Source organism: Rhinatrema bivittatum, chromosome 10, assembly GCF_901001135.1.
Source record: "Rhinatrema bivittatum chromosome 10, aRhiBiv1.1, whole genome shotgun sequence".
Classification (NCBI taxonomy): Eukaryota; Metazoa; Chordata; class Amphibia; order Gymnophiona; family Rhinatrematidae; genus Rhinatrema; species Rhinatrema bivittatum.
This window is the reverse complement of record NC_042624.1, coordinates 99,296,995-99,525,088: the sequence shown is the minus strand read 5'-3', so window position 1 is coordinate 99,525,088 and position 228,094 is coordinate 99,296,995. Positions and strand designations below refer to the sequence as shown.

The 228,094-nt window shown below is 42.4% G+C and overlaps 4 protein-coding genes across 9 annotated transcripts; 2 read left to right on the top strand and 2 right to left on the bottom strand.

Annotated features, from left to right (window-relative positions):
• Window positions 1–5,782: 5,782 nt before the first annotated feature.
• Window positions 5,783–18,140, top strand: TCTEX1D1 (Tctex1 domain containing 1). The gene is made up of 5 exons (XM_029618914.1): window positions 5,783–5,912; window positions 7,022–7,136; window positions 11,639–11,730; window positions 13,145–13,269; window positions 17,850–18,140. Exons 2-5 carry the CDS (start codon window positions 7,024–7,026, stop codon window positions 18,051–18,053), a joined length of 534 nt encoding a protein of 177 aa, XP_029474774.1. The 5' UTR covers window positions 5,783–5,912; window positions 7,022–7,023; the 3' UTR covers window positions 18,054–18,140.
• Window positions 18,141–23,168: 5,028 nt separating this feature from the next.
• Window positions 23,169–27,765, bottom strand: INSL5 (insulin like 5). The gene is made up of 2 exons (XM_029618674.1): window positions 27,588–27,765; window positions 23,169–23,680 (listed from the first exon to the last, which is right to left on the bottom strand). The coding sequence occupies exons 1-2, from the start codon at window positions 27,763–27,765 to the stop codon at window positions 23,457–23,459; spliced, it is 402 nt and encodes a 133-aa protein (XP_029474534.1). The 3' UTR covers window positions 23,169–23,456.
• A 10,147-nt stretch (window positions 27,766–37,912) lies between these two features.
• Window positions 37,913–113,375, bottom strand: WDR78 (WD repeat domain 78). 2 transcript variants are annotated; one of them, XM_029617568.1, is made up of 17 exons: window positions 113,084–113,375; window positions 104,258–104,447; window positions 90,374–90,555; window positions 85,348–85,460; window positions 82,713–82,869; window positions 82,333–82,472; window positions 81,759–81,929; window positions 78,339–78,533; window positions 73,600–73,742; window positions 72,234–72,320; window positions 68,292–68,443; window positions 64,426–64,583; window positions 54,496–54,620; window positions 52,043–52,141; window positions 45,313–45,539; window positions 41,957–42,110; window positions 37,913–38,119 (listed from the first exon to the last, which is right to left on the bottom strand). In XM_029617568.1, the coding sequence occupies exons 1-17, from the start codon at window positions 113,140–113,142 to the stop codon at window positions 38,069–38,071; spliced, it is 2,403 nt and encodes an 800-aa protein (XP_029473428.1). In that variant the 5' UTR covers window positions 113,143–113,375; the 3' UTR covers window positions 37,913–38,068. The 2 variants fall into 2 exon arrangements, with proteins under 2 accessions (XP_029473428.1, XP_029473429.1); XM_029617569.1 differs by lacking the exons at window positions 37,913–38,119; window positions 41,957–42,110 and having other exon boundaries at window positions 45,328–45,486.
• A 92-nt stretch (window positions 113,376–113,467) lies between these two features.
• MIER1 (MIER1 transcriptional regulator) lies at window positions 113,468–219,863 on the top strand. Of its 5 annotated transcripts, XM_029617574.1 has the most exons (14): window positions 113,468–113,799; window positions 147,854–147,878; window positions 150,972–151,117; window positions 155,589–155,741; window positions 171,299–171,431; window positions 172,763–172,827; window positions 173,724–173,796; window positions 182,019–182,170; window positions 191,554–191,635; window positions 192,057–192,151; window positions 204,504–204,631; window positions 216,761–216,900; window positions 217,195–217,238; window positions 217,412–217,597. In XM_029617574.1, the coding sequence occupies exons 1-14, from the start codon at window positions 113,791–113,793 to the stop codon at window positions 217,457–217,459; spliced, it is 1,293 nt and encodes a 430-aa protein (XP_029473434.1). In that variant the 5' UTR covers window positions 113,468–113,790; the 3' UTR covers window positions 217,460–217,597. The 5 variants fall into 5 exon arrangements, with proteins under 5 accessions (XP_029473434.1, XP_029473431.1, XP_029473430.1 ...); XM_029617571.1 differs by lacking the exon at window positions 217,195–217,238 and having other exon boundaries at window positions 171,299–171,413; window positions 217,412–219,863; XM_029617570.1 differs by lacking the exon at window positions 217,195–217,238 and having other exon boundaries at window positions 113,597–113,799; window positions 217,412–219,863.
• Window positions 219,864–228,094: the final 8,231 nt, after the last annotated feature.

The following is a 228,094-nucleotide window of genomic DNA, read 5'->3' as shown; positions in this document are numbered from 1 at the left end:
CTCCATACAAAGTGACACTAACAATGCAGCCCTAGACTGGATATCATCCCCTGAAGCCTAACGGGTACATTTTCAAATCCACACGTGGGCGTCCATGTGCACACTGTTTCCGGTGCACGCATCGATTTTATAACCTGCTCGTCGCCGGGTGCATGTTATAAAATCAGTTACCCACGCACATATGCGCGCCTGATTTAATATCAACTCACGCATGCAAGGGGGGAAATTTTTTTTTTCTTTTACAGGCTCGCCAACACAATCAGCCCTTTCCCCAATTCCTTAACCCTCCCTTTTCCCCTCTCCTCTGACCCCTAAACCCCACCAACCTACCCTAAATTTTTTTTGTTTTACAACTTACCTGCTCCTCCGAGCAGAAGTAAGTTGTGCACACTTGGTCGGCTGCCATCGCGCACTGTCCCAGCCGGCCCCCGCCCCTCCCCCTTTTTAAAAGCCCGGCACTTACGCGAGTACCAGGAGATACGCACGTGGCCGGGCTGCTTGAAAATGCACTCGGTGCGCGTGCAGCCCTGCCACATGCCTACCCGCCGGGATTTGCGTGCGTCGGGCTTTTAAAATCGGCCCCTTAAGAAAGGTAGAGATCCCTGGATGCAATATGTCTAGCTCTCTGGTCGCCCTGGATACCACCTTCCTATTGGGGAGATAAATCCTAGATAACATAGGTACTCTATTATGAGGTATAAAACCTCACAAACATTTTTAAACAGCTCATACGCACAGATTCTTTGATCTTTGAATATTCTCCAACAATTCCAGTTAAACGTTTATTTATTTATTTTACAGTTTTTTATATACCGGTATTCGTGGGTACATCACATCGGTTTACAGAGAACTTAACAGTTACAAACAACAAGGGTGGGGAGAACAGGAGAAATTAAGGGACACACAACGCTGTGTCCAAAGAAACACGGAGAAGTAATTTTTTATACAAGGTGATAAAATGCTGTATAGGGAAAAGTAACTATATATACACTGTACAAGGAAACATTGTTTTAAATAATGAAAAGAGCAGCGGAAACATTGTTTTAAATAATGAAAAGAGCAGCTAATGGCTTTTACCATGTTTACAGCAATTCCCACTTTGCCTTTGTTTTTAAAAGCCCAAGTATATCTTACTTTTTATTCTCCAAACGTGAATAATTTTAGTGCTTCATGTTTGCCAAGAATTAGCAAGGAGCGAACCAGATTTTCACCACACATTTTAGGAGACAGTCGTTTTGAAAAAGCAACATAAACATAAAAAATGTCATGCTTTTCCAACAGTGGCTAGTCCGGGTCACAAGTCTTTAAGGCTTATATTTCATTGCTTTCAAACTGAATATCTGTTCAGTGTGGATTAAGTAGCTAGCAGATCACCAACAGTTGATCTATTTCTTGTATCTCATTCCCAGAGATAAGCGGTGGCTTTCCAAAGTCTCCTAATAACTGTTGATGAACTTTTTCTTCAGGAACTTATCCAATCCTCTTTTGAACCCCACTATGGCCGGGATTTTCCATTCTCGCAGAGAACGATGAATCCCGGCGGTAAACAGGGGGCGGGCCTTGCGAAAGCCGGCAACGATCGCACCACCGTGGCGTTATCGCTGCCGGCTTTCGCACCCAATAGCACCACCGTGAAAGGTGGTGCTATTGGGCACGCTACTGGCGGCAATGAAGTGTCTTATCACCGCCAGCGAAGATAGCACCGCGTCCACCTCCTCGCCGCCCTGACTCCGCCCCGGCAAGCTATCGCACATGAAAAGTCCCTTTACGCATGTGTTCCATGCGTAAAGGGACTGAGTTCCAAGTGCAGTTCCCAAAATGATCACCGGCATAATGGCTGCCGCCATGTGCTGCCCCCCAAAATGGCTGCTGCCATGTTCTGCCACCCCAGGATACAAAGACATGCACTGCAAACAGGCCGCTGGCCCTTTAAAACATAATGTGCCTTGCACCGCTGTGGCCTTTGTCCTGTGCTGCCCCCCAAAATGGCTGCTGCCATGTTCTGCCACCCCAGGATACAAAGACATGCACTGCAAACAGGCCGCTGGCCCTTTAAACACATAATGTGTACTGCACCGCTGTGGCCTTTGTTCTTTTAGGACGCTAGTAATTATAATGTAAATGATACCTCATACAACAGCGGGGAGGGGGGGGGGAAATCGGTATATGCTATATATGCGATATGAGATGGCTATTTAATAATACCTGTAAACATATCTACCTATGTATTGCTAATCCTTGAAATACCAAACCCATATCTAAGTATGCAAATACCCATTACACCAGGGCCCTTGGCCTTAAAAAAATAAACAGGCCACGAGCCTTTTTAGCCGCCCTAAATACTAATTAGTAATGTAACAGGGGACACTACCATGGGGCCGCTGGCCCTATAACAAAACACTTCTAGCTGAAATAAATGTAAGTACATATGGCCCTTTGCAAGGGGCAACAGCAATTTAAAATTACCTGGATTTAACATAACCTGGCTGAATGGGAGATATATATTGCCACTAGTCTTTAATTACTCGATTCTATATATATAAATATATAAGTTTATATCTTCTAGGTGCAATAAATTAATTAGAACTGTAGTGAATTTAACATTACACCAGGGCCTCTGGCCCTATAGTATGGCAGGCTGCCAGCCTTTTTGATGCCATAAATAATAATAAATAAGCGGAAAAGACAATAACCATGGGGCCGCTGGCCCTATAAACAAATACTTTAGATGCAATAAAAGTTAAACACATAGATTTGAGGGCCGCTGGCCCTTAAACATAAGCAATAATAATACAATTAAACATATAATAATAAATACAGGACCGCTGGCCCTTTAAGGATATATTAATTTTATTTATTTAAAGTTTTTCTATACCGGCATTCGCGATGAATATCGCATCATGCCGGTTTACAATTAACAAGAGGTGAAGGAACAAAGTAATAATAAAATAATAATAATAAATAATAAACATTAACCGGTGCTGACAAAAGGTTGCAGTTACAATAAAACAAGGGAATTACACAACTTGGAGCAGTGAAAAGGAGCTAGGAGTTAAAACATAGAGAACAAATTTGCCAATTAATGGTGTGAACTAAGTTACAGCCAGGTCGATCCTGTAAGGCCGCGGTAATAACAGTGCGGCAGTGTCAGGCGCACCCTTCCTCCCTGCACGCACAGTTCTCTTCACTAACTCCCCGATACTCTCCTCTAATCGCATGCAAATGCATGCCGCGGCTTTAAAGCGTTAGGGAAAGGTTATGCCCGCGTAACCCATTTTACTGTATAGGCACTTAATACAGCGCCTATACAGTAACCTGGGTGCGCTGGTACCTGTCATTTCAAATGTCATTTGAAATGACAGGCACCATGAAGTGAAAAAAAAAAAATACCAAAAATATGTAAAAACCTGAGTGTTCAAAAAAAAAAAAAATTTTAAATACCTGTCGGAGGGCCGCGTGGGTCCAGGCGGCTGGTGGGCGGCGGCGGGAGCCGGGTGGTCGCGTGTTTAATCTAGGCCGCGGGCGGGTGGGCGCCTGTTCCAGGCGGCGGCAGCGGGGGCGGGAGCCAGGTGGTCGCGTGTTTAATCTAGGCCGCGGGCGGGTGGGCGCCTGTTCCAGGCGGCGGCGGCGGGGGCGGCGGTGGACACGCGTTAGTTCGAGACGGCCGGCGGGCGGGCGGCGGCGGGTGGTCGCGTGTTAAATCTAGGCCGGGTTGCACAGGCGTGCATTCATTCATCCAGGCGGAGGAGCCGGCGGCGAAAGCAGCCAGCTCCTCCGCCTGAATGAATGCGCGCCTGTGCGACCCCTGCGATTCGGCGCCGAATCGCAGGGGTCGCACAGGCGCGCATTCATTCACTGCCGGGGCAGCCCCCACCGGCAGTGAATGAATGCGCACCTGTGCGGACCCGGCCTAGATTTAACACGCGACCACCCGCCGCCCACCGGCCGTCTCGAACTAACGCGTGTCCCCCCGCCGCCGCTGCCTGGAACAGGCGCCCACCCGCCCGCGGCCTAGATTTAACACGCGACCACCCGGCTCCCGCCGCCCGCCTGGACCCACGCGGCCCTCGACAGGTATTTAAAAATTTTTATTTTTTTTTCTGACAGGTTTTATGTGTCCCACATCATTACATTTTCTCGATCATCTCTGTATCGCTTTTTTTTTTTATTGTGTTTTATTGTTTTTGAGTGTCTTAAGCGGTGTCGATGGATTTGTTACTAGACTCACAGTCCTAAATCCTACTAGGGGGAGGCGGTAAACTAACACGTTACGGCCGCGGCAAAACAGTGCGTTACTAATGAGATAACCTGAGCGCGCGTTACGGTATCGGAGGGGAATAGCTAATTCCTTCATTATACAGCTAATTCGTTCATTTACATGCCGGGTGGGGAAGGGTTACGCGTCTGTTTTAAGACACGCTACGGACGTGCGAAACTGGAGACTGTATCGCTGGTTTGCCTTACGCGTCGGAATTGTGCGCAGCGAGCTCGTTACAGACGAGAAATCTTCAACTGAATGTTACTGTATCGAGCTGAGCATTTGCAACGTTAATGAATTGCAAATAATGAATCTCTTTCGGGGAGATGCGGATCCTTCTGATGGGCTCTGCAGTCTTCTTACTCCTTGGCCCGCACGCTGCCATTTAGAGACCTCCCTCCGCACCTCGGGCTTTTTGCGGCAACCTTTTTGGACGTGGTGGGCCTGATATTCCAGTAAAGGAGAGACCGAAGGGACACAGCTGCCTGCATTTAATAATCTCCTCCTTACGGGACCTCTCTCATCTCTTGGCGCTTCTTCAGCTTGAATCGTAACAGGATGACCCTCCCATAGCCATGTGGAATGCTTTCTGGCCAGATTCTGAATTTTCTCCTCTATCCAATGTGTGTGAAAAACAAACAATAATGCCTCTGGGTTTATTCTGTATTCGCCCGTTCCAGTTCTAATTTCAGGCTCGGCTTCTGTACCTTGCTATGTTTTCAGAATCTTTCAACATATGCTGATTATAGAATTAAATACCTTTGCTTAACTGTTCAGCTCGGTTCACCAGCAAGCTGCAGGCTCCAGCTAAAGTGGAAGTAAGGAGGAAAGAAGGCCTTGCCTGGCTACCTGATTTCCAAAGTGAAACTAAAGGGAAAAATTCTGCCGGCTGTGCTAGTGGACTGGCTGCACCCCATACTGTGCCGAGCAGAAAGAAAGGGGAGGGCCCTGTTTTTCCAGGGCTGATTCAGGAAAGACTAAGCCCCCACACAAAAGGAAAAAGCTGAAATGCTGTACCGGTTGCTCCCAGCCCTGCCCTGCCTGGCAGGAACATTAACCACTGCAATGCTGAAATGCTGCCTAAGCTCCTGAAATGTATTCAGTGTTGCTTCTGCCCAACTCCCCCCTCCCCTCCTGAGTCTTAAGCTTCCTCCTCTTAAGTTTCCTCCTTCACATGAACTGCAAAACAGTACAATTGTTTCTAAATGCAGCATGGGCCTGGAAATGCACAGAACCTTAAACTTACTCAGCCACCTGAACCGCAAAACGCTACTAGGTTTTCAATGCTGCACAAGGGAAGACGAAGCTGCTCTGTGCCTGGCAGAAAAGGGAGGGCCATCTACGCTGGCTCTCCCTTTTCTACCTGCCCCCACCCCTCCCTAGCCCTGCCTACCTTGCCTTCCACGCCCCCATTGTGTCCTGCTTCCTCAACTTTGAGTAGCAGGCTCTCAATCTTCAAGTGGGCGTGACGACATGATCCTTGCGTCACCTGATGCCCCCAGCAGCGCCTCTCGCGCTGGAGCCCGCCTACCCAGGACTCAAACTTGACTCCAGCCCAGTTTTCTTTTTGGTCAAAGTCACGCCCCCCACGTTGTCAGGGGCAACAGAACGCCGAATCTATCATCGCCGGAGGAGAGTTGAAATTCTCTGCACAGTAAGACGTTTTTGCATTGTGTTATTTCTAGTTTGTTGGGGGGGAGTTCTGTATACCATTAATACTAATTTATTGCGGGGTGGGTTTTTTTTTCATGGAGCCGACTCGTGGCCACTTCGGTCCTCCTTACTTTGCTTTTGCAGAGCTGGTGTAGTTCAAGTCTGGCTGCGGTTTTATAGGCGTTAATAATACTTTAGGTCATGTAGGGTGACCATAGTGCTTCGTGCCCAAACGGGACAGGCTAAGCAAATACTGGTCTGTTGCATGCATGGACTTGCAGTTTGTTTTAAAAATTGGAACTACATGTCCATGCATGCAATGGGAGTGAAATATAAAACGGTGCGAGATACCTGATCCCGCTATCACCTTGCACTGGAGAACCTTTTATGTAAACCATAGGAAAGCAGAGTATGACCATAACAATGGGAAGCCCCGTCTTCTTTGCCCATTCTCCATACTGCAGATCATACTGAATCCCCTTCCTCATCATTTCCCCACCACTCCTTGTCTCCTGCCTTTTTTAATTTCATTACCATTTTGCCCCTTTCAGCTCCACTGGAAGGATATTTCAGGCATTCCCTACATATTTTGTGAAGAGATGCTTCCTGATCTCCCCTCTCTCTGTCGGCTTCATATCATAACCCCTTGTAGTAGAATGTTTTTATTATACTGTAAAATGTGTACCTATTCTGCATAATTTATACAGTAATTTGAGGTATTTTTATGTCTTCGTTTATTGTATTTATTTATTTGATATATATGCCGCTTTTAGGCACTTCAAAGTGGATTACATTCAGATACTGTAGGTACTTTATCATATACCCCCATTCCTTCCCCACTATCAGAAAATAATAATAATAGGGGTTAATAATGTAGGGGTTAAGTGAGGTGTTCTGGATAAGATTCACCTGTTTCTTACATCAAAAGAATGTACAGGAGCACTTTTACTAAGATAAGAGGATCTCAATGAACTCCATAAAATATTAGCTTGAGGTAACATATAATAACACTAGGTTTGTTTGTTTTTTTTTATAATAGCAATATTTAACATTAACAAAAAAACTGCTACTATATATTAAAACAAATGTTCTTAATTTTTGTTTAATTAGACATGTCGGATATTGCCAAGGATAAAGCAGCTCGTTTGTTAAAGAAGAGAGGTAGCATATCTTCTCTAAGCAGTCATGAGGTCAAAGCAAAAGAATCCACTGGAAAAAACAAAGAGTAAGTTGCTCCATGGATCCTCAAAGCATGAATGCTGTATGTTGTTTAAAACATATTCATGCAGACTTACTTGCAGCACTGTTTCTCTACCCTACAGCATGGTGATTATAGTGGTGTTTATTTGCAGACATGTTTGTAGTGTTCACTCAAAATGTCAAAGCAGAACAGCTGCTTCAAAGATTACACCAGTTCCAAGGGATCAGTATTCCCTTATGGGCCATCACCTTTTCTTCATTTATCCTTCTGAATGGACCATGACTTTTACACATGAGCTCTATTCAGAGTTGACGGCTGTGAGATTCGTGCATTAAAAGATAATGGTAATTGCTGGTAATTGGTCATGGGTCACCTCATAATATTGGCTACTCTGAATTGTAAAAAAAAAAAAAAAAAAGTGATTCCAAATTAAGGTTAACCATTGCCTTCTATTTGTCCATTAAGTGTCAGTGGAAAGTGTTGTACTACGGTAAGTTGTCGCCAGGGGCATTGTTAGCGCCGGACATGTGGGGCCCATGCTTCAAATTCAACCGGCAGTGCCCTGATTCTCCACCGCACATCTGAAGGGACATCAATGGAGTGGGGGAGAGGAAGAGTTTCAAGCCTCCAATGGGAGAAGAGAGTAAATTGGGGGAATGGAGTGCAGTATCTGGGATGGGGGAATGAGGAGTAAAAGAATGAACATAAAAACATAATAAATTGCTATGCTGGGTCAGACCAAGGGTCCATCAAGCCCAGCATCCTGTCTCCAACAGAGGCCAAACCAGGGCACAAGAACCTGGCAAGTACCCAAGCACTAAGAAGATCCCATGCTACTGATGCAATTAATAGCAGTGGCTATTCCCTAAGTTAACTTGATTAATAGCAGTTAATGGACTTCTCCTCCAATAGGCCATTTTTTTTAATGAAGATAATGTCTTAGCCCCTGACAAAAGTGATGGAGTTGGAGGAGAGCAGATTTTCCAATTCTTTATTGACTTTTTCATAAAACGAAAGCAGACCTGCAGATTCTTAATAGTTAATATATTTCAATTCTCTATACCAGGGGGACTATGGGCCTGATTCATCGAGGTATTTTCCCATAGACACAGAATGGGAGAAAAGCCTTAAAGGCCGAATTTTCGATGGCCCATGCGCACAAATACCGGGGGTTACGCGCACGGCCGGGCCCTGAGCGCGCCGCGTGCATTTTCGAAGGGGCCCGGCCACACGGTTAACCCCTGGTACGTGCAGAAGTGCTGGGCCATTGGAAAAGGGGTGGGGAGGGGTGTGGTCTGGGAGGGGCAGGGGGGTATAGACCGGGACAGCGCCATTAGATGCTGTCCCGGGGAAGCACGCACCAGCGGCTGGCCGGCATGCGGAAGTTACATCAACTTGGAAGTTGAAGTAAGTTTTTTTAAAACAAAAAAAAAAAACCCTAATAGTTTGGGGGTGTTAGAGATCGTGGAGGAGAGGGGAAAAGGCAGGAAGGATAGGTAGGGGTACAGGGAAGTTCCCTCTTAGTCTGCTCCTTAATTGGAGCAGACTGGGAGGCAACTGGGGAAGCTCTATTAACGTCGCCGCACATCGCTTTTTGAAATTCACTCCCCCTATTGTGCGCAAGTCTTGACCTGCCCGCACATGTGCGCGTCGATTTTAAAATCTGGCGTGCAAATGCGTGCGGGAACCGTATTTTATAACATGCATGCACCGACACGCTCATGTTATAAAATAGCTGCGTCCATGTGGGCGCACTGGGAACCTTGCACACATAGACCCATGCATGGAGTTTTTAAAAGCCCATATTGACTTCATAGGTTCTAATTCTTTCTATAACTCTGTACCACTTGTCCGGGATATTCAGTGGCATGGGTGTGCCACTGTATATACGTGGATAACTAATAGCTAGATAAGTTTATCCAGTTAATTTTAAACCTGATCTAACCTATCCGGCTAACTTAGCAGGACAAATCTGACTATCACCACTTGCCTAGCTAACAGGCCGATTCAGTAAAGTCCGCGGGAGAGCGAGTGGCCTGTGTGCGCAATTCAGTATTTAAATGAGGCCCGGCGTTAGAAACAGGCAAAAGGAGGCGCTAGGGTCATTAGCGTGTCCCTAGCGCCTCCTTTTAGCCCAGAACAGCGGCTGTCAGCGGGTTTGACAGCCGACGCTCAATTTTGCCGGCGTCGGTTCTCAAGCCCGCTGACAGCCACAGGCTCGGAAACTGGACGCTGGCAAAATTGAGCGTCCGGTTTTCAGCCCGACAGCCGCCGGCCCATTTAAAAAAAATTTCTTTTTTTTTTTACTTTTTTTACTCTTCGGGACCTCCGATTTAATATCGCCATGATATTAAGTCGGAGGGGGCACAGAAAAGCAGTTTTTACTGCTTTTCTGTGCACTTTTCCGGTGCCGGCAGAAACTAGCGCCTACCTTTGGGTAGGCGCTAATTTCTTAAACTAAAATGTGCGGCTTGGCTACACATTTTACTTTCTGTATCGCGCGGGAATACCTAATAGAGCCGTCAACATGCATTTGCATGTTGAGGGTGCTATTAGGTTCCGCGGGTTGGACGCGCGCTTTCCGCCCCTTACTGAATAAGGGGTAAGGGAAAACACGCGTCCAAGGGCAGGTTAACAGTGCGTTCCATCGGCCTGTAAGTTAGCCAAATAAGTAGCCATGGCCCGGAATGCCCCCGTCCCACTCTCCAATTAGCCAGATAATTATTTAGCTGGATAAATAGTTATTTGGCTAATTGATGCTGATGAACATGGTCAAACATTCAATCAGTGCCACTTAGCCAGACAATCTGCTTATCCGGCTAAGTGGCACTGAATATCAACCTAACAGTAGATAAGCCTGTATTGAGATCTAATGATTTATACGAGTCATATAGGTACAATGGATAAGGAATTTCCCTATCCTGAGTGGAAGGAAAGAGAAATATTTAAGTGGTATAAGTGACAGAGATGATTGTGGGAAAGGGGCAATTTTCATGAAGACCAGATGAATCCGTCTTCAGGAAGTACTTAAAACTAGAAAAACTGTAGGGAAGGCATATCATAAGGGAGAGGGTGCTACGGTAGTGAGCTGAAGGAACAAAGAGGTCTGTGCTGAGCTCAGAGGGCATTGTGAAATGAGGGCTGAGATGTAGGGAGGGGCAAAGAAGTGTTGGAGCTGAGAGAGAGAAGAGAGAGGGATTGAATTTAATACTGAACCAAATGTAAAGTCATTGTAGTGACTTAATGAGAGGGAGGCAAAGATAGATAGATAGACAAGAAAGGAAGATGACTCACAGCTGTATTCCAGACAGAGTTTGAGGGGATATAAAGAGCTAGAAAGGAGGCTCCTCCAATAGATAAAACAAGTAAGGCGTGGAATTGTGTTTTACCTCTAAAAGGAGAGGATAAGAAGTAAAATACAGAGGAAGAAATGGTAAGGCAGCATATCTGAGAGATGAAGGAGAGACTGGGATAAACTGGCATGAGCTCTATGGGATGGCTATTCCATGCATTGTAGTGGAGAGAGATATGGAGCTCATGTTTCAGTAAATAAGTTTGATTTAGTAGAAGGGAATCTGCAAAGAGGTAGTAGAGAGTCGAGATCTAGTATAAGATAGACGAGCAAAATTAAAGGGTAGGGAAGTAGCTCGCGGTGGGTCTTTTTTAGCATAGAGGTAGTATTTGAAGTAAAAAGACTAAGAGACTTATACACTGGGGTAATTTTCAAAGGAATTACACACGTAAATGTAACTTACTTATCGTAGGAATTTTCAAATGAAATCCACTTACTTGAGTAATAAGAACATAAGAAATTGCCATGCTGGGTCAGACCAAGGGTCCATCAAGCCCAGCAACCTGTTTCCAACAGAAGCCAAACCAGGCCAAAAGAACCTGTCCTATGGACAATTCAACGGCATATATTGTAGCAGTTTTCAAAAGCCCACTTACGTAAAGTGTGTTTACTCGGGTAAAATCCAGTTTGACTCGAGTAATTGCTTTTGAAAATCAAGACCTATGCATTTTTCCCATAGAAATAAAATGGGAAAAAAAACCTTTAGTGCATTTGGCCTTAAATAAAGCCACTTAGGTAGATTACATGAAGGACAAAGAGAATGAAACTCAGAAATGAACCCTGAAAGACTCCAGCACACAGAGCAAGTCTGACAAAGGAGAACCAAAGAAGGACCCAGAGGAAATTAAATCCCATTTCTTTAGAGGCTTCTGCTGTGTACATTTATAGTATTTGGGAGCAAGTCATTGACATTGTCTTCCAACTTTTAAGACTGAGCTCAAAAAAAGATTGACAGATGCTGCAGTCCCTGATGCTTTCTTTCTTTTGTCAACATTTCCAATAAATGTTTTGGTTTTATCCTTCCTCAAATACATTTTTCTAACCACGTTAGAGAGTATATGATGTTGATGAGGAAGAAAGTTGTTTTCATGTGCCTTACATACTGAGGGAAATGACAACACACATTCTTGATGTAGTAGTGTACCTACCCTACTTATGTCTTAATTCCTTCCAGTTCTATGAGTACGGTGTCATATATGGATGAGCCTGGCCACCATGATGACATCCCACGCGCAGCAGTACAGATGGAAAACACTTACCAGATGGGTAAGAAATCTGTCGGACCCTCTTCCTGTATCTAAGAAGTACATAACTCAGATATATAGGATAAGGAGCGCGCACACATGTATGCCCAATTTTATGACTTGCACGTGCAGGCGTGCGCAAGTTACCTATCCAAAATCTGCCACAATGATCGTCTCCACTAGCAGGTCATTTCAGATTTTGCCATCTTCAGCTGATGTCAATGCTCATGCCTCCTTTCAATATCTTACTACCAAGTTTTGTAATAATCCCCACCAGGCTCCCCATGCTCAGTGAGGTTTGAGTTTTAATCATGGCCCCTCCATGCAGGTCACCCCAGCCTCCTTGGAAGCCTGATGCTGTTGATATAAAACAGTATGTTGGTACTAATCTATAGCACTAAAAGAATGCATGTTAGAAGATTTTTTTTGCTTCCAGAGTAGATGACAGCAGACAAAGACCTATTGGCCCATCCAATCTGTTCAGTTATTCCTATCCACACTGCCAAAGATTTATTCCACCTGCTTGCCATAGAGCATAATCAGGGACAGGTAACAGGTAACCATGTAACAGGGACAGGTAACTTTCCCATAGTTACCTGTCCCTGTTACATGGTTGACCCAATTAACATACTCTGTTGAAATGTTACGATTAATTGTAATAAGTTTTTTGTATGACTCATTTACGGTTAAACACTTACTGTTAAATGTAATTGGTTGAAGCAGGGAGCATAGCTCCCTGCTTCAACAGCAGGGGAGAAGAAAAACAACCAATAAGGGCTGAATAACACAGTCTGGGTAAAACAAATAAGCTTGCTTATTGCGGCGGTTACTTCCCCTACTACCCGTAACTAATCAAGCTTGATATTTCACTTGGTTGCAGCTCCATCACTGCTCTCTACATTAATGGTGGGGGTGGAAGGGAAATAGAACCAAAGAGCTAAGAGAAACAGATAAGTATGAGAAAAAAATGTGAAGCTTGCTGAGCAGACTGGATGGGCCGTTTGGTCTTCTTCTGCCGTCATTTCTATGTTTCTATGTTTCTGTGTTTCTATAAACCGGGGTGAAGGCATCTAGCCATACCTCGGTATAAAAAACCCATTAAATAAATGTAAATAAATAAATAAATAATCAGTTTCAAGATATCACTCCTTATCCTAGACAGTTTTTGTCATATCTTTTCTTTATACTGCACTTTTTTGGGTAGATGAGCATGCTTGCTCCCCTACTGAGTTCAACCTAGCACCTCTCCTTCTCCATGTCAAACCACCACTAAGCTGCTGTACTGACCTGATTGGTGTTAATGATTTCACTTTTTTCCTACTAAGACAATCAAATGAGTTTGATTAATCCAATTAAACGCTGTTTGTATTCTATTATATAATGATGTTTCTTAATATATATAAAAATTAACAACATTTAATATCTATATATAATAGGGCCTACAAAACGTTTTCCAGTTGTCACAGTAAATAATATACTGAAGGATGTGCTCACCAGTTACCTTCAAGAAGAAAAATATGAAGCAGAATTATGTAGACAGATGACTAAAACCATCTCAGAGGTAAGAAGTCAAGTGAAATATATGGACATTACATGAAGGATTATTACTGTGACCTCCCAAAAAATACTTAACATGACATAAAAATGCATTTTGTGTTATTTGAAATTTACATATCAATACTACCTGTCACTTATCTATTTAACCATGAAAACTTATTGGGGTTCACAAAGGTTTGTTTTTATTAATAAAATAATTTGAAGAAAATTGGGGGAAAAATTAATGGCATCTCAGTTTAAGGAGACCATAATAATATATGAACTAATGAGAACTTTACAGTGTAAATGACTGTTGAAATACAGATTTTTAATAAAATCTTAAAAGTTATGGAGATCTTTTTTAAGTCTTGTGAAAGTGATAGTTTTCACCGACCGTATGGGCCAATATCCCCAGCAAAATTACCTTTGAGCTGAGAGGTCCTCTGTTTTTAGCTTGGGGCATCTGCCTAGGACCATTGGCAATTATCTAACAAGGAAGTCTTCTGCCACATGAACTATTGTATAAATCAGGAACAACAAATTGGAGTTGTAGAGTTCAGCATTTCAATTTTTGTTGTTCTAACATTACCAGAGAGAGATAGATTCTGCGACTGAGTAAAAGTCAATTCAATATTAATAATAATAATTATCATTTTTATAGTGCTACTGGTCATACACAGCACTATGCAGTGGTGATATAAACTCAGATAAAATGGCTTCAGAGAGTTTGCTTTCTTTAACGTACTAAATTGCAAATCTAAACTAGTGTTTTGGATAGTATAGGCACCTATTATAATTTGAATCAAGGGCCCATCATCATTTCATGTTCATCATAGCAACTTGAGGATCAGGGATAATTATTATTCTCTGTTGAGAAGCAGAATGATCAGTCACACAAGCGGGTGATGCCATTCATCGGTGCAGAATGCAGAGTGTTTCTAGCACTACTCAGAAAAGCGGGCGTGCATGGACCTTCACGCCGCCGCCTCCTTGCATGTCCCCTCGTTTTCTCTTCTTTCATTTGAGTGATGGGATGTGTTGTCTCTAGCTTTGGACATCACCTTCCAGACAGGGGTTTTTTTTTTGTGAATTTTCTCATCCTTTAAAGAATTTTCTGATGTGCTCTGGGGGCCGCTGAGGTTGTCCTTCTTTTTCAGGAGGTCTTCACAAATTGAATCGCTGCTAGCAGCTATCTCTCGTAGTTTGGTTTTTACTTGCACATGCAAAAAAAAAATCACTAAATGCTGTTCTATCTAAGGTTGTTTTATGTGTTTAAGAGGATTGTAACTTTTGCCTGTTATGCTCTGTATCATACAGCATTGCTGAGAGACTGCGGAATATACATTTTTAAATAAATAAATAAATACATCTTAATTTCATAGGCTTTTAAAACCTTTTCTTTTTCAACATCAGTGTTGCTGCTCCAGAATTTTTTTTTCATCACTGCTGAGGCTTTGGCAGCTTTGTGGCGAACAGTTTTCTGAAAAAATGTGCATGATTTCAGTGTCTTGTTTTTCTCCTCGTGTCAGAGGAGCAGGCAAGCAGAATGAGGAGCCGCAAAGAATAAAAGGGGGGGGGGCAATCGTGTGCACCCAGCCGCATTGCGGCGATGCGTTTTTGCCTGCCAAGGTTGCAGCGCACACTTTTGCCCCCATAGCACCACCGTAAAAGGTGGCGTTATTTCCGGCGCTACTGCCAGCGATAATGTATAAAACATTGTCACCCACAGTAGAACCTGAAAAAAAAAATTTTCCTAACCACGCTCAAACCCTGCCCTAACCCTTCCCCTTTCCCTCATTTAAATTTTAATGTCACGATGTGGTCGCTGTCGCAATAAGGTCCTAATGCACGCGATAAGGCCACTTCGCATTCTAAAGAATAACCCCCATATTTTGGTATTTGGTAAATTTTAAAAATTGTAATATAAGCTTAATTATTGGATGTTATTCTATTTATTTATTTATTTATTTGTCAGCTATTTTGAAATATTCTTTTTTTTTAGTATATTTGATGTTTTATGAGTATTGAAGATGTTTTTGTTTTTCCATTGTTGCACTGCAAATAGAGTCTAGCTTGTCGTGGTTTCCAATTCAGTTATGTTATGGTATTTTCTGTATTTGGCTATTTTTTATTTTATTTATAAACATTGGACATTCTGCCTTTTTCCTAATTTAGTCTCAAGGTAGATTGCAATCAAAATTATAATGAAAGTTACAATTGCAGTTGCTTCAGAAATTATAGTCAAAACCAAGAACATTTAACGAAAAGGTAAAGAAAATATACAAATATGGTTAAAGACATGAGGTGGATTATAAATAATCATCTAGATTTAGTAATATATATAGTAGATAATGAGGGTCTACTTGGTGGGTTGGACAACAAGAACATAGATATGGGTACAAGAATACTAATGCATATATAATAAGGCAACCACCTAATGCAAGGTTGTAAGAATCCATGAAATAGTATTAGCCCGGTGGTTGCCATAGTTGAGGGATTATGAGTGAGAAGTTCTCCTAGTCAGGTAGGAAAAGGGAGAGACTTTGCTGTGAAATTTAGGAGAAAACCTGGCCAAATAGACAAGCCTTGATTTTTTTCCTGAAGGTGAGATAGCTTGCTTTATATTTTTTATATTGTATATTTTATATTTTTGTGGCATAACAGCTGAATGCACAAAGTCAGAATATATCAGTTTAAGTCATGTTGAGAATATTGGGCCATATGGCTTCAACAATTCATGTAATACCCTTGGCAGTTGTCATTTGTGAGTTGCCCTAGGATCAAGCAGCCTAAAGTCAGAAGAATCCAGTACATGTCATTGATGGTAATAAGTCTTCTGCCTATGCCAGCCACCTTCCCTGCAGGTGACCATTGGGGCATGAGAATTGGGGGAAGCCCCCGAAGCAGACAAGGAGCAAGAGGTCTGGAATGAAGCAAAGAAATGGAAAAAATTGAGTATCCAGTAATAGGACAAAAAAATCAGCAGGAAAGCTGTCGGTAGAACCTGTAGATAAAGAAGTCTTCTGCACACAGAAATGGAGCCAGAGTATGAGGATGAGAAAGTAGAACCAAGCTCTGGCAACTGACTGATGAAACTGCCTCAGTATAAATACAAATCTATACAGGAAACAAGATGGCCACCAGGGGAACTGAGGCGCACTGGGTAGAGAGAACTGGGTAGATAGTCCAAAACAGCTCAGAGTGCCACCTGCAGGCTGGAGGAGAATCCAGCAATGGATTTTTACAGTCTACATATGAGACAAGTTCACTGGACCTTAAAATCTCAGTGGAATCAGGCCCACAGGGACTAGAAAAGTATATCTTTGTCACTGGATATCTCAGAGACTCTGTCTTTTTGGCTGGACCATGTGCATGTAGCCCAAGGATTACTCTTCCAGATTCCCTGGCACCAAATTGTTCTAACCACAAATGCCACCACCTTGGGCTGATCTGCTCACACCAATAGGCTGCATGCTCAAGGCCCCCATCTTTTCAGAAAATAAATCTACCATATCAATTTCCTGGCACTTCAGTCAGTTCTGAATGCTCCTGCCTCTTCTATTGGAGTTTGATTTCTAAGTTTTTCTATAAGATTTGACATGGCTTACACAGCAGCAGTGGCTGCACCAGAACTTCCGCACAAGCTCAGAAAAGTCTTCTGGTATTTTCCAAGCTTAGCTAGAAGCTTTCTGCATTTACCACTGTCTGATGACATCACCCATTTGTGTGACTGTATTATCCTTCTGTCCATGGAGAACACCCACTACAGATAAGCAACTCGGTTTTATCCTACAGTATAGTGCCATGCTGGAGGTCACATGTCAAAGTGACAAATTGGAATTGCCAAGAACAGGAAGCAAACCTTTTATTTTCAGACAGTTTACCTTTAAGATTAATTAGGAAAAAATGTACATTATAAACTTAGCAAGTTATTTGTTTCTGCTGTAACTTAAACATGTTAGACAAGCAGATATTTACAGCAGCAGTTCAATAATGACAATAAAATAATTTTCTCCATTGAATTCACTGCTCTGAACCATGTGTATACAGTGCCTCTATGTGCAATACCTAAAAATTCCAGGAAATAAATAGAATCTATACTCCTTCAGGGAAAAATTAACCCTAGGCATAAATGTACTTAGTGCTTTTAGATTCTTTTTTTTTTTTTTTACTTGTCAGTTTCCTCCTGCTCCTTTTGGGCTTCCAGCCTAACTGGAGCCAGGGCTGGGATCTTGGCACCATAAGCCTTCATTCTCAAGCAGCTGGGGATTATTCCCCTACTTTACATCCTCTGCCTCAAGGTATCTGGTGTGGTCACTGCAATCATGGACCCCGAGTCCTTCCACTGGGTGTCTCCATTGAATGATGGCCATGACTCCATCACCTATTTCCCATTCCCATTCAGCAGCATCCCCGGCCCCAGCAGAGCAGGGGAGTGGAAGATCTAACCTGAAGGTTGAACCTAGGACCTATTACATGGTAATGCGCAGCACAACACCACCACTGAGCTACAAAGCTGGGTCCTTTTAAATTAGTTATAAGTGTAAAATAACAGGCACTTTTGAATATAAAGAGCAGACAGATGAATAACTTTGTCTCTTGCAGGTTATAAAAGCACGCGTGAAAGACCTGATGATCCCAAGGTATAAAATTATCGTGCTAATCCATATAGGACAACTAAATGAACAGAGTATGCGAGTTGGAAGCAGATGCATCTGGGATCCTACAAATGACACATTTTCATCATATGCTTTCAAAAACAGCTCCTTGTTTGCTCTGGCAAATGTCTATGCTGTTTACTTTGAATGACCAATGTGGTAAAATAAGGTTATCTAGAATAAGCAATAAACAGTTTCTTATTATAAAAAAAAAAAAAAGTATGGGAAAGTCCAAAAAGTAATCCTATATATTTACCATGTTTTACTCTCAGTGTTTTACACTGGAAATAATTGCTTTAATAAAGTCATTTAGCTACTGGATTTATTTCATTCTACTTATGAAACTAATTACTGATAATAAACTTCCTATCCTCTTTATCAATCAGTAGCAGAGAATTCCTAATTTACAATTACTATGCCTCATAACACCCAGTCTAAACGTCTTTTCCTCTAATTGTGCAGTAAGTAGCGTTAAAGAGCCTGCTAATTTTCTGAAAGGTGGTTTCTGTTTACCATGTAAATTATTTATTTTCATACTGTGAACATGCTAAATTCTGGTATTTCTGACCTAACCTCATGAGTTATTTGATTCTGTCAAAACATGCAATATGCTACAATTTAAAAAAAAATGCGGAGGGTACTTTTCAAAACAAATCGATATTGGAAACTTGTCCTCTTCAAATGCCGCTAATAGTGTGTGCGGGTTCCATAGCATGGCTATGTTTAGTCCCATTGGAAAGAGGATTCCTGTGGCAGAGATCCAGTTACCTGGTTTTGTGTTCATAATTTGAGAAAATAAGATGATGAGCTTAAAACATTTACTACGGAGATGGGTTCAGCCTTTGAAGGAAAACAAAAATAAATCTGATATGCCATATCATTTTGCTTTTGTCAGAGTTAATTAAGCTTTTTGAGGAACTGTCTCCAAGCATTTTATACACCATTACACATAACATTCTGCTCTCCAGTTGATGGTGAGTCTATAGCTGCAATTTCCAAGGGTTGAGACAATCATAGTACTTGAGAAATGGTGTCACTAAAGTGAGGAAAGTATTTTTTATATGTAATAAAGTACTTTGAGGCCTTATATATGGTATCAAATATTGATTTTTGCAACATAAAATCATATACTATGATTATACAAGAGGATAAAATGTTCCCATGAATCCCAGATGTAGGACTAGGTTAATAGCCTTATCCTGGTGTGATGTCTTCTGAATTAAAACAAATGTGTAGCATTGTGTAGTAAATTAGTATATAAAACTCCTGTACTTCTCATTATATTCATAAACGCCTGCAACAGGTATGACATGAGTGACCATCATGCAGCCATTACAATGCAGAATGTTTGCTTTGCAGCTGGTTAAACCAAATTATCCATGAAAAGAATATACCACTTTTTTTTAACTGTTCCCATTAGGTGGTTCAAATTCTACAAGTCAAACTGTCTAGCATTGAGTTAGACAAATGTCTTTTGTTAAGTGTTAGCTTTACAGGAAAATGTTTTCACTGTTTTAACAAAGAATTTCCTAAAACAAAGTATAGTCTAAGTAAAAAGATGTTCATCAGTATTTTCATGATATTTATCAGGTGCCAAATAAAAAATATTCAGGCCACCAAGTAGACGTGACCTTCATCAAGCCTCCCAGTTTCCTGTAATATCATACATAATGCCCTCCTTGTATATATACATCCCTACTATATCTCTTGTTAATTTGTACAGCTTACCCTTGTTCTCTTCCCCCCACCTTCCCTGATACCCAGTTCTCCTATCAGTTCATTGTAAAGCCCAGTTGGCTACTTTTATGTTATATGGAAACCGATATGATGTTCCCCGAACGAATGTCGGTATATAAAAATTGCAAATAATAATAATAATAATAATGGTCGTTGTCACAGAAATAATCTTTTGCCGTTGCCCACCTCATTCCTAAACCCAACTTGCCCCACTGCATTCTGATTCACCTCTTTTCCCCCACCCTTTTCCAACACTCACTGGTTTCCTCCTGTCTCCTCCAGCTGTTGACCTTATCTCTCTCCTCACTCTCCTCTTCCCCTTAGGCACCGGATCTGTCTCTCTCACCGGTGGTGGTTTTCACTATTCCTCTGCAGACTCTTAATTGGGAGGCTGTTGGGATCAAAACAGAGCGTTATACTGGAATGTGTGCCTCACAATCAACAGTCACATGATGTCCAGAAAGTAGAAAAGCATTGGCCATCAGCAGCAAACAGAGCCAGAGTCTCTCGGAAGAGGACGATGAGGAAAGAAAGCAAGTAGGCCAGCGACTGGGCTGAAATGAAGGAGGAGGGCAACAAATGGAGAGGATAATGAGGAGAGCAGGGGCTGGGGTAAGAAGAAGAAATAAGAGCAGAAGGACAGCATCTGGGGTGGGGGGGAATAGAGAATAAAGTTAGTAATTGGAGCAGCAGCAGTGGTGACTGAGTGGAACACAGGGAGAGATAGTTTGGAAGGAAAGCAACAGTGGCTTGTGAGAGGTCAGTAGAAGAATTGGGTAGAAAGGAGGGATGACAGGAGAGAAGATAGAGGAGGCGAGAGTGAGGGAAAAGAAGGAGAGAAGGAATGTTAAAACTGGAGGGGAGGGAGAAAAGAATAGAGTGGGGAAGTGGTGCTAGAAAGAACTTAATGTAGAACCTTTAGAAAAGGATAGGCAGGGTGTCGAAAGAAAGCGAAGGAAGGAAGTAGGAGAAAAAAATGAAAGAGAGCTGAAAGAAAGTAAAACAAGAATGACCAATAAACCTGGGAGTTTACTAAGGCACACTTTACTGCCGCGTAGTAACATAGCCTGGATATCTCTTGTGACAGAAAGACAGATGGCCACCTCAAATTCAAAACTGACAGCACTATTCAAATGTTTTAAATGAGCCAAAAGAAGCGAAAAATAATATTCATGTATATATCTAAGATTAGGAAATTAATTTATTTTATGGAAGGATGTATTTAAAATTAAGATTTTCAATAAAATGGGCTTTTGGCCATAATAAGAAATGGACACCCATAGGCCAATATACCACAGAATTTCAAAAATTGTACCGCAGAATTTTCTAACCCTTGAGGCAGGATCTACCCTGAGCTGCCACAGGAAATCCAAGGGCCTTGATCTTCATCAACACTTTGCCCCAAACTCTGCCCCACCTGTTCCTAGAGGCTCCGCCCAGTCTTGGCTGCTGAGGGGCCCCTGCAAAAGCATCTGCCAGAGACAGGAATGGAGATATTAATTTAAAAAAAGAAAAAAAGCTTCAGAACACGCCCAGAGTTATGGTTGACTTAGTACCACTGTTAGGTAAGAAAGCAAAACTTCACCCAAAGGTTATTTTATTAGGGTTGCCAACTGAGAAAATGTTTTTTTTTCCCCTGAAGGATCAATTGATAACACATCTGCTCTTTAGCTGCTGATAGGAATAAAAAATGATATGCTGTAGGGAATGATATAAATTTGATGTCAGAATGTGTTAAAGAAGATATTGCAGGTATTTTTGTTTGCGAGCACTGTATAATAAGTTCATTGTATATGGAATGTTTGGTAAATCTTGACTGAAAACAAAAACAAAGAATACATTTAAGAAGAAAATAGAAGCAAAATATCATAAAGTCCTTTTCTTTTTTTGGTTTTTTTAAGCTTTTTTTTTATGCCATTGTTTTCTTAGTATATTCACAATTTTCTGTTTGGCCGAGATCAGTAGAAAACACCTCTCTTGCTAAGAAACGTTCCTCCCTAGGATCCTGAAACATAGAAGACCTCGTTTTTCTCTCTGCTGTCCCTGGCATTCACACTTCTTCATGAAAAGCCAGTCAGACGAGAAGGGCCATGCCTTCCACTGACCATGTAAACAGAGAGGAAAGAAACGTCAGCTAATAACGGAGAACTCTAGCCTCTGCCCTTGTTTAATAAGAAAAAAAAATATATGCAAAGGAGGTTCTTATGATTCTTCTCATTACCATTTTCTGTTAAATGTCATTATTTGTTGCACTTCCTGCCCTGGCTGTGATCCGCTTTGAACTGCCCCCGTGTCAGAAAAATGGAATAAAAATTCCAAATGAAATTAAATTCATTGTTGACACTCGGTGTCCGGTAGGGAATGGCCAAAGCTCACAGCAACAAGTAAGCTGCACGTGGCATTTTGCTGGCTCTGGAGTTTTGGAAGTACCACAGGTGCCCTTTGATTCCCGGCCTAGATCCTTGCTTCCTTTTTGGCTTGAGGCTAAGAGTGGTTCTAAAGCACTTGGGATCCGTGTAGAGCCACTTACTAACCCCTATTGAAATGTTTGCTGCAAGGCCAGTGTGATGGGTTTTGCCTCGCCGTGCAAAGCCTCAGCAAACTACCCAATGTTGCTTTCTCTCTTGTACCTTCACACTCCGTCCTGGGTGACTGCCTCACCAACACTCACACAAGTTCCTGCTCTTCCACTGCCCAGCCTCCACCCTTTCAATGCCTGGTGCCAGAGTTAAGGAGACTGTTGGCCACGTAAGCACAGCAGTGATAAATGCCTGGTCCTGCACACCCAAGATGAGAAAAGCAAATGTGCCTGATCACAGCCTGGCACCAATTTTGGGAAGCACTAAAGAGGAAGAATGGTCTGAACCACCTGCCAGCAGGCACTGCTCTGGTCCCCCTAGACAGGGACGGATAGCCATAGGGGTGATGGAGGTCCTGCCTGCAAACATGTGCATCCTTGTGGCGGTTCACCAGAGATCAAAATGTCGCTCTTCAGACGTTTTTGTGGTGTGCAGCTATAAGTCTTCCTCCTCTGCTGTTAGGACCCTTGGCAGGGGTGAATCTAGGTGATCGTCGGCCTTCTATGAAAATAAGATAAACCATTTATTTTCCTAAAGGATTGTGGTAAAGCCTGAGAGAATTCTGTTTCCAGACTGTGTTTTGATATATTTAGGTGCACTTTTGATAATGTTGCCTTATTAGAGACAATCACGTTATGTGCAGGTTGTGGAGGTTTTGGGGCACACTTTGGAAGGCAGGATCTAGCGCTGGAGGGAGTAAAGTACCAGCTTTAGTAGTTGCTTCACTAAGCAGAGCACCGAGATGGGGTAATGTGGGAGAACCAAAAGCATTGGTAAGGCAGCTGGCACCTGTCATGCCTCCTCTCATCCCCACAATGAATGCCTCCTCTCCTGAAGCACATACTCACTACCAAGATTTGCCTTTTTTTTTTCTTGTAGTCTTCCTCTGGTATATTTGGGCAAGTAAAACAAAATATCACAGTCAGAGAAATATACATGGACAATGTTTATTCAATTTTAGCCTTAAAATTTGTAGATAGAGCAAAGTAAAATTTTCTTTTTTTCAGAAAGTTTTAAATTTTATGTTTAGTAAATATGTTTAAATAGTATTTTGCAAAGAGTGTAGTTATCACATAATGGCATTTCATGGCTAGCGTGCACATTTATTTATATATATTTTTTTTTTGGGTTATCAAGTGACATTAATATAATAAACTCAGAATTTAAAATGTTACATCACATTTAGAATTACAAAACATTTCAGTTTGACATGATGAGTAGGTTAAAATGATATTTTTCTAGCATAACGAACTCAGTTCTGCGTCACTACAGCCCATAACGCAGCAGGCGGTGGAAAGGGGCAGATCACGCCGCTCACGCCCTCTATTCCAGAATCCTGCCGCCGGCTGAGTTCTTTTGTTCTGGATGACTTCAGTTTGGGATTCCATTTTCTGCAAGCCATAGTCCAAGATTTCTGCTGATTCACCGTTTCTGTGAAAGGAATTAGAAGGATTCCCTCCATCTATAGGGAAAAAAAACAGAAATATAAAGTTTCATATAGAGATGTGTTTCCCCAGATCTGAGCAGGAAGGAGGAGGGGGGGGGGGAACAAAAACATCGCACAAAAAGGCCGAGACGTGTAGCATTTCTTCCACATGATTGTTGAACAATAAATGGTCATCCCAAATATTCTTGTATATGGACGTTTATGCGTACCTCCAAGTGCTGCAGAACCAAGCTTTTAATGAATACAAGCTTCCTAGCAGAGCTCATATTAAAGGCTGATTCTTGTTGGTTCTGTATTCCTTATAAATGGTTATATTAGTACTAATTATTGGGCTGCAGTGCATTTCAGTGTAGCACTCAACAATATCCACAGAATATGTAGAGGTTTCTGAATTATTTTGTTAACATTTTCTTAGGCTATCTGGTTGATTAATTTCTGAATTCAATTTTTCAAATTACATTAAGGAATGTTTCAGTAGAATGAACCCAAGGCCTAAAGAGGTTGAACTGCTTCTGCAAATACATTGTCTATAGGCACACATGCAGATTCATATAGATAAACTACAGTGGAGTATTGTATGTCAGACCCTGTTTTCCTTTCTCAAATTAATTTCATTTTAGTCAGTACTTTAATGAATGGGTTTATACTCATTTACTTTAAAAGAAATTATATCAAATTCATTTCTAATTAGCATTTGATGCTGTTAGTATTAGGGGGAAAAAATGATAGTTTGCACATCTGTAGGGGGAGAACACAGGCAATCACTCAAATGTTCACAAACAAAAGCAAAACGTGGCCCATACATTTCCAGATAAACTGACGACCAGGAGCCAAGTTAAAAATTCAGACCTTTATGGAGACATGCAGTGAGATGCAAAAAAGCCAAGTCTTCCTACTTATGTGTCCCCACTGCTTGGTAACAGAAGGCATCAATACAAGCAGGAACTGTCACCTCTACGCCATGCTTTTGGCTCAGCTGGAAGAGTGCAGCATAGGTTTTGCTTTTTTGGTTTAATAAGCATTGTTGTATTTTCTTTGAGGCTGAATCGTACTATTTGTGCAACTACATGCTGGCTGCTGATTGCTGCGATATGTGCCAGAAATATCCAAAATAGCCAACTTGATTGACTGACAAACATTTCTCATAGATATTACTGAGGTGCGCACCTGGCGTGTGGCCATGCAAATAGTACGGAATCAGCCCCCTCATCTTTGTGCTGTTTGGTATCTATGTGTTCAACCATGCATGTGCCTTTGTTACCCGCCAAGATCGGCAAGCAATAAATTGGTATAAATAATTCAATATCTAAGTATATGGATTTGAAACCAATGTCGTTTTATTGCTTTTAGAAAAAATCCTGGCCCAGTTCCAAGAACCAGGAACTAAGCTCCCTTTTCTTCCTTTCATAACCTCAAAATCAAGTGTAATAACTAAAGAAATGCTTAATAGGGGAGCTTTTTCCTTTTAGTTTTAGCATGCTGCAAGGATGGTTCAGAAAGCACTCCCCTTGTCAGCATGGTCCTATCCTAAAAAGAGTGGTGTATTCAGGATCTCGTATTGAAGTGGAATCACCCGTAGCTCAATATGCGGTGCCACTCTGATGATGAAACGTTCTAAGACGGTAACTTTCAAGCCGGTGCACGGGAACACCCATGTCGGCTCGCGCCCAGGGATGCAGCCATTTTATAACATACGCACGCATATGATTGCATGTTGTAAAATAGCCCAGCTGCATGCAAACCTGCACCAAATTTTAAGTGGGCGTGCGCATGTGAGTGCAAACACTGCTTCTACCACGTAAATCAGATTTTAAAAGGGGCGCGCCTGACACCATTCCCAGCTTTACCAGTTTGTCCCCAGGTCGCCCTCCATGGTTTAATAGCCTTCACTCCCCCCAGTTAACCCTGACCCTTAAAATCCCACAGACCTACCCATTTTTCTTTATTTTTTAACTTACACATTATCCGTAGCAGAAGTAAAGGTACGCAGCAGAGGGCCTCAGTGCGCGCCAGATCGCTTAAGTATTTATGTGCACATCTCGGGTTCCCACCTCAAAATGTCCGTGCCCAGACCAAGCCCCGCCCTGCCCCTTTTGAAAACTTTCAAGATGTGTGAGCTGCAGGAGATATGCGCGTTATCTCAGTGGCTTTTAAAATCCGCTCAGTGTGCATGAGCCCGATATATTTATGCATCCCCTAATTAATGCGCGTGTTGGGCTTTTAAAATTCATCTTTAAGTGATTAACGGGACTTGTGTACTAAGCATTATTCCCATAGACACACAAGTATAAAAGCTATTATCCCATTAAGGAGGTAATTTTAAAAGGGGTTACACATGTAAATGTAATAGACTATTGTAGCAATTTTAAAAAGCCATTTATGTGCATAAAGTGCACTTATATGTGAATATCCTATGGACAGTTCAATGGTATATATTGAGCAATTTGCAAAAGCCCACTTACACAGGTAAAGTGCATTTACCTAATTTTAAGTGTGGAAACACTTTTTAAAATCAGGACCTTGGAGTACACAGGTGTAGGAATGGTGTTCGTGTAGAGAGTGACTGGCAGTGTCTGCTCGACCAGTGTGAAACTCAACTGGGACAACTACCATACCACACTCTCAAATCACACCCAACCACAACATCTTCCTTCCCATCATTCCCTGTGATACGAAGTCACAGGCAGACAGATGGACAAACATAATCTACCCATAAGACATTCTCGTGCTATCCTTTGTACAAGAATGCCTAAAAATTGATGAAATCCTTTAATGCACTGGGTCCTAAAAAAAATTTGCCTGAAAAGGAAATGGGACAAGATTTCTTTTTACATGCTTTCCTTTCTCAGAACAGGTTGATAATGGCTCCAGGCTAAGTCTGCCAGTGCCATTTAGAATTGTAACTTTGGCAGGGCAAGAGCGACCAGGGTATCTCTCCTGTCCTGTGAAGAAAGAAGACCAGGTGAGAAGATCTGGGGAGAGCAGGGGAAGACCCAGGAGGAGTTTATGGTTTCTTTTTCTTAACAGCAGGGTGCCCTGTTTTGTTTTTATTTTTAATGAAATGAATGAAAACAGGAAAAGTCAGCACGCCTGTTTCATCAAAACGTTAGGGAAGAATGCTCACATTTTATGTCAAGTCAAGTTTTCATATTCCATTTGGATTTGAAGAGAATAATAAAATTGCATCTCCAAATCCTTGTTCCCTGAAAAAAGGGATGAAACTGAGGTCCAGCTTGTTTATTTGAAGGTAAGAAAGGAATAGACGTGCAGCTACCGTATGTACCAGGCTCTCATTACAGCAGCCCAACACCTTGGCTTTCAGGTCGTAGCTTAGCAACCTGTGTTTGTTTCATTGAGAAAAAATGAATACCAATACACGATTAGAATTAATCTCATTACATAAAAGGGGTTGAATTAGCACAGGTATGAAACTTGTCACCAGTAGTGCCAGTTGTCAAGGCTTCAACTTCTGTTAATTCAATCCCTTTTTGTGTCTTTTGCCTTGTGTCCAATATATCTGCACATGCTTTCCTCACTGCACAGTGATACTAGAAAAGACATAACAGCTCCTCGTGCTTAAATCAAACTATCACCAAATACGGAAACCATTTTCCTTGCTTATTCGACAATAAGCAACCTATCCCACTTTTTGCAGCCTTTGTATCACGCTGGACATTACAAATGTGCTGTATGAGTACACAAATAATATGCATTACCATAGTTCAAATGACAGCCTGGATGAAATAAAGGGGGGGTTTTTTTTCTCCATTTCGGGGCCAGGTGCACTAAGCATGGGAAAACCCCTTTGGTAGATCAGGCTGTGTCTGTGGGAAAAATTAATAACAAAACTGGCCTAAAGTTAGGAGCTACATTTTTAAACGAAAGGTAAGAAGTAAATACATGAGATCGCAAGATGCTTTACCTGGTAAATCTGTTTCCTCCTCAGCTGGAAGCCGTCTCCATCTGGACCCACCACATGTGTAGATCACAGCTCTGATGAATTCTCTCCCACAGATCTTCTTAAACCGCCCATCAGCTTTTGCTCTGGAGACTATGGCCAGGAGAGAGAGCAAACAGAAACAGAGAATGAAAGCTCTCATTTTGCTTACAGAGCTTGAATCTAAATGAATCAGCTTGAAAATTGGGTAACTAGCAAAAGATCTACGAAATCTAACAAACCTGACTATTTATACTCACTGTCCTGTCATGTTATTGGCTAACAGCTGCCATCCATTGTTTGCCTGGACATGGGTTAGTTATTGCCACTTGCTAGTAATGTATTACGTGACGTTCCACATTTTAGGATCTGCAGCATGATTCTGGTCAAATACTCATTAGACTCTTCTTGTGATTATACTGTTGCCTAAGATGTTAACATGACATTATGAGCAAATATTTAAAAGTAGACATTTATTTATCATTGACTGCACATTTTCCACATTTGGTGGGAAATATCCTCTGGGTTTTGTGCATTAGTCCTTGTAAGTGGAAATGTTCACCATTGTGCAACTGTTTGTTGTCCTGGTAGAGTATGGCCTGACCACTTTACTTCAGATTTACACAAATTCTTGTTATAAATTGAAGACCACGTCTTTCTTTCCCTTCAGATAAGTATTCACACATTCTTTCATTTTTAGTTTGTTCCCACCATGACGTGGATAAAGACATGGGTGGCATGCGCGCGCGCACCCTAGGAGGCCCTTAGGACAAACATGGTGTGAGGCTTTGCCATAGCCGTTCCGGGGATGCTGGAGAGAGTGGCATGCAGACGCGGCAGTAGCCATCTTCCCAAGGCTAGCGGGGAGAGCAGAGAGAAAGGTGAGGCACAAAGGTCGAAGCCATCTGAGACCGACGGACACAACAGCACCCCCCTTCAAAGGGCCCCCTCCAGACCTCCTACCTGGTCTTGGTTTCTGAGGATGCATTCTGTGGTATTGCTGAAGCATCTCCTTATCCATGATATTAGCCAAAGGTTCCCAAGAGTTTTCTTCAGGTCTGTAACCCTCCCATGACAGAGGTATTCCCATATTCTACCTCTCTTTCTCACATCAAGGATGGCATCAACCTTCTGCATCTATAGGTGTAGGTTCAGGTGTCTTGGTGGAAAACTCGCTAAGGACTAGTGGTTTCAGTAGCGAGACAGGAACTAGAAGGTCTGATCACATTACCCCAATATTAAAGGACCTTCACTGGCTCCCTGTTAAATACAGAGCTCAGCATAAAATCCTATCCCTAATTCATAAAACACTCTACAATGAAAAGATAGAATGGTTAACTTCATCATTACATTTCCATATCCCTTCAAGAATTACTAGATCAACAGGTACAGGGATCTTACCAATTCCTTCCCCTAAGATTGCTCATCTAAATAATGTGAGAGAAAGGGCTATTTCCATTGCTGGGCCCCAACTTTGGAACTCTATACCACAAGAATTATGGATGGAAGCAGACATTAAAATATTCAAAAAGGGCATTAAAACATGGCTATTCAAACAAGCCTTCCAAGAGTTTTTAACCTAATGATTTTAACCTACTGATTAGATACCACTGTAAAAAATATAGTTGATTGTATTATCTCTGCTCTTTCTATATTGCTTCTGTCTAAATTTTGATTATTTAGTTTACTAATTTTATTTATATTATGAAACTATGTATTACTTCCTTTTCTTTTTGGAAACGCAAATATTTTTAAATGAATATTTGTTAGCAAATGTAAACCGATTTGATATGTTCTCATGAATCATCGGTATATAAAAATTATAAATAAATAAAATATGTAAAAGACAATTCTCAAAGTCTCATATGTGGTTAAACAGAGATTTGCCTGTCTACATTGGCTGTCTGAAAATTGTCAATAGCACATGTGGAAGTGTGCATGCTATTCCACCACACCGGTGCTTTTTAGAGGAGGTGTGCTTGGGGCATCCTTAGGTTGGGAAAGACAAAAAAAAAACGTACACAGCCAAAAAAAGAATCCTACCCATCGCACATGTTGAAGTGAAAGTTAAACAGACCATAAAAACATAAGAATATAAGATATGCCATACTGGGTTAGACCAAGGGACCATCAAGCCCAGTATCCTATCTCCACAGAGGCCAAGCCAAGTCACAAGTACCTGGCAAATATCCAAACATTAATAAATCAAAAGCTACTACTGCTGGCAACAAGCAGTGCTATTCCCAATTGATTAATAGCCATTAATGGACTTCTCCTCCAGGATCTTAGCCAAACCTTTTTTAAACCCAACTACACTAGCTGCCTTAACCACATCCTCTGGCAAAGAATTCCAGAGCTTGATTGTGTGTTGAGTGAAAAAGAAGTTTCTCTAATTTGTTTTAAATGTGCTACTTGCTAATTCATGGAGTGCCCCCTAGTCCTTGTATTATCAAAATGCATAAATAACTGTTTCACATTTACCTGTTCAAGTCCTTTCATGATTTTGTAGACCTCTAGCATATCCTCCCGCAGCTGTCTCTTCTCCAAGCTGAACAGCCCTATCTTCTTTAGCCTTTCCTCATAGGGGAACTATTCCATGCTCTTTATCATTTTGGTCGCCCTTCTCTGTACTTTCTCCTGTGCAATTATATCTTTTTTGAGATGCGGCGATCAGAATTACATAATATTCAAGGTGTGGTCTAACCATTGATCAATACAAAGGCATTATGACATCCTCCATTTTATTAACCATTCCCTTCCTAATAATTCCTAACATTCTGTTTGCTTTTTGACTGCCATAGCACACTGAGCTGACGATTTTAATGTAATATTAAGTATGATGCTCAGATCTTTTTCCTGGGTGATAACTCCTAAAATGGAACCTAACATCGTGTAGCTACAGCATGGGTTATTTTTTCCCTATACGCATCACTTTGCACTTGTCCCCATTACATTTCATCTGCCATTTAGATGCCCAATCTTCCAGTCTTGGAAGGTCCTCCTGCAATTTATCACAATCCGCTTGTGATTTAACTACTCTGAATAATTTTGTCATCTGCAAATTTGATAACCTCACTCCTTGTATTCCTTTCCAGATTATTTATAAATATATTAAAAAGCACCTGTCCAAGTACAAATCCCTGAAGCACTCCTGTGAAAACTGACCATTTAATCCTACTCTCTGTTTCCTATCTTTTAACCAGTTTGTAATCCACAAAAGGACATCACCTCCTATCCCATAACTCTTCAAAACTTGATGCAAAGCCATGGGTATAAAGTAGTCCCAGCGCCCACAGTTTGAAAATTGCTCCCCCAGAGGATGATGTAGGAGAAGAGCAATGCTGGCCAGTTGCACTTTTTTTTTTTTTTGTTTAATCTTTTATCACATGGCCAGTGCAAGTGTTCAAACCTGATTTAGGAGGAGAGCAGAGAGAACCAGGAAATAATGAGGGGGGTTCACATTTTTCCACTCTTTGCCAAGCCTTGCGATCATCCTCTGGGCGTCTCATCATGAAGAGATGCTTTCTGCTTCTAGAACTTAGGTTTCCATGGGAGAGAATCAAACCCCAATAGTCTCGGTGTTCTAAATCCTCACTGTGCTCTTCCTTCTGCTCGTTCAATGTTTAATAAAATAAGCAGGTATCAAGTAGAACTATTCCAAAATGAAACCTATGTCAGATACAGAGACACTGAAGGCATAACACACAAATGGGCCGATACAGTACAGTGCGCTCCGACGGAGCGCACTGTTAACCCGCCATTGGACGCGTGTTTTCGATGCGCTAGCGTTATCCCTTATTCAGTAAGGGGCTGAAAACACGTGTCCAATCCCCCGAACCTAATAGCGCCCGCAACATGCAAATGCATGTTGCGGGCGCTATTAGGTATTCCCACGCGATTCAGAAAACAAAATGTGCAGCCAAGCCGCACATTTTGCTTTCAGAAATTAGCGTCTACCCAAAGGTAGGCGCTAATTTCTTCGGGCACCGGGAAAGTGCACAGAAAAACAGTAAAAACTGCTTTTCTGTGCACCCTCCGACTTAACATCATGGCGATATTAAGTCGGAGGACCCAAAGGGTAAAAAAAGTGAAAAAAAAAAGAAAAAAATGTTGAAGTGGGCCCGCGGCTGATGGGTCGAAAACCAAACGCTCAATTTTGCCGGCGTCCGGTTTCCGAGCCCATGGCTGTCAGCGGGCTCGAGAACCGACACCGGCAAAATTGAGCATCGGCTGTCAAACCCGCTGACAGCCGCCGCTCCGGTCCAAAAGGAGGCGGCGCTAGGGACGCGCTAGTGTCCCTAGCGTCTCCTTTTGCCTGTTTTTACTGCGGGGCCTCATTTAAATACAGGATCGCGCGCACAGGAGAGTGGCCTGTGCGCGCGCCGGGAGAGCGGACATTCACCCGCTCTCCCGTGTTTTTACTGTATCGGCTCAAAAGAAAGTTGGAAGAAAGCCGTAAATCCCGGTTCCCACCCTTTAATCTGCAGTTCTAACTCATTTTTTTTTTTTATTTATTTAATGGCTTTTATATACCGACGAACGTTGGGAACATCTCATCGGTTTACAGAGAACACAAAATTTAGCAACAGGCTTTACAATTAACGCATGATTATATGAAGAACAGTTAAACCAATAGTGATTACATATAATAGCTTCGTTTTTACAAGTAATATATGGGTAAGGAGGTTAGGTAAGGAAGGTTAGCTAACTTGGAGGAGCAGAAAAATCTGAATATAGGGGGGATATCTACATTTATAGGGTAAATATACATGAGTATGAGATTATATCGTCCTTTGTAATCTCCTTATTTACACTTAATGGAAAGAATGAGGGAAAGGGGGAAGATGTACAGAGGAAAGGAGGTGGAAAGGCAAAGGGGAGGAAGGGGGGTGGGGAAGGGGAGGAAGAGTCAATGGAAAGGAAAGGAAATGAAAATGAAAATGAAAATGAGGAAGAGTCAATGGAAACTCATGAAAATGAAGCACAGGTAACAGCTGCTTCAATGTTCTATAATTTCAGAAATGTTTGAACCCAGTGGACATTTTCCTGTTACACCAGCTCGACAAACAGAATTTTAAAAGTTCCAAACGTAACATTTGATAACCAGAAATGATGACCATATTGGGCATGAGCTAGCGTTCTCCGACAGAAGGAAAACTGCCTTTGCTTTTATTGTCTTGAGGTTATGGGGCACAGCTGCTTGTAAAAATACATCCTGCCTGCTGAAATAAAGAGTAACCCTTCATCGTGCACTCTCTCTCAACCCCTGGGCAATCATTAGACGGAAACAGTGAGCGGCTTTCCGTGCAAGTCCCAATATCCCTTTTATGAAGCCCCATAGGAGAAGGGCATTTTTAAGGAACACTTTTGAAGAAATGCAAGATATGAAATCAAAGAAGAAAAACATTATTTAAAATGCAGACATTACATTTTACAAAATACGAGAAAAATACATGAAAATGTAACCAATTGAGAAAAATAATAATATCAATACACCAGGTAGCAATAACTTAACTAAACGGAGGCGTCAGCAAGCCGGCACTCGGTTGGACTGTTGCACCTGTAACAACCACCGGATTGCAATGGGGGAGAATGATCGAGAAGGCCCGCTGATGTCCCGTTTCTTGTATGGATATTGTGATTATTCTGGGTCGGTTTTTTTTGCTCTTTGATTAGTACAAATAATTTGTACCGATTAATAAATGCATAGTAATGTCTTTGCAGGCTGCAATACTTTTTTTCCCCCCCTTTCTTTATAGCTTTTATTTGTGTGCGTTTAATACACAATACGTCTTAATTATAGAACGCTTTTGCACAATAAATAAGAACCTGCAATTATAATAAAAGTACAAGGCAGCAGTGGCATTTCTCACACTCAGATTGCGGTAGCGTTTAAAAGATGCCACCTGGGAAGAGGAGGCCCGCGAGGTCTCGAAAGCTTGCGTACAACCTTTTTTTTTTTGCTGGTCCTGCAAAAAGTCAGCACTTTCTACAAAGATAACTGTTTCCTGCAGGACTAACAAGGCCACAAGAAACGCTGCAATCCAAAAATACATCACAAAAAATGATAGGGGTGATTCACCCCATTGGTTTCATTTCTTTTATTATTTACCTATTGTCTTCCCAGGACAAATCTGCCCGAGACGGTGTAGCACGTGCATAAAAATACATAATAAAAACAAGATTAAACCATTAAAAACAGCCCAAATCCCTCCCCATCCCCATCCCCCTGGCCTCCAGGTGAATAATCGCCAAATAACGGGGTTTGTTAAACATCTGCCGCTGTTAAAGGAGCCATTCAGTATATTTTGAACCTTTCAGAAAAATATTTGAAAGGGCCTGAAAAAAAAAAAAAAAAAGACATCTGGAACAGCAAAGCTTACAGACGTCTCCGTTTGTGGAGTCAGGTTCAGCTCCGCTCCAGCTCAGAAAAGGCTTTTCACTCCCCTAGAGTCGAGGCTTTTCTTCGTATCCCTCCACCTGCACTTCCTATGGGTAGAAAAGGAAGGGACTGAGGGAAAATGACAGCAAACTCTCCTTTTAAAGAGACACCGGCACGACGGCCATAGCACAGTCTACGAGCTGTCCCTCCTGCACTCAGTACCTCAACACGGTCTCCACGCCTCTCCCAGCAGGCGTTGAGGACGTGCATGACTGTAAGTTGTTCTTTATCCGTTTTTGTTTTGGTTTTTTGTTTTTTTTTTTTGCAGAGGGCACGGACGATAGCAGTGCACTTAGAATCCGGAATAACACCTTGTCTTGCAGGTCAGAGAAACAAAAGGGCTCTCGGGGAATGTATTAAATGCACACAAATAAACACCTGTTGGGTAGCATTCTCCCTTTTTTTTTTTTTGTAGCTGCAAAACACTCACGTACACTGCACAAGGTGACGGATGAGAGAGGTGAGGCGATATAGAATAAAAAGCTTTAAAGGCAAAACAGCTCTGGGAGCAGCAGCACAAACGCCAGGGCAGCCTTTCAATAATGGTCTCGGCTACAGAGCACTCTTTTGCTGGATACTTCAGACCGTCAATAGAAGGTGTTATCCCTGATGTTAGATGCACTGCTATATCTATTTATTTCGTTTTTTTTATTTAAAAAACTTATATTCCACATCTTCCTAGAAAACTCCATCCAGTGCCGATTACAGAAGCAACAATCACAAATAAACATAAGCATCAACAAACATATAGACAAAATAAAGTGTTAAAATAAAACACCAAAATATTAAAATTAAAGAGTAAAAGGAGCCCACACCCATTAGCCTCTTTAAAAACAAAACAAAACATGGGTTTTATGTGCTTCCTAAAGATGTCCTTCAAGTCTTTAGGAAGCCCTCTCCTAATTGTCCAGCCAAAGTGTTCCACAGTGTTGGTGCTACAATAGATGAAGCTCTCGCCCCAGTCTGTTGAAGTTTATATGCATGAGCAGAAGGGACCTGCAAAAGTCCTGTATCCTCAGATCGAAGGAGAATACCACTCAAGTTTTTTTTTTTTAATTGAACAATGTTCACTGGACCTCAATAACTCTGAGGGCCGGTGCAAGAGTATTTTCCTACCCCAGGCCACTCCACTTATTCCTGGCAGCTCTAGCACAGTGCTCCTTTCTTCGGCAGGTTTGGCTCTCCCCTTCTGGACCTCATGCTGGAGAGATTTTGCTGCCCTAAAAATGTTGTCGCTCTATGCAACCGCCTAGTTTGTCTAATGGAAGCACCGGCCCTGATAACTTATGTACTAAAACCAGCATAGGTCTTCTCTCCTCCATGCAAACATGAATAAAACACTACAGTCATCCGTCTCCTCAACATAGCAAAGTATGAAGCACCCACATTCTCTCAATCTTCTGTCATCTTCAACCTCATACCCATAATCAGGTTTTTAAGTGAAACACCTGTTGGGGAGCATTCTCCCTGTTTTTGATTCTTTTTTTTTTATATCATACACAATTTTTTTGTTGGTATTGTATGCCACTGTATTTATGTAATCTCCTTTTTGCATGCTAATTTCCCATACTATATGCTATTGATATTGTATGTAATGCCCCCTTTTCTCTATACTATATTCTATTGTTGTAGCACACCAGAGCACAATGCTTTTCTGTGATTGGCATTCATCAATTCATGCCTTAATTAATGATGTTGCTAAAATGAAGAAATCTGATTTTAAAGTTGACTGCACACTTTTCACTGTTCTTAAAAATGTTCTCAGCTTTGTCACTGATTTATAGAATTCTGAGCCTCTTTTATTTTCTATTTTATAAGCCCTTAAGTATTTTACCATCAGCTCTCATCATGTATGCAGTATGACTTAAAAGTGAAACTGTAAATTACCCTTTTATCAAAGCTCTTGTTTTCCATCTCATTGGAATGATCCGATGATATTATTGAACTCCCTCTCAGATGACCTGTTTTATGTTACTACATGAAACCTCAATCTTGGGTTGCATATGTTTGCTTGCATTACTGATTCACATTTTTGGAGCCCCTTTCAAACTTCACCTCTGCTTGTAATGATAAATATCAAATGTCAGGTTGGATTAGAGCACATTTGATTCAGCTGCAGCCTCGATTTGAAAGCCTGAGCAGAAGCTGTTCTTCTGACATAACATAGAAAGAATCATTGAGCAGTGGTGGCACAGCAGTATCCAAGATAAAAAAAAAAAAGGAAGAAAAAGAAAGAACATACTTATTTCTATGAATCTGCTGTGCATCTTATCATGGTCAAAATGAACAAAGGGGTTAAAAGTGAGTATTACTTTGTTTGCCCTTCTATAGAGCAGGCAGATTATCCTTGGGTTTATTATTTATTTGTACAAATTTATAGCCCACTGAAATATTTTTTTTTTTAAATATAAGCAGCCTATATCTGTACTATAACTAAAAAGCTACAAAAGAAATAACTTTCTGGGAGCACTACTAAAAGCATCAATCAATAAATACAATACAGAGAAACCAGGCATAAAATTGGATCCACATGCACAAAATAGTCACCTGCAGCTTTCATTAAGTTACTTTACTAATTCATGCCAAGTGTACTAGGGGTAGAGATGTGAATCGGAACCAGAATCGGATCCGATTTCAGTTCCGATTCACATCTCTACTAGGGAGTAAGCAAGTTTGTTGATGGGCAGTATGAACAAATGCTTAAGGACAGAAGTGATGCAGAATTTAAATGCAATGCCTTGTAAAAGTCAGCCAAAGACCTCGGTAGTCCTTTTAAAGTCATCTTTAGCCTCACAGTAGCCTTCCACATCAGTTTCCTTAACCTGTGGCTGCTAAATGCAAATAATATGCACTAATAGGATTTAGCACCCACTAAATTCAAATAGTGAGCGCTAAAAGGAGCATACTGGGAAAAGTCTGCTCCTGCTGGTGGCTGCCAACCAATGAAGTGTGGGGGTGTTTTTTGTTAGTCACTGTGTAGTCACAGACACCTCTTTTAGAATAATATATGGATGTCATTTTTTCTGACCTTTCGCTACCAATAAAGGACATTCATTCTCATTCATTTATATACCTCCCTCCTCATTCTTCAAAAGGTTGTCCAAAGCAGTGCACGATAAAACATAAACAGCAAATATAAAATAAAACACAAAGATAAAACTATCATAAATCTGACAGAAGGAAAAAAAAAGAGACTGAATTGCCAAAATGTATAAAGTACCCAATCTTTTTCCCATGAGGTACAGAAGTGCACTTGGAAAAACCTGGTTATCATCTCCATGAATCAATGGCAATTTGGTTTGTTTCTAAGACAGTATAAGGGTCAGCTAGATCTGTTCTCCATGGGACATTCTTATAAGATTCTCCATGCTAAAAATTATCATTTTTAAGCATAGATGCCAATTTTTTTATTTTTTTTAAGTCACATGTTCTCGGGGTGCTGGAATGGGAAATATTAAAGCAGAGATAAAAACGAGAGCCGATGTATTCAAGGCTTCTCTGGCTACTTCACAGTAAGAGGAGGAGAAGAGGCCAGAGAAAAGCTGAGGGGAGGAGAGGAGAGAGAAGGGCGAGGACAGCATGGAGGAGAGATGAGCAAGGGGAACAGGGGAAGGCCAATGCATTTTATGAAAATTGTCAGTGCAGCCAAGCACACATCTCATTGATCCATGACAGCGAAAGGGGGTGTGTTGGGGGATGGGGGAGTAACTATCCATGAGTATATGCCATTTGCCCCTGTCATTTTTGATGGCTCATCCCTCTGGTACTTAAATAATTGTATGTATATTACAATTCTGTTACAAAATCAGTAACGAAACTGTAAATCTATGTAGAATATGGTTTGTTGGACTAATCAAAATACTAATACGAAATTGAAATGTTATACTATGACAACATGCAATATACATTTATTTATATTTAACAGTACAAAACAATTTACAAAAGAGAGATTTGCAAAAATATGGAAAATGTTTTGATGTTAGATGGTAGTTCTCTCTGATTACTGGACCTTTGTTCCAATAGGTTATAGCTGACTGGCTAACGTTGTCCTAATTAAGTCATTTAATGCATCCATCTATAAGGGGAAAAAAAAACAAAACAAAGAATCATAGTGCAGTAAACCAAATACAAAGAACAGAAGTCTTCTTAAAAAGCACAGAACAAGGTCTATAGTGTGTTAAACACATATGCATAATGGACAATTAATGGGAAGAGAGAAAGATAATGACTACAGAGGTTTCTCATAAACATACTTCTCCTACCCAACACCCTGCAGGAAGAAAGTTGAGCAGTTTAATGGATTTTAGGCACATAAAGGGATGGATAATGGACGAGCAAAGTGGGTGCAACAAACCCATAACAGGTTTTAGAAGGGGTCTGTAAAGATTATGTAGCACTGTGAGAAAGCATAGCTGGGCTATGGCACCAAAGCACAGACAGGTTACCGACACCATTTTGGTGGAGAGGACAGGTTACATTGGTGCCAGGGCTTATTATGATACTGTTCACGTTATATGACAGACAACCGCGACAAGGAAAATGCGGAATATTAATGAAAAAAAATATATACAAAGCCATTGTGTTTCTGAATATCATGGCATTATAATGTATGCACATGCCACAAAATACAGAGAAGGCACTATAACAAGAACTCAATGAACCCGAGACACTATGTCAAAGTCTGTACTTTCAAGGGAGTCATAATTCTCTCTTTTCAATAAAAGAATTTTCTAATACGAATGAATTTCTATGTGCCCAGGGGGTTGTTTTGTTTCATCTAGTATTTCAGAACGGAACACCAGGCGTGCAAAAGAGTCTTCTACTTTTTCATACTTTCATGTGTTAAGTTTTTATTCTGCCTAAGACCCTGGCAGAACCTTTAAATTAATTTAAATAGTGCATATATTGTGACATAAAATACAATTAGCTCTTGCTAATCTGTCTGGATAATTCATTCAGTAAGCAGAGTTTTAAGCTAGACGAGCGAGACATTCATAGGATGATCCCATATGGCTGGTTTATTAGCACAGTGGCAATGTGGGACACGGCGTACCGATGACAGCACAGTGTTCACCTCTGTGTGACTCATAAGAGGGTCCGTCCTCACAGAATTTTTGGCAGGGTTGAAACATCGAGGCTGATTAATATGAAGCGGAAGCTGGAGAATCACTGAATGGAATCATGCAGTGTCTTCAAAAGGGAGGAAGCTGCGTCAGCCATCAAGCATTCAGAAAGACCACGCAACACACAGAGAAAAACTCATAACAAAGATGCTCGCAAAGACCGAATATCCAAGTAATAAACACCACAGAAAAATCCTTAACAATGAAAACATGTTTTCATAAGCACCGCTGTCTATTACGAAGAGCGATGTGAACCCTTGTGGCTGTGGTGAGGTCGACAACCTCACAGACAGTTGGTACAGGCTGGTCTAGGGCTTCACCTAGACCAGCCCCTTTTCCTGCAAGTTGAGCCCTTGGGCTCCAGGGCCTGGCAGGACTTAGGCGATAATCTCTTAGAGGTCTGCATAGACAAGAGGTCCAGAGTCAGGCAAGGGTCAGAGGCAGAGTAGTCAGTGTTCATGCAAGAGGTCAGATCCAGTGGTCAGTCTGAAGAGAAGACAAGGAGCCGACAGAAGGGACTGACACAGGCAAGGAGTACAGGCAAGCTGGAGAGATGAAGGAAGGCTGGTCGAGGCAGGGCAGGCTGGAGAGGAGACGAGGCGAGGCAGGGCAGGCTGGAGAGACGAGGCAAGGTTGGGCGAGGCAGGGCAGGCTGGAGAGACGAGGCAAGGTTGGACGAGGCAGGGCAGGCTGGAGAGACGAGGCAAGGTTGGACGAGGCAGGGCAGGCTGGAGAAACAAGGCAAAGCTGGACAAGGCAAGGCAGGCTGGAGAGATGAGACAAGGCTGGACGCTGGCAGCAGGCACTACCAAAAGGTAGGAGGACCTGTTGCTGAGATAAAGTAGGAAGGCCCAAGAAGCTCTTATTTAGGGCTGAGGCTGCTGCTGTCATCAGTGGGTGCCGATGTCCTTTTCCAGCCGTGGATCCTTCAGTAACTGGAGATCGGTGCACGTGTGCAGCTAAGGAGGGGCAGTATGGGGGCAGCCTGTGCCACGAGGATGAGGCCTTGCTGTTGGAGGTGTCCCAGCCACAGTGCACTGCTGCAGGTGTGGGGGCCAAAGTGCGATAGTTTGTGGGGATTTTACACAAGCCGCCAAACATAACACATTAGCGAATATAGCTGGCTATCTTAAAGTTAGCCATTTAGGACAGCTCTTTGGTCAGACCTGACTTAGCCGGCTAAGATAGCAGAGTTAGCCAGCTAACTTAACCCCTCCCATTACGCCCCTGGAATGTATCCAGATAAGTGCCCAAATATTCATTTAGCTGTCTATCTTCTGAGTTAGCCGGCTAAATGCTTCTGAATATGGACCTCCTTATGTTTAAAAAGCATGACTTTGGGGCATGGAAAGAAGATGATGCATGGAGAACTAAAGGAGCCTATGGTCTGGGTGCCCACATCCACAGTCCGCATATACACGTTGATGTAAAAAAAATCCCCTCTGTCAGCCAATACTACTACTTCCCTCTTTCTTCTAGTGATATCAGTCTTCATGCAGCGAGGACACGATTAACTTTCCCAACTGCTTTGCCACCCTGACTAAGTTATCTTGAGGTACTCTCAGGTCTCTTTCCTAATTGGTGATTGCTAATTATTCACCTCCAAAACATATTTGGCTCTTGGATTTATGCATTCCAAATGCATATTTCTGCATTTTTTTTTTAAATTAACATATTATTGCCATATCACTGACCATTTTTCACATGTTTAAAGCTATCTTTCATATTATTTATCCCCTCTGATGCGTATTTTCATATCAGCTGCAGACAGGCACACTTCCCCTTCTCACCTTTCCCCAGGGTCACTTATAAAGACACTGAAGAGAAGGGGACGTAACGCTGATCATTCTGGCATTACTCCGAGTCCTCACCCAGTTTATAATTTTTGTTCCGACTCCCAGCCTGGCCTGCTTGCTCACCGGTCTTCTGTCTAGAACAGTGACCCTACAGACGAAATGCAGAGAGCCCGCATCTTTGGCACCTCCTGATTTACTGCTTTGGTCAAGTCATCAAATAAAATCAAGCGCGTGTGGCGAGATTACTGCAATATTCCCTCCTTCAGTAGTGCTTCCGTTACCTTGCCCACCGCTGGTGTTAAGCTAACAGGTCTGTACTTGTCCTTGCGCTCACCCTCGTGGCGTGGTTTTACGTGTGCTCTTCTTCCAGGATCTTGGAGGCGCTTCCGAGTGAAGTGGTATTTTGAATAGCTATGAGGCGTACACTCGGTACCTCCTTTAGCAAATTCAGTATCCTCAAATGCGCCCCCAACAGGTCTCGCAGCCCTGTTTTCTTTCCGTTGTGCCGGTGCGTTGAATACCACCTCCTCCATAAAGGGCAAAATGTTAACTTCACTGCCCTGAACGTGTTATAGCCTTTTGCCCTTGGGTCAATCACCCTCCGTATAGGGTAAATTATGAGCAAAAATATTTAAGATATCTGCTTTCTTCTCATCCTCCTTTTCACTAAACCCGTCGCTCCTTTAATTCTTACTATATACCCTTTACAATGCCAGAGGAAGATAAAAGACAGAAAGCTGGGGAAAGAATCAAGCTTCTTGAGAGGAGGTTAGGAGAGTCGGGCAATAAAGGAAGGTGGAAGTGCAAGCAGACTGTACAACGGAGGGATGCACTTTTTTCTTCAATTCTTTGTTTAATCCTCTGCTAAAGCCTCATCCTTCCTGTCCTCCTTTTGCTGTCAGATGTAATGTTTTTTTTGCGTTTGTCCACAGGAGCAGGCAATGTCAGAGGATTACCACACTAGCAGAAACTAAGTTTTATGGATAATCATACCTGATTTAATGTATAACCAGAAATATTCCTCAGCTCGTACACACTGACTTGTCCATCGCTGTCCCCAACCAGAACACAATTTGACTCTTTTGTAAACATTACAGTGGTAAGCTTAACTCCAGGGCTGGCAAAGCTCACAATCACAGGGTCCAAACTGCAAAAAAAAAAAAAAAAAAAAAATTCTGAAAACATGAAACTGTTCTACCTAAGGCCAACAAGGAGTGCACTTTCAGTGTATTTACTGATGGTATCTTCCACAGGTAATAAGCAGAAGAAAAGGTTTAACAAATAAGAGGCGAATTTTCAAAATGTTCCCTGCGTAAAAATGAGCACATGCATAATTTTAAATACATGAATATTTCACTTCCGTGCACACATGAAACAGGGGTGGTCTACGGGCATTCTGGGGTGGCTACAGGTGCAAGTTGATAAGTTAAAAGGCACTTCTGTGTGTACATCTTGCAACCTGCTCGCATATTTTTCACCTGCTAATTATCTGGCGTGATTATTAAACGTGTTTGTTGGGTAGAAGTGTCTGGATGGGAGGTCTGGGTGAACTGGGGGGGGGGGGGGGGGGGGAGGAGGGGGGAATTCAGGCTGAAGAACCAGGAGGGTCTCAATGACCTGGAGAAGGACTGGGCGAACTGGTGGGGTAATAGGATAAACTGATAACTTCAGTCACGCATATACGTTTTAAATTACACCAGTTTGCACGACGAAATGTCAGCTTATGCAAGCAAGTCCTACTTTAATTTCACAAGTAAAGTATGCGCGACCAATGCACTGAAATACACGGTTTCGATTCATTGCATGTATTCACGTGCTGGCCTACACATGCGCATATATTTTGAGGTAAACTGACACATGCACATGTTATATAATACTGCACTAAACGACGCGCGGCTACAAACATGTGTACATGCTGCCGCACACAGTTGTTTGAAAGTTATTCTCCTTGGCTCTAAACTACATAAACACAGAGGACACTCAAGAGTCTGCCCGGTACTTCACTATAGTCATTGTATTTCTTTTGTAGCAGATTGACTAATATAAGAATGCACTTTAATGCCAATATTGCTTTTTTTTTTAAATATTTCATGCTTGCTGCCAGCATGATTTATATGCCACAAAGGCGCTCTGGGAAAGTAAACTTGGACGTTTCGTGGCTAATATTCAGCTACTGAGTGGCTAGCTAAGGTGGTCATTCATCAAAATGCATTAGGTCATTGTTGCAGTGTCTAGGGCCCTAACACCCATGATAACGTCGTAACGCATGCGATAAACGCGAAATGCGTATGCAAATTTGAAAATTTTATTCAAGTGGGAGAAGTCTGGGCAGAGTAATTGGAAATGAGCGCTGTTTAATGTTGCATGCGAGAACGTAATGCACACTATCGTGGGATTTAACGCTGGAAATAACGACACCTTTTTTCTTGGTGTTATGCCTGCGATAGCTGTGCGATACGGGATTTGTCGCAAATCCTGTTCCAGGAGGGGAGAGAGAACCTCTGTGGAGGCCCACTGATTTTTTTAAAGTATTTATACCACAGTAAGAGGGGGCACTAGTAACTCAGGGTGAGGTTTGTGGGGTGAGTTGGGTTTTAGGGGGCAGTTTTACATGCACAGTCAGACGTATGAACAGCACAGTTACCATCAGTGAAGATTTAATGTGATTTGGAGAGATGAAAGGTGAAAGAAGAGTAGATTTATACCATGTTCTCTCTACTTTACTTGATTGCAGCCAGATAGATAGTGCATCAAGCTAGTAGAGAGAACATGGTACAAATCTACTCTTCTTTCACCTTTCATCCCTCCAAATCACATGAAATCTACATTGATAGCAACCTTGCTGTTTGTACATATGAGTGTGCATGTAAAATTGCCCCCTCTTACAGTGGTATAAAGAGTTAACTTTTTTGTGAGCCTCTCTCTCTCTCTCCCTCCCTCTCTCTCTCCAGCAGCAGCAGCCCAAAATAAAAGCTTGAATCTAGGCCTAAGTTAGTGGATACACCTATCCAACTAACTTAACCAGGATATTCAGCAGTGAGGCAGCGCTGCTGAATACGCCCAGCTAACTTAAAAGTTAGCCAAATACGTATATCCGGCTAACTTTAGACCTGCCTACATCATGGCCAGAGTTAGCCAGTTAGGTTCACCGGCTAACTCCAAATCTAACCGGCCAACTCCGCTCCTCCCCGGAACGCCTGTCACCTGCCCCAGGAATGCCCCCGACATATCCAGCTAAATTCTAGCTGAATAGTCACCGAGTATCACGGCTAAGCCATTTAGATGGATAACCTTTCAGTTAAAAAAGAAATTAGGAAAAACCATCTAAAATCTAGACAGCTATCTGAAACAATACGAGGGGTTTATCTGCAAGGGGGTATAAAGCTTTCCATGCAATACGGTACCTTTGCTTTTCATATTTATGATCTAATATTTAGCAAAGGATCCTTGCTTGAACAATCACAGCATGGCAATCATTGTTCTAATGACTTAAGAACTCATAAGCTTATGCCATTACAATAATGTTATGAACTTTCTTTCTTTTGTAAATATTATGATACATACACTAAGAGAGGAATTTAGTGACTGCGCATAAGTAGGCTGGCAAATATGTGCATAGGTTACAGCAATTTTCAATGCTGACTTACACGCCTAGGTCTGATTTGAAAATGATCCCAATAGAATTGCCTGCACACAGTTACACATATCTGTTGCCGAGTGGATTTTCAGGCATACTTTTTAAAATCAAAAAAATATGTGCAGAAGTTCCAACCCCGCCCAGACTCTACCCCCTGGAACGCCTCTCCTCTATGGATTCAGACAGCAGCCAACGAAGGCCCCGACGTTTACAGTTTGGGGAACAAATAAACAGGAGGGTAACTTGCTGATGCGGCACTTACTACCCTTAATCACTAAGCCTGATACTTTTGACGCGACTCCAACATTGCTCTTTGCTTCCACGGCAACAGTTAAGGGAAAATGGATTCAAACAGTATCCGAGGGCCCTGACTTTTAGGGTCTGGGAAACTGACAAGCACGGGGGTAACCTGCACAGTGCAGCAGGTACTGGCATAAGCTTGCTGGGCAGAGTGGGTGGATCATTTGGTCCTCTTCTGCCGTCATTTCTATGTGTGTACATTTCTGTACGCATCATCCGGCAATTTTCTAAATGGCCATTTTTGCAGTTAAAGCACTATTTTTTGCCCACACATGTCCCTTCAAAAATTCTCCTTTGATATACCACAGACATGATCGCTAAAGTGCACTATATAGCTATTTTTCACTAATTTTAGTTCAAGTTTACAAGTTACAGTGTAGCATTGTTCTGCATGTGAAAATGATGTACTCACATGTTCGCACTAAGGTCCCAAATCTCCAGTCTATTGTCATTCACTGCTCCAAATACTAGCGCCGATGTTGGAGACCACATGATGTCATGGACTGCCTCAGTAGTAGCAGAAAAGCTTAGTATTGGTTTCAGTATATCCTGACGCCATAAATTAATATTCCAGTCTGCAGAACAGCTTAAAAATACATCATGACAAAATGGAGACCACGCTACCTTGTAAACAGGACCCTTAATATCAGAAAAAAATAAATCATTCACTATTTATTATTCTTAATCAACAAAGCCATCTCTAAAACAAATGCATCCAGTTAAATATTCATGCAATTAGGACACAAGGGAAAATTATTTTGGCACTAAAAAGGTTTTTACTTTTTAAAAGTATAAATTGGGTTACAATAGGCTGTTAGTAAACTTTGCTTTTATAATCCATGGTAAAATGCAGTTTCCATCCAGTTCATCTGGAGGCTATCCTGGCAGACCTGATTTGTTAAAAAAAAAAAAAAGTTATCAAAAAGAATGGTAAATTTCATCCTAATCATAACATGTTTAAAATATTATTTTAAGATAAACTATGCAGAGGGTCCTTCATTTTCAGTTTAAACTGATTTTCACCCACAAATTCCCCGATCCTTCCAAAAGTGACTATTGCTTTAAACCGATTTTCACCCTAATTTTAGGCTGATTAAAGAACAGCTCACAGTGTTAAGGCCGCCAGCCAAATGTGGGCCAAAGCACCTGCAGCGTTTCAAGTCCCACCCCACAGCAGTAAAAGCGCTCGCCCTCCAGAGCCGCCGATGTAGCACTGCAAGACCCGCCTTCCCTCAGGCAACCAAATTACCCGCGACTTGGTGCCATCAGCGAAGCACTTTAGGCGGGCCACGCCCACCAGAAGCACTTCCTGGCAAACTCCCTGGCCCCGCACTAAAGCAGAAGTGCAGAGCTGCAGAGCGTGGGAGCCTCAGTGAGCGTGCTGCCGAGGGAGCGAGGAGAAGAAGCCTGGAGCCACCACGAGGAAGGATGGACGCTGTTGCAATGGAGAGGAGACGATTCTCGGGAGAGTGGGGAAGCAAAAAGGGCCATGCTAGGCAGGGGATGGAGGCAGAGACAGGGATGTTGCTGAGTAGGTGAGTGGGAGAATCTGCTTAATATTGTCTTATTTCCTGGCTTCTGCCCACCAAAATAAACTCTGATTATTTTCTCAGAAATACGAATCACATTTTTTCCACCGATTTTTTTTTTTTTCCTCTCCTGTTTTTGTTATCATGAAAAATTCCTGGGAAAAATAAAACCCAAATCAAAGACAAAAATGAAGATCCCTCACTATGCAGAAAAGACAAAGCAAAAAATACTTGAAGCAAAAAAATTGTAAGCTACCCGGGAAAGAATACATTTCCTCATCCTGCAAGAGGAATTAAAGCTTTGATCCCCCCGCCGTATTAAAAATGCTGGGAATCTGGTGATAAATGCTCAATGCGCCAGCCATTGGCTTCCCACCAAGAAGCCTGAGCAATGGTTCAGAGGTCATTTCTGAAATGTGTTCATCCATGCTGCACAACAGTAGCAGAAACAGGATGCTCCCTTCAGAGAGAAGTAGCCTTTCTTTGCCGACCCAGCTCGGCCGTGCATTTGCACGGGGAGGTACACCTGGGTGGGGACGGCAGCAACAGGAGACGCTGCCGGAGGAGCCCAACTTTCTGGCGGCTGAAGAAGAGAGAGGCCATGAGGCCACCAGTGGAGCCCAATCCACCACATTGCTGCCGGTGAAGCCCAACCTGTCGGTGGCCGAAAAAGAGGAGAGGTCACAACGCTGCTGGTGGCCATGGAATATCCTGCCGGTGAGTATGTTAAAGAGAAAGTGTGCGTATATATGTGTGGTGTGTAAGAGGAAGCCTGCCTGCATGTGTGAAAAAGGAAGCCTGCCTGCCTGAATGTGTGTATGTGTGAGAGAGAGAAAGGAAGCATGCTTGGGTGTGTGTGTGAGAATAGGAACCTGTTTGTATTGTGTGTGAGCTTTCCGCTCCTCTCCCCCATTAATCCACGATAATCTCAGGGCATCTGGAAATAAAACGTTTCCAGGTATGGAGACAGGGATTTTTTTTATCCTTAATTATTGTTTAGTGTTTGATGTGTCTGCTATTCTTAAATATTTTGTTGATGTTTGGGAAATTTTGGATATTCTGTTCCTTAACTGGTTTGAAATATTTACTCTTTTTATTATATGGTTTTAATATTATAATTGATATTTTATATTTCTAGATTTTATTGTTTGTTTTATGAAGAATGGTAGTGGTTCTGGTTTTCCATTATTGCTTTGTATAAGGACGATGGCTTGTTGTGGGTTCCAGTTCAGTTCTTCTTTGTACATTTCTATTTATACTTTCTAGTCTCTTTATTTTGTATTTGGTCAGAGCCTGTCCGTGTTCTGGATGTGTGACTGAACTGAGGTATTTTGCTGGCGTGTAGTTTCTGTGTAGGGATCTATAGCAGCCTGGCTTGTTCTATTTTCCTAATAGGAGGTGTATTGGTGTTCTAGGGCCTGGTGTAATACGTGTAGTGTTGACTTTTCTTAGATAAGGTTGTTACTGTTTGAGTGCTGGCAGTTGGTTTCTTTTGATATGGGAGGTTTACTATATTTTAATGGTAATTTTGTTTATTCATGGCTTTCTGACGGCCAGGCCGTCACTCAGCACACACTACAAGTGTCATTTTTGCAGGGTTTTCTAGTTGCTCCATGGGCCTAGTTCTTAGGGAACCAGGCCCTGTTGCCACCTCCACCATAGTCTTCAGCTGGGGTTTGTGCTTCTCTTTTCACTATGGCTGCAACTACATCCACCTTACGGCAGTGTTCACTTAAAGCTCCTGGCGTGCAATTTCCATGAGTGTGCCCTCTTCTGTAGGGGGGGTCTCCACCACTCGTCTCCCATCAGCTTTGACAAGTCCTCAGGGCTGCACTACAGCTCCACCTCCATCTCCTCTGTCTCTTCATTTGGTTCTAGTAGGACTCCTTCCTATTCCTGCCCCTCCCCTCCCCTCCTTCCGACAAGCTCTCACCCTTTCTCATCCTCTCGAGAAGGCAAAGCCTGGGAAGTTGTCTGGCTAACCTCAATCAAACCCTTTTTGAATATTACCTCAAAATTTCCGATTCCCAAGTGAGCCTGAGAAAAGGAAGTGTGAAAGTCTGCAGGGAACCAGATTCTGACACCACCACACCTGCACAGAAAGTTTATAGCTAGTGGTCCACATAGGGCTAAAGTCTGCAGATACAAAGGGCTTTGCCGTTATGCACATATATCCCGGTACATGCGGACGCACGCATAGAAAGGTATATCTGCTCTTGAGCTACTGTAACTTTCTATGTGTACATTTATCCTCATACTTTTGAAAATCGAAAGTATGTACCTTGACCTGACTCCTCCCCCTCTGAACATCCCAGATTAGGTAAAAGTTAAATGCAAAATGAGTTTTCAAGTGTACTTTTACATGCAAACCTCTTAATTGATTTTCAAAGTACTGCATTCGTGCATAAAACAAGGTTTCATTTTCATAAGTCGCTTTGAAAATCAAGCCCAGAATAATAATTTATTTTAAAAGCCTCACATATATTTCTCAGATTTTAAAATCAAATATTTTCTCATTGTAACAAAAAGTTCCCAACTTGGACAAAGATTTTCCACATATTCTTAAAACCACCCAGCCAAGGTCTAAAATAAATAACATAGTAACATAGTAATGACAGCAGAAAAAGACCAAAATGGTCCATCTAGTCTGCCAGGCAAGCTTCCCAAGGCAGTCACTGCCGCTCCGTGCAGGTTACCCCCATGTTTAAGGTTTTTTATTTATTCCCATCCTCTAGCCAAAACTACAAACTAATTAGGACATGAATTGAGAAGTAGGATTGTTATGAAAATAAGGTGCATTAAATGGTCATAGCAGAGGAGCCAAGGGGAAATTAACAAGACAACTAAGGAATTCAAATGAATCTTTAAAAATCTAAGCCAGGAGTAGCCAATTCTTGCCCTCAAGAGCCACAAGCAGACTTGGTTTTCAGAACATCCCTAATGAATATGCATGACATAGGCTGCCTACAACAGAGGTAGTGCATGCACATTTATCTTCTGCATATTCATTACAGATATGCTAAAGTCTGTCTTGTTTGTAGCTCTTGAGGACCAGAGTTGGCCACACCTGACCTAAACCATTAAAGATAGTCACCTTACATAAAAAATGCTTGTATCTAGCAATAAAAAAAGTTATAGAAACATTCCCATTCAAAATGCTTTCCTATGTAGGTGAGTTAATAGTTGAAGGATTAGGTGTGTAAATGACATTACACGTAGACATTCAATGTTTTGAAAACTATACCTCTAGAATGATGGTTCTCAACCCAGTCCAGTTTTCAGGATAGCCGCAATGAAAATGCACTGCCTCCATTATATGCAGATCTATTTCAAGCATTTTCACTATGGATATCCTGAAAACCGGACTGGCTGGGAATATTCCAAGGACTGGGTTGAGCACCACTGCTCTAGAGTGCCATCTAAAGGTAGATGACCAAGATATTTAGACATAGAGAGGGCAATATTTCGAAAAGCTGTGAACAGACAACTTTTCTGGCTAAAGTTAGCCAGAGAAGTTGTCGGGGATATCAAGCGGGATAAATGTACCGCTGAATATACCAAAACAGATTCAAGTAACTTTCAAACCTAATGGGTTATGTTTGAATATGGCATATACCCAGATACATTTTAACTTAAACTGACTATACTGAAAGTGGCTGCAAGATAAAAGTTAAAAAAAAAAAAAAAAAAAAAAAGATTTGTGGGCCTGCAGGCTCAATCCCCCATTTCCCATCCCCTAAAAAAAACTCTTAGTTGGGCAAAGTTCTCAAACCCCTCCTATCCCAAAAGATTTGATAAACATTGTGGGCTTCTTGGTCCAAGAGTCCTCCCTCCCCCCCCCCCCCTCCCCCAATTCAGCAAATATATCGAGCATCCAAGGCCCTTCCTCATGCACATCCTTCCCCCTCCGCTCCCCTCCCAACCCGAACCTTTCCGCCCCTGTCCAAATACCCCACGTTGCCAGGAGCGTGATATGACCTTAGTGCTCCCAGCATTGCTGTCAGATAATACTCTAATAGATAATACTTTGTGAAAGCAAAGCCGGATACTGCTGGGAGCGCTACGATTCTACCTCTTCTCATGCCCAGCCTGAACCTCCTGCCCCGTCCGGGATCCCCCCACATCCCCTACACTGCTGGGTGTGTAATACAATCATAGCGCTCCCGGCAAGGGGCCGGCATTGCTTTGATATTCGGTGCTGTCCAGCTAAGCTTACGTTCCACTCCCAGAATGCCTTCTCTTTTTCATCCGATAAGATTTAGCCAAGTAATGACTTAATCCGGACAGCAGGGGAACATATTTAAAGCGCCAGGTTTCTCCGGCTATGTCCCAAACTTAGGCCTGGATTCACCATTCTTTCGCAGAATGGTGAATCCTGCGAAAACAGGGGGCGGGGGGCTGGCCTGTGAAAGCCCGCAGCCTTCGCACCACTGCGGTGCGCCGGCTGCCGGCTTTCGCACTGAATAGCGACACCGTAAAGGTATAGTTATTCGGCGCGCTACTGCCGACGATAATGTTAGTAACATTATCGCCGGCAGCAAAAACACTGCTGACTCCGCCCTTTCCCGCCCCGACTCCTCCCCTCCCCCTAATTTGCATCATATCATGTGCGTTAGGGCCCTTTTTGCATGCGATAAGGGTTTAGAAAATAATCCCCTTAGCTGGAGAAACCATTTTAAATACGGGCTTCAGAAAAACTGTGGATGCTTGAAAATTCATTACATATCTAACTAAGGCCTAGATTTATCATTGTGCTATAAATTTGATATGACTGATGAATTGCTATCATTTGAATTAATGAAACTTACCAACAAGAGGAGCTGATTTGTACAATGCAGTTTCTAGCTAGCAACGAGCTAACTATAGTCTGCATTCATGATGTTCTACTTAATACAGTATGCACTCTTCATTTTGGAGGAATTTTGCCATGGCAACAAACTAGCTAGAGACTGCATGGTACAAATCAACTCCTCTTGTTGGTACCATTCATTGATTCAAATAATAGAAATTCATCAGTCATATCAAATTTGCAGTTAATTCCTCTGACTGTGTCTATAAACCCCACCCCTCAAAGTGGCATATAGCATGTCATATTGACTCTATATAGAGGCTCTCTCTCTCTCTCTCGCATGTGTTAGGGCCCTAATGCAAATTGGAAAAATGATTCTGTGAAGTCAGTAACCATCTAAGGGTAGCTTTTAGAAATTTTACTTCCGTGCAATTGTTTGAGCGCTTGACGCTAAATATTCTCTCCAGAATGTGCAAAGATAAATGAATAAGCCTTGATGGCAGTTTATTTAATTAACCTTACCTCATAATTTCTGTTTTGGATAATCTGTCCCTAATTTTTAGTAACTGAAATTCTAAAATGGTTCTTAGCTGAGCAAAGCATTCAGTACACAGTTTCCGTTCCCTCTCAAACACTTTTGATATCATGGAAGTTGCCCTTTAGTAATTCTGCAGGTGAGTTTTTATTGCACTAAGCCAAGCGACCTCATTCTAGGAAAATTCAGCTGTTTAGATTAATCAGAACATAATTATATGAAATCATAGTGCTTGTCTGGAATCAAATTAACCTTTATCACGTGTTATTAAAAACGTAGATTAACTTACCTTGTGTGCCCTGTAGGTATCTAGGAATTGTTCATTGTATGAACAAGAACATTTGTGAATATGTCCTTCCTCAGTGCCTGCTAAGTATATATTTGTCTCCTGAAACGAAAAATCGTCAGTCACAATGTTCTAATTAATACAGTATGCAGTCTTCATGTTGGAGGAATTTTACCATGGCTACACAATAGGAAAAGATCCATCTAAAAATAAAGCCCCTCGTTTTTTTTTAAACTTTCATACCAATTTTATATAGCACTTATAAAATGTAAGCTAATTATCAAAATAAACAAAGGTGAATTTTAAAATGCTGGGAGCAGCATCAAAATCAAGAGATGGGCGCTCGTGTAGGCCATACGCGTGTCCACCCAATTTTAAAAACCACCTACTTGCGCGAACAAATCCCGATGCGTGAATATCTTGCATCGGAGAAAAAAAAAAGGACGGCGTATGGGTGGGGTGTGGGCATAGGGTGTTCCGGGGTGAGGCCAAGAGATGTACACACAAGTATCTACATGCCTGGGCGCGCGCCTAGGTCCAGTGCCGCTTAATTTTACCTCTGCTATGGAGGAGGTACAAGTCCAAAAAAACCCCAGAAGTTACAGGCATCTGGGAGGGCTTTAAGGGGTCTGGGAGCGCATGCTAAACAACCGAGGGGGTTGGGAAGACCTAGCTGAACACTGGGCAAACTGGCGGATGAACTCGTGAAACTGGTCATTGGCTGGACAGACGTCTGTTATAAAATACCCTCAGATGCGCATCCATAAGCAGACTTACACTGCTTGGGAAGGCCTAAGCTTGAAATCAGGCGTACAGATACTATTTTATAACGTGCACTCCTCTCGGTGCGCAACTGCACACATGCATATATGTGTACCCGTCAGCCTGTTTGAAAGTTCTGATAAAATTACTAAAATATTTACAAAAGAAATAATGCTTAATATAATCAGAGCTCATCTCTCTATATGTACTTTGCTCTCCACAGACTGTCTTGGTTCCATTTAAATTTCACAACACTTATCCTACCTCAATGCCTTTTCTCTTCTTTCTGGACTTTCCATCCCCTTTTATTGCCCAGAGCTCTCTCTCTCCCTACCTTCAAATCCTGCCTCAAAGCAGACTTAGCCTTCAGGTCCTGGTACTTTTCACTCCCTCCTCACTGCAGCCATTTTACGTTGCCTCTGCTTCATGTTGTCATCTCCATAGGGAGGGTAATTTTTAGCATCCCATGTACGGCTAAAGTCCGCAGGTTCAAAGTACTTTGTATCCATAGAGGTAAATTTTAAGACCCTCGCACATGTGCGCGCCTTTTACCGGCTTGCGCACAAGGACAGGGCATTTTTATAACATATGCACGTATGGGCGTGCATACGTATGCCTGTTATAAAGTCGGCAATACACGCCTTTATACTGCCGCGTGGATGTGCTTGCAAATGCAGCCTTGATCGCGTAAGTTGGGGGGGAGGGGAGGGGGTGTTAGTAGAGCTGCTTCTGCTTTCTTTTCTTGTCATTAAGGTTTATGCGAGAACAGCCAGAGTCCGTTCTCTGGCCAGCCCAGGACCGCTCATGGTGTCGCAGGCTTCCCGATCTTTTCCCATGTGGCCATCCTCTGTCCCCCATCTCACTCTCCTCCTCCTGTTTCTCTCTCCCCTTTCAAATTCCCTTTTCTGTACATCTGCCCCCTATCTCCGTGCTTCCCTTCCCACTATTCTGCCCCATCTTACCTCCTCGCTTCCCTCTCTCCCAGCAACAGGAAGCAGTCGAAGTGGAACAGTCAGGGGAACCCGGGAAGCACACACTTTAACCGTTTTCTCGCGCTGTCAGCCTCGGGCTGGCCCACAGCTTTTCTTTGGTGCCCAACGGGATGGAATCCACCAGGCCACAGCTGCTCTTCCTACCCTTGCCAGAGCCAAAGTGCAGTCGATTGACACGAAGATATGGCTTTTGCCGTGCCACTTCAAGCCCTGTATCTCTTGTGAGACATTCTTTTTTTTTTTTTATAGAGCAGCCACAGAGAGCTCTGTCACAGGGCACCTCTCTTATTTACTACGTCTATTGTGGAATTTAGATCTGAAATAAAATAGGAGCTTAGCAGGGAAGAAAACTATTTGGTTGATGGTAAAGCACCCACCAACTACTGGATTTTAAATAAATATTCTAAGGTGTTATCTGTAGATTATTTTGCTACATGCTGGAATGTATGCCGATTATGTTTCATCATTTCAATTACGTTACTAGTTAAAAATAAGAATGGAGTTAACTAACCCATAGTAATTCTTCAATTTCACTATTGATTTTAGTTTAAAAAAAAAAAAAAAAAAGATTTAAAATGCCAAACTCACCTACTGTGCGTTTCAATAACCGATTCATAACTGTAATGTTTGGTTCTGTCAGATAAAACAATGGCTCAGTGAATATAGAGAATAGTAATTCAAACAGGGATTTCATAAACCTACCTGTGGATGAAAATCAAAGCACATGCCAGGTGCCTGTCGAGAAATGAAGGCTTCCGCTTTCCTCTCTTTTTCACTTGATAATTTTCTGTATTTTTCATTTCCTGTGCGTTTAAGTTTCATCAGATCTACAAAATACATTTGCAGTAGTGAGGTAAAGTCAATTCCTTTCCAAATCTGTGCCCAAGCTGGGGTTTCTTGACTCATCCATATGTAGCAGGTGTAAAGGAGAGAAAGAGTCTTTGTGCCATAGGCTGGGGTGAGCTGATGGGATGCAGGATTTCTGTAACGACCTGATAACCACAGTTACTAGAATGCTTTGAAAAACCTCGCCCTTCTCTCTCTTCTTGAGTGCATTAAGTTGTGGTACTTGGTTTAAAGATAGCCAGCAACCAAGCTATTTTTTTTTTTTTTTAGAGTAATTATTTTTGTGTCCTCAAGAAGCATTGCTCTTAAATGGGAAAAGGAAGTCTCACAGTTGTAAAGTATCTGCAGTAATCCGGATGGCTAGGGCAGTTTAAAACTCCAGGGGGCTGCAGTAATGACATGGTAAAGTTGGATAAAGGTGAAAGTTTTAAGGGGCAGTACTGCATTTCATCGCTCAGAGATTTGTCGGAACGATTCTGACTTAACTTCTCTCTCTAAATATCCACAAATATGCTATCAGACACTGGTTACAATTCAAAGAACCTTCACTAAGGGCTGGATCCACTAATGCCGCAAGGCAGAGTGAACCTCCGCGGTGCGATCGCTGCCGGCGTCGCACCAAATAACCACACCATAAAAGGTGTAGCTATTCGGCGCGAAACTGACAGCGATAAAGGTGCTTACCTTTCGCTGTCGGCGCAGTCTTCGCGGCGTCAGCCCCAGTGCTGCCCCCGACTCCTCCTCTTCCGGGGCTGACTCCGCCCCGAGCTAGCTATCGCACGCGTGCGATAGCTTTAGAAAAATAACCCCCTAAGTCTGTGGAAACGGGGGGGGGGGGGGGGTTTCCCTTTGCATACCTACTTCAGGATGAACTTTGCACACACTCCCCACTCACAAACATTAGGAAATATCAAGGTGAATTTTAAAAGCCCAGCGCGCGCCAAAACTTGGAGAGATGCGTCCTGTATTTCTGCTTAAAATTATAAATAAAAAAAAAAGGGGTGGGACATGGGCGTCCCAGGATTTCTCAATGAAACCAGCACGAAAATACTTACACACCCCAGCGAGCGCCGGGGTCCCTGCCCCGTAACTTTACTTCTCCTATGGATGGAGGGTAAGTCAGAAAACAAAAAAAGAAATAAAGTGGTGAGCGGGGTTTTAAAGGTCGGGGTTAACAGAGTAAAAGGGAGGCTATTTTACTTGTGTGGGGGGGGGGGTTAGGAAGTCTTATCCCTTACCTGGGCAAAATGGGAATGAATAGGGAAACCTGGTAATTGCGCTGGCACGCATCTAATAAAATCCCCCCCGCCTACGCACGCATTCGGCCTATTTCATACCATGTGTGCATATATGCATGTATGTTATAAAATAGCCGTGTTGCCTGGCGCAAGCCATCAAACATGCACACGTGTGCCCGCGTGCTTGTTCAAAAGTTACCGTCATTGTGCGCAAGGCATGGAATCCATCTAAGTATTTAAGCTGCGAGAGGGCTATTTCCATGATTACTCCCCATCTCTGCAATGTGCTGCCTGGGGAATTGTGTCTTGCCAAAATTTCATTAATTTTAAAACGGGTTTAAAAATGTGGCTCTTTATCTAATTTTGAAGGTTTTTCTAATTAGGTTTTTTGTGCAGATAAGATGCATCTTGCAAATTCTTTTTTCCCTTTGTATTTATATATTTAATAAAGGAACAGCTTGGCCTAGCAATAAATTGTTTTGTTTCAATTTCAAGTTAATGGTAGAAGTATGTTTCTTTAGTTAGGGTAATGTTTTTAGCTATTTTATAGTATAATTGGGGTATCCTATTTTATTTTTGTACGATTTCTATTTTTTCATTTTACATCGCTTTGGAAGATTTTACTGTAAAACATGGAAAGCGATTCATATATTTTGGAAATAAATAAAATATATTTAAGTTTTAACAACAACATTACGAGTATCCACTTTAACACGCATCACATTAAAGTCCTCCATAAATAGGAGTTAGAACAGCAAAGAGCAGAAGAACTAAATAATGTGGCTTAGTGAATGAGGCCCGCAGACAGGAGGCCTTTTTAGCTCTCACAGTGAGGATTTTTCCGGATGTGGCTCAAGCTACACAAAAACAGTGGAGGCAGTGTTTGTTGTTATATCGGCCTAAGGTTTTGAGGTTGGAGAGGTTTTTCCTTCTTAAACTTCCTTGCAAGTGCATTGTTACATATCAGAATAATAAAGAGGGGCTTTTTGACCCATCAGAGCTTTCTTCTTTCTTGGCGCCTGATTCTTTGATCTCCTTGCTCTTAGAGTTTGGGTTACCTTTCTTTTTGCCAGAATTCTTTCATGTTGTGTATCGTGTGATTTAAGTTCCCTTTTCTGCCCTTTTTTTTTTTAATTTTAGGATATTCGTATCTCCTGTCTATTTAACACATTTTTTAGCGCATTATTTAACATTAAAACTGTGCGGTGATAGCTAATGGGTACCGTGGTATTCACAAAGGAAGGGGAGGCCTGGTTAAGAAACGACTGCTTTGTGCGCTGCGAGAAAACACCGCCACGTCACCACTATCACCACCACCCACTCGTTCCCAGGTCTAGCAATGTATAAAATCCATAACAGCCTCCACCCCAGCCCTAACTACGCTACTTCTCCTGCTACTTTCAGCTTGGAAAGCTGCAGCAGCCTTCTGCTGTTGCTCGGGGAAATACACAGGAAGTATAGCGCTACTATTTTAGCCAGAATATACCAGGAGGGAAGCATGGTAAGAGTTGGGGGGAGGGTGGATTGGCAGGCTGGAAGGTGCACTCAAGGCTGGAAGGTGCACAGCCACTAAACAGCCACATCCGCATGCAGTAACTGCACACCAGAGGCCACTGCCATCAATATATGCAGCTGGCGAAATACAACAGGAGCCCTTTAAAGAAAGGGCACTGCCGTGGCACATGAGGGCTGTAACGCTAACACACAGAGCTGAATCCTTCTCCCCTAAATTGCCTTTTAGGACATCTCTCACCCCCTCCCCCCCCCTTTTCCTGTTCCCTCAGGTGTCGCTGCCACACAGAGACTTTTCTTCTATGAGCAAGGCAAATAAAACAAGGTCCAGGTCCTGCCACCCCAATTCTCTAATTTAAATGACTGATAATATATGAGCTGAATTTCTCTCTTAGCATCCTCCTTCCTGCTACAGACAAACGTAGGCCATCCTTTCTATATAGCCTTTCCATACACGGCCCCCAGCCTCCAATGTATCCAAAACCACTTTCTGTACACCAGGTTTTAAGCCAGGAATTGCATAATCTTTCTTTTCCCTCTTTGCTACGTGTCTTATCTTCTTCCCTAGATTTTGGAAATCTTTCTGTACTTCATGGATACCATTTCTACCGAGGTCATTGGTCCCCAGATGGATGATAACATCGATATCAAAGTTCTTACTTTCTTCTACAATAGCTTTCAGTATCTGGTTTGCATTTCTACTACCTGAGGATCCTGGAAGGCTTTTAATTGTTGTGTCACCATCAAAATGAGCTCCCAAATTGGTTCCTTTGATGATCGAGCCTCCCAGCAGAAGAAGCTATCTTTTATGACATTTGATCCCATTGAAGGGCTTCTGGGTGCATTGGGTGTCTTCACTTTCAGACATCACTTCAAATTCTATTGTTGGTGTTTCTTCATTTTCCAGGGCAGAAAAGGCATTATGTAGGGGTAAGAATGAGGAGAGTGAATGTCTCTTCATTACAGGCCTTATTCTGCCAGAGTCCACTGTGTGTGCCTGCTGTGTTCCTGCTTCTGTCTGTGTCCCCTGCCTTGCTCTTGCCTGCCTCTTCTCCTTGCCTTGACCCTCGCTTCCTCTCAGACTGATCTCTCATGCTTGGCCTGTTATCTGCCTCAACCTCGGTCTGGTATCTGACTTCCCTTGTACGCTGCCTGCCCTGACCAGTGGCCTGTTCCCGGACTTCCTTCGCTCATTGGGCCCTCGCATAAGTTCTGCCGGTTCCTGAACCCAAGGGCTCAACCTCTGGGGGAAAGGGTTGGTAAAGGTGAAACCCAGACCCAGTTTCTGAGCATGTCTGCCTGCCGACGGCATGGGCCTAGTGGTTTTGCCTACTCATCTGCATCAATCACGCCTCCGTCTTAAGGGCTCACTGACCGTGAAGCTGCGCCTACATAATGGACACTGGACCAGGCATGGCAGGAACTGACTGCACTACCAGCGCTGCCAGAACGGTCCCCCTCCAGAGCAGATGTCTCCTTCTGCACCCCAAATTCCTCTCCCTCTCTCTCTGCACAGGCATGGCACAATGAACCCCCTTCTCCTCATCTGCCTCGGTCTTGCACAATGCATACAGAGGGCTTTCCTCCATGCTCCACCAGAGAGGACATACCCCCTTACACCGTTTAAAACAAAACCAAATCCCAGGATGCAAAAAAGAGAATCTTGCTTTATTTTTCTTGTTTACTCACTACGACGCTGTTTGAAGCACTGCTGAACAACACTGAGCCTCCCAAAAGGAATCATCTTCCTGTGCAGAAATCGTGGTCTCTCTTTTTTTGTTTTTTATTAACTTTATGACATTAACAAGGCATAGGGAGAATAAGAAACCAGCCTAGGTTTCTTTCTTGTCTTATTATTATTTTTTTTTTTTTTTTTTAGAGAAGGTCTAATCAGAGAAGAGAGGAAATGAGGGGGAGGAGGGAAATTGGAGGAAACAGGACAACATAGAATGAAATGTGGAGCCCAAACCAAACCCTTGGAAGCCCTCTGGTCTACGGCCATGCTCCTCGTGGGGATGGAGCACAAGGCTTTTATCACAGCAGATGCTCTTACAATCCAATTCTTTTCAAGCAGTGCCTCATCGCAGAGCTGGGGACATGCTCTCCTGCCATCTGCTGGAGACAGAGAATACTGGCAGGCTGATGACAGCAAACCTGTTAATCTCTACCTCCATCTGCTCGCTGGGGGACATAACCCAAGCGATTGGACTGGTCTGGCTGGATGAAGAGGAAAACCGAAGTATCCAGGTAAACTGTCCCATCTAAACACTGTCCTCCTCAGAGCAGCTAAGAAGCAGGTGAGGAGTTCACAATGGAGGTAATTTTCAAAGAGATACGTGGGGACTGCATGCATAAAATTAGCCTCTACATGCGTAACTAGCACATGTATGCTATTATATAAGAGTACGCACATACTTTCATTGCTGAGCATAAATGTGATTGAAAAGGGGGCAGTTTAGGAATGTTCCGGAAGTACGTGCACAAGCTGCTGTTTTAGAAACAGCAAATACACCTACATTACCAAATTTGTCCATGGCCTTTTACACCTCCTAATTGACTCATGAAATTGAAATTGCACTTCTCCTTTGCTCAGGTCTGGGTGAAGTGGTGGGGATTCAGGGTGAAATGGCGATTACAAGTACACACACACACACAAATATTTTCAGAAGTGGAGTACGCGCATACTTATCAAATACCTGCCTCCATGTTTAATTCAGAGTTGTTACTCATGCTTTGTTATAATTATTGAAGATGCAAAATAAAGGTGTAGAATTTTATAAAATAGGGAGAGAAAGTGTGTGTGTGTGTGTGTGTGTTCCTGCACTCCAAACATACGTGCGTACTGAAACACGTGCGCGTACTTTTGCGGGCAGTAATACGTGGCATTTTATAAGCTATGCAGCTCCCGCCACCCAGCATATGAAATGCTAGCATGAATCGCCACTGGGCCCACTTACTGGTGCATCACGGACAGCTTTAAAAGCTGCCTCAATGTGCATATCTTTAGCTGCATTCAAAAGGGCACTCCTTTGGGTGAGTTTAGATCAGGGAGTAAACCCCACACATGGCATTTTCAGAAGCGCCCACATTATCTTGCTCTCCTCTCCTTCCCTCCACACCCCCCCCCCCCTCCAGTCAAAGAGCAGGTACAAAGATCCCGGGTGCTTTTAACCCATGTTCTTTCCCTCTAGCTCATGGTTCAAAAGGGAAACTACCCATGTACTTTTCCTTTGAAAATTAGCTACAAAGTAGGCATGGTTCACTTACTGTGGCATTTTACTTTATTATAATATAATACCTACAGTACCTGAATGTAATCCGCTTTGAAGTGCCTGAAAAAGCGGAATATAAATCCTCCTAATGGCAAAAAAAGATCTAAGACTTTCACTTCAACACTCAGAAGCAGCTGCACAACTTGAATTCGCAGTCTTTAAATCCACCCAGCTTCAAATATGCCTAATTTATGCCCCCCCCCCACAGGGCTTGTAGAATCAGACCCCTCCCCTCTTATTGAACGAATTGCCAAACATATTAACTACGATGCCCCATCTATAATACTGGGAGACTTTAACCTTCACGTTGACGCTTCTCCCCATTCCCCCAACTGCAAAGTTTTTCTCTCCTCACTTAAATACCTGGGTTTCAAACAGATCATAGACAGTCCAACACATAAAGCAGGTCACACTCTGGATCTAATATTCCTAAATGAAGGCCTCTCCTCCGCTGCTAAACCCTTTTGCACACCCATCCCGTGGTCAGACCACCGGTTGATTACGACGACCCTAGAGTTCACCAAAACCACTCCCCAACCATCTCACAAATCCACAATCCAATTCAGGAAACTGTGCATTTTAGACAACCTCAGCTCCTACCTTTCTAAAGAATTAGATCATCTTGATCTCTCAGATGCAGATGCGGCCATCACCTCATGGTTCAAGATAACCAACAAAGTAGCAGATCTAACCTGCCCTACAATCACCAAAGTACTACACCCGAATAATGACAACAGGAAACCTTGGTTCACATCTAAATTGAAATCCCTTAAACAAGAATTAAGAAGCAAAGAACACAGATGGCGGAAAAATCCTTCCACAATGACGCAAGCAGCCTTCAAAGATACTATGCACCGTTACAGGAACACGATCCTCCGAACAAAGAGAGATTTCTTCGCACAAAAAATTCACCACTTCATCTTTGACTCCAAAGCTCTGTTCTCGTACGTCTCATCTCTTACAAAATCTTCCCCACCTACTATTCCAGATGACCAAGCTCTAACTAAGGCTACTGAATTAGCTACATACTTTGAAAAAAAAAATATCCAACCTGGTAGCGCCGCTTATTTCCAACAATAATCAACCCTATCTCCCTTACAACTCCACAATTCAGCAAAACTCTAGACTTGAAACATTCGAGCCCACTTTTTCATTGGAGATTGAAATCCTGCTCAAGAAGCTCAAGCCACCCTCTCACCCCTCAGACCCAATACCGTCAAATCTCCTCATCTCTATCCCAAAAATCATTACCAAGCCGATTTCAGAAATCATTAACTGCTCGCTCACTCAAGGCCTAGTACCAGACGCTCTAAAGATCACGATTCTCAAGCCGCTTTTAAAAAAACCAAACCTGTCACCAGCAAACCCAGCCAACTTCCGCCCGATAGCCAACTTACCGCTCATCGCAAAACTATTAGAAAAAATTGTCAACAAGCAACTCTCAGAATACCTGGAAGATCACAAGATTCTTGCTCCAGCACAATTCGGTTTTCGCAAATTGCTAAATACGGAATCCCTTTTAATCTCACTCTCAGACTCCATCATCCTCAGCCTAGAAAAAAGACAACCGTACCTTCTCGCTCTTCTAGATCTTTCTGTGGCTTTCGATACAGTGAACCACTCAATTCTATTAGATCGCTTCTCAGACATTGGTATCTCTGGTACGGCACACAGATGGTTCAAGACATTCCTGAATAACAGATGCTCGAAGGTCAAAATTAACAACAAAGAATCTCACTCTGTCTGCTACACCCTGGGTGTCCCACAAGGTTCATCTCTCTCTCCAACCCTCTTCAACATTTACCTTCTTCCCCTCTGCCAGCTTCTTACCAATCTTAAGCTAACCCACTACATCTATGCTGATGACGTTCAGGTACTCATCCCCATCAAGGACTCCCTAACCAAAACCCTCAATATCTGGAACAATTGCCTCCAAGCAATCAACAACCTACTCACTAGCCTTAACCTAGTCCTTAACACCAATAAGACAGAGATTCTTATCATCTCCCAAGATGACAATAATGGTCTAACCAACATACCAATCACTTCCCAATTGAATTTCTCCCCGCATGTCAGAGACCTGGGTGTAATTCTGGATAATCAGCTTAACCTAAAAAAATTTGTCAACACTACAACAAAGGACTCTTTCTTCAAATTACAGGTTCTGAAAAAGCTAAGACCCCTCCTCCACTTCCATGACTACCGCACGGTGCTGCAATCCATCATTTTTTCAAAACTCGACTACTGTAACTCTCTCCTCCTAGGTCTCCCAGCAAATACAATCAGACCTCTGCAGATGGTACAGAACTCCGCAGCGAGGATCCTGACCAACACCAACAGAAGAGAGCACATCACGCCCATACTTCGCGACTTACATTGGCTACCAATTAAATTTAGAATTCTTTACAAAGTCCTTATGATAATTCACAAAGCCACGCACAATCTAATACCTCTTGATCTTATCTTACCTCTTCGTTTCCACAAATCCTCCAGACCTGTAAGATCTGCCTACAAAGGCTCTCTCTACGCCCCCCCAATTAAGACCGTCCTAAGGAAACGTGCCCTATCCATTGCTGCTCCCTCTCAATGGTACACTCTTCCCCCAGATCTCCGGCTAGAATCATGCCCACTAACTTTCAAAAAAAACCTTAAAACTTGGCTTTTCAAACAAGCCTTTTCTCATCCAGATGATCCCCCCCCCGGAACACTAATCGATACTGCTTCACACTCACAAGGAAGTACGTGCTCCCTCTCTTCTAGGTCATTCGTGCTCCATTCTCGCCCGGAATGGACTCTGCCATCTGGCTTGGTCTAGACTGAACATACTTTCTGACTTCCTTAATGCCTTATTATCATCGTATATTTATTCTCATTGCTTTAGCATATAATTTGATCTTACTATTTGTTTATCTTATAGGCTTTTTATCATTGCATCTTTATTATCATATGTTTTTCTCTTGATTTGATATTGTTTAAGAGTCATTCTAATCCTCACGTGGCTCACACTTTTTCAATTGTCATTTACCTTTGTTTTTGATCCCTTATTCCCAGTTCCATGTCACCCTGTTCTATGTAATGCTATTTGCAACTTTTGTGTTTTCACTGTAAACCAATATGATATGTAAATTTTCTACATGAATGTCGGTATATAAAAGTCAAAAATAAATAAAAAAATAAGTAAATAAATAAATAAACAAACAATACATAATAAGGCTGTTGTTTATCACAAACAAACTTACTAAGATCTCATGGGGAGATATCAGTTACACGTGTTTGAAAGGTCTTTTCCTACTTAGTCATGCCCGCTGCTCTGAATGTAAGTAAATCAGGGTGTGCATCCTTAGAAATCTGTATTGGTGCTGCCGTCACGTACATCGTGACCGTCTGAAGAGTGAGTTTTGGGAAGCAGATTTTCAAAAACAGGTAATGTGGCTAGAAACATTGAAAAATGTAAACATAATCTAGCAGGATAAATATGGAATGTCAAAAAAAGAAACAAGACGACGTAATAGAACAAAAAAACAAAAAACAAAACAGGAACTTGATCATTTGAATAATCGAGCCTTGTAGTTCTAATCCTATCCACTGTCTCCCAAAACATGATGGGAATTTTGAAAAATATATATATTTGGTTCTTGAACATATTTTACGAACTGTAGTAAGCATCGATATAATGGTATGAGAAAACAACTTGATCCTCTTTAGAGGGAAAGGATTTGCTTGGTTAGGGCCCTTATGGTTTATTTCTTGATAAAGGAACTTACCACTAGAATCCAGTCCTTTTCTGATATACCACTTTGATATTCTTCCATCTGCAGATATAGAGACTAATGCCTCTCCTTTATCATCCCCTGTGGAGACTCTGTCTTGCTCAGTCCACTTCAGCTGCCATACGGGGCTTGTGTGTTTACCAACACTGTCACTACAATGGGATAAAAGTTGACATTTATGAACAGACATAATAGAGTTTTGTTATATTTCATCACTATGGAATAATACAAGCGTGCCCATATACACAGCTATATGGATGTGCGCACATATATTTTATATCGTGCGCACAAATGCGCACACGCTACAAATCAAAACATATGCGGCCTGTATTTTAAACATAGTCGCATAAGATTGGACTTATCCAGGGAAATGGCAACAAATATCTGGATAAGCAGCGCTATGGCGACTTATCCAGCTAGTTGTTTAAGACTTATCCAGCTATGAAAGTGGCTTTGCTACCACTGAACTGGATAAGTTAAAAATTATCTGATTAAGTGGAGGATATCTGCTATGTGTGTGTATTTGTGCTCCTAATTTAATCATTTACACGAGGAATTGTAACATATATTTTCTTAACACTTGTTGGCTTTTATTTGTTTAAATGATCACATTTTATAATATGCATAATTGAAAGAAATTACCAATTTAACTAATTAGTTCACCAGTTTGCCCAGTCTATCTCTAGGTCATCAAGACTACCCTGGTTCTTCAGCCTGCACTCTCCTTCCCAGTTTACCCAGACCCTCACCCAGACCATATCTGCCTATAAAGAGTTATATTCTGACGTATACTTGATAATTAGCAGGTATAAATACGTGCAGGTAACAGCCGTACGTGCGCAGCGTTCACAATTTTTAAAACAGCACTTTATATGCATAAATGCTGGCCTCACCCCAGAGTGCCCCGGCCCACCTCTTTTTATACGAGATTTATTCATGCACCATTATTTGCACATGTGTGTTTGAAGTTGCACACGCATGTGCTTAACTGTATGCGCGCCACTCTTTTAGAATTCACCTTTATGTCTACATATTCAGCAGCTCGGAGACTTGAGTAAGTGCTTGGAAGGGCTTGAGGAGAAATCCAAAGGTGCTGGAATTTTTTTTTTGTTTTTTTGTTAACAGGCTGCGGTTATCTACAGCTTCATAAGCCTAATCTAGCCTTAAAAAGATCCTCAGGGAATCTTCATTTGTGTAGAGAGGAAGAGAGTCATTTCTGCCGGCTGTTCCCTCCATTGCTCAGCCATCGGAGAATGCAGGAGAGAGGAGCTGCAACAAGCATGCAAGGTCACCTGCTGAAAAAACAACGCCGCCGTGTGGAGAACTGGAGCAGTGCAGGCTCTGCTGGGCCTGAGGGGAAAGAAGTACCCCTACCCCTGCAATAACTCCCCCGTCCTACTACTGGAGGAAAAAGGGAGGTTGTGAGCATGACGGAGGCTGGAGCAGGAACCACGCTGACCCCAGCCTTTTCTCATGCACTTTCAACTTTTATTAACATAAACAGCAAAGAACACAAACAGTGGCTGCTTACCTTTGCAGCATAACTGCAACACCACTTCTCAGAGAGGGACAGGAGCTCCTCCCACTCCTGGAGACCTGGGGGGGGGGGGGCACCTGATCCCAGCTGGGCTCTGCCTCTTAACCTGCCCAGCAGGGTCCTGCCCACAGAGCTCTTTCCCTCTCTGGGATTTAAGGTGGAGCAGGCTAAATGCCTGCTCCCGCACATGTTACAAAGGGGGGAAATAGAGTCACTTCATCACAGAGGTAAATAGTCTGGCATGCTGAATTTATTATTTATTTTTGGCATGAAGTAGGAATAAAATGTCTGCCGATCTGGCCAAAACGTAAGGGCTCACCAGTCCCGGTTCCATGTTCACTAGAGCATTGTCTTCCACCTTAGGGGCCAGGGTTCAATCAGGGGGAACTCACCCAGTTTTGCTCTTGGCAGGGTCCTCACCTTCTGCAGTTTGCACTCACTGACACACTGAGCCACTGCGACTTACCTGCAGCACTGCGCCTCCCTCTTCTTAGAGCCATACTGGAAGTCAGCAGAGGGAGGACCGCGTCCAAATCTGGTACAACATCACAGAAGACCAGGAAGCAGTTCAGGAAAAAGCATGTGCTGCAAGCCTTTTTCTTTTTTAATCTACTGCCTCCCTATTGGTCTCCAAGAACAGAGGGAGACTGTGCTGTCAGTAGCTCCTGCTGCCGGACCCACCAAGGTAACAAAGTCACCCAGGTCCACCCGGTGCTTGACCATCGGTGCAGGAATTCAGAAACCAACTGCCTCTAGACCAGGGGTTCTCAACCCAGTCCTCTGGACACACCTAGCTAGTCAGGTTTTCAGGATAGCCACAATGAATACGCATGAGATAAATGTGATTGCATTTTCTCCATTGTATGCAAATCTTTCTCATGCATATTCATTATGGCTATCCTGAAAACCTGGCCTGGTTTTTGGTTCTCGAGCGCTGGAGTTGGCCACCCCTGCTCTAAAGTCTCACACGCATTACTGTTAGATTCTTTGCAGGTTGTGATACCTTTTATTTGACCAACATTACCATTGGCCAAAGATGATAATATTAACATTATAAATGTATACTTAGAGACCAGCTTTCTTAAACAAAAGAGCACCCCCAAAGCAGTTTACGACAATAATACAAAAAGTAATCAATATATCCAAATAATTATAAACAACAGTTAACAACCTGGGAGGGCATTTTCCAAGTCACGTCCGTGGATAAAACAGGGCTTCACCCATGGACTTGGGCTTTTTGAAAATGGCCCAGCCTATGTGTGGGTAAAAGTCTGCTGTCAGTGAGACTGCACGCATAATTTACCCACATTTGGGGGAAGTGTTCCAGAACACCTGTATTTCTGCACGTTTCCAACATATGCACCTGGTTTTACTCCAGAAACGTTACCTGCACAAAAAGTGGCGGGGATACTTTTTCTTAGCCAGTTTTCAAAGAGAAGGTTACATAGTAACGTAGTAATGACGGCAGAAAAAGACCAAATAGTCCATCCAGTCTGCCCAGCAGGTTTCTTACGGTAGTAACTGCCGCTCTGTGCAGGTCACCCCCCAAGCCTTATGTTAAGCGCAGCAATATTTACAATCTAAACCAAGCAATTGACAAACCCATTACAAATCTGTTCTTACAGGGTGAGCAGCCTTCATGATGATTTAGACGATGCTGCTGGAACATGCTTTGCTTTTTGGACTTGGTCGCAGAAGCAGTCCTGTGCTTTGTCCCTAACGTGTGCGTATCAGTACCCCAGACCGTAAACGTCGGCACCCGGTGTTGGCTGCCATCTGAATCTAATTCCCCTTTTTTCCCCCCCCTGCCATCGAAGCTGAGAGTGATGTTGCAGTTGCGTCACCAACATCAGGCTAATTGCTCAAGGGTAGTAATCCCCGTGCCTTCTGGTAAGGATAGTAGCTGTGGCTCCATGCAGGTTACCCCAGGGCACCCTGGTCTTCATTTCCAACCTCTAGTCTTTAGAGATCCACAGTGTTTATTATCCCATGCCCTTTTGAATTTGTTTACTGTTTTTTTTTTGTCCTCACCATCTCTTCTAGAAGGGCCATTCCAGGAATCCACCATCTTCTCTGTGAAGAAGTATTTCCTGAGGCTGGTTCTGTCCTCCCCCCCCCCCCCCCCTAGAGTTTCATTTCATGGCCCCTAGTTCTCTTTTTGACAACTGTCCTCAGAACGAAACAAAAAAAATATGCAAACATGCTGTCATCATCTTTGGCTAATGGGGTATGCCAGTGAAATAAAAAGAGAACAAAACCCACACCGAATCCTGCTTCCTCTAAGCTTACCAGAACACTGCACAAGCATTTTCTGTAATCCTACCTGCTATCCAGGACTGGGCTATCACTGGTGCTCTGTACATTATAGATTGCTACTATGCCATTATACATGCCGACTGCTAAAAGATTTGGATTTCCTGCCGAGAAGTCCAGTGAAATAACCCCACTTTCACAGTGAAAAACACGTTCCGGCCACTGGGGAGATAAAAACAATAACGAATCACGGGTTAGCATTTTTAGCCGAGTCCTTAAAATAAACTTTCTCAAAGCAAATTACTAGAATATCGTCTTTCCTTCTCTGAAGCTTAAAAAAAATGAAGGATTATATAGGGAAAAATGTTGAATAAAATAGGGTGGTTGCTGAGTTACTCCACTTGGATACACATAAACGAAGGTCAACAAATAAGTTGTAGGTGAGACCCTTTTTATAGAATAACAGAGAGTGTTTTACCTGTACAAATGGCCTTTTACAACATTTAGCAAATATAAAGTGGAAGCGATGAGTGGCACACGCAGAGGAAATCCTAAAACATAACGGTGTAGTGCTAGGAAGTAAGGAAGTGCAAACTCAATTGTTTTTGAAGCTAAAAGAGTGTCGCTTTAATATACATCCAATTAAGTAATCACAGTCTTAATAGTGATTTTATAAATCAATGCAGTATCAAGAATCACAGGATTTCAGTCTCCTGACACAGACCATGTTTCAGGAGTCTCCTGACACAGACCAGCTATCAGAATTTGAGCTGAAGCCATTACCAGCAACTTGCAAGCAGAAAGACAGTGATTCAAACACCTCGTTGCCTTCCCACCCCTGAAGAAGCCATCGAAACACGAATCGTGTCGGGTTGGGCTGGTGTTATTTCATAGTATCAAACTGTCAAGATAAGCTTTAATTCATTCTGCTTTCTGCATAACTTTGATTGCTTTAAAATAGGTGGTTACCGATGATTATAAATTATGGTGTAGCATAGTCGTAAAAAGCCTTTTTAAAGACATGCCAAGCAGTATATAATACACTGCACACCTAACTTCGAGACATTTCAAATGAAGCCCGAGTATATTATATGAGGTATCCACAACAAAGTAACAATTACTGTTAATATTATCCAGCTCCTGTTAGTGGGTGTTTTTTCTATAGTATTTAATGCATTATACACCACTGTACCACAGTTTTTTCACTCAGTGTTAAGTATTACAGACCATGTTTCGCCACAACGGCTGCTTCAGGAGGGACCAGTTCACAGCAACATGACAACGACAGTATAAAGTCACGATGTGCAAGGAAGTTGATAGCCGCTATCTCGGAGTATCGAGAAACACAATGAGTTTACAAGTAACGTATCTGAACGATTCGAAAATTCAGCGTCTGCATGATCTTCATTCAAGGTCTGTGTATTTGATAACTTTGCTTAATGAAAAGTTTTACACTAAAAGGGACACACGTTGACACCACTGCCAGTTTCACCAGTTTGTTCCCAGTTCACCCAGGCTAGGGATAGGACTTCCAAATCCCCCTAGTTTATTTGTCTTCCTTCCCTCTGTTAGCCCCAATCCGTAATAGCCCGCTGACTAGCCTAGGGTTTTTTCTTTCATGACTTACACGCCATCCATAGCAGTAGTACAGTTAAGATACAGGGGACCCCGGCGTGCACATCTATTGACCTCCTCCCCCACACACCTATGCCCCAGCCCTTTTTCGATACGTTTCACATGTGCACGTAGCGGTAGATACGTGCGTACTCGAGAGGCTTTGAAAATCCGTTCTGCACGTGCCGGCCCGACTTGTGCACATACCTCCCAGTTTGGACGTGCAACACGCTAATGCACTGCCCACTGTGATACCGAATCCAGAAAATTATCCCAGGTTACAATTTTTACCTACGTGATGCGGAATGTCAAAAGTTTGCCTAACCACGCCTCTTTTTTTTTTTTTTTTTATCTCGGCCGCTATCGCGCCATATTCCCTTGATAAATATAGCAATTTGATGAATCTAGGCCTTAGATTGTAAGCTCTCTGGGAACAGGGAAATACCTACAGTACTGAATGTGATCTGCTTTGAAGTAGCTGAGCAATCACTAAAGGCGGAATATAAATGAAATTAAATTAAATTTGTGGGGAACTTTGCTTCTAAGGCCATCTTTAAGCCAGTGCGAACAATGTGACTGCACTGGCTTAAACACCTGGGCCCCACGGCTGGAGAGTACTGTAGTGTTGACACCCACATGCACCCAGCGATGGCCCTGTCATGGCAGGCTTTGACGAGACAGTTCCCATGAGGCCAACATAACGAGAAGTAGCAGTGCAGAAGGCCTTGAAAAGCTGGAGGCTGTGGGACTACTAATTAACGGAGGGGCCACAGCCATGGGCCTTAAAACAGCCGCCTCCTGCAGGGCCGACAGGAAAAGGAGCGTCGATGGACCTTAAAGAGCTGGCTCCCAGTGGAGTCAACAGGAAGAAGAGCCAAGCCCTGTGCAGCCCAACAGGAAAAGAGGCAGCAGACCGTGAAAGGCCGGCTCACATGGGGCCAGACGGAAGAGGTGGCAGACATGGACTTTAAAGAGCCAGCTACTGCGACACTGCCTCTAGAACAGCCATCTGTAGTGTCATGAGAACGGTGTGAGATTTCGGGCACTGCGCTGGTCAGAGTCACAGACAGCCACGCGTGCAAGAAGGCGACGGCTGTTCCAGGTGCAGCACCAGCAGTGCACGGCAGGGAGAGAAAGAAATGGCAGTGGCCTCCCTAGGCTACAAGGATGAGGAAATGGAATTGGCCTAACTACCGCAGGCCAGAAAGGAGAGAAAGAATGGCCGATTCACGTTTGAGGGTAGAGTGAGCAGGTGGGTCAGACTTGAGAAAGAAGGAAGAATTTGAAAAACCATTTTGGCAGAGAGTAAACTGAAATGGGCATGAGAAAACTGAGATAGGGAGCGAGTGTTGCAGGGGGAGTGGTTTGAATGGGAGGGGCCTGAGGGGTGGAGTCCTCAGTAATGGATAGGCTGAGGCTCCTCCCACATTCAGATCAATAGAGAAGGTCTGTGGTGTGGGGAAACAAGGCAGAGAGGAGCTGTAAGCATTTCCCCATCCTGTTCAGGGACAGAGATTACGAGAGGACACAGGCGTAGGCTGAAGAAGAGCTTTGGTTTGAAGGTGCTGGAAGTTCAGTCTATCTGGAGGTAAAGCACAGAAAGGCTGGGTAAAACCGTGCTTAGGTCTGTGAAGTTGGCAGACGATGGGACCACTTGGGCCAGCACAAGTGATCCCAACTGTACCACACCTGTAAGGCAAACAGGCTCTGGAAAAGTCTGGGGTATGTGCCCATCCTGGAGCTTAACAGGAACTGAGGTTCATGAATAAACTTAACTGCTTTGGAGTGTGGCAGGGAGTAACAGTGGCAAACATAGCCTGAGCTTATCCAGGAGGATTAACTCTGCAGTAGCCTCAGCACTAGGGATGTGAATCGGGTGCCCGATCGTTTGCGCTTTCGGGTTCGTGTGGCCGTGGGAAAATCTCGTTTTCCTGCGGATTGGCATTTTTTTTTTAGTGCAAAATCGTTTTCGGTTTAGCGCGCGCTAACAAAAATAGCAAAAAATAACAAAAAGTAACAAAAATGAACCGTTAGCGCGCTAAGCCGAAAAACAATTTTTTAACAAACATTTGAGGGAAATGTGATCGTTTATCGATTTCACCAATATATGACGAATTAAGAAATATCGTACGATATTTTAATTCGGCATAAAAACGATTCACGTGCCTACTCAGCACACAAGCTGAATGCCAAATCATGGCAAGGGAATACCCTTGCGATGCGCAGTCGATATGCAGTTGGGTAGCTAACAAGGTCTAGTCCTAAGAAAAATATGTTCTATTTTTTTCTTCATCCATTTCGGGTTATGAAAATACCTAAAACCATTTTCTTTAACACTTGACATAGGATACAAATGGAAATGAGAACAGAGGTACTAATACAAATCAGACTGTGTTACCATAGTGTTCTTTAGTGACCAGCAGCAAGCCAGTCCTTCCTTCTGTTCAGTAAAATCAAACTGGCCATAACCAATAGCCAAAAGATCCTGAAAACAAGAAGAATAATTTGAAGTGAAAATAAAGTTTATGCAGAAAGGTAGATACTTAAAACCATATTTTGGGTGACATAGCTTACAAAGATAGACATACATGAGTGAAGATATACAGTATTTAGAGATGTGTTACTCTTACAGTGCGATACAATTTGTAAACGTTTTCAAGTCTGAGGCAGGAAGAAAATGAGTTAGTGCCTTCATTTAAGCTTACAGCATCACATACAATAAGAGCTTTATTAATCAGCAAAACCGTAGGCTGCTACTTCCCATTATCAAACAGCTAATGGGTGAGCCTAGATCACAAGAGCTCTAAAGCACTGGTATTTCCTTTTGGCCTTCTCCTCTTTTCCTCCAACTCAATCAGATTCAGGAATGGGATCCTGGCACTATGAGCCTTCGTTTACAACCACTTGGAGATTTTTTTCCCCGTCTTAATAGACTCTCACCTCCACTGCTCTCGGTCTGATCATTACAGCAACGGCCCTGAGGCTGGGAGCCATGCACCAGTGCTCTTACCGGAAGGCTCTAAATACAGCCACAAGGGGTCGCCCTTAATGAAGACCATGACTGACTCCTTCCTCCACAGCATCCTCAGCCTCCAGCTGACCCAGGATGTGGAAGACCTGATCCAGAAATTGAACCAGGGACCCCCCGCAAAGGCCCCAGACTGGTGCTGTGTTTCACAGTTTACTCTTAGCTCCTCTTTTCCTGCCCCACGTCTGTGCAAGCCGACCACCTCCGATGGAGGCAGATGGACTGCACTGGACCATAAAGGTCAAGGTCCTTAACAGACTACCTTTCACCCCGCCCCTTCTGCTACTTTGCATACCTCCTCCCTTTTCAAGCGCCAGTATCCTCCAACCCCCCCCCCCTTTTTCTCCTGACCCCACTCCCAGTCTCCTCTCCTAGTCTCTACTCAACACCAGTATCCCCATGCTGAGAGGAAGGAAGACTGAGGACAGGAGCATACAGAATTAAAAACCTAGCTAAATAAGAAGAATGATCAAAAGAAAGAGCTTTAAATGAAAGATAGCCTCTTTTAAACTGGATTCTTAAAGTCACACAGAGCTAGTAAGACTTTCCAGGAGGGGTGTTACATGATCAGATTTCCATCTCCCGAAAATTAGTCTGGCTGCCAAAGATACAGTTTATTATAATAGCCCAATGTGTTACAGTACAAGCATTTTGAAGTCACATCGTCTACTAAACAAAATGCAGAGAACTCAGAATTACCCAGTCAGCCACAGAAAAGAATTATTTGAGAACTCACTGAGTTCCGTTTGTTCCATGCAATCCCGCTCACATTGTGCCCTTTTGTCAGCTCACATGCAAAAGACCACAGTCGATCCAAACTAGGTAACAAAGTTTCCGAGATTTCTTCTTTTATTTCTAGTTCTTCCGGTTCTTCTTGCTCTATCATCACATGGAAATCCAAATTATTGCCATAATTCCACAAACTCAAAATATGGGAAAGAGTGCCCTGAGATGACACTATTTCACTAATACAAGGAAGCCAAATTACTAAACTGCTTAAACTCAAAGATGAGTTTGCATGTTTAAAGTGCTGTGAACATGCATTAAATGGGATAATGCATGTTATCTGCCCTTTTAATGTACACAATGTTTCTCTTTCACAAGCAGCAATTTTAACATCCATGCTTTATATTTTGCATGTCTAAGCGCAATACCAATGCTAATGAGCTACTACAATGCAAAATTATGCAAATCAGATAATTATGAAAGCAGTGTTAAAATAGGCGCATTAATAGCTTCTCAAAAGCAATATCCCGGAAACCCCAGGGCCACATGCTCAACAACCATTGCATCTAGGAAGCAGAGTGTAGTGTTGGTAGGTGACCCATTTTCTAGGTGCAAGAAGGCATCCATCTGCTGACAAGACATGTTGTCCTGGGAAGTGTGCTGTCTGCTGGGTGTTAAGAGTCATCAAGCTGTTATTGCATCTGTTTTAACACTGACTATTATCCGATACTGCTCATCCATGTTGGCATGAATGATACTGCTAGGTATAAGGGTATATCAAAGTGGCTTCATAGATCTGGGAGAGAGGGTAAAGTAGATAGGTGCACAGATGGTATTCTTCTCAATCCTCCTAGTAAAGGATAAAGACCAGGGCAAACAATGTCACATTCTGGAGATGAATGAATGACTGAAGATAGTGTCAACTTAAGAGTTACGGCTTCTTGGATGTTCCAAGAACTACTGAGCAGAGATGGATCCACCTGTTGAAGAAGGAGTGCAGCATCTTCCAAAACAGACTGGCAAACCTAATGAGGAGGGATTTACACTAGAATCATTAGGGATGGGTAGATAAAGCCTTGAGGTAAGTAAATCTTTGAACACAGAGAAATGTGAGAAAAGAGTACCACCCGGAAAGCTATGCACATTAATGCAGATCTAGAGACAGTCATGGAAGAGGCTGACTTGAATGGAGTGGTAGTCGCAGAGATGTGGTACAGAGAGAACTATAACTGGATTATAATTATAATACATTTCATGACACTGAAGAAGGGATAGTGATTGAATGAAGTATAGTAGAGGTTTACAAATCTGATGGCTAGAAATAAATTGAATTTGATTGGCTCTTTTGAAAGTCAAATGCAACATATAAAATGTTAAGTGGGTATCACTGGGGTGGACCCTTGGGCTGAGATGAGGTTGATGTTACTTGCAGGTCCTTGTCATCGGCTGGCGGAGCCGGCTGGTGCGGAGACCCAACAGGACCTTCACCAATACCAGCCCTCATTCCCCGCAGGTTGAGCCCTTGGGTACCGGGGCAGGCTAGGCACAGGTCTCCGAAAGCAAAGAATCCCAGGAAGGACAGAAGGCACAAGCAGAGTCAAGGCGTTCCTAGGGTCGGGGCAGGCAGCCAACAGCGAAGTCCGGGAGACGAACCAAGAGTCGAGGCAGGCGGCAATCCAGCAGAGTCCAAGAACGGTCCGAGGTCAAGGCCAAAGAAACAATCCAGAGGAAAGCAAGGCAAGAAACATGGAGTCAGGAACACAGAGTCAGGCAACTAGCTAGTCACAAGAAGCTCGACCTATTGCTGAGTCAAGGGACTGAAGGCAGGGACTGGCTTATATAGTCTTGGAGTGCTGATGTCATCAGTGAGGGCTTGGGAATTTTCCCGCTGCGGGCCCTTTAACTACTGCAGAGAGGCGCGCGCACCTAAGAAAGTGCTAGCTGGGCTAGATGTTGGCAGCTCCGGGCCACCAAGAGGAAGCTTGGTGTTGAAGGCGGATTCCTGCCCCTGCGAGACAGGTCGGGGCTGGTCTGGGGTAATGCTGGGTGAGTGATGCCGGCCATGGAGCTCCACGGCCAGCGAGCGCAACAGTGGGCTTTAGAGGCTGTTTTTCTCACTGTGTAAGTGTCCACAATCAGTAAAAGATCTAGCCAGATGCCCGATTGTTTGAAGTTCCTCTGAAAAAGGCAAGATGGAAATATGGGGCCTGAGTTGGGAACGAGGAATTGATCATTAAGATAAGTATTAATGTTATCCCGTGTTTTTACATTTTACAGCCTGGGGATTGGCCCACAGCTTTGGGAATGTGCCAGAGGACAGAGGAGTTTGGGCTTCGACCATTTCTTCACATAAATTGTTTGGGGCTGATATTCAAAAGCCATTTGGATGGATATCTGAACAGTTATCCATTTAAATGGTCAAATCGCTATTTTAAAACTCTTACCCGGCTATATTCTAGCCGGATAACAATTTATCCGGCTAGAATATAGCTGGCTAAGTCAGGGGCAAGCAATAAGCGTTTCCGGGAGGCGTGGAGTTAATCGGTTAACCGCCTAACTCTAGCCGTGCTGTAGGGCAGATCTAAAGTTAGCCAGCTATATCTATCTGGCTAACTTTAAGATAGCAGGGTATATTCAGGGAATATCCGGGTTAAGTTAGCCGGTAGGTGTATGGCTAACTTAACTAGCCGCACAGTAGCTGAATATCTACTCATTATTTACACACAAGAAGCAGAAAATAGGGCTGCTTACCTCAGTAGTCTTGAAAATAAAGCTGCAACATAGAAACATAGAAATGACGGCAGAAAAGTCTGCCCAGCAAGCTTATGATAGCATCTGCTGCGCCATACAAGTTACCCCCATACTTAGTTTCCCAAACCATCAGTCAGGGCCCTTGTTGGTTGCTGTTTCAGTCCAATTCCTTGTTACCTCTTGCCGTTGAAGCAGAGAGCAATGTTGGAATTGCATCACAAGTATAAGGCTTATTGGCTAAGGGTAGAAATAGCTGCATCAGCAAGTTACCCCCATGCTTATTTGTTTTTCCAGACCAAAAAAATTCAATGTCCTTTTTGGTTGCTGTATGAAACTAATTCCCCTTTTCCTCTTTTCCCCCTGCCATTGAAGCAGGGAATTGCATCAACAGTATGAAGGCTTATTGGTTAAGGGTAGCAACCGCAACACCTGCAAATTATCCCCATGCGCTCTTTTCCTCATTTCAACCCTCTAGCCTTTAGGGATCCACAGTGTTTATCCCGTGCCCCTTTGAATTCTTTCACCGCTTTTGTCTTCACCACCTCCTCCGGAAGGGCATTCCAGGCATTCACCACCCTCTTCATGAAGAAATATTTCCTGACTTTGGTTCTGAGTCGTCCTCCCTGGAGTTACATTTCATGACCTCTGGTTCTACTGATTTCTTTCCAACAGAAAAGGTTTGTCGATTGTGCATCATTAAAACCTTTCAGGTATCTGAAGGTCTGTATCATGTCTCCCCTGCACCTCCTCTCTTCCAGGGGATACATATTTAGGGCCTTCAAACTCTCCTCATAAGACATTTGATGGAGACTCCCCACCATTTTTGTCACCCTTCTCTGGACCGCTCCATCCTGTCTCTGTCCTTTTTGAGATACGGTCTCCAGAACTGAACACAATACCAACAAGGACCTATACAAGGGGATTATCGCCTTTTTTATTGCTGATTCCTCTCTCTATGCAGCCCAGCATTCTTCTGGCTTTAGCTATCGCCTTGTCACATTGCTTCGCTGTCTTTAGATCACAAGACACTTTCACCCCAAGGTCCCTCTCTTGCTCCGTGCACAGCAGCCTTTCACCCCCCCCCCCCCCCCCCCCCCCCCCCCCATCAAATACAGCTCTTTTGGATTACCACAACCCAGATGCATGAATCTGCACTTCTTGGCATTGAATCCCAGCTGCCATATCTTCGACCACTGTTCAAGCTTTCTTAAATCACGTCTCATTCTCTCTATTCCTTCTGGGGTGTCTACTCTGTTGCAGATCTTAGTATCATCTGCAAAAAGATAAACTTTCTGCAAAAAGACAAACTTTACCTGCTATCCCTTCCACAATGTCACTTACAAAGATATTGAACAGGACCGGTCCCAACTCCGATCCCTGTCGTACTCCACTTAACACCGTTCACTCTTCAGAGTAGATTCCATTTACCATCACTCGCTGTCTTCTATCCGTCAACCAGTTTGTAATCCACGCCACCACCTTGGCTCTCACTCTCAAGCTTCTCATTCTATTCGCAAGCCTCCTATGCGGGACCATATCAAAAGCTTTGCTGAAATCCAGTCCGTATCCTCTTGACCAGTTCCCTCCAAATAAGGGTTTTTACGCTTCCTGAATCCACTAGGGCCTGGGTAGGGAAGCTATCTAGTGCCACTGGGACCACAAAAGTTGAAAACCACGAGCAGGGAATGGCCACAAAGTTGCAGAAATGTAGGGCTATTTGATTAACATCCATAGGTTTGTCCCCCATACAGTGACAGAATGTTGGGATGCATAAAATGGTAGTTGGAAGTCCATGTCTTGTATAGGGTCCTGGTCTCCTCAATACAGGAAATATAAAGAATGTGCACAGAACCACAACTAAATTGAAAAGAGGTAAAACAAGAACAGTTTTGTTTTTTTTTTTACCATAACTCAGTAACAAACTGTTTAGAGATTAGCTGCCATAATGATCTGCTCTTGATAAACACATTAGAATCCCCTGCAGGGCTAGCAAAATACCTTTCAGAATAGGTAACTGTCGATACACTGCAAGTTTTGGCTGGAAGTTGTTCTGTATAAGAACTCTCTCCATAAAAAATAAATTTTGCTGAAATTTTTCAGATTTCAATATCTTGTCTGAATCGTGCAGAGAATCATCTGATGTTCGAGTCAGAATAATTTTCTCTATGTCCATGATAGAACTTGAATGGCTACCTGCGATTAAGAAAAGAAGAACATGAAAGATTTTGCTACGTTAAATGCAAATGAATTTTATACACAAAAAAAGAGATGGACTGAGATAAATTAATATTGACTCCAGTAAACATTCTTTCCATAATAATATGGTAATCAATTATGAAGAAAATAATGCATTTCAATAAATATAAATTAGTTTATATAATATGCATTACTGGTGTGCAGCAGTGAAAGTGGCACTGATAAAAGTTAAACTTTAAGGCTCCTGCTTCACACAAAACAGTTCTTGCTGTCTGGTTTGCAAATGTGCAATGCTTTTCATTTTCCGATATTCTCTTCTCATGGCAAAGCAGAGGAACTGCTATTTTCCCCTTTTCACAGACTATATTTCATAGTGAAACTAGTAAGACGAGCACATCTATTCACCTTGCAGGTTACACCAAATACACTGAAGATCCAATTATTGCTCTAGCAAATCTCATTTTGCTGTTTTTTTGCAAGCGACTCTTGTTCAGCACAAAATGCTATAGTTAAGGTTGGGATAAATTATCAGAAAGCAAAATATAATATACTGCTTTCTTACTAGTTTATTGAAATACTTAGATTCTTTTTGTAGTACTTTAGATATCTAATGGGTTGCAGGATCTGAGGCAACAGAGTTTTACTAGAGAGAGACCGTGGGTGGAGATGCAGCTGGATTTTTGTTCAATGCAAGAATCCTTTGACCATGGTAAAGAGAGCGTATAAGCGTGCATGGCAGATTAATTAGGATTTATTATTGCTGCTGCACCAGCCTGGTGTTTCTTTTCATCTCATATTTTTAGGTTTCAATGCAGTATTGGAAAACATTGGAGAGTACACAGCTGCACCCCGTGTTTTAGGATCTACCCTTCTTTGCCTTCTCTCCTGGTTGTAATATTAGGGATATAGTTGTTCGTTCAGCATTCAAAGAGCAAGAACTGGATACAGTGATTGACAACCTGAGGGTGGCCATCATCCTTGCGCTAGTTGTTCCATGTATTTACAATGCTTTGATGGTAACATTTTACCTTTTGATTCATTGGTGACTTATGCTTTAAGAACATCTACTACTTATCATACAAACATGAATAATCCTCCTTGTCTATATTTCAAAATGATAATGACAGCAGGAACATACAGACAATTTTGATGCATTAGAAAATGACCTTCATAATAGGCATCTTCAGTATGCTTTCACATATAATACTCTGCCTTATGTATAATCATTGGTCATTTGTCGGTAAATCCTTTTTTTTTTTTTTAAAGATTTTTTAATTGCAGATAAACTACCATATGTGAAAATGAGTTAAAGTCACTTTTTGAAATGATGAAAATCACTTATCTGGCTTTCACAACGTCGAGCGAAGGACATTCCCAGTTTTACCAAGTAGACCACCAGTTTGCCCAGTCTATCTCGAGGTCATCCAAACCCCTCTGGATCTTCAGCCTGCACTCCCACCAGTTAACCTGGACCCCCCCCCCTCACCCTGTTAGACCTAAAAAGAGATTTCTGCAGACTTACACCTCATCAGGAGCAGCAATAAATATTCGCGGCTAACAAGCTGCTGCGTGCTCTGGCCGCCGTTCTTAAAATACGGATTTACACGCGTAACTGTTGGCCCTGCCTTGGAACACCCACCCTGCCCCTTTTCGCCACCCTTTTTTTTTCTTTCACAGCTCGCACAGGCATATACACACATAGGGGCAGATTTTCAAAGGGTTAAGAGCGTAACCCCCGAAAAGCTGCCCCAAGCTGCCCCTGCGTGCGCCGAGCCTATCTTTCATAGGCTCGGCGGCGCGCGCAAGCCCCGGGACGCGTGTATGTCCCGGGGCTTGCAAAAAGAGGGCGGGGCATGGCAGGGGCATGGCCGGAGCCTCCAGGCACAGCGGCCATTTGCCGCTGTGCCCGGGACCCTGGGCCGGCGCGTGTAAGCTACGCCTGCCAACTTACCCAACATTTCATTTTTTCATTTATTAAAATTTATTAAACGCCTAACACAAATAGGCCTAGGCGATATACAATGCATACATACATAATAAAAACATGTAATTAACATATACATAACACTAAATCTTTAGTTTCACAGAAACTAAAATAACCAATAGCATGAATGGTACTAAGTATACATTAGCTCTAGATCGTATTTCGTAAACCTTGCAGCTTAATATAGGCATTATTCCCACTTACATTTCTCTGTCATACATTATAAGCACAAAGGAGCAAATACTCTTTTAATAAATATTTAAATTTTTTTACATCATCTAAGAACCGGAGTTCAAATGGAATAAGATTCCACTGAGCTGGTGCAGCTATGGAAAAAGAGGTCTCCCTAGTAGAGAACACGTGTGCTTGTCGAACCGAAGGAATTTCTAAAAGGTTCAATTGAGACAATCTCAAACTTCTTGCAGGTTTATAAATCCGTAATAAAGCATTTAGCCAATACGAGGAATCGGAAGCAAGAAGCTTAAAGACTACCATAACAATTTTGAATACAATACGATCAGTTACTGGTAACCAATTAAGCCTGCACAAGATTTTTGTCCCATTATCTGGGATCTGCGGTCAAGCCCTCTTTTATCCTATACATTTGGGGCCGAATTTTAAAAGCGTTGCTCGTGCTAAAAAGCCCATACTTACGAGTATGCGGGCCGAACATGAGTGACGCACATTTTAAAAGCTGCTAATTATAGGCAACAAAGGTAAGGGGGGGGGGGGGTTCTAGGTAGGGCTGGGGGGCGGGATAGGTAGGGGAAGGTGGGGGGGGGGAGGAAGGAAAGTTCCCTCCGAGGCCGCTCCGATTTCCGTTCCTTGCAGGGAACGGAGGAAGGCTGTGCGGCTCGGCGCGTGCAAGTTGCGCAATTGTGCACCCCCTTGCGCGCGCCGACCCTGGATTTTATAACCTGCGCGCGGTAGCGCCTGTTACATTCAGAAGTGTGACTTGCTTAGCAGTTACAAGCAAAAGTGAGATCACATCTAATTGATTTTACATTGGCATCATGCTGGAGTAATTTGATCTAAGCTATTTGCCCACGGCATATAATGTTAGATGTGCTAAGGGTTTTCTCTCATTTTGTCTGTATGGGGGGAGTGCTTAGTACCAATAACCAAAGACCGCACCCTTCACTGAATAGATCTTTACATCAAAAAACAACTGTATGCTAATATGCAAATATAAATTATTTTTATGCACTCATAATTCCACAAAGAGAAATAAGTCTTACCATCTCTTCCCTGTGAACTCATAGACATGGTTCTGTCAAAGGTTTTGCTTAGATTTGATTTACTGCTAGTAGTCATGCTTCTTACTGTGTCATGTCTGTGCATTATTTCAGATGGTGTTTCTTCCACTACGTTGAAGGAATCATAGACGTCCCAAGAAGTAGCCATTATAGCTAAAATAATTCATACACAACTGTTATTGTAATGCATTGAGTGCATTTTCAAAGGATCAATTGGGATACGCAAGGTTAAAAAAAAAAATAAATAAAAAAGAGTAATGCAGGTAGAATCACCTAATCCACAACTGTGCATTTTCCGCTTCCTAAAAATATGATCATACTTTAGACACACTATAAAGAGGAGGTTCGAGAGACAGGGAATAGTTGAAAACTGTGTATAATACTAAAAATGCCCAATAAAAAAAAAAGTATCATGTTAAGCTATGAATGCATCTAATTCAAAGCAATTACTACTATTACTGTTAATAAGTGGCACTCAAAGTGGCAGTACTATCATCATGCAAGTATACTTTAATCTGCATAATTTATCTTTCTATAGTTAGGACTTGCATGGTACCTGTGTCTTCCATGTTGATTTTATCACACTGCACTTCCTTACTCTTTGGCGCTCCATTAAAGGTCTGCATCATTCTTGAAATGTATTGATCATTGCCAACTCTGTTTCTACAGAGATTTACATAAGTCTGATTGTTAACCCTATAAGGAATATAAATACAAGGACTAAGAAAATGAGAGCATTTCAGTCAGACATTAAACATAGGCCCAACATGATCTAAATACCGTACTGCAGCCACTGCGATCGCTGTTCTCCACTAGCATTAGGGACCATCAGATGTGAAGGGGACAAGAACTGCAGGAACTCTAGTGGTAGTTAAAGCCTTTTGAAGTACAGAGAGTCATGTTCATGTTACAATAGAAAATTTTACATGTTCTTACTTGACTAGTTCAGCGTCTTCGCTATCCACCGAAACGAAGAGCGGAGCCATGTCCAGGAACCAGATCATTTCTGTGGCTGTAAGATATATGTCCACTACCTTTTTCAAATCGCGTTCTGTCAGATATTCTCGCAGTTCTTCTTTTTTCACTTTTACATCTGTCAAATTTATAAAAACTCAGTCATGGTTCTTATTGTGTTGTTGTACCGTTCTGTCAGACGGTCTCAAAAGTTAGCCAGCAGATTAGATTATGGTAAACAAGACTTCAGCTCTCTCATTTATCTGGGTATGCAGGGTGCCGGAGCATGGTTTAGCGCAGGAGTGCAAAATCAAGGGGGGAGGGGTCCCCGGTGCCCGAGCCGAAACTAAGAGGCATTCTCCAGCTCCCTCATTTTCAGACGAAAAGGTTTTCCACTTGTTGTTCCTAAACTAGGCCAGAAAGCTTTGTGTGGCGGTTATTTCAGAATGCCGGCGATTACCTAAACATTTTTCCAAGCACTCTGTGCCATCTCCTCTTTGTTCACCTATGTTTCTCTTTTTTTTTCCTTCTATCTTTTTCCACTGGAACACTTGTCTTTCTCCTCCTTCCTCAGAACAAGCTCCTTTCTCATTTTCTCTCTTTCCCTCTTCCCTTTATTAGACCTTTGTCTCCTCTTTCCCTTTCCTCCCTGCTCACAACCTCCTTTCCCCTCATGCCCTTCCTCAGCCCTCAAACTCTTTCTTGCCCAAACCCCCACCCCAAGACCCCTATTCACTCCCTCATCACACCCCGGCCTCCATTCACTTCCTTTCTCCCTCCCAGGGCCCCAATTCACCCCATCCACACAAGGCCCTCAATCAATCCTTTCCTCCATTGACCTCCATTCCCATTCACTCCCCTCCCCCCCCCTCCCCGTGGACCCGTATTCACTGCAGGATTAGCCCCTGCGGCTTCCTCCAGGCTTCACCAGAGATGAGCTGGAGGGAGAGTCCGGGTCCAAGGAAGGGAAGGCGGGGATGAGGCATTGCTGCCTCTGCGGGCACCACCACTCTCTTTTGGAAACACTGGGGTAAGGAAAGGGGAGGAACATGGGGGCCAGGATTGGAGGCGGGGCAGGAACAGAAGTCCTTCTTGCCCTGCCTCCCTACCCCTGGGGGCAGCTGTTATGCCACACCAGCCTACAGACCTGAACTGGCCCACCCCCAACCCCCAATTTTGTTCCTCTGACCCTTCTTCATTCTGGCTGTGCTCAGTGCCCCCCTTCTGGACTGCACCACTTCTCCTGCCCTAGTTACAGCACTGCCTGGTACAAATGGGCACAGAAAAAGTTTTGCTTTGTTTTATTGGGGGGGGGGGGTTTGTTTTGTTTCATTTTTTTGTTTTAGTGTGAGCTAAATCCATTTAACATACAATAACATGAAAAAACAAAAGGAAAATTCATTTTTTTTCTTGTCATTTCCTTTTGAAAATGACAAGAAACAAACAAATATACTTAATGTTTTCATATAGTTTCAAAACGAAAGCATAGACCTGCTGCCTAGCACCGGCCTGGGGCTGAGGCGAGGAGCCAGACCCAAGGAAATGAGGCACTGCTGTGGCTGCCTCGGGGCCAAGAAGAGGGCACAGACCACAGGCCAGCCCCGGGGCCAAGAAGAGGAACCACTGCTGTGGGTTTTCTTGGGATAACAGGAGCTGCCACTCAAAACCAGCCAGGGGCTGAGTGGAGCAAGCTTTGACCCAGAGCTGCAGCTTGCCTCTGGACTATCAAATGGAGAGGCTGCTGCTGCTGCTGCTGCTATGGTTGCTCAGAGCAGCCGCCTACTGGCAGGTAAGCTTGAGAAAAGGCAGGGAGGGAACTGTGGGGGGGGGGGGGGGGGGGGAGAAGCTGACAGGAGAGAGGGCTGGGCAAGAGAGAAATAGACTAACTGGCTGGAAGGAGGGAATAAAAGAGGCTGGCTGGAGAGAGTGGGGGAGCAACGTGATTGATGCATAGGTAGGGAGCTTTGCTTTCAAAGTTTATTTTATTTTCCATGGGAATTTCAATGTGATAACCAAAGAAAATCAGTGGAAATTTGACTTTTCCATTGCTTTTTCTCCTGTGTGTTAGAATAAAGTCATTTTTCCACTGACTCCTTTGGTTATCATATTGAAATTCCCAGGAAAAATAAAAAAACTGAAAATAAAGGTCCCTATGCACGGGGAAGAAAAAAGAGTTGGAGGGAGGGGAAAGCAAAGAATAAAGGAACAAAAAGCAAACACACAAAAGCACAAAAAATAAACTAAAAATACAAAAAAAAAAAAAAAGAATAAAAGTAAACAAAGTGAAAAAAAATTCTCCTGCCTCCTAAACTAGTTTGGCTGGTGCTCAAGTTTTCTAAACATTGTTTCGCCTTCTGCACGTCTAAATATAATTAAAGAATGCTTCGCGGTGAGACAGGTGAGTTTGGCCTCGGGGCAGACTATCAACCAGGCTTCTCACTCTGACAAGCATTTAATGTGCAGGAAAGCAAAAACAGGAATAATGTTTCCAAAGAAAAGATTAGGAGTCTTACTCTGGTGCTATCACTCCTACATGGATGTGAAGACCTCTTTTAAGACTATATAACTGCAACCCAGGCAATGGATTTATTCTATCCCAATCCGTGCAATTATTTACCAGATAAACTAAGAGGCAAGTCGCGTCTAAACGATGGTATGTCAATTTCATCTGTCACTGACTCTGCAGTAGATAAACTTGTCTTTGAAACGGTACTACTTCCAAACATTGACCTTGAAAAATAAAAGATATTCATGATAGCAATCGTTAATAAATCCATTAACAGAGGCTTGTATCACAAGTTATATGGCCAGTTCTGATTCCAAAATGCATTATTGGCTGAGACAATCAAATGAAGCTAAGGACAGTTACTCTGACAACAGGAATATTTATCTAGAGGATTACGGCATAAAGGAAATATACATTTAAAAAGAATAATTATAAAAAGATAACTTTCTAACGTTTTTTTGGGGGTGGAATATCTTTCCTAACTATCACTTGAGCAGCTGTGGAAGTCTAACAGGTAGGACCCCTCACGGCCTTCTGGATCTCACAACTAAACCATTAACGAACGCTGAATTTTATGAAAGTAATCATTCGTACGTGAATCTGTATATTCAGTCAACCTCCAAGAAAGCCAAGACATACTAAATAAAAATCAATGACCAACATGTTTTTGTATTTTTCCTACATGAAGAAATCTGCGCACTTATATCGGATCTGAGCTTGAGGTAAGCAAATGTAAGAAGTGCTCTCAATTTTGAGAGATTTTTGCACTTTTTATGATAATTATGGATGCTTATGAAAGATGCGTGCATCCTTAGGGACTGGGGCCACTATTCACTTGTGCTAATTCAACTCCTCTTTCTTTCTCTTACCATACAGGTAAACTATATTTTCAGCACTCAATTAAGTGAAGATAGATACAAAAGTATGTTTTATTTACATTGCTGTTTATGTAACCTGTAAAAAGATATCACAACAATTATATGAGAATGTCAAAGAAATGGCTTAGTTTGAATTATGTTTTAGATGGCCATGATACATACTGCAGTACAATCACATCAGTTGTTGAACTTAGCCCAATTTTAGAACTCAGAAAATGTTAAATGTTTTTTCTCTTGAGCATTATGGGGTAGATTTTTAAAGTTATGCGCGGGCATAGATTTGTTTGCACAACTCGGCGCGAACAAATCCACACGCATGTTATAAAATCCAGTGTCGGCGCGCCCAGAGGGGTGCACAATGTGCAACCTGCGTGCGCCGAGCCAAGCAGCCTGTCTCCGTTCCCTCCGAGGCCGCTCCGAAATCGGAGCGGCCTCGGAGGGAACTTTTTTTCCACCCCCCCCCACCTTCCCCTCCCTTCCCCTACCTAACCCACCCCCCAGCCCTAACTAAATCCCCCCCTACCTTTGTTCAGAAAGTTATGCCTGTCCGAGGCAGGCGTAACTTGCTTGTGCCGGCCGGCTGCCGGCGCACCATTCCCTGGCCCAGGGGCTGGTTCGGAAGCCTTGCCCATGGCCCCGCCCCCGGAACGCCCCGCCGCCCCCGACACACCCCCCAAGCAAAGCCCCGGGACTTACGCATGTTCCGGGGCTTTGTGCTCGCCGGCGGCCTATGCAACATAGGCGCGCCGGCATGCAAGTCCCCTGCGTGCGTAAATCCGGCTGGATTTATGCATGCAGGGCTTTTAAAATCTGCCCCTATATGTTTAAATATCTTTATAAATATGTGCTCGAGAGCAAATATATGGGCAGATTTTAAATGCCCGGCATGCGTAAAAAACGGGGGTTACTAATAGGAGTTGATGCCGAAAAGGCATTCGACAGGGTGGACTGGGATTTCCTGTTTGGAGTGCTGCGGAAGGTGGGGATAGGGGACAATTTTCGGGCCTGGCTTGCAGCAATGTACATGTCTCCCCAGGCCTGCATAAAAATCAATGGCTCTTACTCACCCAGTTTTGCCTTGGGTCGAGGCACTAGACAAGGGTGTCCCCTGTCCCCGCTGCTTTTCGCACTGTTCATGGAACCCTTTGCGGCCAGGGTGCGCCACAATCAGGATATTAGAGGTATAGCAAGTGGGGGAGTTCAGTATAAGATCTCACTATTTGCAGATGACATCTTATTTTCTATTGCACAACCACAGCTGACTTTGCCCATTCTGGTACGGGAAATGGAGGGCTTTAGTACAATATCGGGATTCAAGGTCAATATGACAAAAACGGAAATATTGAACCTTACGCTTACGGAAGCCCAGAGACTTAGCATACAAGCCCATTTTCCATTTAAATGGTCCATCAAGGGCTTAAAATATCTAGGTATCACGCTCACTGAAGACTGGAAACAGTTGTTTTCCTTAAATTACGTACCATTGATGCTGAAAACAGCAAGGGATTTAGAGATTTGGAGCCCCTACCGGCTCTCTTGGTTGGGGAGGGTGGCCACCATTAAAATGACTGTGCTCCCGCGTTGGCTTTATTTTTTTCAGACCCTGCCCATAGAACTACCCGCTACCTTTCTGAAACGATTACATACTAGGATATTTCACTTTATTTGGAAAAGGCGGCCACCCCGCATCACTAGACAGGTCCTCCACAAAGCCCGGGAGGAGGGGGGACTGGCGGTTCCGGATTTTGGCAAGTACTATTATGCCGCCCAATTACGGGTGATACCGGAATGGGTGGGGGGAAAGGAATTGAAACAATGGGCCGAGATTGAACAAGAGACGGGAGACGGGGTGCCATTATCGCATCAAGTGTGGGGGATGCCTAGGACAACTAAGATTCCGCCCACGGTTAATCCATTTACGCAGGTGACACTGCGGCTATGGCAGAAGTCTAGAGTGCGCCTAACCGGGTCGTTCCTGGTCTCACCCCTGTTGCCCATTGGTTTATATAAGTCTAATCATTGGGTCCTGGGTGCGGGTGGACCGGTTGATCGCTGGGGGAAATGGGGACTCTGGTATTTTGGACAATTGATAAAGGACAAACAACTGAGAACTTTTCGGGACTTACAAATCCAATATGGACTATCTGAGACAGAGTCTTATTATTATTTACAACTAAGGCATTGTATGTTGGACTTACCCCAGCTGGATGATGTGTTTAGAGAAAAAACGTCCTTTGAAGCTATGTGCTGTGCATCTGCGGGCCTGAAGGGGAATATTTCCAATATCTACATTTGGTTGGGGGCTTCAGAGGGCTCGACAGCTCGTTATCAGCGGGAGTGGGAAGGGGAGTTGCAACTCAACTGGTCTGCTACGCAATGGAAGCAATGTTTTGGATTTTTGCTACGACATTCCATTTCGGCGAATATATTGGAAACCAATTATAAAGTGCTGACCAGATGGTATCTCACACCTGTTAAGTTACATAAAATCTACCCAACCCAAGGGGCGCAGTGCTGGAGGCAATGTGGTCATGAGGGGACTTTTATTCATGTATGGTGGAGCTGTCCCAAGCTTGTGCCTTTTTGGAGACAGGTACAGGCTATGATACATCAAATGCTGAACATCCGCTTGGTACTGCTACCCGCAGTATGTCTGCTGTCCGCATACCCGGACTCATGGAATGCGTTGAAACGGACTTTAATTCATCATATCCTTTGTGCGGCACGACAGGAGGTGGCGGCTTGGTGGCGGTCCACTGGGGTACCGACGGTGAATACTATGTCACATAGACTTTGGCAGATGCACTGCTGGCATTATCTTCGGGCACAACAACTCGATAAGATGGAGAAACATGTTTCGATTTGGGAACCCTATCTCCGTTGGTATAAAGACTTGTGAGTGTGATGTGCCACTGGGACTGAGGAGATGTACCTCACAGTTAATGGAGGACTGACCCAGGGCTGGTGTTTCCGGAGGTAGTTTTGAGAAGAACTCAGGGGAATACGAGATGGAAGATAGGTTGTGCTGTGTATTGGGCTTGGAAGTGTCGATCCGCACTGTATAGGTAGCGATATTATTCAGCGGGGGAGAGAGGGGATGGGAGTACTAGGGACTAAGGGGGGGTGGAGTGGGGGTATAATAAAATTGCGGCACTCAGATATTTTCTTTATAGTTTATTGTTCAATGTTTAATTGTTTCGACATCAATTAATGATACTGTAGTGTTTATTATACAATGTGCCAATAAAAATTTTAAATTAAAAAAAAAAAAAAACGGGGGTTACGCGTGTGGCTGGGCCTTGTGCGCGGGCCCGGCCACGTGCATAATGGGAGTTACAGGCAGAAGTGCCGGGCTGAAGAAAAGGGGTGGTCTGGGGGGCGTGGGGAGGGGCGGGGCTGGAGGTGGCCGGTACAGCGTCAGCGCATGCATGCTATAAAATCGGTGCGTCCATGTATTAAAATCTACCCCATAATCTGTACGTTAACATTCTCTTGGACTATTTGGCATGGAGTCAACACTCCTTTCTGTGCTTTTGAGTGTGCTCCTCTGTTGCATACAATGGAAAAGCACATGATTCCTCTATAACCTGAATAGGGGGGGGGTCATGATTCCTGTTGGTTACATTGCTTATAGAACTGTAAGCCTGATGATCTTACATGGATCAAAGACTATTTGTTATTTTGGAAACTTTGTAAGACATGGGTTTGTGGAATAGCATTCTCAGTCTTTCCAGAAGATCCATCAGTTAGGATATTTTGTTTAAGCTGGTTAATGTAATACGGATTTATTATTTTGACCTTATTCTGACTGTAACTACTTAAGAATTTGGCATTAACTTCTTTTTCATGTTAATATTTTGTACATTATGTTTTATGTATTTGGGTTGTATTTTGTTTATGCAGTCTATTTCTGGATTGACTGTTGTTTTTGTTGTTTATTTTGGGTTTCTATTTTACTGTTTTGGTTACTGTGTTATTTTTTTTCTTTATGTAAATTTGTTGCATGTTCTATACACTACTCTGAGCCTTGCTGGACGGGCAGTTAATAAGATTGAATGAATGAATAAAAAACAAATATGGATCATTTTAGAAGGCATTTCAAGATCTGCTACATGCCCAGAGTTTGTCATCCAATAGAATCAACATTTGTAAAAGAAAAATAAACTGCCATACTGCAGGAAAACAAGAAGTTCTCTTTCATCACGTGCTTGTAATTACTTTATTTAGTAATATACAATGAAAAAAATGAAAATTAATACCTTGTAAATGGACCGGCAAAACTCACGCTGGTCTGATGCAGAGAGAGGGAGAGGATTTCAGATGTAGAGATCAGAGAAGATTCCTGGGAAGTAAATATCTTGCTTTGTTTACCCTGGGTGGAACCTGATTCAGGACAATAAAGTGGTCGGGGAGTTACATTTTTTCCTTGGTCATCATAAACCTATAAAAAAAGAGCCATTCATAATTGTCAGATAAGACAGTAAATCTTCCCCTTGCTGGACTGGAGATAACTTTGTTTCATTTCATTTATTTACTATTATTTGTTAGACTTTTTTTTTTGTACATGGATTTGATAATGGATCCATTTATAAAGAATATTAGCAATGAAAATAAAATGTAAAAGAAGCAAACAAAGATACGTTTTGCAACTGTCTAGAAATTTTGAGGTCCATATTCAGTAGGCAGTTTAGTGGACAAGTTATCCAGTTAACGTCAGCTGGATAACTTTAAACCTAACTGGCCGGATTCTGAATATCACCGATTATGAAGTTAACTCGCTATGGTTAGTTGGATAATTTTAGACTTAACCCACTATATACCTACAGTACCGGAAAATAATCCGCTTTGCGGTGCCAAAAAGCAGAATATAAATATCCAAAACAAATAAATATATTCAAAAGAATATAGCTGGTTAGGTGGCGAATCGAGGAAATAAAAAAACACTCACGGGACTAATGGGCCTAACATGGCCCACCTTCCACTAAAAATCCTGCAGCATCCCCCAAACCCCCTCTGTCTTACAGGAAAATATAGTCCCTCAGCAGGTCCCAAAATGGGCTCCCACCCTCCTCCCAGCGAAATTATTGGCTTCAGAACCCTCTGACCTTCCCCTTAAACCTCCTGGTACCTCAATGATCTTCATTCTTCATCTGGAACCCGGGCCCGGCCCGTCTGGGGTTGCTAAGATCCTTGGCTGAAAGCATACACTTCGAGCATGGCTTATAAGAGCTGCTCAGCTGAGGAGACGGGGTGTCTCTGGGTTACAGGTCTTATTCTACCAGAGCTCACTGTAATCCATGAGTGATATTCTGGGGGGTAGGGAAGGTTTTTTGAAGCCTAGACAATTCCTCTCTCGGATGAGTCAGCTCCTATTTCATTGCAGACAGCTGAAGGCAAATTGGACAATCCTTAGGTCTCCAAATGGTATGCCTTAGGACATATATGTATATATGTAAGTATATATAAAACGAGGGGTGCTGAAACTAGTCCCCGAGGACCCCCTCCAGCCAGTCAGGTTTTCAAGATATCTCTAATGAATATGCATGAATGCACGAGATTTATTTGTATGCACTACCTCCTATGTATGCAAATATTTCTAATGCATATTCATTAGAGATATTCTGAAAATCCGACTGGCTGGGGGTGGGAGGTTTTACAGCTCTGATATATATGGCCTATCTAGTCTGCCCATCCACACAACTTCTCAGCCCTAAAATCCCTTCCACTCCCTCAACAATCTCCTGTGCTTGATTCATGCTTTCTAGAATATGGATGATGTCCTTATCTCCACCACCTCCACTGGGAAGCTGTTCCATGCATCCACCAGGCCCTCTGAAAAGAAATATTTTCTTAGATTAATCCCCTTTCACCCTCATCCCAGGACCCCTCATTCCAAAGTCTACTTTCCACTGAACGAGACCCACCTCCTGTGCATTGATAATTCTGATGTATTTAAATGTCTCTATCACATCTCCCCTATCTCGCCTTGCTTCTAGATTATACGTGTTTAGATCCATTGTAAAATATATTAAGAATTAAGGGGGACTTTTCGCGTGCGATAGCTAGATAGGGGCGGAGTCGGCACCAGAAGAGGAGTCAGGGCGGACGCGGCGGAAACTTCACTGGTGGCGAAAAGGTAAGATCCTTTATCGTCGCCAGTAGCACGCCCAATAGCACCACCTTTCACAGAGGCGCTATTGGGTGCGAAAGCCGGCAGCGATAACACCAAGGTGGTGCGATCGCTGCCGGCTTTCGCAGGCCCGCCCCCCCGCCCCCCTTTACCGCGGGATTCAAAGAGCTCTGCGATATTAGAAAATCCAACCCTTAGTTTGTTATATCCAATGAAATTCATGTTATCCTCTTAAGTTGCTTGTGTTCTAACACAGCCTCTATTTAGCCTGTACTGTACACTGGCTCTTAGCTATAACTTATTTACTTGTACTCAGCTGATTAGATTATCATAACCTCTCTAGAAGATTGCAATTAATTCCAAATACAGCCACCAAAGTTATCTTTGGAAAGAAAAAATCTGATTGTGTGACACCACTATTATATGAGCTTCATTGGTTTCCAGTGTCCTTCCATATTCTCTTCAAAATCAGATGCTTGATATTCAAGCCATTCCTCTGGGGCACCCCACTGTATCTTTCTAATCTTCTTTGTCTTTATGCCCTGGGCAGAAACCTTCGCTCCTCACAACAAGAAAAGTCACAGGGATGAGTCCTTAAGGCTATGGCAGATTTGATATTGCCTGGCTCATGAGGCACAGCTGGGCCCACGCCAACAGCAGGCAGGCACACTTCTGGCTGAGACTGAGAAAGAGGCTTCACCTTTACTAGTTTCCTTCCCTCTGGGTTGAGCCTTTGGGTTCGGAGGCCAGCAGGACTAAGGAAAATGTCCACAGCTAGTAGGGAGGTATTAGGGGGCCTGGCAGGTGGCAAGCAGGCAGAGTCCATATCCAGGCAAGGGTCAGGGGAGGCAGCGATTAGACATTTGGTATCCAGGTAAATGTCAAGGCAACAAGAGGTCCATCCAAAGGGAATAAGGAAACAAAGACAAAGAAGGGCAAGACGGAAAACTGGAACAAGGCAGAAGCAAAGGAAGGCAGAAACCGGATCAAGACAGGGCGCAAGGCAAAACAGATACTGGGACAAGACGAGGACCAAGGATGGATGCAAGAACAAGACAAGGAGCAAGGAAGGAACTAGCAATGTACACCAGGTGGATGCAGGAAGACCTGTTGCTGAGGTGCCATCTTCCTGTTACAGCAATGTAAAAACATTTTTTTGTGTTATTCGAGAAGATAAGGGACAGATTGAGGTAAGAAGTAGCACAGAGTTGAGGGCAGATATTAGTCGGGCTGAAGACTGTGGGGCGGATTTTCAGAGCCCTGCTCGCCTAAATCCGCCCAAAACCGGGCGGATTTAGGCGAGCAGGGCCCTGCGCGCCGGTGAGCCTATTTTACATAGGCCTACCGGCGCGCGCAGAGCCCCGGGACTCGCGTAAGTCCCGGGGTTCTCCGAGGGGGGCGTGTCGGGGGCGTGCCCGGTCGTCGCAGCGTTTAGGGGGCGTGTCGGCAGCGTTTTGGGGGCGGGTACGGGGGCGTGGCTATGGCCCGGGGCGGTCCAGGGGCGTGGCCGCGCCCTCCGTACCCGCCCCCAGGTCGCGTCCCGGCGCGCAACAGGCCCGCTGGCGCGCGGGGATTTACTTCTCCCTCCGGGAGGCGTAAATCCCCGGAGAAAGGTAAGGGGGGGGTGTAGACAGGGCCGGGAGGGTGGGTTAGGTAGAGGAAGGGAGGGGAAGGTGAGGGGAGGGCGTTAGAGGATTCCCTCCAAGGCCGCTCCGATTTCGGAGCGGCCTTGGAGGGAACGGGGGTAGGCTGCGCGGCTCGGTGCGCGCCGGCTATACAGAATTCATAGCCTTGCGCGCGCCGATCCAGGATTTTAGTGGATACGCGCGGCTCCGCGCGTATCTACTAAAATCCAGCGTACTTTTGCTGGCGCCTGATGCGCCAGCAAAAGTACGCCTATTCGCGTTTTTTTAAAATCTACCCCTGTATGTTTGTGGAAATTGTTACTGTGTTTAAAATTGAGCAGTGAATAACATATTTCTATTAGATATTTATCTGTTTTATGAGAAAAATGAAAAATTAACATTACATTATATTTTCAATAAAGTATTACGCTTTAGTTAAAAATGGAGTTGTTGGATCAGTAAATCAATAAGCCGTAGTGCTTTTTCTTTTTTCCCCCAAAAACTTTTTTGGGGGGTTTTTTGCATGTGATACGTGAAAGCACAAGTAAAACAAATACATTGCCTTTATTTTTTTATATACCGTATTTTTCGCTCCATAAGACGCACCTGACCATAAGACGCACCTAGGATTCAGAGGGGGAAAATAAAAAAAAATAAAAAAAATTTGTGCTAAACCGGCTCTGCGTCTGGGCGTCTTATGGAGCAAATTAGGGGAGTGCATAGCTTTTTTTTTTCTCCCCATTTTGTTTTCGGGTCTGGGGAGGGCCATTTCGGTCCACTCCCCAGATCAGAAAACTTTTCTTTCTCTGGGAACCCCATCCCAACCCTTTAAATTAACAACCCCCACCCTCCTGACCCCCCCCCCCAAGACCTGCCGACTTAATTTACCACAACCCCCCACCCTCCTGACCCCCCCCCAAGACCTGCCGACTTAATTTACCGCAACCCCCCACCCTCCTGACCCCCCCAAGACCTGCCAAACATCCCTGGTGGTCCAGCGGGGGGTCCAGGAGCGGTCCGGGAACGATCTCCTGGGCGTGGGCCGTCGGCTGCCAGTAATCAAAATGGCGCCGACGGCCCTTTGCCCTCACTATGTCACTGAGACCAACCAATAGCAGCAGTCGGTCCCAGTGACATAGTGAGGGCAAAGGGCCGTCGGCGCCATTTTGATTACTGGCAGCTGACGGCCCCACACCCAGGAGATCATTCCCGGACCCCCGCTGGACCACCAGGGACGTTTGGCAGGTCTGGGGGGGGGGGGTTGCGGTAAATTAAGTTGGCAGGTCTTGGGGGGGGGTCAGGAGGGTTGCGGTAAATTAAGTCGGCAGGTCTTGGGGGGGTCAGGAGGGTGGGGGGTTGCGGTAAATTAGGTCGGCAGGTCTTGGGGGAGTCAGGAGGGTGGGGGGTTGTTAGATTTTTGTGGTTTTTTTTTTATATTCGCTCCATAAGACGCACATACATTTTCCCCCCACTTTTGGGGGAAAAAAAGTGCGTTGTATGGAGCGAAAAATACAGTATATATATATATATTCAAGCTAGAACCAAATTAAGGCTATATAAGACCATCATATATGGGATTATGTACTCTTACTGTTATGTTTTTGCAAGAATGTGATCCCTGGGCTGAGATGAAAGGTGTCTCCACCCACAGGGAGGAGCCCTGTGAGCCTCACCGTCAGCAGGCGTAGTCTCAGTGGCGTGGGTCACAGCTAGAAGTAGAGACTTTATTATGAAGGAAGGAAAAAGTAATGTCCACAGAGTGGAGATGTAGTAGTACAGTCCAGAGCAATGGGGAATACCCAGAGCGAGGCCACAAATGAGAAGATCCGGTAGTGACCTGCGGAGCGGGGTACGCCGGGGATCCTCTCTGACGAGTGTAAGCACCTCAGGAATACAGATCCGGTAGTGGCCCGTGGAGCGGGGTATGCCGAGGATTGCTGTACAGTAGATGTTGAAGAACTGGTAGAGATGCCGGAACCCGGAAGTGGCTCTTGTAGTTGATCTGTCAATACTCTGTAGTGCAGGAAAGCTGAATAGCTTCTACTGAAGAAAGGCAGTAGTGGCCCGAGGTTCAGAGTACACCGTGTGAAGTCCTCAATACAGTTCGTATAGTAGAAGTCAGTAGAGGTACTCACAGTAGATGGTTCCTGGAGAGAGAGAGAGAGAGACCTGAGAAGCAGGTCTAGTAGTAGTCAGGCAGATAGGCCCTCCAAGGAGCGGATAGCTGGGAATGCAGGGGAGTCCCTGAGAAGCGGGTACTCAGAGCGTTTAGATGCCAAGACCAAAGTCAGGAACAGGACGTCCTTGAGTGAGGTGGATTCAGCAAGACAGAACTCCTTGCTAACTCAAAGATGGCAAGGGCCGGTCAGATTAAATACACTAGTGGGTTGATGTCATCGGGAGGGGACGCCCCCGAGGTTCCCGCCATGAGGTGTTCAAAAGAGGCCCTTGCGCGCACGTGCCTAAGTAATTCCAGATCCAAGATGGCGGTCGGCAGCACCCACGCTGTCCAAGGAACGCCAGAGAGGTCGGCGGGGATTAGCAGAGACCACCATTCTTCCCAGACTTGACGAAGCAGGGAAAAAAGAGGTAAGCATGAGAGGTCGCAGCCGTCTGCAACTGACAGGCGTAACACTTGCAACTGATACTGCAAGTTATACTGCAGTATAATCATCAGTCTATAAAGCAAATTTGCTTACCATAAATGGTGTTTTCCTTAGATAGCAGGATGAATTAGCCACTGAATATTGTTTTTGGAGTTGGCAGACTGCTAGGGAGCTAGCAATCTGTTGATATTTAGGAGAGTTGTGGGTGGATCCTTGGACCGGTGGCAGATGATCACGCCCCCAGGGGAGAAGAACCCAAGAGTGACCAGCGGTCAGGCTCAGAGTATGGAGACAGACACACACTAGTTCTTTTATTAGACAGTATACTGAACCACCAGAGGTGGCAGTAGTGAGCTGGAATGCCCGGCTGGGCTGTGGTCCCTCAGATACTGGAACAGCAATCCCTGGAGGCTGAGCTGTAGAGAAACTGAAATATAGTGAGTAGGCAGGGTATGCAGAGTTCATGTACCGAACCCGATGGTAACACTCATACAATGTCTCATAGAAGCCCAGGAGCTAGAAAGTATAGGCCCTCGAGGAGCGAGTACCTGGTTCCAGGGAAAGCTCTGAGAGACCGATGGTAACTCACTGATGTAGTTAGCAGTGATGACTTCCAGTCAAAAGAGAGTACCGAATGAGTCTGGGAACGAGGGCCCTCGAGGAGCGAGTACCGGTTCCAGACTGTCACCTGAAAAACAAAGGAGAGAGTGAGGCTCCCGAGGAGCGGGTACCCCTGGTAAGTCCGAGGAGGCAGAGTAGCTTGGAAAATCGAAGCGAGTCCGTAGTCATTCCTTGCTAACTCGATCTGTTAGCAAATTGTAAGACCTTATATATCCATCGCGGGTGACGTCATCTTAGGGTGACGCCCCCTAGGTTCGCGCCATCGCCAGTACTTCAGTCGGGGCCGCGCCGTGCGCGCGTCCCTAGGCCTCCAGGAAACATGGCAGGTTGCGGCGTCTAGCCGGTCCAGGGATGCTGGAGGGCCTCGGCAGAAGGACGCTGCAGCAGCCAATCTTCCCGCAGATGAAGAGGGAGGCGCCAAAGAGGTAAGGAGGGCGGAGAGAGGGCTTCGGGAACCAACGGACACAACACTGAATTTGGATGACGTCAGCCGACGCCACTGAATGGATTTGTATCTCCAAGCTAGCAGAGCTTTGAGCTCTACTGAGGAAGTTCCCATGCAGGTGCTGCCTAGTAAGCCTCTTCAGTCAATATCATAGCTAAGTAGTTAGATAGTCAACTCTCCAGGAGGGAGGGTATGCCATGGCTAATTCATCCTGCTATCTAAGGAAACCACCATTAATGGTAAGCAAACTTGCTTTTTCCATCGATAAGCAGGCTAAAATAGCCATTACATATGGGGAGTCCCAAGCTGAAGGTTGCAACGGAACTTTTTTTTTTTTTTTTAGTAAGCAACAAGAACTTCAGCATGGAAAGTAGATTACTGTGAGACTACATTCTGCAATACTGCCTGTCCAAAACTACTGTCAGCTCTGGATTGGTTGTCCAGACAATAGTGAAAAGTGAACATGTATACAGAAGACCATGCGACATCTTTGTAGATATCTTCCATTAGACTTCATGTAAGTGGGCAATGGAAGACACCATAGCCCATTTCTTATGGGCTTTGATAGGATTGGTAAGGTCATTTCCTGCTGCAGCGTAACAGTGATGAATGCAGGCTGTTAGTCAATTGGACAAGGTGTGCTTGGACATGGATATACCAGTTTATTAAGGTCATATGTGACAAAAAGCTGGGAGGTTCAGCGATGTAGTTGGGTTCTTCTCTTATAGTATGCAATGACCCTTTTACAGTCAAAGGCATTTCTCTCCATCACGCGCATGAGGCCGAGGGAAGAAAATGGACAAGACGATAGACTGATTAAGATGGAAGGTCAACACGACTTTCGTCAAGAACATAGGGTGATTGCGAAGCAGTACTCTATTGTGAATAACTGCTGATAAGGAGATAATGCATAAGGGCTTAAGGATCACTAATTCTCCAAGCAGAGGTCACCGCAACAAGGAAGAACATTTTCCAGATTAGGTATTTTGGGGAGGTAAGTCTCCAACAGTTCAAAGGAAGGATCAATGAATTGTTGAAGGGCAATGTTTAAATCGCAAGGTACCACATGCTTGTGCACCGAAGGTTTCAGGTTCCAAAAACTGTTCATAAACCTGGAGATGAGGGGATTAATTAAAATAGGTTTGTTGTCTACCAGGACATGGTAAGCTGCAATCGCACAGAGGTGAACCTACACTGAAGACGTAACACTAAAGAGTCATAAAAGAGGTTTAGTGTAATGGAAGTGGCCTCCTGTGCTACAGCGTGGTTGGCACAATTACGGTGAACCCACTAGGCTCACACTAACAGCTGGCAGATGCGTTCTGGGCTGGGACAGAACTGGGACTTCACCTATACCTGTCCCATTCCCCTCAGGTTGAGTCCATGGGTTGCAGGAGATGGCAGGACTTAGCCAATGGTCCCACAGGACAAAGACAAAGAGAGAGTCCGAGGTCAAGCTGAGGTCAGGGCAGGATGCAGTCAGAGAATGACCAGTTCAGGATGAGGGTTGGGGCATGCAGCGAGTAAAGTGAAGTCCAGTCTGAAGCAATGGTTAGAGGCAGGCAGCAAGCAACAGAGTGATCCAGATCTGAGGGAAGGATCAATACCAGGAATCAGGCCAAGACAGACTGGATGGGGAGATGACAGGACATGGAGGACCAGGCCAAGAAAGGATGGACAAGGCAAAGCAGGAACCAGCAAGGCAGGTAGGATAATGAGGCAAAGAGACAATCAGCAAGACAAGGCATAGGAGAGATAGCAACAAGGCAGGAGGACCTGTTGCTGAGGCAGAGTCTGGGAGCATGGCTGGGGGTTTAAATCCCTAGATAACTCTGACAACATCTTCCAGTGTCACTAAAATTTCCCACCAAGGAGCAATTAAAGGATGGCCAGATGCACATATGTGCTTCTATGGCGGACTGCACAGGAGGAGTTCAGGCTGAAGGCATTGGCGGTGTCCCAGCCACATGGTCAGGCTGCTGGCATCCTGGGAGTGAGTGCTGCCATTCACGGGGCTGTCAAAAAGTTACATATAGATAGGTCAACAGCCATTGGGGGTCACAACAGAATGGATCAAGTTCATGAATAGTACATCAGAGTATCTAGAACATTTAAATGAGTAGTTTCATCTGGTTGAAGGTTTTCTGCAGAATGTACATCCTCCTCAATGGCCTTAAATAAGGAGAGGATAGCCATTACTGAGTGCTCAACATCCACGCTGTAAGACTGAGGCCCCACATATTGGATGAAGCACGTGTTCGCCCTCCAGTGTTAGTAGGGATGGTGCTAACCTGAGGTGTACTGGAGGACATGCAGATGTTTGTACAAAGTAGGCATACCAGATCTGCCTGGGCCACAAGGATCATCCAAGCATGGTATTGTAGGACTTTTTGAACAGTCTTTGAAAATAAAGGAATTGGTGAAAAAGCTTACATGAGGTTTTTCCCCCAATTTAGAAGGAACGCGTCTTCAGCATGCTGAAATCACTGAGATGAATGGAACAGAACTGGTCAAGCTTTCAATTGCTTTCTGTAGCGAACAGATTACCTGAGGATCAATCAAATAATTTGAACAGTTTTTCTGCAGTGGATTGATTGAGATAACACTCATGAGGCTGAAATATTCTGCTTAGGTGGTTCACCAAGGAATTCCATATCCCTGGCAGGTACATGGCCTGAAGGTTTGTGCGATGATCACCCACTGCCAAATCGCCAGGGTCTCTTGACAGAGCATCCAAGAGCCTGTACCTCCTTGTTTGTTGATGTAAAACATGGCGATCTGGTTGTTGGTCAGTCAATATGCTCGTTCCTTGGAGCAGATAAGCGAAGGCCAAAAGAGCATTCTTGATCACTTGGAGCTCAAATAGATTGATTTGGTATTGACTCTCCAAGGGAGACTATGTACTCTACGTTCGGCAGAACTAGGTATGCGAGTCCCATCCTTTTATGGAGGCATCGATTGGAAGTGTGATCTGATGAGAAAGTGCCTGAAGGGGAGTCCTATCTCAAAGGACATGTGGCCGGAGCCACCAATGAAGCACCTGTTTCATTTTCCTTGTGCAAGAATTTTAGAGTTCAGTAGTTAGATGAGTGGTCCTATTGGCTGTGAAGACCCCACTGTAGTTGTCTGAATTGCAAAGGAGTCAAGAGAACAACATGCAAAGCAACTGCCATATGCTCCAAGACAATCAGGACTTGTCGTGCTGTGGCTTTGAAGAGAGTGTGCAGACCTGATCTGCGGGCAGAAATGCCCTCTGGCGAATGGAGTCTACACACGAGATGATGAACTGAATGTGCTGAGTTGGAAATAGGTTGGATTTCCCGAAGCTGATGAGGAATCCGAGGTGCTGTAGTACTTGAATAGTGGTCAGTATACTCTGTAACACACTGTCCCTTGAGGGGGCAGTGATGAGCCAGTTGTCCAGATATAGGAAGATCTATTTCTACTATCTATTAAAACATTTATATACCGCATAATCCACGATTCTGAGCAGCACACATAAATACATTGATAGATAATTAAAACATCAAAAACAGAGGAAAAACAATTTAAAATAAAATACATAAAAAAACATTGAAAACATTAAATACAAATTACAATAAAATAAAATACATAAAAGGAAGATTAAAACACAGGGCTTAGAATATAGTTGGGGGAAGACAATTCAGAACCACAAGTACAACTGCGATGAATAAAAAATATAATAAAAACAATAAAAACCTACAGCATAATTCATATAACCACCTATACTGATGAGTCACTAGTCTTGACAGGCCCTCGGCTGGTAGTGATGAGTTAGTTCAGGAAAATCTATTTTGAGGGGTTATGGACAGTGTCCTAATGTCCATGTACACCAAGATCTGAATTCCCTGAGGCTGTGGATGGGCCGTCACCACAGCAAGGCACTTGGTAAAGATTCTTGGGGAGGCTGAGAGACCAAAGGGAAGCACTTCCAGAATGACCTTCCGGAGTAGGTAGTGAAGACGAAAACAGTCAAAGAATTCAAAGGGGTATGGAATAAACACTGTGGATCTCTAAAGCCTAGAGGACAGAAATGAGAAGAGCGTGCAGGGGGGTAAGTTGCTGGTGTGGCAGGTACTACTAGGCATGAAGATTACTACCCTTAACCAATATACCTTGATACTTTTAATGGTACTGCAATATTGCTCCTCGCTTCAACAGCAGGGGGAAAAATTGTAATTGGATTCAGACAACAACCAAAGACCCCGACTTCTAAGGTCTCGGGTAGTGATACACAGACGTAAGGGAAAAAGCACAGGACGGCTTCTACGGTCAAGACCATAAGCAAAACACGTCAAACAGCACTGTCCGAATTTTAAAGAAAGCTCATCACCCAGTAAAAATGTCACTAGCTGCAATATTTTATGGGTTATCATAAGGCTTGAGGATAAAGGCACGGAGTGGCAGCTATTACCCTTAAGAGAAACATTGGAGTAACCTGCACAGAATGGCAGATACTACTACCCTGAGAGGTTTGCTGGGCAGACTGGATGGACCATTTGGTCCTTTTCTCTATCATCATTGCTCTGTTACTCTGTAATTCAGAATGCTTATTGATGGAAAATATATGTGTTTGTATTTTGTTAATACTCTTATTATCGTATCAATAAAATTTGACCAAAAACACTTGCAGGCACAAATTGTACAGAATTGCCTGATGGCAACACATACTTTTCAGCAAATTTAGTGGACTATTGTTGAACAGATACTAATTGGAAAACAGGAACAGACAATTGAATCAGAATGAGCCGTTTTGGATATTTACTTTGAACTCTGTACAGCTGTACAGTCTCAGTGAAAGTGTGAAATGGCACTCATTAGTGTGAATGCATTATAGTGGATAAACAGAGTGCTGGTTAGCCAATCAGCATGGAGTGTTTTCGTTTGAACTGATTAGTATATGTTACAAACCCTTGAAGTATATAAAAATGATTTTCTTCTACTGTTTAGGTTGACACCAGGACAGACAGTAAATGCAGCACCCCTAATGCAGAGAATTTCTCAAAACACAGAGATGTGTCAGGTGGATTTGTGTGCTTTTTTTTTATCCTTGAAAGATGTATGGGACTATAATGAGCAATGTAGTTAACAAATAAGATGAGTATTTATTTTTTCTGATTTAGGCCCTTATTTTCTAAGGCTATCGCAGGCTTGCGCTAACAGCACAAGCCTGCGATAGCTAGCGAAGGTAGCGCACACCTGCGCTACCTAAATCGGGGTGGAACTGGCCCCGGAAGAGGAGTCGTCGGGGCGTCTCCCCGGGGCCGACTCCGCGAAGACGGCGCCGACAGCGAAAAGGTAAGGGCCTTTTCGCTGCCTATTTCGCGCCCAATAACTACACCTTCTATGGCGGCGCTATTGGGTGCGAAAGCAGTATCGGTTGCAAGAGTACATAGTCCCATATATAAAAGCCTTTATATAACCTTGATTTGGTTCCAACTTGAATATATAAATATATTGAGCAGAGGTAAATCAGCTTATATCAAATCATAGCTATACTAAGCAGCATTATAATGATACTCATTGTAAACGAGGCACAGATAAGATAGGTATCACTGTGCTAGTTTTATCCTACCTCTAAAATCATTATCTATCTATTAATGTAGCACACCAAATGTATGCAGCCAAATACTTTCACAGAATGATGTACCTTGTACAAAGCTGAACCTTTTTAGTGCCTTCCTCTGAAAGCACAGTTAACTATGTTATTGTAACCCAACAGTGGCTCCCTCCCAGTCACCTGCTCCTTTCCTTCTGCGCCCTCTTCCCCCTCCCCTGGTTTTATTATTTTCCTCCTTTTGTTATATTGTAAACCGACATGATGTCCCCACGAATGTCGGTATATCAAAAGCCAAATAAATAAATAAAATAAAAATAAAATGTACATAATGTGGGGTAGATTTTCAAAGGGGTACGCGCGTAAGATACGCGCGTTCCCCCCGAAAACCTACCCCAAACACCCCCTGCGTGCGCCGAGCCTATTTTGCATAGGCTCGGCAGCGCGCGCAAGCCCCGGGACGCGCGTAAGTCCCGGGGCTTGCATGGAGGGGCGTGTCGGGGGCGTGTTGGGGGGGGGCGTGCCGCGAGTGACGCGGCATTTCGGGGTGGGCCCAGGGGCGTGGCGCCGGCCCGGGGGCGTGGTCGAGGCCTCCGGACCAGCCCCTGGGTCGGGTGATGGCGCGCCAGCAGCCCGCTGGCGCGCGCAGATTTACACCTGCTTTCCACAGGCGTAAATCTGCCAACAAAGGTAGGGGGGGTTAGATAGGGCTGGGGGGGGGTTAGGTAGGGGAAGGGAGGGGAAGGTGAGGGGAAGGCGAGGGGAGGCGGAAGGAAAGTTCCCTCCGAGGCCGCTCTGATTTCGGAGCGGCCTCGGAGGGAACAGGCAGCGCGCGCTGGTCTTGGCGCGCGCAGGTTGCACAAATGTGCACCCCCTTGCGCGCGCCGACCCCAGATTTTATAAGATACACGCGGCTACGTGCGTATCTTATAAAATCCAGCGTACTTTTGTTCGCGCCTGGTGCACGAACAAAAGTACGCCCGCGCGTACATTTATAAAATCTACCCCTGTATGCATTAATCCAGAAACAAACATAGCCCAGGAAACAGAGCAGATGCAGATTTTGCCATTTGGCATTTTTTTCAAAACCAGAATATTTAACGTATTTAAAAGACATTAGAATTCACAAGTACAGTACCAGCAAAGAGTGCTTCCCAGATATGACAGAGCTCTTCTCCACGCCTTTGCTTTCACTTTGCAACATTAGGCTTTTTCTACTAGATGTTCCAATCACGCTTCGACTCAGAAGACTAATGTTCAATCTGCTTTGGGTAATAGAAGACGAAAACCCAGATGTCTTCTTTGACAGTTGTCCCATCTTAGGAGGCCTGCATCAGTTAAATATACAATTAGAGTTTGTCAGATGCTAACAAACCTAGGGGCCAATGCAATATCGCGCGCTGAGCCTACTGCATAGCTTAACCAGAGACTGGACGCGCGTTTGGACCGCACTAGGCTAACACTAGAAGTGGTTTAGCGTGTCCAAAACACGCGTCACTTATAGCGTTCATCACATGTGAATGCCATGTAGATGAGGCTATTACCCCAATGCAAAAAAAAAATGCTGTGCGCCTGAAGCGCACTTTTTAAAATGGCAAATTTAATGCCAGCCCCGGAGCTGACGTTAAATCATGCCAGGCATCAACGGCTCAATAAAAAACAAAAAAAAAATCCTTTCTGTGGTTGCTCCTACTTTTAGGATCGTCATGATACTAAGTAGGAAGTACCACAGAAAGCAGCAACATGAAAAAAAACTCTTGACTGCAGCCAGCTTAGGAGATCGGATGCTCAATTTACCAGCATTTGTTTTCCTAACTTGGCTGGCGCCATTTTGAATAATGGTGGTTGCTGGGTCCAGGAGCAGAGGGGTCGCTCCGGGCCCCCACCAGATCATCAAGGCAATGATAGCAAGTCTGGGGGGGGGGGGGGTTGGGATGTTGGGCTAGAGTGGGCAAGGGGAGGGGGTGGCAGCCGGGGGGGGGGGGGGCTATTTGTTATCAAAAGAGAGGGGCTGGGCACAGGGCCTTCACTGGAGTTTTTGTTTGTTTTTAATAAATATTACCTTTTTCTAGAGAAATCGCCACCTCCAAGGATGGCGGGGGGGGGGGGGGGGGGTTGGCCAGGAGATCGCTGGAGACCACTGGGTTGCTATATATGTAGGGGGTACCGATGCACACTGTTTACAACTAGTGTGCACAAAAAAACAATAGGAAATAAAACATGAAATTTCAGGGTCTTTCTATTGTTTAGATTAAAAAAACAATATGAAACAACTTAGACAATATCATTCATATTATCTTTATCGTTTTAAACAAAATGCACATCCCTAAAAAATACCAGAGTTATTTTCAGGGTGCTTGAAGTTTGGAAGAGAATAATTTCACGAAACCTACACAAATGAAAAGCAATCTAAGCATGAAAATGTAAATTGTCCGGCTACCCAACTTTCTGAATCTACTAAGCTGAAGGATGCTAAGTTTCGTAGACATGGAGACCTCCCCGCCAGGCCACCCACTGAACTTTTCATGATGTAAGAATGCTTCAGCTTTATTTCAAGATTTAAAAAAAAAAAAAAAAAAAAAGTTCTCAAAATGAGGCGATCCCAATGAACTCAAAACATATTTTACAAATCACATGCCAAAAATCCAGTCTGCATACGGAAGTATTCCCTCATGCACAAAATATTTACATTTGGACTGTTTCATTATAGCTCTGTTGGAACAGGCAGAAAGATGGGAGGAGTCAGGCTAAATGGGCATACTGGGGTCCCTATGCAGACGCTTTGCGGCTGTGCTAGTTAGCTGGTTATACATGCCGAGCAGCCGTGCCGCGGAACATACTCAGCTATCTTAAAGTTAGCCGGTTAACCTTAGGACACTCCCACAGCTCGACCTGAGTTAGCCTGGTTAACTTATCTGCCTAACTCCGCTACAGCCCAGAGCCCCTGACTCATCCGGCTAAATTCTGGCCAGGCAACTAGAATTTAGCTGGATACGGGCCGAATGTAGCCAGGTAAGCCATTTGTACAAGTAACCATTAAGTTATTAATCTAAATGGCAATTTCAATATGGACCTTGGTGAATCCAATATAGCAATTCTGGCAGGATAAACAGAATTGGATATTCGGATTTGCATCTATATACAGAATGTATATATATGCAATAAATGTACTCTAAGGAGCGTTTCACGTTGGTACCGAAATGTAAGTGCTTAATACACTGCTTCTTATTAGAAAAAATACAGAAGGCTGGCAAGGAACATTTTAAAAACTCATGTGACTTAGAATCTGTTAATATGTGCCGTGAGAAATATTTTTATAGTATAAGTCATCTCCTATACTTTGGCAGTCAGACCTGCTTGAATTCATATTTCATTTATCTTCTTGCAAGGAAATGGAATGACTTTCTTACACAAATTATAAAGAGGGCTTTGGTTTGAATATGCGATGTCCCTAGTCTGGAATTTCATTTGGACTTTTATGTAGTTATGGGCACAGAGTAGTAGTACCCATGCCTCCCAAATTCTGCCTGCCCGGAGGGAGGGCGGAGGCACTGTTTCAAGGCGCTTATGGTTTCCTCTCTTCTGGGGTCTTCTACACACCAGGGCAGTCAGTGGCACCAAAAAGCGCACCGCACACGGAAGTTGTTATCTAAGATAAAAATCTTTCCTGGTCTCTGATGAAATATATCCACAACAGGACACGAATATTCTGTGCAAAAAAAAAACAATTCAGGAAACAAAACTCCAGAAGCACAAACAAAATTAAATAACTAAACTCATTCTCCCATTTAGCACAAACTGCATACCCCTATCAGGTAAACTCTCCTGAGAAGGAACCCTCCTCTCTGGGATTGTCCCTGTTGCTTGTTCTCTGGATGCAACTTTGTCTCCTTCTCACTTCCTACACACAGATGAGCTCCTAGCTAAATCCTTTTTCTCAGTCAGCAACTCCTCAGGATATCCCTCTGTTAAGTAGCCTTTCCTCTAAACTTCCTCAAAGGACAATCCTCTTACTCCAACTTCTCAACCACTTTCCTTGGACTGATGATCAATATGGACTTAAAACCCCTCTTCCTTGAGAATACGTCTTGTCTTCATCTACCTCTCTCTCAGACCTCCAAAGATGTCTTCTCACTTCTGGAAGCCTGGACACCCTGACCTTAAGCCCCAGCCCATTCCCCAGGACCCAACTCTTCACCTGGCACCCCCACCTGGTCCTTTCCCTGTGACGAGAAAGACCCCGCACCAACACCACCCTATTGGAAGAGGCACCTTTCTGAGCAAGGCCGGTGCAAGAGTGTTTGGCATCCTAGGCGAACCTTCGATCGTGCACTCCCCAACCCAACTTACCTATATCCATGGCAGCTCCAGCTCAGCGCTCTCTCTGGGCGTCATGCTGGTGGGAGTTTTCTGCCCCCCAAAATGTTGGCGTTCTAGTTTGCCTAAAGGAAGCACTGGCCTTCTTTCTGATGGAAATGCAGCCTGAGACTCCCCTGCACTTATGTAGGCACATGAACTTTGTTAAACCTATGATATGCCCCACAGGGGAGAGGCAAACCTCTCTAAACACTCCTACTCTACTCTGACATTATTCACTGCTTTCAGAGTCTATGGGGATCACTGACTCTACACTAGTAAGAGGCAAAAGATAGGTCTCCCTTATATAAAAATTAATGTTTTTTGGCATTTCTGCAAAATTGCTACATAGTTCTACTCACCTAGCTCGTGCCCACTGCTCTCTCCCCCCCATCAAGCCAGTCTCCCTCCTTCTGTTCTGTCCTCCTATCCCTGCTCTGCTGCTCACTTGCTCTCTCATTTCTACCCTTCAGTACAGCTGCTGCTGATTCTGGTTCCACACAACTCCCAATGAGTTTGAGCTATGCAGGGCCCATAATCTCAGGATTTAAATGGCTCTCGTCCTACATCTATCAACAGCAATAGAGGCACCACACAGTTCAGACTCACTGAAAATTGTGTGGATACAGAAGTAGCAGCAGCAGTTGTACAGGAACAGGGCCAGTGGTAGGAATAAGTGAACTTGCATCAGAGTGATGGTAAGGGAGACAAAAAAAAAAACAAGGGGAGGAAGTAAGAAGGTACATAAGAACATAAGAAATTGCCATGCTGGGTCAGACCAAGGGTCCATCAAGCCCAGCATCCTGTTTCCAACAGAGGCCAAAACCAGGCCACAAGAACCTGGCAATTACCCAAACACCAAGAAGATCCCATGCTACTGATGCAATTAATAGCAGTGGCTATTCCCCAAGTCAACTTGATTAATAGCCGTTAATGGACTTCTCCTCCAAGAACATATCCAAACCTTTTTTGAACCCAGCATTGATGTTTTTCCAGCACTTATATTTGCACCAATTTTGGTTCTATGGCTCAGGCAACTGCAGTGCAGGAGACTCAAGTTTGGGCCTCATGTTTCATGGGACTGACAAAAGTGACGGTGTAAGTAAAGATGACTACCACCATTGCAATAATTTCTGCCAGTCAAAGATGTGGTGCTATTAAATTCTGAAAGCAAAAATACATCTCCCTGGCATGCACTTATAAGAACATAAGAAGCTGCCATTCTGGCTCAGACCGAGGGTCCATCAAGCCCAGGATCCTGTTTCCAACAGCAGGCAATCCAGGTTACAAGTACCTGGCAAGTACCCAAACATTAAACAAATCCCATGCTACTAATGCTAGTAATAGTAGTAGCTACTAGCTATTCCCTAAATTAACTTGATTAATAGCAGTTTATGGGCTTCTCCTCCAGGAACTTATCCAAACCTTTTTTAAACCAGCTACACTAACTGCACTAACGAATTCCAGGGCTTAACTGTGTATTGAATGAAAAAAGAATTTTCTCTACTTTTGTTTTAAATGTGCTACTTGTTAACTTCATGGAGTACCCCCTAATCCTTCTATTATCGGAAAGAGTAAATAACCAATTTACATTTACCCATTATAGTCCTCTCATAGACCTCTACCACATCCCCCCTCAGTCTTCTCTTCTCCAAAATGAACAGCCCTAAGCTCTATAGCCTTTCCTCATAGGATAGCCATTCCAGCCCTTTTATCATTCTGGTCACCCTTCTCTGTACCTTCTCCAGAGCAACTATATCTTTTCTGAGATGTGGCAATCAGACTTGCACATAGTACTCTAGGTGTTGTCTCACCATGGAGCGAAAGAGACATTATGACATTCTCCATTTTATTCACCATTCCCTTCCTAATAATTGCTAACATTCTGTTTGCTTTTTTGACCTCCAGAGTACACTGAGCCAACAACTTCAGTGTATCATCCACTATGATGCCTAGATCTTTTTCCTCGGTGGTAGCTCCTAATATGGAACCTAACATTGTGTATCTATAGCAAGGGTTATTTTTCCCTATATGCAACACCTTGCATTTGTCCACACTCTGGGGAGAGTGGCTTTTTAAGAGCATGGAAACTGTAAGGGAACAGTAGGAATGTGAAATTTATAGGTTTTTTAATAAGTTAATATGCTCATGGGGGGATTTTGAATCCCCGGCACGCGGAAATCCCGGCAGATACGCACGTGGCTGGACCACCCACGCGCTGAACACATTTTCAAAGCAGCCCAGCCACGTGCGTATCTCCCGGTATGCGCGGAAGTGCCAGGCATTTAAAAAGGGGCAGGCCGGGGGGTGTGGGGTCTGGGTGGGGGCAATGCCATTTTGTGCTGTCCCGGCGAAGCATTTGCCATCCGGCTGCCGGCGTGAGCAACTTACTTCTGCTCAGAGGAGCAGGTAAATTTTTAAACTAAATAAAATAGGGTAGGTAGGGTGGGTTTAGGGATCAGGGTGGAGAGGGGAAAAGGGAGGAAGGTTAGTTAGGGGGATAGGGAAGTTCCCTCCCAGTCTGCTCCAATAAAAGAGTGGACTGAGAGGGAAGTGGGCAAAGGCCCGATCGCACCACTACGTGTTTTTTATAAAATCCCCCACCTTACGTCTTGTGCGTGCGGATAGCCAATTTCATAACTTTCGCGTGTCGCCAAGTGCATGTTATAAAATCGGCGCATCTCTGTGCACATGCTGGGAACCGCGCGCACATGGACGCCCGCCGCTATATTTAAAATGTACCCAACAGTGCAGAATAAAATAAAAAAATAAAAATATCTTACTATATGTTACTACAGTAGGTCTGTTATATGGAATCACTGCAAAACATGCAAGACATAATACCATTATACAGTAAGAAGTATCCTCTGGAGCCTTTAAGACTGATGAGCAGGGAGCCCACATCAGACCCCTTGACCTCTACTCCAGCAGGACTTGCACAATAAACTGTTTCACACTAACAGGCCGATTCAGTAAAAGTCGCGGGAAAGCGGGCTAGCGCACAGGCCACTCTCCTGTGCGCGCGATTCAGTATTTAAATGAGGGCCCGCGGTAAAAGGAAGCGCTAGGGACAATAGCACGTCCCTAGCGCCTCTTTTTTGACAGGAGCAGTGGCTGTCAGTGAGTTTGACAGCCAACGCTCGATTTTGCTGGCGTCGGTTCTCAAACCCGCTGACAGCCACAGGTTCGGAAACCGGACGCCGGCAAAATTGAGTGTCCGGTTTTCAAGCCGCGGGCTGATTTTAAATTTTTTTTTTTACTTTGGGACCTCCGTCTTAATATCGCCATGATATTAAGTCAGAGGGTGTATAGAAAAGCAGTTTTTCTGTACACTTTCCTGGCGCCTGCAGAAATTAACGCCTACCTTTGGGTAGGCGCTAATTTCTGAAAGTAAAATGTGCGGCTTGGCTGCACATTTTACTTAGTGAATCGTGCGGGAATAACTAATAGGGCCATCAACATGCATTTGCATGTTGCGGGTGCTATTAGTTTCGGGGGGGTTGGACGCGCGTTTTCGACCCCTTCCTGAATAAGGGGTAAAGCTAGAGCGTCGAAAACGAGCGTCCAAATGTGGGTTAACAGTGCGCTCCAGCGGAGCGCACCGTTCTGTATTGGCCTGTAACTGATTAACTGTCAGGCTGAGAAACAGCCACTTGTGCTCTGCCACTGCTAGCCATCAACTTATACTGGTAATCCCTGTCCCCTAGTCCTCGACACACCTCAGGCCCCACACCTCTCTAGGGCCTGCCCTGAGCTCCCTAAACATTGTATATTAACTGTTATAAGAAACATAAGATGACATGAGTCTCGCTTGAGTCCTTTCAGTGTCAGAAGCATCACATTCACACCATCTAAGGTGAGAAAGATGGACTTTTATGGGCACCAATTAGCAGGCAACACACACAAACATCTATAAAACACCACTAAAATTTACAAAAATTTAAAACATTTCAGCCAGCTTCATGACTCTGGGCGTAGTGCTGGGATGCATGAGGCTTGTGATCAAAGTGCTTCCTTCTGTCAGGGCTGGCAGGATTCAGGCATGCTGCATGGTTTCCTGCTTATCATGCCATCATGCTAGGCTCTGGTGACCACACCGGTGAGGGCAAAAGAGCCAAAAGAATGAATGAGAGGGTGAGGGGAATGAGTCAAGGGATCAGAGGGAGGGGAAGGAAAATGAGTGAAGAGATATGGGAAGGCAAAAAAAATCAGTGAAGAGATGGGAGAGGCTATGGGCTGCACAGGGGGAAGAGTGAGTCAAGGGATCAAAGCTGCTCTGGGGTGTGAGTGAGGGGTTTGGAGGGACTATGAGATGTGAATGAGATGGACAGAATAGGTAAAACTTTTCGAGCATCTTTATTGCCGATACTATTAGTATTTTTTATTTCAGGATTGTGCTGTACCGCACTGACTGAACACTACTGGGGAGAAATGGGGCAGTTAGCAGGCTGGTGGTGGAACTCTGTTCGTGCACTCACAGTGATGGCTTGAATGCACATCTGTAACTAATGGGGGTGTGAAGCACGAGCGTGCCACTGTGGCTGTACTCACAGAAGCATAGGTGTAAGTGAGAGTTGGGGGTGCCCCAACCACCAAATGCTCTAGAAGCTAGTACTGAATCAGCTCCCCTTTCCACCCCTCCCATATGCTCTCCCTACCCGGTGGGCTTCTCCCCCAACTAAGCAACAAAACCATGCTATGCATTTAAACTTAATAAAGTTTCTGAATCTCTCAGATCATGTGCACTATCAGTGAAGCTGGTTTTACTTGCCGAAATGCAACAATATTTTATTTGTGGAGAATTACAAAACGTCCATAGGTTGCAATGTTTGGAGACATGCCCATGCATTTGAAAGGCAGAATAATGGTACTTGAGATTTGAAAAAAACAAACAACACGGTTTTAGTGCAGTTATAGCTTGATTATTGGAAGTATGGAGAAACTGCTTTGGGTATAAGATGACATCTTCTCACCAACTTAAAACTAGTCACAGATGTATTTAGTCCATTAAAAAGGTATTAATTACGACTTGTTTGCTTATCTTTTTTTCTACTTAACAAAAGAAAATATACCTCCTGTACACTATAATTAGGGTCTGTCATTTTCAGTTGTATGCAGATTTCTGCATTTCCCAGCACTCCCTCCCCCCCCCCCAACTTTAAGAGCGAAAGAAAAAACTCCAGTAGAGAGAAAGGAACTAGGGTGCCAGCGCAGGAGCCCGCTATCTTCTCTCCGGCAACCTAGATTTCTAGGCTTTTCTAGTCTCGTTTTTAAACTGTTTATATCCATAGTTATTTTTGTCAATTTGTCTGCATGCAATGCAGAACTTCGTATACAATCTTGCATAATTATTATTTTTTATTTTTGCAATTTTTTTAGTTTTGGGCTACAAAAATGTGGGGGATCTGGCAACACTGCCTATGATAAGCTCAGGTACTATTCGTGTCCCTGGATTTTCTGCACGAGGGCTTGGGCAGAGGTGCAAGTTACAGTAACACTGTGGATGTAAACCTAACCGAACAAGCCTATTTGTACCTTATGCTTGTAGCTATGGAGCACAAAAGTTATAAATGTGGACACACTAAGAAACACTTTGTTGCTCGCTTACCCAGAGACTCCGATATTTTGTTTCTTCGGTTTAGGCGCGCCGGTTATCGGACCGGACATCGTGCAAAAATGATTTTTCAATTTTCAGAGTAAAAAAAAACCAAAACAAAACAGGCCGATAAACGCGAAGAACCGGTAGAATAAAAAAAAAAAAAAGGTGCATCGGAGCCAGCCGGGACGCAGCCAGAGAATGTTTGTTGTCACCACGGCAACAGGATTCCCTCCCCCAGCGGTAGCGTGACGAGCCTGCAGCCGGGGGCAGGATCGGCAGGAGGCTGCCTTGCTCTTCCCGCTGCCTCTGATTGGCTGCTGCCATTGACTCTCTGCGACTGCTGGCTAGGTTGCCTGCGGCAATTCGGCAAAGACAAAAACAAAAAAGGTGCCTATTCCAAAACTAGCTCAACCCGCACAAAAAAACAATTTTTTCCTCCCAACCAGGGAGGGGAAAAAGTAGCCCGGTCAGGCGTGGAATAGCCCAGTCTGGCGACACTAAACCTAGCTCGCATTCATTCATACTGTCCAGAGGAGCTCTGGGGGAAGCCGTGACAGCAAGCCTGCGCGCCTCCTCAGTCGTCCTCTGATTGGCCGGCAGTCGGTGCCTGGCGACCTGGCGTTCCCGCCTTTGCAGTCAGTCACGCTGTTCTGTTGCTGTATCTTCATCCGGGCTCTTGGCTGACCCGCGATGTGACCCTTTCCAGTACGGCAAACATGGCGGAGGTAAGGAAGAAAGTAGGAATAACATTCTCGAGATTTATTTTTCCTCATTCAAACAGGAGCGCGGGTTGGCGGGCCCGAAAGCGGGCGCGGCCTGGCGCGCGAGAAACGCCGGCGGCTAAGGGAGAAAGGAAAGAATCCGTGGCGGCTCGTCAGCAAACTTGTTGCGTTCATTTGCAGGGCGAAAAATCTCTTTTGCTGAACTTTAGTTATATTTTGCGAACGACGAGTTTCCGACTGGGCGGGGAGCATTTTAAGGTGGTTTTAGGTAGGAGTTGCTTGTGTCCCTGCAGGCTTGGGACATTATTAGCTTTGCAGAGGCTGAGGGAATGTTATCGTGCGCGCGCGTTTTCTTCCCTTTCCTGCTTAGTCTGAACTTCCATTTTTCTAACTGCTAGGCCCCCTGATTCCTGACAGCGTTCATGACATTTGGTGGATTTCTTCTGTAAAGCTGCAGGTTTGGGGCTTATGGCGCGATAAAGCTCGTACGTAGTCTGGCTTTTAAGAGACCGTTTCGGTTTTGTTTTCATTTCTTTCCGTGCCTGGATTTGAGAACAGGAGCTGGCTTTTTGGAAATGCGATTCGGCTACTGGCAGCTTTCCTCCCGGTAGGATTTTGTATTAGAAAGCTTAAAAGTAGTGATAAGACTCGAAGTGTGTGGTTCTGGGTCGTCGCCCCCCACCCTTAATTTTATCGTGTTATACTGCGTTTTAATGGTCTGTTTGCGCACTGTAATTTTAGCGGACATAAATACAATGCTCTTATTTTGCTGAAAGAGTTTTAAGCCGCTTTTTTTACGGATCCTTTCAATGCTTCCTTGTTCATTCTTTTGGTAAATGTTGGTGTGATGTGACACAATATTGCTCTGATTCCTAAAGAGAAACTAAAAAGCGAGATTAAAACCTGGGCAAACGTCCACAGCCGAATTTTAACGATATAACTCAAAAAATGGATCATTTCTTAGCATTTACAGCATCTTGGAAAAGTCTTCACACCTTTGTACATTTTCATATTCTGAAGGAGTAGCCTAGCGTTTAAAGCAGAGGGCTACGAACCAGGGAAGCTGGGGTTCAAATCCCACGGCCACTCCTTGTGACCTTGGGCAAGTCACTTAACCCTCTATTGCTTTAGGTGCAAACTTAGGTGCCGATGCTATAAGAAGGGCGCTCACATTAAGCGATTGTTTTCCTAATGCACACACAGCTACATCCCCTGGGCGTCCGATGCAGTATCCAAATGAGGGGCTACCTAAAAAAGGATGCTGTGGGGAGAATTATAGGTCCCTAATGCTCAAAAGCATCCAGTGCCCACAATTGCAACGAGTGCTCAATACGAGTGCCAGTTTTTATCCCATTTCTTCTGGCCGCTCCTTGCTATGGGCATCTGAATTGTGCATCCAAAATAATTTTTTTTTTTTTTAATCAAGCCAGTATAAACTTATTTTTCAGCACCGCAATCAGTAAATTTGTTACAGCAATAATAAATAGGAGGCACCACAGAGGACCATATTTTTAAATTTCTCATGAGCCCTTGACTCGCGAATTGACTTGTCACCTCCGGGGCTGGAGTTAAATTTGCTACATTAAGAAGTGTACTTGGGTGCCCAGCAATTTTCTGCATTGGGTGTAATAGCTAATGGCCTCATCTACATGGAATTTACATGTGATATGCGCTATTGGCTATGCATTTGTTTGGGTGCATGTTTTGGACACTAATCTCCGGTGCTAAACTAGTATGTCCAAAACATGTGTCCAACCATTTGTAAACTTGTGTTCTAAGCTGGGTGCACTTTATTGCATCAGCACCCCCCATACTGGGTCATGCATCAAGCCACATTAGGGCTCTAATGCATGTTATATTGCCTGTATCGCACATTATACTCAATATTGTTTGCATCTCCCTGCCCAGATACCCTTTCTTATTATAATTACCTTCTTTGCTTGCAATTTACATGTATGAATAATGCAAATGCATGCAAAAAAGGTCATTATTAGGAAATATGATGCAAATATTTTATCACAGCTGACCAAGAAGGTGGTCAGCTACGATAAAACAACACCTTGTTGGTAAGCATTAGAAGTGCAGCGGGAGGCCCAGGACACTAATGCAGCTCCTTGGGCTCCGATCCCATATTTGAAGCAACCAGGGGGAAAAAAAGGCGGCCAAACAGGGAGGTTGAGTGGGGATTGGTACTGACCCCCGTTTCAACCCAGGACTGCCAGTCGAGGTGTCCCCAACTCCCCCCACCCCCCCCCCCCAAAAAAAAAAATTTAAATTGTGTGTGCCAGTAGCCCCCTTGCCCCCAGAAGGCAAGATCCTCCCCCCCCCCTCCCTGATCTTGAAGCGGGATCCAAGGTAAGGGGGGGTGGGAGTAAGGGGCTTGAGCGTCAGCGGTGGGAGGGCTTTGCTATCGAGGGGGGCCACTTCATACATAAATTAAACTTTTTCTTTTCTGTTTTTGGTGAGTCTGGGCCTTCTCGATCGGTGGCTTCGGGTTGAAACATGGGTCAGTACTGACCTCCATTCAACCTCTACACTTGGCTGCTTTTTTTTTTGTTTGTTTTTTAGGGTCCATGAGGCTGGAGCCACTATCACTCTAAGGGCTGCTCACTGCATTATTTTGTATCACGATGTTTATAAAAGGACATTCCATGGAGCTGCAATGTGTTTTTGGGAGAGGGGCCCCACTATTGTGGCGACACTCCACCATGATAGTGGGACCCCCTCCTGTGAAAAACATATTGGCTTGAAGAATCTAGTCCTTAGAAAGTGAGCCCTCTGGGGACAAGGAAATACCTATATGATTGTACTCCACTTTGAAGTGCCTGAAAAAGTGGAATATAAATCATACAAATCAGATGCGTTAAAGTAAGAGTGTGTTTCACCATTCTACACACAAATTCTATACTTTCATCTTGAAAGATGTATATACATTTTCCAAAGGTAATTAAGAATAAAAATCAGACTTGATCTAGTCTACATAAATAGTTACACCTTGTCATAGCAAACCCAAATTAGCTTAAGTTCAGAAAATTGCTTTAACAAGGCCAATGATAATTTGATTAGAACTCATCTGTGTCCACAGTGGAGTTGATGTAATAAATTGAGCATTAAAACTGTGTGCCGAACTTCAGCACAGTTTCTTAATGCATATGCTTAAAACTATTTTAACTTTCTATGCAGTAAGCTAATAATATGCTAATACACCAAGAGTTTAAAATGCGCAGAAAGAAAATTTTAACGCATGTAAAAACATATTTTATATACACACACACAACATGGTTTTTGTACACATAATCATGTCTGTCCATAAAATATTCATACACAATGTTTTTAGTTCAGAAAGTATTTTGTGTGCATAAAACATGTTTTTGCTGAATAAAATGGCGATTACATTTACTGGCATTGGAACTCCAGCTTCTGCCCATAGACTAACATTAGCCTTGGAATCTTTACTCCTCCTCGGACTTAAGATTTTCCAGCGCTAAGAAAACATGAGGTAAGCTAGCACACTTCTTTTGTATTAGGGGATATTAACTAATATTATCATTAGCATCGGATTTGCATGAGAGCACGCTAACATATATGTACATTGCACATTTTTTGTGTGCAGAATTTTTGGTAGGTCAGCAGTAAAGTTTGCACACCTTATTACATTGTGCCCAGTAGTTGAATATTCATGGACAAAGAATCAAGCTCTTTCTGTTGTATGAATTTGAAGCCAAAGTCAAAATCTGCCAAATATGGAGCTGCCAAAAGAATAACCTTATTCAAAGATACAGATTGGGAAAAGGTATAAGAAAATTTTGATATCAGATCCATCATTGTAAAGTGCAAACTGTTTGACACTGCTGTGATCAAGCTGTCCTTACAAAGTAGTTGTGGGTTAAGGAAACTGCTGTGGAAGATCATTATGAGACAAAAGATTACTTTTAAAAGAACTACAGTGGTCTCTGGCTGAGACTGAAGAAAATAATTGTTCCTTATTTACCTGTTCCATCCCGCTCTTGATTTTATAAATTTCAGTCATATCCCCTCTATCATCTGTTTTCCAAACTAAAGAACTGTAATCTTTTTAGCTTCTCTCCATAAGGGAGTATTTTTATTTCCTTTTTCTGTACCTTTTCTATGTCCATTATGTCTCTTTTGAGATAGGTTGACCAGAACTATACAAGGTATTCAAGGTGCAGTCACATCATAGATCTATAAAAGAGCAATCAAGATTACTACACAAACATGGCTTGTATGAGAGGGTGGCAAGAAGGAAGCTACTGCTGAAGAAAGCTATGTGATGTACTGCATAGCATTTGTAAAGAAACACTTTGGTGACACTGCATGCATGTGGGAGAAGGTTTTGCGAGCCGATGAGATGAAAGTAGAAGATTTTTGGTCTCACTGCTAAATGATATGTGCGGCATAAAACACAATGGATCACTTTGCTAATACCATCCCTATGGTAAAGCTTGATGGTGGCATATTTTGTTATAGAGATGCTTTGCAACAACAGGGACAGGGAGACTTATGAAGATGGACGGTGCAAAGTACATGCAGGTCTTGGAGGGACACTTGTTCCAGTCTGCCACAGATCTCTGACTGTGGAAAAGATTCACCTTTCAGTTGGGCAGTGATCCTAAGCACAAAGCAAAAGCAGCAGTGGAGTGGCTCCGCAAGAAGGAAGTCCATTGTCCTCGAGTGGCCCAGTCAAAGCTCAAGACATGAATCCAGTAGCAAACCTATGCCAAGATAATACCCAGCCATCTTGAATGACCTTGAACTACACCATCCTGTTGTGCAAAGTTGGTAGACACATCATAAACAACATATGGCTGTTGCTGTAAAAGGGGTTTCCACCAAGTATTGAGTTGAGGTGTGATGGTTTTTGCAATCTACCTTTTTTTTTAATTCTGAACTTAGTTTTGGAATATTTCTATAATTGTTCTTTCATAGTGAAAGTGTAGAGTGTATTGATCAGTGAAATAAACCCATACTTTAATGCCTTTTTGATTTGTATTTTTTAGACAGAATTTGAAAAATGGAGAAGGGTGTGAAGTTTTACAAGGCACTGTATCTCTCTCATTTTATAATGGCTACCTACCTACTGATAAGGTAAAAGAGCATGATTAGTTAGGTAATTAAACTGAGCTGGCATCCAGAGAATAATCTACTGAAATAGGAAAGGATTACGCCTCACATTTTGAGGAGTTAGTGTGTGCTTCATTCCTATTTTCTCAAGTCCCTTTTAACATCAATGCATTAGTGAAATAGTTGTGTTCATAAAAAAAATACCAGGATTTCTGATTCAGAAGTGTTTCATGACTTCAGGTATTGCTGACACCAGGAAACTCTTAGATCTAAGCTAAAATATAGATTTCTTCATGTAGAAATGTAAATTTTAAAACACGTTCAAGCAGCAGCTAGAACTCTTGGTATACAGCAGTTAATTCTGGCTGGTTTGTCAAGCCTCAGCAGTTGCTACTCTGTTTGCTTTTTTTTTTTTTTACTGTGCATTTTGAATTCATAAGAGCTAATGTCCACTTGGAACAACAAGTTTTAGGTTATAATTAAGAAAATTAGTAAGATGGTTTTTGATGTTACTGTATTAGGGAAATAAAAGTGAAGCATTAATAGTTATCCCTCATACTAATTATAAAGTAGCCTATATTGCACTATGACTTTGGAAACTAGTTGTCTAAAGCTCCTTGTTTGATTGATGGGTTGCCTCTGAAATACCATACTAACAGGCCAATACAGTAAGGACGCGGTAGAAAAAGTGCGGCAGTGCCGGGCGCCCGCTCGTTTGCTGCTCGCACAGTTCGGATCACATACCGCTCGATACAGTATTTAAATGGCATGCAAATGCAAGCCGCGTCCATAAAGCGCAATCCATTTTACTGTATAGAGCTCTATACAGCGCCTATACAGTATCCTGGGTGCACTGGTACCTGTCATTTCAAATGTCATTTGAAATGACAGGTACCAGGAAGTGGATCCCAACTTTAAGCAAAAGAAAAGGATCAGAGAAGTATCAGCCGGCCATTAACAGCAAGGGTCATGATTTAGCAAGACAATTCCCCTAGGGGAAAAAAAATACAATCAAATCAGACCAAAAGAAAAACTTATTAGGAAGGACCTGTTGTTTCCAAGCAAAACCTAAACTCTTGCCTGCCCAACCTAAAATCCAACGCACCGGGAAAGCCACTCTTCAGATCGCGCCTAATCCCATCACTGGAAGGACGAAAGATTTTTTTAAGCGTCCCAGTTCCTTTCTCCACTATGTCAATGCATTCTCCTTTCCACTGCAATGTGAACAGTATTCTGAAAAATAACTTTCAAACCCAGGGTGGTGGAGCATTGTTGTGCTTAATAAAACCTGCACTCAACAGGATCGGGCAAACTTTCCCCCAGCTCCCGCTCACCTGCCCTGGCCGCATCCATGGGTGCCAGTCTCCGGAGCAGCCCCAGTCCTCTCTCCCCTCTTCCTGGGGGCAGCCGGCGGCGAGAGCGGCTTCAGCAGCCCGGGGCGGATCGGGCGCTGCCCATGCGAGGCGGCTTCCAGCAGCCCTTTCTGACGATGGTGAATGAGCGCATGCCGTGACTTCTGACGTCCAGCCGGGCACTCAGGTCATGGCGTGCGTGCTGGAAGCAGCCCCCGCCGGCGAGGGCGGCTTCCAGCAGCCCTCGCCGGCGGGGGCTGCTGGAAGCCGCCTCGCATGGGGAGCGCCTGATCCGCCCCGGGCTGCTGAAGCCGCTCTCGCCGCCGGCTGCCCCCGGGAGGAGGGGAGAGAGGACTGGGGCTGCTCGGGAGACCGGCACCCATGGACGGGGCCTGGGGGAAAGTTTGCCCGATCCTGTTGAGTGCAGGTTTTATCAAGCACAACAATGCTCCATCACCCTGAGGGGGGTCATTTGCCCGTGAAATTTCGCTCTCTGACCTGACGCTCCACACTAACGCAGGGGTAAGGGTAGGCGGTAAATTAGCAGGTTAAACATGCGGCAAAACTGCAGGTTAAAAAGGCGATAATCGGGGTGCACGTTACTGTATGGGAGGGAATAGCTAATCCGATCGTTTACATATCATATATACATGCCGCGGGCGGAAAGGGTTACCCGTTGATTTAAAGAAGCGGTAAGGATGGGTTAAAAGGGATAGTGAAATCGCGGGTTGGACTTTATGCGGCCAAATTGTGGGTACAAAGCGGGTTAGAAGCAGGGTAACCGCGGCCGCGCTTTACTGTATCGGCCTGTAAGTGTTTGATTCACTAGTAATAGAGCTGAATTAATAATATAAACAGGGCTAGAAAAAATTTGTGTGCTAGATCTCCCAGGCATCTAAAATTCAGTGCCTGAAACCTGTTGCCCAGTGGAGGAGCCAGCAGAGAGAAGCAGGTCTGAGTCTAAGAGGGTGGTGTGGTGCAGGAAATGCCAGGGTCAGGAACAGAAGTGTGGTCACCAGGAGGGAGGAAAGGGCCGAAGCAGCTTCTGGGGTGCAGAAAAAGGGAGGCAGTGCAAGGGAAAAAGTTTGTCACCACCCAGGAAAAGACCTCAAAGTCCTTATGGACAATAGCTTTTAATCTTTGGCTCAGTGTGAGGAGGTTATCAAAAAGGAAAATAGAATGTTAGGAATTATTTGGAAAGGAATAGAGAACAAAACTGAGAATGTCATAGCGCCCTTGTATAGATCCATGGTGCAACCGCACCTTGAGTTATTGTATGCTAGTCTAGTCACACCATCTCAAAAAAGACATAGCGACATAGAAAAGATACAGAGAAAGGTGATTTAAAAAAAAAGCTCCCTTATGGAGAGAGGCAAAACAGATTAGAGCTCTCTAACTTGGAAGAGATGACTGAGAAGGGGATATGATTGAAATGTATTAAAAAAATTAAAAAAATCATGGGTGGGGTTGAACAGATAATAGGGAAGGGTTATTTCCCCTTTCAAACACAACTAGGACTAGGGCAAACTCCTTGTAACTAGCAATCGGAAGATTTCAAACAAATCGTAGGAAATATTTTTCACTCTGTGCATTTAAGCTATGGTATCTATTGCTGGAGGATGTGGTCAAAGCAACTGACATAGTGGGGTTCAAAAGAGGATTGGACAAGTTCCTGAAGGAAAAGTCCATAAACAGTCATTAGCCAGGTAGACTTGGAAAAGCTAGTGCTTATCTCTAGGAGTGAGATACAAGAAATAGATCAACTATTGGAGATTTGATGGATGCTTGTGATTTGTGACCTGAACTGGCTGCTGTTGGAGACAGAATGCTGGGCTTGATGAACCTTGGTCTGACCCAGCATGGGAAAGAGAGAACAAAAGAAAAATAAGCATTAAAAACAGCTGTAAAGAATTTTCTCTCTGGCTCCTAAGAACATTTTTCCACCGCAATCCTAAACTCTATAACATCAATAAACATAGTAATGTTACTCTGTCATGTTTTAACATAATAATTTGGAAGTTTATATGTGGCTCTTGCAACACAATATTTTGCCTTTGTTCCTCATAGCGCAACCAAGGTGTGTTTAAATCAGGTAGAAAATTCCCTGTTATGTTTTGATGCTTATCACTTTGTTCCTTTCCTGAACTACATTACAATCAGTATGGAAAAAAAAAATTTCTTTTTTTTTTTTTTTTGGTATAGTGGAAGAAGCATGAAATACTGAATATAGTCAGAAGCTGACAAGTTTCCTGGAAACGTTTTTAATAGGTTTATAAAAACTTTAAGAGGGTTTGATAATGTAGCATTCTAGTGGCCATGTTGTACTTGATGAAAACTGGAATCTTAGAAGATTTTGATACTTTTTATTGGACAATGGAATCGGGGCTGGAAAAAGTAATAAACAAATTCTAAGTGCTAGCAGGTAATTTTTTTAGAAGCTAGGCAGAAATGGTGAACTTCAAGTCCTGCCAGAAAATCTGCTTTTCAGGACAACCATATTATGCATGTAAACCTGGATATTGAATCAAATGTATTTAAATATATCTTAAACATTTATCATAGAAATCCAGAAAACCAGCCCTACATGCAGAACTTGGAGACCAGATAATGAAATATCACTGACCCTGATACCCACATTCCTCTTCTTCCCTATTCTCTCCCTTCCATCCCTCCTCATGGAGCTCCTCTTTCTACCCATACTCCATTTTTCCCCCATGGTGCACCTCTTTCCCACTTCTGTCTTCCTTGTGTAACTCCTTTTGCCTGCCTCCCTATGTCCAATGACTCCTTTCCATTTTACTGCCATCCAACCCTATAAAAAAAGGAATTGGGATGCTGGCAGCATGGGAACAGCACAAAATTGAGTGTTCCCTTGTCCCATGGCACCTTCCATTTCTCCCATAACTGTTAATAACTCCCATAAGCTTCCTGTTTAGAAATAAAGGACGTAGGAGAGTAGAAAGCAGCTGAGGGACATCTAGTTTTATCTGCTGCTGACTTCATTCCCACAATAGCCTGGTAGAGAGGAAGGGCTCCTATGGCAGCTGATGAGAATGCTGTCAGCTACAGACATGTCTCCTTACTGACTCAAAAGTGAAATGACATGTTGATAAATTATCAGACTGCCCTACTTCAGAATCTGGGCACCAGCATTGAAAGTTTTGGAAATAGGTACCTAGGAAATCTCCAGTTCTGAGCATACAGTGGAAAGATGTTATAGTTGGAGCTCTTGACTGGAATTGAAAAATTGTCCAATACTCACTGAAGAAATGCACTCCATAAAAGCTCTCTTTACATTCTGAAACAAACATACTTTCTTATGCCACTAATCTGTATAGATTTTTTTGAGCTCTTCAACTTTTTTTTCATTGATCATAGTCTCACAGTCTAAGCACAAATGGCATTCCCTATGAACTTCTTACTGGGTTCCCTCCCTCAAAATCTTTTCCCTGACATCCAAATCTGACCAACCAACCCCTTTCTCTGGATCATTTTTCTGCGCTCCATCACCCACTTCTCACTCAGAATCCTTCCCTGGCATCTGTCTACTCTTTCCAGAGGCAACTCTTCCCTTCCATTCATGCGGCTCCCTTCACCACTCCTCTAGTCAGCCTCTCACTGTCAGTGACATGGGTGTGCCTCATGGCCATGCCCCTCTGCGCTGCTATTTCTTACGAGGGATTTGTTCCTCATAGCCCCACTGCTGTTTCTGTCGACTGGGGTGTGTACCCCATGGCACTGTTCCTTCTTGCCAGCAGCTGGGGGAGGGGGTGCTGATTTCACTGCCTGGCTCCTGTTTTGACATTCTCACCACTGGTGAAAATCAACTTGTCTAAGGCAAATAGATGAGCATATTTTTCAACCCCTGGCTCTTGAGATCCCAGAGGTTTCTTCACATGTGACTGCATAGCCAAAACCTTTACATTTATTAAAAATTATTGATCGCTTAACACAAGGCCTAATAAAAACCTTCAGATTTAAATTTTTTTAAACAAACATTACAAAAGAAATGCTAGAATTAAGTTCCTAAAACTCTCAATCAGCCCTGTTCACATAAAAGGTATCCTAGGCCTAATAATTAACCTTTGCTAATGAGTAATGCCTGAAAAGCAGTTTAGGATGAGGGTAAACAACAAGCAGGCCGATGCAATATCGGCCCACGTAAAACGGATGCTCATGATTGAGCGCCCTCTCTCATAACGTCCGCCAATCCACCTCTCCTGGGTGCCCGATTTTAATATTAAAATTAGCTGCCGTGGTAAAAAGGAGGCACTAGGGGAAATTGTGCGTCCCTAGTGCCTTCTTGGCATCGGGCACGCAGGAAAGGTAGCTGTCACTGTGGTTTAGGAAATGGATGCTCAATTCAAGTGTTCGTTTTCTCCCTCTACTACCACAATATACACGACCTGGACTGTGTATATTATGGGTGTATATTGGGCACCCAGAAAATTTTTTTTATTTTTTTTATTTTTTTTTTTAGATGATTCCACTTTCTGTGATCCCTCCTAATAAATATCATGATTAGTAGTAGGAGGGATCACAGAAAGCAAGAATTTTGTTTTTTGACAGTGAGCCCTTGAGCGCGGCATATGAGCCTGGCATAACATTTGCCATGTTGCAAGGGGTACATTGGCCGTGCGGGAAATTTTTTGCGTCGTGGGGATTAGCCTCATCTGCATGCATGTACATTGCATGTGATGAGCACTATTGGCTATGCGCTAATCCCCATTTTGCATCGGAGGTTATGGCTGCGCGTGCAATCGCATTTTAAGTCGTGCTGGCCGCAGCGCACAGTATTGCATCGGCCTGATTGTACTTATAGATAGGCTTGCCTATATAAAGTCTTCAAAAGCTTCCTTCAACCTTGCTGTTTGCATATAAAGAAGAGATCTCTGTGGTCTTGAAAGCTCATTTATTAGAACTTTTTAGTGTTCTTATTTTGGTCTAACAAAAGATATCCTAATCTACTAAAACGAGTTCTGTGGTGTGGCTTGAGTAATAGAGCTTTGCAGTAGTGGTTTATGATGTTTTAATGTGTTGATGGGTTTTATTGTAACTCGCCATGAGCACGTGATAGACAAGAACTAAATGGAAATAAATGTGATTGGTGGGTAGCAAGAAGGTTAAAGTAATGGAGAGAGAATGTACAATCGACAGACTTAGTGCCTGTGACTTGGACGGGGATCCGGATTCAGATCCCTCATGTACAGTTTGGTTGAGGCTGTGTGCACCGCAGAGATGGTGTGCTTAGAACTAGGAAAGGAAGGAGGACATCTCCCGCTACTGTCACAGCCCTTGCAGGCCAACAGCTAGTGCTGAAGCTTGCACCTCCAGAGGAAGTGCTCCTCCAGCCCTTCTCCTGGTTTGTGTTCATGCTGCCCATGGAGGGGGGGGGGGGGTGGAAAATGGAGGGCTTTTGAAGGAGAATAGTAAAAAAAAAAAAAAAAAAAAATCAATTGGCAGCTATATTTACTTTAAATTATGTGTCTGTGCTGTGAGCTCCCCATTGCTGTACTTACATATCTCATGCAGTTCAAAAGATTTCAGTGCTGAGCCTGGGTCGGTGTGCTTGGCGGAGGGAGAGCAGAGATGCAGATCTGGAGGAGGCAAGGGAGTGTGTGAAGAGATGGAGAAAGATATAAAAGGTGATGGATAAGGAGGACAGAGAACAGAAGAGAAGAAATTTTTATGGAAGTGAGTGCTAAAAATGTTAGGTGTCAGTAAATTGCAGGAAATTTAGAGAATACATCAGCCTTCACGAATTCCACCAAAAACCTGCTAGCGACTGCTTAAGCTTTACTTGTACAAGGTGCTGGTAGCACCATGTCTCCCTTTCTCTGATCCCTGCAGCACTACTGAGAGTGCACACACTGCTCCAGTGCAAGCTCTTTTCTCTTTCCTCCATGATTTGGGGGAATCATGAAGATGAGAGAGATCCATCTTTAAGTTCTGTCTTCCACTTTCAGATGTAGAACACAATATTTTAGCACAGCATACCCTTGTAGCACTTCAGCTTTGTCAGCTGGATCATTGCAGCTGATATGCAGCTTCCACTTTTGTTAGGGGTGGAAATTTTTTTTGAAAACTTAAAACACCTGCCAAAATTTTTAAGAGCCAGGGGAACACAATTCTATGTATTTTCTCAGGGGGAGGGGGTATATTTTTCCCCTTGCTCATTTTTGGGAGGCATTTCTTTTTTTGTTACGTTTTTCAATATTTTGCTTCTTTGCTGCCCTCCCTTTTGCCATTCTCCTCTCTACTGTCCTTCTTTCCTCTTCTCCCTCTCCGGCCCCCCTCCCCCTCACTATCTTGCTCACCTGTGAGCTTGTTTCTCTCTCCACTTAATCTGGTCTCTTGTCTGGGTCAAGCACAGCAGTAGCTTTCTTTCCTATGTTTCAACATCAGGTTATCCATTGCCATAGCAGTGTTGGTGCCCTCTCTCCCTGGCTTCATGACAGGGGACTGCACACACCATAGAGGCTTCATTTCTCTATGGCACCTTTTTCTTGCAAAAAAGATATAAAGGCTGCTTACATTTTATTTAGTTATAAATTTATGTATCGCTTATCAACATTTCTAAGTGATTTACATTCATAAATTAATAAACAAATATTGTAAATCAGAAAAATCAAATCGCAAACAAAAAAACATAATAAAACAGTTCAACTGGCTCTTTTTGATGCTGAGAAAAATTTGACCTACTGAGGGCTTGCTGTTACATGTTTGAACTAAAAACCTGCTCAAATAGGAATCCCTTCACCATTCTCCTATAAGTTGAAATTGCTATTTCACTCTTTACTTGTAGCAGAAGAGTGTTCCAGAGGGTTAGCTCCTGTATATAAAATAAACGTTCTCTTGACTCATCCAAGCGAACATGCTTAAATGAGGGAATGTCTAGAAACATTTGAGAGGCTGAGTGCAGGGTTTGTACCAAGCAATATAGTTTTAAAGCTGCATTTACATTATGAGGGGCAAGACCTTTGATTCCTTTAAACACTAGTGTCAGTATCTTGAATTTTATTCTTGAAGATCTCTTATTCCTATCATGACCTCTCCCCTCACTCAGTTCCTGGGTCTCTCTTTAATCACGCTAACGCTTATTAACTCACAATCCCTTACAAAAAAAACCCCACATTCTCAACGACTACCTGTTGGATTCTCAATTCGATATCTGTGCCATCACTGAAACTTGGTTGCAAAACACAGATATAGCTCTGACAAACCAATTGCCACTACATCTCTATGATATATTCTCATTACCCAGACTTAAAAAAATAGGGGGCGAATTATTGTTAGCAACTAAAAAAGAACTCAGATTATCTCCTCAAACCTTGAAATTGACTTCTAAACTAGAAATTGGTCTCGTCAAATCTAACCAATTACAAATCTGCCTAATCTATGCCCCACCCCCAGGGCTTCTAGAGCCTGACCCTTCTCCCCTCATTGAAATCATAGCTAAACACATTAACATGGACTCCCCCGCTATTAAATTAGGAGATTTCAACATCCATGTGGATTCTCCCTCACCGACCCCTAACTGCGAAGCTCTCATATCCTCCTTCATGGCCATGGGTTTCCAGCAAATTATGAATAAATCCACTCACAAAGCAGGCCACACCTTGGACCTCATTTTCATAAATGAATCCATCCTGCCTGCTGTCCCTCCCTCTTGTACCCCCATCCCTTGGTCAGACCATTCAATCTCCACTGAACTGTCTATAAGGAAAAAATCGACTCCCCTCGTCCCCAAAGCAACTATCCACTTCAGGAAACCATGCTCCATGGACGACCTCGGCTCCCGCCTCTCCATGGACCTACTAAATCTGGACCTCTCCAATGCTGACGCTGCTACGACCTCATGGCTCAACATCACTAACTCCGTAGCAAACAAAATATGTCCCATGACAGCTAAGGAAATAAACCCAGCCCGATAGAACAAAAAACCTTGGTTCTCTACAGAACTTAAGAAGCTTAAACAAGACCTACGACACAAAGAACAACGATGACGCAAGGATCCCACACCCGCCTCACAGACTACCTACAAAGCCTCCATGAACTACTACAGGATCACAATACTACACACCAAGAGAGACTACTACGCCAATAAAATCTATAACTTTCTCTATGAGACACAGGCCCTATTTTCATATATCTCAGTACTCACTAAACCCGTCCCACCAACCATCCCAGACGAAGAAGCCCAAAATAAATCCATCGAATTGGCTATTTTCTTCGAGAGGAAAATCAACAACTTACTCACCCCACTGACCACATTAAACAACCAGCCGCCTCCCCTCTACAACCCACCCCCATCTATCCATAAACCCTTATTTGAATCCTTCGAACTCACATCTTCCCTTGAAATTGAATACTTACATGAAGCCTTCTTCTCATTCCTCTGACCACCTACCTACTAAACTCTTACCATACCAAACACCATAGCCAAGCCTCTAGTAGATATTATAAATTGCTCCTTCTCCCAAGGAATTGTTCCTGACTCCTTGAAACTTGCTTCACTCAAACCTCTACTAAAGAAACCCAACCTGGATCCAGCTAACTCCGCAAACTTTCATCCCATTGCCAATTTACCATTTATCGCCAAGCTAAAGGAAAAATTAGTCAACAACCAACTTTCCGAATACCTAGACTTCCATAACATTCTCTACCTTTCCCAGTTCGGATTCCGGAAACGCCTAAACACGGAATCCCTCCTGATCTCACTAACAGACATCTTAATGGGCCTAGACAAAGGCCAATCCTATCTATTGGCTCTATTCGACATTTCAGCAGCTTTTGACACCGTGAACCATTCAATCCTCATCAACCGACTTACGGACATCGGCATCTCTGGTACCGCCCTCAACTGGTTTAAATCCTTCCTCAACAATAGGAACTACAAGGTCAGAATAAGCAACAAGGAATCCCACCCCATATCCTCCACTCATGGAGTACTGCAGGGATCGTCTCTCTCCCCTACACTGTTTAATATTTATCTTCTACCCCTATGCCAGCTCCTCTCAAGTCTTAACCTGACACACTTCATTTAAGCTGACGACGTGCAGATCTTGATCCCCATCGCAGACCCTATCTCCAAAACCCTTAACTTCTGGAGCAGCTGCCTTCACTCCATCAACCTTCCTTCTCCTCTCCAGCCTCAGCCTCAACCTCATCCTCAACACTTCCAAGACTGAGTTCCTCGTCATCTCTCCCAATGGCAGCAACCCACTCGTCAGCAACCTCTTCATACCTTCAGTGAACCATGTGAGAGACCTCTGTGCTATTTTAGACACCCGAATGAACTTCAAAAAATTCATAAACAATACCACAAAAGAATGCTTCTATAAGCTACATGTAGTAAAACAGCTCAGACCCCTCCTCCACTTTCATGACTATCGCTCAGTCCTACAAGCCATACTGTTTTCAAAAATTGATTACTGTAACGCGTTACTCCTCGGCCTTCCTGCCGCCACAACAAAACCATTACAGATGCTCCAGAATGCCGCAGCTAGGATCCTAACCAACTCAAGGCGAAGAGACCGTATCACTCCTATCCTCAAATTTACACTGGCTTCCGATCAACTTTAGAATCCTGTATAAGTCCCTGACCATTATACACAAAACCATCCACCTTCAATCCACACTCCAACTCAAAATTTCGCTCAACATTCACTCTTCTACGAGACCGATCAGAACAGCATATAAAGGAGCTCTTCACTTCCCCCCTACTAAAGCCACACTTCACCCCTCCATTCGGAAACGTGCATTCTCCACCGCCAGACCCTCTCAATGGAATTCATTACCACCTGAACTTCGCCTGGAACAATGCCCATTCACCTTCAGAAAGAAACTGAAAACCTGGCTTTTCAAACAAGCCTTCCCTTGATTGGCCACACTTCAAATAAGGATCGTACAAAAATCTTCATTTATATAATTTCCAGTCAGAACTACACTGATCCATTAATAACTTTCATTATTCTTGCTGCTCTCTTGCTCTAAACCTGTAATAATGCAATCCTCCCCACTGGATCCTCAGCCCTCTGTTCCCCCTTCACCCACCTCTCCTAACCCATTCCCTCCTTATCCCTCTTCCCCCCAAGACTCAACACAAATTCTGTTTTTCTTTTCATCGCTCTGTATAGATTTAATCACCCCTTGAAGAACTGTTTGAGTGCCATCCAGGTCTCATGCCAAGTTACTATTTAAATTGCTTGTTGTTTACTATTGCTTGTTGTCTACCATTTTTAAAATTTTAAAACTTTTAATTGCTTGTCGCTTACTCTATCTTAGCGCTATGTTAAGCTAATTCTACCTATCTTAGTTTGTCCTAAATTAATCTCCCTGTTTTTTTGTAACTTTTGCCTATATCGCTGGTTATCCCTTTGTTTCGCTGTAAACCGCTACAATAAGACATGTCTTGATTATCGGTATATCAAAAGAATTAAATAAATAAATAAACTAGGTAACCAGTGATGTTTAGCCAGCTAAGGTGTGATGTGGTGGAAGGTTGGAATTTGCTCAGCTATTCTCATTGCTGAGTTCTGAATATTTTGCAGAGCTCTCATGGTGTTTTGCGGTAAACCTAAATAGAGCAAATTACAATAGTCCACTGCTGACATCACAAGAGAATGAATGACTATTTTAAAGTCTGTAGCATTAAGCATGCTTATGAGCAATTCTCAAGGGCTGGGATGTGGCCTAGAAAAAAATTGAGAAAGGGGGGAAAAAGTCAAAGTAAAGAGAAAGAAACTACTTTTTGTTCAGGGGAGTACTTTAGATTTAAAGCCTTCTCTTTTCTCATCTCCAATACTTATTTGTTGTCATACTTTTAAAAAGAAATCTGTATAGTTGGACATGTTTTTGTAATTAAATGTTTCCAGTGGGCGTCCAAAGTAATGTTCTTAGTAAATATTTCACTGTTTTTTGTTATGGGGTTTATCCTGATTTGCTTGTGGGCAGTTTGATTTGTTTTTATGACCGTTATTGATTTATTTCCTGCTTGTATGTTGCCTTATACAGCCTTTGCTGAAAAGATGAATAAAACATTTTTAAATTATAAAACTGTTGTGAGAACAATATTGTGGTTTTAACAAGTCAGAAAATTCTGAATTTATTTATTTTATTTTATTTAAACTTTTTATATACCGACATTCATCCAGGATATCATATCGGTTCACATTGTAACGCAAAACAAACGCACGGCATGGCGCTTTACATTGAACAGTAAAACATGATAACAAAGGCATTAACGAGAGGGGGGAAAATAACATGGGAAGTTTTGCACTAAAATTATAAACAAAGTTTGCAAATATATACATATGTACAAATGAGAAAAAACTATGAGGTTAAATTTTAATCAGGCTAGGAAGTGAGAAGGGGAAAAGGAGAGAGGAGAGCGAAGGAGGAGGGGGGGCAGTGATAAAGAAAAAGATACTGTATCAAACATAATTCTGCACAGTCTTTAAATCGTTTTATTTATATATTCTGCTTTTCAGCACATACTTTTCTATGACATCATCCCACAATTATTTGAAGGAGGATCTCTATTTAATACACATCACTGAACACACATTTCTTTATAAGCTAGGTAGCCAGTAAAGCAACTGTAATTCTGTTTATTTCACTTGATGAGCTTAGAGATTTGGGGTTGCAAATATGATATGGAAACAAGTCTAGAAATTCATAACAACTTGAAAGAGCATTTTTTTTTTAGATGAAAAAATGATGTCCTCGTATCCTGATGATCCTCTCTTTCCTGTCCTTGTATACTCATCCTGCTCTGCTCTTCTCCTGCACCCCCCCCCCCCTCCACCAGCTGATCTCTTCTCTTACATACACACACCCATCTCCTCCTTACTTTCCCCCATTCCCACTGCTGATCAGGCTGGCATGAGAAAAAAGAAAGCAGCAGTGCATCGGCTGCATCCTGCTGCTGCTCAGAGTCTGGCTGTTTGAACCATGTGGGACACCATAGTGTGGCATGATTCAAGACATAAATTGAGCCCCATGCAGCAGCGGAGAAGAATGTGGCCTCGTGCTTGGCTGCTTTCCTGTTGGTCTGATCAGCAACTGTGAGAGATGCCTTGGTAGGGGTGGGGGGAGAAAGTATTATTGTATGGGGGTGGGGAAAAAAGTGCCCCCTCACATTCTTTTTCCAGCCCTTTTGTTCTCACATTTGTGCAGGAGGACTTGACAGTTCTTTGTCAAGGACTGAATTTTATGGCTCTTGCCACAGAATCATGGAAAATTAGGGATCCTGGTTACGAGTTTGTCCACCTACCCACCATATGTAGCTGCAGCGCACACTGGTGGCACCACTAGATCTACCTGTGATGACATGGACAAATTGATAACATAAACATTTCTTTTATAAAATGAGCTAAAAGATACATTGACTGACTATATTAGATTTTCATTTACACTCAGTGCATTTTCTGTTGGTAAATTTCAGAACATTGAATACATCCTTCTTGAAGTCAATATTACATTCCCATGATGATCCCGTCTCATCTGGATGTTTGGGATTGTTAATTAGTATCTTGAACATCCCCTATGTTAGACAATCTAGTCACCATTTCTTAGAAACAAGTTATAAAAATTAGTTGGAAGAAATATTCTGTCATTTCCTAGCGTGTAGCAGATGGACTCAGGACCAATGGGTACAGTGTACTCCTGATAGCAGTTGGAGACGGATCAGATTTCAATCTGACGTCAGCCCTAGTACATATACCCCTGCAGGAAGTGCAGCTCTTCAGTATTTTCCGTCTCCATAGCAGTTAGGGACTCTATGCACGCTGACACAGCGTTGGAGTAAATTTTACCAAAGAAATCGTACCTCTACAGACGAGCCCCGCTCTCCTGCGGTGACACCTGTTGGGTCCCTCCCCCATTCGAGATTCCCGAGGTGATTTCTGTGATCCCTCGGAGGTGAGCCTTGGTCCGGCGGCTGACCTTCAGCGGGGACCTAGCCCCCGACATCGGGTGAGGCTGAGAGGCAGCAGGTGCAAACTCGAGCACAGCGGTGAAGGTATTTTCTCTCTCCCCGCAGCTGGAGACCGCCCGGACCGAAACTGGGAAGCGCCGGGACAAGGTAAGGTAGAAATCTATTTAAAAGTCTCCGGTCCCCGAAGCTCAAGGAGACGCACAGGTCGCCAGCCGGGACCAGTGCCACCGGGTTGATCAGCCCTAGCAGGGCTAGACCCTGGTCAGATCTGAGGGCCTTCCCACGAGGAGACCCTACGAGGTGGTCGCCATATTGTCCGCGTGGTCGCCGTCATCATTTTGGCCCTGTTCGCCGCCCTGTCCGCTGTCTCGATCCATGAGCACAGAGGCGAGCCGTGCGCACAAATACCTTGTGTGCACAATGTTGTGCGCCCAAATGCTGGGCACACAAGCAAAGCGCATAGCCACGCGCTCACTGGGCCGGGCGCATAACTTCGACTCGTGCTCACAACAGTGCGCACATTGCTCAGCATGCGCGCACTAAACCTACACGTGCATCTTTGACGCAGAACTGTATTGTACGCGCACAAACCATGGCTCCACCTGAAAATAAGCTCAAAGCTCAGGGCCTTTGCCCAGAATGCCACATTAGAGCTGCACAGCATGAGGAGGCCTCGGCCCTGTGTATACAGTGCGAAGAGGCCCTAGGGGACCCAACTCATGGCCCTCCCCAGCTGGTACCGAACCCCAGCCCTTCGAGCGGTACGCCGGACCTAGCATCACAGCGGGACACATCCCCCCCCCCCCACCTCAAACGGGGCTCCTCAGGAACACGGCGCCCCCTGGCCACAGGAGACTCTGTTATATGCCTTCCCGCCGTGGCCTCTATTGGGCACGATCATCCACAAGATAGAACACCACAGGGGGCCAGTGCTTCTAGTGGCCCCGGACTGGCCAAGAAGACTATGGTACGCAGACATGCGAAGACTGCTGGCAGGGAACCCCCTGCCGCTACCTCCACACACAGACCTGCTCCAACAGGGACCGATCCTCCTCGAGGATCCAGCTTGATTCTCTCTCACGGTCTGGCCATTGAGAAAACTCGCCTAAGGAGGAGAGGATACTCAGGGGCAGTAATTGACATCCTACTCAGAGCACACAAGTTCTCCAAATCCCTAACATACATAAGGATTTGGAGGGTATTCGAATCCTGGTGTGAGGACCACGACATCATACCACACTCGGTCAAAATTCCTGCGATTTTGGAATTCCTACAGAACGGACTACAGAAGGGACGGTCCCTCAACTCCATCAAGGTACAAGTGGTGGCTTTGTCATGCTATGGGACCAAGAGCGAGAGCAGCAGCATAGCCTCTCACCCGGATGTCTCCCGCTTCCTGAAAGGAGTCAAGCACATCCGATCACCCTAAAGTAGCCGGTGCCTCTTTGGAACCTCAACCTGGTCCTAGATTTCCTAGCAGGAACCTCCTTCAGACCTCTCCGCAGCCTGTCTCTCCGACTATTAACATTGAAGACAGCCTTCCTGCTGGCAGTCTGTTCAGCTCGTCGTATATCCGAGCTACAAGCACTGTCCTGCCGGGAGCCATTCCTCAGACTCACCCTGGGAACCATCCAGTTACGCACAGTTCCGTCGTTCCTCCCCAAAGTGGTGTCTCACTTCCATCTCAACCAAACCATCTCGCTACTATCACCAATGTCGGCAGGCTCCTAGTCCGATACCTGGAAAGGTTGGAATCCGTACGAAAGATGGACCATTTTTCGTCCTTCACAGTGGGAAGAAGCAGGGGGAAGCGGCCTCGCGGGCAACCATAGCCCGCTGGATCAAAGAAGTCATCAAGGCGGCCTACGTGGAAGCAGGCAAACTACCGCCTTTACAAGTCAAGGCCCATTCTACTAGAGCCCAGGCAGTGTCCTGGGCGGAAACCAAGATGCTGTCACCCGCCGAGATCTGCAGGGCGGCAACATGGTCCTCCATCCACACCTTCTCCAAGTTTTACTGCCTGGATGTTCAGGCTCGGGAGGACACAGCATTTGCAAAGGCAGTACTAAGTGGGTCACGGGTAGTCTCCCTCTCGGTTTGGGAGTAGCTTTTATACATCCCATTAGTCCTGAGTCCATCTGCTACACGCTAGGAAATGGAGAAATTACTTTCCTGAATTTCGTTTTCCTTAGTGTAGACAGATGGACTCAGCATCCCCCCCACGGCTGCCCGTTACTCATGGAATTCTCGGGGGACATCCCCGGGAGCGAGTGATTCAAGGGTAAGCCATGCTTTCCTTCATCTAGGACACCCATCCAATTGGGTGTCAACGCTTCTCGGTTGAGGGCACTAGCGGTCTCCAGCTATAGCCAATTCAACCAGTTCAAGTTAATCAAGTTAACTTGATTAACTTTATACCTTGGTTATTTAAGTTATGAAGTTAATAAAGTTAATCAAATTAGTCAGTCACACATATATCCACAATGCCTTTTGAGGAGAATACTGAAGAGCTGCATTTCCTGCAGGGGTATATGTACTAGGGCTGATGTCAGATTGAAATCTGATCCGTCTCCAACTGCTATCAGGAGTACACTATAGCCATTGGTCCTGAGTCCATCTGTCTACACTAAGGAAAATGAAATTATCAGGTAAGTAATTTCTCCAATTCTTCTCTAGTTTTTCCGTTGACGAGCAGGATTAAATTAGCCATGAACTAGGAGTATCATCTCTCCAAGCTAGTAAGAGTTTTTTGAACTGAGTATGTATGGGAATTCCCATGCGGGCATTGCCCCAGTGCCTCCTTTGTCTTTTTTTTTTTTTTTTTTGTCCGAACTGAAGCATGGATGGATCTCGCTTTCTCTCTCCCCCCCCCCCCCCCCCCCAATATTTTTCCTGATGTCCTCAGGTTCCCTCTTTTTTTCTCAAAAATTTACCTCACTACTTTAGCAGCCCCACAATAGCACTTTTTCAGTGCTAAAACACACACAAAAAAAGAATCTCTCGGAAGGTGGAGAAATCACAGAACCATCTAGAATGTCAATGAAGGAAAAGGTAACTGGTTTCAAGTCCTACAAGTGTGGTCAAGTAATGGTAGTAACTGATATGCACATACAATGTCAGTGGTGCCTGGACCCAGACCATGAGCAACCATGCTGTGCAGTGTATGGCAAAATGTCCCAAAGGGCCTAGAGAGTCAGGGTGGCAAAAATTGATGAGCTGAGTTGGACCCAGGATGACTATGCACCAGCTGCTTCCTGTACCGCAACTATGTCGGCCTCCCCAGGAAATGAATTGAGCAAGGGACAGGTCCAGTTGTCTTCACCTCTACCTGAGCTGGATACCCGACCTACGTTAATGCAAAAGTGTAAAGAGCTATAGAGCCGTAGTTGGTGTCAAAAGTCAAAGTATGCATTGAAAAAAACTTATGAACACACACTGAGCACATAATGGACCCAAAACAAGCATCAAAACAGAGTGCTTTGATGCCCCGTCAAAGCCACAAACCGAGAACAGAGCTTCAGACTGGCCAAGGCATGATGTATTGGAGACATCAAGGCACATTGCATGGCAGTGCCTGACCCACTTGAAGCATTGAGCATTAGAAAACCTGAGATGTGACACTTTGGATTGACAGATGCATTGGAGCACTGCAGGCACGCTGTAGTGAAGCAAACTATATCGAAGTTGCTTGAAATCACATCACATTATAAATCGCTTAGGATTGCTGATAGATGACACACACATTTTATAAATAAATACATAAAATAAAGTGAAAACATACTCCAATAACTTCACTAACCTCCTCGACACATTCTTCAAGGCATTGAGATGAGAGAGAGAATATACTTTCTCTGGCATCCTCCCATGGTTCTTGAATGGTTCAGCTCACCTACACCACCCTCGAGCATGCAGCATTTTACCCAACCGAATTGGACATCCTGAGAGCAGCTCTCCCTGTTCCTTATGCTAGGTGTAAGTTTCTATACCAGTCTCGCAACTTATTGTATAGGGTCTAAGACTTGAGGGGCCAGAGCCAATTTGTTCTATCTCTAGCCTCCAGTAGACCACCTGCAGTCTAAGTGGAACCAATATCTGAGGAGGATGCAATTGTCATTGGAACAGCTCACGGATATAATAGTCATTTTCGTGACCATCTCACCAACAACCTCAGCTATTCATCAGTACATCCTTCATATACTACCTATGTTCCGCCTGTTACCCTACCACAGTCTCCTTCTAAAGTCATGCCAGAGACACCACCAAAGCCCTCACTATTGTCATCTGCAGTTTTCTATTACCAAGGGAGTCCCCAGGTAGTTTGACTGGGATCCCATCTGACCCATCTCCACTAGCATTACACCATACCTCCACTCAGATGGTCTTTCTTGTTCAAAATTCATAGAACAAATAGGAAAATCTCTCAAGAGTCATGATGAAAAGACCAGATCCCTGAGCGAAGGTCAAGGGAATTCTCCACATTTTGGAAATGTCTTCTGAAACTGTGGCTCTTTCTACCCACGCCCTACTGGATACTCTACAAATGAAAATGTGGGAAATGCCTGCTTCAATTGTAATGGCAGCAAGGAAATTGGATTTGAAATTCTGGATGCAAAAATCGCCTAGCTACGGAATAGTCCAGTTACCCCATTAATCAGTTATAGTGGAATCTGTTCTTAAAAAGGCCAGATAAAGAGACTCCCCTTGAACTCTCCACCAGGGAAAGACCAACTCCTGGATTCCGTCAGAGAAAAAGGTTTTTCATGGAATCATGCTAGCATCTCGGAAAGCTCTCCATAGTACAATACATACACAAATGCATATGAGATCTTAAACCCTTCATTAAATCAGATTCTGGAAAACTTTACACCCCACAGCCACTACTTGACTTAGAGGAAGCAGTCTGCATTCTCTTGCAATCTGTGTTTGAGTCATTTGGCACACTAGTTAAAACATCGTTGACATCAATAGGAGCCAGTTGATGATGTGGTTGTGGGCCAATTTCATCTGGGAAGATGCCCATGAAAAACTCTGACTTACCATGCCTTAGACAATCTCATCGGAGAGAAGCCACGCTAAATAGTTTCACAAATAAAAGAGCAGAATGTGGCAGTTCAGTCTCCACTCCAGACCCAACAGGCGCACATACTACAATTTAGTTTTTGGGTACTTGCCAGGTTCTTATGGCCTGGATTAGCCACTGTTGAAAACAGGATGCTGGGCTTGATGGACCCTTGGTCTGACCCAGTATGGCATATTCTTATGTTCTTAATTTTAAAAGACCTTATGATCCACGTCTACGTTATCAACTGATGCAACAGTATTGACTGCCACCATTGCAATTATCGAGACAACAATCTGAACAGCTGCCATCTTTGCAGTTATCCACGGGAGCGATGTCAGACAAAGTTCGCACAGCCATTCCAGCCAGAGCCTACCGAACATTTTTAATATGATCAATTCTGAAGAATCTTGAAAAAGTAGGGATCAGAATACAGACTTACTTGAAAATATGAAGATTGATTGAACACCAAGGCGATGGATCTTGTCAATAGTGCAGCAAGGTCACCCAGCATCTGTTTTTTCAGCAGGCAATCAAAGTAATTCTCTCAGTGCACCTGGAGATGGGATTTTACTCTCAACACGTCCTGATTGAAACAGGGCGACTATGTTCCATTCTTTATCTCAGGCATCTGAATATATATTTTCAGTGGGAAAAATTCAAAATGAACTCCCTTGACACTATCCTTCCTTACATAGAAACATGACAGCAGAAAGAAACTGTTTGGCCTATCCAGTCTGCACATCTATCAAATTAATTTAGCAGCATAATTCTTATCACTTCTTTAGAGATCCCCTGTATTTATCCCATGCTTTCTTGAATTCATAAGAACATAAGAAAATGCCATACTGGGTCAGACCCGTCCATCAAGCCCAGCATCCTGTTTCCAACAGTGGCCAATCCAGGCCATAAGAACCTGGCAAGTACCCAAAAACTAAGTCTATTCCATGTAACCATTGCTAATGGCAGTGGCTATTCTCTAAGTGAACTTAATAGCAGGTAATGGACTTCTCCTCCAAGAACTTATCCAATCCTTTTTTAAACACAGCTATACTAACTGCACGAACCACATTCTCTGGCAACAAATTCCAGAGTTTAATTGTGCGTTGAGTAAAAAAGAACTTTCTCCGATTAGTTTTAAATGTGCCCCATGCTAACTTCATGGAGTGTCCCCTAGTCTTTCTACTATCCGAAAGAGTAAATAACCGATTCACATCTACCCGTTCTAGACCTCTCATGATTTTAAACACCTCTATCATATCCCCCCTCAGTCGTCTCTTCTCCAAGCTGAAAAGTCCTAACCTCTTTAGTCTTTCCTCATAGGGGAGTTGTTCCATTCCCCTTATCATTTTGGTAGCCCTTCTCTGTACCTTCTCCATCGCAATTATATCTTTTTTGAGATGCGGTGACCAGAATTGTACACAGTATTCAAGGTGCGGTCTCACCATGGAGCGATACAGAGGCATTATGACATTTTCCGTTTTATTCATCATTCCTTTTCTAATAATTCCCAACATTCTGTTTGCTTTTTTGACTGCCGCAGCACACTGAACCGATTTCAATGTGTTATCCACTATGACACCTAGATCTCTTTCTTGGGTTGTAGCACCTAATATGGAACCCAACATCGTGTAATTATAGCATGGGTTATTTTTCCCTATATGCATCACCTTGCACTTATCCACATTAAATTTCATCTGCCATTTGGATGCCCAATTTTCCAGTCTCACAAGGTCTTCCTGCAATTTATCACAATCTGCTTGTGATTTAACTACTCTGAACGATTTTGTGTCATCTGCAAATTTCATTATCTCACTCGTCGTATTTCTTTCCAGACAGATACTGTGTTTGTCTCAAGCACTTCCACTGGGAAACTATTCCACACATTTCCTAAGATTACTCCTGAGTCTACCCCCTTTCAACCTCATCTCATGACCCCTCATTCTAGAGCCTCCTTTCCATTGAAAAAGGCTCATCTGTGTATGGAAACATTTAAGATATCTGAATGTCTCTATCATATCTCCCCTATATTGCCTTTCCTCTAAGATATACATGTTTACATCTTTGTCTATCCTCATATGCTTTAGAACGATGACCACTGATCATTTTAGTAGCCACCCTCTGGATGGACTCCATCCTTTTGAAGGTGTGGTCTCAGAATTGTACCCAATATTCCAAGTGAGAATTCAATAAGGAGAATGGATGTGTTTCCTGGATATTCAGGATGCATATGCTCAACATTCCCATTCATACCACCTGTTGAGGCTACCTACATTTTCAAGTAGGCAAGATTCACTACCTGTTGCGCTCGTCGGTCGCAGACGGCTGCTCCCTCTATTGCTCACCTTTTTCATGCCTGACTCGGTTCCTTTTGGGAAGATGGCTGCCTTTGGTTCTCCACGCCAGCATCCCCGGTCTGGCATGGGCGATTGCGCTCGCCATCTTTCTCCCGGAGTCACCTAGGGCACGCGCGCGCAGCCTCGTCCTTTACGTGCGTCATGGCAGGAATCTCTGGAGCGTCCCCACCGCATGACATCACTAGCTCTGGTATTTGAACTCTGTTCACGATTCCTAATACGAGTTAGCAAGGAATCCTCCATGCTGATCTCTCTACGTTACCAGATGCTTCCGCTTTGTGTACTCTTGCTCCAGGACGACTTAGGTACCCGCTCCACGGGGGCCTTGTCTCGCTCCTCTACACCCTCCAGGGTTATTTGCTACCAACAAGGACGCCTAAGGTACCCGCTCCTCAGGTGCCTTGCCTTGCTCCTATCTGCCCTCTGGGGTTGCCTACCATCTACAAGGATGCCTAAGGTACCTGCTCCTCGAGGGGCCTTATTTCATCCCGGACCTCCGCTCCTCGGGGGTTTTCTTCTACTACAACTGCCAGCATCAGAGTGAGTACTACTGCTCCAATTCAGTCTCTGCATTGTTTCATCTCTCCATAGATCTTCGGCCTATCCCGCACCGTGGACCACTACTGGATCTACTCTCACTGGCCTTTCCATCTAGGCTTGGGTTCTCGGCCTACCTCGCTTTGCGGACCACTACCAGATCCATCTCCCTCTCTCGGACCTGGTGAGACTGAGGAGCTGCCTTGTCCACTCTGCAGCCTTCAGACGGAACATTGCCATCAGACATCTCCTCTGCTGGCTGGGATCATTACCCGTTCCTCGGGTCACCATCTACTTTGCAGTATACTAAAAACTAACTTCTCTGTGTCCATCTCTGCTCAAGAGCTAGCCTATCGCTTCAGGGCTCCGCCCTGTGGGAGGTGCCATCTCTTGCAGCGACCAAGGGCCTATGCCTCAATGTCCAAAATACAACACTACCAATACAAGACACTCCCTTTTGGGCTTTCAGCTGTACTTAGGATATTCACAAAATGCTTTGTGGTGGTTGCTGCGTACCTATGTTGTTAAGGAATTTGTCTTCCCATTGTTGGACAACTGATTGGTAATAGCTCCCTCCTATGAGAAAGCACTGCAGTCCCTACAGCAGATAATTGAGCTTCTCCAGAATCTGGGTTTACTTATCAACTTTTTATTTATTTATTTATGTATTTATTTAAACATTTTTCTATACCGTCATTTAGTAATATACCATCACAACGGTTTACATTTCGGCACGAAATAGGTTGGTTTGGTTTCTAAGTTATCCATGCTGTGCCAATATTTTATGGTTACATAGTTCAGTAATATACTGTAAATGAGAGATGGGTTGGGGTTACCATTTATATGATTTTGGGATAATCATATATGTGTATACTGTTTCAATTTAATAATGGTAACAAATAATAAAATTGTCAATTTTCTGTTTGGTGACTTTCAGCTGTATGTATTGTTAGTCATTGCTCTCATTGTGAAATGCTTTTTTGAAAAGCCAAGTTTTTAGACCTTTTTTGAAAAGTTTTAATTCTTTCATTAATCTCAGTTCAAGTGGTAATGTGTTCCACAATAATGGTCCTGCCAAAGATAGAGCTCTCTCTCTCACCTGGGTCAACTTTGCTGTTCTGACTGAGGGTATGGTTAGCAGTGCTTTATTGGCCGACCTGAGATTTCTTTGAGGGACATGTAATCGTAAAGCGATGTTTAGCCAGTCGGCGTTTTCGTCATTGATTCATTTATGAATTGTGCAAAGTGTTTTGAATTGTACTCTCTGTTCTATTGGGAGCCAGTGTAAATCCGCAAGTGTTTGGGTAATATGATCTCTTCTGCCTTTTCCAGTAAGTATTCTGGCAGCTGAGTTTTGTAGTACTTGCAGTGGCCTGATTGTGGTGTATGGTAAACCTAGGAAAAGTGTGTTGCAGTAGTCTGTGCTGGCAAATATTAGTGCTTGTAGTACTGTACGAAAGTGTTCCTGTGTTAATAATGGTTTTAGTCTTCTAAGGACCATTAGTTTGGCATAGCCTTCTCTTACTTTTGTTGATATGTGTTGTTTAAGGCTGATTTCGGTGTCCATAACTCCTAGGTTTCTAACCTTATCGTTTAACTCCACTAATTTATCATTTTTAAGTTTGATGGGATTTTGAATTCTTAAATGTTTTTTCGTTCAAGGTGTATAAATTCCGTTTTTTCTATGTTAATTACTAGTTCCATTTGAGATAAGTTGTTTTATTATGTCTAGATACATCATTGCAAAGTTCAGTGTTTTCTCAATTGACTCTTCCACTGGTAGAATTAGTTGGATGTCGTCAGCATATATGTAGTGTATGATAACTAGCCCTGCTAGTAGGTGGCAGAGGGGGAGCATGTAAATGTTAAATAGAGTCGCTGAGAGTGCTGAGCCCTGGGGGACTCCTGTTTTTAGGCCAATCTTGTCTGATATTGTGTTTTTTATCTTTACCTGATAAGATCTGTTTGTAAGATAGGATGTGAACCAGTCAATTGTTTTTTTTTGTAATCCAATTTCTTCGTCTTTTTAATAGTATGTTATGGTTCACTGTGTCAAATGCTGCGGACAGATCTAGTAGTATCAAAATGTAGTGTTTGCCGCTATCAAATCCGCGTAGTACACTATCTGTCAGTGAGATTAGTAATGTTTCGGTGCTATAGTGTTTTCTGAAACCATGTTGTGATGGGTAGAGTATGTTATTGTTGTCTAGATGTTCTGCTAATTGCTTTTGTACTGCTTTTTCTATTAATTTAGCAAGCATAGGCAGATTTGAAACCGGTCTATAGTTACTTAGGACGTTAGGGTCATTATTTCTTTTTTTCAGAATTGGTTTGATTATTGCATTCTTCAGTGGGTCTGGCATTACTCCTTCATTGAGTGATAGATTAATTATTTTTGCTAATGTGTAGGAGGTTATGTCAGCTAGTTTTTTTATGTCTGTGGTTGGAATGGTGTCAATTATATGTGGAGCAGGGTTTAATTTTTTTTATCAAGGATTCTACTTCGGTTTGTGATACCTCGTCAAATGTGGAGAACTGTGTCACATCTCTTTTTTGCATTTTGATTTCTTGTTTATTTAGGATCGGAATCTTAGCCCTAAGGTTAGTGATTTTGTCTGAGAAATAGTGTGCTAATTCATTGCATTTGCTTTCTTGGGGTGTTTCTGCTTTATCATTGGTCATATTTTTTACTATGTTGAATAGTGTTCTTGGGTTATTTGAAAATTTTTCAATTTTTGAACTAAAGAATTGTTTTTTTGTGTCAAGAATTACTTTTTTATAATAGGCTAGTTGTTTCCTAAATTTATTTATTTATTTATTTATTTAATATCTTTTATATACCAGTTAGGTTATCTGCAGATTTGTCTTTTTTCCACTTTTTTTCTTTTTTCCTTAGATTTTGTCTGATTTCCTTTATTTTTTCGTTAAACCAAGGGTTTTTTTTGTTTGGGCTCATGTATTTGCATCGTTCTTGTAGGATTAATGTCATCTGCCAACTTCGAGAAATCCCATCTTACCCAGACTCAAAATCTGTAGTTTATTGATGGGCAAATAGAAACCTTTCAGAAAAGAGCATCCTGCCATACGACAATTAGATCACACTTCAATGCTACATCTATCAGATATTATTCAACCAGACCACTTCATCTCATCAAGTTTTAGTAGCATTGGGTCATATGGTTGCAGCAGTACACGATTCCTAACATGTGGCTACATATGCACCATCTACAGTGGGGACTAAAAATGCAATGGGATAAACAGTCAACCATTACATTCACTGGTGAACATAACCTCAAATATGAAACAGGAACTGCGCTGGTGGTTACAGCCACAAATACTATCGGCAGGTTCACCTCTCCATCCACTACCTAATCAGATAACATTAGCAACAAACTCCTCCTCAAAAGGTTGTTGGACCCATGTCCAGTCTCACCAAACTTGGGGCACCTGGCCACTTCAAGAAAAGAGACTTCAAATTAATTTACTCAAACTGAGAGTAGTCAAAAACACCCTAAAGACGTTTACCTGTCCTCTCAAAGGGAAGAGCATCTTGATATAAATGGACAGCCAGGTCACCATATTTTATATCAATAAACAGGGGGCCACCATATCCTGGAGCCTATGTCAGGAAACCCTTCAAATTTTGAAATGGTCAAGTGACAGTTGGGAAATCCTGCAAGCAATGTATCTGCCTGGTCTGGCAAACATGATGGTGGACAGTCTCAACAGAATATTCTGCCCATACCAATGGTCTCTCAGACAATCCACTGCCAATAGACTCTTCAGGTTGTGGGGATGTCTGAAAATAGACCTCTTCACCTCAGAAGCCATTTGATATCTCGACCTATTTTGTTCAGTCCTACCAAGCCTCTCAAGAGTTGCTCAAGACTCATTTCTAATCGATTGGGCATCAGACTTGTACACTCTTACAACATTACTGCTTATTGCGAGGACAGTACAGAAGCTCATTCACGGCCGAGCGCAGATGATCCTCATTACCTTAAAGATAGGTAAGATTGAAAAAGCCCTAAAATATGCAAAACTTAAATTTTACGAACATAGTGACAATCCTGGGGCCTTTTTGACCAGAGCTTCTGTGAACTCTATTTAGGCCACACTACAGTGAACAAGAAGATAAAGTTTCCAGTCTCCCTAAACTTACCAAAAATTCAGGATACTCAGAAGGGCAAACTTTTGTCACCCATTTCTCTGTTTAAAAATCCAGACGGCGGTTAAGTTGCTCCCTGAAGGAAAGTGTCCTGGTCCAAAATGGCTATCATATTGATCTTTATAAAAAAAAAAAAATTCTTTGACCAACCTGGCACCATTTCTTTTAGCCATGTTTAATGCTGCAGGGGGTCAGGGGACTTCAGTAGGTGATATAGCCAACGCCAGTACATCCTTAATTTACAAAAAAGGTAAAAATGCACAGGTCTGTAGCTCATACATGTTTATCTCCCTCTAGATTTCTGACATAAAGATATTGGCCAAGGTATTGCAATTAAGGTTAGAAAGTATGCTACAATGCCTAATTAGTACATGGGACCAAACAGGTTTTGTTAAAGGGAGATTATCCACTTCTAACACTAGAAGATTATTCAGTATATTGCATTGGGCATAAAAGGTAATCTCAGGGTTGATAGCATTCTTAGATGCAGATAAAGTCTTTGATAGGCTATCATGGCCCTTCCTATTTTAAGTTTTGGCTGAGATTGGATTACCTGAAAGATTCATTGCTTGGATAGTGGCAAACTAGAAACCTCATGAGTGCTTATTGATTAATGGTTCTCTTTCTTCTTTTTGTAAAATAGCTAGAGGTACAAAGACACTGGTGTCCACTTTCCTTACTGTTATTTGACAGTTATTTAACCATGGGCTGCAGTCATCAGACAAAGGTCTGGGTGGAAGAGAACATAAGATCTCTTTCTATGCAGATGATGTCCTGATCTACTTACCGGACCCTTTGGTATCAGGGCTGGTAATTATGGATCTTTTACTAGAATATGGAACCCTGCCAGGATGAAAAATTAACTATGATAATAGTTGCCATTGTTGCGATTCCTGACAGTTTGTCAACTTTTAGGGTTGTTAAGGAAGGTTTTAAATATCTTGGAATTTTCGTTAGAAATGAGCATAAAGATTTCTCTCAAAGGAATTATAGTACAATTATTAGATTAAAAAAGACATTTTAGAGTAGGGGGACCTTGCCATATCCTGGGCAGGAAGGATTAATCTACTTAAAATGAACATTCTAGCAAAAATATTTATTTCAGCACATGTTGTTTAACGTTCCAGCAAAGGTATTTGCTGAATTGCACAGTTTAATGACCACGTTTCTTTGGCAAAACAAATAGGCAAGGATTAAACTTAGCTACCTATGGTTTACTTCTGTGAGAAATCTGCACCACTGTGGTGTGCAGAATTTCCATTTTCTGCACAGAATTCAGAGCAGGTCTTGGAGTGCTGCAAGCAGAGCCTATCCCATTTTGGGGCAAAGATGGAAAAGGCTACGAACAGAACCCAGCCCGTTCACTGCAAAGATGGAGCCAGACCCTGGTGAAAGTGAGTCTGCATAGAGGTGTGTGTATGTGTGTGAGATACTGCGAGCCTGTGTGTAGAGGTGTGTGTGCAAGAGAGAGGGGAGCCTGAATGAGGGTGTGTGTGTATTAGAGTGAAAGAGAGTGAAAGAGAGAGCCTGAGCCTGAATGAGGGGGATATGTGTGTGCGTGTGAGAGAGAGAGGGAGCCTGTATTGAGGGGTGTGTATGTCCACAAGAAAGAGGGAACGTGTGTGTGTGTGTGAGAGAGGGACAGAGGGAGTCTATGTGAGGAGCAGTACTGAGAGAGGGGTCAAACTCTGGGAGTGGAGATAAGTGGAAGGGGGTTGAGCCTAGAGGGGGAGGGGAGAGATGGGACCTGAGAGGGCAAAGTGAAAGGAAACTGGCCAGGGGAGTAGGGAGAAGAGGGTAGAAGGGACACTTAAAATGTACTTCTAAGGAAATTTTGCTCAAAATATTTAAAACTCTGCATCTTTAAGTTTTGTTTTTTTCTGTATTACATTTTAATTGAATTACTTAGATTGTCATGTATAATGTGTTATTTTGACCAATATAAAGTATGCATAATTTTGCAGAATACCCCCAGGAGTAATAGTTCACTGAAAAGCATGGTGGAATGGCCCTGTCCAATCTTAGAATTTACTACTGGGACCAGGCTAGTGTGTCTTAAGACAAAAGGGGGCACAAGGAATAGTGTAGCAACCAGGTGGAAAATCAAGGCAAGTATGCAGGCCTGGTTACTGAGCAACTATAGCAACAAGACTTGCAAAATGATCAAATTCAAGATAGCAAGGCAGGCTACAGGCTAACATGGTGAGAACAGGAGCCAGTCCAATTACTCAAGAACTGCATTCTGCATCTCTGCGTGGCCGACCAGGGTTTGGGTCCTATCAACTTTCTTTTAGTGAATTTTAGATTGTGGTAAGATAATTTGATATAATGTTTAAAATATGCTGCAATTTCATGCAAGGACATGCAATCTGATTTGTCAGTATTTAAGCTGCTGTGAGATCTGAATTTGACAGATATTAAAAAATCAATAATAAAACGTAGTGAAATGAAAATAGTTATGAAACATAGATATCAGTTGAATTATTGACGCTAATTATATTAAGTTGATTTTATGTCTGACTTTATATGAAATAATATCTTTTTCCTTTTTCTTTTCAAAAGCTTTCTGTTGGGACTTCAAGCCCAGGTAAAAACCTGTAATTTTATTATTCTTATCGTATGTAGGTTTTGTAAGTGCATTGTTTGCTATTCATTTACTACCTACTATTTCAGGAAGTACATTTTATAGCTGAAGTGAACCACGTAACAAATGGGTTGATAGGCAGCTAGAAGACAGTCAACTATGTCCTACATAAAATAATCATTACCTAGCAAACTGAAAATAGTTTAGTTGAATTAAGACATAGAATGAGTCTGTGTTATAGTCACATTAACTGTTGCTTACTTTTTTTTTTTTTTTTTTTTAAAGGGCACACATCTTTTAAAGTATGACCCACATGTGCCATTGGGGAAACTTTTTTTTTTTTTAATTTCAGCCAGGCTCTAACTAATTTGCTTCTAGGCCAAATGGATCTGCTCCAGCCCTGCTCATTGACCATGTTAGCAGGACAAAACTGAGGCTCCATGGGTCTTCAGTCACAGTTCACTGTGGTTTCTCTACTTTCATTCTCCTGCTGGTACCCCAAATGGTGTAATAATTCTTTTACCAATGGTCTTGAACAGTTGTACTCTGAGGGCCTAGAGTGTGCTCTTTAATAAGGCAGGTGCCATTCTTAGTCATTTAGTTAGCCAACATTTTCTTATTGTACATGCCAAACCAGTTCTGACAAGTAGGTTATATCCCCTGCAAGCAAATGGAGATAAAGGAAAAAAGCTCAAAGCTGACTTTACTCCCTCTGTAAAGGTCTGGTGCAGCCTTCAGCTCTTCAGTATTTTCTCTTCTCATCTGCTGGTGCGACAGATGAAGAAGCTGGGGGGGGGGGGGGGGGGGGGGACACAGCCTTGAGCTGATCTCCCCATTCTAAGAGCCAGGGCTTAGCTGAGGGCAGATTCTTGGATGACAATCAGGTGATGACTGATCTACCTTCCCTCTGAGAACTGGCTCTCTTGTAGGGGCTTAGCGTTCTCTGGATAGTGGAAGAGTGTACCTGATTGCAGCTATTCTTGCTTTGCCTCTATGTTCTATGGCAGATATGTTCCTGGTGGTTGTTAATCCACATAAAAATTTAAAAAAACAAAAAAAGTAGAGAAGAGCCAGAGGTACAAATGGAAGGCTGAATCAGGCCATAGTTACGGTGGGGGTCTTTCATGATCAGAGCTGGTTCAGCCCTCTATGATTATAGTTGCCTATTACCTTGGTAGACTCTTCTCAGCAAAGGACGGCTAGGAAGCAGAGGGTGCTTTTTATTTTATTTTTTTAAGGCACACCCCACACAAATAAGCTTGGATAGGTGAGCTAGAGTCCTGACTACCAGTGGCAATTGAAGCCAGCAGCAGGCCTGTTGTTGGGTGCAGTGGCCCATATTGCCAGTGCCGTGTGCTGCAGTGGCTGAAAGGCCAAGTTGTTCCTTCCATTCTCCAGTAAGTTGGTCACATGGGGGGAGTCCCATGCTCTTGCTAGAGTACTGATTTGGTCTTGGAACAAGCTAACTTCCCAGATCAGTAGGGCTGTGATTAGGTTGTGGAAAGGAAGTTGGCCTGTAAGCAGTGATTTTCAGTGCTAAATGCAGCTGTGGCAGGCTTAAGTCAAAATGACCAGAGTTAAGTCTATTTAGCTGCAGCCTAGCTGGCTTTCATACAGCTGAAATTTTATCCTAAGGTAGCTGGCTAAAACAGTTGAATTCATTCAAGTTCCCCTTAAATGTTCAGATCCTATAAAAGAAAAAAAATACCCAATAAAATAATGGGTTAGTTAGTTTTCCCCCACTTACAATTCACCTACTTAGTGCTGTTTTGGGGCCTGCCTTAGATTGGGATCAGCACCAAAGCATGCTGGGATTGGCCCTGGAAGAGTTCTGGACTCCATAGGACCTCCTGGTGTTGACCTGGAAAATGGAAGGAGGACCAGGAATTAGGGCATCCTCCTAGGCCTTCTGCATCAGACCAGTTAGGTCAGGATTGCAGCAGAATGCAAGACTCCAGAAATATTCTTCCTAGTGTTCTATTAATAGAGTTAACTCGTAAGACATCCATTCCAAGAGAGGGGAGATCAACCTTGTAAGATCCTCAAGATGGAAATATTTTCTCTCTTTTAAATGGACTGAGGAGCTCACAAGGGAGTGCACATGTGGAAACTTCCTTGCATGCTCAGTGAGCTCTGAGAGGTGGGTCCATTCTGTGCCTCGGATTTCATCACCGATGTGACATATCTAATTCATCTTGCTATCTATGGAGAACCCTGTTTACAGGTAAGCAAAGTTGCTTTACCCAGGTAAAGGGGCTTTTTGAAAATTGCATGCCTTCCCCATGTGTAAAAAACACATGTACTTTACCCACATTGAGTGAAGGTGTTCCCAGTGCAGGGATAGGGCATGGAATGTAACAACACATACATGGTTTTGAAGAGAAAAAGTACCCCTCAGAAAAAGCTTGTTCATCTCCGAGTAATCTTTTACTTTCTCTTTAGAATTTGTACAAGTTTATGGGTAAAAGTACCACAGACTTTGCAACTATGAAGGCTGTTTGAAAATTATCCCCTATGAGTTTATTTTTATAAATTCACTCAGTCATCTGGATTCCTTGCTTCTCACAGTTTTTGTGAAGCTAAGTAAGCATAAAAGGTTTACCTATATTCTTACAAATCTATTTGATAAAATGTGAATGGATTTGCATTTAATAGTAATCAACCCAAGTCTATTTTAAATGTTGAAAAATGTATGTTTCATGTATATTTTCACAGAGATTTTGAACAGCACGGAATTCTAGTGATACAAAATTCAGAGGAGAGACAACTGAGACCTAAAATGGTGCTGCTTAACTAAATATTTATAAAGTTCATAGGGCAGGATTTTGCATAGGTGGTGATTTGTTGCACAGCTTGTTGTATCAAAACTACTGGTTGCTTGGATTTATTAGCACTAGAAACATAAGTCCTAAATTCATCTGTTAACTAAAGGACAGTGTCAGCTTAACTAAGCTCAATAGGATGTTTTTAAATTAAATTCTTGCCTGGATTTTGTTAAATATTTGATTTCCATTGAACTGTAGTTTTTAAAATGTTTTAAATTTTTAAGTGGTTCTCACGATTTGACAAAACTCCTCTCCAAATATTCCAAACCAGGAGGTTCAGCAGGATCAGATGACCATGAATTCGACCCATCAGCTGACATGGTGGTTCCTGATCTTGATGATGAACAAACATTAGAAGAGGAAGAGATGATGGAAGGAGAAATAAATTTTAGTTCTGAAATAGAAGATCTCGCAAGGGTAAATGGCACTTTTAAGGCTATAAAAACTAAAACTTGTGGTTTTTGTTAGTGCCAGTCAACAAGCAAGCTATGCATCTGTACAAAAACTTACCAGATTTCTTGTACATAGAAAACAATGCAGTTGATTGGAGTCTTACCTGGTAAGGGTATTCTTGTTTCCTTAAATTTTTAAGTGAATTATTTAAGTTACAAAGTCCAGTCTATAAACAAGCATAATTGGATCTGTTTGTGTTCAAGGTATCCAGAGGTCATTTTTAAATAGCAACTATGGAATGTATGTTCTGATCTGAAATTTTACAATAATTTTGTTTATTATGGCAATGACTTTATGATTAATCAAGAAATAAAGCTAACTTCATATAAAATATTTATTTATAAATCAATTACTCTGCATTATCAGACCTAATTGCCTTCCTCATGATTATCCTCTAGTAAATCTAAGCCTGTGGGAAGAAGAAAATGTGAAAACTGGGCATGTGCCTCATAGTTGTATGCTACTCTTAACTAGCTACATTTCTATCTGCCTCATATTGGCTCAACTCTCTTATTTCATGCACTTTGAGTCAGTATAAGTGTGTAAGTTTGAGAAAATTACAGTGCATGGTTTCCTACTGGATGCAATAACTTTGAATTTAGCTTGGATGTCTTGTCGTAGAAAAGTAAGATTATACTGGACTTTTATAAGCTATGACATATCAAAAATTAAATTGTAATTAAATAATTGTCTGAGACTGGGTTTTTTAAAATAGACTTTTTAATGATTAAAGTAGCAGTTTATCCTCCTATAAGCTCTAATATAGTAGAAGGTGTGCTATGCTGTGCAGATGTCAGTGCGTGGTTCTGCACACATTTCTATTTGTACAACTCCTAATTTAACAGTGAGTTCTATGCACAGACCCTGAGTAAAAGTTTGCGCAAATCCCATGTTAATCAAGGCATTAGTTATTACCCCCCAATTTAGAGAGATGTGTAGGCTTAACTCATGTTTTCTTAACATTGTAAATTTTTAACACCTGGTCAGAGGTACAGTAAAGTTTCTAGGCTAGTGTTAACTCTGGGTTCAACCCCATGACTCATGGTGCCAGGGTCCTGTACTCAGGATTTGTGGGCACAACTTTTAGGAGCATAACTTGTGCTCCTAACTCCATACTTTGTGTACACATCTTTTATGTACACAGATCATGTTTTCTGCATATAATGTGTGCAAGCCATGGTAATATTGCTGAATCATAGTTTGTGTACATAAATCATCTTTTATTTCTTTTTATTTAAAATTTGTCACCTGCCTATTTAGAATCCTAGGTGAAGAACAGAAAATCATAATTAAAAACAAAAATTAACAATACATTGTTAAAACTGCTTCCAAATATGTTTTATTGTGAGCGTGTTATGGTTAGGTTGAATTGCTACCTAACCACCAAAAGTCTGTTTAACCAAGAAACCCTTTATCTTTTTCTGAAAGTTTGTTGTTTTGTTTTTTTTTTGCATAGTTCAGATGATAGTTTATCAGGTAATGAGTAATAAAATAACAATCATAGTATTGCTGGAGTAGAAAAAAAGAGAAGATACGACTGATGTGTAATAATCCATTTAAGGGCATATAATCTGACTAGATATAAGTCAGTGTTGTCAAACATGAATTCAGGAAATTAGGGGAGAGCCTTGAGCATCTGTCAAAGACACTGTCGTTTTCTGAGGTATTACGGTGTATGGCAAGGAGGAAAGCAAGCTATGTCACACAAGAAATTTCCATACATGGCTGAAGAACTATTGTAAAGAGAGTTTGGGATTTTTGGGGAATTGGGGCTCTACTTATTGATGGATTGCATCTTTCCAAAAGGGGGAACCAAGATCTTAGATGAACAATTCAGAGTATACTTGTCAAAAGTTTAAACTTGATAAAGTGGGGGAATGGCAGGTGTAAACTGACTGAACCCCCAACAAATGAAGTAAGTGGGAAAAACGCATAAAGGTGAGTATCTCATAAATCCACCTGTAAATGGGGGGGGATAAAGGACATAGACTTGATATACAGAGGGAAAGGAAGGAGAAATATCTGGAAGGCTATAAGCACAAATGGTTATAGTCTACATAATAAAATCCCAGATTTGAAAGCTGTAATGTCAGAGGCACATTTTAGATATGGTTGGCATCAGAAATGTAGTTAAAGAGTCCCAAGCCAGGCTACAATCTGTTCAGGAATGAAAGGATAGTCAGAAAAGTGGGAGGAGTATCACTTATGCAGGGAAGTATGAACAATGTAGGAGGCACTAAGAGCCATCTTGGAGAGGAGAGATAGCACTTAAATTTATTCCATCATCATTATTTATTATGTCACACTTTTCCACCAAGAGAGATCAAAGCATGTTTCAGCAAGTTCTAACAATACATATAGCACATAAATACATAAAATATAGGCCATAATGAATCACACAATACATAGACATAAATATAGAAAATAATGAAATAAATACAAAATGTAGATAACTATAATTGGTCTGGGCAGGGCTGAATGAGGGGAGAATTTGTGATGTGGTTTAAGCTACATGGCTAGTTGAAATGCTTTGTTGAAGAACCAGGTTTTACCAGTTTCCTGAAGGATAGGAGATCGGGAGCTAGTTTGACATAGGGAATTCCAGAGGAAGGGGGTAGTTTCCTGTGAAGGTCGCCTTTCTGGTACAGGAGAAGCTTCATTGCTTTGGAAGTTGGCACAACCACTCGTGCTTGAGGTAGGGAGTGCAGTGTATGACAGGGTATATAGGAGGTGTGAGCCGATCGGTGTGCCAACCTACCTCTGGTGACGTATAGTCTTGTATGCCCGCACCAGAATTTTAAATTTGGCTCGGTAGGAAGTGGGATTTAGTGTGACAGTTTTTGACTAGAGTAATTTTGTTAAATTTTCTGACATTCCATATAATCGGGCCGCTGCATTTTGAATGAGTTGTAAATGACAATTCAATTTGTTTGTGATTCCAATGTACAGCAAATTACTATAATCTAAGAAGGCGATTACTTAGGCCTGGATAGCTTTGGCAAAAGAAAAGTCATCCAGGAGGGTAGTTGTGGCAGAGTTAACAAAGGTGGAAGAAAGCTGCTTTAGTTACTGCTTGGACTTGAGTTTTGATGGTAAGTTGAAAGCCAAGACTCTGGACTTTGGGAGATAAGGAGCTTGGTCCATTCCAATAAGTTTTGTTTTATGCAAGTATTCTTGCTTATTGCTTTGCTGCAAAAAAGCAAAATTTAATTTGATTTTTGTAGATCTATTAGAATTCCAATAAATAAGGCATCTTTTTACTGCGTACCATACTGGTATGTGATCAGCCTAATTGAAAGTAAGCTAGGTCAAATGTCCTCAATTCCAGAACTCAGGGACCACAAACCTATCTGGTATTCAGAGTAATCAAACTGTCCAAATTTATCCTTGCTCTTAGACCATAAGTCTGCCAATTCATTGTGGATATCCTGTAAACCAGACCTATTTGTGTCCATGGCTGAGAAACCCCTATGCTAGGTTATACAGAGAAATCAAATGACAAATATTTTAGCATATCATTTTAAGAAATGGACTGGAAAAATAGTGTAAACTATTTCTGTCGATAAGCAGTCTGAATTAGCCATGATCTCTGGGTTGACACCATCTGGTGGCAATGAACATTCTTCTCTCTCGTAGCTAGTAGATCTTTTTATTTGGATATTTTAGACAAAAGGTAAAAAAACATACAAGGCACTGTATATATGCAATATAGCACTAACAACATTTAGGGATAAATACCTTATAACAAATTGTTTTCACCATAATTTTATTTGTTTTAGCTGTTTTGCATCTTGAGGCCTCTGCTGGGCTTCAAATAGTTATGAAGGTATAATAAACTCAACTAGATCTTTTGCTCCTTCTATCCTGACCCAAGGAAGGGTGTATTAATTCCCAAGAGCTAGAAATGTATTGTTAGAAAAACACAGAAATAACCTTTTTATTAGACTGTTTCTGCTTATTCACCTTTTATTTCTGTATACAACATTAGATTGAACAAGAAGTGGGAATGCTGCCATGAAAGAACTAGCAGTTTTCTGATGCATATCAAGCCCCAAATTACAAAGAATACACATTTTGGAGAAAAGATGTCTCCCTTTTAGATTCTAAAATCTGACATACTTTAGTACTGTACACCCTTTAGAAGGCATTCTAATTTAGAAAGATTCACGCAGTTAGTTTAACTTCTGCCAAGAGCTACATTAGGTAGCATTGTCCATATGCTTGTATTTAATTATTTTCTATTTGAGTTAACTTTCACCTGGAGGCATTTCTTTTCCATATGCTAGTTATCAAGGAGACTGATGATAGTCTGATCAAATAAATACAAGGCATCCGTTCAATTGCAATGAAAATTATGTTGCATAGCAAGTGCATAAAATTTTGCCATATGAAAAAAGTATGCAACTTTGTGATTAATTTACTTTCTATTACTCAGGAAGGTGAGATGCCAATTCACGAACTTCTTACCCTGTATGGTTATGGTAGTACAGTCCCTCTCCCTGGAGAGGAAGAGGAGGATGAGGAAGAAGATGGAGAAGATGATGATGTGGATAATGATGAAAATAGTGGTTGTAGTGCAGAAAACAAAGTAAGTGTTGTCACTTATCCATTTGTAGAAATAAAATGTCTTTAAAATCTGGAGCTCTAAAATTCTTTTTCCAGTGCTGCTTAAGTTCAACATGTAGGGGACAATTTTCAAATTCTTCGCCTAGGTGCAAAGTTCACAGATGACCTTGTCCTTCCCACTGAAGTAGATGCATATCTTTCTCTTTGAAAGTTGTCCATGGGTAGAAAGCACCTGTGGGTTTTGCACCTGGTTTGTTTTTCATTTTGCTTAGGGGTTTGTTTTTTTTGTTTTTTGTGCAGGTGAAATTTCAGTGGAAAATAATGCAAATAGATTTGAAAATCCAGTCTCTTTTTGCTTTCCTCTTCCAATCAAACACGCTTCTGGGAATGCCTGCTTGCAGTCTGGACAAAAGAATGCACATTACTCAGAGCTGGACTAAGGGAGGGCAGTTTTTCAGACAGCTAATTCACCTGGATAAATGGCTTTGAAATTTTTCTTTTAAACCTCATAGAAATAGTCCAGCCCTTACTAGTAGGACTCAGTATTTAATGTAAATGTGTACATTTGCATCTTGGTAAAATATCTGATAGATTAGCCAAATTGATTTTAACTTGTCAGCCCCACTAACTAAAGTTTATCTTCTGGTTTTGCAAAGCTGTTTGAATTTGTGTGTTAGAGAGACCTGCATGGGAGACAGCCTCTTCAGAACTTTGGCAGTTCAGTTGCTCTCCATGGTGTCCGAGCAACCTGCTCCACCACGGTGTCCGTATAATCCATACAAGCATCCTTATTTTCACAGACTTGGCCTTTTCAGCAGTATCGACTTCCACCGCTTCTGGCCAGCATCAACAGCTTCCAGTCAGGCCTAGATAGTATATTGAGCGCTATAAGCTGAAAGCCGCTCAACAGGCCCAGCCTAAACTAAGGACAAGTTTTTGTTACCATCAAGCACCCTTCTGTTAGCAGGACAAATCCAACAATTTCTGAAGAAATGGCATCAAATAACCAAGGACTCCTGGCTCCTCAGAATTGTACAGCATGGATACTGGCTTCATTTCTCCCAAACACTATTCCTTCCACATTCTTTGCCTCCCTGTCCAGATCTGGTTTATCCCCCTGCAAATCCAACTGGAAATGCAATCATTTCTCAAACAGGCTGTGGATCTAATCCCTTCATCACAACACATGCAGGATTGCTACTCCAGATACCTCCTCATCCCCAACAAGTCAGGGGATTGCAACCAATCCTGGACTTGAGGCTTCTCAACAAACAAATCCTCCGGGAGAAAGTCAAAATGAACACAGCACAATTCTCCCATTTATTCAACAGGGCAAATGGATATGTGTGCATACTCTCATCCCAGTTCATTCTTCCTGAACATAAGAAATTACCATGCTGGGTCAGACCAAGGGTCCATCAAGCCCAGCATCCTGTTTCCAACAGAGACCAAACCTGGCAAGTACCCAAACACCAAGAAGATCCCATGCTACTGATGCCAGTAATAGCAGAGGCCATTCCCTAAGTCAACTTGATTAATAGCAGGTAATGGACTTCTCCTCCAAGAACTTATCCAAACCTTTTTTGAACCCAGCAACATTAACTGCACTAACCACATCCTCTGGCAACAAATTCCAGAGTTTAATTCTGCATTGAGTGCAAAAGAATTTTCTCTGATTAGTCTTAAATGTGCTACTTGCTAACTTCATGGAGTGCCCCTTAGTCCTTCCATCATCCGAAAGTGTAAATAACCGATTCACATCTACTCGTTCAAGACCTCTCATAATTTTAAAGACCTCTATCATATCCTCCCTCAGCTGTCTCTTCTCCAAGCTGAACAGCCCTAACCTCTTCAGCCTTTCCTCATAGGGGAACTGTTCCATCCCCTTTATCATTTTGGTTGCCCTTCTCTGTACCTTCTCCATCGCAACTATATCTTTTTTGAGATGCGGCAACCAGAATTGTACACAGTATTCACGGTGCGGTCTCACCATGGACCAATACAGAGGCATTATGACATTTTCTGTTTTATTAACCATTCCCTTCCTAATAATTCCTAACATTGTTTGTTTGCTTTTTTGACTGCTGCAGCACACTGAGCTGACTATTTCAAAGTATTATCCACTATGATGCCTAGATCTTTTTCCTGGGTAGTAGCTCCTAATATGGGACTTAACATTGTGTAACTATAGCATGGGTTATTTTTCCCTATATGCAACACCTTGCACTTATCCACATTACATTTCATCTGCCAGTTGCATGCCCAATCTTCTAGTCTTCCAGTCTTACTTTTGACAGAGTCCCTCCTCAGGATAGGAGGCAATGCCCTGTGTAGATTAAAAGATAGGAAACAAAGAGTAGGATCGGTCATTTCTCTCAATGGAGAAAGATAAATAATGGAGTGCCCTGGGAATCTGTACTGGGACTAGTGCTTTATAATAATTATAAATGATCTGGAAAAGGGAGTTTTGAGTGAGGATTTTAAATTTGCAGATGACAAAATTGTTCAAAGTAGTTAAATTACATTGAAAAAAGCCCAACTCTTATCTGGCTCATTAATTATAAATCAAAAACAAAACCAGATGTTGTTTCACACGGACTTCATTGGTATCATACAACAGTGGCTTAAATCATAAGTCAGTGTAAGCTCATGCACTATTAAAATCATTTACCAATGATAGTCAGTAGCATCTTTCTCATGAAATCTTAGTTACATTTTTCTGTGCACATGCAAAAGTCTCAGATTGGCCCGACAGAAACTAGGATATCTAGCTTACATGAACAATGTCAATGTGGTTCACAGACAAATCTCCAAAAGCCGACAATGATGTATCACAGAAAATCTTTGATGTAATGAAGTATAAAGTCCTCTCTGTGAAGATGCTAACAGCTGTTGCAAACAGTAATACAGTGTTTCGGCATAAAAACACCTTCAGGGGCCGAAATCCAAAAAGAACAAATGTATAGAAAATAACATGTAGCAACTTGAATAAAAAATATACACTAACAAAAAAAGTCAGTGTTCCACCTTACATGAATTTACATCTATGTTGGCTTCACAGTGTTAAAAAAAAAAAAAAAAATGGCTCTGGGACCAGCCATCTTAAATATTCAACAACCAGTCAGCTAAGATTTCTCAAGATGAAAGCAAAGAAAGCTAATCCTTAGGAACAGTGGGAAAATGTCATAGATCCTGTGCAAATGTACTCTTATATTGTGTACCAAACAAAGATATAGCCCACATAAATATGCTTTTTTCAAATATACAAATGTTTTTTAAAAATGTTAATTAGAAAAAACTGCCCAATCAATTTTTGTTCAAAGCCATAGCTACAGTGTTGAATTTATAAATACATTTTTGTTTGCGTTGTAATAATTGTAAGCCAAAATTGCCACCGCAGATGTTTCTAGAATTATTCTGTAATATAGCAAAGGTCAAATGAATAGGAAGATAACATGATGATGACCAATGTTCTACTAGAGGCGCTTCAAGTCAGCATCTCCATATGCAGCTAAGATGTTCAAGAATGCATATCCTAATGATATGCTTTGTCTTGTCAATATAAAACAAAGGGCAAAGGCACCAATAATATAAATGACACCCTCGATCGTACATGTGGCATGATCAGACAATACAAACTTTTTTGATTCCTAGAAGATATTGCCACTAAAAGAAAAAGAACAAATGGAACAATGGCTGCAAAGGAAATTCATAAGACTTTGAGAACGCTGCCAGGATGCCCCATTATTTTATCCAGAGGATCTTTATTGGAACTGCTATCGGTTTTTGTTGGTAGATTTTTATGGTCCTTCATACCTAAGCTTCTGTCATATATTTACAATTCTTCTGATATGATCAAAATTTTGGAAGCCTTTCCTGGTCCTCTTGACACACTTATATTTGTGACTATTGATATTATTTCACAATACATTTAACATTCAGCTTTGTCATCATCTGTCAGATGATGGACTCTAGACCTATGCTAACTAAGGTCCCTACTCGCTGCTTGTATCAATTGGCCAATTTTGCATTAAAAGAATTTATTTTTTTTTTTTGTATTTGATAACAGGTTTTTCCAACAGATTAAAAGCACAGCCATGCATACTGCTATGGCTCCCAATGTGGCCAATCTTTCAAGATCAATATTTATTCTGTGATGTTCCGGTATCGCGTGCGGTACGGCCTTATCGCCCGCAATACTGGCCACTTCATGGCAGTGGTATTCTAATATAGGGAAGGGGAGGAGTGTGGGCGGAGTTATCTCCTTGCAGCGCGGAGGGTGGCAATGTTTTTCACATTATCGCCAGCAGCACCACAGGAAATAGCACCACGGGAAAAGGTGTAGTTATGAGGGCGATAGTGTGTAGTGCGGCCGCACTACTGCTATGCTGCCGTCTGCCCACTATTGCACCCCCCACCCCAACCCCTTTTTTTTTCGCGCCTCATCATTCTGCTATGAATCTAGGGGCAAGCTGGTTAATTTGAGCAGATATGATTGGTTACATGTCCATTCTGTGATCATATCCAATTGTGGAAGAGTTACATCAATGATATCTTTATGCTTTGGATTGGAAGTATTTTAACAACTTATCTGCATTTATGTCCTAGCTAAATACATGTGATAGTAACCTACAATTAACATGTGGTTAGTACACAATCCGTATTCTTTATATATCCTTATATACATTAACCTGTTCAAGTCCTTTCATGATTTCTGTAACCTTTGAAGGTTTTTATTTTTCAATTTTTTCAAAAAACAAATAGGAATACTGTTTTTGACATATTCCAGCTTTCTTCCTGTTAAGTTATGCAACAATCTTCCTGTCCGTTTCTTCATCTGCACCACTCTGTTCTTTCGGCAGTGAGTTCAAAATATGAATAGTGGAAATGAAAAGCTGTTTTACTGCACAAGGTTATTCCTGTAGGGTTATTCAGAAGGCTAACAAAAGAGCAATAGAGACCTTTTATTTCAATCAACATGGAATCCAACTAATCCCTGTATTGTGCGTGTCCTACCTTATTCAACTTATGTACATGTTAGTACAACATGGTATCAAAGCACACTGGGATATTTTGTGGTTAGAACATAAGATATGAGTCCACAAACCACCAAGCACTAGAGAGCACTCTAAATAATATCCACACCAGAAGGGAGTGCTCAATAAAGATTCCACAGTCCCAAGGATTCAAATTATTTGTAAATCCAAAAGTAGTTTTATTTTTTATGGCGGCAACTCCACTGTATAAAAATGTATTTTTTTACAACCACAGATCCCCCGACACGGACCCGTGTTTCGCCAGGGGCTGCATCGGGGGGGACGCACAACGGGTTTTAAATATAATCTGTAAACAAAACAATAGAAACAGGACTGTGTAAGGAAAGGCTTGCCAATGCCGTACATAAAAACAAATAATACACAAATAATACACTTTCACTTACGAAGTTGAAGTTTATACAGGCATATAGCAGGGAGCGCATTGTATGACATTAAACATGGAGTTTTAAAGTTGCAAACGGCGCCAAAAAGCATTTACCAACCAATCAGCTGGGGACAACCCTCCACCAATCCGGGCAGAGAATTCTATATCCAATCAGCATCCAGATACATGAAATGAATAAACAATCAGATAAAATGAACCCATTCAATCTCTTTGTTGAGACCTCCTGGGACAACAGTATTTAAACGGTGAATCCACCGCTGTTCACAGCGAATAAGATGAGCATCAAAGTCACCACCTCTGGGAAGGGGAGCTATTACTTCCACTACAAAAAAGAAAATGTCAGAAATTGTATGAGATAAGGTTGTCCAGTGCTCAACCAACGGGGCTAGCATCCGTAAGTGTTTAATATTTGAACGATGCTCTATAATTCTTGTCCTGACTTGTCTGTTAGTCTTACCGATATATAACTTATCACAGGGGCACCTTATGGCATAGATTACCCCTGTGGAGCTACAATCAGAAAAGTCAAAAAATGTAAACACCCTTCCAGACAGAGGATCAACAAAATTAGACATTTTCAAGGTGTGTTTGCACACGGAGCAAGTTCCACACGGGGTGTGCTCACCTTGTGTATGTTCATGTTTGTTATGGGAGTAGTCTGAGTAAGAATGTCTCTCAAATTTTTACCTCTGCGGTATGTAAACCGTAAAGAGCTTTGAAATAAATTTGAGAATGATAAAGCCGACCAGTGTTTCCGGACTATTGACGTGATATGATGACTCAGAGGGGAAAATGGTAAAATACAGTTCACCATTTTGTCCGTGTCTTTCTGTGCTGGAAGAAATAACAACTCTCTGTTAATATATAGAGCACGCTTAAAAGCCCTTTTCAAAATCTTCATAGGGTACCCCCTCTGCCTAAACCGAAGGATCATCTCCTTAGCTTTATTGGTATACTCAACTCTGGAGGAACAGAGCCTCCGTAAACGGAGGAATTGTCCTGTAGGGATATTGGTCTTAAGAATTCTTGGATGACAGCTGTCAAATTGAAGAATAGTATTACGGTCAGTCTCTTTCCTATAAATGGAGGTTGTAAATACGCCGTTATGTACCATAATAAGCATATCTAAAAATGGAATCTGAGAATGATGCATATTAAAGGAAAACTGCAAATGTTGGTTACAATGGTTCAACCAGTCTAGGAACATAAAGAATTGAATTTCAGTCCCTAACCAGATTAACAACACGTCATCAATGTAGCGATACCATGCATGTATAAGCTCATGCCAATTGGAGGGATAAATGTAAGTTTCCTCAAAATGTGCTACGTATAAACATGCGAGGCTGGGAGCCATCGTAGCCCCCATTGCAGTCCCTTTAATTTGTTGGTAGAATTGATCATCAAAGCGGAAATAATTCTTAGTGAGTGCCAATGTAGTAAGTTGCATTAAAAAAGGTGTAGGGACACGATGGGGTACAGAACGTTGATTAAGAACAGATTCAATAATCAATAAAGCCTCCTGTTGCGGGATGTTAGAATAGAGTGACGTTATGTCCAATGTAACAAGCAAGTATGGGGGCGTAGGGATCTGTAAATTGTTTAACAGTGAAATTAAATGAGCAGAATCACGGACAAAGGATTTGATCTGTGGAACCACTGGTCTCAAAAAGATATCCACAAATTTTGAAAGTGGTTCCAAAACAGATCCAATCCCAGATACGATTGGACGTCCCGGTGGATTCACTAGAGATTTATGAATCTTAGGTAGTACATAGAATACCGGTACTGTAGGAAAAGGGGCAGTCAAAAAAGTAGCCTCACGTTGGGTGATATAACGATTGACTAATGCATCTTGTACTATAATTGAAATTTCATCTTTCAATATAGCGGTTGGATCAGATTGTAGAAGACAATAGAAAGTAGAGTCCTCTAACTGGCGGAGCACCTCAGATTTATACTCAATACGGTCCATGATTACCACCCCGCCCCCCTTATCAGCTGATTTTATAATAACTGTAGGATCTTCTGCCAAAGATGAAAGTGCACTGCTTTCATCCTTGGTGAGATTATACCGAATATGCTGATTGGTTTGGGAGAGGAGGTGGATATCATGTTGTATAAGTTTTTCAAAAACAAACAGCATTGGGTCAACAGGACCTGGAGGAACCCATTTTGATTTTACATTAACCAAAGATCCATCATTTGGGGATTGGGTATTTTGAAAAAACAGTTTCAATTTTAGCAACCTAAAAAACCTATGAAGATGGATTTGTAGGTTAAAGGAGTCACTACGAATAGTAGGAACAAAAGACAAACCCCTAGACAGAGCTTTTAACTCAATTTCAGACAAAGTCCGTGAGGACAAATTAAAAACTAAGTCTGGTTCTACTGCCATGGGTCCTGTTGTTGCCGGGTTGTTCTGGTAGAGCGTTGAGTTGTTGGCGGGCGACCTCGAGATCTGGACCCTCTGTTGCTGCGGGATACCTGTCCCGAGTCTAAAAAAGAGGCAGCAATAGACGAATACTGTCCAGAAGTTGTAATGCCAGTTGGTGGTGCCACGTTTACACGAGAATTCGGCATCAATGTGTCTTCCCCAGAGGAATCGTCCGAAGACGATTGAGCGAAAGCTACTGACTACTTTTGAAGACGGTTCGGATTGAGCCATTGATACACGTAGCCTTTGGTGTAATCTGTAATGTCCCTCTGAAATTTTCTAAATTTAGCTGCCTTTAACTCCTTTCTAAATTTCTCAAGGTTTTCAATAAACTCCGTATGTTGTTGGTCAAAACTTTCCAGGGAAGGAGCAGAAGACCGAATCGTCTGAATGCTTGCTTCTACTTCGGTTTTCAGCGGATTGATCACTTCCTTAGTAGTCTCAATGATTAGTATCATTAGATCAAAAGAACATTTGTTCAATATTTTATTCCAACGTTCAATGAAGGCTGGGTTGTCAGCGTGTAATTTTGGTTCTTTTTGTACAAACACACCTTGAAAATGTCTAATTTTGTTGATCCTCTGTCTGGAAGGGTGTTTTCATTTTTTGACTTTTCTGATTGTAGCTCCACAGGGGTAATCTATGCCATAAGGTGCCCCTGTGATAAGTTATATATCGGTAAGACTAACAGACAAGTCAGGACAAGAATTATAGAGCATCGTTCAAATATTAAACACTTACGGATGCTAGCCCCGTTGGTTGAGCACTGGACAACCTTATCTCATACAATTTCTGACATTTTCTTTTTTGTAGTGGAAGTAATAGCTCCCCTTCCCAGAGGTGGTGACTTTGATGCTCATCTTATTCGCTGTGAACAGCGGTGGATTCACCGTTTAAATACTGTTGTCCCAGGAGGTCTCAACAAAGAGATTGAATGGGTTCATTTTATCTGATTGTTTATTCATTTCATGTATCTGGATGCTGATTGGATATAGAATTCTCTGCCCGGATTGGTGGAGGGTTGTCCCCAGCTGATTGGTTGGTAAATGCTTTTTGGCGCCGTTTGCAACTTTAAAACTCCATGTTTAATGTCATACAATGCGCTCCCTGCTATATGCCTGTATAAACTTCAATTTGGTAAGTGAAAGTGTATTATTTGTGTATTATTTGTTTTTATGTACGGCATTGGCAAGCCTTTCCTTACACAGTCCTGTTTCTATTGTTTTGTTTACAGATTATATTTAAAACCCGTTGTGCGTCCCCCCCGATGCAGCCCCTGGCGAAACACGGGTCCGTGTCGGGGGACCTGTGGTTGTAAAAAAATACATTTTTATACAGTGGAGTTGCCGCCATAAAAAATAAAACTACTTTTGGATTTACAAATAATTTGAATCCTTGGGACTGTGGAATCTTTATTGAGCACTCCCTTCTGGTGTGGATAGAACATAAGATATGCCATACTAGGTCAGACCAAGGGTCCATCAAGCCCAGCATCCTGTTTCCAACATTGGTCAATCCAAATCATAAGAATCTGGCAAGTACCCAAACATTAAATAGATCTCAAGCTACTATTGCTTATTAATTAATAGTTTATGGATTTTTCCTCTAGCAGCTTATCCAAATCTTTCTTAAACTCAATTACACTAACTAACATCCTGTGGCAATGAATTCCAGAGCTTAACTCTGCGCTGAGTGTAAAAGAATTTTCTTCAATTTGTTTTAAATGAGCTACTTGCTAACTCATGGAGTGCCTCCTAGTCCTTTTATTGTCTGAGCAAGTAAATAATTGATTTGCATTAACCTGTTCAAGTCCTTTCATGATTTTGTAGACTTCTATCATATTCCCCCTCAGTTGTCTCTTCTCCAAACTGAACAGCCCTAACCTCTTTAGTCTTTCCTCACAGGGGAGCTGTTCCATGCCCACAATGTGGGGCAGTGTAAAGGCTGCATTTACCCTCCCTCCCCACCTCCCACTTCCCAAATACTGCAGTTTTACACATAACTTCTTCCGAAAAGCAGATTTTATTGATTGGACAAAGATGGCCGCAGCCCATAGACATTGAATAATCAGCAATTAGCAAACATATCAATAACGTCTTCTTCCCTCTTGGCCGTTGAAGCGTCGAGGGACTGCGCCGGATCTGTTAGGCCGCTTGCCCAATCCGAACCGCCTGTTCAATCCTCCTAAATGCGGGGGGGTTGTCACTTCTGCCAGTCACCATGCCACGGTTGCCCGCTAGTGACACTGCTTACCGGGGACCACCCAACCGGGCTGCGGCCATAAGGTGCAACACCGCTTGAAGACCATCCTGCAGATCAGAATTAAAATGTCCCAGCCGATGTCCGATAGATGTACACCATCAGGTCGAAACATCCCTGGACTCTCATCTATAAATTTGTGTGTAACAGACAAACCATCAATGACACGCATGTATTTTAACATCCATTTGTTAATCTTTTTCCTAACCTTTTCCATCGCTGAATGAGAGCGCTCACCTCTCCATATTCTGCGAGGGGTGATGCAGGACCAGACCATCACAGACTGCAGGAACATGTTATGCAAATACCATTAAATCTTTCTGCATCTTTTGAGTGAGATCGACACTTTTGGTACGGGGCATATCATTACCGCCGAGATGTATGACGAGTGCCGAAGGAGTGTCGGGGTTGCGATTGCGTAGCTCCAACACAAGTCTGTAATAACTGGTCCCACAACATCCCTGGGATCCCATTCCAAATCAGACAGTCACTGAGGCGCCATCCCTAAGTGCTCCCCTGTCACTAGCTTGGGACTCCCATATAGCATGGCTAAATCAGCCTGCTATCGACGGGAAAAAGTAAGTTTGCTTACCCGTAAACAGTTTTTCCGTAGATGATGTAGCCATGCGTTCCCGCCCTCCTCCCTAGACAGTCAAAAAAATAAATCAATAAGATAAGAAAAAGGACTTAACGACTTCATTCTATCTTGGCTACAAAGAAACAGAGGGAGAGATGGCTGATTCGCACGGGAACACACCACACAGATGCACAGAGTTCAAGCTCTGTGACTCACTGAGGGAAGCTCCACCTACGAAGGTCACGATGCGCTCCCATACAGCATGGCTAAATCATCTGCTATCTACGGAAACACCGTTTACAGTAGGCAAACTTGCTTTTACTGCGATTCTAACTTTTTTTTTTGATTACTGAAAGGAATTGTATTGTCTGATCATACCACATGTATAACCAAAGATGTCATTTATATTATTTGGTACCCTTGCCCTTTGTCTTATATCGACAAGAGAAAATGGACCATTACATCGAAGATATTCTGTGATGCAACATTCATGGCCTTTTGGAGGTTTGTCTGTGGACTGCATTGAAATTGTTCATTTAAGCTAATTACCTTTTAATTTATTTTGGGCCAATTTGAGATTGGTTTTATGTACATAGAAAAATATAACATTAAGGTTTTATGAGAGAGATACTATTGACAGAATTTTCTACACTATCATTGGTAATGATTATAATAGTGCCTGAGCTTAAACTAATTTAAGGCAACTGCCATTCTTACTGTGATTTATGTTACAAAGAAGTCAGTGTGAAACATCATCTGGCTTTATTTATTGTTTTAATTTCAAAGTAGTTAAATCGCAAGCTGATTGTGAGGAATCACAAGAGGACCTTGTGAGATTGGGGGATTGGATGTCTAAATGACAGATGTAATTTAATGTGAACAAGTGCAAAGTGATGCATACAGGGAAGAATAATCCAAAAATATAGTACATTATGCTGGGTTCCGTATTGGGAAAAGATTCTTGGAGTCACAGTGGACAATACTTGGAAATCCTAGGCGCAGTATGTTCTGATGGTCAAAAAAGCAAATAAAATGTTAGGTATTATAAGGAAAAGAATAGAAAATAAAACTGAAAATATCAATACCTCTGTATTAATCCATGGTGCGATCGATACAGATCTCAAAAAAGATATAGCAGAACTTGAAAAAGTGCAGAGAAGGCAGAACCAAAAAGATAAAGGGAATGCAATGGCTCCTCTTTGAGGAAAGATCGACTAGGTTGGGGCTCTTCATCGAGGAGAAGAGACAGCCGAGACAGCAGGACCAGTTAGCTTGGGGCACATTTAAAACTAATCGGAGAAAGTTCTTTTTTACTCAACGCACAATTAAACTCTGGAATTTGTTGCCAGAGGATGTGGTTAGTGCAGTTAGTATAGCTGTGTTTAGAAAAGGATTGGATAAGTTCTTGGAGGAGAAGTCCATTACCTGCTATTAAGTTCACTTAGAGAATAGCCACTGCCATTAGCAATGGTAACATGGAATAGACTTAGTTTTTGGGTACTTGCCAGGTTCTTATGGCCTGGATTGGCCACTGTTGGAAACAGGATGCTGGGCTTGATGGACCCTTGGTCTGACCCAGTATGGCATTTTCTTATGTTCTTAAGGAGATATGATAGAGGTCTGTAAAATTAGGCATGGTGCAGGACTGGTAAATAGGAAACTGTTATTTTACCCTTTGCAATACAACTAGGACTAGGAGATACGCCATGAAGCGAATGGGTAGCACTTCTAAAATTAGCATTTTTTTTCACACGGCATACACTTAAATTGTTGAATTTGTTACTAGAAGATATGGTGAAAGAAGTTAGTGTAGTTAGGATTAAAAAGGATTTGGACAAGTTCCTGAAAGAAAAGTCCACAAACCACTGTTAGCCTTGTAGACTTGAGGAAGCCACTGCTTATCCCGGTTATGTGCAAGAAGGATTGGACCTGTTCTTTGGGATCATACTGGGTACTGTGATCTGGATTGGCCACTATCAGAGACAGGATGCTGGGATTGATACACCTTTTGGTTTGCCTCCGTATGGCATATGTTCTTACTTTGCCAGTTAACTATGATTTTCTGAAACTACCAAAAAGCAGATGCAAGAGATTTTCTTTTTCCTTATCGTAAAGGAATCTAAGTGAATTTGAATGCCGGAGTAGTTGCTTCTTAGAGTTGGAAGTCTGAGGCAACTGTACTTCCTAAGATTAATATATAGAATTTGACAAAAGAAAGATGGAGTGAAGAAGGTTATGTTAAATTGAAAGCTTATGTTGTAATTTGGAAGATGCCAAGTACTATGAACATCTGTTTTTGTATTAAAATATTTCGACACCAAGGTTGTATGTTAAATGTTTAATGACAATAATTGCTCTTTTTTGTAATGGTACAATCTTATTTAATTGTATTAAAAGTATTTGATTATAAAAAGAACAAAATAAATTACCCAGACACAGAAATTGTAAATCAGCTTTATTTTGTAAAGTAAAATAAAGGTTGCAATATTGAATATGTGCCACATGATTCAGAAGCTTTGCTGTAGAATTTTCTAACTTTTCCTGCAGAATCTGTCCACAAGCTGCTGCAGGAAACTGATGCTGTGCTAATTATCAGGCCAATTCAGTAAAATTCACGGGAGAGCTGGCGCTCCGAGGCGAGCACCCACTCTTCCGACGCGCTCCCAGGCTGCTCTCCTGGACGCGCAATTCTGTATTTAAATGAGGGCCTGTGGTAAAAAGAGGCGCTAGGGACACTAGCACCTCCTTATTGACAGAAGCAGCGGCTGTCAGCAGGTTTGACAGCCGACGCTTAATTTTACCGGCGTCGGTTGTCGAACCCGCTGACAGCCACGGATTGGAAGCTGGCAAAATTGAGCATCCACCAGGGACTTTTGGCAGGTCTTGGGTGGGGGGTTGTATTTAATTTGGCAGGTCTTGGGGGGGGGGGGTTAGGAGGGTGGGGGGGTGTTAATTAATTTAAAGGGTTGGGTTGTGGGGGGTTCCCACAGAAATAGAAAGACAAAAGTTTTCTGATCTGGGGAATGGACCGAAATGGCCCTCCCCAGACCCGAAAACAAAATGGGGAGAAAAAAAAAATGTTATGCACTCCCCTAATTTGCTCCATAAGACGCATAGACGCCCGGAGACAGAGCCGGCTTAGCACAAAATTTTTTTTTCCTTAAATTTTCCCCCTCTGAATCCTAGGTGCATCTTATGGAGTGAAAAATACAGTAGTTTTTAGGGGGTTGGACACGCGTTTTCCTCACGCTATTACCCCTTACTTTATTAGCGCATGGAAAACGCGTGTCTAGACTGGGGCTAACGGTGCGCTCAGCCAGAGCGCACCATACTGAATCGGCCTGCTTATGAGATACATTTTAAGAGCCATGTGCAGGCACACATTTGCACGCGTTTGCTGGCGCGGGCACATGGACGCAGCAATTTTTAAACCGTGCGCATATATCCACGTGTTTTAAAATAGATTATTTGCGCGTGCATGTGCGCACGATTTCATATTGATGCGTGCATGTGTGCGCAAGTGCCACCTTGCTCATGTAAGGGGGGGGGGGATTTTACTGGATACACACACAAGACGCTAGAGTCCATTTTTCCAATTCGTTCTCAGTTAACCAATCAGACTTCCTGACCCCTTCTGTTACTTTGCCTACCTTTTACTCTGTTAGGCCAGACTCTCTAAACCTCACTAATTAGCTTATCTATTTTTTTTATTTTATTACTTACACGCCATCCATAGCAGAAGTAAACTTACGCGGTATGTGCAGAAATCATGCCTCAGCCCGCCCACGCCCCAACCCTTTTCCCTGAAAACGTTTTTGTGCAAGTAACAGGAGATGCGCGTGTTGTCACGGCTCTTTGAAAATCCGCACCGCGCGCCCATCCCAAGACACGCGTGTCTCCTGGTTTTGGCGTGTGCAAGGCTTTAAAAATCTACCAGTATATATAATATATTTTTGGCACAGTAATTTAATCATGGAAGATATTGGATGTGTTTACTGAAAAAAGTAACTGTGCAAAGTTAAACAGTACTGTTTTTCCATATAAAATTCCTTCATCTGTGTTGAAAACCAAATTCCATGTTGTCATGAAATGCTAGTCCAGTTTTGTGTTACTCCTGTCAATTTGCTCTGATGCTTTTTTTCCCTTAAAGAATGATTTGGAAGAAGAATTGTTAGTAAATCAGTATTTGATAGGTGGGTAATAAATAATGGCATGCAAGTATGCAACACTGCAAACTTCTCGAGTGGCATGAACTCCTCAGTATGAGTCAGTTACTAACAGTGCCCTAGGACCCCGTAGCAGCTCAGCATAAAAAGGGTAATTAGAAGGACACAAGAAATGTTCAAATTACTGCAGCAAAATAAGGAAAATGCCAAAAAATCTTTTCAAATCCGTTTTATTGTAGATCTGCCCAGGATATGTGAAATACAATTTTTTATATATATATATATTTTTTTTTTTGTTTTGTTTTTTTGTTGCAGTATTGTCTATTTAAAGACATCTGAAAAGGCTGAATCCTATAGTCCTAGCTGGCAGTCCACAAATAGGCTTTGATATTCATTTGGAATGTGCCTGCTTCCTAATGGGATATGCATTCAGAATCCTATAAGTAATAGGCAGATGCACATGCTTTTTCAGGGGTGCATGCTTATTTTCCCCTATTTGATTCCCCAGTCATTTGTGGCTTAATTCTGAAAATATCTTTATGTCCAGGTGTCAAAAGAAAATGTAATTGTGAGCAATTCATTCACCTCACTTTATGCCGGTGACAAACCCCCTTTTGTTAATTGCAAGCACAAATGTAGGAGCCAGAGAAGGAGCTGCAGGTGTCAGAAGTGGCTTACGTTTTGACTTAAACGTATTTCAGGAAGAAACTGTTAAGGACTCATCAGGACAAGAGGATGAGACACAGTCCTCCAATGATGACCCGGCGCATTCTGTTACTTCCCGAGATGTACCAGAGATAATTCGGCCACGTCGATGTAAATATTTTGATGCAAGTATGTGTTGTATGGTGCAAGCTAACTATCTAAACTTATAATTTTGCTACAGCCAGATTGTTGTATTAGATTGGTAGCATTGCTAACATTCGCCAACCACATGCAGTTCATGGAGAGAAATAAGTTTGCATGTAAAATGTTTTGATTTCAGCTATTGGGCTGTGCGCTTTATCATATGTGAAAATTTTTTTTTAATATGTTTTGAATGTGAGATCTGTCAGCACATCTGAGTACAAGCTATTGCATCCCTATTTCAGCCACTGCCACAGGCTTGAGGGTGTTTTCATTGGGCTGATTATTTGAATTAAGCCAGTGTGAGGTGCACTTAGAATTGTCTTTATTCTAAGCTGCTGGTGTTCTTTCCAAGCTCACTTTCTTCAGATTGTACTTACAGTACAGTCTTGCACTGACTAGATAGTGAGAGAGAACATTCAATACTTTCTTTCTGGATGGTGTGAATGTCGCATCTTGAAAGTATTTTTTATTTTTTTTTAAGATTTTTAAACATTTCTGCAAGTAATTAGGAAATCAAGTAGTTCATGTTTTTTCTAATTGTTTGAGAAATGCTTAATATTTTCAATACCTCTGTCAAAATTATGCTTCCATTTACATATAAATATTTTTTGTACTCCTTTTTGTTTTCTGTTTCATTTCCTCTTCCTACTTGTGCAGTAATTCTGTACCATAGAAGCCATCAGTGCCAAGAGAAAGATCATTCAGACTTCTCAGACATTATATCAAGCATGTTTCCTGTACAGCAATCATAGACACTGAAGTCCAGGGGAATGCAGATCATTTCCTAGCCCTGGCTTTTCTCCAGGGCAGCCCTGAGCATTCTCACTTGATCTCCAGATTTACCTTCTTGCAAATACAAACTAATCTACAAGTTCCTCTGAATAAGACTCTGAATGGTCCCTCACATGTTTCAATTTGTGAGCTATCTTTGAGAAAGTAGTGTGGTTACCATGTTAGTCTGCTAGAATGCATGGAAATTCAGGTGTTATCTTTTTATTGGACAGACTTAATAACATTTCTTGACTAGCTTTCAGGAGCTTTACCCTATTAAGTCTGAACAAAATGGCCTTCAGTTTGGCACATTCAAGTGGACCAATTCGACAATCACATTCATTTGTCCAAGATGGAAGATGCCACATACAGCTCTAGGATAAAATAAATGATCTAATCATTTTGTTTTGATCTAATGAAGGGGTAATATGCCTGCAAGATATACAAGAAATGTATTAAATTAGCCCAATAAAAGTAGATCATCCTTTTTTTTTTTATTGACCTTGATTCCTGACCTATATTTCAAGTGCACTGTTTTCTTGCAGATAATGAAATTGAAGAGGAATCTGAAGAAGATGAAGACTATATTCCCTCTGAAGACTGGAAAAAGGTATAAAGTTGAGAGGGGTCCCAGTTGAAGAACCTAAAAGTAAATCTTTAGCCAAAATATACAATTTAGGTAAATTTATCAAATATGTTTAAACATTCATATGTACAATGTGCAGCAGCATATCTTAATAGAAACTGGAGATATGAATTGGAGTGGAAACGGATGGGTTTTGATTTCTGACATTCATTCTAACTTTGTATTGTTCTTCAAAATGTTGAAACAGATTTGTCCTTTAGCACTTCAAGTGTAATCAGAACTGGCTTTCACTAGTGCTACAGCACCATGAGCCTGTCTGAGAGTTTTCCTCCCATGCAGCCAAGCCCTCACAGTAATAGTCTTCTGGCTCAGAGGCGCAGATCATAGAACACAGGATAAGTGTGCTCTTAGCTAACCACCAAATGTCACTGTTGCACAGTGGGTAGAGCTGATTCCCTCCCTCCCTCCCTCCAGCCTTGTGAAACCACCTCCTCAGCCTGCCCAAGCTGAGCTCAGGAATTAATCTGGGGCTCCTAAATTGCAGCTTCTGGGCTGACACTTCGTTTTTAAAGCAAATCTTGCACAGTAAGAAAAATAATGTTGATCTAGAGCTTTTCTAGTTTGAAGCTATCTTCTACTGCAGAAGACATTTGCACTAAAAAGCAGTACTGTGGAGTTTCTTACATTTTGTGTGTTCAGACAATGTTCAATACATTTGACCTCAAAATTAAATATGAAGGCTGCTGAAGAACTTTCGCTTGTTAACTGTGTAGGTGGATGGGAGTATTTTCTAGTTGAGTTTTATGCTCCTTTTAGTAACATTTATATGAATACACAAGCCATTGTTGGGAGAGGTGATGCAGATTAGGTCTTTCCTGAAAATTTTCAAAATCTAAAACTTTGCCTTTTTATCTGTATAGGAAATTATGGTGGGCTCTATGTTTCAAGCAGAAATTCCACTTGGTGTCTGTAAATACAAGGAGAACGAAAGAGGTAAGCTTTATTGTGAAACAGAATAGCTCACTAATGTGGCATGGATTCATGTTGCCACCTGTCAGAAATTAAAGTATGATTTTGAGCTATTTGCTAGATGATTATCCAGTATACTGTAAAACTCCTTTTTCAATAATAAAAAAAAAAAGTAGCAGTTTAAAAGTTTGGCAGACATCTGTTTCCCCTGAGTCTGTTTTCTGGTGTCTGCAGATGGATTGTATAATGATCCCTGGGATTACATTACAACTTGGCACAAATTTACCAGCCACTCTGATTTAATTCTCCTATCCACCGTTTACTGCGTGACTGTGAATAAATGGGTCACTTAAGTGCCCTGTGCTCAAATGTCTGCTGTTCTATGAATTACCTTGTACTGTATAAATACAAACTGAAGTTATTATCTTAGAAAGGTAATTCTCTAATGAGCTTTCAAATTTGTGCTGCAAGTCTATAACACAGCTTGTGTAAATAATTGGAAAGCACATTTCTTCTTGGATTTAAAAATGATCCAGTGAAATGTAAGGAGGTAATTTTCAAAAGGATTTATGTGCATAAAACAACTTTTAAAAATTGCTGCTTTTACGCACACAACTCCTGTGAAGCAGTGTCAGAAATGAATTCATACTCGCAGATCTGGTTGTTTTATATTTACTATATCACAAATTACATCACCCTGACTGAAAAACTCCAAACCATTTGATAGGAGGTAATTTATTATATTGTTTTGAACATTAAGTACATAGTGGGTTCAGGGGAATTCCATAGGGAGTAGAATTTTGGAAAATGACTTAGTAAAATTCAACCTGTAACGATTAAAAAAAAACAACAACCTTTTGAAATACAGAACAGTACTCAGATGGTGTTGCTTTCTTTTATGGTTTTTGTTGCACATCAGGGGGTTGAAGAGGGGTTTTAGTTCATTCTTTTTACTCATCAGAACACAAGTGATGTAAATTAGACAGGATTGTAAGTTTAGTAAGTTGTTTATCATCTATATACCACTTTTCTAACCAAAGCAACTAAAGTTATACCTCATTGAGATTAAATTCCAAGGGAAAAACAGAAAAGTGGAGAGTAAATTGAAGAAGGCAGGCCAAGGGGTAAAGGAACCAAAGAGGAAATGTTACCTATGGCCTGTATGTCCTTTATTTTTTTTATGGCCTACCTTGAGTGATGTTATTTCCAGGGAACTGCACCTGTGTGGACTGCTTTATTACAGTTGTAAAAGGTGTTTATTGTAAAGAGGAAGTTATTGGCAAAAAGAGGTTTAGTAGTTCAGTTCAAATGTATTACTCTTGCAAATGGATCGGTTTCTTTTGCATTTTCTTTTTAATTCTCTGCAGCAGTTTCGACTAAACCTTTTGTTCCTCTTACATGCAGGTATGACCAACTCCAGTTCTTGAAACCCACAAACAGGCCTGGTTTTCAGGATTTCCACAATGAATATACATGAGAGAGATTTGAATGCACTAGCTCCATTGTATGCACATCTGTCTTATGCATATTCATTGTGGCTATCCTGAATACCTGACTTGTTTTTCTGGCTCTTGAGGGCCGGAGCTGGCCATCCCATCTTACTGTGCATTTCTATCACAGAGCTGCTTAGCATCTCAAAATACTTCGGGGCAGATTTTAAAAGTCCTACATGCGCCGAGCCTATTTTGCATAGGCCCGGCGACACGCGCAAAGCCCCAGGACACGCGTATGTCCTGGGGCTTGAAAAAAGGGGCAGGGGTGCGACCAGAGGCCTCCGTAGGGCTGCTAGGCCGGGGGATCGCGCGCTGGCACTCAACTGGCGCGCCCAACCTACGCCTGCCCAGAGGCAGGCGCAACTTCTAAAACAAAGGTTGAGGGGAGGGGTAGGTAGGGCTGGGGGGGCGAGTTAAGTAGGGGAAGGGAGGGGGAATGTGGGGGGGCGGAGAGAACGGGGAAAGCAATCGGGGCTCCCCTAGGGCTCGGCGCACGCAAGGTGCACTAGTGTGCACCCCCTTGCGCGCGCTGACCCTGGATTTTATAACATGGGCGCGACTGCGCACGGATGTTATAAATTCGGGCGTACATCTTAAAATCCGGCCCTTCATGTTCAATGAGTCATCTAATAAATACAGAGGACAAATGGCTTGCTTCCTGCAATAGGCTTGGCTACCAGTAATAACTAAATGCAGAGTCATACTTGTACGTGTATTAATAGTTGCAGGGCCATCCTTATGGGAGGGGCAAATAGCAGCGATCGCCCTGGAACACCACACCATCAGCATAGCCCCATCCCCAATACTATCATTTCAGTGTTCCAGGGCTCCACTAGAGTTGGTTTGCCCTGGGTCCCACACCCTCCTAAGGTCTACCCTGTATAGCTGTCAGGTTTCCTACTCTTGTATAACACTAGTAAATATGTGGAAGATGTGAAGTGAAGAGGATTCATAATGTCTTTTTAGTATCTTCCATGTGTGAGAGGTCTGTGCTACCTTTCTGTGCTCTAATAGTTCTCACAGGACAAGCAGGATGGTAGTCCTCACATATGGGTGACATCACAGGATGGAGCCCTGTACGGAAAACTTTTCTATCAAAGTTTCTATAAAGTTTTGACTGACACTGGCACACTGAGTGCACTGAGCATGCTCAGCCTGCAATTATCCCTGTGACCACAGGTGTCTCCCTCAGTCTTCTTCTTTCCGTTCTGCAGTAAGCATAGCGGTTAGGAACTGTGTGAGAAGTTCTAACACTTTTTCCACACGGAAATACTTAAACTTTTATTTCACAAACACTTTTTCCCTACACGGGTCTCCCTTCGCGTACATTTATTCGACGCTCGGTGAGTACTATGCCCTGTTTTTCGGTCTGTTCCTGTCACCTCTCTGTCCTGCCAACCGATTGCGGCCTTCCCTTTCCCTATGTTTTCATAGTTAGCTACACATAGCCTGCGAGTGTCCCTCTGTGACACTCTACCTAGTTATTAGTGCTAGTGGGACAGGGACTTCCATGGTTTCTGTTGCCGCCAGGGTCTCTGTCGAATCTAGTTCCTTCAATTTTCTCGGTACCCTCGCGCAGTCGATGCCCCCATCACTACCGTTGGTACCCCCTTCCAGACCGTCCTGTATTCTTCAATGCCATCGGTACCCCTCCCCCGCGGTACATTGATGCCATCGATCCCTGCATCGATTCTATCAGTGCCATCCATGTTTTTCATCAATGGCATTGATTTTTCCCTGGGTTTCATTGATGCCATCATTGCTCAGATGGATGCCATCAATGCACACCCTTGTGTCGTTGGTGCCATCGTAGCCCAGGGCACTTCCATCGATGCCAGGGTCATTTCCACCGATGCCCAGGACACTTCCATCGATGCCATCGTCTATTCCATCAGTGCCATCGATGCCCAGGTCGATTCCATCGGAAGCGTTGATGCCCGGGTCTATTCCATCTATGCCGTCGACGCCCAGGTCGATGGCGTTGGCGTTCCTATCAATGCGGTCATTGACTCCGATGCCAGCATCATTTTTTCCGATGCCAATGATGTTTTTTGATTTCTCGATGCCACATCGTTTCCATAGATACCTACGCCGATGCCATCAGTGCTTTCGTCACTATTATCCTTGCTCTGCCCGGGTCATCGACATTTTTTCATATATATATTTTTGACGATGCCCTCAAGGCCGCTTCGGCTGCCATCGACACCGTCAGTACCGACATAGCACCTCCACGTAATGCCCTTGCCTAAACACTGTGCTCCATGCTTTGGGTTCTTATTAAAGCCCCGAATTGGCCTATGATACTACATAGTGCCAGGAGCAGTGCAGGCATGCTGACAGTCCGTCAACATTCGCCATCCAAGACAGCGAGGGCATCCACCTCTGCGTTGGGGAAAGACCTGGCCGAGCACCGTGGCACTCATTGTCACCGGCACGGTGACCGTCCGCCACCGACGCCATCCAGCACATCCGTGCTATCCTTCTCGGTGCTGGAGAATGCCCGGGCCGAGCAACATCACCACTGCCATCGCCACTGTTCCGCACAGTGCTGGCAGTCCTTGGTGCTCCAGAAACACCGGAACGGGTTCCGAAGAATTCTGCACTGGCGTCACGACACATTGAACCGCTGCAATGAGGGCCGAGTTCACGAGTCATAATGGCTCCCCTGTACCCGAGGCGTGCCCCACCGACATCGGTGCGGGATTGTGGCCCTCCACAAATTACTGTGGGTAGCGCCAGCCACGCTCAGCCTGTCTCCTCTATACTTGCGCTACCATACCAGGTTTCAGAGTTGAGACGGACCTTTACGTCCGACAGGCTATCCCTCGATGACTCTTGAAATCCACAGAGCCATCTTCACCAGCTCATTCGGCGATCCACGTCGGATGGTAAGTACTCTAATCCCGCTTCAGCGGCATTCCCATTGAGATCTGTTCTCTAATTCGAGCCACATGGTTCGAAAGGTTCTAGGTCGTCTGTCTTCCAAGAACCGTATTAGTGTCACATATCACTATTGCCAGCTAGGTCAGACACCATACCAAGAGAATCTCTCTACCATTTATTTGGGATTGCATCAGGACATCCTCCCGTTGTCAGCAACGGAACTCTGTACTGATTAATACTCTGGCTTCTGGTTCCTAATTCAGGACCGAAGTTCCAGATCGATTCGCTGATTTGCTAAACATGAGATTCAGCAAATGCTGCCTCAAGTGCAAGTCCACCTTGAAACCTGGCAACAGGTCTCGACGTTTTCTTGTATAGCACACAGAAATGCGGGTAAGACTTTACCGCTCCCGTGGGAGGTTACATGATATCCAGGTTACATCAGCCCCCACCAGTTGGACACCTCCGGGTTTCTCAAGTTGTCGGATGTCAGAGCAGCCACCCCACTCTGTACCAAGATTCACGGTACACTCCCCCGGACGCTACAAAGCGCAGGAGGGGAGGGGGGGTTTGGGGAGTTTTAATTTCACTATTCTTTCTTTCAACAAAAAGTAGTTACTCTCCGCCCATCCTGGACTTCAGAAATACCAACTTTCTTCAGAAGGCACAGGTAAAATGGTATCTCTCGTCACCATGCTTCCATATCGCAGTAAGTACATTACCTCTAATCTTTCTATGTGCTTCATGGTGAGTCAACAATATTACAATCCCAAGCTCTGCCGGTTGCACCAGCTTCGGCAACTGGAGTATTTCATTAAATTACTATTGGTGACTGCTATTTCTCTACAGAGTACATTATCATTCACGCTTTTCCTTGCATGGACAGCTGCATAACCACAGTCAATCCAAGCAAGGAGCTCTAACTTCTTCATGACTCACTATAAATCTACTACCTGGGATTGCTGTCACTGCCATACATCCCTTATAGAACACTTCTGGACACCACAGTCACAATGACCTTCCTGTCCAGCAACCTCACAGACATTCTAACAAATTTCTATATGTCCCTGCGCTCATATTCCATAACTTCAGCCCCTCAATTCTTTCATTGTCGGGCCATGGGGTTTTTTCACTATGCACTTTCCTCATAGATCCAAAATTGCTATGGGTTAGGTTCAGTGAAATTTCATTATCAATGGGTCTAAGCCGTTCAACCGCTTTCATCCCTCATCCATATTGCAGATCTGGAACCAAAACCTAGTCTGCTCCTGCTAATGCTCGCATTTACTCAGGGTTGTAAAGTTTGACCTAACATCTTCTCAACCCAATATACGTTTTTTCCGCTCCAGGCACAGTTTCACATGAACTTCCTGGAGCTTGTAGCCATGAGTTATGTCCTTATGCCTTCCTCTGCAACAAATCTTTGTGCATACAGACTGACAGCATAGGGACAATGTGCTTTTCCAACACACATAACCTCTTAGCTGCTCTACTAGGAAGCTCTACAGCTCTACCCTTGGCCCTTGCTCGCTCCATGCATCCTCGGGCCATTTATCTGACAGACTTACTGAACGCACGAACAGACCTTCTCCATATAGGTTTCCATCCTCTCGAATGATCTCGGACTACATGTGTAGCGAGAGAAATCTTCTAGTGCCGTCAATTTTTCATCTTGAACCCTAAAGTTCCTTTAAGTATCTTATAACCAAGTCTTAAATTGTCTCCTGATAACATGTTATACTCTGCTTTTTGCCGAGATGTTATAGTTCTGCTATCTGTACTGTGTTATTTCTTATAACATGTTCATTGTATAATGTTGTTACTCTGTAAACCGGGGTGAAGGCACACAGCTATACTTCGGTAGAAAAAAAAAAAAAAAAGAGATCAACCGAACTTGCCCTCTGCGTCCGCATCGAACCATACGGTGCACGGATTCTCCTCCCTACACATGTTTCCAATGCGTTCCCATAGGCGCCTTTGTTCCATCAGGGCCCTCTTATATGTGTCTCTTCCGCTGCCTCTCATAGCCAGCACTCTTCTAATGCTGAAACGGGACGGGGTTCACTGTTCCTCAGACCCACGTCCTGGCCGAGACCAGTGTGCTTCCCATACTTCTCGGTCTATCACACCAGTAACCAATTCACCTTCTTACAAATCAGTCTCATATCATAGACTCACTGATGTTCTCAGGTACTGGTAGCGTCACAAAAACCCTTCTACACCCAAATTCTACCATTCAAAATGGCATGATGTACCACATGACGCTGACAAAAAGGGTTTTACCCTTTTTCTTTTTTCTATACCACTCTTTTTTCTTACTCCCTCTGATTCTGCTCCCCAGACATCCTTCACATGGGTACACCTCTGTTCCAATTGGCGTACCACTTGGGAGTGGGGATACCCGATTAACAGTCAACCCCTTCTGAGTCAGCTTACTATGGATTATCCATTGATCAAGCCGCCTCTGTTTTCACTAGTCACGGAATGGGACATGTAATTCGTGCTTACAAGACTCATACATTCTCTGTTCGAGCCTTTCCGTTCCTCTCACTTAACAGTCTGCCATGGGGAACTCTTTCCCTCATAGACATCATTTCTACCAACAGGGTCAGTGAGTTACACACCTTGTTACATACTCACCCGACCCAGCATTCCTCCATGACTGAGTGGTTTTACGTTTTCAACTTCATATCCTTCTTAGGGTAGACATTGCATCTCACCTTACTCAGAATATATTCTGCCCACTTTCCTAACACCTCTCTCTCACCAAAGCGAGAGGGTTTTTCCCACTCCTTGGACTGTAATAGTGCACTTGCATTCTATCTAGACTGCACTATACTCCATAGGAATTCCACCTAACTCTTTCCTTCTGTGGCAAGAGCCAAGCTGCAAGTTCCAGCGGGCAAACAGACCTATTCCTCCTGGTTGACGGTCTGTATCTCTTTTTCCGACCAGCAAGCAGGCATTTCACTACAACACTGTATGTAACCACACTGTGTTGCGTCCATCCCAGTCTCCATAGCTTACCTTCGGCCGGTGCTGCTTGTACATATTTGTCAGGCTGCGACCTGGAGCTCTCTCCATCCTTCGCAACCATTATTGCTTAGATACGACTAGCCGGCATGCTCCATGTTTGGCCAGTCCGTCTACTCCTATTCTTTTCGGTTTAACTACCCAACATCCTTCCACCAACCCGTTAAGGGTTTCAGGATGCCCTCCGTTCCAAATTCCACCCCCGTCATTGCGCCTTTTGCACGTCTTGGGTGCATTGGTGCACTCTCGGGCATCCTCAGCTTGGTACTCACTACCATCCTGCTTGTCCTGTGAGAAAGCAAATGTTGCTTACCTGTAACAGGTGTTATTACAGGATAGCAGGATGTTAGTCCTCATGGGTTTATGGTCATGTATTTTCGTGTGGGTCTGGGGGAAAAAACTTTTACAGGGATCATTTGGTTCTCCCTAATCATAATGGTGCTATTATGCTTTGGCTTAGCTTGAATAAATGTAAGCACTAGTCCCAGAACTAACTTAGAATTTATGGAATTACAATAGCTTTTAAAATGATTTCCCACGTGAGAGGTATAGCGCTGTATAATGTTGTATACCTGTTGAAAACATTTTAAATTAGTCCACTTAATATTTGATTGTATTGACCTGCTACCTGGAGTGAGCCAAGTATAAAATCTGAACTAGGCACTGAGAATGGTTTTTTTTAGAATTTTTGACATAGATCTTGTACAATATGGGGGAGGAGAGAAGGGGGTAGAAGTAAAGGATTAGTGCACTGCAGCCTGATTCCATTGGGGACATGATTAAAAAAGGTAGTGTGACTCATATTTTTAGTTTGTGACCTATTTTTCTCCATTTTAGTCTATGAAAATGATGATCAGCTCCTGTGGATACCTGATTTTCTATCAGAAGACAGAGTGATTGAATTCCTCAATGAAGCCTCAAGGCGAACAGGAGATGAGAGAGGTGTGGATGCAATTCCTGAGGGTTCACACATTAAGGACAATGAACAGGTATATATAATAAACATAAGTCGGATTATGTTGGTTAAACTAAGCTTTAAGATACTTTAAAGCCTATATTGCTGTTAAACAGCACTTTCTATCTGGAATACTCTGTATCCCTCATCTCCCCTAGGTAGCACCCTCAGTGGGGGTGAATGACAGGAGAAGCGTGGTTGGATTACAGAGCAGAGTAGCTTTTCTCTGCTCTGTGTCCTGTACACTCCAGCTTTGACCCCCCCATCCCCTTCCCCTTCATGCTGCTGAGGAGGGGCTGGAGCATGAAACAGAGGACTTTCAAATAAAGGCATATTTGAGTAACTGATGCGCCCTTTTCTCTGCGAGACAAGCAGGACAAATATCAACCACACAAGTAAGGGACATCATTCGGTGCCTAGATGGATAGCTCTCTTACAGCTAAGAAAAAACAGGAAAGTCTTTCTGAACATGCCTGGATGTTCCTGTACAGCCACTGCCGTGCAAGTATCCAGAGTCTGTCCATTTTCTAATAGCGTAAAAGGATGTGTATTTGCTTTCTCTAAAACTAAAGCCATTTGTAATGATCGTTTTTCTCAGGGTTTATTTTTCTTTTTCTTTTTGGTAATTGTTTTTTTTTTCAACTTTTTTTTTTTTTTTTTTTAATTTTATTCAAGATTGAATTCCATTTAGCATCTTTCCTCTTCAAGACTGTGGATGACAAGCCAAAAGTTCAAAAGATGGCCTTGTTGCCCTTCTAAAATGATTCTCTCCGATCAGCGTGAGTGATTTTCCGGTGTCTCAGGCCTTCCCATGATGGTCCTAACCACATGGCCTGTGCACAGATCTTCAGAGCCATAAAGTGAAGAAGTAGTTACACCTTGACGGAGTATTTAAAATCTCCTCAGGCTTACAGCTCAGCAGTTACGGTGAAGCATTTTTCGGCATACAGGCTGTTGCCTAAATTGAAAGCGGAACAGTCCTCTCATGATCAGTGCCTTGAGTCCAAAAGGTTTTAGTGCAGAAAAGGCAGTGAAGTAAAGTCTAGCACATATGCTAAACCAATGGTCTCTTCCTTGGCACAGAGACTATCCCCCTCCAGTGCAGTCTTGGAGCCAAAAACTTACTGGAACCATCGACAAGCAAAACCATGGCACCATCTGCACAGAGACATCAGTGCAGAGAATCCTTTTCAGCACAGAAAAATCAAAACTGGACCAAAGGTTTCCAATCCCGATTTTGGTTCCTGAATCAGACAGTTCTTCTATTGTTCTTCCTACAGCTAATTCCATGGTTAAAAAGATGTGGATTTAATTCATAAAATATTTATTTTACTGATATACCAGCTCTTCTTCCCTCAGCACAGATGTCTCCCGTTTAAGAGTCATTGATGCATAAAAGGGAAAGTCATGCTACTACTTCTTTTCAAGCTAGAGAAAACATCACAGCCTAAGTCTCATGGCTCACCCTCATCTAGGGAGAAGACAGTGTAGAATGGATCTCCTTTAATAATCTGATTCACATGAAGACTCTGACTCTGCTTATTTCTCCATGGTTCCATTTGAATAGTAAAGACTCGACTGGTCTTCACAGCCTCTTAGGAGTACATCTCCTCCAAAGGAGGAATGGATCCAATTGGCTAGTCCTACTCCAAATTGAGAACATCTTCTGTTTGAAATAGTAGGACATTCTGGTTGAAAATTTCCTGGCGGAAGAAGACTGCTGCATATTCAAGATTGTGATGGCAGTATCAGATTTGGATGGTAGAATCTGTCGTCGTCCTGATTGGTAATACCTTGGGCTTCTCCATATTCTTCAACATCCTCCTATGATTCTCGGTTTAAAAGAAGGCATGAATTAACCTGGGGTGACATTGAGAGCCCTGACATATCTACAGCTTCCAGAGCTCAGTAAAGATATTACTGAGGATGTGCAGGAATTTCCATGTGCGTACACTGCCTCATGAGTCCCTCAGTCTGTCTTCATCTGAACTACTGGAAGGACATGTTCTAATCTCTCTTAGAATTTGTTTCTACATTTTGAGGCGTTGTGCTCCTATCTGCCTCATTGCTTTATAATTTTCTACCTCAGCAGCCCGTCAAACATAACTTTTTCTATTTTTTTTTAAGGACTTAAACATGAAATCATAGGAGGATGTTGAAGAACATGGAGAAGCCCAAGGTATTACCAATCAGGACGACGACAGATTCTACCATCCAAATCTGATACTGCCATCACAATCTTGAATCTTGAACATGCAGCAGTCTTCTTCCACCAGGAAATTTTCAACCAGAATGTCCTACTATTTCAAACAGAAGATGTTCTTGATTTGGAGTAGGACTAGCCAATTGGATCCATTCCTCTGTAGCCTGAGGGATTTGTTTCAGTATCTATTCTGCCTCTCATCTTCAGGTCTTAGCATTTGTTCATTCAAAGATTATCTCAGCAGCAGCGTAGCATATCACCAACATGTAAAAGGAGCTCTGATCTCTTTCTGCCCATTGGTATCAAAATTCCTGAAAGGACTCGGGCATTCCAACCTCTAGACAGTAAACCTCTAGTGCTTTTTTACGTCCGTGTAGTCCTAGCTCAACTCTTGAAACCTCCTTTCAAACTCTTGAATCTATGGTCTTAAAGTTTCTCACCTGGAAAGTGTTTCTCATGGCCATGTCCTACAGGCTCTTGTTTCATGTTCACTATACCTTCATTTTATTTTTTTTTTCATATTAAGGTGGTTCTACAGACTCACCCCAAGGTTTTTCCGAAAGTTGTATCTGCGTTTCACATTTAATCAAGTTCTTGTGCTACCTACATTCTTTTCAAGGCCATACATGTACACAGATGAATGGGCTCTTCACTCCTTGGATTATAAAAGCCCTGGCATATTATCTAAAGGGGACCCAAGCTCACAATCAAGTTTTTCAACTGTCTGTGACCTTTAATCCTATTAGATTGGAAAGGGCTGTTGCCAAATGAACTCTGTCAAATTGGCTAGCGGACTGTATTTTGCCCTGTTACGCACCGGCTGGTCTACAGACTGTGTCAAGGCTCATCAAGTGAGAGTCATGGCCACTTCTATTGAAGAAATTTGCTAAGCTGCTACCTGATCATCTCTCAAACCTGCACACCACACTACTGTCTGGGCAACATGTCCCAAGAAGACTAACTTTGGACAAGCAGCTCTGCACAGCCTGTTCATCCAGTATTGAAATCTCCACTTGGTGTGGCTGGGTTGTCTTTAAGTAATTGCTCTGCTATATAAACCTCAGTGTGGGACTCCCCACACGTTATGGCTAATTCATGCCGCCTTGTCAACAGAGAAAGCAAGCTTGCTTACCTGCAATGGGGTTCTCTGTAAACAGCATGATGAATTAGCCTTACTTAATACCGGCCCACCTCCTTGGAGATTTGGCTACCTTGCCAAAACTTAAGCTGTGGGAAGAAACTGAGGGCCCATGAGACAATACACATGCAGGAAATCCCACACATGCTTAGTAAAATCTTTATTTAAAAACTGTATAAAACTTCCATATGAATTTCTCTGAGCACTGGGAGCTTATCTTTGGTTTATTAACGTTTATTGATACTCCCAAGCAAGTTGTAGCAGTACCAATACATAGACTGCAACAGGAACTTCAGACAAGGATGTGGCAGGCATCTTACTTCCAGTCTCAAAAAAAAACTGGATATCATGTATGAGGATCAGTCTTGTTGTGGCCAACCAATTAGTAATGACAGAATCGGCTTTAAAAATAGGCAAAAAAATCTAATACTCCTCCAGGGAAAGACCCTGCCTTATTGGGTAAAACAGCAAAAGAGGTTTTTCAATCAGCAATGTTAAGGTCTAGAAAAGTTGTGAATCAATTACATATGGGTCTGTGTTCGCATTCTTTCTTACAGAAACTGCAGGATATGACTCAAAACATTTCCAAAAGATTTCGAGCAACATTTCATATCAGTTGTCCAAGCAGATGAAGAGTGTAATATGCACCTCATCAGATCAACCTATGAGGCTTATGACATGTCAGCAACAGCCATCTGAGTCATAGAATTAGCTTAGCTTCGAGCTTCAAGGCTCCATGAAGATGTAGATGATAAATTTGCTATGTTCCTGTACAGGACATAATCTCTTTTGGAGAAAAAAGTGAAAGACCTTAAGGATCATTATGCTATGGTAGCAGTGACAGAACAAATATCTACAGGAGGCAGTACTTCTATTCAAGGCGAAGATATCATATTTATCCTTTTTAATGCCAATGTCCTCCGCAGCAGTTCAGGCAGCATATCAGAGGGCAAACCAAATCTTTGCAGCTTTCTCAAACTACATGAAACAAGTATTTTTTAATATAACATCCAAAAGAATTTCTAGTTAGCCTTAGACCAAACTGCTGGCTGCATCAGGCCTCCATAGCATTTTTTACTGGCCCACCAAATACTTCCCTGTCTGTGGCCAAATTGGCCTTTGGAGTAAGATTTAATTTTTTTTTAAACTATGCAGCAAGGTGGAAGAAACGGGCAGTGCTGGTTGGTCCTCCAAGCCTTGCCAGCAGAAGAGAAGTTCTGAGTGGTGAACAATGGTGGGATGTGTATGAGAGGAGGGAAAGAGGGGGAGTGAGAGGAGTGGAGGGGTGTAACAGGAAAGTTGGGAGAGGGAATGAGAGGAAGGAAAAGGAGTGAGGGGATGGCGAGAAGATGAGCAAGAGTATATGGGGTTGAGTGTGAGAGAATATACCACAAACATATCAACCTGCCATTCAACCCCCACCCCCCCAAAAAAAAAAACACACTCTCATGCAAACACTCACACTCCTAGGGGACAGAGGTAGGTAGAGTTTCCAGGAGTGTGGCAGAGTTACCAACTCCCTAGTTATATTTTTTCTGACGCCCTATCTGTCACACCTTTTGTAGGAACCATGCCACCTGCTTCCCCTCTTCCGCAGTATTTCAAATCATTGAAAGGGCCAGACTCCATGGGAACACCTGCCACGGCACTCCCTTTATCCTCACTCATCAGGACACCATCACCACCACCACCACCAATGCTCTCAATAATTTGAAATGTCACATGTGACTCTTTTGGAACTCTTTATCTAAAGACAGTTTTCCAATAGAGAGAGACTACTTCATTCCTTCATGGTCTTTTGATAATAGATTCTTGGATATTAAAGATCATAAAGCAAGGATACTATTTAAATTTCAAATCCCTCCTCCCATACAGTTCTCCAAGGAGTACACTCTAATAGCAGATGAAATCAAACTTCTGCAACAAGAGCTATCAACCCAATTCTCATTCAGTGCAGTAGGGCCTATCCCAGTCCAGGAAAAGAGCATAGGTTTTTAATTCAAGTACTTTAATTTAAAAAACACATGCGGTTTTCATCCTATTCTAGATCTGAGGAATCTCAATAATTATCTGAAAAAGGAAAAGCTCAAGATGAATTTCTAAAGTATCATCCTCCCTCAATTGAAGATCAACAACTTGCTATTTTCCCTAAATCAAAGTTGCATACATGCACATTCCAATTCACAAAAGTTACAAAACATTTCTGTGTGTTACCATACAGAATGATGATTATCAATATTGAGCTCTGCCTTTCGGTCCCTAATTAGCTCCAGGGGTATTCACGATGTGCCTTGCAGTGGTTGCTGTATAATGTATTTGTATTTCCCTACCTAGGTGACTATCTCGTATCAAGCCAAACCCTTCTACAAGCTCATTGTTCCAGTCTTCGTACGATGAGAACCCTTCATGAATTTGACAAAATCCAGCATAAAACCCTCTTCTATGATAGACTTTATTGGCACCCATCTCAAGACAACACAAGGGAAAACCTTTCTTCCTCTACACAGAGCTACAGTCTTGATGAACAAAATCCCAACCCTCTGCAAACAAAGAAAAGTTACAGCTGTTGTTTTTATGCAGATGTTGGGTCACATGGCTGCAACAGCCCAGGTCTCTCCTTTCATACACCTTGGCATGAGACCAGCTCAGTGGTAACTAAAAATTCCAGTGGAACAAGCATTTTCAGCCACTATCTCAGTGTGCAAATATCCACCCCTCTCATCCATTCTCTCACATGGCTATTAAGTCTTTCACCAAACACAGATGCTTCCAAACAGGGTTGAGGAGCTCATTTCAAATACTTGTGTTCTCAAGGAATCTGGTTGACAAAAGAAAAATTCCTTTATATGAACCATCTAGATTTGAGAGCCATATTTAATGCTCTCAAGTATTTAATTCCTTATTAAAGAACAAGATAATCTTAATCTAGACAGACAACCAAGTAGTCGTGTAATATCAGTAAACAGGGAGGAACAGGTGCTTTGCTTTTGTCAGGAAATCTTCAAGATGTTGAAATAGGCCATTTCCTAATGAATACTACTTCAAGCTGACCCAGAGAGAGAAAACAAGTAGCACATGGATAAAGACACCGGTACTGCCACACGAATGGTCATTAGGACAATAGAATAACCCAAGAACTGATCCAGCTCAGGGATGCATTGATCATAGATGATATGTATGCAATGCTATTAAGCTACAAAATGTTCACATACTTCAGTAGAGAAAAGGATGGCAGAAGACGTTTTCTCAGTTCCATGGAACCAAGGACTGCTCTATGCATTTCCACCCAGCTGAATTGGGCAAAGTTCTCGTAGCTTCTAGAAAATGCTCAGCGAGAAGATCTTTATAATTTCAAATGGAAAAGGTTCACTGTCTGAAGCATTGCTCTACAATAAGATCAATTTATGTGTTGTTCCCGCAATACTTGTTAAAACCTTTGTCAGGATTGAAGAATAACCGGCAGAGTTCAGCTCTGTGCTATAGCATGAAAATTTCAAAGGCCTTTCTTCTCCCATCCCTGAGATCTCCTTTCTCTCATCTCCCACATCCATATCTGAGATTCCTCCCACCCCACCCGTAAAATTCCCAGAACAACAAAAATTTTACAGACTCAAAGCAAGTTTGGAAAATTACTTTATTTTTAATAAGCAAAATGATTCAAATGTATGTAAATGTGTCATAGAGATGTTGCAGAATTTATTGCTGAGCTGCCACAAGAAATTGGAGGCTGTTCACCTTAGTAAGCAAAAATATAAATTAACAAAATCTAGACTTAAATATACAACAAAAATACATAAACTTTAGGCAATTTCAAGACCAAAATGAGAAAATAGATTATATAAACAGTTATATAAGCATATACAAATACTGCAAGCAGCATTAATCAAATTGTAATAATCACCATCACAATACCAAATATAGGCAAATCAGAGCTCCGTTAAAAACAAACTCCCACAGAGGGCAAATGGTAATAAAAACGACTGACTCTTAAACTGGAATACCCTCCCTCTTTGTATTCGAATTGAGAAAAATTATTTTAAATTTTAAAAAGGTTTAAAAACATGGCTATATAAGCAGGCACATACATGCCGATTCAGTAAAGTCCGCGGGAGAGCGCACAGGCCACTCTGTGCACGCGATACAGTATTTAAATGAGGCCCGGTGGTAGAAATGGGCGTCCCTAGCGCCTCCTTTTCGCCCGGAGCAGCAGCTGTCAGCGGGTTTGACAGCCGACGCTCAATTTTGCCGGCGTCTGTTCTCGAGCCCGCTGACAGCCACGGGCTCGGAAACCGGACGCCGGCAAAATTGAGCGTCCACTTTTCAACCCGACAGCTGCCGGCCGACTTAAATTTTTTTTTTTTTTACTTTTTTTTTTACTCTTCGAGACCTCTGACTTAATGTCGCCATGATATTAAGTCGGAGGGTGCACAGAAAAGCAGGTTTTACTGCTTTTCTGTGCACTTTCCCGGTGCCCGAAGAAATTAGCGCCTACCTTTGGGTAAGCGCTAATTTCTGAAAGTAAACGTGCAGCTTGGCTGCACATTTTACTTACTGAATCGCGCAGGAATACCTAATAGCGCCCTCAACATGCATTTGCATGTTGAGGGCGCTATTAGGTTTGGCGGGTTGATATGTTTGTGGTATATTCCGCCCCTTACTGTATAAGGGGTAAGGGAAAACGCGCGTCCAATGGTACTGTATCGGCCCGATAGTGAAGAGTAGGCATTGTTGTTCATTCACACCTTTATAATTTTTATTTATTTTATCCGTGTGTATTGATGATTTTTATTTGTTTTAGTTTTTCTATATTTTTATATGTAGTTGTATTGTAAACCACTCCGATGGTTTTATAAATAGAAATAGAAGTGCAATATATCAAATGAATAAATAATTTATAATAATCCCTTTGTCCAAATGCCATCACAAGTAGTCAGCTAGGGCTATTAGAACTGCCTCAGTAATGTGCCCAAATCTGAAGCCAGACTGTCAAGGATCCAGTCGATTCTGTACATTTAAAAATGTTAATTGATTGGCAGCTGTACTGTTCATAGCCTTACTCAGATAAGATAAATTGTAAATTGGTCTACAATTTGTCATTACTGAATAAACCAAAGAGGTACTGAACAGACAACAGACACTTTGAGATAAATGAGCATAGCACACTCACATATTAACGATTAATTTCATAGTCATAGATGCTAAACAAAGGCTTTTAGCAAACTTTGCAGCAAAAGGATGCAATGAACATTAACTAGGATTTAAATTCTGAAAACTCTTAGTAAACTCAAAAGAAGAAATCCATCCTGAAACTGCCCCACCTCACATCTTAACCCTCTGCACATTCTCACCAAGGAAATTAACTTGTTCCTCCCAGACCCTTGCAGAGTGCACTGACCTTTCCCAAAAAAAAAAAATGTTTACAAATTTGTAGTAATTGAAAGGAAAGGACTTGTCTTTCACCAGATTTAGGGTAGGATATGCCATTAGCTTGTTAACTAGATTAAAAAGTTGTTTTAGGTGATTAGTAGAACTGGCAAACTGAGTGGGGGGGGAAATCCTTTTCACCAACTCAAGTGCACGCAGATTAACACCGTCTATTTTAGGGCAGAAAATGTGATCAAATACCCAGCACAATGGGCATGGACTCCTCTGTCTCCCACTGCCTCAGGTACCTGCATAGATTGTAAACTGATTGGTAGAGAACTCATTGTGCCTACATGTAATTTTTTATAAAGTGCCTGTCATTAGCCATATCCATTGTTCTAGATATTGATCAGATTTTCTATCCTGATGTAGATAGTGCTACATTGTGTGTTAGTGATCTTACTCTGGAGCCAGTAGCCTGCACAGATCACTTTCTGTTAAGCTTCTCTCTTTGGTGTCAACCAATAGAAAATCTCATGAGAAAATCACATTATAATACCATATCTGCTTTATTGCGATGATATAATAAAGGCCATTGTGAGTTCTGTTGGCTTTTGTGGCAGAGAGGATAGACGAGTTGAGAATTGTAGTAAATGTCTAATGCTGTTCTTTGTATTCTGCAGTATTAGCCTGAAGTAATTTATTTTTCCAGGCATTATACGAGTTGGTTAAGTGCAATTTTGACATAGAAGAAGCACTAAGAAGATTAAGATTTAATGTAAAAGCTGCTAGAGGTGAGCACAAAGTTATTGAAAGTCTTCATTGCTGCTTGTGATTTGCATTCAGACACACTTTTAGAATTGGCATCTAACATTGTTGCTGACAAACATCATATCTGATATACTCTTATGCTTTATATTGTAGATTTTTAAAAAGTAACTGTACAGTGAAAGTATACATGTTCAAATTGGTTTCTCATGATGTATGGCCATATCCAGAGTGGGGAATGTTTAGGAAAGTATTCTTTGGATGAATAACATTCTAAAGTAGTATTTTGTGGTCTTTTGTGCTCAGTAATAGCAGTTGCATTTTTCTTGATTAGATTTACTTGATTAGTTTCTGATTCTGTGTTGCAGAAAATTGATTTGTTTGTCCCCTTTTATTAAACTCGTGTTACTGTTTTAAGCTGTGGCTGCTGTCTTATCTTTATTTTAGAGGAGCTGTCTGTTTGGACGGAAGAAGAATGTAGGAATTTTGAACAAGGACTCAAGGCTTATGGGAAGGATTTTCATTTGATTCAGGCTAACAAGGTAAGATGTAAAAGGAATGTAGTTGAAGATATGCCTAATTGTGTAATTATTCATCGTAATATTTTTCACTATATAAGTATTTTTACCAAAACACGGGTTCAAAACTTGTATTGGAGAAGAATACTGTTTTGTATGTGCTGCCATGCAGGAGATAGGGATTTGATATTAGAGTCTGGTTGGTGCTCATCAGGACAGTTGCAGAGGATGCTGGGGAATAGAATGCCTCAGAGTAACACAGGGTGAAAAAAGATGGCAAACAAATATAACACTTAGGATTCTGTTCCTTTTCTCAATGCTAGCTTTACAATTCCAGATAGGATTTTAAACAAATTAATACAATTATATGGAATGGAAAGCACCCTAAAGTGCCATGCATTTGACATTTCTAAAAGCCAAGGGTACTCTCGTCTTGCCAAGTCTTTAAAAATATTGGGCAGCTTGGGTATGAGGAGCTATCTGGTTATCCTCTAATCCACACCAGCACTGGATAAAAATTAGAAACCATTCTACGATTCCAAATGGTTTAGGGTTGTCATTTTTTTCCCTTGGAGACCAGATTAAGGATAGGATACATTCTCACCCTCTGATAAACCCAGTGTGGGAAAATGTTACAAGACTCATTTTCTATGTATGCTTCTTCCCTTTCTCTTATGTTATAATTCTTTGTTTGAATCTGGGTTAGAAAATCCAAAAAGATGTAACTGGTTGATTGAAACTGGCCTGACTAAAGCTCTTGATTTTACCTAAGATTTTCATTTCTAGATAAACTCTCAATAATAGATTTGGAACTTTTCATATCACAATTTTTAACGCTTTCAGGTAGAACATTTTCTTCAGTCCAATAAAGATGATTTTTTTCAAACCAATAAATGAGTTTGAACTAATATTTCAAAAGGTGGAGGGAGGAGCCAAGATAGTAGCATGAATATGCCATTAATTCTGCTGTCCTGCAAGATTATGCCTTATTAGCTTGTTACTTTATTCAAATGCCTTTGAAAAGGAAGGGGAGGGTCAGAGTTTTCCCCTCCGATGCCTTGACTCTCCCTGGGCAGCATTCCATTTCAGAATTCATGGCTCCTGCAGCCAGAGGGGCTGTGGATTCCCCAGAGGCAATCTTGGTGGAGGAGTGCTGTGGTCGCTCAAGGAAGAGATGTTGCTTGGCCCCTCAGTCATCTGCAGCCAGCATTTTGAAGTCCCTCCATTGCGATGACTTATGTTATCATAAGGGCATCCGTATCGAAGGGACTTGCTGTTAGGGAAGATTCTGAGACGTTGACACTGCTTGCGGGAGAGGGTCTTGAATCAGTGTTTTCCAGCTTTGCTCAGTCGTTGAAGATCCATCTGGTGGGTGCTGTTGAGGCACCCACTCCTACATCAGTGGGAGCTGTCCTGTCTGTGGTGGAACTGGATGCTGTTCAGACCTTCGTTCTGCCGATTAAATCAGCAGTAGTTATACTTGAGGCCATATGGAACTCGATGGCCAATTTTGTGGTTTCTTTTGCAGCCTGCTCTGCCAAGGTAAATATTTCCTCTAGAATGGAAGCTCTATCCAAAGATACCTTTAGATAATATCAGGTTTATTCAGGGAAGGTCAATGTTCTGGAAGCTGGTGTTAAACAGCTACAATCTGTTAATGCTGCCATTATTAAGGAACAGCAAAGTTTGTCAAAAATAACTTAAGACATTTAAATCTAAGGCTCTTAAACTACCCTCGGCTTGCTGTTAAGCAATCCCGTGTGACATTAAGAAAATAGAAATTCTGCACGTTCCCTCAGAAAAGGTTTCTGCATTTAATAAATTATATTTTTCCCTATTCTACTAGAATTATTGAAAGGGCAACATTATTGGTTTCTTTTATATATGAACAAGATCTTAGTTACATAATGCAATGTTACTTAAAAAATTTGATTGTCCCTTTCCCTGATCTGATAGTCAGGGTTTTTCCAAGAAAAAAGAAAAGGCTTTCTGGCCCTTTGTCAGGAAGCCAAGGCTCTTGGAGCCACCTCCTTATTGCGGTATCCATGCAAATGTATTGTGAAGTATAGGGCAGACTGCTTTATATTTTTTCTTCCAGAACAACTTTGTACTTTTTTTTTAGACTCTAGACCAGAGCTTTCCAAACTGTGTGTCGGGACACGTTAGTGTGTCGCCTGCAGTGTGCAGGTGTGTCGCGCAAGCCCGGTCAACTCTGATGCGAGTTTGGGCTTTTTTTTTCTAGAGATTCACTTTTTTTTTCAGTTTATAGGTTGCTTATTGGGTGATTTTTGCTGTCAATCGCGTTTTTTTGGGGGGCTTGGTGGGTGGAACGAGCCCAGCCATCCTTGCATTGGCTGCTGCTGCCGATGAGGCCTGGCCATGAGGAGTACTGACTGCAAGCAGCAGTGTCTGGTGATCATGGAAGGGAGTGAAGCACTTAACTGGCAACAATCAAAAAGACGAGGTACATGAGTGTGGGGGCCAGACATGTGCTGGGGGGAGAGAGATGAGTGAGTGGGGGGCAAACGTGCTGGGGGGACAGACATGTGCTTGAGGGGAAGAGATATGAGTGTGTGGGGGCCAGACATGTGCTGGGGGGAGGAGAGAGATGAGTGTGTGGGGGACAGACAATTTGTTTTATTATTGTTTCTCATAAATTATAACAATAACATGAATCTTGGAATATATATTTTTAATATAAATTTAAGGTTTTCATGAGATAGGTTGTGTCGTGAAACATTTTATTTATGTATATATTTAAGGAAACATACATAAATTGTCGAAATATGTTTTGTTCGTTTAACCTTTAACCTCTGGTTTACTAGTAGACTGAATTACCGTGTCGTGAAATTATGTTTGTCTAAAAAGTGTGTCACCAACATGAAAAGTTTGGAAAGCTCTGCTCTAGACAGTCTATTAGTCCCCCATTCAACCAGTCAAAGCAAGTGTAGACTTCATTTTTTTATTAACTGCAGGATTATTTCATGCTAATTGCTGTTTCTATTGTGATAATTTATTTGGTTTCTTTTATTATCGTTCCCCCACCTTTCTTTTTGTGGTCTAATAATAGAGATTTGTTTTTTCTTTTTTTGGGATAATTCTATATTGTCTCTTTGAGGTGGTTATGTATTTTGTTACTTTTGTTGATCTTAGTAAGTTGCTGTGCAAAGGTGACTCTTTGTATATAAAAATTTGAATACATGTAATAAATGCACTAGTACTCCTTCAGGACTTAATCAGCTTGGCACGGATCCCTTGCTGCATCCTTGGGGAATTCCCTCTCCCTAAGCCCTGATTCACTTTAAAATTCTGGGGCAGCAGCAGCAGGTTCACTGGAAGCTTCTCTGAGGCTTCAATCTGTCCAGATTGATTCTTCAGTACTGGGGGATCCTGCTTAGATGGAATCTCCTGAACATTCTGGGAATATTCATGAAGCCCAGGGGACTTTGACCTCTGGAGTAGCTTCATCAACTACAGTTCTGGAGAGACCAGCACAAATTACATTAGAGGTACTCTGGATTGCCATTAAGGAGTTAAAACAGTCTTTGGTGTCTAAACTTGATAATCTTAATTCTGTGGTTGGCCAAGTTCAAATTCAAGTTGCTGAACATGAGCAGACAGTAAAGAGTCATATTACTCGTATTTCTTCTCTTGAGGGGCAGTATGAGTCTCTTGCTAAATGTGATTTAACCTTTATTAAAGGTCAGGAATTAATACAACGTAGATTAGAGGCTCTTGAGAATAACTTGAGGAAATTAAATCTGAGAATAATTTTCCTAAATCTATTAGCGTTTCTCCTATTGAAATGCTTAGGAAATTTTACGTTGAAGACCTTAAGTTTTCTCAGAATGCTGTTCTTCCTAATACCAAGGCCTTTTATTTACCTTTTAGACAGGGAGCAATTCCTGATGATCACTCTCTCTTACAACCTAATCTATTAGGGAACTTAACTTTGTTACAAGAGTCTCAGGCAGAAATTCAGGGCACAGCTACTTTGCTTGTAGTATTTGCAATGGAACTTGACTGTATATGGACTATAAAAAATGTTTTTCCGAGCTGAAAATAAGAATTTTCTTGGCCAACACCTGGCATTATTTCCGGATGTTGCTAAGTCAATGAAAGGCCTTTTTGGCCAAAAAGCATCGTTTCGTTTACAATTTCCTTGTAAATGTGTTCTAAAATTAGGTGTAAAACATATTTTCTTTGATCCTGACCAGTTGGAAGGTTTTATTCAAAATCATGAAAGACTCTTGCCTGTTCTCCATTAATGGATCATTTTCATTGTGTTCATAAATACTGCGAGATACATATGATTATAGTGCTTCTCTTTTTCTCGTATCAATTTCCTGTCATTTAAGGTCCCCGCTAATTTGGTCTTATGTGGATAATAATAGAAACATAGAAATGACGGCAGAAGAAGACCAAAAGGCCCATCCAGTCTGCCCAGCAAGCTACGCAGTTTATCCATTTTTTTTTTTTAATCTTCCCCCCCACCCCTTTTATTCTCCCCCTCCCCCGTCACTATTGGCTTCCAGCACCCTCCGGCCCCAATTCCCTTCCACCCCTCCACCAATGCAGAGAGCAGTGCCGTATTCGCATCCCAATGAACATCCAGCTCAATCAGGGGTAGCAACTGCCGCAATAAACGGCCACACCCCTGCCCCATACTCTTACCCACCTCTGTTTTGCTTGTTTGTTTTTTGTTTTTTTGTTTTTGTTTTTTTGTTTTTTTGGAGATGGCAGCCCTCCAACCTTCCGCTCCGTGAAGGTGGAACACAAACCACTGGCATCCCGCTCCGTGAATGCCTCTGTGGCTACTGCCGCTCCGTGCAGTATTTTGCTGCCTGAAGGTGGAACAACTACTCGCCACTGGCATCCCGCTCCGTGAATGCCTCTGTGGCTACTGCCGTTCCGTGCAGTGTTTTACCACTGTATGTGTTTGTTTCCTCGGGTATTTCTGATTGCTTTATTGTATCCGCAAACTTATATAATGGTCTTTTGTGACTTGTATAATTTTGAAAATTTAAAAATAAAAGGTTAAAAAAAAAAAACACAGGCGCAAAGAGCTTATTTCAGAGCTTAATTTGTAGGCAGTTAATAGAGCAATAAGAGTAAATTCCTTTTCCAAAGGTAATGGAAATCGGAGATACACATTTCAATTTGATTCACAATGGCCATAATATGGAAAAGCAAACATAAAATATCTATGTACATAACACATTTAGATACGAAACATAAAATTTTATACCAATCCTGTTTGACCTCAGTTTTTTTTTTTAAATAAATGTAGACAAACCTGTCAAACAGTTATTGGAGAGGCTGGGTATTTAGGAGAACATTCATGCATATTTAGTATACTTATTGACTGCTTCCTCAGACTGTCCAAAGTAATTTACATAATCAAACTGACATTTTAACAAAAATCACACAACACAATAACAAAGCAAGTTAAAAATAGCCCAGCTTGGACACCAACAGCATCACCACCATTCTAAGCAAAAATACCTTTTCTTGATTTTCCCAACCTTATCCTCTTCCAGATTTCCTACCAGCCCTGGATCTCCTCCAAATAACCAGAAACCAGACTCATATCACACCAGGTTCTTATACAACAGCTGCATCAACACTAATCTATAACATTCCTGCTCAGTGTATGGTGGCAGTCAAAAAAAGCAAATAGAATATTAGGAATGATCTGGAAAGGAATGGTGAAAAAATGAAAATATCATATTGACTCTGTATCGATCATGATACAACTGCACCTTGAGTATTGTGTGTAGATCTGGTTGTCCCATCTCAAAAAAAAACAAACCATAATGGAACTAGAAAAGGTACAGACAACGACAAAAATGATAACGTGGATGGAGTTGGGGTTCTTTAGCTAGGAAAAGACAGCAGAGGGAGGGACATGGTACAAGTTTTATAAAATCATAAGTGGAGGTAAATAAAGGATGGTTATTTACTCTTTCAAATAATACAGCGAGCATATCATGAAAGTAACAACCAGCAAATTTAAAACAAATTGTAGAAAGTAGTATTTTACTCAATGTACTGTCAAGCTGTAGAATCTGTTGCCAGAGGACCCAGGTGAAATCTAAATGTGATCCTGAGTTCTTTGCGATCCCATGTCAAGGCAGTGGTAAAAACAACTTTGGATGTCATTCAACTGTAAGTCCCTACTAAGCCCACATGACTTTCGGACTGTGTAATACAAGCTTTAATTCTTACCGGACTTGATTATTGTAACTCACTATACCTGATCCTACCAACCAATGTGCTGAGAGCTTTACAAATAGCCCAAAGTACTGCAGCCTGCATTATCTCAGGAGTTAGTATGTGGTATCATAACACATCAGTACTATATTCCCTTCATTGGCTTCCAATATAGTAGAGGATTAAGTAGGGAGGCCCGTAGTGGTATAGTGAAATTGAAAGGTGGTGTGTGGAGAATGATGAAACAATGGCAGAAAGATTAAACAAATACTCCAGTTCGGTGTTCACTAAAGAAGAGAGGAACCGTTGCTGTTTGATAAGACCGTGGATGGGAGTGGAGTAGATGCAACCCCATTTACAAAAGAGAATGTGTGGAAAGAACTAGGAAACCTGAAAGTGGACAAGGCCATGGAGCCATATGAGGTACATCCGGAATACTGAAAGAGCTCAGAGATGTGTTGGCGGGAAATTGAGTGGTGCCTGATTGGAGAAGAGTGGTGGTGGTCCCGCTTCACAAGAGTGGTAGCAGAGAAGAGGCTGGAAAATACAGGCTGGTTAGCCCTCCCTCAATGGTAGGAAAATTAATGAAGACACTGCTTGAAGGAAAGGATAGTGAACTTTTTACAGTCTGGTGGGTTGATGGACACAAGGCAGCATGGATTCACCAAACAAATCTGATTGACTTTTTTGATTGAATGACGAGAGAACTGGATCAAGGAAGAGTACACAATATGATTTACTTGGATTTCAGCAAAGCTTTCGATATGGTCCCACATAGGAGGCTTGTAAATAGAATGAAAAGCTTGGGTGTTGACACCAAGGTAGTGGAGTGGATTACTAACTGGTTGACTAACAGGAAACCCGCTCTGATGAGAAAATGGTATTAAGTGGAGTGCCTGAAGGATCAGTTTTGAGATCGGTTCTGTTCAATATCTTCGTGAGTGACATTGCAGAGGGATTAAAAGGAAAAATTTGCATTTTTGCAGATGGTACTAAGATTGGCAACAGAATGGACATGCCTGAAGGAGTAGAGAATGAAAAGTGATTTAAGAAAAATTGAAGAGCAGTCAAAGATTTGGCAGCTTCGATTCACTACCAAGAACTGCAGTCGTGCACCTGGGGTGCAGAAATCCAAAAGAGTTGTATGTGATGGGGGTTGAAAGACAATTATGCACGGACTAGGAGAAGGACCTTGGGGTGATTGTATCTGGCGATCTGATGGCAGCAAAGTAATGTGACAAGGAGGTAGCTAAAGCTAGAAAGATGCTGGGCTGCATAGAGAGAGAGATATAACTAGCAGGAAAAGGGAAGTGATAATGCCCTTGTGCAGATCCTTGGTGAGCCTTACCTGGAGCACTGTGTTTAGTTGTGGAGGCCTTATCTCAAGAAGGGTAGAGACAGGGTAGAAACTATTCAGAGGAATGCGACCAAAATGGTGTGTGATCTGTTTCAGAAGATTTACAAGGAGAGGCTGAAGGATCTAAATATGTATAACCTAGAGAAGAGGAGGGGAAGGGGAGATTTGATACAGACCTTCAGATATCTGACAGGTATCAATGATACACAAACATCAAACCTTTTCCACTGGAAAAGAGAGAGTAGAACCTAGGGGTCATGATTTGAAACTCCTCGGAAGAAGGAGGCTTTTAAGAAAACTAAAAAGTCATGGGATAGAAGGCGATGTCCTTTCGTGGATTGCAAACTGGTTAAAAGACAGGAAACAGAGAGTAGGATTAAATGGTTAGTTTTCTCAGTGGAAAAAGGTAAACAGTGGAGTACTTCAGGGATCTGTACTTATATCTGTGCTTTTCAGTATATTTATAAATGATCTGGAAAAGGATACGATGAGTAAGATGATCAAATTTTGCAGATGAGACAAAATTATTCAGAGTAGTTAAATCACATGCAGATTGTGATAAATTGCAGGAGGACCTTGTGAGATTGGAAGATTGGGTGTCCAAATGGCAGATAAAATTTAATGTAGACAAGTGCAAGGTGATGCATATGTGGAAAAATAACCCATACTGTAGTTACACAATGTCAGGTTCCATATTAGAAGCTAGCGCCCAGAAAAAAGATCTAGGTGTCATAGTGGATAATACATTGAAATCATCTGCTCAGTGTACTGCGGCGGTCATAAAAGCAAACAATGTTAGGAATTATTAGGAAGGGAATGGCAAATAAAATGGAGGATTCATAATGCCTTTGTATCATTCAGTGGTTAGACTGCACCTTGATTAATGTGTGCAGTTCTGATTGCCACATCTCAGAAAAAGATATAGTTGCACTGGAGAAAGTACAGAGAAGGGGGACTAAATTAAAGGACATGAAACCGCTCCCCTATGAGAAAAGGCTAAAGAGGTTAGGACTGTTCAGCTTGGAGAAGAAATGGCTGAGGGGGAATATGATAGATGTCTATAAATCATGAGAGGTCTAGAAAAGGGTAAATGTGAATCGATTATTTAGTCTTTTAGATAATAGAAGGACTAGGGGGCACTCCATGAAGTTAGCAAGTAGTGCATTTAAAACAAATCATAAAAAATTATTTTCCCTCAACACACAAATAAACTCTGGAATTTGTTGCCAGAGGATGTGGTTCAGTTAGTGTAGCTGGGTGGACAATTTCTACTCTCTACACCGCAGCCACAACACACCGCCCACGCATGGTCAACAGGTCTCCTATATGCCTACCCGTCACTTCCACTCATCAGCAAGACTCTCGTGAAGTTACGGCAGGACGGGGGCACAATGATCCTCATAGCCCCTCTGGCCTCGTCAGGCTTGGTTTCCCATCCTATTTGACCTCAGTCCAGCAACCAATCCGCCTGGACACAGATCCAACTCTGATAACGCAGAACAACGGACTGTTGCGTCATCCGAACCTTTACTCCCTATCTCTGACAGCTTGGATGTTGAAAGGTTAATACATTGTCAGGTTAAGGGATTGTAGTATCCCAGGTCCTCATAGCTTTATGAAAGCCTTCTATTAGGAGATCTTATTGTTCCAAATGGAAAAGATTCTCCTCATGGTGCACCACAAAAGAAATAGATCCCTTTTCCTGCCCCACAACAAGGTTCCTGGACTATCTCTGGCACCTCTCGGGGTCTGGCCTACAAACTTCCTCCATCCGAGTGCATGTCAGCGCCATAGCCGCTTACCACAAAGCTTTAGGTGATGCCCTGATCTCGGTGCAACCCCTGGTAGGGCGCTTTATGAGAGGCTTACTCCAGCTGAAGCCTCCACTGCATCCTCCGGTCCCGTCATGGGACCTCAATGTTGTTCTAGCGCGGCTCATGCGACCTCCGTTCGAGCCTCTACATTCCTGCAAGCTTCGACATCTCACTTGGAAAGTGATCTTTCTAGTCGCTATAATATCAGCTCGCAGAGTCAGTGAGCTACAGGTGCTGGTAACTTACCCAATGTATACCAAATTTCTTCACGATCGTATGGCACTCCACACTCACCCTAAATTCCTACCAAAGGTAGCTTCTGATTTCCACTTAAATCAGTCGATAATACTTCCCACCTTTTTTCCAAGACCTCACTCACAACCAGGTGAGTGGGCTCTGCATTCCTTGGACTGTAAACGTGCCCTTGCCTTTTATTTGGACCGCACTGCAGCCCATAGGAAGTCCACCCAACTGTTTGTCTCCTTCGATAAAACCAAATTGGGAGTTCCGGTTGGCAAGCAGACTCTGTCCACCTGGCTGGTGGACTGCATTTCATTCTGCTACCAACAAGCAGGCCTTCTGCTACAGGGACGCGTAAAAGCACATTCAGTAAGAGCCATGGCAATGTCAGTAGCACACCTCCGTTCTGTACCTCTTGCTGACATCTACAGAGCTGCCACAAGGAGCTCTTTCCACACCTTTGCAGCTCATTATTGTCTCGACAAGGCTGGCAGGCAGGATTCTATCTTCGGGCCAGTCTGTCCTGCGTAATTTGTTTCCAGTTTAATAACCCAACTTCCTTCCTGCGACCCACTGAGAAACTCAGGCTGCCCTCATACCCAAAACCACCCCAGTTGTTGTGCCTGTTGCACGCTGTTGGGTGTTTTGGTTCATTCTATTCGGGCATCCTGTAGCTCGCTGTTCACCCACATGTGAGGGCTACCATCCTGCTTGTCCTGGGAGAAAGCAGAGTTGTTTGCCTGTAACAGGTGTTCTCCCAGGACAGCAGGATGTTAGTCCTCACGAAACCTGCCTGCCACCCCGGGTTCGCTTATGTTTTATTATTCTATTTTTTGCTCATACTTTTGCTACAAACGAGACTGAAGAGGGACCCCTGCTAGGTGCAGGGTTGGTGGCATGCTGGGCATACTCAGTGTGCCAGTCAGAGTTCTAGAAACTTTGACAGAAGTGTTCCGTGATTGGGCTCCATCCTGATGATGTCACCCACATGTGAGGACTTACATCCTGCTGTCCTGGGAGAACACCTGTTACAAGTCAGCAACTTTGCTTTCTAATTTGTACACTCTTATTTTGTATTAGGTAAGGGACTGTATGTGCTCACAAGGTAATGTAGGAGGGTGGACTGTGTTCTAGGGCATCTGACAGCAACAAATTTTCTGGTGCATGACTAACTTCAGCTGTCACCCTACACCCCTGCTGACCTAGTCTATTACTTGACGACTACAAAGTCATCATTGAACTTCTTAGCCGTTCATATCCTTTGATCCCAATAGATTGGGATTGGCAGTTGCAAAAAGATCTGTCTAATTGGCTAGCAGACTGTAACACGCACTGTTAATGCACTAGTTGTTTTGTAGATCTTAGACTGTCAGCTCATCAAATGAAAGCCATAGTGACTTCAGTGACTCATCTGAGAGCCACTTCCATTGAAGACATTTGCAATGCTGCTTGCTTGGTTGTCCGTTCACAGCTTCGCATCCCACTATTGTCTTAACTGTATGTCTCAATGGGGTAGTAATGCTGGACCGGCAGTTTTGTGCAGCCTGTTCACCCACTAGTCCAATCTTCTCTGGTGGCATTGAATTGCTCATTTCAGTAGTTTGTCTTGCATTGCGGCCCTCTACTTGGTTCCTCCCCTCCCCCCCCAACTTGTCGACGGAAAAAGTTAATCTGCTTACCTGTAAATAGGGTTCTTCATAGATAGTATGATGAATTAGCCATACTTAATGTTTGCTCACCAACCCGGAGACTCTAATATCTCGCTAAAGTGTAATCTGTAGAAGAGACTGGGAGCTCACAAGGCAGCACATGCCTGAGGGGATTCCCAGGCATACACAGTATATTTACTGAGCTCTGAGAGTTGGGCCAGTATCTGTGCTGATGGATGATGTCGTCCATGCTTAATAGCCAATTCATCCTACTGTCTATGGAAAACCTGTTTATAGGTAAGCAAACATGTTCTTAACAACCAGATCGTTACCCATATATGGTGGGATTGCCCCCAAATCCAAAGTTTTTGAAAAGAGGTGGTAATACTAATTCATAAGGTAACAGGACTCGAGCTTCCAATGGAATTTGTGATGTTGCTTCTGAGTTGTAGTATTGCATCTAAAAAGTGCATTCTCAACAAGAAAAGTGTGGCAAGCTACTCGTTAGCTGCTAAATTAGTATTTGCCTCCAAATAGAAATATACTAGACCCCTCCCACACACCACATATTAGAATGGTATGTTTTCATATGTTATGTTTTATTGTATGTTTGCTGTGTTATGTAAAATCATTTATGTTTTTAAATTATTATAAGCCACATTAATCTTGTGTTTTGTGGGTAATCAAGGATAAATAAACTAAACTACACTAAAGTGTGGCACATTTTGGAAATAGAACATCTCTGCAATAGTTAAAGCTCTCTCTCCTTTTCATTCTGTTTGGGCACTCTTTATGGATTATGGTGGGCAACGTGCTTTCATCATAAATAATTTCTCATTTACGATGTACATTCACGCAGGATGTTCACCTGATATTGTGGTATGGCTATATTAAAGGCAAAGTTTGAAAGAAAAGTGGTGGTATGATAGAATCATAGAACTGAATGACAAGGCTTTCACTAAGAGCAATTAAAAAGTATCTACAGGAAATGTGTTTATAAATAGTTTGAATAAAATAAAACAAGCCTGGATCGGTTGTCAAACTCATTGGTGAGTAAGTAATACCTTCAGCTAACAAATATTTCTTTGACCTGCATTCTTTAGGTCAGAACAAGGTCTGTCGGAGAATGTGTGTCATTTTATTACATGTGGAAGAAATCGGAACGTTATGACTTCTTTGCTCAGCAAACTCGCTTTGGAAAAAAGAAGTACAACCTTCATCCTGGTGTAACGTAAGACCAGCTATTTCCCTGTGTACTGGGATCCGGAAAAAAAAGTGCTAGCATTTTTTATTGCTACTAGTGGTTTAGAGGCCAAAACCTCACATACCTTGGAGGTCCGAGGCCTTAGAAAAAAAATTGAGTGTGTGTGGCTGAGTTCAGATTTTTAAGAGTAAGATCAACAAATATGAAGTGGCTCGCCATGCATGCTGGGATTTGAAAGAGCAGTTGAAGGGAAAAAGGTGTGGAAAAACACCTAATACTTCATTTAACAAGAAAATAGTGTTATTAGTCACATGACCAATAAAGAATTATCACAGTACATTGTGAAACTGTACTAGTTTCTATTTGCAAGTAATCATCAACACTAGAAAACCTTTGCTCAAAAAAATCACAATCTAAAATTTTAAAACTTTTATAGAACTATTAGTTTGTCACAGCTCATGGCTCACTCAGCACAGTGGTGATGCAGTTGCATGTTGACAATGTGTGGTACATATGACATAATTTCTGGCACTGGAAGGAATTTTCACTGAAGCTCAAAGCTTTTAATTTGAACTTGGGTATAGCTTTGAGATTTCCCCTAACCCCCCCAACTCTTCTTTCCCAAAAAGACATTTAATATATTGTTGGAAATTTTGCAAAGAGCATATAAAAAAATACTAGTGGGAAGGAGTGCTGGAGAAGCCATTTCATATTCATATTTCCGAAGTATTTATGAACAAAACTTTGAGAAAATTCAAGCATTCTTGGGGAAAAATGGCATGTTAAGAGCAAGGGAGTAAGGTGACTGGAGATAGTTGTTTAGGCAGGGACAACTGAATAGATTAAACGAGACAAACCAATCTTATGTCAACATCTACTATTATATTTGTCCCACCCCTTCTTTTAAAAGTATCGATTAACAAACCTACTCTGAATAATTTTGTATCATCTGCAAATTTGATTACCTCACTTGTCTTATTCCTTTCCAGATCATTTATAAATATATTGAAAAGCACAGGTCCCAGTACAGATCCCTGAGGCACTCCATTGCTCACCCCCCTCCACTGAGAAAATTGTCCATTTAATCCTACTCTGTTTCCTGTCTTTTAACCAGTTTGTAATCCACGAAAGGACATCGCCACCTTTCCCATGACTTTTTACTTTTCCTAGAAGCCTCTGATGAGGAACTTGGTCAAATGCCTTCTGAAAATCCAAATATACTACATCTACCAGTTCACCTTTATCTACATGTTTATTAACCCCTTCAAAAAAGTGAAACAGATTTGTGAGGCAAGACTTGCCTTGGGTAAAGTCATGCTGACTTTGTTCCATTAAACCATGCCTTTCTATATGTTCTGTGATTTTGATCTTTAGAACATTTTCCAGGCTAACTGGTATGTAGTTTCCCGGATCGCCCCTGGAGCCCTTTTTAAATATTAGGGCTACATTAGCCATCCTCCAGTCATCAGGTACAATGGATGATTTTAATGATTAGGTTACAAATTTTTACTAATAAATCTGAAATTTCATTTTTTAGTTCCTTCAGAACCCTGGGGTGTATACCATCCGGTCCAGGTGACTTAGTACTCTTCTATTTGTCAATCAGGCCTACCACATCTTCTAAGTTTACCGTGATTTGGTTCAGTCCCTCTGAATCATTACCCATGAAAACCTTTTCCGGAAAGGGTATCTCCCCAACATCCTCTTCAGTAAACACCGAAGCAAAGAAGTCGTTTAATCTTTCCGAGATGGCCTTATCTTCTCTAAGTGCCCCTTTAACCTCTCCATCATCTAATGGTCCAACTGACTCCCTCGCAGGCTAGTAGTCAAAATGTGAAACTACCTTCAAGTGCATTACATACCTGCATGCTTTGTGGTCCAGGAAGGGACAAAATAGCTTAACCTTAACTGCATAAATGTTTTGCTTGCAGTGTACTGAATATAGTTGTCTGGCTAAGAGGCAAGCGCTGAACACAGCCAAACATTCAAACAGCGCCACTTAGCCAGGTGAGTTTGAACTTATCCAGCTAAGTGGCACTGAATATCAACCTCAGAATGTATGGTATTACATGAACACACAGACATAATAGGCATCTCAGAGACTTGGTGGAAAGAGGATCACCAACGGGACACTATAATTCCAGGGTACAAATTGTATCAAAGTGCTAGTGCAGAATGTTTTTGCTAAAATCCCGTGCCTGTGCACACTTCATACATTTCAAATTCATGCTGACTGCCTTCCAGTCTTCTATTGCACTTGCCAAGCAAGACATCTGTCTGACAAACTCTCTTGCATCCAACTCTCGCTGTCTCTTTGCCATACTCAATTCTCTCCTCAAACTTCCTTTGCCTCACCTTTTCCCTTTCACAATACTCTCCTCAAACTTCCTCTGCCTTTCCTTTCACTCTCTGCCCAGACCATGGCTGACTACTTCCATGACAAGATTAACACAATTAGTCTTGTGTTTCTAACCAATTCACCTCTACCGTCTGCCAATCTGTCCTCTTTTTCTGAAGTCACAGTGGAGAAACTACCCATCTTCTCTCCTTCAAACTCACGACTTGTTCCTCAGACTCCATTTCCACCCAGTTCCTCAGCTTTGCCTCCACTGCAGTCATCCCTTCCATCTGTCACATCTTCAGTCACTTAGAAACATAGAAATGACAGCAGAAGACCAAACGGCCCATCCAGTCTGCCCAGCTAGCTTTGTACTTTTTTTTTCTCATACTTATCTGTTACTCTTGGCTCTTAGTAACCTTTTGGTTCTATTTCTCTTCCACCCCCACTATTAATGTAGAGAGCAGTGTTGGAACTGCATCTAAGTGAAATATCTAGCTTAATTAGTTAGGGGTAGGAACCCCCGCAATAAGCACCCATGCTTATTTGTTTACCCAGTCTATATAATTCAGTCCTTGTCTGTATATAGATCCACTTTTCTTCATTCCCTCCTGCCGTTGAAGCAGAGAGTTATGCTGGATATGCATTGAAAGTGAAGTATCAGGCTTATTTGGTTCGGGGTAGTAACCACCGTAACAAGCAAGCTACTCCCCGCCTTTTTGTGAATGCAAATCTTTTTCCACATTTCCTCTTGCCGTTGAAGCTTAGAGCAATGTTGGAGTCGCATTAACCGTGTGTATGTTTATTGAATAAGGGTATTATCTCCAGGTAGTAGCCGTCATTCCCGCGAGCCACCCACTCTTCATTCACGTCCTCTAGACTTTATGGATCCACAGTGTTTATCCCACGCCCCTTTGAAGTCCTTCACAGTTCTGGTCTTCACCACTTCCTCCGGAAAGGCATTCCAGGCATCCACCACCCTCTCCGTGAAGAAATACTTCCTGACATTGGTTCTGAGTCTTCCTCCCTGGAGCTTCAAATCGTGACCCCTGGCTCTGTTGATTTTTTTCTGACGGAAAAGGTTTGTCATTGTCTTTGGATCATTAAAACCTTTCAAGTATCTGAAAATCTGTATCATATCACCTCTGCTCCTCCTTTCCTCCAGGGTGTACATATTTAGATTCTTCAATCTCTCCTCATAAGTCATTCAATAAAGACCATCCACCTTTTTGGTTGCCCTTCTCTGGACCACCTCCATCCTGTCTCTGTCTCTTTGGAGATACGGTCTCCAGAACTGAACAGAGTACTCCAGATGAGGCCTCACCAAGGACATGTACAAGGGGATAATCACTTCCCTTTTCTTACTTGATATTCCTCTATGCAGCCCAGAATTCTTCTGGCTTTAGCTATCGCCTTGTCACATTGTTTCGCCGACTTCAGATCATTAGACACCATCACCCCAAGGTCTCTCTCCTGCTCCGTGCACATCAGCCTTTCTCCCCCCATCGAAAACAGTTCATTCGGATTTCCACTCCCCATATGCATGACTCTGCACTTCTTTGCACTGCTACAGTTCTGCTGTCTTCAAACTTGCTGTGATCACACTACTCAAAAAACCCTCACTAGACCATACCTATCCTGCCAACTGTCGTCCCATCTCCCCCCTCCCTTTTGCTTCCAGACTACTTGAACATGCTGTTCACCGCTGCTGTCTTGACTTTTTCATCTCAAGCCATTCTTGATCCACTACAGTCTGGTTTTTGCCCTCTACATTCCACAGAAACAGCTCTTGCCAAATTCCAATGACCTTTTTATGGCTAAAACCAAAAGCCTTTACTCAGTCTTTGTCCTCCTTGAACTATCTGTTGCTTTTGACATGTTGATCATCACCTACTCCTTGATCCTTTGTCCTGTCTTGGTTCTCTTCTTACTTCTCCCATCACACTTTTAGTATTTTCTCTGGCAGATTCTCCTCTGCTGCCATCCCACTATCAATTAGTATTTATTTTATTTATTTAAAGTTTTTCTATACCGACATTCATTGGCATATCATATCTGTTTACATGGAACAGGTATAACAACATATGAGATTTACAATGAACTGTTTTCATAAAAACAATAACCTAGAACTGGTTGAGTAAATAATAAAATTGAACTGTGTGTACAATATGAAGTTATATTAAAGTATTTACATAGCGGTAGGAAGAAAGATTATATCGAGTGGCCCAGAAAGACAGATTGAGTCAGAGAAGTTTTTTTTTATTTAATTATAACTTTTTTACAGTACTTTAGACAATATAAATTGTCAATGAAAAGGTCATGTTACCTATTATTCATATTACATGTTACGCATTATTTATTCGTTTACAGGTATTCCTTAAAGAAATTGTAATCATAGTTATAATAATTATGACTGAGTCAAAGAAAGTTATGTTTTATAAAAGGGGAAAGGTTAATGAACTGGGGCAAGGCAATTAAGGGGAACTACATAAAGAGTTGTGTAGAATGTAGTAGTGTTGTAGCATTAATGAGGGGAGGGCATGTATGTGTAGGTGGGGTCACGTAAATACCTGTTTGAATAGCCATGTTTTCAGTTGTGGGTTTTTTTTTTAATTTCTGTGGGCAGTGCTCTTGGCGTAGGTCCGTGGGCATAGAATTCCAGATTGAGGGCCCTGCAATGGATAGTGCACGTTCTTTCGTGGTAGTAAGATGAGTAAGATTAGGAGAGGGTGTGTGTAAGGTTGCCATATAGTGAGATCTGGTGGGTCTATTAGAGATGTGGAAATATAAGGAGTCGTTAAGCCAGTGCATATTTTAGTTGTGTAAAGTTTTGTGTATGATTGAGAGAGTCTTGTAGCGAATTCGGAATGAGATTGGGAGCCAATGTAATTCTTTAAGAATAGAGGTGATGTGTTCGTTTTTGCGAGTGTTAGTAAGGATACAGGTGGCGGCATTTTGCAGCATTTGGAGTGGATTGATGGTATTTTTGGGGAGGCCTAGAAGGAGGGCGTTGCAATAGTCTATTTTCAAGAAAATAGTGACTCGAGTAGTGTATGGAAGTCGTTGAAGTGGAGGAGGGGTCTTAATTTCTTTAGTATGTGAAGTTTGTAACAGCATTCTTTCATTGTGGAGTTAATAATTATTTTTAGGTTTAGTTAGTTATCTATGATGATGCCTAGGTCTCGTACATGTTGTGAAATGGATATTGAAGGGGGTGGGGAGTTGATTTCGGAGAGGGTAATGGTATTGTGGTGGAGTGGGGTGATATGATGATGAGTTCAGTTTTGGATGTATTGAGTGCGAGGTTAAGGTTAGTGAGAAGATTGTTGATTGCAGAGAGAGAGTTTTCCCAGGTTTTGAGGGATTTGGATAAAGAGTCAGTAATAGGGATAAGGATTTGTACGTCATCCGCATAAATGAAGTGTGTAAGACCAAGTTCAGAGAGGAGATGGCAGAGAGGCAGTAGGTAAATGTTGAAAAGTGTAGAGGATAGTGAAGAGCCCTGTGGAACGCCTCGTGATAGGTTGATTGCTTTGGATTCACTGTTACCTATTCTGACTTTGTAGTGTCTGTTATTTAGGTAAGATTCGAACCAGCGAAGTGAGGTTCCTGAAATGCCAATTTCAGTGAGCCAGTCAAGTTAAGATGATGTGGCTTATGGTGTCAAAGGCGGAAAATATATCTAGCAATGCAAGGATGTAAGAGTGGCCTTTGTCCAATCCTTTGAGTAGAGAATCTGAGAGAGATCAGGAGGGTTTCTGTACTGAAGAACTTAAGAAGCCAAAATGCGAAGGGAATAGAATATTATGTTTTTCTAGATAGTGAGTTGGAGGTTTACCACTTTTTCCAGAATTTTTGCTAGGAAGGGTAAGTTAGAGATTGGTAGATAGTTATCCAGTTCCGTAGGGTCAAGCTTCGGTTTCTTTAGGATGGGTTGACAATAGCTTGTTTTAGTGATGTTGGAACATTTCCAAGAGTGAGTGAACTGTTGATGATGTTGGCTAGGGGTTGGGCTATTATGTTAGGGATGGACAGGAGGGATTTAGTAGGAATCGTATCAGATGGGTGTGATGAGGGTTTCATTTTCTTTAAGAGTGATTCTATTTCGGTCGAGGCAGTGGTCTCAAAGGAGTTTAGGGTAGCATGAGGGTATTTTGGGAGGGCTTTGGTGATTACGGTGGCAAATGGAAAACGTACCATGAGTTTAGAAATTTTGTCGTGGAAAAATTGTGTGAGGTCCTCACATTTTGTTTTGGAGTCTTCGTCAGATATGGGGGTGGGGGAAGTTTTAGTAAGATCAGAGACATATGCGAATAGGGTTTTGGCATTGTATTGCAAGTTGTGGATTCTCAGAGCGTAGAAGTCTCGCTTGGTTTTAAGGATGGTCTCTCGGTAGATGTGTAGAGAGGATTTGTATTTTGCAAGTTGTATAGGAGAGGGATCTTTGCACCATTTCTTTTCTTTGATTCTTAGGTCGTGTTTCATTTTTTTCAATTCTGGTGAGTACCAGGGTTTTTTTGTGTTGTGAGTTTTGGTTCAGGATTCTGTCCTGAGCCCTCTTCTCTCTGTATACTAATTCCTTTGGTGCTTTGATTTCTTTTCATGGCTTTCAATACAGTCTTTATGCTGATGATTCCCAGATTTACCTCTCTACACCTGAAATTTCATCAAGAATCCAATGCCAGATCCCTGCCTGCTTGTCTGTCAATGCTACCTGGGTGTCCCTCCACCCCCTTAAACCTAACATGAACAAGACAAAGCTCCTTATCTTTCCCCCAAGCCCACTTTTCATCTTCTTCCTTTCTTTATTTCTGTGGATAACACTATAATCCTCCCAGTCCCCTCAGCCTGTACCCTTGGAGTTATCTTTGATGCCTCTTTTTCCTACACATATCCAAAATACTGCTAAAATGTGCAATTTCTTTATAACATCAACAAAGATCAAATAAAAACCAGATGACTGCAAGTATGGTTAAGTGGTAAAGTGAGAGGCTATTAAAAATAAAAAGGCATTTCTTAAAAAATGGAAGGTAAATCCAAATAGGAAAGAACAAAAACACTGGCAAGTTAGGCAAGAAAAGATTTGATAAGAAAGTTGTCAATGAGGCAAAAGCTAATGTTTCAAATACATCAAAAGCAAGACGCCTGTGAGGGGTCGGTTGGACCACTAGATGACCAGGGAAGATGTTGGGGGAGACACCCATACCAGTAGCTATCTTTGGAGGTGATGATTCAGAGGAACTAAAGTAAATAACTATGAAATTGGAAGATGTAATAGAACAACTTGACAAACTATAGATTAACAAGTCACCACGATGGATAGTATTCACTCGGAATTATAAAAGAACTCAAATATGAAATTGCAGACCTGTTCTAGCAGTCTGTAACCAGTGCATGAAGACAGAAGGGTAGCCAATACAATGTCTATTTTTAAAAAGGACTTCAGGGTGGTCAGAGAAAATATAGCCCAGTGAGCCTAACGTTGGTGCTGGGCAAAATAGTATAATCTATTCTTAAGTACAGACTTAGTGGGCATATGGATAGACATGGCCTAATGTAAAAAAGTTAAAATGGATTTAATGAAGGGAAGTCTTGCCTTACTAATCTATTAGAATTTTTTGATGGTATCGATGTAATGTATTTGGCTTTTTAGAAGGCATTTGCCAAAAATCATGAGATAGGAAGCAGTGTCTTACTGTGGGTTGGTAACTGGTTAAAAGATAGGATCAGGGAGTTTGGAGTAAATGCTCCCAATAGAGAGAGACGAACAAGTAAAGTGTCCTAGGGATCTGTACTAGGACCGTTGCTGTTTAACATTTATATAAATAATATGGAACAAGTAAGGTGATCAAATTTGCAGATAACATAAAATTATTCAAACATGTTAAAACAGGAGTAGATTGTGAAGAATTGCAGGAAGACCTTTCTAGGCTGGGAAACTGGGCATCTAAGTAACAGGTGAAATATAATGTGGGCAAGTGCAAAGTGATGCCCTTGGGGAAAAATAATAGCCACTCTAGATACACATTGTTGGGTTTGGTATTAGGAGTTACCACCCAGGAAAAGGATTCTGGAGTTATTGTGGATACTACATTGAAATTTTTTAGGTCAGTATGTGGCAGTGGCATAGCCACAAGTGGGCCTGGGTGGGCAGCTGCCCACCCAATTTAGACCCAGGCCTACCCAACTGGCACCAGAACTGCAAGGCTATCGCGGGATCCCATCCCCACGACAACGAACAGGAGGACCCATGCCTGGCGCGCCATCACGGCACACATGGGGAAGCAGTGCTGCGGCCATATGGCCGACCGATCTTCCTGTTTGGAGTGGGGGGAGCGGAAGCACAGCGCACAATTTCCACTTCCTCCCCCTTGCCCCCCCCCCCCCAAAAGCAGGAAGATCAGTGGGCCGTACAGCCCGAAGATAGCAGGAGGCCGGTGGCAGCAGGAGAGGCCAGCTGATCTTCTTGCTTTGGGGGGAGGAAGCGGAAGGTGTGCACGCGCTTGAATGTGTATGTGTGGGTGAAAATTGGAGCCTGGGTGTGTGTGGGAGTGAGATTGGAATCTTGAATGTGTGTGGGTGAGAATGGGAGCCTGGGTTTGTGTGTAGGTGAGAATGGGAGCTTGAAAATGTGTGTATGTGATGCCCTTGGGGAAAAATGGGAGCTTGAAAATGTGTGTATGTGATACTAATCTAATAGATTAGTAAGGCAAGAATGGGAGTCTGGGTTTGTGTGTGTGGGTGAGAAGCTTAAATATGTGGGTAAGAATGGGTGCTTGAATATGTGTATGTATGGGTGAGAATGGGAGCTTGAATGTGTGTATGTGTGGGTGAGACTGGGAGCATGGGTTTATCAAAATAATACAAATGCATAAACGCATAAAAATATAACACAAAATTTATCATAACATAAAAACTACTAGCCTGATAGAGTAACAAATAGCTAAAATGCAATCAGATCTATGAATCACCAACTGTCTTAATACAGTCCCGAGAATCATAAATTCCTCAATAAAAAGCCTGCTTAATCAAAAAGGTCCTAAGCATCGACTTAAAAGTTTTAGCATTGTCCAGTTTCCGGATTTCTTCTGGTAATATATTCCAGAATGTTGGAGCAGCAACAGAGAAAGGACAATCTCTGGTGACAGCCAGACGAGCCTGAGGCACTGAAGGCATCTCCAGTAACCCTCTTTCAGGGCCGATACAGTACAGTGCGCTCCGGCAGAGTGCACTGTTAACCCGCGTTTGGACACGCGTGCTAGCTTTACCCCTTATTCAGTAAGGGGTAATAGCGCGTCGAAAACGCGCGGCCAACCCCCCCCCCCCCCCCCCCCGAAACTAATAGCGCCCGCAACATGCAAATACATGTTGATGGCCCTATTAGTTATTCCCGCACGATTCAGTAAGTAAAATGTGGAGCCAAGCCGCACATTTTACTTTCAGAAATTAATGCCTACCCAAAGGTAGGCATTAATTTCTGCCGGCACCGGGAAAGTGTACAGAAAAGCAGTAAAAACTACTTTTCTGTACACCCTCCGACTTAATATCATGGCGATATTAAGTCGGAGGTCCCAAAAGTAAAAAATAATTACATTTTAAAAAAAAAATTTAAAATCAGCCCGCGGCTCGCGGGTTGAAAACAGGATGCTCAATTTTGCCGGTTTCCGAACCCATGGCTGTCAGCGAGCTAGAGAACTGAAGCCGGAACAATTGAGCGTCAGCTGTCAAACCCGCTGACAGCCACTGCTCCTGTCAAAAAGGAGGCGCTAGGGACGTGCTAGTGTCCCTAGCGCCTCCTTTTACCGCGGGCCCTAATTAGCATATTTTTCTTTACTGGATCGCGCGCCCAGGACACTGGCCTGTGTGCGCGCCGGGAGAGCAGGCGCTCACCCGCTCTCCCACATTTCTTTCTGTATCGGCCTGTTTGTTGGGTTCTCAAAACCCTTGTTGTACAGTAGTCTGACTAGAGCATTTGCCCATGGAGATTTGTCAGATAAGATCAACTTGAAGGTTAACATTGCAGTTTTATATGTTGTATAATCGGTAGCCAGTGTAAACTGGCTAGGATGGGAGCGATATGATCTCTATGCTTGATTCCAGTGAATAGCAGCAGAGTTTTGTAACAACTGAATTGGTCATAAAGAAGAGGAAGGCAGACCTAGATAGATAATAATACAGTAATCCAGTAGTGGAAGAATGGAAGCTTGAACCACTGTACAAAAATGAACATCCTCTAACATATGTTTAAGACCGGTTGTAACTCGAGGGTCCACTGTAACTGAATAAGAAAAGTTATGGAGAAGGGTGATCAAAATGATAAAGGGGGTTAAATATTACTTTAGGAAAGACTAAAGAAGTTAGAACTTTTCAGCTTGGAAAAGACAGCTGAGAAGAGATGATATAGAAGATGATAAAATAAATGGAGTGGAACAGGTAAATGCAAATCAGTTGTTTACTCTTTCAAAAAATACAAAAATTAGGAGACATGCAATAAAGTTACTAGGTAAATCATTTAAGACAAATAGGACAAAATATTTTTTTTACTCAACACCATAATTTAAACTCTGGAATTTGTTGCCGGAGGATGTGGTAAAAGCTGTTGTAGCTGGGTTTAAAAAAGGTATAAGCCATGTTCTTGGAAGAAAAGTCCATAAACCATTATTACGATGGACTTGGGGAAATCCACTGCTTATGTCTAGTATAAGCAGCATAGAATATATTAACCTTTTGGGGTCCTGCCAGGTACTTGTGACCTGGATTGGCCACTGCTGGAAACAGGATAGTGAGCTTGCTTGATCTCTAGTCTGACCTAATATGGCAAATTTTATCTTTTAGTTTAGTGCACTTTTCCTTTTCACCCATCTTCTCCCAGTCTTCTGTCACTTCCTCAAGTATATCCTCATTTTATCCAAGTCATTATTTTTGAAATCCAGGTCTGTTAGCTTCATGTGACTTCTCTCTGCCTTGACCATTTATATCAAACCATGCTATCTGACTACTAATACTCAGGTAGGCACCAGTATTACCCCTCCTCTCATGGGTTCTATCACTAGTTGTATGAGCATATTTCCTTGAAAGGCATCCGCAGTCTCTCTACTTATTGATTCTGCAGAAAGACTACTCCAGTCCACATCCAGCAGATTAAAATTTCCACCTACCAGCACCTCTTCCTTCATTCCCACCTTTTGGATTTATAGTACTCTGGACTGACAAGACAATATTTAAAAAAAAAGCACAGAGTTTGATTTGCAGGAACTTGATATAAATTTTGGTTTATTGTACATAGAATCTGATTATATAATATTTTATAAGAGGCGTTTCAACATAAAAATGTATCATTTCTGACAATATGCACAAGTGAAAGGGCATGCCAGCACCTGGATGCACAGACACAACTTCTAAGAATACTTTCTATAGCTATTTTTTTTTTTGGGGGGGCCCCCCCAGTTCTGTTAAGTAGCATGTCTATCCGAAATGGCCCTTTATATTGACAGAAAGAGTTGTGATTAATTTAGTTGGTGCAGAGTTCTAGTAGCAGTATCTGTGCTAGAGAGAACTGGATTTTTTTGTAGATTGGATTATTCTTGTGTTTAATAAAAAGATATTACAGAGGTGTAGAACGTGAGTTTTTAAGAACACACAGGCTCCTCCTCCAGATGTGAGTCACTGATTGATTGATTATGGGATTGGGAGCAGTTTCCTGTTTTTGGGTGCTTTTCACAAATCATGCGGCACACAGAGGGAACAACTTTCTTTTCAATTGCACTTCAAGATACATAAAGACCAATCTCACGCCGATATTTATTTTGTCCTTTCAGGGATTATATGGATCGTCTTCTAGATGAAAGTGAAAGTGCTGCTTCCAGTCGAGCACCATCCCCTCCTCCTACTACATCCAACAGCAGCACTAGCCAGTCTGAGAGAGAGGATAGCACAGCCAGCAACAGCAATCAAAATGGTAAGCAGCCCAAGTGTGTTTTGTCTCCAGGTGATTGTTTACTTTTCCTTTTCAGAGAAACACCGGCACAAATAAACCTGGGAAGTATTTGATTATCTGTGCACTTGGCATTCTACCTCTACTTAGAAGTTGTGAAAGTAACTTGAAATGTGTCTCCACCTCCACTTGTCACATACCTACACCTCTTATCCTTAGATAGTTGTTCCTTTTTCCACTTTGCCTCCAAAAGAACTTGAAGAGTCTTGCTCTTAGTTTCTCAAGAGTGACAGTCTTCTCTCCCTCATCACCTTGCAGTAGACAAGATGGCAGGCTGGGGCTGGTATACAGCTCACTCTAAGGTAACCTCATCTTGTTTTTACCCCCTGTAATTCAAGTAGTTTTTGAGCAGACAACTATATTAAATATATGCCCTTTTAAGATCCAGTATTTATTTAGTGGCCCTTGTTGTATAACCGTCCCTTAGGTTTTTTGTCGCTTGCAGTAATTTACAGTTTCCATTTAATCTTTTTAGGTGTATCTGCCCATGTCTCAGCTGAAATATCAATTAAAGATGAAGTAAAAATTGAAGGATTACACGTCAACGGGCCCACCAACAGCAACAAGGAGCTGCCTCACGCAGATGTAGACAGCAATGGCTACGAAACAGAAAACATTTCCGGGGACCCCAAAAGCCTGCACGTGAACACCAGAAGCGAAAGTGAGAATACTGAAGAAAAAAACGAAAGACCCATTAAGAGACGACGAATCAACAGCAATGACAAAGAGAGTTCAGGTTCCTCGGAGTTTTTCCAGGAACCATTTTCACATGGGAAATTTGAAGAACTGGAAACTTTGGACGACTGAATTTAAGACCCCCTTTTATTCTACGGAGTAAATTCTAGGACATCTAAATAAAAAAATAAAAAAATTAAAATTTTCAGGGTTGGTGGGTGACCTTAAATTGATTCTTAGGAGTAGTCTGCCATTTTCTTCTAAGGCCTCTTAGTTGACTTTTGGAATCCAGTAACTTGTTTGGTTTTTTTTTTTTCCCTTTCCCAGAAAGAAAAGCTGTAGTGATGAAGATCATTTATTTCTGTTACTGAAATGGAAGGTGTATGGGCCTTCTGTGAAAAGGACAGACATTGAGATACACTGATACAGTGCTTTTATGTACATAATGAATTGGTTCATATTTAATCATCTAAAGATGCTTCTTTTGATGGAACTCATTTGGAAATAACTTGAAAACAATAATCTTTACTTAAATATGTTGTAAAATTAAGGAAGCCCACGGATCCTGAAAGTTATATTGGCATCATTTTTTATATATAGAAGTTTAAACGATAAACCAGGTCAGGTTTGTGTATGTAAATTGTTGACATCAATGATGTCTTTTCACATTCTTATCTGGGCTAAAGAAATACATTCTGTATTTTTCCAGATTTCTTTGTAGCCTTTGAAAGATTTTTACAGTACTTATGTCTTGAATGAACTGTTCTTTCTTAAACAAAGCTTGTATAATTTTCATAACTTGTACAGTTGATGACCTTTTATGAGATGAATCAATATTCTGAAAGTCTGCTTCATTTTATTTTGCAAATGCTGTTTTAGTGAATGAATTTATGTTTGTAGTACCTTTTGTCATGTTTCCTATTTGAGTGTAATGTTCATATTTAATTATGAGATCCAGATTTTTCTTCATTCAAATGAATAGTGAATTGGAGATTTGTGGAATTAAGCATGACACTTGAATTGCACAAACTTTGTTGCATTTAAATATTTTGTTTTAGCAAGACAAAGGCAAAATGTCAGCTCAGCGCTTAAATTCATTTAGTATTGTTAGCCAGAGCCTTGGATTGGATTGTTCATTGAACTTCTGTTGCAGTTTGCTTGGATGAGTCTATACCAAGGAGAAGAGTTCAGCAATTCAGACTGTGTAGGGGAGGAAGGAACAAGTGTGAGTACAGTAGGAATAAAATGATGAATTAGAGTAAATGCTACTGCTAAATTATTTTAGGACAGAAGTTGGCAAACCTCTGCCCTTATTCCAGCCCTACTCTCTTCCAAAGGCCGGAACCGCAAGCAGTTTCAAAACTTGCAGGCCAGCTATGCTAATCTCATGATGCAGAGCTGTCATGTGAGTTTTGAAACTGCGCATAGTGCTGGCATTTAGGGGAGAAAGCAAGCCGGACAGGGTGGGCTGGTTCTGTCGAGGGGATTACCCTGAGTATAGCTGACACTTTTTTCCCCCTTGGTGGCTGTTTCTTAATGAGGTCCCCCTTCTTCCCCCCACCGATGGCGCAGCAATATCACTATGAGTTGCAAATCCATTTTTTTTAGGACAGAATTTTGTGGGCCTGGGCTTTCTCTTATTCTGTACCTAAGGGAAAAACTTTTGATAAGTCAGGCCCCAAACAACCAAGAATGTGAATTGTGTATGACGTAAATAGAAATCAAAACTAGGTGGTTATGGCTTTGTTTAGAAGATTTTATTTTTCCACATGGACATACAATGGGTATTTAAAAAAACCTTGTAGGACACATTCACATTTTTTGAGCCAGTATATAGATTCTAGAATACTGGGTGGGAAGGGGTAAATGCTGGTCCACAAGGTTTGAATCTTCCCTTTGGTTAATAACCCTTTGATGATTCTAATAATATCAGGTTGCATTAGATTTTGTAAAAGAAAGAGCTTCTGCTGTAATCCAATTCTGTATTTGGGTTTTGGGCATTGATAGAGATGTGTGCTCTGCACCTCTATCCCTCTACCTTTTAAATTACATGCATAGGATTTTCAGTTAGGTCTGAAGCATAACCTACAGGTATGTTTTAGTTCTGCCTTGTGAAACCAGTGGAGCACTGGTACATTGGATGAAATTCTGCCTCTATCCAAGGAAATAAAAATTGTAAAAAAAAAAAAAAAAAAAAAATATATATATATATAGCCCTTTATAAAGTTTTGTAAATAACAGTATACTGCCCATTAGACTGAATAGTTTTATAAAAATAACACTTTATTGAATTAAGCAGAACATGCTAAGAAGTTAGCCACCCAGAATTTGAAGGATCCAGTAGTTTAGACCTCATTTTATGAAAGTATAAAGATGGTTACATTGATGTGAAAATTTGCATAGGAAACTAATTTGACATTGGCATTCGATCTCCCATGAATACCCTTGCTTACCTCTATTGGAATGCTTCATGTTGTCTAAAGGCCATCCTACCTTGTATTAGAGTGATATAGCATATTCAGAAAATATTCAGACCCCCTTCACTTTTTCCACATTTTGTTACATTACAGCCTTATTCTAAAATGGATAATATGCATTTTTTCCTTCCTCAATTTGTACACAATACCCCATAATGACAAAGCAAAATCAGTTTTGTAGAAATTTGTGCAAATTAATTAAAAAAAACAAAAACTGAAATGTCACATTTACATAAGTATTCAGACCCTTTACTCAGTACTTTGTTGAGGCAGTTTTTGCAGCGATTACAGCCTTAAGTCATCTTGGGTATGAAGCTACAATCTTGGCACACCTGGATTTGGGGATTTTCTCCCATTCTTCTCTGCAGATCCTCTCCAGCTTTGTCAGGTTGGATGGGAAGTGTCAGTGCACAGCTATTTTCAAGTCTCTCTAGCGATGTTTGATCAGGTTCAAGTCCAGGTTCTGGCTGGGCCACTCAAGGACATTCACAGACTTATCCCGAAGCGATTACTGTGTTGTCTTGGGTGGGTGCTTAGGGTCATTATTCTTTTGGAAGGTGAATCCGTTGCCCCAGTCTGAGGTCCAGAGTGCTGTGGAGCAGGTTTTTAAGGATCTCTCTGTAGTTTGCTCCATTCATTTCCCTCGATCCTGACTAGTCTTCCATTTCCTGCAGCTGAAAAACATTCCCACAGCATGATGCTGCCACCACCATGCTTCACCTTTGGGATGGTATTTGCTAGGTGATGAGTGGCTTGGTTTCCTCCAGACATGTCACTTGGCATTCAGGCCAAAGAGTTCAATCTTGGTTTGATTAGACAAGAGAATCTAGTTTCTTATGCTCAGAGTCCTTTAAGTGCCTTTTGGCAAACTCCAAGTGGGCTATCATGTGCCTCTTACTGAGGAGTGGCTTCCCTCTGGCCACTCTACCATAAAAGCCTGATTTGTGAATTGCTGCAGAGATAGTTGTCCTTCTTAGGAGAATCTTCCTTCTCCATAGCAGAACTCTGTCAGAGTGACCATTGGGTTCTTGGTCACCACCCTGACCAAGGCCCTTCTCCCCCGATTGCTCAGTTTGGGCAGTGGTTCCAAACGTCTTCCATTTAAGAATGATGGAGACCACTTTGTTCTTCAGGACCTTCAGTGGGTAACAAATTTTTTGTATCTTTCCACAGCATCTGTGCCTTGATACAATCCTGTCCCGGAGGTCTACAGACATAAGAACATAAGATCATGCCATACTGGGTCAGACCAAGGGTCCATCAAGCCCAGTATCCTGTTTCCAACAGTGGCCAATCCAAGTCACAAGTACCCAAACATTAAATAGAACTCTAGCTACTATTCCTTACTGATTAATAGCAGTTTATGGATTTTTCCTTTAGGAACTTACCCAAACCTTTTTTAAACCCAGTTAGACTGACTGCCATGGCTTTGATTTTGCTCCAACATGCTTTGTCAACTGATGGAACCTTATGTAGACAGGTGTGATTTTCCAAATCATGGCCAATCAGTTGAATTTACCACAGGTGGACTAGTTGGAGAATCATCTCAAAGATGAGCAATGGAAACAGGGTGCATCTGAGTTCAACTTTGAGGGTCATAGCAAAGGGTCTGAATACTTATGTAAATGTGATATTTCAGTTTTGTTTTATTTTTTTTTAATTTGCACAAAATTCTACAAACCTGATTTTGCTTTGTCATTATGGGGTATTGTGTATAGATTGAGGAGGGAAAAAATGCATATTATCCATTTTAGAAAAAGGCTGTTTGATGACAAAATGTGGAAAAAGTTAAGGGGTCTGAATACTTTCTGAATGCACTGTAAGTGGCATTGAGCTTCATATAACAGCTCATGTGTTTTTTCCACCTAGAATTAAAAGGAAACTCAAGTGCAAGCATACTTAAACTTTTTCATAGTCAGGTCATCCTTTTTATGCAATGCATATTCATCTGCCAAAGTGAGATTGCTGGAGGGAGTAGTTATAATCATTTATTTTGTTTCAGACAGTTGAAATCCAAAGTGTGGCTCTGCAGCCTTTTATCAAAGATTGGACTTAGAAAAATGCTTCATAATGAGGGTCTTCATGTGCTTTACAAATGTAGTCAGAGACCTATTTTCAATGTATGTTTTGTGCATTTTGTTTGCAAATTTATGAAATGCTTGCAAACTGAATTTATAGTAAACTTTATAAATATAACCTTCTCAGGCTTGTTTGCAGATTAGGGCACTGTGTATCTTCAGAAATGTTGCTCCTTGTTTAAAACATGCCTTTCGGGCATGTTGGTAAAAGTAAAAACAAAAAACAGACATTCCATAAAAAATATGTAATGCTCAGCTATTCCTTACAAATATTTAATGTATTTTGCATTTTCTTTATACTGTTTCCCACAATGTAGTTCCTCAAAATGCAGCCATTATAACTTGATATGTCATTGCACTACTAATACTATTTGAAATTCTGGTAATATAGCAACTAGCAGCATTTTTTTTTTTTATTTGTCTAGGAAATGTATTTAACATTTTAATATGATTTGGAACTAATTTTTGCTGGCTTTTAAAGTGCATTGTAAAGCAAGCAACTCTGTGTGCTTGTGATACTTCTGTCCATTTTATCTAGCTTTATCATGATCTGTCCATCCTGAGATCAATTGTTCTGTTTCATGAAGTGCTTTCTAAGAGTTTAGACTGAGTAAAAAAAATAAGTATGACCAGTCTAAGAGCTTTTGTTGAGCCTTGTAATTAAAAAAAACAAAACAAAAACAAGTGGGATTTAAAGGGGGTGGGGGAGGAGAATTAGTTTCAAATCAGATTTTATAAAACTTTTTCATGCATACTTTTGCACTGTTGGTATTTCCCTAAATTTCTTACCTGGTTCCTGTCTGCAATTCTGGAAAAGCTTATTAAACTATTTTTTAAAAAAATGTTTTGTGTAATTATTTTCTGATATTAGTAAATGTATAGTAAAATGACTTAATTAAAGAAGAAACATAATGGATGTAAATTAATAAGGGAATATGTAAGATCTGATTTACCATTCATTCCACAAAATTGTCTAATAAGTAATTTGACCAGGCACTTCATATATGCCTTCAATAAAATGTATCAAATTAGTTTATAACTAGATTTACACTGGTACATTTATATAATTGCAGGTATGAGGAAAGCTCTTGGTCTGTCATTCATGTTGCTAGTTTGCCATGTCTATAGCCTGTCACATCAAAGTAAAATCATTGAATTGTTTATGGATGATTACCTACTTTATTATGCCTAATATGTGACCCTTTGTTTACCAGATAAAATGCCTTTATTAGCTGTTAGCAAGTAGTCAAGCCATAGGAGACTGATAGTTCAGGCTTTCAATTAGTAAACTTACCTGAAATCATAACATCTGTGCAAGGAGAGTCAGATCAACAAACAGAAGAGCATTCCATGGAATAGCTAGATGGGGAAACGGGAGATCATACACAAACTGGGCTGCAATCCAGAAAGCCAAAGCCAGGTACTGTGACCAGATAGGCAAGAAAGTAGGTACAGAGTAGAAGTCTGGGAAGACAGGAGGAACAAGGTGAGGATCTAGGCAGGGAAGCAGAAATGAGCCAGAATAGAACTTCAGAAACGGCTCCATGAGTTAATTACACTGGCAGGCAATTGGAACTACAAAACGTTTAAAATGGTGTAGCCAGCTTGATCATTCAGGAAGGTAAAACTGCCAGGAACAATCAAGTGTAAGGCATCAAGAGATAAGGGAGAAATCGTAAATTAGGGAGCCATGCAGAGCTCCTGGCAGTTTTACCTGACCTTTTGATCTTGCTCCTATCAGTGCCTGCCAGTATGTTCAAATTTTGTTGCACTGCTGGCTTGCAGCATATCCCCTAGTATGCTTTTTCAGACCTTTTATACGAGACCCCTAGCACAGAAAAAGGAGACAGATTGAGACATGAGGTATCACCACAATGGCATGCAAAGGGGATGTCCTGCTTGTTGGTGCCGTCAGTCTGCTGAATGAACTAGAGCCTACCTACTCTAATGGAGGTAGTGGAATAAAAGTATTTTACATAAATAAATTGTGTTCCTTCTTGAGAGTTAGGCAATACTATAGGTAGCGGTTCTGAGATTGTCCTATCTTTGGCTACAGCAGGTACAGTACCTATATCTTGTCCTTCTATTTAGTCTCAGATTCTCATCATCCAGGAGATTGGTAGGATCTGCCATCTTTACCTGCCAAGCTGGTAGACAGTGAGGGCCTGATTTTCAGAAGCATTTACATTCGTAAAACCGGGTTTTACCTGTGCAAATGCACTTTATCTATGTAAGTGGGCTTTTGAAAATTGCTACAATGGCTTTGGAAAATTGCTACAATAGTATGTTACGTTTATGCATGTAGCTCCTTTGAATATTCACCTGAGTGTGTCTCTTCCTGTTTCTGAAGAAGGTGAGGGTCATGCTGCTTTTAAAAGATCACACAGTTCCAAGTGGAAGAGGTTTTTGATTTGGTGTAGATCCCTTCTCCTGTGCCCAGAGACCCCTACTGAAGGATTTCTGCTTCCTCTTGGCCTCAGCCTTTAGCAGCTCTTCAGTTAAGGTTCATCTCGGCACCAATCCTGGCATATCACCAGCAGGTGCAAGAATCCCAGTGTCTCTCCGTGTTTGGTTTGGAGTGAGGTATATTTACACGATAAAGGAAAAGTTAGAATATCCCAATGGAGAGATTGTAATAAAGGCAGATGTAAGCCCTGTGTATTTAAATAAAGAGCAGAAAAATAATTCAAAACAACTCATTTCAACTGCTGCACAAGTTTTGCATACAATTACTCATACCTTGACTTGTCTGTTTGCAAATACTAGAAAATTTAAAAAGCTTGAAGAGTTAGACTGTATGACAGTGAACAAAAATGTTGACATAATTGGCATCTCAGAGACGGGTGGAAGGAGGATAACCAATGGGACAAGTGCAGGTCTCTGCAGATATTTTTTTTCCTTTATCATACGTATGAGTATACTTTTCATTTGAGAACGGATGCAAAATCCACATGCGGTGATGTCCACAGTCACCACGTCCCTTCAGGCCATGATGTAATCAGCCTGTCTCACGTTCTCACGGCCCTGGTGATTGAGGGGCCTCACCCTGCATCTGAAAATCCTGGCAGCACACCTTCCCCTGTCAAAAGATCCAGATGTGTCAAACCGTAGCCCTTTGGAAAACCTGCTGGTCGAGGGTCCAATGCAGATTCAGTTGGGTAACTGCATTTCTTTCTTTTCCACTTCCCCATAAGGACATACACAGGAAAAAAAAATAAAAAAAACCAAGCAAGGCTTGCTGTGCCTTCCAACAGCCATCTTGGCTCCCATGGACCACGGAAACAATTTTAAAGTCTGTATCCTTAAACCTAATTAGTGGTGTGTTCTTGGAATAGCCTGCACAACTAATCCACGGCATTTCCATTTTCTCATCTTTAAAAGTGAGTTTGTTCTGGGCTAACCTATCAGCTCTGGCCTATAGGATATAAGACATTCAATAACAGAATTCATGCTCTTACTCACAGAAAACATAAGTTGGACATCATCTGCATAGATTTGATATCTGATGCCCATAGTTTTCAACAGCATGCCCAATGGTTAAAGGTATAAGTTAAACAGAAGAAAGGGCTGATCCCTGGGGCAAGTTTCCAGCCTGAATTGCTTGTTTCCCAACATACTGGGGGGGAAACTCAACCACACCACATTCTCCCCAGTCCCCACAAAACAGACAATACAACAATATCGCATAATCAACAGAATCAAATACAGAAGAGATATCTAGCAAAACTAACAGAGTTGTTCCACCAACATCAATTTCACAAAAGTATGAACGCTAACAAAGAGGCCAGTAGCATGTCTGTGGTGTATCCATGGCAAAGGGCACATATGGGAACTCTCACTTACACTCAGTAAGGTTTTTGCTGAGAGCTGAGTCCATGTCAGCAATGTCAGATTTCGTCAGCCACATATTCTAGCTAATTCATCCTGCTGTCTTATGAAGAACCCTGTTTACAGGTGAGCAAAGTTGCTCTGGATTTCGCCAAGCCAAATTTTCCTGATAAAGGGATGATGTCTTATTTCGAAAGAGGAATCCCAGTAGATTAACTATCTGATTCTGGAGTTAGAATGGGCATCGATTGTTTAGTTGACGTGGATTTGGAATAAACTGACTTTTTTGGTAGAATGGTGCTGATATTTATATCTCAGCATCAAGAAGTTGAAGAGGCTGACAAAGATATAGTGTCTTTGCTTGTTGACGGCACTAGTGAAAATTGTCTGCCAAAGAGCAATGATGCCGAAGGTGCTTTTCTCTGTGCCAATGTGTCTTTGGTGCCCTCAGGGCCTATTTTAGCTCCTGTATACTTTAGTTCTGATGCGCATTTTGTCTCCCTCTTTGGAAGAGGGGCAATGGCATCTGCGCTGACTTAGCCGAGTCATAGTGGTTGTTAGTGGTTAGTATGAGCAGACTCTGCCTTTTTTTTTTTTAGGTGATGATCCTTCAGTTGGTGATGGTTTCCTCTTTGTTGATCCAGAAGCCTGAGAAGTAAAAAAATCCTATTAATGTTAGCTTCTGGCCCTGGTTGACATTTGGGCACGGGCTGGGCAGCTAGGCACATCTTGCAATGGGGCCTCAGCAGTGAACACGATCGTCATGCTGGTCTGATAAGTGTACCTGGGAATTCTCTGCATTTGGCACGGGTGCTCCAGAATTCTCAACGAATTTCCAAATCTCCGGGCCAACACTCGAAAACTCCAGGTGCCGTGCTGCAGAAGGCTGGAAGAAAAAGGGCCTCAAGCAGCCCGCGCACAAGGAAGGAGCATCCATTCTCCTGGAAGGCGACGTGAAGCATGGGCCTGTGTGGCAAAAGCGAGACAAGCAGAAGCGTTGCCTTCCCCTGCATGAAACGAGAAACTGCAGATGCAAGAGGATCAGTCGTGTCGGGCCGCACACTGAAAATGAAACAAGGGTAGAGCAGGCCCGAAGCTGCAGAAGGAGGAGGAAGTGTAGTGCTTGCCGTTTGGGCCTGGGGAAATGAGGATTGAGGTGAGAAGAGAGATTGAGAGTGCATATGTGTGTGGAAGAGGGCGAGAAGTGAATGAGTGTGTGTATGTGTGCCAGTGTGTGGATAAGAGAGAGATGTGAGTGTATGAGAATGAGCATATATGTGTGTGAGTGAAGATGTGAGTGTGCTAGTGTGAGAGAGTTTGTGCACATGCTGCTACCCTCCCCCTCTCCCCCATGCAACAATCTGAGGATGACAGGAAATGAAAAATTCCCAGATTTGCTGATAAGGTGGTCATGTTGTAGAAAGAGCAGGGACTTCCTTTTGAAGCCCAGTGTGGTATCTGCCTTTGTGAAGAGAGGTCAAACTCAATTTTGGAATTTAGAAATAATTTTTTCTTCATTTGAGACTTGTAATAAGATAGAAAGAGAAAGGAGAAAAGAAGAAATTGTGAGGAAAAAAATCAGTCAATGGCTGAAAGAGAGCAAAAAAATCACATCCTTTTGCATGAGCAGAAAAGCTGAAGGAGGCTCGTGCAGTGGCAGCTCAGAGAGCGCTTTTCTGTTTTGGGGTCAATGGTGAATGTCATTTACTTCTGTGACTGATTATTGTCCTGCTAGTTAATGGGGAACATTAGAGACTTACATAATATCCATGTTCACACGGGAGACCTCTACTGTACAATTTAATGATGCCATAGCATTTGGCTACTTCCCATCTGGTTCTCGTTCTGCATGCCCACAGACTTTACGGAAACAAGCATTGGCAGGGCCTAGGATTGTAGATTTAGTTACCGTTCCAAACCTGCTCAAGGGGAGTTACAATTCAGGTACAGTAGACTGTAAGCCGCCTGGGACAGGGGCCTAAGTTAGTATCTGAGTAATGGAGAGTTAACAGACTCGCCTAAGGTCACAAGGCGCATCCGTGGAAGAAGCAGAATTTGGATCCTGGCTTTCCTGGTCCTCGGCTTGCTGCTCTAACCACT

What these genes read in the sequence shown, in the direction of transcription:
- INSL5 (XM_029618674.1), bottom strand. Translation starts at nt 27,765, where the DNA reads ATGAGAGCTTTCATTCTCTGTTTCTGTTTGCTCTCTCTCCTGGCCATA. An exon ending in GGAGGAAACAGATTTACCAG is followed by an intron (nt 23,681 to 27,587) that starts GTAAAGCATCTT and finishes TTTTCCCTATAG; the next exon opens with ATGGAGGGAATCCTTCTAAT.
- MIER1 (XM_029617570.1), top strand. An exon ending in ATTTGATTCAGGCTAACAAG is followed by an intron (nt 192,152 to 204,503) that starts GTAAGATGTAAA and finishes TGCATTCTTTAG; the next exon opens with GTCAGAACAAGGTCTGTCGG. An exon ending in AACCTTCATCCTGGTGTAAC is followed by an intron (nt 204,632 to 216,760) that starts GTAAGACCAGCT and finishes TTGTCCTTTCAG; the next exon opens with GGATTATATGGATCGTCTTC.
- WDR78 (XM_029617568.1), bottom strand. Translation starts at nt 113,142, where the DNA reads ATGTCCGGTCCGATAACCGGCGCGCCTAAACCGAAGAAACAAAATATC. An exon ending in CTTGCCTCTTAGTTTATCTG is followed by an intron (nt 82,870 to 85,347) that starts GTAAATAATTGC and finishes TAAATTTGACAG; the next exon opens with ATGTAAAAGTGAAAAAAGAA. An exon ending in ATACCTACAGGGCACACAAG is followed by an intron (nt 45,540 to 52,042) that starts GTAAGTTAATCT and finishes TCTGATATTAAG; the next exon opens with GGTCCTGTTTACAAGGTAGC.
- TCTEX1D1 (XM_029618914.1), top strand. Translation starts at nt 7,024, where the DNA reads ATGTCGGATATTGCCAAGGATAAAGCAGCTCGTTTGTTAAAGAAGAGA. An exon ending in TCCACTGGAAAAAACAAAGA is followed by an intron (nt 7,137 to 11,638) that starts GTAAGTTGCTCC and finishes AATTCCTTCCAG; the next exon opens with TTCTATGAGTACGGTGTCAT. An exon ending in GGAAAACACTTACCAGATGG is followed by an intron (nt 11,731 to 13,144) that starts GTAAGAAATCTG and finishes TATATATAATAG; the next exon opens with GGCCTACAAAACGTTTTCCA.